Source organism: Ovis canadensis, chromosome 5, assembly GCF_042477335.2.
Source record: "Ovis canadensis isolate MfBH-ARS-UI-01 breed Bighorn chromosome 5, ARS-UI_OviCan_v2, whole genome shotgun sequence".
Taxonomy (NCBI): Eukaryota; Metazoa; Chordata; class Mammalia; order Artiodactyla; family Bovidae; genus Ovis; species Ovis canadensis.
The window spans coordinates 107,395,516-107,615,283 of record NC_091249.1 but is presented as its reverse complement, the minus strand read 5'-3'; the positions used below and the strand labels follow the sequence as shown (position 1 = coordinate 107,615,283).

Genomic DNA, 219,768 nt, shown 5'->3' with positions numbered 1-219,768 from the left:
TCTCATCTTCTGTTGTCCCCTTCGTCTCCTGCCTTCAGTCTTTCCTAGCATCAGTGTCTTTTCAAATGAGTCAGCTCTTTGCATGAGGTAGCCAGAGTATTGGAGTTTCAGCTTCAACATCAGTCCTTCCAGTGAACATGCAGGACTGGTTTCCTTTAGGATGGACTGGCTGGATCTCCTTGCAGTCCAAGGGACTCTCAAGAGTCTTCTCCAACACCACAGCTCAAAAGCATCAATTTTTCGGTGCTCAGTTTTCTTTATAGTCCAGCTCTCACATTCATACTGCTCTGAATATTGGGGTACATGTGTGAGTCTGATAGGTTTTTAAAGTTTCCCTGGCTGTCTTCTAATACAGTGGTTCTTTGGTCACACTTTAGTCACCTGGGAGTCATGATTCTAGACCAATCTAATAAATCTCTAGGGGTCATGGGAGGAGAGGGAATCAACATATTTTTTTCTAAGTTCCTCAGTGATTCCAGTGCAACTTTAAGGTTGAAAGCCACAGTCTGCTTTTAACATGCTGACATACTGATTGAAGATGCTAGAGAGGCCCAATGGGTCAGGGGCAGCTGAAACCCCGGGACCTAGTTCATTGACCCCAGTATGCCATATAAATGCCTTTTTTCCCCTCTATAAGCCAAAATGTGTAAAAGATTGAGAAGCTCAGAATAATGAATTTGTGTACCTAGCTATTTTTTAAGGGGGCCATACCCTGGAAGCACTGGGGAGCTAGTTCTGTGACCAGGGATCAAACGAGGTCCCCCTGCTTTGGGAATGCAAAGTCTTAGCCACTGGACCACTAGGGAACTTCATGCTTTACCAAAGTGATAATAAAATATATTTGGGTTTATTATAATTTAAATTATCTGTTAACTGTCTCAGATTATTTTGCCAGCACATGGAGTGTGTTAGCAATACTCAGCTTGAGTCATTGAAGAACCATATAAGCACTTTTAATGAAAAGTTCTTTTTTGCTTTGTTACAGTTTAGGCATTAAGGAGCTTCCCAGGTGGCTCTAGTGGTAAAGAACCCACCTGCCAATGCAGGAGACGTAAGAACCATGGGTTTGATTTCTGAGTATGGAAGATCCTCTGGTGAAGGGAATGGCAACCCACTCCAGTATTCTTGCCTGGAGAATCCCATGGACCTCAGAGGAGCCTGGAGGACTACCATCCATGGAGTCGAAAAGGGTTGCACGTGACTGAAGCAACTAAGCATGCATGCGTGCACGCAGGGGCGTTAAAATAAGACACATCTTAGATCCACTGATCTTAAATCTGATTTTGAATTAATTGAAGACCTCAGCAGATATGTGGTCAGGTTGGGATCACAGCAGATCACTCATGGGTACACAAAAGCGAAAGACATGAAAAAGTTTCTTATATCTTTACCTAAAGTATTAATATGGTTGGTCATGTGAAAATATGAAATGCTTGGAAAACTATAGTGGGTGGCAGAATAAACCACCTCTCTCAACTTCTGAGACACACACAAAGCTATGTGCCCAGCCTACCTGGCACAGGGCACGAGCTAACAGCAGGAACCCATAAAGCCCTTTTGAAAGTCATTATGAAAATGTGCTAGTCTCTGAGTTGTGTCTCTTTGTGACTCTGCAAAGTATAGCCCACCAGGCATCTCTGTCCATGGAATTCTCCAGGCAAGAATACTGCAGTGGGTCGCCATTCGCTTCACCAGGGGATCTTCCCGATCCAGGGATCGAACCTGGGTCTCCTGCATTGCAGGCAGATACTTTACCATCTGAGCCACCAGGGAAGCCCCAGAGTCATTACATTCAGAATAAAATTAATGATTCCTACTGTCATTTTCCTTTTCCTCTCCTCACTCCCTCCTTTCCTTCCTTTCTCCTTCTCTCCCTCCCTCTCCCCTTCCTTTCCCACCAACCCCCCCTTCCTTTTGTTGCAATAGAACAGTTCCAGTCAGTGTGGGCAACACTTCCACAAAGTTCTACCTGAGAACATTTGAGGGTAGTTTCTACTTCTCTCCTTGGAACTAATTTTTATGTCTGTGCCTTCCCTTTCCTACTAGTGACACCTAGTGGTAGCCCTGGAAAGGAGTTTTGTTCCCAGTCACCAAAAACACCTATTTCTTTCTGATCTTGCCCCTCCATATCTTTGTCTATAAATACTTTCAAATGTCCCTTCCCACCTTTGTGAACCCCCTGCTCTTTTTAAAAAAATTAATTAATTTATTTGTCTGTGCTGGGTCTTACTTGCGGCACATTGGGTCTTCCATCTTCATTGTGGCATGTCAGTTCAGTTCAGTCGCTCAGTTGTGTCCAACACTTTGTGACCCCATGGACTGCAGCACACCAAGCCTCCCTGTCCATCACCAACTCCCGGAGTTTACTCAAACTCATGTCCATCGAGTCGGTGATGCCATCCAGCCATCTTATCCTCTGTCATCCCCTTCTCCCGCCTTCAATCTTCCCCAGCATTGTGGCATGTAGGATCTTTTTTTCCTTAGTTGGGCCATGCAGGCTCTTGGTTGTGACACATGGGATCCAGTTCCCTGACCAGGGATCGAACCTGGTGCTCCCCACCCCACCCCACTCCTTGCATTGGAAACACAGGGTCTTAACCACTGGTCTTAACCTACTCTTGCTGTTAGGATCAAGCTGTTTGTAGGCAAGTTTTTCTGAGACCAAACCTTTCCTTCTGAGAGGTTCAAAAACTGCCTTCAGTAATAAGCCAAAGTTTGTTTTGCGAGGTAGTGAGAACCTTTGTATGTTGCTAGTATCACTACTGGAGAAGGAAATGGCAACCCACTCCAGTGTTCTTGCCTGGAGAATCCCAGGGATGAGGGAGCCTGATGGGCTGCCGTCTATGGGGTCTCACAGAGTTGGACACAACTGAAGCGACTTAGCAGCAGCAGTATCACTACAGGAAAGTTTGAAGAGTATCCACCAATCTGAATTTGCTTCTTCAAACCAGAAAAGGGTGATAACACAGCCTGTATTTGGCCATTGAGATTACGATCATGAGAAAGTGACAATGACTTTATATACCACGTATCTGCTTACAACTCCAAAATGAAAGTTTACACAACATTCATTTCTATGGATGTCTGCATACTTTCCCCACCTGGATATTGTGCCAGAAACAGTGGTGTCCCTCAAACATCCCATCTCCTAGCCCACATTGCCCAGCCCCACTTACAGTCAGTTGAGGTTGGGTGACTAGTTTTGGCCAGTGTGCTGTGGGTGAAAATGCAGTGTCACTCCCAGACTGAAGCATAGGAAAGCAGATGTGTCTTTTTATATAACAACTGAATTTCTAGATGGTGGAGTCTCCATCAGTCACCACCCCAACACACTCTCATCAAGCCATAAAAGACACGTAACTTACGTGAGAGGTGAACTTTTGTTATGTTAAGGCACTGACATTTTAAGGTTGTTTACAACTGCAACAGCATAGTTTAACCTGATATCCCATATACAGTTGTCTCCAATTTTATATGTTCAAAACTGAAATATTAAAATTCTCCCATAAATCTGTGCTTCCTTTGTCTCCTCCATCTCTGTAAGTGACAGCACTCTATATTGACATGCTTAAGGTAGAAACTTAACTACCATACTTGAGATCTCCCATCTCCTTCTGTGCAGAACAGTTAACACATCTGACCTGAGACTACTGTCCTTAAAAAGCTCTGCTTGCAAGATTGGTCCTTGGCTGGTAAACATCCCCTACACTGATGTAAAAATTTCCCTAAGAAACAAAGGTGACTCACTGTGCCTAAACTGTATAGACAATATGCTTTATGCTAACCATGACCTGGGCTTCCTTGGTAGCTCAGCTGGTAAAGAATCTGCCTGCAATGCTGGAGATCCTGGTTCAATCCCTGGCTTGGGAAGATCCCCTTGGGAAGGGATAGGCTATTCACTCCAGCATTCTTGGGCTTCTGTGGTAGGTCAGTCAGTTAAGAATCTGCCTGCAATGTGGGAGACCTGAGTTTGATCCCTGAGTTGGGAAGATCCACTGGAGAAGGGAATGGCAACCCACTCCACTATTCTTGCCTGGGAAATCCCAGGGACAGAGAAGCCTGGAGGGCTACCATCCATGAAGTTGCAAAGAGTTGGACATGTGACTTACCATGCAGATTGGAGTGGCTTAAATGTGCAGCCAAATGGACTTTGCTCACAGTCTTCTGGATTTAATTTACATACCCAAACTTCTACCTTCTGCCTTCAAGGTGCCTCCTTGAGAGGACAGATGCGATTGTACTCTGTAGACATACAGGTCTGTAGAAAGGAGGAGGAGACTGAGCTGAGCATACCAAAAAGGGAGTGAAGGGTGGTGATTTTAAGAAAAAATTAGAGGGCTTCTTGTTCACTTCTGACTTCTGTCTTCCAGGTAGGATGCCAAGTCCTGGGCATGAAGCAAATGATATGTAAGCCGGCTGTAAGTGGTGGGTGGAGAAAGGAGTTTGGTCACTGAATATCAGATAGTCTGCCCTGAGCCTCAAGCAAAACACTGGCCGTAAGTACCAAGCCAGGCTTAGCAAATTTGTGAAGCGTCCCATATTTTTTTAAGAGGCTTCCCCGGTGACTCAGATGTTAAAGAGACTGCCTACAATGCAGGAGATCTGGGTTCAATCCCTGGGTCAGGAAGATCCCCTGGAGAAGGGAATGGTAACCCACTCCAGTATTCTTGCCTGGAGAATTTCATGGATAGAGGAGCCTGGTGGGCTACAGTCCATGGGGTCTAATGAGTCGGGCATGACTGAGTGACTAACACACACATAGTGGCCTTAGCAAATATGCATAGAGCTATGTGGGCCCAGCAAATGCACCACCCAGAGGGCCTTAGGTCATTTGGGCCTCAGAGTGCAGACTGTTGCTCCTTGACTTTGAACCTTGTTCAGAACATATTCATTCCATCGCTTTGGGTCTCAGCAGAGGTAGGGAGGCCTCAGAGACCTCAGAAATCCTTGCCTAAGATAAGGACTAAATTATAGGAAAGCTGTCTTGCTGCTTTGGCTTTTCAGACAACAATAGATAGAATATTGCCTGCAGTTAGAGGCAGTGAAGTTCATGAAACTTAACCTTCAGATCCCCTCACATTTGTGGGCCCTTGCCAAGGTCCTAAGAGACCCTGGTAATGTGTTCACATGGCCATCCTTTGTATCATTTTAATGTAATTTGGACATACAAAGTTACAGGAAAGTAATACTGGGAATTCTGTCCCCCAACAACCACTGAGGTTATCAGCTCCTAGTGCTTTAGTGTGTTTCTTCCAAAAAAAGGATATTTTTCTACAGAACCACAACACAGCCCTCAAAATCAGGAAGTAAACACTACCTAAGTAAAACTACTAACCTTCAAATCTCCTGTCTAACCCTCAAATCTAGTTCAGAATCAAGTTGGCCTTAGTTGTCGTATCTCTGTTTTTTAAAATTTTATTGGAGTGTAATCGCTTTACAATGTTGTGTTTAGTTATCCTGTCTCCTTTGCTTCTTTGTCTGGGGTAGTTCCCCAGGCTTCCCTTAATGTTCATGACATTGACATTTATTCTATGGAATATCTCTCAGTTGAGGCTTGTCTGGTGTTTCCTCATGATTAGATTCAGTGCATGCATTTGTGGCAGGAATGTCAGAGAGACCGAGCTCTAAGCCACTGTAGGGCCTCCCATCCACCCCCTTCTCTCTCAGCACAAGTGAGACTCACTCCACCACCATGTTGCTATCTACAGCACTCTGAGCCACCAAGCATCACCCCGCTCCTCCAGCCAGCCAGCATGTCTCTGCGCTGTCCTACTTGCTGGCTTTAGGAATAAGCTGTTCAAGAAGGAAAGAGAAGAGGGAAAGGAATAGTGGTCATATGCTTCTATAAAAATGTACAAAAGTAAGGTGATCTCAGTGGATTGAGGCCATTGTCTCTTTCCCTTCAATCACTCAGGCATTTCAGGGATTTGTCTAAGAGGTAGTTGAGTTGGAAATACATGGGTTTTGTGGGATCTATTTATATAATTTGCACCCAATTCTGTGTATAGCTATGTTTTTGCTGGTTGTCCTAGTGTAGAAATGGCTCCAAAAATGGCTCTCACAGTCCACTGTGATGACTCTTCTCATTTGCTGACGTGGAGGTCAAGGGTAAGGTTCTATCAAAATGTGAGTATGTGCTGTACTGTCTGGCTCAGAAAACTTGGGAGTCCTGGAGGAAAAAACTAGATTTGAAATAGTTTCTGGTAGAGCCAGAAACTACTCTAAGGAAAATTCTGTCATCAGCACAGGGTTCTCTTCTCATAGACAGAGTACACAGGGGATATGCTCAATAATACAGCATTTAAACTGTGAATTTTCACCATACACCTTTTTTGATGGGAACCATAGGAAACAGACTTTATCAGAATTGCTATGAGTATACAAACCTGCATTAGCACTACAAACTGTTTTATGCTTCCTGTCAATTGAAAAATGCTTAATGCAAATCAGAACCACAGTATACTGTCACCTTATACCTGTCAGAATGGCTATCATCCGCAAGTCTACAAGTAACAAATGTTGGTGAAGATGTGGAGAAAAGGGAACCCTTGTGCACTGTTGGTAGAAATACAAACTGGTGCAGCCATTATGGAAAACAGCATGGAGGTTCCTCAAAAAGCTGCTGCTGCTGCTGCTAAGTCACTTCAGTCATGTCCAACTCTGTGCGACCCCACAGATGGCAGCCCACCAGGCTCCCCCATCCCTGGGATTCTCCAGGCAAGAACACTAGAGTGGGTTGTCATTTCCTTCTCCAATGCATGAAAGCGAAAAGTGAAAGTGAAGTCACTCAGTCATATCGGACTCTTAGCGACCCCATGGACTGCAACCTATCAGGCTCCTCTGTCCATGGGATTTTCCAGGCAGGAGTACTGGAGTTGGATGCCATCACCTTCTCCATCCTCAAAAAGCTAGAAATAGAATTACCATATGATCTAGCAGTTCCACTCCTGGGTATATATCTGAAGAAAAATGAAAACACTAATTTGAATAGATACATGCATCCCATTGTTCATGCTGCTGCTGCTGCTGCTGCTAAGTCACTTCAGTCATGTCCGACTCTGTGCAACCCCATAGATGGCAGCTCACCAAGCTCTCCCGTCCCTGGGATTCTCCAAGCAAGAACACTGGAATGGGTTGCCATTTCCTTCTCCAATGCATGAAAGTGAAAAGTGAAAGTGAAGTCGCTCAGTCGTGTCCAACTCTTTGCGACGCTATGGATTGTAGCCCACCAGGCTCCTCCATCCATGGGGTTTTCTAAGCAAGAGTACTGGAGTGGCTTGTCATTGCCTCCTCCGCCAGTGTTCATAATTGTGTTATTTACGATAGCCAAAACATGGAAGCAACAAGTGTCCCATTGACAGATGAACGGATAAAGAATGGTATACCCCACACACATGGTATACTACTCGGTCATAAAAAAGAATGAAATTGTCTTGCAACAACATGGATGAACCTAGAGGGTATTATGCTTAGTGAAATGGCAGAGGAAGACAAATACTGTATGTTATCTCTTTTTGTTTTTGTTGTATGTTATCTCTTATATGTGGAAGAAAACAATGAGTGAATATAACAAAACAGAAACAGGTTCACAGATACAGAGAACAAACTAGTGGTTACTAGTGAAGAGAGGGAAGGGAAGAGAGCCAAGTTGGTGGTAGGGGATTAGGAAGCACAAATAACTATGTATAAAATAAATAAGCTACAAGGATAAGTTGTACAGCACAGGAAATACAGCCAATGTTTTGTAATGATTTTAAATGGAGTATAATCTATAAAAATTTTGAATTACTATGTTGTACACCTGAGAGTTGGACTGTGAAGAAGGCTGAGCACCAAAGAATTGCTGCTTTTGAACTGTGGTATTGGAGAAGACTCTAGAGAGTCCCTTGGACTGCAAGGAGATCCAACCAGTCCATTCTGAAGGAGATCAGCCCTGGGTGTTCTTTGGAAGGAATGGTGCTAAAACTGAAACTCCAGTACTTTGGCCACCTGATGCGAAGATTTGACTCATTGGAAAAGACTCTGATGCTGGGAGGGATTGGAGGCGGGAGGAGAAGGGGACGACAGAGGATGAGATGGCTGGATGACATCACTGACTCGATGGACGTGAGTTGAGCAAACTCCGGGAGTTGGTGATGGACAGGGAGGCCTGGTGTGCTACAATTCATGGGGTCGCAGAAAGTCAGACACGACTGAATGACTGAACTGAACTGAACTGAACACCTGAAACTAATATAATGTTGTAAGTCAACTATATTTCAACTAAAACAATTTTTTAAGATTAACTACACTATAAGAAAGATTTAGTTATCTATTCTTTTTTATAGAAAATATTGTCATAAAATGTGAAGCAATGGCTAAAGAATAGGTAGACAGAAAATGTAGGATAAAAGTATTTTAGAGGTATGTCTGGCAATTGATTAATGAATGTTTGCTATTTTCATGTTTTAATTTTATATTTTTATGATTATTGCCAACTCTAAAGAAATATTCACTTTCATACCTAATTTTTAATTATTTTGTGTACCCAATTATGATGTGGATCTCTCCTTAACTGCATTTAATCTAGAAGGCAGCTGGCCCTTCACCTGCTAAAGACCACCAAAGAGCTTTTAACAGGAAATTGGCCATGACAGGCATGCATAAGGTGGCGCTGCGTGGCTGCTCTAAATTCCATTTTGCATTCTGGCCCAGAGAGGGAAGCATGAAGGGATTTCTTGGATTCCTGTAGGATGTCACATGCTCAGTCACTCTGCACCCTCTGGAGAAAGCCTGCCTAGAAGCAGATTGCTTTGCCAAAGTCAATGAAAACAGCTGCTGAGGCAAAAGACTGAAAACATATGTTCTAAGAGAGTGCCATGACATGATAGAAGCCCTGCTCAATCCAGTAGGAGGGCTCAGAGTGGAAATTGCCTTGAAGAGATCTTTAATCGCCAAGAGGAAGACTGAGGCCTCTATAGTACTTTTGTACATTTCTAAACTTGCAGGAAGGCAGGAGTGATTCAGTTCCCTCTGTCTCAGATAACCGCATAAATGCATAGACAGATCTTCCTCTCATCTGAGGCTTTTTAAACATGATGCCAAGTAAACCTCTAATGAAAAGATTTCTCCCAATTGAGTTTACCTGCACAGTTGGACCATCTACATTGACAAACTGACAACCAGTCTGGGAAGCTGAGACCAAGATCTTTCCTTCTCTCGGATCCTAAGTCTCTGCTGGAAATCTCTGAGGACACCAAGTACTTGATTCTGGGAAAACCATTTTGTTTAGCTATTATTCTATAGGTAGGAAGTTCTTTGTTTCCTAATTTTGATAGGTATGTGAGGGGCCATGCTGCAATAATATTCTGCTTCCTCTTAACACTTCAAACTCTTTAAAAGAATGAAACTCATCAAAATATGGGAACTGAACAGATGGAACCAAAGAGGTCTTAAAGAACTGACTTATTCCAGGGAGAGAGGAGCTGCAGCTGACTCTGCTGAGGGACATACAGCTCTCTCTGGCTCGGGAACACTGCCAGAAGAGACTACACGGAGTTGACATTCAAGGATGTCTTTAATTTTTTTCAAACAAGGGCAGGGCATTTTGACATGTGCACTTTAATTCTTTGGATTTTGTTATCTTTGGGCTTTATCAGCGGGTTTCATCTCTGAACTTCATTTTCTCCCAAAATATTGGTTTAGAACACAGATATGGAAAAGGTTTTTTGTTTGTTTGTTTGTTGTCAGTTGGGCCCTTCTAACCCCAGCAGGCTTCCCACGTGGCACTAGTGGTAAAGAATCTGCCTGCCAATGTAGGAGATGCAAGAAATGTGGGTTCTATCCCTGGGTCAGGGATAGATTCCCTGGAGAAGGAAATGGCAACCCACTCCAATATTCTTGCCTGGAAAATTCCATGGACGCAGGAGCCTGGTGGGCTACAGTCTATGGGGTTGCAAAGAGTCAGACATGACTGTGCACGTGTGCACGTGTGCACGCGCACACACACACACACACACACTCACACACAACTCCAACAGGGGAGAGAGTCCAAGAGTGTTAGTCTAATTGAAATCCCTTCACATGAGACCCATAGCTTAGGGGCTGTGTGTTCCCTACTAACACTCCATCAAGCCCACAGTTCCTGTCATGTGTATGCTGCTTGGAGGGGGTCTCTGTATAGTGTCAAGGTCTCCACATCACTTGTGAGCAACATTTTAAGTCTTGAACACAGTGGCTGACTTTACCCTTTCTTCTTAGGGAATTGGTTAGGTTTATGCAGCTTGCTCCCAGGAATGATAACCCAGTATTTCTCACCTTCTTTCCACCTGGAATATCACCTGCCCACGTTTCGGACTGTACTGTTGCTTCTGAATCTGGCTTCCCCAGGCCTTTGGGAGCCAGACTGCCTCTGCCATCTGCTTTTCAAGACACTTCCATCCTCAGGTGTACAGGGTCCTGGGCTTGGCATGGTGGGATATGCCTTCAGTACTTCAGTCCCCTCTGCTGTGTCCTATGCCTTCTAGGAAGGCTTGGTTGACTTTCTGACAGTTTAGCTTGCTTCTTACATTAACGTCTTTCTTTCTCTTTGCCATGTGTGTGCCAAACTGAGTGCCTTCCTTGCTTCCTTTTACTTTCTTCTGTTTTCTAGCCCAGACTGTTTTCTTCTGAGTCCATACGGATAATGATTCTCTGTGCAAAAACAAACTTTTCTTTAGTTGACTGATCCCCACAGGAAATAACTTTCCGTCAGATCAACATATAAGCCAGACCTGTACTTGCCCTGCTGTGTTCAGCCTGGCTTTATCTTTGTTTGTATCATCTTGGTCGTGTCTTCTCTAGGGCTCTAACTCAACACATTTCTCTTACCTGTTTCCTTAAGGTGTGGGCATTACCAATATCTACAGCTACAACTGGACCACAGCCTTGTCTAACTCAATGAAACTATGAACCATGCTGTGTAGGGCCACCCAAGATGGACAGGTCATTGTGGAGAGTTATGACAAAATGTGGTCCACTGGAGAAGGGACTGGCAAACCACTTCAGTATTCTTGCCTTGAGAACCCATGAACAGTATGAAAAGGCAAACAGATAGTTCTTCAAAAAGATGAACTCCCCAGGATGGTAGGTGCCCAATATGCTACTGGAGATCAGTGGAGAAATAACTCCAGAAAGAATGAAGAGGTGGAGCCAAAGCAAAAAAAAAAAAAAAAAAAACACAAAACACCCCATTGTGGATATGACTGGTGATAGAAACAATGTCCGACACTGTAAAGAGCAATATTGCATAGGAACCTGGAATGTTAGGTCCATGAATCAAGGCAAATTGGAAGTGGTGAAACAGGAGATGGCAAGAGTGAATGTCAACATTTTAGGAATCAGCGAACTAAAATGGACTGGAATAGGTGAATTTAACTTAGATGACCATTATATCTACTACTGTGGGCAGGAATCCCTTAGAAGAAATGGAGTAGCCATCATAGTCAACAAAGAAGTCTGAAATGCAGTACTGGGATGCAATTTCAAAAAATGACAGAATGAGCTCTGTTCGTTTCCAAGGCAAACCATTCAATGTCATACTAATCCAAGTCTATGCCCCGATCAGTAATGCTTAAGAAGCTGAAGTTGAATGGTTCTATGAAAACCTACAAGACCTTCTAGAACTAACACCCAAAAAAGGATGTCCTTTTCATTATAGAGGACTGGAATGCAAAAGTAGGAAGTCAAGAAACACTGGAGTAACAGGCAAATCTGACCTTGGAGTACAGAATGAAGCAGGGCAAAGGCTAATAGAGTTTTGCCAAGAGAATGCACTGGTCATAGCAAACAGCCTCTTCCAACAACACAAGAGAAGACTCTACACATGGACATCACCAGATGGTCAACACCGAAATCAAATTGATTATATTCTTTGCAGCCAAAGATGGAGAAGCTCTATACAGTCAGCAAAAACAAGACTGGGAGCTGACTCTGGCTCAGATCATCAACTCCTTATTGCCAAATTCAGACTTAAATTGAAGAAAGTAGGGAAAACCAAATGACCATTCAAGGATGACCTAAATCAAATCCCGTACTATCATACAGTGGAAGTGAGAAATAGATTCAAGGGATTAGATCTGATAGACAGACTGCCTGATGAACTGTGGACGGAGGTTTGTGACATTGTACATGAATCAGGGATCAAGAGACAGGGAGACAGGGATCAAGATCATCCTCAACAAAAAGAAATGAAAAACAGCAAACTGGCTGTGTGAGGAGGCCTTACAAATAGCTGTGAAAAGAAGAGAAGCGAAAAGCAAAGAATAGGAAATATATACCCATTTGATATATACCGATTTGCTATATACCCATTGGAATGCAGAGTTCCAAAGAATAACAAGGAGGGATATGAAAGCCTTCCTCAGCAATCAGGGCAAAGTAATAGAGGAAAACAATAGAATGGGAAAGACTAAAGATCTCTTTGAGAAAATTAGAGATACCAAGGGAACATAGCATGCAAAGATGGGCTCGATAAAGGACAGAAATGGTATGGACCTAACAGAAGCAGAAGACATTAAGAAGAGATGGCAAGAATACACAGAAGAACTGTACAAAAAAGAGCTTCATGACCCAGATAATCATGATGGTGTGCACTCACCTAGAGCCAGACATCCTGGAATCTGAAATCAAGTGGGCCTTAGGAAGAATCACTGTGAACAAAGCTAGTGGAGGTGATGGAATTCCAGTTGAGCTATTTCAAATCCTAAGTGATGATTCTGTGAAAGTGTTGCACTCAATATACCAGCAAATTTGGAAAACTCAGCAGTGGTCGCAGAACTGGAAAAGGTCAGTTTTCATTCCAATCCCAAAGAAAGGCAATGCCAAAGAATGCTCTAACTACTGCACAATTGCACTCATCTCACATGCTAATAAAGTAATGTTCAAAATTCTCCAAGCCAGCCTTCAATAATACGTGAAGTGTGAACTTTCAGATATTCAAGCTGGATTTAGAAAAGGCAGAGGAACCAGAGATCAAATTGCCAACATTTACTGGATAATCAAAAAAGCAAGAGAGTTCCAGAAAAACATTTATTTCTGCTCTATTGACTAGCCAAAGCCTTTGACTGTGTGGATCACAAAAACTGTCAAAAATTCTTCAAGAGATGGGAATACCAGACCACCTGACCTGCCTCTTGAGAAATCTGTATGCAGGTCAGGAAGCAACAGTTAGAACCCAACATGGAACAACAGACTTGTTCCAAATAGAGAAAGGAGTGTGTCAAGGCTTACCGGGGTCCAGCCCTGGTGGATCCAGGGAATTCGAAGCAGGGACGGAGTCAGCAAGGAAAGACTTATTTACTCAGAGAAATAAAGAGAGATTAGGAAGGAATAGTGTAGTAGGAAAATTAGTGGAGGAAAGATGCTGAACAGCTTGGTTTACACAGGAGACCAATAAAGTTCCAAGACAAGAAACTTGCACCATCTACATAGGCCACCAGCGCCCACTTGAATAGCTGAGGGTGCCCTGTCTTGGGCTCCCTCTTGCATGGGTCTTAGAAGCCAGGGCAAATAAGTAGACACGGAGAGCCTCTGTGCTCCAGATGTGAATTCAGCCAGAAAAGGGAGAAAAGAATGACATGGGGGAGCCAAGCATCAGTGCCAGACTCACAACTTTATTTTCAAAAGCAGCTTATATATCCCAAATTGTACATAAACAAATAATGGCATATGTAGAGTTATGTAGGGGCAGCAGTCCTGACCCTTATTGAGACCAGGCTTTCTTTTTGCATACCTTCCCATATACAAAAGGTCTTAGGTAGTTTTACATCATCTTCTGGCCAGGGGGCCTGTTAACATTTTTATGGCTTTTTTCCTAGATAAATGTCTATCAACCAGAAAACTCTTTTTCCCTTGAAGTGTTTTTTCTTTAATCTGCATCACCCTCAAAGTACTAAAGAAAGTTACATTCCTGTAGAACAAAGGTGCAGTGGGTTATAACAAAGAAAGTACTTAACTCAAATATCTAATGTTGATAATGCCAGGGCTACTACCTGTTTTTTCTACATACCGACTATATCAACAAATAAAAGATACGAAAATTTGGTAGCAAGTATTGGCTCAACAAATGAAACCCTTAATTAGTCCTATTCTAATGATTTTGACTCCTCGGAAGCCCCTACATTCCTAGGATGTTTTAAGCTTCCTGTGCCTCTCGGGTCAGGAGGCTGTAAACAATCACATGTACAGCTGTAAGAGTCCTGTAGGCAGGCTAGAAAGCCATCAGAGGGGTTTTTGGATTGAAACACACTTATTATGGCCAGGAGACTTATTATCTAAAAGCTCTAAATTAACTTTAACCAGAAAAATGTGGTGGGGGTACCCCCCCCCCCCCCCGTTAATGTCAGAAGAGTAGGTGGAAAGCATAACACAGTAAAGTAGGCCGACTCTGGTTTGGGGGCAGATGCACGAGCAGATCCAGCGAGGCTCCCTTAAGGCCCGACTCACCTTTGCCTGTCGGGCCCCTTAACCTCATGACCTTTGCCATGGGCGTGACTCCTCGTGCTGGCTGCCTGCAGGCTGTATATCGTCACCCTGCTTATTTAACTTTTATGCAAAGTACATCATGAGAAACCCTAGGCTGGAGGAAGCACAAGCTGGAATCAAGATTGCTGGGAGAAATATCAATAACCTCAGATATGCGGGTGACACCACCCTTATGGCAGAAAGCAAAGAAGAACTAAAGAGTCTCTTGATGAAAATGAAAGAGGAGAGTGAAAAAGTTGGCTTAAATCTCAACATTCAGAAAACTTAAGATCATGGCATCTGGTCCCATCACTTCATGGCAAATAGATGGGGAAACAATGGAAACAGTGACAGATTTTATTTTGGGCAGCTCCAAAATCACTGCAGATGGTAACTCATTGGAAGAAAAGTTATGACCAACCTAGACAGCATATTAAAATGCAGAGACATTACATTGCCAACAAAAGTCCATCTAGTCAAGGCTATGGTTTTTCCAGTGGTCATGTATGGATGTGAGAGTTGGGCTATAAAGAAAACTGAGCCCTGAAGAATTGATGTTTTTGAACTGTGATGTTGGAAAAGACTCTTGAGAGTACCTTGGACTGCAAGGAGATCCAGCCAGTCCATCCTAAAGGAAATCAGTCCTGAATATTCATTGGAAGGACTGATGCTGAAGCTGAAACTCCAATACTTTGGCCACCTGATGTGAAGAACTGACTCATTTGAAAAGACCCTGATGCTGGTAAAGACTGAAGGTGGGAGGAGAAGGGGACAACAGAGGATGAGATAGTTGGATGCCCTTACCAACTCAATGGACATGAGTTTGAGTAAGCTCTGGGAGTTGGTGATGCTGGGAGGCCTGGCATGCTGCAGTCAATGGGATTGCGAAAGTCGGACACGACTGAGTGACTGAACTGAATCACTGCAACAACTATAATTCTTTCAAACTCACCGTTAATGCACCCTAATTTTCCTAGTTTCCCCTCCTTAAATCTGTCAAAATTTCTGTAACTTCTTGTCATACCTGCCCTAGTCTTTTAGGAGGTAATTCTGATGTAGTAGCCCTGAAGATGGAGTTATGAAGTTCAGATGTGACTGCTGGAGGCCTGAGTGTGTGTGTGAGTGTGTGTGTGTGTGTGTGTGTGTGTGTGTGTTGGTGGGGCCATATCCCAGACAAAGAGATATTGTGATTACAGAGGCTCAGAAAAGGTGCCCATTAACATGTTGAGGACTCTGAAAGGTACCACTGTAAAGAAACCTTGTTGGGAAGAGAGGAACAAATTAGAAGGTATTATGAGGAAATACTCAGAAAAATTAAGAATGCATGATATCTGGTGAGTCAACTGGCTTGGTCTCTTCAAAAGCACAGTATCTTTTTTTTTTTTTACAGGTCAGTGGGAATATTTTAGAATCAGTTCAGTTCAGTTCAGTTGCTCAGTCGTGTCTGACTCTTTGAGGCCCCATAAATTGCAGCACGCCAGGCCTCCCTGTCCATCACCAGCTCCCAGAGTTCACTCAGACTTACGTCCATCGAGTCAGTGATGCCATCCAGCCATCTCATCCTCTGTCATCCCCTTCTCCTCCTGCCCCCAATCCCTCCCAGCATCAGAGTCTTTTCCAATGAGTCAACTCGTCGCATGAGATGGCCAAAGTACTGGAGCTTCAGCTTTAGCATCATTCCTTCCAAAGAAATCCCAGGGCTGATCTCCTTCAGAATGGACTGGTTGGATCTCCTTGCAGTCCAAGGGACTCTCAAGACTCTTCTCCAACACCACAGTTCAAAAGCATCAGTTCTTTGGCGCTCAGCTTTCTTCACAGTCCAACTCTCACATCCATACATGACCACTGGAAAAACTATAGCCTTGACTAGACGGACCTTTGTTGGCAAAGTAATGTCTTTGCTTTTGAATATACTATCTAGGTTGGTCATAACTTTTCTTCCAAGGAGTAAGCATCTTTTAATTTCATGGCTGCAATCACCATCTGCAGTGATAAAAAAGACTAAAGAAACATAATGATCAAATGTAATTATATTTTGCTTCAAAAGAAAAAAACCTGTTCAAGTATATTCAGGGCAAAAGGGAAGTTTTGAATCTGGACTGGATATTAGTTGATACTAGGGAATTATGGTTAATTTTTTTGATGATGCTTTTAAGGTTATACAAGAATGTCTTAGGAGGTGCACATTTAAGTATTCAAAGGTGAGGTGTAATGATATCATAATGTCTGCAACTAAGTCTCAAGTTATTCAAAATCAACAACAAAAAATATGTATCAAAGCAAAGAAAGCAAAATGTTAACAACTATTGAATCTCAGTGGTGCATATGTGGGTGTTCTTTTGTGTTCTTTTTCAAGTTTTCTATCTACTTTATAATAAAAATGTAAAAAAAGAAGAGGGAAACCTATTTAACCTAGTGTTCCAAACGTTTAACTAGGAAACTCTTTTTTCCTTTAAAATAGATTAATATGGAAGCATCTGGTGCTTCAAAAAGTACACTTGAACATGTTGGCCTCAGGCAGGCTCTCATTTTAAAAATATACTCTGATAAATGCTCAGTAAAGAGTAAAAATTTCAAAATATGTGTTAAAAGCTCCATCCCACTAGCTGATGAAATGCTTACTATATCACTTACAATGGGGCCATTCCAACGCTCCAGCAGTGGTGTGACTTCACTGCCCAGAGAAATGAAGGTTACAACTTGCACAATGATTCTTTAATATCCAGTATGTGTTACTCAGATTCTTTGTCTTAGGGTAACCTCAATGATGATAGCACAGGCTAAATTGTCAATCGTCTGTATCCTTCCGTGGTTAAAGAATTAGAAGTGATAGACCTATTAGAGCACCTTACGGAAGAAAAAGTTAGAACTGGACATGGAACAACAGACTGGTTCCAAATAGGAAAAGGAGTATGTCAAGGCTGTATATTGTCACTCTGCTTATTTAACTTATATGCAGAGTACATCATGAGAAACGCTGGGCTGGAAGAAACACAAGCTGGAATCAAGATTGCCGGGAGAAATAGCAATAACCTCAGATATGCAGATGACACCACTCTCATGGCAGGAAGTGAAGAGGAACTAAAAAGCCTCTTGATGAAAGTGAAAGAGCAGAGTGAAAAAGTTGGCTTAAAGGTCAACATTCAGAAAACAAAGATCATGGCATCTGGTCCCATCACTTCATGGGAAATAGATGGGGTAACAGTGGAAACAGTGTCAGACTTTATTTTGGGGGGCTCCAAAATCACTGCAGATGGTGACTGCAGCCATGAAATTAAAAGATGCTTACTCCTTGGAAGAAAAGTTATGACCAACCTAGATAGCATATTCAAAAGCAAAGACATTACTTTGCCAACAAAGGTCCGTCTAGTCAAGGCTATAGTTTTTCCAGTAGTCATGTATGGATGTGAGAGTTGGACTGTGAAGAAGAATTGATGCTTTTGAACTGTGGTGTTGGAGAAGAGTCTTGAGAGTCCCTTGGACTGCAAGGAGATCCAACCAGTCCATTCTGAAGGAGATCAACCCTGGGATTTGTTTGGAAGGAATGATGCTAAAGCTGAAACTCCAGTACTATGGCCACCTCATGCGAAGAGTTGACTCATTGGAAAAGACTCTGATGCTGGGAGGGATTGGGGGTAGGAGAAGAAGGGGATGACAGAGGATGAGATGGCTGGATGACATCACTGACTCGATGGACATGAATCTGAGTGAACTCCGGGAGTTGGTGATGGACAGGGAGGCCTGGCATGCTGCGATTCATGGGGTCGCAAAGTCGGACATGACTGAGTGACTGAACTGAACTGAAGGAAGAAAAACAAATAAATATGCAAGCATAATTGATGATTGTTAGTAGGGATTAAGTTATAAGGAAACCCCATAGTTTCTTGTGACTGCATAGATATTTGGTTAAACATTTCTTTGTGTGCCTGTGTGGATGTTTCTGGATGAGATTAGCATTTGAATTGGTAGAGTACAGCAGACTTTCCAGTAGCCCCCAGGAGCTCTTACCTCTAGTGTCATTGTCCAAAACCAGTCAACTAGTAGGAAGACTGGAATATCTGTGTTTCTCTTGGATATATATCCCAGAGCTAGGGATACCATTATCTTGGTGGATGGTGTGGCAGTTTTAAAATATGACTGAAAATTCTTTGACACCTCGTTCCTTAGAAGGTAGGGTTTCTGTTCTCTGCCTTTGAACCTGGGGCTGCTTTGACTAGTAGATTACAGATGATATGCTTCTGTGAGACTTTTGAGATGAGACTATGCAGAGCCATGTGGCTTATTCACTAGAACACTTGCTCTTGGAAACTTGAGCTGCCTTAGGAGAAGTTTGACTACTCTATGGCCATCATGCAATGGGAAAGCCAAAGCCACATGGAGAGCAATATTAAGCACTTTGGTTGATGTTCCTGATGAGTCCAGTTTTGACTCTCCCAGCCAAGGCATCAGACCTATAAGTAAAGAGGAAGCACTCAGATGATTTCTAGCCCTGTGAACACAATCAAGATTCTTCTAGCAAGGAAAGAGAATAGGAAATGTTAACGTGGGCAACCAGACGGCCTGCTGCATTGTGGATTCCTGCTTCTGGACTAATGTCCAGAGACATGAGGTTTCTCTAACACTTTCAACTGTTAGATTAGAAAAAAAGAAGTGTTTCCTGAGGTTAAGGACTTCTTTTGGGGAAAATATAAGATGTATCCCACAGGCATGACTTGGCTCAGACGTCTTAGATCTCTGAGGATTTCACATTCTAGACTTGGTTCTGCTTAAATTCACACCAAACTCCCCTGGAAACACAGGGCCTAGGGGACAGAAAACTGACAAGCAAAACCATCTCCTAGTCTCATTTAGTACAAGCTCAAAATACTAATTGCTGTCTAATTTAGTACAAGCTCAAAATATTAGTTGCCATAATAAACAGTTCAGTGGCTTAAAGAAGACAGAAATGTATTTCTCTCACATAATCCCCCGGCCTGTTTAGGTTGTCTGTGCCCCCACAAGATCCTGAAGGAATCTCTAGGATGTTGTCCTCATTCAAATGGGATGAACCTGATCGTTGTCACTTCATGTGACTGTCACCTCGTCTTCCAGCCAATAGGAAGAGGGAAGAGAGCACGGAGGAGCACAAGCCTTATGTCCTAAGGCCCAAGTCTGGAAGCCACACATGTCACTTTTGCTCATGTTGCATTGCTGACAACATGTTACATAGCTGTACCTAGCTGCAAGGGAGTCTGGGAAATGGAGTCTCTGGCAGGATAGCCACTTAAGAAGGGGGGAATAGATTTTAGTGAAGAGCTGGCAGTCTCCTCCATGCCTAGCGAGTGAGTTCTTCACTTGTATATTTCAGAGGCTGAAATGATGAAACTCTCTGAAATACTCATATACTGTTTTTTCTAAAACACATTTCTCTCTTTTGGTAGCTATTTTTTTACCCCACATCCATCACCCCTGTCCCCCGCTTGTATATGTCTAGGCTGTGTCTCTAACAGGCACGTAACTCTGTAAAGCAAGACCTGTGTCTGAGGCTCAGATAAACTTCTTGGCTATTACCTGTGCAGATGATGAGGGAAAAAACCCCAAACAAACAAACCAACCCCCACAGCTCTGCCACTTACTAGCTCTTTGATCCTGGGCATGTTATCCTTTTTAGCCTCCATTTCCTTATCTGTAAGTTTAAGGTGGTTATGATACTTTCTTTTTAGTTGTTATGAGGATTAAATGACTTGATGCTTGTAAAGTGCCAAGCTTCATGGAAATTACTTAATAAATTTTAGCTGTTATTATTGTTGCAGTCCCCATTATTTATCTATGAGCACTTTGAAGGCAGACAATAGTCCCTTGCTTAGTAAAACCATATCCAGAACTGCCAGGGTTTGGCCATAGAAGATTTCACCTTTTGGAAAAGGGATTAGAGCTGGGGCTCTAATTCTGTTCCCTGAGCTTGGGGTTCTCTCACTTTAAGCTTGTGTGAGGCCTCATCAGATTATATGGTAAGCAGTTGAATATCAGAATTTGATACGTGTAGGAGACTAGAACCCAGGTCTTATGATATCTGGGCCTTTTGACTTTCATTTTTAATGCATTCAACACCACTTTACTACTCCACCCGGGTTTTAGTTATCAATTGCTGCAAAGCACACCACCCTAACACTATGATTTATTATTTCTCACAAGTCTGTGGGTTAGCATGGCAGCTCTCACTTTGCTCTCCCCTGGGCTTACTAACATGAGTGCAGTTAGCTGGAACTGGGCCCCGTTAGAATGGCTGAGTAGCTGGCTTTTACTCTCCCTGTGATCTTTCATTCTTGGCTGTTTCATGGCATGGGTATCTCAATGCAGCTTTTCTGAGAAAGCAAGCCCTATGCATAAATGCTTATCAAGAGCTTGTCTGCAAAACATCTGCTGATGTCCATTGCCAAAGCAGGACACATGGCCAAACCCAGACTCTGTGCGAAAAGATTACACAAGGGATGGATATCAAGAAGAGTGACTCTCTAGGGGCCAACGTACAGTAATGTGTATGTATGTGTGTGTGTGCACACTCAGTCACTCAGCTATGTCTGACTCTTTGAGACCCCATGGACTGTAGCCCTCCAGGCTCCTCTGTCCATGCAGTTTCTCAGGCAAGAATACTGGAGTGGGTTCTTATTCCAGGGGATCTTCTGGACCCAGGAATCAAACTCATATCTCCTGCATTGGCAGGTGGATTCTGTACCACTTGAGCCACCTGGGAAGCCCTACCTCAGCACATTTAGGGTCATCACTTCCAGGTCCAGTCAAAGAAAATATAGTAATAGTTGGCCTAAGTTCCCACCCAAAACCTAAACTTTAAATGACATATATGTCTGTGATAAGTGATATAGTATCTCGCACAAGATAGATCTTTCATTAGTAAATACCAAAATGAATGAATGAACAAATAAATCAGTAAAATTACCAATGGCAAGAATTTGTAAATTTTCTATAACATTAATAGTTACAGGTTGAGATATCTCAATAACGTTCTTAACATAAAAATTATAGTTCTTCATAGAATATAAATGTTTAAAATACAAGAGTTACATCTTTGATTTTCTTCCGTCTGTCCCACTATGCCCAATACGAGTCCCTGAATATCTACTGGCTAATGAACTACATAAAATTGCACTTGGAATGTTCCTATTTCTTTGATAAAGAACACGCAGTAAGAATAAAATGAGATACTTTTTCTTGCCAGACTTCTTCGCTTAGAGGCTGCCTGCTGCTACAAGTAACATAAAATTTAGTTCAACTGCCTTGAGCAATAAGAAAATGTATAGGTTTATTTAACGGGACCTGCAGTAGCTGTGCCTCAGTGGTGTTTAACATGACAACTCAGTGAAGTCATTAAGAATCTTAAGTTCTTTTCATCTCGTCACCCTGCTGTATCCAGTATTGGCTTCATCTTACCGCTGGTGACCCTTATGGTGAGACGTGGACTGTCAGCCGCCAGCCACACATCATGCTCCCTCATTTAGTGTCAGTGGGAGAGAGATGGAGAGAGCTTGCTGGTGCCCATGGCTCTCTCAGAAGAGTTAAGGACCCCCTTCCTAGATGTCCCTCAACAACCCTCCCCCCAAGTCTCGTTGATCTTAACTGGATCACATGACCATTTCCGAGCAGGACATGGTGGTAGGGGCGGGGGGTGGGGGGGACTTATTTTGATGTGCTTAGACTCATTAAGGCCCAGTCTTAGAGTGGGAGAGGAATTAGCTTCCCTCAAAACATGACTGTTCATAAAAGGCATAGATAATAAGAACCTGAGAACTGCTAGAAAAGAAAAAATGGATTCAAGAAAGGCAGCTGACAATTACTGTGAGCGTACTACCTGCTGAAAGGCCTGATTTCTCTATTACCGTGTAGCACCATTGAGTGCATTCATCTTACATAGATTCTCCAAGATCTCTTGCTTCCTTTCAGCTAATATTACTCGACTGGCTTTTATTCCTCATAGCCCAGAGCTGGAGAATAACAATAGCTGTCGTATATTGAATACAAGGGTGAATCTAAAGAGACAAGCTGACAGGACAATCCCCCTACCCATCAATCAAGTATTTTACATACATGAGTCCTAAGAAGTAAGGTAATGAAAATATCATTGTATTGATGAGAAAACTAAGACTCAAAAAGATTCAGCAAACAGACCAAAGTCACAAGCTACTATGTCACAGAGATGAAACAAGTCCAAATCTTCAGGCTCCAAAGACTCTGCTCTTTTCATTATGTTACTTTGCCTCTCAACTTTGCAAAACATGTTTCACTTAATTAAACTATTCATTTGTATTAGTATTTTATTAGTATCTTCCCTTTGATTGAGTCAGAACATTTCAGAAATGAGAGAGAAACTCCTCAAATTTTCTACTTCCTTTAGTGTTTCCTAGGAAGTGGCTTAGATAAAACATGTTTCAAATCTATCTTCTCTTTCACAAATGAGCTAGATTGTTGTATTTTTAGTAAATGATTTATAGCCAGTTGTGGTTTTAGTCATACTTCTGGCTGTTTGCTACACACTTTCCGCTTCAAATTATGTAATAGGTCTTGTTTACTTATTTTAGCTGTATGTTCCTGTGTGGCTAGCTCTTTTTTAACTGCATAGAATACCTTTCAGTATTCCCCAGTGGCTCCTTGATAAAGAATCTGCCTGCAATGCAGGGGCCACAGCAAATGATCCCTGGGTTAAGCAGATCCCCTGGAGGAGGGCATGGCAACCCACTCCAGTATTCTTGCCTGGAGAATCCCATGTTCAGAGGATCCTGGTAGGCTGCAGTCCATAGGATCACAAAGAGTCAGACAGGACTGAAGCAACTTAGCATGCACATCTGATGGGCCACGCCCCTTTCCCCCAGGCTGTCAAAGTTGTCCAATGTTCTTCAGTGCCCTGACACCCTGCCTGGAACCCCTGTTAAATCCCATCTGACTGTATTTGTGCTGCACTTCTCAGAGGGTCTCCTACGCATGATTACAAAGTCTTTGAGGGAAAGATGTGTCTTATTCACCTTAGCATCTCCAATGCCGAGCAGGTTGCTTGGCACAAAATAAGTAGTAAGTGTTTATTAATGAATAAAAGTAATGCTATAACCCAGATTTAGGTTCATGAAGACAATTGTGTTCTTTTCTCTTGAGGTGTCTTGTTCTTGGCACATTGCATGCCTCAGCAGGATAAGGATTAAAGAAAGGAAGGAAAATCTGTAACTCTATAACATTTTTGGACACAATTTTGGAGGGAGGTAAGCTAAGTTTAGTGAAGATGTCTTTTTGTAAATCTTTCATTCCAGTCTATCTATGCCTGACTCATATGATGATTAATCAACAAATGTGTTTTGGGTGCATACTATATATCAAACATTGTCTAAGAATGTGAGATTCATCAGTGATCAAAACAAAGAAGGACCTCAAAGAGCATTAGCTCCGCCAGTGAACTTCACCAGTCATTTCCTCTTTTTGAATCTTAGTCCTGCATTTGTGCAGGAACCTGAAACACTGTAATGGAAAGCTTGCAATTCTCAGATGAAAGACAGTGGTAAACACACAGATATTTGTTCATCAGCGCTGTTACTTCTCTCTAGAACCAAGGACAGTTAGGAGGAGGAGGTCACTGACTAAATCTGCTCCTTGACTTTGTCCTCAGCAGTGCATATTAGGAGACACTGCCTTTGTGGGGGAGAGAGAGAGAGAGAGAGAGAGAGAGAGAGAGAGAGAGAGAGAGAGAGAGAGAGAGAGAGAGAGGGAGAGTTTTGTATATCCATGCAGCATTGGGAGGTTGCAGCTTTCTTTCCAGCTGCCAGTCTCCCTAAAGCTCCACCTGGGACTGAGCCTCTCCCCTGTGCAGCACCCAGGTACTTCCCTTCTCTAGTCTGCTAGGGTTTTTGTGCTGAGAGTCCCCACCTGTTCACAGCATAGCAGCTGTAGAGGCTGGTCTGGACACAGGAACCATTTCCTACAGAAACTGGGCGTCTTTGAAAGGTTCCAAGGGAAGCTTTTATGTCTCCCTCCTACAATCCCAGCTTTCTCCTGAAGTGGAAGTTAGACTAAAAATAAAGACCACACTGATTTTTTTTTTTTCTGAGAAAACACAGTACCATGTGTTTTTTTTTTTTTTTAAGTCCTAATTGCTCGGTGGAAAATGTTTTTATTTCACAAATACTCTGTGGCTCTGAAGTGACAGCAAGATTACATTTCTGATAGAATCACCGGTACAGTTTTCAGGCTCCCCGGGGAGAACAATGTGAAGCTATTCCTCCCCGAACTAGAGGCGCCTTCTCTGGTCCCAAAGGTACAGATGAACACTATCCCAAATAAGTGAAAACAGGGGCCGCACATGAAAGAATGAGAGCTCGGGCACTTTGGCTAAAATCAGTGATCTTAGCCAGAAGACTATGGGAGCAAAAGAGAACTGCAAAAATAACTCTAACTTCAATTTTTCAAATTCCCAGCGGGTCACTCTCTCGTCTCCGAATGGGGGACATGTGACAAGGAAAGGAGAAAACCTGGAAAAGTGTAAAATGTAAACAATATATAAAATTACAATAGGGGAGTGGAGGGCAGGGGCAGATTCAGGGTGAGGCTCTCAGAGACCCTCCTGCTGGCTGTGAGCTAGAAAGACCCCGGCCGGCCTCGTGTTGCGCGGAGGCGGCGGCGCAGCGACAGATGACACGTCCCCGGCCATCGAACAGCCTAGAAGACGCTTTCGCAGGAGCAGGGCGGCGGCCGGGGGCGCGGCGGCGGTGGGCGCAGGTAACCCTGCTCGGCCTGCTCCCGCCGGGCGTGGTGATAATGCGGGTGGGGCCAGCGGTGGCGGTGGAGAGCCTGGTGGCCCCGGGCCCCCTCCTCGTCCTCCTCGACTCCCTCCGGCGGGCAGCACAGCGCGCCCAGGCGCCTCCGCAGGCGCCGCCGGAGCCGACAGCCGCCCGCCTGGAAGAACAGGTAGACGAAGGGATCGAGGGCGCTGTTGGCCACCCCCACGAGGCGCAGCGCCACCGCCAGGTCGTCGGTCTCCCAGTCCCCCACGGGTCCAGACGACCACGTGGCTGCCAGCCGGGCCGCGAAGTAGGGCAGCTGGCACCCCACGAACAGCAGCGCCAGCACTAGGCTCATCTTGAGGCTCTGCACCTTGGCGCGCGGCAGCACATTGGGCGCGGAGGCCTGGCCCGGACTGGCTGACCTGGGTGCCGCCGCCGCCGATGGGGCCTGGGGCTGGCGCGGCCGCCAGGCGCGGAGCAAGCGGCCGACCGCGACGCTCATGACCGCGGCCGGCGCCGCGAAGCCAGCCAAGGCCTCGTAGAGCGCGTACAGCATCAGGTGCCAGCGCGGCAGCGGCGCGAAGATGTCGTGGCAGCGGCGCTCCCCGGGCCAGGCGCGGGCGGGCGGGGGCGCGGCGGGCGGCGGCGGCGAGAGGGCGCCCCCGCGCACCACGAAGGCGGCGGGTAGCGCCAGCAGCAGCGCCAGCAGCCAGCCCAGGGCGGCGAGGGCGCGCGCCGGCAGCGGCGGGCCCTGCGGACGGCGCACGGCGCGCTGGCGCTCGAGGGCGATGAGCGCCACGAGGTGGGCCGAGGCGGCGCGGCCGGACGCCCGCAGGAGGTGCACGCAGCGGCACGCCAGGTCGCCCGCGGCCCGGCGCGGCTCGCCCAGCAGTTCCCAAGCCAGCTGCGACAGCGCGGTGCCCCCGCCCGCGTACAGGTCGGCCAGGGCCAGCTGCACCAGCAGGAAGTCCATCTTGCGACGCTTGGGACCCGGCCAGGGCCCGCCGCCGCCGCCGCCGCACAGGCGACACAGCACCGTGGCGTTGCCGGCCACCGTCACCACCAGGATGACCCCCAGGAAGACCAGGCGGACGCGGCGGCTGGGCGGCCCGGACGGCGGCGGAGGCGGCGGAGGCGGCGGAGGCGGGGGTCCCGGGACAGGGGCTCCTTGTCCGGGGGCTCCCTGTCCGGAAGTCAGGTTGAGACCCCAGCCCAGCGAGATGGGTACGGAGAGGTTGGGCGCCGGCGACGGAGTTGAGGGGCTGAAGGGAGCCTCCATCCTTTGCCTGGAGGAAGAGGAGGTACCGAAAATGGCAGGCAGGGCGCGGGAAACCGAGGTGGAGGAGATGCTGCGCGGAGTTCCCAAAGTTAGTTGAAAACGCACACGCGCGAAGAGGGAGATGGATGCGGGCAGCTTGGCGCTTAGTTGTTTTTATAGGATGTCCTCGTCATTTGTCACTCAAATGGGGGTTGTACACTGGAGGAACACACATGATCCCTCTTCTCCACCTTCTTCTGCTCGTTTCCCCTCCCAATCCGGGTAGATCTCCTTCCAATCTCTGCCGCAGCCCCGCGCTGCCCTCACGGGAGTCGCAAAATCCTGGGCTCTAGGAACCTCTCCCGTTGGCTGTTTACGTAGAACTCAGCCAGACACGACTTAGAGACCGAACAATGAACAGCCAGACAGGAGGTGGCTTTGCCCGGCCATCGTTAACCCGGACCAGCACACTGGGGAGGAAGGTCCTGAGGTCCTGATTGAGGCTATACCCCTCAAAATGGTAGATTGGCAGCAGGAAAAAAAAGTAGAAAAGGCACTGGTTTTGATTAAAATAAACAGAGAAAGATTTGAAATGCAATGGATTTGCACTAGCGTGGGAAAAACAGGAACACAAGAAACCGAACAGCGTTTTGAGCCGAGGAGCGCAACAGATAAGTCTTCCTCTGGCCAACAACCAGAGTGTTTTATTTGGAGAGAGCTCAAGTCAAGGGTACTGGCTGGCAATTAGGAGTATTAGTGGTTTGCAGGTTGTTTCAAATACTCCGCATTACTGGAAACAGCAGATCACAGCTGTTCTCCTTGATATAAAATTCATGTCGTTAGTCTGAAGAGGGCATTAATAGGTTTTATGCAAATGGAGTAGTACATTTATTGCTTTTTCCTAATATTTTCACTCAGTGCTGGATGTATCATCATGGCTCTTCATTCTCTTGATTCTGTTTTTCAGCAGATGGGAGATTGCTAGGAGTGAGTACGCCTCCAATAAGCCTAGAGAAAAGGTGACTAAGAAAATGATAAGGCGGCCAATTTTTTAAAAAGACATCCAACTCACAGGAACTGGTTTAGATTAAATGCTATCTCTTTTTATTTCAGCCCTACCTCCTCACAAATTTTAGTTTTCCTGTTGGAAGCATCAATTTGTCTTTTATGCACCCTCCACATTAATTATGGTGAAAGTACACTTCCTGTGCTTCCTGGTCTGGGTGTCTGTTGGGGTTCACATTCCCAGGCTGAGATGTGCAGGATAGGTGAGTTTGGTGGGTGCAGCAGCTGTCTCTGCCAGTTGCAGTGGGAATTTCATTTCCCAAGCCATTGTCCTTTGACCAGAGAACTTTGCCATTTTTATTATATACCTATCACTGGACCTGACACGTGGTAGGTATCAGTAAAAAATTTTTTTGAGTTGATGAATTAATGGCTATGTGAAGCATTTCAGAAAAATTTGAGCAATGTTTCTACCTTGATTATAAATCCATCAACCTACGGGGAAAAATGCCTGTTATTCCTATGCCAGTATGATCCAGAAAAGCTCAGGGAAGCTCTGGGGAGGTATAGGAATAGCCATTACTGTTGGAGCATTTCGGAGGTAGGGTGATAGCCTTGGGAAATGAAACTCCTGGTTTAATTTTCACATTCTCCCCTCAGAGGAGTTTGCCCATGGCCTCTCTCTGTATCACATACATCATTTTGGCTTATGAACCACTTCTTCCAGGGAGCTGTCTCTGAGCAATACGCATAACTCAGTGATTCTTCTAGCCAATATCACCTCAATATTTCTCAAGATAATTCTATAGTTTGTCTCAAATTTGTTGAAATGCTTCCATACAGCAAAACAAGACTCTACCAGAAAAATTACATTTTACAGAGCTTTGCTAAGACCTGATAGAACATTGATATTAAAAAACCCAATTCTTCTGGAAATTCTTCAGGGAATTCCCTGGTGGTCCAGTGGTTAGGACTTTGTACTTTCACTGCCGCGGGCCTGGGTTCGATCCCTGGTCAGGGAACTAAGATCCTGCAAGCCATGTGGCATGGCCAAAAGCTTTTAAAGAAAAATTTAAAACATAGATTCTTCTCAAAGTAATGCCTACACGTGGTTGGAAAATCAGCTAGAACTGGATGGCTGGTAACAATGTGAAGCTTCCCATCCACACAGCCTCATGTCTCCTTCCCTTCTTCTAGAGAGGAGCCAATTTAGTTCTATTTCTGTTCTGGCATTTACTTAATTTCATAATTCTAAATAGTAAATGTACAATACTACTTATTGCTTCATTGATTTTAGATATTACCTGTTGGTTTCTCATTAGGTAAGGACACAGATTTAGCTCTCACACCCTTTTCCCATGGTTTCTCTTTTCCCATACTGTTAATACAGTAGTATTGCAATTTTAGGTTAGATCTATCTATATTCAGTTTTCACATTATTTTGAAATGAAAATAATGAATGTTATAATGTACTATGAGTATCATCATTTTCTCTTTACATTAATAATTACTTTTTCTTAAATTTCTTTATTCTAATAGGTAGATCTTCCTGTACCTTAAGGATTCCCTCACAAGCTAGTGTCTTGTGTATAATTTCCACAAGGTGAGCTTCATAACATGATATAGCACCTCCCCATTTTTTCTTGGAAACCTTCTTACCAAAGACCTCCATTTCCTCCCAGTGTGGGCTGGTTTCTCTCTAGGCCTGCTGCCTAACAATCATCCCAGAAATGTCCCTTCATTGTCATCAGACAAACTCTCTGCCTTTCTCTTCAGTTGGAGTTCTTGTTTCTTGGATCTCCTTTCTTTTTCCTTGATTTCTCCCCCTTTGGTAGAACACAGCATCCAATATGTCATAAAGTTAAAAGACTGGACAGAGGCTGAGGAGAGAGCAGAGAGAGCCCTCAATGTACCTGTTACTTGAGCCACGTGGATTCAATCTGGACAGGTTGCCTTCTAGTCCACATGCGTCTGGGGACCTCCTTCACCATCACCCTAGAGACTCCTTTCACTTAGCTTTGGTTAGTTCTCCTGCTTTCTAATTTCATGTGTTTTCTTCTTTATTGGTTAATTTCTTTGCTTGGGTAGAAAGCATCCCTCAGTGGCTTCCTGAAAAAGGGTAACTTTTTGGGACCTCTCATGTCTGAAAATTTCTGCCTTTAACCTTCATGCTTTGCTGATGACTTAGATGTGTTTACAATTTTATAGTAAAAATATTTTCTTTCTAAATATTGATGGCATTTCTCAATTGCCTTCTCTCTTCTAAGTGTTTGTGTGTAAAAGCCTAAAGTCATTCTGACTCTTGGTTTGGATGTTTTTCCATTCTAGAATTTTCTTGATTCTTCTCTTTGTCGCTGATGAATTTCACAAAGATGTGGTTTGCAATGAGTTTATTTTCATTCTCTGTGTTTGACACAGCCAAAAATCATGAATTATATTTGATTGTAATATTGCTCTAGTGGTTGTTAATCCAGTACAGTTTCCCAGACTTTCTTTTTTCATTTTATGACACACAGGGGTCTGAAGGGCCCATGACACATGTTTTGCAGAATGTCTGTAAAGTTGTATTTGTTTCCATAAAATTAAATCTTGATTAGACTTCTGGGGCTGAAATAATACATGTGTAGTACTGTGTCATCAGTGCATTGTTTCTGGGGCACGAGGTTTTAGTTTGTCTTAATATTGGTGATGTTAAACTTAGCATACTCTCTTTAAAATAAAATATTTTTATTATATAAATAGCACATATTGCATAAAATTAGACAATAACAATCACTAAATATATATAAATATATATATATATATATCACCCACATATAATACTTAGATATATATCCTTGATACTATAGTGACCAGGTCTGTTTATTTACAGAAATATGTCATACTATATACAGTATTTTATATCATGCTTTTTTTTTCTAGTTAACATTGTATTTGGACAGTTTTCCATGGCAGTCAATAAAAAATGTGATATAACTATCTGTTTAACATGAAGTTAATTACAATTATTTAAATAACCCTTACTCTGGGACAAAGGTTTTCCAGTTTTCACTATATAAATAATTCTGTGAAGAACATCTCTTCACATACATCCTTGCACAGATATTCAATTATTCCCTTAAGGTAAAATCCTAGGATTGGAATTGCTAAGGCAAAGCATGTTCATTTTTGAAGCATTTTAATACATGGTGCTGAAATGCCCTTGACGGAAGGCACAAGCAATGGATAGTATTTTAATGCCTAAGACTTCTTCCCCATAGTCTTTGCAATAATGAGCCTAGTTATTGTTTTAAATTTTTGTCATTCTCCTAGATGAAAAAATAATGTTTCACAGTTAGTTCATCATTTTAAACTTCAGATACAATTCACAAACCATAAAATTCAGCTTTTAAAAGTGTACAGTTTGGTGCTTTTTAGTATTACATACTCAGAAGTTTGTGCAACTATCAGTTCAGGTCAGTCACTCAGTCGTGTCCAACTCTTTGTGACCCCATGAATTGCAGCATGCCAGGCCTCCCTGTCCATCACCAACTCCCGGAGTTCACTCAGACTCAGGTCCATCGAGTCGGTGATGCCATCCAGCCATAACATCCTCTGTCGTCCCCTTCTCCTCCTGCCCCAAATCCCTCCCAGCATCAGAGTCTTTTCCAATGAGTCAACTCTTCTCATGAGGTGGCCATAGTACTGGAGTTTCAGCTTTAGCATCATTCCTTCCAAAGAACACCCAGGACTGATCTCCTTTAGAATGGACTGGTTGAATCTCCTTGCAGTCCGAAGTACTATCTAATTCTAGAACATTTTCACCACTCCCAAAAGAAACCCTTCACACACTGCCTTCATCTCAGATCTCCTGGTAATCACTAATCTACTTTCTGTCTCTATGGAGTTGTCTATTCTAGACATTTCCTATAAATGCAGTAATAATAGTGTGTGGTCTTTGCGTCTGGCTTTTTTCACTTACCAACATGTTTTCAAGGTTCATCCATATTGTAGCATGTAACAGTACTTGATTCCTCCTGATGGCTAAATATTATCCCATTGTACAGATGATACATTCTGAACTACACAAAACCATTTATCTCTTAGCAGCTGTTGGATTGTTTCCACTTGTTGAATATTGTGCACAACGCTAGTGTGAATATTTGTGTACAGCTTTTTCTGTGAACATCTTGCTTCCATTTTCCAGGATAAACACCCAGGGGTGGAATTCCTGGGTAATATGGTAATTCTATGTTTAACTTTTTGTGGAAATTCCAAACCATTTTCCAGAGTATACCACTTTATATTCCCACCAGTAATATATGAGTGTTTCTATTTCTTGCTTTGTGTAGATACAGATATCCAATTGATGCCATATTCCTTCTGCTTAAACAAGGTCCTTTAATGTTTCTAAATAGTTCAGATCTGCTGGCAACAAATTCTCTCAGCTTTTTCTTCATTTTTGAAAAATTTTTACCAGGTATACAAAATTCTAGGATGACAGTTTGTCTTTGAAGAGGCTGCACCATTGTCTACTAGTTTACACAGTTTTTGATGAGAAACCTGCTTTAATTCTTATTTTTGTTCCCTCGTACAGAATGTTTTTTTTCCCCTCTCTTGTTGCCTCCAAGATTTTTCTCCTTGTCTGTTTTTCAGCAGTTTGAGTAGGATGTGCTTATGTGTATTTTTGTCTATATTCTTTTTGGGCTTCTGTAAACATTTAGGTTGATTTTTTATCTTTCATTAGTTTCAGAAAACTCTCAGAGATTATCTTTTCTATTTCATGTAACATTTTCCCTCTACTCACCTTCTATTATTTCAATTGCACTCATATCTTTTCATATTGTCCCACAGTTTTGGATGCTCTGTTCTATTTTTCCTCATTTTTTCTTTCTTTTTTTTCATTCTTTTCTTTTTTTCCTATCCAATGTCTCCTCAGAGGAGTTTGTTACCATATGAAATTCAGAAATTTATTCTGAACAATTTCTTTTGGCCTATATTCAAGTTTACTAATTCTTTTTTTCAAGTTTACTAATTTTTTGTGTTTCAGTTCAGTTCAGTCACTCAGTCGTGTCCGACTGTTTGTGACGCCATGAATCACAGCACACCAGGCCTCCCTGTCCATCACCAACTCCCGGAGTTCACTCAGACTCTCGTCCATCGAGTCCGTGATGCCATCCAGCCATCTCATCCTCTGTCGTCTCCTTCTTCTCCTGCCCCCAATCCCTCCCAGCATCAGAGTCTTTTCCAATGAGTCAACTCTTCGCATGAGGTGGCCAAAGTACTGGAGCTTCAGCTTTAGCATCATTCCTTCCAAAGAAATCCCAGGGCTGATCTCCTTCAGAATGGACTGGTTGGATCTCCTTGCGGTCCAAGGGACTCTCAAGAGTCTTCTCCAACACCACAGTTCAAAAGCATCAATTCCTCAGCACTCAGCCTTCTTCACAGTCCAACTCTCACATCCATACATGACTACTGGAAAAACCATAGCCTTGACTAGACGGACCTTAGTCGGCAAAGTAATGTCTCTCCTTTTGAATATGCTATCTAGGTTGGTCATAACTTTTCTTCCAAGGAGTAAGCGTCTTTTAATTTCATGGCTGCAGTCACCATCTGCAGTGATTTTGGAGCCCCGAAAAAATAAAGTCTGCCACTGTTTCCACTGTTTCCCCATCTATTTCCCATGAAGTGATGGGACCAGATACCATGATCTTCGTTTTCTGAATGTTGAGCTTTAAGCCAACTTTTCACTCTGCTCTTTCACTTTCATCCAGAGGCTTTTTAGTTCCTCTTCACGCTCTGCCATAAGGGTGGTATCATCTGCCTATCTGAAGTTATTGATATTTCTCCTGGCAATCTTGATTCCAGCTTGTGTTTCTTCCAGTCCAACGTTTCTCATGATGTACTCTGCATAGAAGTTAAATAAGCAGGGTGACAATATACAGCCTTGATGTACTCCTTTTCCTATTTGGAACCAGTCTGTTGTTCCATGCCCAGTTCTAACTGTTGCTTCCTGACCTGCATACAGATTTCTCAAGAGGCTGGTCAGGTGGTCTGGTATTCCCATCTCTTTCAGAATTGTCCACAGTTTATTGTGATCCACACAGTCAAAGGCTTTGGCATAGTCAATAAAGCAGAAATAGTTGTTTTTCTGGAACTCTCTTGATTTTTTCCATGATCCAGCAGATGTTGGCAATTTGATCTCTGGTTCCTCGGCCTTTTCTAAAACCAGCTTGAACATCAGGAAGTTCACAGTTCACGTATTGCTGAAGCCTGGCTTGGAGAATTTTGAGCATTACTTTACTAGCGTGTGAGATGAGTGCAATGCTTTGTGTTTAGGTGGTTGCTAAGTTAGGAAGGACTTCTTCATCCATGATAGCATGTTTTTCATTCCTGATAAATGAATTTTATTCCTTTTTTTAAAAAATAGTTTCCATTTTGCTGCTGAAATTCCCTATCTGTTCATGCATGTTACCAACATTTCTCCCCAGATCCTTCAATAGATTAATCATAGTATTTTCAAGTCATTTTTCTCATAGATCCAATTTCTGGGCCATCTCTCAGTCTGGTTCTGACTATGTCTTCAGAATGGGTTTTTTCTTGCTTCTTTGCCATGTCAGTTTGACCACATGCCAGACATAATTTACTGAGGTAAATAGTATTTACTCCAAAAGGCATGCCTCTTCAGCCATCAGGCTTAGGGTGGGGGTTGACTAAATATAGGCAGTAGCTGAGCTAAGTTGGGGTTTTGATGTTGCTGAAGTTATCGTTATTCCACTACAGACTTTGGACCCCTCCATCCTGGGGCTGTTCTGCTTTAGTGTGAGGTCTGGAATGCTCGAAGTGTTTTCTCAGTGTTCCTGCTTCACCCCTACCTTTCAGCACACCATGGCCATGTGGGGCGAGATGGGGGGTTTCTCTCTCCATGTTTCTTACCCTTCTCTCAGAAGTAGTGACACCTAGACAGCATAGTAAAAAGCAGGGACATTACTTTGCCAACAAAGGTCCATCTAGTCAAAGCTATGGTTTTTCCTGTAGTCATGTATGGATGTGAGAGTTGGACTATAAAGAAAGCTGAGCACTGAAGAATTGATGCTTTTGAACTGTGGTGTTGGAGAAGACTCTTGAGAGTCTCTTGGACTGCAAGGAGATCCAACCAGTCCATCTTAAAGGAGATCAGTCCTGAATATTCACTGAAAGGACTGATGCTGAAGCTGAAACTCCAATACTTTGGCCACCTGATGGGAATAATTGACTCACTGGAAAAGACCCTGATGCTGGGAAAGATTGGAGGTGGGAGGAGAAGGGGACAGCAGAGGATGAGATGGTTGGATGGCATCATTGGCTCAATGCACGTGAGTTTGAGTTAACTCCAGGAGTTGGTGATGGACAGGGAGTCTTGACGCGCTGCAGTCCATGGGGTTGCAAAGAGTCGGACACGACTGAGCTGCTGAACTGAACTGAACAGAAGTAGTGTGCTGATGTTCATTGTGGGGGCAGGCTGATTTTTTAAAGAAATTCTCTTATTCTAGCTTCAGTCTATGTAGGCCATGGGGGCTGGTGCCTCAAGAGTGGGGCTTATCTGTCACATTCCCCTGTGGCAGCTGAACTTTGTCTTATAACGTGCAAAAGAGCCAGTTTCTTGTCCATACCCCTGTCGTGAGAGATACTGGGTTTCTCTCAGTGCAGGATCCTGGGCATGACTGGGGCTGTGCCTCCCCTCAGCCGCAGAGACCTTTTGCTACAATCTTTCCTTTCCCAGTGATAGCTGACCTTTTGCAGAGGACTGGGGCTGAGAGGGTTTATTCTTTTGCCCCAGTGGCAGATGAATTCTGCTTTGTATGAGAGAAGGTTCTGGGTTTTATGCTTCTCCTCCAGAGGCAGCCCCTCCCCATCTGTATGTCTGTCCCACTGAAGAGGCTCTGTCTATTCCCCTGCCCTGCTCCCCATCTTTCTCATGAGTGCTGGTGGAGGTCTGTGAAAAGAAATCTCATTACTGGGGGTGGTCTCCCTTGTATGTGCAGCTCTTAGTTTTTGCTGTTATTTTCACACTTATTTGGCTCTGATGAGTTTGTCAAAATAGTTTGTTTTCTTACCTGTTCTTTCAGCGGTAGTTTTTCCTCCCATGTTCTGCGAAATGTAGGGCAGTTTGGGTGTCTCATCTCTTCTCAGTTCCCATGTCCTATGAGAGGCTCAAAAGAGTTTTAATTTTGCAGATTATCTAGCTTTTTTCTTTTCTCTTTGGTTTCTGTTACTGTGGGAGCAATATTCCCCATCCTATGTGGAAGCAGACACCAATCTTTTTTAGGATACCAATCTTTTACCATCAATGTTACAACATTTTTGAAGGAATGATGCTAAAGCTGAAACTCCAGTACTTTGGCCACCTCATGCGAAGAGGTGACTCATTGGAAAAGACTCTGATGCTAGGAGGGATTGTGGGTAGGAGGAAAAGGGGACGACAGAGGATGAAATGGCTGGATGGCATCACCGACTCAATGGACGTGAGTTTGAGTGAACTCCAGGAGATGGTGATAGACAGGGAGGCCTGGCGTGCTGTGATTCATGGGGTCGCAAAGAGTCGGACACAACTGAGCGACTGAACTGAACTGAATCTTTTACCATCAATGTTACATTTATGATTGTTTTGTTTTCTGATGTCTTGAATATTTATTTTCTCTTGATAATAAAAAGTTTAAGGCTGAGTATAGCTTTGGTTGTGTCATGTTCTTCTAAGTTATCTCATTTTCATTATTTAAAAAGTAGCCTATAACTTTAATTTCTTTGACCCAGGAATTTAAGATTCTGTTTTTAACTTTAAAATTAAGAGAAGAAAGGGGGCTAAAAATCTTTACGAGAGTTTAATGTATATAATTGTAAGCATCACACACACAAACCCAGAATATCTAACCAGTGTAGAAGGGATCAATCTGTTTTCCACATTGAGCTTCTTTCACCTACTTTGTAATTATCTCTCTTTTTTGCTCATGGCCCCTCATCACCAAATTCTAGTTTGATTCAGTGATTTACAGTATGCTTTAATAGCCAGTAAGGATTGTCCGATCTCAATATTCTCTCTCCATAATTTATTAGATACCTCAGACATTCAATGTTCCTTGAAAACCTTAAGGTCATTTAGTCCAATGAAAGAAAAACCTTATTGGAATTAAAAGCTGCATTGTGTGAAATGTATGCGTTAATTCTGGAAAAGAGCATTTTAGTATTAGATCCTACTACCCCAGAACATGCTGTCATTCCATGTCCATATCTTGTTTGTAAACTTAATAGAATTTTATATTTTTTTCATCTAGGTTCATGCCTTCTGTTAAACTTTAAACTGTTTTATAGAATGTCATATTGTGAGTGGAATATTTTTCCTAATTTCCATTTTTATCTAGTGATTGTTTTTACAGATAATTAACATTCTTACAGATAGGTATTGACTTTTGTATTTATTTAACAAATCTCATCTCAGCTATTTAACAAATCTCATCAATTATAATAGTTTTTAGTAAGATCCCCTGGGTTTTATGAAATGGAAAACCACAAACAGTAGAAAGAATACAGATATACTTTTTTTTCCTTTTTACAAAGAGAAATAAAAACATATAAAGCTTCCAGTTGATGTGGATGCTTCTGGTCCAAGGAGGATGAGACGGTTGGATGGCATCACCGACTTGATGGAGTCTGAGTAAACTCCGGGAGTTGGTGTTGCACAGGGAGGCCTGGCATGCTGCAGTCCATGGAGTCACAAAGAGTTAGACATGACTTGAGCAACTGAACTGAACTGAACTGAGGCCACTGTAATGACTGGAGCTTGTGACTCAGAATGTCACCTGCCATATCAATAAACAAAGGATGTTATGACCATCAGGCCATCAGCCACTGCAGCTGCCCCCACTCCCTGTGCACCCTGAAGGTATTCAGGATCTAGAAAAATAGGATACAGGCCCTAGATAGTGCAAATACATATCAAAGGAATGATTTCATTAAGCCCAGTTTCTTGCATCTCCCGTACATAGGCCACCTCACCTGCCTCCTGAGAAACCTGTATGCAGGTCAAGAAGCAATGGTTAGAATCAAACATGAAACAACAGACTGGTTCAACATTGGGAAAGGAGTATGTCAAGGCTGTATATTGTAACCCTCCTTATTTAATTTATATGTGGAGTACATCATGCGAAATGCTGGGCTGGATGACACACAAGCTAGAATCAAGGTTGCCAGGAGAAAAATCAACAACCTCAGGTACGCAGATGATACTACTCTAGTGGCAGAAAACAGAGAGAAATTAAAAGAGCCTCTTGATGAATGTGAAAGAGGAGAGTGAAAAAGCTGGTTTAAAACTCAACATTCAAAAAATGAAGATCATGGTATCTGGTCCCATCACTTCAAGGCAAATGGATGGGGAAAAAGTAGAAACAGTGAAAGACTTTATTTTCTTGGGCTTCAAAGTAATTGGGGATGGTGACTGCACTCATGAAATGAAAAGACGCTTGCTCCTTAGAAGAAAAGCTATGACAAACCTAGATAGCATATTAAAAAGCAGAGACATCACTTTGCCGACAAAGGTCCATATAGTCAAAGCTATGGTTTTTCCAGTAGTCACATTTGGATGTGAGAGTAGGACTGTAAAGAAGGCTGAGTGCCAAAGAAGTGATGCTTTCAAATTGTGATGCTAGAGAAGACTCTTGAGAGTACCTTGGACTGCAAGGAGATCAAACCAGTCCATCCTAAAGGAGATCAACTCTGAGTATTCGTTGGAAGGACTGATGCTGAAGCGGAAGCTCCAATACTTTGGCCACCTGATGCAAAGGGCTGACTCATTTGAAAAGACCTTGATGCTAGGAAAGCCTAAGGGCAGGAGGAGAAGCGGGTGACAGAGGATGATATGGTTGGATGGCATCAGCGATTCAATGGACATGAGTTTGAGCAACCTCTGGGAGATAGTGACGGACAAGGAAGCCTGGCATGCTGTAATCAGTGGGGTTGCAGAGTTGGACACAGCTGAGTAACTGAACAACAGCAGTACATAGACAAGTGCTAAATTTATTAACTTGGAATGTCTGTTTTTCTCTAATTAACATAGTCTTTTGATGTTTCTACTGCCTGCTTGTTTGTTGCAAAAACTCCTATATAACCTGGCTCTTCCCTTACCTCTTTGGGGCAGTCTCTCCCTCAGAGCTATCTGAGAGGCTGCTTGCTGGGCTTAGGTCCTCAGCCAGTCTACCAATAAAATATAATTCTCAACTTCTACGTTGTGCTGCTTTTTTTTTTCCTTTCAGTCAACAGGTTGCCGGGAGCCAGTGTGAGGAACTCCACCCATGGCAAAGGTCATGAGGAAGGAGGCTTCGGCATACGCAAAGGCAGGAAGCCCCCTCAGGAAACCCCCTGTTCCCGAGCATCTACCCCCAAAACCAGAGTTTGCCTACTTTACTGTTTCATGCTCTCACCTATACCTCTGACTTTTTGGGTGGCTGACCCCCATTACCTCTCTCGGAGAATAAGTTAACTTACAGCTCCAAGTTAATAAAAATTCCTGAGCGTGACAAGAGTGTTTCAATTTACGAACTCCTCTGAAGGTTATCTAGCCTGCCTGTACAGGTTCGTCCAGCCACATGTGATTGTTTACAGCCTCCCAACCGTGAGAGGCACGAGACGTTTTAGACCTACTAAAGGTAGATTCTTTTGGGGAAGTTAGAAATTATTAGTATAGTGGGTTAGGAATTATATTGGTAAAGGGTTTTTCATTTGTGATGCCAATAATTGCCGCTAAGTCTCCATATTCCCTGCCCTGGGTGTGACAAGGGTGTCTCAGGTCAAACCTCTCTGCTGGCAGACTAGTTTGTGTGGCAGGTTTATCCATACTCCTGCCACTATGCACATGATTGTTTACTACCTCTCAACCATAAACAGCACAGAGAGTTTGGAGTATTTTGAAAATCTTAATTAGCATAGGGCCTTTCTCGTTGTTGAGTCAATGATTGCCGCCAGGCCTCCATATCCTTAGGCACCTGGGAATATATTAATGTATTTGGAATATAGAAAAGGAAATATAGTAGTTTTTGATGTTAGCAATACTACACTTTTTGAGTTAATGAATTTTCTCTTTTGTTATAGATCACTGTACTTTGTTATAAGTCACTGTGTCCTTGCTATGTAAAAATGTAACTTTATCACTATCTTAAGACTAAATCGATCTTAAGGGGAACATTGGTGAAGGGTTTTCATTTGTGGGGCTGATGTTTGCTGCTAAATCTCCATATTCCCTGCCCTTATAATGAATATAACTAGCATATAGGAGAAATAAGTATTAACCTTTAAGATTAATCATATTAACCTTAGGTTAAATAAATTCCTTTCTTAGTTGTAACCCACTACACCCTCACCCTATAGGAATGCAACTTTATCTGCTACCTTCAGAGGGTGGCGCCTGTTTTAAGAAAAAACACCCTTGGGAAAAATAAGTTTTCTGGTTAACTGACCATTGTCAGAAAGAAAGGGTCGTAAAATGTCAGCAGGCCTCATGGCCAGAAGATGATGTAAAACCCCTAAGACCTTTTTTTATACATTTATGTGAAGCACCTGATTTTGATAAAGGTCAGGACTGCTGACCCCCACGTGACTCTGTATTCATCCCTATGTATAACAAAAGGTATATAAGCAAACCTAAAAAATAAAGAAATCAGATCAGTTTCTGGAAAGACTGATTCCCCCGTGTCGTTTCTTCCTTGCTCCCCATTTTTCTGGCTGAATTCCCATCTGGAGCGTGGGTGCTCGCCACGTCTACTTACTTGTCCCGGCTTTTAAGTTACACACAAGAAGGAGCCCAAGGAGGGGCACCTTCCGATATTCAAGTGGCGCCAGTGGCCCAACGTAGATGGTGCAAATTCCTTATCTTGGAATTGTATTGGTATCCCACGTAAACCAAGTTATTCAGCCTCTTTTTCTCCACTAATATTTCCTACTACACTATCCATTTCCAATCTCTCTCTATATCTGTAATTAAATAAGTTTTTTCCTAGGATGTGGATTCCGTCTCCCCTTTGAATTACCCTGGATCCACCGGGGCTGGACCCTGGCAGGTTTTTACAGAGTAAAGTGAGAAACCAGTGGAAGGTTTGAGTATCCATCAGGGTGATCTGCTCTATCTTAACAGAATCCCTCTGACTGCTATGTTGAGAAGAGACCGAGGACAGCTAAGGGCAGGCTCAGGGAGACCTCATAGGAGGCTATTGCAAAACTCCGAACAACAGATGGTGGTGGACTGGAAGAGGGAGTGAAAGATGAAGCCCAAAGATCGTCCTCAATCCAGCTATTGATGAGACTCGGGTCCTCTCAGACTCTGGCATTAGATGATTTGTCTTGGTTTTGCAAGTTTTTATTTTCTTTCTTTTTTTTTTCCTTTCTTGGTTGTTAAGATACCATTTTGGATTAGATACAGTCCTAAAACATAATTTTACCTAATTATGATTCTACATTGGTGGTGCTGGTTTAGTCTCTAGGTCATGTCTGACCCTTGTGACCCCATGTAATTCATCAGGTTCCTCTGTCCGTGGGATTTCCCAGGCAAGAATACTGGAGTCGTTGGCATTTTCTTCTCTGGGATCTTCCCAACCGAGGGATTGGACTTGGGTCTCCTGCATTGCAGGCAGTTTCCTGCACTGAAAGCAGATTCTTTGCCAACTGAGTCACCAGAGAAGCTATGTTGAATATGATTAAAACATTGTAGATGCTTGGTAAATTCTAACAATGAATGCATCTTAAAGGGTTTGAATAGAATGACGTGGATTATATTTACCTTTATATGCACATGTTTTCAGAATCACATTTCTATTATTATTGCTTTATTTTTCCCTATAATAACATATATACTACACGTTAGATATTTTTATATCCCTTAGGTTCAGTTAGGAGATAGGAGGTAGATTTGTATATTTTAATTTTAACCTCAATAATCTAGTACTGACAACTTTCTCTTAATAGTTTTACTTCAGAATACATATGAAGTGAAATTTATTTCTGAGAAATTCATACATAAATGCAAAGATAAGCTCATACAAATTCACTGAAGAACAATAAACAAAGGAGATGAACTGGCTCATGAAGAAAACTTCTAAGACAGTTTGAAAAGGGAAGTTAGGTTTAAAAAAAAGGAAATTAGGTAAAATTGTTTTGCAGATAGACTTTTTACCTGAAGAATATCAGATACCAACTGGAAAACTACTGGTACAAAAATATATTGTATTGTTGGCATAAAGTAAATATATAGACATTGCATATATTTATATATATTGCATATATAAATAACTGGTTAGAAGATACAATGGAAGAAGCATCTATTTAAAATAGCACAGATGATAAAATACCATCAAATGATACAATAGGTAGGAATAAAATCACCTCTGGCTACACATTAGGATCATCTGCTGGGCGGCTTAACAGACACAACAGTAGCAAGAACAAAACTGCCCAGATGCCATCCCTGGAATCCTAATCCCACTGCTGTGGGATGGGGTCTGAATTAAGCCACTTCAGTCATGTCTGACTCTTTGCAGCCCCGTGGACTGTAGCCAGCCAAGTTCCTCTGTCCATGGGATTCTCCACGCAAGAATACTGGAATGGGTTGCCACGTCCTTCTCCAGGGGAACTTCCCAACCCAGGGATTGAACCCGTGTCTCTTATGTCTCCTGCATTGGCAGGCAGGTTCTTTACCACTGGTGCTGCCTGGGAAGCACAGGGATGAGGCCTCAGTGGCATTTTTTTTAAAGGTCCTTACTTTCTAAAAATGTTTATGAAGAAACTGATTACATGAAGAAAACTTAGAATACTATTGAGTGATATAAATGGTATCATAAAAAGACTACCAAGATTTTTCATTTTTGGAACTAGACAGGTTGATTCTAGATTTATATGAGAAAATAAATAAGCAAGAATAGCCCGGACAATTCTGAAAAAGAAAACTGATTCACGGGAAACAGTCCTATCGGATAGTGCCTGCTGCTGCTGCTGCTGCTAAGTCGCTTCAGTCGTGTCCGACTCTGTGCGACCCCATAGATGGCAGCCCACCAGGTTCTGCCGTCCCTGGGACTCTCCAGGCAAGAACACTGGAGTGGGTTGCCATTTCCTTCTCCACAGATAGTGCCTACCCCATTTATGAACAAAATAGAATGGTCCACTGCAAAGTAAGAAATGTTTTGAAAGGACCCAAATGTCAGTGTGACTTGTATATAATAAAAATGTCATTTCAGATCAACAGAGGAAAAGATCATTTATTCAGTAAAAGTTGTTATATAGCAAAGTGGCATTTTCTAACAGATGGAATAAATATTACTGTTCTCAATAAGAGGTCAATTGGGTGGTCATCTTAAAAGAAACAAGCTAAAGTTAGATCTCTAATATGTAATACATTCCCATGGGTTAAAAATCTAAGAGTGAAAAACAAAACTCTAAATGAAGATAGGTAGGAAAAGCCATTCTAAATATGACACAAAACCCCAAAGCCACAAAAGCAAGGATTCATAAATCGGATTGCATGAAAATGCCCATTTCTACATGTCAACAAACACTAGGGCACTAGTCAAAATACAGATTATGAAAAGGAAAAAGCTTCTCTAACAGACAGAGAGCTAATATCCAAAGTATGTAGTAAAAAAGACAAATAACCAACAGAAACTATAGAAATAGAAAAGGTCATAGTAAAGAAAATTCCAATGGCTATTAAATATATGAAAATATGATCTACTTTACACATAGTAAGGAAAATAACAATAACAATAAGATATCTTTTATCTGCCCAATTGGCAATAAATGTGAGGACACATGTTTCTAGTAAGAGTATAAATTGGTATAACGTTTGTAGGGGTAATATAGTAGTGTCTAGAGTAATTTTGCTAGATATAGTTTTGCGCCAGCAATTTCACTTCTAGGCTGTCTCTGTTAAAGTGGAGAAAAAGAGAGCAAGCTGTGGAACATTTTGCATGGTATGCTGCCGTTTGTTGGGTGTGGGGGAGTGCTGTCTCTCAAAGGATACATAGGAAGGTGGTTACAGTGGTTGTCTCCAAAAAGGGGAACTAGATGGCTGAGGGACTGGAAAAGAAAAGAGACTTCACACTCATTGTTAACCCTTTAGTACCTTTTTGAAATTTATACCTTGTGCATATATTTTGCCTATTTAAAAAAATAAAAATAAAATCAGCCATATCCATGGTCTGTGTCCCATAAAATACTCCAAATTCTCCCATCAAATACATCCAAATGACCTATGTCCAATCAGATAAAAATAACTCATCAGACACCATCGGATACTCAAAAATAACTATTTTATGGTTCATAAGTAATAATAATTGTTACAATATTCTATATTCCATAATATTCAGAGGAACACAACTTTATGTTCTAGTATTTGTTTCCATCCTTTTAATACTCCCATTAAGTTGTTAGAAGTTGGTAAGAATAAGGTCTTGATAGTAATCATTTTGAAAATATATTATTCTATAATAATTGGTATCTTGTTTTAAAAGAGTACATTCTTTAATTTAAAATCAGTAATTATTAAAACTTACATTTAAAATGCATAATGAATCATGATTTTATAACATATTTCTATATAGCTCTAAAACATTTTTTTCTTTTTTTTGTTCAAATTGTTTTTGGATCAGAGTGGGATTTAAGCCACTGATCGATGGCATTTTCATACTTCTTTGGTTTTTTCAGCCAGTCCTGGTGCCACCTAAGGTTTGCTATGACATTTGAATAGTTTTGCCCTATACTTTGTTTCCACTTGATAAACTGCTCTTTATTGTATTGGTGGACAGAAGCAGAAACCTTAGGGTAGTTAATAATGGAACGAAGCTTCTGATCCAAAGAAGAAGTAACTTCTGGAAACTTTGCAGCAATATTTGTTAATTCATCTGGATCTGAGGAAAGATCTGAAAGAAAAAAAAATGGAATAACTATCAAAACAGTTACCTGCTTAAAAAACATTTTTAGAATGTCATTACTCTGTAACAGATAATGCAGTATAGTTTATTTTTATTTTCAGTTCTTAGTGTAGTAAGCTGAAGGATGGTATAAACGGAAACTTAATATACCAAAAGTTAAACACCTTTCTAAATGTCTGTCTCTTCCTTCTTATCATTATCCTACTATCACATTTTCCCCTTTATCTATTCTTAGATCGCAAAAACAGTCAAACTAGTAGGCTGGCTTAGCCTCAGTTCTTTCTGTTGTTGATACTTTGCTTACTTTGACGCGCAAAAAAATATATGTTAATGCTTATATTGTTCCATTCAACAGGCCCAAATGTTCCAGCTGTAGAATTCTTTATATAGTTAAGTCATGTTCTTGCAACTTCCCTTACTCCTAGGTTTTCTGCTTGCTTTTAAATACATTTGCACCCCGTGCTTGGATTTTTGAAAATTACATTCAGTGATACTGTTTGAGCAAATAATCATGGAAATAAGAACTCTCAATCACTACCATCGAGAAAATAATGATAAACATTTCAGATAACATAAACACTCCTTTGACCTACAATGTAGGAAGACAGAAGATATAACTAGAATGCCAACCTAGTTGGAAAAATAGCAAATTGAAGCTCTTATGACAATTTGCCTGAGACAGTAAATGAACAATGAGTGCACAGTGAAGGAAATAACCCCTACAGGCTTATCTGAGTGCATTAGCCAGAAGATTGCTGATGACACGCATGATTTTGCTGGGTGATTTCAGATGGCACCTCTCTGAGACAGGGAAATCAGTGAATAAACCCTAGAGAATACAGGAAAGGCAGGCTCCCCCGCTGATTCTTTTGATAGTCACATCTGCTTTTTGCAGAACATAAACAATGAATGAACAAGAGATGCCCGTTACTCAACAGAATGAAAACTTAAGTACATTTTTGAAGCCAAGAATCTCCTCCTTTTAGAGTTAAGGACAGGTCAATCAATTCAGCCTCTAAAGAATTATTTTGAATTAATCATTTTGGCATTTATAACTGGGAAAAAACTTATGGAGAAAGGAATATTATAAATAGCTTTAGCACATTTTATGTGCAAAAAGGTGGCAAAGAAAAATAAAACCATAGGTCTAATAATGCTGCTTGAAAACAAATTCAGAGTAGTGATTCTACCAGGTTTTTGTAGGGGAGAAGGAGCATGGATTTTGGAGTCAGACCTGGGTTGAAATCCCCAGCTTTTCCACTTCTTAGCTATGAGACTTTGCATAGGTATCTGAACCCTAGTCTTCTCTATAAAATGAGGATGATAATATCATCTTGGAGGGGATTCCGCAATGGCTCAGCAGGTAAAGAATCCATCTGCTGCGCAGGAGATGCGGGTTCAATTCCTGGGTCGGGAAGATCCCCCGGAAGAGGTCATGGTAACCCACTACAGCATTCTTGTTGGGAAAATCCCCTGGACAGAGGCGCCTGGCGGGCTACGGTGCATGGGTTGCAAAGAGTCAGACACAGTTGAAGCGACAGCGTACACAGCACATCATCTTGCAGGGCTGAAGTGAAGTGAAGTCGTTCAGTCGTGTCCGACTCTTCACGACCCCATGGACTGCAGCCCACCAGGCTTCTCCGTCCATGGGATTTTCCAGGCAAGAGTACTGGAGTGGGATGCCATTGCCTTCTCCATGCAGGGCTGAGGGGAACGTCAAATAATACATGTAGGATGTCAGCCTCCAAAGGATAGGAGTTAATCTTCCAGAACAACTGAATCCGGGGTACAATGAGAGGGCGCTCCATGAATATCAGAAGACACCTTGATCAGAGGATACAGCCCTGTCAGTCTTGAGACCCAGATCAAAAGCCTTAGGGCACTTGCTTTGGCATTCAGATGCTGATTTTCAAAGAAGCAGCTTCTCTCCAGGGCAATATTTTGTAAACTGACCCAGTGTGAGAAACTGCAGGTATTTATTTACTTTAACAAAGATTTGGTTCAGTTGCTCAGTCGTGTCAGACTCTTTGCAACCCCATGGACTGCGCACGCCGGGCTTCCCTGCCCATCACCAACTCCCGGAGCTTACTCAAATTCATGTCCATCGAGTCGGTGATGCCATCCAACCATCTGAACAAAGATTATTGGCTCCCTTGAGCAAATACTGTATAGGTCAACTCATTAAAAATAATCTCTACCTAAAAAATAATATCAGCAAACTTACCGAAGAGTTGAGGTAATACTGAAGCACCATCAGAGTAGGCTATATACTTCCATTGGTTAGTTCGAAGCATGTAGGTGGAAGCATTTACATTGCATCCATGGAATTCACTCAGAATCCAGGGTGGGTGTAGGTTTTCTAATTTTTGTTCATTCTTAAACATTTCTGACGATGATGGCAGCAGAGAGTATCCGCTCAGGTTCTGAGGCAGAGGAATTCCAGCAATATCTACATGACAAAAATAAGACTATTTTTTTTTTTTTTAATTGCATCCCATAGCATGCGGGATGATCCCTGACCAGGGGGTGGAACCTGTGCCCCTGCATTGGAGTCATGGGTTGCCAGCGAAGTCACAAAATAACACAGGATTTTAAAGTAAGTCATTCTTTCATTCGTTGAACATTGATAAATGACATCATTAAAGGTCACAGAGACTAGAGATTGTATATAGATTTTGTAAATAGCCTGCCTAGACCCAAATGCTTACTTCCCAGCCTTGTGACTTTGGGCGTGTTATTAACCATTCTGAACCTCAGTTTCCTCAACTATAAAAGGGAAATAATAACAGTGCCTGTATTTCACAGATCTATGTTAGGTTTAAATCTGATAACTTATGTAAAATTCTGAGAATAGTGCCTGACACATAGGAAACCCTCAATAAATATTAGTTAATATCATAAGTCCTTCATTTCTGAATCATTAAGAGATCACAGGTATCTCTCAGATTTGTTCCACAGAATAATAACAAAATGTATATGAGAAAGGAGTCTAGTAGTTACATATGCTTGCCAACAATAGTTAAAATTAAATAAACTTATTGTAGATGTAAATTTATTGCTGATATGCATCATAAATCTTCAAGGTATATAGTGTGCCATGTATCCCAAAGTTATTTGATGACAGAATTTTTGTTTATTTCTAAGTAGCATCTCGAGGGACTAATATTTTGCAGAACATATGTTGGGAAATCCTGGATCACACTGATTTAGAGAAAAATAATCTATTTTTTCCTTACCAAATATAGATACAAAAAACAAAGCATAAGAAATGTCTAACTTAAAAAAGAGGCAGTATTTTTTAAAAGTGGTTTAAAAGCATTTGCTTGGAATTCAAGCTATCTTTTTCCTATAGAAAAATAGGGAATTCGTCGGCAGTCCAGTGGTTAGGGCTCTTGTGATTTCACTGCCATGCACCCAGGTTCAATCCCTGGTAGGAAAACTAAGATCTCGCAAGCCATGAAAAAAAAATTACCATTAATTATGGCTGGGGACTTGGGATAGTTCCAAAAGGAGTCTGCAGTTGCCTCCCCCACAGTTTCTCTGGTTCGAATGTTCCATGTTTTTAGAAACATTAATTTAGAAATAATTATATTTCCAATGAAAAATAGAAAGTACTATATCTGCAATGCTAGAAATGAAACAAAATTGAATAATAAAATTATTTTAGCTTGACTGTACATATTTAAGCACGCTTCCCAGGTGGCTCAGTGGTAAAGAATTCACCTGTCAATGCAGGAGACCCAAGTTCGAACCTGGGGTTGGGAAGGTCTCCTGGAGAGAGAAATGGCAAGCCACTCCAGTATTCTTGGGTGGAAAATTCCAGGGAGAGAGGAGCCTGGAGGGCCACAGTCCATAGGATTGCAAAGAGTTCGCCACAACTGAGCAACTGAGCCAACACATAAAGGTATGTGAGGCAAAACAGATTAATTAAAAGAGAATAAGGAAGTAGACAAAGGCCTCTAATATAAATCTTCTAAAGGGACTTGTTTTACATATGAAAGTGAAGTCGCTCAGTCGTGTCCTGCCGGGAGCCAGTGTGAGGAATCCCGCCCGTGACAAGGTCATGAGGAAGGAAGCTGACATATGCAAGGCGTGCTCAGACTTCAGGGACCCCTCTGGAAATTCCTAAGCATGTACCCCAACAAAAATCTGCCGGCTTTTGTGCTCTGCTTTTCTACTCTTCTGACATTTTCTGGAAAAAGTCAATTCAGGGCTTTAGCCTTCTGCATTTGAAAGAGTGTTTCAATCCAAAAAACCCTCTGATGGCTTTCTAGCCTGCCTGCAGGACTCCTACAGCTGCGCGTGTGATTGTTTGAGGCCTCCTGACCGCAGGAGGCACAGGAAGCTTAAAACATCCTAGGAATGTAGGAGCTTCCGAGGAGTCAAAATCTTTAGAATAGGACTGATTAAAGGTTTCATTTGTTGAGTCAATATTTGCTGCCAAATTTTCACATCCTTTATTTGTAGATATAGTTGGTATACAGAAAAACAAGTAGTAGACCTTGTATTAGCAACATTAGATCTTTGAGTTAAGTACCTTCTTTGTTATATCCCACTGCACCTTTGTTCTATAGAGATGTAACTTTAATGCTTTAAGGAGATGTAGATTAAAGAAAAACACTTCAGGGGAAACAAGATTAACATTCATTAAGGAAGAGAGCCAAAAAGTGTTAACAAGCCTCTTGGCCAGAAGATAATGTAAATCACCTGAGACCTTTTGTTATACAAAATGATGTATAAAAAGAGTCTGAGCTGCGAACGCTACATAATCTTGTGTTACCCATTGATCTCTGTGTTTTATCAAAAGTATAAAAGGCCTTCTAAACAATAAAGGATGGGGCCAGGGGCCAGGGGCCGGGGGCCAGCTTCTTGGACCAGCTTCTCTAACTAGTCTCCCGGCCTGGTTTCTTGGGGCTCTGGCTCCCCCCGTGTCTCTCTCTCTCTTTCTTCTTCTCTCTCTTTCCCTCTCTCTGCTCTTTACTTTAACTTCAGGCTGAATCTCCACCTGGAGCGCGGAGGCTCGCCAGGTTTACTTACTTGCCCTGGCTGTTAAGACCCGCGAGAAAGGGAGCTTAAGGCGAGGCACCCTTAGATATTCAAGCGGGCGCTGGTGGCCCAACGTAGATGGTGCAAATTCCTTGTCTGGAATTTTATTTGGCCTTCCGCGTAAACCAAGCTATTCAGCCCTCTTCCTCCACTTAATCTTCTTACTACACTATAGTTTCTTAATCTAATCTTACATTAATAAATAAACAAGTCTTTCCACACCGACGCCGTCCACCCTTCGAATTCCCTGGATCCACCGGGGCTGGACCCCGGCAGTGTCCGACTCTTTGCGACCCCATGGATGGTAGCCTACGGGCTCCACGGTCCATGGGATTTCCCAGGCAAGAATACTGGAGTGGGCTGCCATTTCTTTCTCTAGAGGGGGTCTTCCCAACCCAGGGATCGAACCCGGGTCTCCTGCATTGCAGACAGATGCTCAGTCTGAGCCACTCTAACTTAATTAAAAAAACTGTATCTTTCATTTCCTTGGAAGGGGCATATTACAAGTCCTAATCTTCTGCCAACCATCCATCATCAGGGACTTTTTTTGAGAAAGAATGACAAGTAAAAGAAAGGAAGAGAAATATTTGAGATAACTGGTTAATAACAAAAGAAGAAGAAAGAGCAAAGATGTTAAAGAGAGAAAATGCACAAGATGCACAAGAGAAAAGATAGCTCAGGACCTCCCTGGAGGTCCAATGGTTAAAACTCTGCCTGCCAGTCAGGGGGTCTGCACTGCTTCCCGGGTGGGGGAAGAGTCCATGGGCCACGTGGCAACTGAGCCCCTGTGCCACAACTACCGAGCCCGCATTCTGGCGTCTGTTCGCTGCAACAAGGGAAGCCAAGGCCATGAGAAACCCATGTGCTCACTGCAACTAGAGAGTAGCCCTTGCTACTGCATTGCTTGCTGCAATGAGAGAAGGCCCATGCACAGCAACGAAGACCCAGGGAGGCCAAAACTTTTACATAATTAAAAAAATAATCATCATTTTAAAAAAGAACAGGATGGCCCAAGATGAAACTAGTTGAGCTGCAAGACAGTAGGCTACCTACTGTAAGGTCTACTGTAAGAAGTGGAGAAGGAAATGGCAACCCACTCCAGGATTCTTGCCTGGAAAATCCCATGGATGGAGGAGCCTGGGGGGCTAGTCTATAGGGTCACAAAGAGTCAGGCACGACTGAGTGACCTCACTTTCACTGTAAGAAGAAAGTGGCCTGGGAATAGGCTGGGTCAGGCTGGTCAGTGTGTCAGCCATCAGCGGCACCACTGGGAGGCAGAGGAAGGGAGAGAAGGGCTTTGCAGACAGCCTGAAAGCAGGGGCCAACTGGCATACACCCATGACTGGGGAGTTTCCTGTATTTAGCATCTTAATCAACTTTAATACTTAGAAATGCCTTATTTCAGATCTAATCTTAGCCTAATTTTCCTAAAAAAACTTGTTAGACTAAAGAAAATTTAAATAATTCTCTTGTGTTTATTTATGTTAAACTGGGATAAGAATCCATTTAAGTATATATACATATTTCTTACTCATCTAACAAGCTAGTTGCTATTCCAGATGTAGGGAAACAACAGTGGACAAAGCAGGTAAGCTCTCTCAAACTTTAAGAGCCTACATTCTAATGTGGGGAGACAGATAAATCTGCTAGGTGGTAATCAGTGCAATGAAGGAAAATGAAGCAGGGTAAGAGGGCGAGAGAGTGATGGCAGGCATGTGCGTGTGCACTGCGTTATACAGGAGGGTCAGGCGAGGCCTCTCTGATAAGGTGACGTAAACAGAGACCCGAGAAGAAAGGGCTGCAGTGAGCCCAGCAGATCTCTGGAACTGGAGAGGAACGGCATTCACCCAGGGAACAGCACTTGTAAACACTGAGGCAGGAATCCGCTTCATTCTATCTGCTCCCCAAACACTAAGGAGTCCAGCATGGCTGGAGCAGAGTACGTCAGGGTAAAGTTGTTTGAGATCAGTTGCGGGGAGGAAGAAATCATGCTGGACTCACAGGTCTAATCAGAGATTCTGGATTTTACTCTAAGTGATTTTGAACAGAATGGTTTAGATGATAACTTTTGCATGGTGATGCAGGAGATGTGGGTTCAATCCCTGGGTCAGGAAGATCCCCTAGAGGAGGAAATGACAAACTCACTCCAGAATTCTCATCTGGAGAATCCCATGGACAGAGGAGCCTGGCGGGCTGCAGTCCCTGGGGTCACAAAGAGTAAGACACAGCTTAGTGACAAATGTTAATGATATCTCACATTTAACCATTTACCACGTTCCAGTCATTGTTCTAGGCTATGGAACAGTCACTGTTATTTTCATTTTATTGATAAGAAAACTGAAGACCAGACATGTTAAATTTCTTTCTCAAGGGTATACAGTTGGTAAATGCTGAAGGAGGTATTTGAATTTAGGCAGTCTGACTCCAGGATCTCTGGAGTCTTCAATACTGCTCCACAAGTCTGGATCTACTGTAGTTATTCAACTTTACAGTATTTTTCAGCCAATTAAAAACAAAATAATCTATGTAAAATGACCCTCCCAACCCTCCACTAAGATCCTGTAACAAGGAAGCTTTTGCAATTTAAATCATTAGTATTGAAGCATTCCTTTAAACACAACTGCATTTTTATACAATTACATTTTCACAGTTTAAACAGATTCTGGATTTATCCTTTATGTATTTAAAAAAAGGCCAACTATTAAATGAAAAAAAATTCACATGAAAATAAGTTTAAAAGAGAATGTCAAGACAATTTTAATTTAAAAATGGTATTATTTCTAACTGAGCTAAAGGATGCTGATACTAGATTATTAGAGAAGAAAATATTTTGGGGAGTAATTATTTTAAAAAACTATTTTATTGATGTATAGCTGACTTAAAATGTTGTGTTAATTTCTACTGTATAGCAAAGTGATTCTCTTACACATATATGTACACAGTCTTTTTCATAGTCTTTTCCATTTTGGTTTATTACAGGTTGGGGAGTACTTTTTAAAGCATAATCTCTGTATTAATGATATTAACTTTATAACAGTATAAAGAATTCCATTCAGAGAGATGGCACTTTCCTGCCAGTCCTAGAAAATGACAAGGGGATAGGGCCTACAACGATACTTAGACTAAAAGAACTCTTCGTAACTTATCATCAAATATCATTTCATAGAAAATAATCACTCTCCCAAAGTATCTTTAAAAACTGTTCACAAATTCAATGTTTTTAATAAAAACATTGTACCATCTTAAATTTCAACAGGTTTTTTTTATAGTAAGGTACTTTACTAAAACAGGAATACCAATTGGTCTTTCCTATTTAATATCTTTCTACTTAAGGTTTTTTGAGTCACCATCTTTTATGTATTTCTAACGTTCAAAGAATGGAAGGGAAGAGGAAGTCTGGCTTGAGGTTTTGATCTGAGAAATTTAATCCCATATTCTGTATAAATTGGATTCATACAAAACAATACAGCTATGTATGGCTAAGGTAATATAGAAAGGACCTTTGGAAGTCTCAGAATAGATTATGTCTGTTTTAAGCTTCTAACTGGTTAGGAAGAATCACAAAATAAGTCTTTAATAGACACTTTATCAAAATCTGTATGTTTATTAAGCTTAGATAGAGTACACTGTCTCACAGGTCTAAATTTAGAGTTATTAATCACTACTAAAAGTAGCTTTAAACTCTAAATACTTTCATTTTAAAAGGCTGAATTAAACATCAGATTAAACCCAGACCATCAGAATTATCTTTGCTTTGTTGACTTGAAAGTTTGTTTAAACAAGGCAACAGATTCAGTTTATGCTAATCCTGGTTTAATCGTTAATAGTATCCCTTTACTCTAAAAAAATGTGCTGATTTGGACAATAAATTAGGTAGATACTTTATCTCAATAACCAACAAGCCACACCAAAACAAAAAACTATTTATATACTTATTTAAAAGCCTGCAGTTTTCTTTTCAATAATACAGGGGGGCCATGTCATTTATCATTTCACTTTTTAAAGTAAAATTGACTATTTTTTACCCAGTTCATCACTACTAGATATTCATACTGTTTCTAATTCTTTAATATAATGTAATATTATCCATGGAGATAAATCTGTGTGTGCATCTATAGGTTAATTTGGACATGGAACAACAGACTGGTTCCAAATAGGGAAAAGGAGTATGTCAAGGCTGTATATTGTCACCCTGCTTATTTAACTTATATGCAGATTACATCATGAGAAATGCTGGACTGGATGAAGCACAAGCTGGAATCAAGGTTGCCAGGAGAAATATCAATAACCTCAGATATGCAGATGACACCACCCTTACAGCAGAAAACAAAGAAGAACTAAAGAGACTCTTGATGAAAATGAAAGAGGAAAGTGAAAAAGTTGGCTTAAAACTCAACATTCAGAAAACTAAGATCATGGCATCTGGTCCCATCACTTCATGGTAAATAGATGGGGAAACAGTGGAAACAGTAAGAGACTTTATATTTTGGGGCTCCAAAATCACTGAAGGTCATGACTGCAGCTATGAAATTAAGATGTTTGTTCCTTGGAAGAAAAGTTATGACCAACTTAGACAGCATATTAAAAAGTAGAGACATTACTTTGCCAACAAAGGTCTGTCTAGTCAAAGCTATGGTTTTTCCAGTAGTCATGTATGGATGTGAGAGTTGGGCCATAAAGAAAGCTGGGCACCAAAGAATTGATGGTTTTGAACTGTGGTGTTGGAGAAGACTCTTGAGAGTCTTTTGGACTGCAAGGAGATCCAACCAGTCCATCCTAAAGGAAATCAGACCTGAATATTCATTGGAAGGACTGATGCTGAAGCTGAAACTCCAATACCTTGGCTACCTGATGTGAAGAACTGACTCATTGGAAAAGACCCTGATGCTGGGAAAGATCAAAGGCAGGAGGAAAAGGGGATGACAGAGGATGAGATAGTTGGATGGCATCACTGACTCAATGGACATGAGTTTGGGTAAACTCCAGGAGTTGGTGATGGACAGGGAGGCCTGGTGTGCTGTGGTTCATGGGGTCTAAAAGAGTCAGACACTACTGAGCAACTGAGCTGAAATGAATAGGTTAATTCCTAAAATTGGAATTTTCTAGGTCAAAATATATGCATATTTCTAAGCAATTTGGAACATAATGCCACATTTGCCTCCAGGAAATCTGTGCCAGTTTATACTCCCAGCAGCAGAACATGAGAAGGCATATTTCCAATATGAGATTTCTGCTTTTTAAAAGAATCTTTGCAAACTCTATGTGTGAAAGAAAAATGGTATCTTCTTGTTTTTATATTTTTCTGACTACTGAGTTTGAAGCTCTAAAAATATCTTGGCCATTTCTATGTCTTCTGTTGTGAATTGCTTGTTTATATATTCTGGTCAATTTGCTAATAGGGTATGTCTCTTTTTCATAGATTTGTGAGAGTTCTATTAATATTAACCTTTTATCACTTATAAAAGGTTAATTTTAGATAAATAATGTTATATGTTGTTTCGCAGCTCCAGCAAAGGTTCTTGTTTTTTATTTTTTGGCCTTGATGTGTGCGGCATGTGTGGGATCTTAATTCCCGGACCAGGGATTAAACCTTCACCCTCTGCAGTGGAAGCACAGAGTCTTAACCAGTGGACCTCTAGGGAAGTCCCCTAAGGCTCCCCCTTGCATCTTTTTGTTTCTACCTTATCTCTGATTAACATCTGGTTAATAGGATGCTTCAGTGTTTTATATAAAGTTCCATGCCTAGATATTCTCTTCATTCTCCTCTGCCAACCATATAACTGTAATTTTTTCCCTTTTCATAATAAAAATATTCGTTATGAAACACATTAAGCCTTGAAGATGTTAATTTCCTGTTTAGAACTGGAGAGACACTGATCTTTGGCTTTACTTGCTTGAGTTGGGCAGGTCAAATCAACACATGATGTAAATCCTGTTAATACAATATATTCTGCTGGGAAATGTGATGCAGAAGGCGTCTATTAACAAACGCCAAAGTTAAAAGCAACAAAAACCTATGTAGACCTATGAGTTTTTTTTAAACTGTAATAACTGACAAATTATTTTAAAAATTTATAGTTTTAGGGAACTTAACATAATTTCCAGAAGGGTACGGAAGAAATGCAAAGGGGTTTCTGGGAACATTTTGTTTGGCTAAAGAAATGCTTACTGTCACGCAACATAAAATAGGCAAGGATAGGAAGGTGTCCCCCAGGTGGATAAATGACAATTCCCTCATTCCAAACAACTTTATTTAGTATTTTCTTAAATAAGCTGTTAAGATACATACATTATGAAATCTTTCAGTTTGCAGATGATTTTTAACTTCATGAGGTTGGCAAGTAGTGATAATGGTGTATCAAGATTGTAGAGAAAATTTGCATTATAGGCAAATATAAAACAATATTCAAAGAAAAATGATTTAAACAGTGCCTATTAATTAACACATAAAGTGATAGAAAGACTAGAAAGAGATGAGAACTCATCACAGACAGCTTTCTACAGATACTGGACTATTTAGCTGCTAAGTCAAAAAAGACAAAATGCCAAATATCACTATGAAATACATTGAGGGAAAACTGAGAAAGAATCATCCCAGCCTTTAACTGTCTTTTGCAGTACTGATCACTGTACCTCAAGAAAGCAGATCAAGGGTAAAAAGTTCAGCAAATTTGGGTGGGGAGAGTTCCATATGAGAAAAAACTAGGGGAGGAAACTAAAGAAATGCCACTGTAAAGAATCATTCATATAGCTACATCATACAGCTATAAACATGATAATAAGGGAGACACTTAAAATATACATAATCACACACACCCATTTTTGAATGAAAAACAGAAGTAAGGAAAAGTAATAGGTATTGCCTGGAAATTGATGGAGCCAGAAAGTGGCAAAGATATGACTGTGTGATAATTGCTTTGGGACAAAAGGGAACCAGCAAATGATGAGTAAGAAACTGAACAGATTAAAAATACACACCAGGCAAAAGAACAACAAAGAAGTGTGGTCAAATATGCAAGTGACTTGAAAGAGAAAAGAAGAGCATTGATTTTTTTAAAAAAAATTGGCCGTGAGGCTTGTGGGATTTTAGCTCCCCAGCCAAGGATTCAACCTGGGACCTTGGCAGTGACAGGGAGTGCTGAATCCTAACCACTGGACCACCAGGGAATTCCCAGCACTGATTTAAATGCACAATAAAGAAATTTAAGACCCTGTAACTGTTTTTAATTAAATGAAGGTGAAGACTTTGTAGCAGAAAAAAAGGAGATAATAAGATTTTTCTTATTTAATTTCCAGATATGTTTGTTTCACATTTTAATGTATACATATTAAACACATATATCTTATGCTATGTTACAATTTTCTTTCACCAAAATCTATTTATAAATTGATGGTATTTTTGCAATTGATGGTGCCTTAGAACAGAGTATTTGATGCTATTGAATTTAAAGTCTCCTCTAAATTAGAAGCTAACAGTTCTATATAACTTCTAAATTTATGATGGCTTTATTCTAGTATTTTTAACAAAAATTGCTAAATACCCACATCCAAATGTTGCTATTCGAGACCTATGGTTATGCTTACAGACATTAAGAAGCTAGTAAAACAAGTCATGCAGAACAATCTAAGGGTTCTGAGGAGAAATATGCACATAGCATCAACATTAAGGGACACATGTAACATTGTGAAAAATTAGAAGTTTCAAAGTAGATGGAATAATCCGGAAGGGAAATGCCTACATTTTAGGTAGGGGATGGTAGAGAATCAAATGATACACAAATCCTATCCATAAAGTTATAGAACTGAATATCTTATGTGGCTCACTTTATTGTCATATCCTGGTTGTGAATCTTTTGGAGGAAGAAGGACTAGAGGAAGCGAAGGCCAAAGGAACCTGAGGAATATTATCCTCATTTTTCAGACATAGACTTGACTCACAGTTAAATCAGCTGCTCAAAGTTATGAACAAGTCAGCAGGGGCCCCTAACCTATCTTGTTTATTCATTTCCCAGCATTATTACAAACAAATATTCACAGAATGGCATTACTTACCAAGCATAGTAGGGTAAATATCCACAAGAGACACCACACTTGATACTTGTAGGTTGGCCTGGATTCCCGGCCCCATGATCAAGAGTGGGACATGGGAGCTAGCTTCGTACATACTCATCTTATAGAACTGTCGGTGCTCCATAGCCAGCTCCCCGTGGTCTGCGGTGTATATGACGACAGTCTTCTGGAGAAGACCTAACTGGCGAAGAGCCAAGATAATTTCACCTGCAATATAAATTGAAGTAAATCTTAATCAGCCTTTAGTTCACTTTTTCATGGTGACTGCAGCCATAAAATTCAAAGACGCTTACTCCTTGGAAGAAAAGTTATGACCAACCTAGATAGTATATTCAAAAGCAGAGACATTACTTTGCCGACTAAGGTCCGTCTAGTCAAGGCTATGGTTTTTCCAGTGGTCATGTATGGATGTGAGAGTTGGACTGTGAAGAAGGCTGAGCGCCGAAGAATTGATGCGTTTGAACTGTGGTGTTGGAGAAGACTCTTGAGAATCCCTTGGACTGCAAGGAGATCCAACCAGTCCATTCTGAAGGAGATCAGCCCTGGGATTTCTTTGGAAGGAATGATGCTAAAGCTGAAACTCCAGTACTTTGGCCACTTCATGAGAAGAGTTAACTCATTGGAAAAGACTCTGATGCTGGGAGAGATTGGGGGCAGGAGGAGGAGGGGACGACAGAGGATGAGATGGCTGGATGGCATCACTGACTCGATGGACGTGAGTCTGAGTGAACTCCGGGAGATGGTGATGGACAGGGAGGCCTGGCGTGCTGCGATTCATGGGATCGCAAAGAGCTGGACACGACTGAGCGGCTGAACTGAACTGAATGAGTTCATAATGATTCTACCCACTAAGAATTTGTCAGGATGTTTCTTAACATCTGAACATTATCTACTGTTCTTCAGTAAACAACTTATGCCAGATTTCATGTGCTTGCTTCTCAGTGAATGGACTAAAGAGAGGAAGGAGAAAATGCAGTACCTAAGGATAAGTTCCTTTATTTGGAGATCACCCTGGCTTGCTTTCTGTGTTTCTGTCAGGGAGTAGGGGAAAACATTACCTCCAGGGACTCAAATGAGAAAAGAAAGGCATGCCTGGGTATGAGTGCTGTGCACATCTCAGGAAAGGACTGGTGTCACCATCGACCCACAATTGCTGCCCAAAGGGAGGGGATAAAAGGGGTGAGAACTCCTCCTCCTGATACCCTTTCTCTCAAATTCCCTATCACTAGATCATGCCCATGAAGCTGGCTGAGTCTTATGGAAATCCCACCTTTGAAAAAAAGGCTGGAAGCAGTACAGATGATATATGAATGTGATTTGGCATATTCTTAGACAGTAAAATTCCTCTGACCAGTCCTGTCTCTAAGGGACATGAAACTTAATCATTTTAATTAAGGGAACACAGTAAGACCCAAGTCTAGAGAGAAGCATCATTTCTACTTTGGCAGCTCCTGAATCTGGCCTTCAGGGCTCTGTATTATTAAAAAAAAAAAAAAAAAAAAAAACAACCCATAGGCAATTCTGAGGTCCAGTTGGATCTGAGACCCAGTCTCTGAGGAGTTATTTATGGGGTGCAGACCATCAGAATCTTTCAACTGGACAACTGTACTTGCTCCCTAATTGGTTCGCTTGCCTCCACTCCTTTTTTCCCCTTCATAATAATCTTTCTAAAAATACGATCATGTCACCCCAGCTTAAAACTTTTCCATAGCTTCCCACTGTCTAACTCTTGTGTAAGTTTAGCACCTTCAGCTAGCCACCCCCTAAATCTTTACCTGAAGTAATAATAATCAGCTTGGACTTCCTTGCCTTTGTATACACTCTGCCTTCTGTGTTGGATGCCCTTTCTTCCAGTCTACATGGCAAATCCCCACTCTTCCTTTATGACCCAGCTCAAGCATCACCTCCCTGGTGAAGCACTCCCTGTTCCTTCAGGTAGAGTGAAGTCCTCTGTCCCCAGGACCCTACAACTTGTATACTGCTGTAGTTACAACCCCATGTTAAAACTGCTGGTGTTTATACTCATTCCATAAATGTTTACTGACTTTTTGTTTATGTGCCAGGCACCATGGATGCAAAGCTAGCCACCTCGGATGTAATGATGAATGAGAAGGAATGTCCCTGACCTCATGACGTCCACATTCTTCAAGGAAAATGGACAGTAAAGAATTGAGTAGACAAAATCATGAAAGATTATGATGTAAACAAACAAGATGATATGGAATAGAGTAAGCAAGATGATGGAGCTGCTATACTAATTTAGAGTGGCTGGGAAGATAGCCCCGAGGAGGTAATATCTGGGCTGACAGCTAAAGATTGAGAACACTCAAGGAACTCCCTGGTGATCCAGTGCTTAGGGGTCCACACTTCCACTGCCAGGGGCCTGGGTTCAGCCTCTGGTCAGGAAACTAAGATCCTGCAAACAGTTTTGTGGGGCCAAAAAAAAAAAAAGCCAGCCATGTAAAAAAGCAAAGGGAAGGGCGTCCCAGGCAGTGTTCAGATGCTCAGTCATGGCCAACTCTTTGCGACCTCATGAACTATAGCCCGCCAGGCTCCTCTGTCCATGGAATTCTCCAGACAAGAATACTGAAGTGGGTTGCCATTTCCTTCTCCAATCCCAGGCAGAAGGAGCAGCAAATATAAAGGCCTGAGGTGGGGTAAGAGATTAGAGTGCTTTTAATTTCTTAAGAATATTCAGCTTAGTACTACCAGTGCCCAGAGAAATGTGAACAGTACATGCTAAGTCGCTTCCATTGTGTTCAACTCTTTGCAACCCCATGGACTGCAGCCTGCCAGGCTCCGCTGTGCATGGAATTCTCCAGGCAAGAGGAGAACTGGAGTGGGTTGCCATGCCCTCCTCCAGGGGTTCTTCCCAACCCAGGGACTGAACCCATGTCTCTTGTGTCTCCTGCATTGACAGGCATGTTATTTGCCACTAATGCCACCTGGAAAGCCCAATGTGAATAGTAATGAATACTATTCAGGGACCAGACTAGTGTAGATGTAACAAAGAGATACAATATATTCCATAAATTTTGTAACATGAAGTGAACTGTTGCATCTTTTTTCTCTTAAGAGATTTAAAGAGATATTCCCACACTGCCTGCAGCAATATTTTATGTATATATAATATTTCACTTTTGTTGATCTGGATGAATGGATAGCTGCACACTTTCAAAAGTGATTACAGGGTGCAAATGAGTGAATATTCATTAATAATAGAAAATATTAAAATACAGTTCAGTAACTGTATGGATTTAGGATTGAAGAAATTAACTTAAAATCTTATTTGTATTTAAGATTGAGTGCTTGGAAAGTTCTTAGGACTTTTAAAACCTATTATACTTGCTTTATTATAGTTTATCCATAGGGCTTTTTTGGCTTTCTTTTTTATACTTTCTATTTTTGCCGAGTGAATTCTTTTTAAGAAATAGCCATTTATTTGTTCATTTCCAAGGTTTACTTTGTTCAGAAGAAGTGCTACCCACACTTCACTAATTATAATTATTCTCCACTCTGAAGTGCAGCAAAATAAATGATATGGTTTTATAAAAATAATTTGTCCTAAAAATGGAGATATTTTAAACCAGGGTTTTTCCACATCTGAATGGAAAGTTGCCATAACTCTATAAGGGGACAAGTAAAACACTATCTTGATGGTTATGTCATGGAGGCAGGTTTCGTTTTGAGCTGAGTTAGGGAAGGAAATTTAATATAATTCTGGACCATAATGTACATGGGGAAACTGATTTCAGTTTAAGTCTTGCTCTCACTGGCCGAGGGAGAATGGATGTGTTTTGCAATTATTACAAGTCTGGGAGAAGTCACAAGATTTGCAATTATTACAAGTCTGGGAGAACTCACAAGACTCTATGTCTGATCTCTTTCATCTCCTAGAACTGAAGTTGCCTTATCATTAACTGTATTTTGCTGAATACTGATTCCTGATTAAATCCAGTAAGACGTCTTGTTTCCAGCAGATGATAATTTTTTATGACCTTTGAAAAATATATGAACAAATCTAAGCATCTGTGAATTTATGAATAATTAAAATAGAAAAGACTTTTATTCTATTAATAATACAAATTTCTAATTTTTATATGTGTCAGGAATCTTATAATTCTAAGTCTGAAGTATCTCAGCAACTGTTGTAAGAAATTATCTGAGGATATTCATACAAGTCACTAGCCAGCATGATCACAGTTTGTTGGAAAAATATTATACTTTTTCCCCATCTAATTGCATTTTAATTATATTACTTACCAAGCATAGCATCTGTCTCAGCACACATAGCATAATAAAATGCTCTAATATTCTTAATTTCTTTTTCTGTAAACTTCCCAGTGCAGTTTTTGGTATATGAAGAATAATAATCTACAGGGTGCATTTCTGACAGAGGTGGCCACTTTGGGATTTTGATGGCATCATAGGACACCTAAAGGGGGAGAAAACAAGTTGTAATAATCCTTCCTTCCAACTAGAATGTAAGCTACACCAGACGTTTCATTAATTAGGTTAGCAGAAAAGAATGGTTATGAATTATGTAAAAAAAACAAGCAAATCAAATACCTAAATTAGGAACATATTTTTAACATTCCCACTAACAACAAATATCAATATATCAATCTGTATACATGGTAAGACAGCTGTGAAATTATTTTAGGGGTTATACGTGTGGAGGCTGAATGGAGGCCCAAGATGGCGGCACACCGGGAGTGTAACATCTGCGTTTCCAGAGTCTTCCCAGTGCAGGTGGCTTAAGACCCTGCAGTTATAGAACCCCATAGACTAGTTGTCTGGCAGGAACTTTGACCTCAGAGGTGGCTCTGAGTAAATCAATGTAGGCAAGAAATAGATACAAAGACAAACTTCCTGACTTTGCATATCGGGCAACCAAATATCCAGATTTTAAGCAGTACGTTCAGATAAATCTTTATGGAAAAGTGAGTCTTAAAGACCCTAAAACAGTGAGAGCTCTGACTTGTACTCTCCTAAGGGAAGATTTTGGACTTTCTATTGATATTCTGCTGGAGAGAATAATTCCTTCAGTTTCCTTGCGACTCAACTATATTCATTGGGTAGAGGATCTGGTCGGTCATCAGGACTCTACAAAAGTACTCTCTTGAAGACGAACTGACATCCGTACTGGGGCATCCTGCATCTATCCTTTACTTGGAACAACTTTAAATGGCTGGTATTTCATGCAACAGAAGTAGATGATATGTGCTTCAACTATGCAAAGAAGAATGTGGAACAGAATAACTTATCTTCTTTTATAAAGGTGGTAAAAGCACTACAGAAGACACTCCTGATGGATGCTCTTAAGGAAGACTCTGAGATAATCTGTGACTTTTGCATGTGCAACCCTCTCTTTTTTGCCAGTCAGTTGGAAGCCAAGGTAAAATATCTTCTCGTTTAAAGTAGTTGAATATTTAAGTTTTCCTTGTTTGCAAAAATAAGAGCAGCTTTTATTTTGGAAGTTGCATCAATTTGTGTGCTTCTGGTATCAAGCACCTGAAAATCCAATTCCAGATTGACCTTACAAGAAAGTTACTGGTTTATGTATTTGAGAAATCCAGCAATAGCATGGACTTCAGGAACAGCTTGATCAAGGAGTTCATCATAATATCAAGGCTGAGACTGTTTTTTCCAGGTTCCCCTTGGCTCTGACCTGGCCCTCAGTTGTATCTATTCTCAGGGAGTAAATGCCTGGAATCTTTGAAGACCCCCACCAAGTTCTGTAAATTCAGGAGGTATCACAGAGATTGTAGCAGAAGGAGGTGAATTAGAGTTTGTTAGAAGGATCATCCATGACAGTTTACAGCTTTAAAAGAGATTAAGGTGGTATAACTGTATGCTGAGAAAGAAATGCGGCCTGGCTCCTCTGGAGGAAGAATTTTGCATATAAGGGGTTCCTAAAGTCACTTACACTGAATTCTGCCAAGGTCAGACAATGAGATGGGCTTTGGCTTGGAGTTTTTATGATGATGTAACAGTACCATCACCACCAAGTAAGCAAAGAATATAAGAGAATCCAAGGAAGCCCATTAGTTCATTGTACTGGAGTCTGTTATGAAAGAACTAGCTCTCAAGCATCATCGCTGGGCTCTGAGACAGTGAAAGGCATAGTGGTGTGATGACATGGATTGAAAAAAACTTCTCACTGACCTGAAGGTCCAGAATAAATGAGTTCCCCATGAAAAGGAGGAAATTAGCCCTTTTCTTCTAACAGCCATAGAGATAACTCCTGGATTCACTTAAGGAGGAAGAAAAGAGACAGTAAGACAACTGAGAGGTTCCCCTAGCTCCCAAGAACATCACGGAAGCCTTGGAAGAGAAAAAGTCCCCCTTCAAAAAGTCCAGCAGTAGCCAAGATGTGACTCGGGGGCCCCAGGAGAGTGCCGTGGGAGAGCTTGTTCCACCGGGAGGTCAGACTACCACTGTGGAGGGCCAAGGCAGACTCCCTGGAGGAAAACCCAGAGCCCATGGAGGGTGAAAGGAGTGAGGGAAAGGGAGAGGTCGAGGTTCTGCAAAGTTGTAAAGGCTCTAGCAATGGAGCCCAGAATCACAAGGCTTCTGAGCAGTTCAGCAACCCAGGGTCTGAAAAGGGGAACCATCTCCAAGGAACGGCTGGACATTAACTATTCAAGTGTCTGACAAACGTTAAGAAGGAGGTAGATGATGGCTTAGTTGAAATGTATTTGGTTCAGGGCCAGAACAGGGATTTGATGAACCAGCTTTGTACTTATATACATAACCAAGTTTTCAGGCTTGTTGCTAGTTAACTCCAAAATTCTTGCACAGTTGGAAAGTTCTATAAGGCAGCTTGCTTTGGAGTGTGGCCTGTGGGGTGGCAAGCTGAATTCCATCATTAGCTCACTGATAGCATTATGTGGAATTATCATTAAAAAACAAACAAATTAGTCCATTTTTAAATATCCCTCTCCTATTTTTTAAGTTACAGGTCATTGTAGTATGATAGTTCAGTGGAAGAATCGTGGTTATCAGCATCAACAAAAAGCCACTGGTAAACTCATAAGGGGTTTAAACCTGACTTAAGCTGATCACCTTGACTTCAGACTGGTTTTCTGAGACCAGAAGGATAATTTTTGTAGTTTGATTCTGATCAGAACTTACAGAGCATCATGCTCTCTAGGTCAGCCTTGGCTTGCTTCCTGAGGAGGGGTGACTTTCTCACTCCTGCCCCCCAAGGAGGTGGTGTCAGGGTAAATAGCCCTGTACCCTCTTCTAAAATCAGTCTCAAGACTGAAGACTTTGGGTACATATGATTGATGACCCCTGTGTCAGTTCAGAGAAAGGAACTGGCCCACCTAATGGTGGGAAAATCAGGGAGAGAAAGCTCAGTGATGCCAGGAAGAAGGGCTGATATCAGGGAGCGCCTGGAAACGTTGGAGACATTGGCACATTCCTAACTCTTGTCTGTTTTGACGTTGCTTATTTCAGAAACAGAATTAGGTAAGCAGAACTGCCAGGTGTGATTGAGATACAGCAGAATGAAGCCATATCCCTACCTCCAACCTGTTTAAAGTAATTTTGTAGCAGTCAAAAAAAAATTATATGTATCAGTGAAAAATATGAGCTATATTAGACAGTATTCTAATCCATAATGTGTCAATCACTTTACTATAGTTGTGTGATCAATTCAAAACTTCAGAATCAATAACCTAAGAATCCAAGCTCTTTTTTCCAGTAGTTCACTAGTAAAAATGCCAGTATCTAGTGAGATAGCCAAATATTTGTTAAGAACAAATACAACTTTTTAATATATGTAAATGCTTACAGTTTGGGTGAAAAATCACTAGACTAGACTTAAGTCATATATATCTTCTAGTCAGACAGCTTTAAAAAATTCAAATATATACTAACTGTTTACTTAAAAACTATTTGACTCATTTCATTAGGCTAGTACTGACTCCTAACAAGTTTTTCAACATAGAGCCAGGTGGAACTTTTTAAGAAGACACAAACTTAGACATTATTTCCTTTAAAATAGGGTGCACTACGTAGTTTCTGGATAGAGGTTTTAAAGTAACTTAAATTTGATTTAACATGACACATTTCAAAAGGCAGGCAGTCCTTATTTTGCATAACTCAGGTATGCACATATATTAGCTACCACAGTTTAAATATTAATAATATCAGTTCCCCTACAGCAGGGTTCAAATTTCAGCTACTGTGAACCAAAATTTCAGAAATGGAGACCTGATTGAAATAAAAATGTGTTTATTTGGGGTTTGCACTTTCCAGAGTTTCACAGGATTACAAAATGGGAGAGGCATATAAAGGCAAAAAGCTGCAAGGCCACGGTCAGTTACATGAGTTGTTTATCAAGAATTGTAATTGGATTTGGTGAGCAGTAAGGATGCTTAGGTTGTTTGGGGTTTGAAATGATTGCATAGTTACAAGGGGAGACCTTGGGAGCAGAAGGCTGCAGCTGGCCCGTGTTCTGATTATGGCTGGTAGTGTCTTAGACCTAGTACAGTTCAAAGACGGTTCAAGTTTTCAGTGGTGCAGAGACATGTCTGAGACCAGATCAATGGCTGCTTGACTCCAGTTTGTATGCCTGACTCCGATTTGACTACTCTATTATAATATCAATTTGTCATTATTACCACGGAGAAGGCAATGGCACCCCACTCCAGTGCTCTTGCCTGGCAAATCCCATGGACGGAGGAGCCTGGTAGGCTGCCGTCCATGGTGTCGCTAAGAGTCGGACACGACTGAAGCGACTTAGCAGCAGCAGCAGCAGCAGCATTACCAAAGGTGTATTAACTGTGAGTTGCCTCATAAAGAAGAAACTTTCACATTCATATGCTGCTCGTTCTTTAGTCTACAAGTCATGATGTAGATTCCATCTGTGTATCAGTGATTAATCATGTCATTTCTTTCTACATTTATCAATGATTGGTTACTGCACATCTTTTATTCCGTACATAAACAGACTGCAAAGTATGTAGGTGGCCTGCTTCCTTGTCTCCCACTGATACATCCATGTGACATTAAAATGGATAATCAAAAGAGGAAATTGGTCAATAAAGATGAATATATAGTAAAGAGATAAGCAATAACACTGGAAGTGGAATTCTAATCAAACATTAACTGGAGTTATAGACAAAATAGCTGGAAATGCTGACCCTGCCACCATTCAGTGCACGCAAGATACACAGCCAGAGGAATTCAGCGAAAATTGACATCAACGAGGAAGGTGTCTATGGAGAAAAGGATGAACATGACCTTGAGGAAGTGACACTAGCAGAAATCTGCACATTAAAGGAGCTCTCCGAAATATGAAAGTGCAAATGTGGAGCGTGACCCAGATTTAAAAAGAAATATGACAAATTCCCGAGAAACAGAGAAGCTGCTTGCTCTGTATCTCAAGTTACACAATGGGAAGGCAAGCACTGTTCAAACTACTCTTGATTTGGATTTTTTACAAAAACAAAAACATTTTAATTCTCAATGTTTCCAGTGTTTTCAATTGCAGTGCATTAAAAACGTCAGTTTTACTATTTTGTCATTTCCCTATACATTTATAATCCAAAAGAAGAGTTTTAAATGTTTTGACAAATGTTTTTTAGTGTCCTAGAAAAATGGTCATTTCCCCAATTGACTATTAAGATCTTTTTGTACAATTTCAGCTTGCATAGTCATTATTACGCTCCTTAGCCGTGCAAAGTGAAGACTGCCTGGACTTCTTAGAGAATGTCTTTTAAACATATATATGCAATGCATATAACAGACATATTATACTCAATGTATTCAACTTAGAAGCAGTTTCTGAGTTTTAACACATGCCATTTTTGTAAAATGGTCCCTTTAGTTTTTGTCAAGTTAGATTCAAGGTGATTATACAATTTTCAAAATTTTCTTTAAAATGATAATAAAAGAAACAGTGGGCAAGTAACAATAACATATAGATAAAATGTTAGCTTATGCTTGTGAGGACACACAGTATACACCTACCTTTTTAAGCCAATAAAGAGATGTGTGAAAAGTTGAAGATCCAAAATTTTCTCCTGAAGATGGTGAAGGATACGGGTGCGGTAAATTTAATCCCAAGTACAGAACAAATGGTTGAGTGGAATTACTTGCCTCCTTTCTTAACCAGTTTACTGCTCTGTCTGTATTCTTCCAGTCCGCTTCCATCACTCTTACTTTAGTCTTTTTAGGGGCAAGGTTAACCATAGGCCTGCCTTCCTGTCTGAGTAAGAAAGCAACATCTCTTGTCCAGGCTTCCACACGATTGCTGAGGGGCCAAAAGAGGACAAGTTTAAAAAGTTCTGGAAACTAAGTACTCTTGCCTGGAAAATCCCATGGAAGGAGGAGCCTGGTGGGCTGCAGTCCATGGGGTCGCGAAGAGTCGGACATGACTGAGCAACTTCCCTTTCACTTTTCACTTTCATGCACTGGAGAAGGAAATGGCAACCCACTCCAGTGTTCTTGCCTGAAGAATCCCAGGGATGGGGGAGCCTGGTAGGCTGCCGTCTATGGGGTCACACAGAGTTGGACATGGCTGAAGTGACTTAGCAGCAGCAGCAGCAGCAGCAAGCACAAATATAAGAGAGCAATACGGAAAAGAATTTTTAGACTTGGTCATGTAAATGTTCGGACTGATTGTATGAGGTCTCATTAAGAAAGATGCTGAGTACTGCAAATTCAAAAACCAAGAAAAAAATAACAAGAATCAAATATTACCTTATATGTTCTTCAAAACTAAGACAGATTATTTATGAAGGTTACTTTTTCTCCAAACATAATATTTAGTAAAATAACAAAATACTTCAAACTCCTAGTATTGCTTCTGAATTTTAACATTTTTTTCTTGTTAGAATAAGAGAGGTAGTATTTCTAACCAAAGCTGCTATAATTTCCTCCTATCACCAAATCCTTATATTTAAACAATTCTTCCCTCCCACGGGTACCTTAAGTGTTTCTCAACTCTCAGGTTCTACATTGTTTCCAGCCCTACCTTTTCTTATTAAGAGAACAGTTTTGAATATGACTAAAGCTAACTATGGATAAGGAGACGGCAGCCCACTCCAGTATTCTTGCCTGGAGAATCCCGTGGACAGAGGAGCTGGGGGGCTACAGCCCATGGGGTCGCAAAGTGTCTGACATGATTTAGCAACTAAACAACAACAAAGCTAACTAAGCTAAAATGTCATGCAGATTCCTTGTCCATGATAAACTAGACATGCGTTCTTTAGCTGGTAATTTAAAAGCTAAATGTTACTATCAATTAAATTTCTTCAAATATTTTATCATATCACTTGATAAGTAAGTAGTAGTACTACTACTTTTTCTCAATCAATATATACTGTTAGTTGGCATAACTGTTTCAGTTCAGTTCAGTCACTCAGTCGTGTCTGACTCTTTGGGACCCCACGGACTGCAGCACGCCAGGCTTCCCTGTCCATCACCAACTCCTGGAGTTTCCTCAAACTCATGTCCATCGAGTCGGTGATACCATCCAATCATCTCATCCTCTGTCATCCTCTTCTCCTCCTGCTTTCAATCTTTCCCAGCATCAAGGTCTTTTCCAATGAGTAGGTTCTTCGCATCAGGTGGCCAAAGTACTGGAGTTTCAGCTTCAACATCAATCATTCCAATGAACACTCACAACTGATCTCCTTCAGGATGGACTGGTTGGGTCTCCTTACAGTCCAAGGGATTCTCAAGAGTCTTCTCCAACACCACAGTTCGAAAGCATCAATTCTTCGGTGCTCAGCTTTCCTTATGGTCCAACTCTCACATCCTTACATGACTACTGGAAAAACTATAGCTTTGACTAGATGGACCTTTGTTGATAAAGTAATGTCTCTGCTTTTTCAAAGCTTTCCTTCCAAGGAGCAAGTGTCTTTTCATTTCATGGCTGCTGTCACCATCTGCAGTGATATTGGAGCCCAGAAAAATAAAGTCTCTCACTGTTTCCATTGTTTGTTTTCCCATCAATTTGCCATGAAGTGATGGGACCGGCTGCCATGATCTTAGTTTTTTGAATGTTGAGTTTTAAGTCAAGTTTTTCACTCTCCTCTTTCACTTTCATCAAGAGGCTCTTTAGTTCTTCTTCACTTTCTGCCATAAAGGTGGTGTCATCTGCATATCTGAGGTTATTGATATTTCTCCCGGCAATCTTGATTCCAGCTTGTGCTTCATCCAGCCCAGCATTTCTCATGATATACACTGCATTTAAGTTAAATAAGCAGGGTGACAATGTACAGCCTTGACGTACTCCTTTCCCAATTTGGAACCAGTCTGTTGTTCCACGTCCAGTTCTAACTGTTGCTTCTTGACCTGCATACAGATTTCTCAGGAGGCAGGTCGGGTGGTCTGGTATTCCCATCTCTTCCAGAATTTTCCAGTTTATTGTGATCCACACAAAGGCTTTGGTGTAGTCAATAAAGCAGATGTAGATATTTCTCTGGAATTCTCTTGCTGTTTGATGATCCAGCAGATGTAGGCAATTTAATCTCTGGTTCCTCTGCCTTTTCTAAAACCAGCTTGAATATCTGTATGTTTGCGGTTCACATACTGCTGAAGCCTGGCTTGGAGAATTTTGAACATTACTTTACTAGCGTGTGAGATGAGTGCAATTGTGCGGTAGTTTGAGCATTCTTTGGCATTGCCTTTCTTTGGGATTGGAATGAAAACTGACCTTTTCCAGTCCTGTGGCCACTGCTGAGTTTTCCAAATTTGCTGGCATATTGAGTGCATCTTTTCACAGCATCATCGTTTAGGATTTGAAATAGCTCAACTGGAATTCCATCACCTCCACTAGCTTTGTTCGTAGCGATGCTTCCTAAGGCCCACCTGACTTCACATTCCAGGATGTCTGGCTCTAGGTGAGTGATCACACCATCGTGGTTATCTGGTAAGATCTTTTTTGTATAGTTCTTCTGTGTATTCTTGCCACCTCTTCTGCTTCTGTTAGGTCCATACCATTTCTGTCCTTTATCGAGCTCATCTTTGCATGAAATGTTCCCTTGGTATCTCTGATTTTCTTGAAGAGAGACTGACTCTGGAGACAGTCTTTCCCATTCTATTGTTTTCCTCTATTTCTTTGCACTGATCACTGGGAAGACTTTCATATCTCTCCTTGATATTCTTTGGAACTCTGCATTCAGATGCTTATATCTTTCCTTTTCTCCTTTGCCTTTAGCTTCTCTTCTTTCCTCAGCTATTTGTAAGGCCTCCTCAGACTACCATTCTGCTTTTTTGCATTTCTTTTTCTTGGGGATGGTCTTAATCACTGCCTCCTATACAACGTCACGAACCTCCATCCATAGTTCTTCAGGCACTCTGTCTATCAGATCTAATCCCTTGAATCTATTTCTCACTTCCATTGTATAATCATAAGGGATTTGATTTAGGTCATTCCTGAAGAGTCTAATGGTTTTCCCTACTTTCTTCAATTTAAGTATGAATTTGGCAATAAGGAGTTCATGATCTAAGCCACAGTCAGCTCCCGGTCTTGTTTTTGCTGATTGTATAGAGAGTCTCCATCTTTGGCTGCAAAAAATATAATCAGTCTGATTTTAGTATTGATTATCTGGGGATGTCCATGTGTAGAGTCTTTTCTTATGTTGTTGGAAGAGGGTGTTTGCTATGACCAGTTGTTCTCTTGGCAAAATTCTTTTGGCCTTTGCCCTGCTTCATTCTGTTCTCCAAGGTCAGATTTGCCTGTTACTCCAAGTATCTCTTGACTTCCTACTTTTGCATTCCAGTCCCCTATGATGAAAAGGACATCTTATTTGGGTGTTATTTCTAGAAGGTCTTATAGGTCATCATAGAACCGTTCAACTTCAGCTTCTTCAGTGTTAGTTGTTTGGGCATAGACCTGGATTACTGTGATACTGAATGGCATAACTGTTCAGGAAGCAATTTCTAAGAAGCCTGTTTTTTATAAGTTTTTGTTAAGGCAAACACCTCTGAAATACCTTATCAATTAAGAAAAGAGCTTAAACAATTCAAACACCAACATAGAAATAAAGACATTTAATATTAAAACATAATACTCCACATAATGGAAATTTCACATCACACAAAGTAGCTAATGGTTTATAGGTGAGCTAAATAGAACTTTTATCTGCCTCTTGAAGATAGATAAAAAAGTTTAAGCAACCGTAATAAAAACATAGTTTTTCACAGTAGATACTCAGTATCATGCTTAGTCATTCAGCCATGTCCAACTCTTTGTGACCCCATGGACTGTAACCCGCCAGGCTCCTCAGTCTATGAAATTCTCCATGCTAGAGGATTGCCATTTCCTTCTCCAGGGGATCTTCCCTACCCAGGGACTGAACTCATGTCTCCTGCCCTGGCAGGTGGATTCTTTATTACTGAGCCAACAGGGAAGCAGATATTCAATATAGTTTGATAAAAGTAATGAAAACCAGAATCTCAGCAGAATTACATCTAAGAGATTTTAGTTAATTCTGTATAGCAAATGGAAATCCCTAAAACAGTAAGTAAGTATGGTAAAAGTTATCACACTACCAAACAATGTAACAGTTTCTCAATCTTTCGTTTATATCATTGCTGAATGAGAAAACCCTGTGTGATCACTATTATTGCAGAAGAGTGGGATGCTAGGGGTTTATCACACCAGCAATACTTGTGGTAGAGCTCTATGATTTTGTGGTAAGCAGAAATAGCTCACTGAGATTCATACAAGATGTTTAGAAACCAAAGTGCTTTCTTTTCAACCAAGGGGTATTATATGGGAACAAATGGCTGAGAAATGATTACAGGGAACAAGGAAATTACAGGAAACCTTCTAATGCAACCTAATTAGTTGTCCATGTGAAATTGTGATTTATAATGAAAAGTATATATTTGATTTCCATCATGGATTCTGATACAATTTCCTAAAATCCTCAGGATTTTCTAAGAGATGAAAGCAACCAAAATGTCTTCTGTTATGTTAATGGGGTTACTTTTGCACCTCACCTGGGTTGTGGCCTGGATCCCCTAAACAACAAAGAGATTAGAGGGTTGAGTCTTATTGCCTGCCTCTGACCTCCAAGGAGGGAGGAGATTGGAGAGGGAATCGCAATTGATTTCAATCACCAGTGGTCAGTGATCTAATCTATGTCTCCCTATAAGGGCTTCCCAGGCGGCACTGGGGTAAAGAACCTGCTTGTCAATGCAGGAGATGTAAGAGACACCGGTTTAGTCCCTGGGCTAGGAAGATCCCCTGCCGGAGGGTATGGCAACCCCCATTTTGGTTAGAGAATCCCATGGACAGAGGAGCCTGGCAGGCCACAGTCCATAGCATCGCAAAGAGTTGGACGTGACCGGTGACTTAGCACACACACACACCTCCCTATAAAATCCAAAAAATGAGAGGGTTGAGGGAGGGGTGGAAGAGGGGTGGGCTTAGAAGAAGGCATGAAAGCATCATGTCCTTTCCCCAGGCATCTTTTACATTTGGCTGTTTCTGAATTATATCCTTTTATAATAAACTGGGCTTCCCTGGTGGCTCAGACGGTAAAGCATCTGCCTGCAATGCAGGAGACCTGGGTTCAATCCCTGGGTTGGAAAGATCCCCTGGAGAATGAAATGGCAACCCACTCCAGTACTCTTGCCTAGAAAATTCCATGGATGGAGGAGGCTGGTAGGCTACGGTCCATGAAAGTGCAGAGTCGGACATGACTGAACAACTTCACTGGTTCATAATAAACTGGTAATCTGGTAAGTAAAATGTTTCTCTGAGTTCTGTGAGCCACTGTAGCACATTAACGCAAGGGAGAGGTCATGGGACCCTCTGATTTCACAGTTGGTCAAGTCACAAGCATGGGTGGCAAACCTGGACACGTGATTTGTGTCTGAAGTGGGGTAGCGGGGCCGTCTTGCATACTAAGCCTGCAACTTGAGGAATTGAGCTACATTTTAGGACACTCTGGAGTTGGGGGCAGAGCCCTGAATGGTGATCAGAGCCTTTAGTAGGCTCTGGATTGACACAGGTATAGACTGTTGCTCTGGTTGGGCTAACCAGCCTCCTCAGTCGACCTTACAGTGCAGTCATGAGTGGGCCTAGAATGTCTCAAGGAAAGATTGTGCTTGAAAGATGGCTATATTGAACTCAGATTACCATCTTTTGCCACAGCAATGAGTAAGTGTGATTTCACTTAATCTTTCTGGCAAAGTTATGCCCCTTTCCTTGTTTTTTTTTTTTTTTCTTTTAATAGTTCTTTGTTTCTGAGGTTCTTTTTGGCCCAAGTTGGTCCCCTTAAGGATAAAAAGGCTTATATCAACTTAATTTTGGCCCAGTCTTACTATTACAACTAATTTCAAACTTAGCTCCATTTTTTGCCATTTTTTCTAAATAACATGTGATTTACCCTCCTATCTTAGTGGCATCTTCTTTTGTCTGTTTCTGAGTGTGTGGGCTTTTGGCATGATTCCTGTAACTGCTGGAAGTGGAGTATAACAAATGCTTTCATCATTACTAGGGCAGCAGAGACAGGATTATGGCTGAAGGTAAAGGTTCCTCTCTCCCAATTTTCCCTTTTGCCTCTCTCTGGCTATCCCAAGACTCCTGAGTAACCTAGCTGATCAAGAGGGTAATACTTTGATTGATTAGTCGACCCATGTTCAAGCATTGTGCCTAAGTATAAAGTAACAACTTTTTTTTTATAACTTAAAAAACATTTAGCACTTTTTATACATTCAATACATATTAATGCATGTGTGCATGCTAAGTTACTGCAGTTGCATCCAACTCTTTGCGACCCTATAAACTGTAGCCCACCAGTCTCCTCTGTCCATGGGATTTCCCAGGCAAGAATACTGGAGTGGGTTGCCATTTCCTTCTCCAGGGGAATCTTCTCAGCCCAGGGATTGAACCCGTTGCCTCCTGCAGCTCCTACACTGCAGGTGGATTCTTCACCGCTGAGCCACCAGGGAAGCCCAGTACATGCTAACAGTGATAATCAGTGTTGATTCACTGTTCTGCTCTCACTGCTCCCTGGGCCAGCCCGGGCCCTTGTTACTCGGATGTAGTATAAGCAGTAGGTGCTCCAGGAGCTGCACTTCTCAGTTCAGAGTCCCTTCTCCCAGCCCAAAGTTCCCTTGGCAAGTAATACTAATGAGGAGAATAGGGAAAGACAATGTGAATATACAACCGCATCATTGACGGCAATTACTGTGACAGAATTGCCATCAGTACCTGAGAGCTCAGTAGGTAAAGACTCTGCCTGCAATGCAGGAGACCCCGGTTTGATTCCTGGGTCGGGAAGATTCACTGGAGAAGGGATAGGCTACCCATTCCAGTATTCTTGGGCTTCCCTGGTGGCTCAGCTGGTGAAGAATCTGCCTGCGATGCAGGAGACTTAGGTTCAATCCCTGGGTTGGGAAGATCCCCTGGAGAAGGGAAAGGCGACCCACTCTAGTATTCTGGCCTGGAGAATTCCATGGACTGTAGAGTCCATGGGATTGCAAAGGGTTGATGCGACTTTCACTTTTTCACTGTGACAGAAAGATAACTCTTAAAGATATAATTTTCTCTAATAAACAACCAATGTTTTCATCCCTCTTTAACCGGGTCAAACTATTGTACCAGGAAACATTATCTTTTGACCATGTGCTTAGACCTGCTTTGTCTTACTGTTCAGCATTGCCTCCCCTGACCTCCTACTCTCCGTGACTTGCTATAACCTCCTCAAAATAGAAAACTTTCTAATTAGTTGGTCACTGGGGGTATTTGGGACAAATTTCTTTTCATTCCATTTCTGTGTACTTTGTCTGGAATATTAAGAGTGCGTTTTCAATCAGGACAATAATAATAATAATAAAAAGGCTTGTATTTATGGTGAGGAATGAAAACTACCTGTGGTTTAGATCAGTGGTCCCTAAGCTTTTTTTGGCACCAGGGACTGATTTCACGGAAGACAGTTTTTATACAGACCAGGGGTGGGGGCAGGGGAATGGTTTCAGGATGATTCAAGCACATTACATTTTGCATGTTATTTCTAATCTCATGCTGCCGCTGATCTGACAGGAGGTACTGGGGGAGCTTGGAGATCCCTGGTTTAGAGACTGATTCACTGACTCTTCTCATTATAAATTTACAGTCTTACTTTGGCCACCTGATGAGCTGACTCATTTGAAAAGACCCTGATGCTGGGAAGGATTGAGGGCAGGAGGAGAAGGGGACGACAGAGGATGAGATGGTTGGATGGCATCATCGACTCAATGGACATGGGTCTGGGTGGACTCTGGGAGTTGGTGATGGACAGGGAGGCCTGGCGTGCTGCGATTCATGGGGTCTCAAAGAGTCAGACACGACTGAGCGACTGAACTGAACTGAAATTGAAAATAGGCACAAACATACAATGTAGTTTCCTACATGCCAGCATTTCTTAGAGTGTGGCCCAGCCATCTCTGGGAGGTCCCCCAGGAGCTTTCAGGAGGTCCACGAGGTCAAAACTATTATCATAATGATAGTAAGACTTTTTTTTTTTTTGCTGTTTTTCATTCTCCTGGCTGTACAGTAGTAGAGACCACTTTAACGAAGCCTCACGCGGGAGATAGGTGGAGTACACCTATCTCAAAGGAAACCGTTCTTTATAAACTTAGGCTTCAATGCGTCATTTTGCACATATATACTAAGCACCCCTCCTAAGTGGTCCAAAGTTTATTTTACCTCTTTGAGGAAATGCAAGTGAGGCTTCTCAAAGGGATACAAAAGTAACCACGTGTTTCTGATAAAGGCATTCACAATTGATTATACCTGGTCTACCTCCCTCTGAGGTCCAGTTCCTTACATCTTTGCTACTTCAAGCAGCATCAGCATCACCTTGTTAAATAAACAGAATTTTGAGCCCCATCCCAGACCCACTGAACTGGAAAGGGCATTTAATGAGATGCCCAGCGGATCTGTACGTATGTCACATTTTGAGATGCACTGCTCCACATAACAGCGTATGAATTTTTATGCTTGAGAGCCTCAATTTTTAGATGAGATAATTAAAATAGTTTCCATAGTAGCCCATGAATAAGAACTGGATCTATTCCAAAAAACAAGGTGATGGCTAAATGCACTGTCCAATGATCAGCAATTATATTAATTCTTTTTAACAGCAAAATCTCCTAATATGGATGGAAAATAAAACTAACATATTAGCAATTAATTATTGCATAACTCTGTATCTATGCCATTGCTGTGTGGGTTTTCTGTGCCAATGTGCCAAATTCTGCCACTGCAGTATTGGATACAGTCAGCCCACAGGTAGCACTGGGTGAATTTACATAGCAACAATAACCTTTGAAAAAATATCACACATTAAAATTGATGAGACCATAACAGTTTTCTTTCAAAATGAATTAGGAGCCTAGGCATAAACCTTCAGCTTCCTAAGATTACTAAATAATTAAAGTGTCTTAGACTTTAAGAATTATATGGAAATGGATCGCTTTCTCTCACATAAAGAAAGAATCATTGTTCTTAACAGGACATTAACAGCTAATGTATCTCAAATAAGTCTCTTGTGTGGAAAAATTACAATTCTGAATCATGTCCTTGCAAATTTCACTATCAACCTAATAAATTCAGTGAGAGAAAATGGAATTCATATTCATTCCTTTTAACTGTTCTTCTCTCAAAGTTGAGAAACACACCACTTTTTTTAAAAGGGACTCACAAGGCTGTCATCTATCTTTGCATATATTCATGATCACTCACAAAACAGTCTGTTTTAGTTGAATGAATAATTGTTAATTCTGTGTTATTTTATTATATATTTATTGTAAATACATTTATGCAATTATACATTATTATACAATTGTATGATAGTAAATAAATTTCAAACAAAAGGTTTGTTTCTCTTGATGTGGGGGTGGGTACTCAGGGGTTTCATGAACTTGAGGTTGTGAACTTCTTTGTAACCATTTTCTAGTCTGTTAGTGAATTCATCACTGTGGAAGCATCGATTTTTAGAACTTTGAATTCCTAGGTGACAGTGACTGTATATTTGCTGCAGAATATTTGCTGCTGTATATTTGCTGCAGAATATTTGCTGCAGTTTGGTTTTAAATAAAGGCAGGCTTTTTGATTTAATTCAAGAAATAGTTACTGAGTGTTTACCATGTGAAAGGCATTGTGCTAGGCTGAGACTTGAGGTAACTCCCTTAGCAATCAAAATAATACTACCACCTCATATCTACTCAAGGATAAACTCCTTCTACTATTATACTTCAAAAAATTAAAAGATGATTTGCTACCTTGCGGAAAAAGCAACTGGGATAAAATAGTTTGGTTTTGATTACACCTCTAATGGTTTAGATCACATTGACTACTTACATCAGATAAGGAGAAGATTTTGATTACACTTTTAGAGTAATTTAACATCTCAACTTAAGTGACTAACATTTAAAATTTTTTGTAAGCCGTTACCTTTCAGTATTATACAGAAAATACAACCTGGATAAAATGTCATCATATATGAAAGATAAAGCGGGTGGATTATCCCCCAGTAAATCTTTCATTAATAATTAACTAAGTAGTCTCTGCATTGAACATGTTACCATGTCCACAACCCTTGCTGAAGAGGTGACCCAGATGACTACACTGTGTAGGATTTAAGGTTTCTCCTATCTTGTCGACTGGCCAGGAGTGGGCACCTGACCTGAGGACCAGACCCTTGGGTCCTTAACCTGGTCAGTGATTATGATGGAATCTGGGATGAAACATGTGTTGAGTCCATCATCCTTATTTATAGAATTTGAATTTGGAAAGAAAAACAGGTAACTGGTGATTCTCTAGAATGCAGCTATGAGGTTGAGAAAGTCACTAAAAGGAGATGGAGCTTGAGTCAAAAAGCATCGTGCAGGTCAGAATTCTAGCTGGAAGTGATGTAGCTGAGAAAAGACCCAGAGCTGAGGAGACAAACAAGTCAGAAGTTAACGACAGAGAACCAGGATAAAGTTCTCCTGATTCCTGCTTACTGAGGTCCTTAAAGCTGTATTAGAATCAGAATTATTCCCAGTCCCATCTTTTGAAGCTTCCCTGGTAGCTCAGACAGTAAAGAGTCCGCCTGCAATGCAGAATGCCTGGGTTCAATCCATGGGTCAGGAAGATTCCCTGGAGAAGGAAATGGCAACCCACTCCAGTATTCTTTCCTGGAGAATTCCACAGAATTCTGGTGGGCTACAGTCCATAGGTTCACAGAGTCAGACATGACTGAGTGACTAACACATTCATTCATTCCATCTCTTGAGATCAGTGTAACTACAGTCCTGTTCTTAGGCTGATAACCCAAATTCCTTTTCACTGCATAATTAATCTGTTTGCAAATCTTCAATCTATGTTTCTGAATATATGATTTACCAAGCCTATGAAGATACACAGTGACTTTTTGGAAATATTTTATCTTAAACCTAACGCAGTGCCTAGAAGTCAGGAAGAGCTTAATCATTATTATCATTATTCTCTAGGTCACTCTGATCAAAGAAATTCATTTAACTGGGTAACTTTCATGGTAATAGGGGTATGAATGACATCACTGTGGGAATTATTTAAAATCTCTTAGGTAACTAAAACTTGGCAGATTAGCTCAGTGAGTTACTGGATATGGTATACTAAGACAGCCAAGTTGTTGCTGTGATGTGTTTTCCAAACCACCTGCCCTTGTCGGGGCAGAATTTCCTATTACGTGCGTTCTAATGAAAGGAGAAATGCCATTGTCCACTACAGAAGCTGAGTGTGAGTGATAAGCCCTCCAGCTATGACCCCAGGCACCTGGGGAGTGGGCTAGTGAGGTTGCCCATTTGACACTCAGGTCCTGGGATTCTGAATCTTGAGAGAGTGACAAAGACATAGGATCACCAGGGAAGTTTCAAAAGTTCATAGTTTTATACTTTAAAGTGGATCTGCATTTTTATCTTTGCATCTACATATATATATATATATATGTATATCCAAAACTGCTTAAAAAATCAATTTATAGAAACAACAGTCAAGCTCAATATAGAAATAGGCACTAAACTTTGGAGGATCCAGCAACTTTGTGTAGATATTCTGAGACAGTTTTGCTGTCGTAATCCTCCACTTCTTATGAGGCTTGATACCTATAAATAACTTTACAAAACTATTACAAAATAGGATTGACATTTTCTCTAGTGCAAAAGGTACTTTTAAGAGTCTATAAGAGATGTCAGGGGAAGGACTGGACATACTGTCCTCTCAAAGGCATACTTTCGGAGCTTGAAAAGACTAGATTCTAACTGGAGCTTTTATATGCAAAAAAAAAAAAAAGTACTGCATATAACAATGAGAATTCTGAGAATTCTTATAGAAAAAAGCTACAAGTGATCTCAGACTGAAACACATTATGGGAATTGCTGCTTGAAGGTTTTTTCTTTTTTTTGCAAATAAAGAAATTTTAATTTTTAGTAATTCAAACATGGATATTTCATACGCTAAATATTCAGTTTCTCAATATTCAGCTTTCTCACTTTGGCCTTTATTAACCACAACTCTTTATTACTTTGTGAATTTTACAAAGATAAATAATATCTGTTGTGATTCTCTCAAAATTCAAATATCTCCAAGCTTTGATTACAAAAAACTGTCCTTGAAACAGTCATTTTTTGGTTTATTTTCAGGCCAGTTCTAAAAGTCTAAACGCGTCCTCTAATTCTTCCAACTTTCCAAGCCAGATCTCTCTATAAGGTCATGGTAGGATATTTCTCAGTCAGGTTTGAGAGAATTTATTAAATTCCCATAATCGTCTTTCTCTCAGATCTCTTTCTGCAATAATTTTTTTTTAAAGTTCATTAGGAAATTTAGAAAAAAAACTGATTAACAAAAAGCAAATAAAAATCACTAATTCTACTACAGAGGGACAACCACTGTAGTATTTTGGCATGTACCTTCCCAGTTTTATCTAGCGTGTGTATGTACAATATATATTTCAAAAAAGGACATGCAACATACTGTTTCATAATTTTTAAATTAAATTATATGTTTTTGGAATACTTTTGTGTCAAATGCCATTAGGTATTTTCTACCAGTTTTTAATTGCTTTCTAATGTTTTACTGTGTATATATCTACCTCAGTTTATTTAATGAATTCCCTACTCATTAATTTTTAAAACACGTATTAAGTATTTGACACTTAAGATTTGGGTACTTTTAATGAAATAAGCTCTATACAGTCAGCAAAAACAAGACCAGGAGCTGACTATGGCTCAGATCATGAACTCCTTATTGCCAGATTCAGACTTAAATTGAAGAAAGTGGGGAAAACCACTAGACCATTCAGAAATGACCTAAATCAAATCCCTTATGATTAAACAGTGGAAGTGAGAAATAGATTTAAGGGACTAGATCTGATGGACAGAGTGCCTGATGAACTATGGATGGAAGTTTGTGGCATTGAACAGGAGACAGGGATCAAGACCTGGAAAAGGTACAGGGATCAGTACATGGAAAAGAAATGCATAAAAGCAGAATGGCTGTCTGGGGAGGCCTTACAAATAGCCGTGAAAAGAAGAGAAAAAGCAAAGGAGAAAAGGAAAGATATAAGCATCTGAATGCAGAGTTCCAAAGAATATCAAGGAGAGATAGGAAAGTGTTCCTCAGCGATCAATGCAAAGAAATAGAGGAAAACAGCAGAATGGGAAAGACTAGAGATCTGTTTAAGAAAATTAGAGATACCAAGGGAACATTTCATGCAAAGATGGGCTCGATAAAGGACAGAAATGGTATGGACCTAACAGAAGCAGAAGATATTAAGAAGAGGTGGCAAGAATACATGGAAGAACTGTACAAAAAAGAGCTTCACGACCCAGATAATCACGATGGTGTGATCACTCACCTAGAGCCAGACATCCTGGAATCTGAAGTCAAGTGGGCCTTAGAAAGCATCACTTATGAACAAAGCTAGTGGAGGTGATGGAATTCTAGCTGAGCTATTTCAAATCCTAAAAGATGATGCTGTGAAAGTGTTGCACTCAATATGCCAGCAAATTTGGAAAACTCAGCAGTGGCCACAGGACTGGAAAAGGTCAGTTTTTATCCTAATCCCAAAGGAAGGCAATGCCAAAGAATGCTCAAACTACCGCATAATTGCACTCATCTCACATGCTAGTAAAGTAATGCTCAAAATTCTCCAAGCCAGGCTTCAGCAGTACGTGAACCATGAACTTCCAAATGTTCAAGCTGGTTTTAGAAAAGGCAGAGGAACCAGAGATCAAATTGCCAACATACGCTGGATCATCAAAAAAGAGAGTTCCAGAAAAACATCTATTTCTGCTTTATTGACTACACCAAAGCCTTTGACTGTGTGGATCACAAGAAACAAGAGATGGGAATACCAGACCACCTCTATGCAGGTCAGGAAGCAACAGTTAGAACTGGACATGGAACAACAGACTGGTTCCAAATAGGAAAAGGAGTACGTCAAGGCTGTATATTGTTACCCTGCTCATTTAACTTATATGCAGAGTATATCATGAGAAATGCTGGGCTGGATGAAGCACAAGCCAGATTGCCGGGAGAAATACCAATAACCTCAGATATGCCAATGACACCACCCTTATGGCAGAAAGTGAAGAGGAACTAAAATGTCTCTTGATGAAAGTGAAAGAGGAGAGTGAAAAAGTTGGCTTAAAACTCAACATTCAGAAAACAAAGATCATGGCATCTGCTCCCATCACTTTATGACAAATAGATGGGGAAACAGTGGAAACAGTGTCAGATTTTATTTTTTTGGGCTCCAAAATCACTGCAGCCATGAAATTAAAAGACGCTTACTCCTTGGAAGAAAAGTTATGACCAACCTATATTCAAAAGCAGAGACATTACTTTGCCAACAAAGGCCTGTTTAGTCAAGGCTATGGTTTTTCCAGTAGTCATGTCTGGATGTGAGAGTTGGACTCTGAAGAAAGCTGAGTGCCTAAAAATTGATGCTTTTGAACTGTGGTGTTGGAGAAGACTCTTGAGAGTCCCTTGGACTGCAAGGAGATCCACCCAGTCCATTCTGAAAGAGATCAGCCCTGGAATTTCATTGGAGGGAATGATGCTGAAGCTGAAACTCCAGTACTTTGACCACCTAATGAGAAGAGTTGACTCATTGGAAAAGACTCTGATGCTGGGAAGGATTGGGGGCAGGAGGAAAAGGGGACGACAGAGGATGAGATGGCTGGATGGCATCACGGACTCGATGGACGTGAGTTTGAGTGAACTCTGGGAGTTGGTGATGGACAGGGAGGCCTGGTGTGCTGCGATTCACGGGGTCTCAAAGAGTTGGACATGACTGAGTGACTGAACTGAACTGAATGAAATAATGAAAATAATAAATAATATTTGAAAAGAAACACATTTCTTCAAAATGTTTTATAAAAGCATATGACAGAAATAAATAAATATCCTTTGCCACTGATTATAAAATTAGTTCTGTGGGGGTCATGTGAGGCCAGTCATTTTAGAAAGCTGAATTTTCTGCAGCTTAGCTTCTTTAAAAAACACAGAAACTCCCTGATACAGCTAATAATTTGGGTTAGCATGTGTTTTGCTTTCTAACTACTTAATAACTAAGGATTGTCATGATGAAAACAAGGTATTATTCCAGTTTATAATATTTGCCCTTAGACTAAATTAGATCTCAGGGTTTTTTTTTAGTTCTTTTGTCTGCCATTAATGAGTTTTGTTCTTCCTGTGTTGACAGATACCAACTTTTAATTCCTCATCTGCTTGAGCAATATTTTTGCAAGTAATTTTTTAAAAACACATTCTTGTCTTGCTTGAGTCAAAAGAATACATTAGATACGGTGGTTGTTACTTTATTTTTAATATTAAGAGTGCAGATTTACCTATATACTTCCAGACATTTTAATATTCTTCTTTAGAAACTGTAAGATGAGTTAAATTTTTAATTTATTCCTTAGAGAGTAAGTATCTTGCTTTTTCTATTTTAATACCTTACTTTTGAAATTCTGCATTCTGGCATCATACTAGAAAAAGACCCAGATTCTTCATGGCTAACTGCAATAGGATGTAGTCAGTGAAAGAGCCAACTGGCAGGATGGAAAGACTACTTAGAAAACAAGTGAAGCTGTCAAAGGAGACAAGTTGGATCAATCAAGTAATTACATGAACTCTGAAAAACTGATCTAAAATCACCATGGGACTTGATCAGAGGGCAGGAAATATGTTCAAGGATGAAAAGAATAGAATAGAACGACTCCAAGGTTATTATTATTATTTTTTTTTACAGAACAAAAATCTTATGGAGATTCTCATATTCAGCTTCTCTGATGAAACAGGCAGGCTATTTTCTGCCAGTGCCTCAGCTTGTTGCTCAAGTCCTTCTCACATATTAAAGTTTTACCTTTCATGGTTCCCTTAGGAAACCATAAACAGGAATTCGGGTTTATCCAGTGTCTTCCAAAAGGTTTTCAGTTTCCTATTTGGTTGCATTTGTTCAGAAGTCTTCTTCCTGTCCTCCACCTAAGCCTATTGATGTTCTACTTCTGCAAGTTTATCAAATCTAAAAGGCTATTCATATGAAATGTACTCTTTTGAAAAATATATACTATGAAGAGAAAACACTACCAAGAAGACTATAACAGAATTGTGTAGTCATCAGTTGTAAGATGAATTGCAAGTTCAGAGATGTTAAATTGTGGGAAAAAAAACATTGTGCACCTTAGAATAGACAAAATGTAGCACTTTACAGCTTTTTCTCCCATCCCTTGAAAAAAAATCTGGATGTGTTTGCTTCTTCCTTTAAACAGAACTCACCATATTTTGTCCTATCCTGTAATTTTTTTAGACTTAAAAAAAAATCTCATGTTTTAAACCATAAGTCACTTTAGCCAGGTCATATCTGGCTAATGCTAATGTTAAATTAAAAAGTGAAATCTCCACTTAATTAGATATCTTCAGGTTCTTCGAAAAGTAGATTGGAATAAATTCCACGAATGGTCAGCACTGGCAAAAGGGGGAGATACACTTCACTGAGGGCAGCTACACACAGTACCTTAAACTTGAGTAATAAATGGGAAAAAATCCAAGAATCGTAATGAAATTGTAGACTTAGAACTATCACTGGTATTCCAAGAAACTGACACAGGAGTTATGGTAGACAGCATTCTGAAGATAACCCCAGTAGCTGCTTCAGCCAGAATTTGCTAGTTATCAGAAGCGAGGGTTCTGGAGCAATAAAACAAAATAATAGCAGTCATTATTATGCTTTTTCAGTATCAGCAGTCACCCTGGGAATGTATTCAGAATAATGCAAGCTGTTTTAGATACTGAATTTCATTAAAAACAACAAGGTATGTAGCTGTGGGGTTCTAAAAATCTTCTAAAATGACCAGAGGAATGGATATCTTTTCCATTATAAGGAAAAGAATAAAATACACTCCTCTTTAGTATGGATAAATCTGATCTCAGGCATGTAGGATCCAGTTGTTATTGTTTAGTTCCTAAGTTGTGTCCCACTCTGTGACCCCATGGACTGTAGCCTACCAGGCTCCTCTGTCCATGGGATATTTCAGGCAAGAATATGGGAGTGGGTTGCCATTTCCTTCTCCAGGAGATCTTCCTGACCTGGGATCAAATCCAGGTCTCCGACATTGGCAGGCAGATTCTTTACCACTGAGCCACCTGGGAAGCCCCACGTAGGATCTTAGATTATGCAGTTAAAATAAAAGTAGAAAAGGATGAGATAAACACAGACTTATTCATTGGGCTGCAGAATTGAAAGGGACCCTATGGTTGCTGTTTGAGTTCTGCTGCTTGCCTCTTGGCTACTTAGGAGGTTCTAGTTAGAAAGCCTGTGCTTCTGGTCTGGAGGCCAAGGGAACAAGAAGATGTGAGAGCAGCCCGTGGTTTGCCACCCTTTGCCGCTTGTCAAGAAACTCAAGCTAAAAAGTTTGCCATAGCAATTCTCTCATTTGGGAAGTAGGCTTCTAGCTCTTCATTTGTCTGGTGGGATTAAGTATGGCCTGTTGTGACAGGTTTCAGAAACACATTAAGACACATGAATTGAGAACATTTATGCAGTGAGATGAGAACAACAGGAGTAAGACGAAGTGCCAGGGCATCTGATTTTAGGTTTTAAACTTTTAGCTAGGAGAGATAAGACAGCAGTTTGCTTATATTTGCTCCTGATTTGCTTAAATTTGCCACTAGAGTATATATAAGTTCCATGAGGCTACAGATTTTTGTGTTTTGATCACTACAGTATTCCCATCACTTAAAAATAGCATCTGGGACTCTGTAGGTGGGTTAATAGATATTTTCTGAATGGGTGTTCCATACATGATTTTACCCTTGTAACTTTAGTAAGGATCATCTTAGTCTTAGTATTTTAAGGAATGTTACTTAATGTTTACCTTCTTTAATGTGCTGATCTTAGAAATCTAGTTTTTAAAATATCTATAAAAATCAATTACTCAAGACCTTCTAATTCTATACACTTCCAAATTAACATTTTCTTTGATTTTGTTGACTCTAAAAAAACTGAAATACTACTGTTAAGTGGATCTTAACCCTTAGTGGTAAAGGTAGCACAATGTTATAAAAACTAGTTTTGAGAGTCAGTCTATCAGAAAACACTGAATGCACCTATTTATGATGTTGAGTAGTGAAAGACCTTTTTTTTTAAAATTTATTTTTAACTGAAGCATAATTGCTTCACAGTACTGTGTTGCTTTCTACCAAACATCAACATAAGAGACCTTTCCCTCCCTGAAATCCGTTTTTAAACTTGCACAGAAAAATCTGAAAGATGCTGTGCTGCATCTCATGCAGACATGCCAGTCACAGCAACCTTGGCCTATGTGCCAGTCACAGCAACCTTGGCCTATGTGCCAGTCACAGCAACCTTGGCCTATGTGCCAGTCAAGTGCCGTATGTGGGCACACACAGCAGGAATGCAAACAGTTTTGACAGTTTATTTAAGTTTCCTAAGGGTTGCAGAGTCGGACACGACTGAGCAACTGAATTGAACTCAACTGAACCTAGATAGCATATTAAAAAGCAGACACATTACTTTGCCAACAAAGGTCCGTCTAGTCAAGGCTATGGTTTTTCCAATGGTCATGTATGGATGTGAGAGTTGGACTGTGAAGAAAGCTGAGCGCCGAAGAATTGATGCTTTTGAACTGTGGTGTTGGAGAAGACTCTTGAGAGTCCCTTGGACTGCAAGGAGATCCAACCAGTCCATTCTGAAGGAGATCAGCCCTGGGATTTCTTTGGAAGGACTGATGGTAAAGCTGAAACTCCAGTACTTTGGCCACCTCATGCGAAGAGTTGACTCATTGGAAAAGACTCTGATGCTGGGAGGGATTAGGGGCAGGAGGAGAAGGGGACGACAGAGGATGAGATGGCTGGATGGCATCACTGACTTGATGGACGTGAGTTTGAGTGAACTCTGGGAGTTGGTGATAGACAGGGAGGCCTGGTGTGCTGCGATTCATGGGGTCGCAAAGAGTCGGACATGACTGAGAGACTGAACTGAACTGAACTGAAGCTCTGGTGAGAGGATCAGTAAATGAAAATATGCTATAAGCAATTATTACACTGAAAACCATCTTTGATTTCCCAAATATCAATGTTTAAGTGGCTCTTTTCCTTTTATTGATTTTAACCCTAGGTAAAATAGAATACCATTGTTTATCAAATAATAAGCTATAACTTTTTATTCCATTCACTTATTCATTAACCAAAGCATTTACTGTGTACCTACAGTGTACAGGCACTATGGTGGCAGTGGGAATAAAGCAGTACAAGGAGGAACAGGGTCTGTGCGCTCCGAGAATGATTATCCCACTGAGGAACAACATTTAGATCAGAGTTTAACCATCTCACACAGAGAGCGATAGTGATGCAGAGTACATGGCATTCAATCTTAGATTCTTTTTCATTATTGGACTGACTGAGGAAAACAAGAAAAACAAAACAACCATTTCAAATAGGATAATATGAATGGGTGTATCTGACTTTGGATTAACCTTACTTTCTAAACAGTAGAAGGATTTTAAAGAGAAACTGGTAAAACTCCATGAAATGAGCACATACTATTTCATTTAGTATTTACAACGAAGAAATTTAAATAACATTATTTAATATTTAAATTTTATTTTAAAAATTACTTAAATTTAAAGAAGTTAGCTTAAATAATATCCCCAAGATTATACTGCTGGTTAGTAGTAAACCAAGAAACTAGGATTCAAAAGTAGGCAATCTGATTCTAGATTTCTACTCTTACCCCCTATGCTTGGTTGCCTAATTTTGAGGACTGAGTAAAATGAAAGAAACAAATTACAGTGGAAAACTAAAGTTGGAGAGAACCGACAAAAGCAAGTAACAAGAAGATTATAGTCTATGAAACAAATTTTAAAGTAAATAAAGCAGCCATTGTATAGATAAATCAAATGGACTACACAATTTTAGAGACCTTTAATTTTTAAGGAAAACAAAATTACTAGCATATAAGTAATTTCAATATTTTAAGAAGGTTAAAGAAAGCTAAAGGTTTAGCCAAACTAACACAAGAGAATCCCAGGGACGGGGGAGCCTGGTGGGCTGCCATCTCTGGGGTCGCACAGAGTTGGAAACGACTGAAGCGACTTAGCAGCAGTAGCAGCAGCAGAGATTAAGAGATTTACTTTCAGCTTTGTAGAGAAATAAAAGAAGTCAAAAAGGGACTGTATGTATGTATTAACAGTAGTGGGCTGTCTATGAAAACCATTTTTAAAAACTGTTTATTTTAGATTGACGTATAGCTGATCAGCAATGTAAAGATAGTTTAAGGTGGACAGCAAAGGCTATCAGTCATATGCATACATATTTGTTCTCCGCCAGAGAATCACTTTGATTTTATTTTTTACCTGATGGAGTGATGTCCTGAAGTGTAGTCCAGTTTTCCAAATTTTTGTGTTCTGTAGCCATGCTTCTCCATGACATCCATCCATGTCGTGTAATTTGGATCTAAGCCCTTAAAGTTATTCCAAGATTCTGTTAAGTGAGTGAAGAGCCCACTCCACATGGCTGGTGGAAAAAAAAAGTGGGATCAGTGTAAACAAGGCTTAACAATTTATTTTAATGACTGAGACAATTATACCAAGAGAGAAAAGAGATTATTAGTTTAGAACTCAGGCTCTGCAATAAGATAAACCTGCATTAGGGGTTTTACCTAACATTTTTGATTGTTACCTCATTTTATTAAGGGGAAAACTGAAATGAGTTCCTATTTCCACTTTACAGGTGAATCTCTAAGGCTTACAGGTCAGGTTGTTTAAGGCAAATAGATGGAATTAAATATAAAGCCTATCTTACTTGAGTTTCTTTCAATCATAAAAAAAATCACTATGTATGTATTGGTCAACTTTCCACGCTGGTCAAATGAAGTACAGATCTCATTTCCCCAAAATTCCCAAGGATTTTCCTTGTTTCTTGTCTTGTTACCGGCTTGCCACAAAAAAGTTAAGTGTACTTTTTAAGTGTAATTTTTAGTTGTCTTCTCTCTTACTTTCTACAGCTATGATTGTTTAGTCAATAAATCTTTTCCCAAATATTAACAGGAGTAAAGGGAGAAATAGACACAAATACTAGGGGACTTCAATACCCTACTTTCAACAGCAAATAGATCTTTCAGACAGAAAATCAAAAAGGAAACACTAGACTACCTGTTAGAACAGATGGACTTAACATTTTCAGAACATTCCATCCAAACACACAGAAAGTACATTCTTTTCAAGTGCAAATGAAATATTCTCCAGGAATATCATATGTTAGGTCATACAACAAGACTTAGTAATTAAATTTACCAAGACTTAAATTCTCAAGAATTTAAGAAATTTAAAAATCCATCAAGCATCTTTTCTGACCACAATGATATGAAACCAGAATCAATTACAAGAAGAAAACTGGAAAACTCACAAATATGTGGAGATTAAGCAACATGCTCCTAAACAACCAATAGGCCAAAGAAGAAAAGAGAAAAAACTATTTCAAGACAAATGAAAATGGAAAAACAGCATAGCAACACAAATGGCATGCAGCAAAAAGCATTTCTAAGGGGGAAGGTCATAGCTATAAATACCTTGCTGTGGTATCAGTCGTAACGTCTCCTCTTTAATTTCTGAGTCCTTTCTATTTTTTTGGAAAGTATAGCTAAGGATTTGTCCATTTTATTAAAAAAAAAAAGAACTTAGTTTTATTATTTTTTCTGTTGTGCTTTTAGTCTCTACTTCATTTATTTCCACTTTGATCTTTGTTTGTTTTCTTTCTTCTACTAACTTTGGGCTTAGTTTGTTCTTTTTTAAAAATCACTGGCTCTGCAGCTATGTCCCAGTCATTGACCTTGGTCCTGGGGACACAAGCGTTAGTAAGGCCCCAGTGTTTGGAGCTTAGCTTTGCCTCACTGTTGCTGGTTTTGTGGGAGGGAGCATTATGGCTGTATATTGCTAGAAGTGTTGCCCAGTGCACATAAACCTAATCTGACTGATTCAGCTCATGAAAATGTTCTTACTCTCTCTAGAATATGGTGTATACCTTAAACTAACACAGTGCTTTATGTCAATTATTTCTCAGTAAAGCAGAAAAAAAAAAAAAAGCCTTTTCCTTTTTCTGTGTATACATGTAGTAGGGTTGAATCCTTTTCTAGTCTAACAAAATGCTTTCTTTTTTTAATTTTTTTAAATTTTTTAATTTTTTTTATTTTTTATTTTTTTTTACAAAATGCTTTCTTTATGAGAAGTGGAATAGGGTATCACCTGGCATTGAATCCCAGCACTGCTAGACCTTTGATAAGTTATATAACCTTCCAGTACTTTAGTTTTCACCTGCAAAATGTTTATAACAACAATTTCCACTTTGTGACAATGTGGATAATTATATAAATTAAGACACGCAAGGCAATTAGAATATGGCCAGGCACACAGTAAGAATGCAATAAATACATGTGAGTTTTTATTACGATTATTCCCTTCTCTTTGCTCAAACTGTTCAAACTATACTTCTTCCAGGAAAAGCATCACATTTCTGAAATCTTTAGAGTTCCTTGAGCACTTTTAAAATCCATTATCTCACTTGATGCTAAGAACAACCCTGCGAGGGACACAGCGGATACGGCATTCTGTGATTAGGAAACTGAGGGACGCTCCTGACATGGTCCATTGAGGACCAGAACCCAGTTCTCACCTCACCCTAGTACATTTCTCATTCCACTTGCTCAATAAAGAACAAAAGTGTTTGTAATACACCTGGTCCTTCATCATGGAAACATCATTTATAATATACTTTAGGTTTCTTTTAATCATCTGTGATTATATAGTTGGTAGTGCTGAAAATGTAGTCACAAAATAAAAACGTGTGGCTCACATCACAAAGACTATGATGTCAGGAACTTAACGGACAAATGAAAATCATTGGGCGCTATTTATGAGTTCCAGTGCAAAGCATCATTAAGTGGAAGAGAAAGACAACTCTATCAGAGAACAGACTTTATAAAAATGTCAATTTCCTCTATTTTTCAGTTAGTCATGACTTAATATCACTGATATTTTCCTATTAAAACTGCCTATGTCCTAAATTACTATGATAAAAGTAAACAGATTTGGGATAGAAGTGAATTGAGACCGAAGGAAAAAAAATCTAATCTGCAATAATACAGAAAATTCCAGGTATACCTGAGAAGTTTTACTACTTTGTAGCTCAGATGCTAAAGAATCTGCCTGCAATACAGGAGACCTGGCTTCGATCCCCAGGTTGGGAAGATCCCCTGGAAAAGGGAATGGCAGCCTACTCCAGGACTCTGGTCTGGAGAATCCCAAGGACAGAGGAACCTGGTAGGCTACAGTCCATGTGGTCACAGAGTCAGACACGACTGAGTGACTAACACTCCTTCAGTTCAGTTCCTTAGTATACTTTACAGTTCCCTCCCAACTACTTATCTCTTACTGAAAAATTTAAATGGAACTCCTCCAGGAAATATAAGCATTTCCAAATTTGCCTGGAGAGTTGAGATTCTTAGTCACCAGTCAAAAGGAAATGAAACAATAATACTTGAACTAAACACCATTTTAGGTGATAAAATTTCTACTCTTAAAAAAGCCCAATACCCAATGTTGTTGTTTAGTCACTAACTCACGCCTGACTCTTTGCAACCCCACGGAGTTGCATGCTCCTCTCTCCATGTGATTTCCCAGGCAAGAATACCAGAGGGGCTGCCTTTTCCTTCACCAGGAAATCTTCCCAAGCCAGGGATCAAACTCACGTTTTCTACATTAGAAGGCTGATTCTTTACCGCTGAGCCAAGAGGGAAACCCCCAATACCCATTACATACCCTAAACCACACCTCACATATATTCAAAACTTTTTATTAGATGCCAAATATGATTTACTATCCTATTTTGGAGTATAATCTTTTAAAGTGTGGACACATTTTCAGGGTGGGGCTACTTCCAGTAAAATCAAGCATGTTCTTACCTGCACGTGATGGACAGCAGATTGGAGAGTTTGTGTAGGCATTTAGAAAGGAAGTGCCATGTGCTTTCATGAAGCTGATAAAAGGAAGTTTCACTACCTGACTTCCTGGATAAAATGTTAGCCTTCCATCCTGGAATAAAGAAATTTAATTGTTTATGAAGCATTGATTACATCGCAAAAGAAGCAAAATAATTTCCTTTAATTTTAACCATAAAATTCATAAGTAGTTGGGACTTCCCTGGTGGTCCAGAGGCTAAGACTCCATACTCCCAATGCAGAGGGCCCAGGTTTGATGCCTGTGCTAGGAACTAGATCCCACATGCCACAACTAAGAGTTTGTCTGGTGCAACTAAGACCTGGTACAGCCAAATAAATAAATATTTAAAAAAATTCACAAGTAGCAAAAAACTTCAATATGATCCTAAGAACCTTCAAATAATGAAAACAAGTAGAGAAAGTGTTACCATTCTCTGGCTCATAATAGTGCAGATTCATGTTGTGTGAGACTTGGATCCATTTGAATACAGAAAATAAATGAAAGAAATTAATGGAAAGTTGGATGGACTGACTGAACCAATGTTTGTTGAGTATTTGGTATGTGCCAGGCACTATGAAAGATCTGGAGATACAATGGTGAATAAAAAGAGAGTCCCTGGCCTCATGAAGCTTATAGTCTAGTGGGAGAGGGAAAAAACATCAGTCACTCAGTTGGGTCCGATTCTTTTCGACCCCATGGACTGCAGCACGCCAGGCTTCCCTGTCCATCACCAACGCCTGGAGTTTACCCAAACTCGTCCATTGAGTCAGTGATGCCATCCAACCATCTCATCCTCTGTTGTCCCCTTCTCCTCCTGCCTTCAATCTTTTCCAGCATCAGGGAAACCAAGAATAAACCAAGAATAACTACAATACCATTACTGTGACATGGCCTTGAAAAAAATCTAAAGATAGAGAATAACAAAGGAAACCTTCTTGATAAGAGTGAACAGGGAAGCCTTCTCTGGTAAGTGGAGCTAAAGAGTGAGGAGGGTCACCCATTTAAATAAAGTAGAGACGCCTGCAGGACTTCAGTGGAGATAACAACTAGGCAGCTGGAGAAATGAGCCGGAAGACTGGAGAGATGTTTAGGTTGGAGATACCTATTTTGGAATTGAATTGGGAATTGAAGAACTCTTCTTGGTAAAGAGCAAACGAGAGAGAAAAAAGAATGTTCCAGTCCTGGAGTTATATCTATTGTATGTTTTCAATGTAGTTTTGTAAATAAAATACAGTTTAAAAGTGAGCGAATCCAAAATACAGGACATACCTACATCTTTGAGATGTCTGAGATTTCCAAATGGAGATATAAATTAGGGTACAGATAGGAATCTGGAGCTCAGAGAAGTCTTTCCTGGTGAAACAAGGCTTTAACATATTCATGGCATTGAAAACTGTGAGACAGTGAAATCTTTTAGGGGGAGAGAGAAAAGAGAAGAAAGAAAGAAGCCGTGAGGAGTTCCAGGTAAGAAGAGAAGGCAGAGGGGGAAACTGAGAAAGAATGACTAGTGAGGGAGGAAGATATCAGGAGACTGAGTCTCATGAAAGCTGGGAGGACAGTGTGTCGAGAGAGGGAATAGCAGTGTTGAGAGGGTGTGTAAAGAAGGTCAGAAAATGCACATTGGAATTGGTGGCTGGTGACGCTGACAGGAGCATTTCCAATGGAGGTGTAAGAATGGACACCTAAAACAGAAAGGGAAGAGCGAATGGGAGGTGAGACGGCAGGTGAAGAAACCACTTCTAAGTAGTTTTTTTGCAAAGAAAAACAAAACAAAAAGAATGGGATGGCTGTTAGCTAACAGAGGGTTAGATACAGGAGAAATGTGGGATTAAGGTCAGGTTTTTTTTAAAAGATGGGGAAAGTTAGAGCATGCTTATATGTTGAAATGAATACCACTTCTAGCAGAAGTAACTGAATACTAAGCAAGCAACTCCTGATTTCCTGAATGACGAGCAAGAGAGCCCAAGACAAAAGTGCACACTCTACCCTTGTAAGAATTTCACTAAATCCATAAATTCAAACTCTCGGAAACTTATCTTGATAAAACCCAAATGCCTACAGGTCTCATTCCTCCAGTCTTTTGGACATGGGGGATGATAACCATTTGTGGCCACTGGCTGGATTCTAGACAACCCAGCCACCCAGGCTCATCCTTTTGGAGGGGTGGAGCAGGAGGTCTTGTAGCAGAAGCACTGGGATGCCATACAATTCAGACAGTGAGGCGTGGACTCCAAGCCCTGCAGGCTAGTTTCAGACGGGTGTAATGACCACTGAATGGATACAGCAGTGTGTCTGTAATTCATGTCAGCAATTTCTTGACTCGTTTCATGGAAAGCAGGCTAGAAAGCAGGTATCTTTAAAGAGCAGAATAGCAAAGATGGCCAACGAGGGAGGGGATAACTACCTCACTTCGGTAAGTTTCTAGCACAGAATATGTAAAAAAGGTGGCCCGTGTAAAGATGACTGCCTATGATATAAAGGCACTCAGTAAATATTCAGTGAGTGAAATGAAACAAGTCTTTAATTCAGAGCTGTATAATTTACAAAAGACAAATTCAATATGTTCAAAATTCAACATTGCATTTTTGTAAAAATAAACCTGGATTATGTGCATCAATGGAATGATTTATATTTGACTAAACTAGGTTCTGAGAAAATATTTAAATTATGCTACACATATTCTCAATGTCAAAAGCATACTAATACTTTAAATGAAGATCAAAACTATATTATCAGAGAAGATATTGAACATTTCTAGAAGTTTTGGCTTTTTAACTTCATGTAGTTTTTACACACTAGCAAATACTTTAAAAAAGAGGCTAAAGTGGTACCACTGCTCATGGTATCGATGGGAGGTGGTTCACATAGTAATTCAATCTGAACTGAAATGTATCTTAACATGGTTAGCTGATGAAAACCACAGAGAGAGTAAGTTTCCCATAGTGTGGTACTGTAGTTCACAATGAATAGTCAGCCATAGGTCTAAGTACAGTTCTAGCACATTTTAGTTGGGAGAGAGAAAATCTTACAGAGTGGTTTTCAGAATAACTTTTATAATTTAATAATAGCCCATTTTAGTTTTCCTAAGGCCATTCCTACTGTTTAAACAAATAGAGTACCCTAAAACTAGGCATTTAAAAGAGAAAAAGAGACCCACTAATTGGCTTTCTGAGCACCAAAGAACTGATACTTCTTTTGAACTGTGGTGTTGGAGAAGACTCTTGAGAGTCCCTTGGACTGCAGGGAGATCCAACCAGTCCATTCTAAAGGAAATCAGTCCTGAATTTTCATTGGAAAGACTGATGCTGAAGCTGAAACTTCAGTACTTTGGCCACCTGATGAGAAGAACTGACTCTGATGGTTGGAAAGACTGAAGGCAGGAGGAGAAGGGGATGACAGAGGGTGAGATGGCTGGATGGCATCACTGACTTGATGGACATGAGTTTGAGCAAGCTCCGGGAGTTGGTGATGGACTGGGAAGCCTGGTGTGCTGCAGTCCACAGGGTCACAAAGAGTAGGACACAACTGAGTGACTGATCTGAATTGAACTGAATTGGCTTTCTGCATAAAAGTGCCAGAAATGATACCAATTGCCTTTTGCCTTAGTTTTTGAATTCTGCTATTATTCTTGACTCTCCTGGGAGGCAGGCATTTCCCGCCTTGGGATGGATAAGCTTTTTGGTAGATATAATTCTGTGATCTGGATTGCTCTGTCTAGAGCCATGACTTGGTCCAGTTCAGTTCAGTTGCTCAGTCGTGTCTGACTCTTTGCGACCCCATGGACTGCAGCACACCAGGCTTCCCTGTCCATCACCAACTTCTGGAGTTTGCTCAAACTCATGTCCATCTAGTCAGTGACACCATCCAACCATCTCATCCTCTGTCATCCCCTTCTTCCACCTTCAATCTTTCCCAGCATCAGGGTCTTTTCCAATGAGTCAGTTCTTTGCATCAGGTGGACAAAGTATTGGAGCTTCAGCTTCAGCATCAGTCCTCCCAATGAATATTCATGACTTGGTATACAACTCCTTATTCTGGGCCAGGGAAAACCAGTGAAGTTTAGATTTCAAGACATCAAGCTAATGAAAGAATATAATAGTAATCTTAACTGTCGGATTTATTATCAAGCAAGACTGTTTAGAGCATTCTTTTCAGATCTGTTCATCAGACTGAATGAGAGCCTCACTAGACACTGCTACAGAGTCCTGTGTATAGCACTCCCGAAACCTCATGAAAACTACAAACAGCACAGGTGCAGCGGTGAAGGAGGGAGGCAGAGAGGATGCTTACGCCTTTACACCTTTAAGAGTCAGGCTGAAGTATTTATTTTCTCTTTTAAAAAATGGGTTTATTAAGATATAATTCACACATCATACAACTAACCCATTTAATTTATACAATTCAGTGGTTTTTTAGTATATTTAGAGAATTGTGTAAGCATCATCACAATCGATTTTAGAACATTCTCATCATGTCCAAAAGAAACCTAGCATTCCTTAACTGTCACCCACTAATCCTCCTGTTCTCCCGAATCTAGGTAATTGTTGGTCTGTCTCTAATTTTTGTCTCTGTAGATTTGCTTTCTTTGGACAAATGGAATCATACAGTATGTCGTCCCTTCTGAGTAGCTTCTTTCACTTAGCGTAATGACTTTAAGTTCATCCATGTTGCAGTATGTATCAATACTGCATTTCTTTGTTATTGTTGAAAAATATTACTAAATTTTATTTGCCCATTTATCACCTATTATATATTTGTTTTCACTTTTTGGAAGTATTAATATTTATGTACAAGTTTTTCTGTGGACATATGTTTTTTATTTCTTTTGCGTATATACCTTGAAGTGGAATTGCTGGATCAATGTTAAACTCATGTTTAACATTTTTGGAATTGCTAGATCGTTTTCAAAAGTGGCTGCACCATTTTACCTTCCCACCAGCAGCACATGAAGGTTGCATTTCTCTCATATTCTCCTGGCTCTAGTGTCTCTGATTATAGTCATCTTTGCGGGTGTGAACTGGTGTCTCATTGTGGTTTTGATTTGCATTTCCGTAATGATTAACAATATTGAGTATCTTTTCATATGTTTATTGACTATTTGCATATCTTCTTTGGAGAACTGCCTGTTCAGATCTTTTGCCCACTTTTAAACTACCTAAGGGCTTGCCAGGTGGTGTGTGTGGTAAAGAACTGGCCTGCCAATGCAGGAGACATAAGAGACTCGGGTTCGATCCCTGAGTCAGGAAGATCCCTGGAGCAGGAAATGGCAACCCACTGCCTGGAGAATCCCATGGACAGAGAAGCCTGGCAGGCTACAGTCCATGGGGTTGCAAAGAGTCAGACATGACTGAAGCGACTTAGCATGCTTGTAAACTACCTAATCCAAAGTCACAGATTTATTTGCCCCCATGTTTTTTTCTAAGGATTAAATAGTTTTAGCTTTTATGTTTAATTCATCAGTTCACTTTGAGCTACTTTTTAAAAATGGAGTGAGATATTTTGCATGTGGATAATCAGTATTCCCAGCATTATCTGTTGAAAACACTATTCTTTCCCCATTAAATGGTCTTTGCATCTTTACTGAAAAATCAAATGGGAGTTTGAGAGTTTATTTCTCTACTTTCAATTCTATTCCATGGATTTATATGTCTATCTTTATACTGGTGACACACTATCTTGATTGCTATAGTTTTGAAGTGAAGGTAAGTTTTGAAGTTAGAAAGTTTAAGTCCTCCAATTTTGTTGTTCTTTTACAAGACTGCCTTGGGTATTCTGGGTCCCTTGAATTTCCATATGAATTTCAGGAGGGCTTTTTTCTGTTTCTGCAAAAATGTCATAGTGATTTCTGAAGAGATTGCATAGAATTTGTAGATAAATTTGATGATTATTACTATATTAACAATATTAAATCAATTTCATAAACATAAGATGTTTATCTAGTTGTTCATTAATTTCTTTCAACAATATTTTATAGTTTTTCTTATAGTTCAGTATAAGAATTGAACTTCTTTGGTTATATTTAATCCTAAGTATTTTATATTTTGGATACTATTTTAAATAGAATTATTTTCTTAATTTTTAGTTTGTTCATCAATCAAGGGTATAAAAATAGAATTGATTTTTATATATTGATCTTACATCCTACAGCCATGTAGACTAACTTATTAGTTCTAAACATTTTGCAGTAGATTCCCTAGGATTTTCTTTATACAAGGTTATGTTATCTGCAAATAGAGACATTTTTCCTTTCCAATCTAGATGACTTCTATTTCATTTTCTTGTCTAACTCCCTTCCTAGAAAACTGCCAGCTTAACTGCTGAATAAACACAGTAAGAACAGACAGTCTTGTCTTGTTCTTGGTCTTTGGGAGAAAACATTCAGTCTTTTATAGTTGACTATAACATTAACTGTGGATTTTCTGCAGATGTTCTTAATCAGGTTGAAAAAATTGTATTTCTACTTGGTTGAGTGCTTTTATCATGAAGGGTTACTGAATTCTGTCAGATGCTCTTTCTGCATCTATTGAAATGATCACCTGTTTTTGGTCCTTTATTCAATTAACATGGTCTATCACATTGACTAGTTTCAGACATTAAACCCACCTTACATTTAGGGAAAAATCACATTTAGTTACGGTATATAACCCTTTCTATATATATCTGAATTTGACTTGCTAGTATTTTCAGGACCTTTTCTTCTATATTCATGAGATATTAATCTGCATCAAAATTTACATACACACATACAGAAAAATCTATGTGCTTATACTACACTAAAAACAAACAAACCCCAAATATTTCAGTCATCTTCGGAAGTTTCTAGGATATTGTGACATAACACGCAGATTCCCTTTAGAGTGAAAGATTGCCTCTGCTGATGGTAGTTTGTCTTGCTCCAAATGGTGCCCCATTCTGGGTGCATTCCACAAATAATGGCCATCCAACATGAAAGGCCTGGTCTCCTCCCCCAAACTGGAAACACTTTTGAAGCATTAAACTGGTTGAGAACTACGCCCAAGATCAGCTGAGGCCTCCACTGGGACAGTGGCAACAGTCAGTTCTCTTTTGCACGATCCTGCTTCCTTCCTTTCCCTTTAATCTCAAGGGCACTGATAATAAACTCATTCTTGTTACTCTCCAAGATTGCCTGTTAGGATCCTAAATTTAGATAATCATAAAGATTACTTTAAGTAATAATCTCAATAAATTCTAGGGGTATATCCAGATTATGTAACTTTAATCATCCTGGGTTATTTTATGAGGAAGGCAATACAACGTAATGATTAAAAGTGCTCTTTGCTGCCAGACATACGTAACACCAACAATCTATCTGACCACAGTGACACCCTGTCATAATAAACTAATATTATAGTTAGTAAGCAAACATTTGTCCAAGCAGTAGTTTTAATATCATGGATAATACTAAAAATATCAGATAATGTTAATATTTGTATTCTTTTTAGTTGATGGTTTGGGAAAGTTACAAAAAATGTTTAAGTCTGGGATTAAACAACAACAACACCACATACAGGCATACAGTTTATCCGGAATATGGGCGAATGGTCAAATTATGTCAACTAATGAATATAAATCAGCACTAACAGGATTATCAGACAACTGGGTAATAAAAGTACGTTGATCGCTGGAAAGCTAACAGGCTTTTACGTTGATGCAGAATGTTATTTTTCCCCAGAAGTGAATCAAGCGGGGATATGGACTGAAAGTTTGTTAGTAATTTAATGGGCCAGCAAAGAAAAAAAAATTGTTAAGATGCGAATCGGAGTGCATTTACTAAAGTTTGTTTTTATGTATGTTACATGCATATCTATGTGGTGCACGTAGGTCTGTACGGGGCGTCAAGGTAAAATGCATTTCTTGCTTTGCATCAGGACAAAACGTGCTTAAAAGTCTCAGATTCTGCTCCCCGAAGCCTGCAAGCAGGGGAAGGGCTGGGCCAACCGCGGCTGTGCAGCAGGGCGCCCCCTCCCCTGCCTTTCCATACTTACGAAGGAATCACTCACGACTAGCACCACGTTAGGAGCATCGGGCCAAGCCTGAACTGCTCCCCGCCTCTGCCCACCTGCCCCGGGAGCTGGTGCTGCCAGCGCCGAGGCTGCAAACACCGACACCCACAGCAGCAGCATCTCTGCTTACTGGGAGCCTGGCCTCCGGGCGCTGAACCCCCCTCCCCCTCCCTCTAGGAAGTTCCTCGGGAGAAGAGGAAGGCGGGGATTGCTTTCACCTACAGAACTACAACTCCCATGAGGCTCGAGGCGGGCGCATGCGCACAGGAGGAGCGCCCTCTCGCAACTCTCGTTAAGACCTTTTAACCAAATACCGAGCGAACTAAACCTCCCCCAGCCACTTCCAGTCACGTGATCGATGCCTGGGGGTGAAATGCGCATGCGCTGTGCCTTGAGCTTGGGCGTTTTGTAGTAGAGGAGCATCTCCTTTCCCAGGTGGGTTTTTTTTTTGGTTTTTGGTTGCTGTCGCTTTTTGCAGAAGTTGAAGCCTGTCGGCCTGTGGAATTGTTACCTAGAGCGAGAAAGGATAGGGTGCCGGGGGCTGCCAGTTTGGCGCCGGGCGAGCCTGGCAAAGTGTCAGGCGAGACCGGGAGACGGTGAGGTGGCAGCCCGTCTGTCACTGAAGCTGAAACGGGCGGTTCCTTGTGGAGCGTCTGTCTGTCTGTCTGGACCGCCTCACGTGGGACGCGGGTCCCGTGAGGCGCCTCGAACACCTTCTCCCGAAGAGTATTTCCAGCCTGCCTTGTCCTGTTCCCCGCTTTTCCCGTGCAGTGATGCTCTCCGGAGGGGTGAGGGTTGCGGCCTACTAAGACAAGTTTCAGCTTTTAGGGTGAGGATGAGCTGAGGCGCCCTTTGCCTCCAGAGTGTGAAGGAGAGAAGAGCTGGACGGGCCCTCAGAGGAAGACAGGCTGGGCTGTGTGGCTTGTTCGAATAACCGACGTCGGTTCAGAATACCATTGTTCCGCTGCAGTGGTTTTTAAAAGATCTCTGGTTCTCTTGACTGTTGAACTTCTTTGGAGAGATCTGGGGGGTGGGGCGGGGGAAGTAGATTTCTGGTCCCAGAGCCAAGTTCCTGATGTGGTTATTATAGTTTCACGTGTATAATTTGTGCATCACATTAGTCGCTTTAATCTTTTGATACGAAAAAGGAAGAGTTGTAGTATTTCTTTCTGTGAAATCAGCTTTTCATACTAATATCCGACAGTGCTTTTTGCAGAAAATAATTACAGAAAGACACGGACTTTACTTATTTAGTACTCGCAGGGCGCTTATCATGCGCTGAGCATTATACTAGGCATTTGTCGAGCACCTGTTGTGTGCCAAGTACTTTTATGTCGAGTATTTTCTGTTATCCCCACTTTCACCATTTTTTCAGCTAGGAAAGCTGAGACTTGGACAAGTTGAATGACTTGCCCAAGGTTACAGAGGGAATCAGTCTGAGTAGGACTTGAATTTGAGTAGTCTGCCCTGACTCATTGCGTTGCTGTCTCTAATTAACTGTAGGATGTCACGGCATTCCCATGAACACTAACTAATCTATGTTAGTTAGTGAAGCAGCGCTGTTAGGCAGGCAGCATGCTAAACATCTGTGGGAGCAGACAGATACAGAAACAATAGTCCCTGACCGTAGAGAACTTACACCCTAGGGAAAAACTGAAATAAAGTACAGCCTGAGAGGTAATACACATAGGCTCCCTCACAAGCAGGATCTGTTTCAAATATTTGTTTTGAGTTAATTTGGAATATAGAGCACATTTTGTCAGAGAAACAATGTTGACTGACATTTAGAGTCATTAAAAATATATTTAACTTTATCTGTGGGATAGTATTGATTTTGTGAACTCTCTACTCTCTGTGGCCTTGTTTTCTCAGCATGTGTATTCAGAGTTGCCGGTCAGGGTGAGTGAATCACATCTTTTTCTTCCTGGCTCTCCCTTTGGCAGAGTTAGTGGGAGCAGGTGCTATAGTAGTTTGGAGCAAGATGGATATTTTAGGGCCCTGGATACATAGCTCTGCAAGACTCTAAGAGGCGTCTCATCTTCCTTCTCCTCCGACATTCGGTTTGCCTACAGGATCCCTCCCAAGTGGATTGTGCAGTCTGTGCCTTTTCATCTCCAGGGATGGGAAGCACACTTCTTTGAGGAGCCCATTCCATATTTTTATTGGTGTAATTATTAAAAGCTCGTGTTTTGAGCTGAAGTCAGTCTCTGTATACATTTGACCATTCATTAGTCCAGTTATCTTCACTTTTACATGAGTAATCGCTCCTTTTCAGCTACCCTTCTCACCTTCCCCCCAGGTTTCCCCCCTGCCCAGGCCTTCCCAGTTCTTTTGGGTAATTATCTTATCATTTCAGTTTGTTTTTGAACACTCTGTTCTGGACATAAAGCATATTTGATAACCAGTAACTTATCATATCAGTTCAGTTCAGTTCAATTCAGTCACTCAGTCGTTTCCGACTCTTTGCGAACCCATGAATCCCAGTACGCCAGGCCTCCCTGTCCATCACCATCTCCCGGAGTTCACTCAGACTCACGTCCATTGAGTCTGTGATGCCATCCAGCCATCTCATCCTGCGTCATCCCCTTCTCCTCCTGCCCCCAGTCCCTCCCAGCATCAGAGTCTTTTCCAATGAGTCAGCTCTTCGCATGAGGTGGCCAAAGTACTGGAAATTTCAGCTTTAGCATCATTCTTTCCAAAGAAATCCCAGGGCTGATCTCCTTCAGAATGGACTGGTTGGATCTCCTTGCAGTCCAAGGGACTCTAAAGAGTTCTCCAACACCACAGTTCAAAAGCATCAATTCTTTGGCGCTCAGCCTTCTTCACAGTCCAACTCTCACATCCATGCATGACCACTGGAAAAACCATAGCCTTGACTAGACGTACCTTAGTTGGCAAAGTAATGTCTCTGCTTTTGAATATACTATCTAGGTTGGTCATAACTTTTCTTCCAAGGAGTAAGTGTCTTTTAATTTCATGGCTGCAGTCACCATCTGCAGTGATTTTGGAGCCCCCCAAAATAAAGGCTGACACTGTTTCTACTGTTTCCCCATCTATTTGCCTTGAAGTGATGGGACCAGATGCCATGATCTTCGTTTTTTGAATGTTGAGCTTTAAGCCAACTTTTTTGCTCTCCTCTTTCACTTTCATCAAGAGGCATTTTAGCTCCTCTTCACTTTCTGCCGTAAGGGTGGTGTCATCTGCATATCTGAGGTTATTGATATTTCTCCCGGCAATCTTGATTCCAGCTTGTGTTTCTTCCAGTCCAGCGTTTCTCATGATGTACTCTGCATAGAAGTTAAATAAGCAGGGTGACAATATACAGCCTTGATGTACTCCTTTTCCTATTTGGAACCAGTCTGTTGTTCCATGTCCAGTTCTAACTGTTGCTTCCTGACCTGCATACAGATTTCTCAAGAGGCAGGTCAGGTGGTCTGGTATTCCCATCTTTTTCAGAATTTTCCACAGTTTCTTGTGATCCACACAGTCAAAGGCTTTGGCATAGTCAGTAAAGCAGAAATAGTTGTTTTTTGGAACTCTCTTCCTTTTTCCATGATCCAGCAGATGTTGGCAATTTGATCTCTGGTTCCTCTGTCTTTTCTAAATCCAGCTTGAACATCAGGGAGTTCACGATTCATGTATTGCTGAAGCCTGGCTTGGAGAATTTTGAGCATTACTTTACTAGCATGTGAGATGAGTACAATTGTGCGGTAGTTTGAGCATTCTTTTGCATTGCCTTTCTTTGGAATTGGAATGAAAACTGACCTTTTCCAGTCCCGTGGCCACTGCTGAGTTTTCCAAATTTGCTGGCATATTGAGTGCAACACTTTCACAGCATCATCTTTCAGGATTTGAAACAGCTCAACAGGAATTCCATCACCTCCACTAGCTTTGTTCGTAGTGATGCTTTCTAAGGCCCACTTGACTTCACATTCCAAGATGTCTGGTTCTAGATTAGTGATCACATCATCACGAGGCAATGGCACCCCACTCCAGTACTTTTGCCTGAAAAATCACATGGACAGAGAAGCCTGGTGGGCTGCAGTCCATGGGGTCGCTAAGAGTCTGACCTGACTGAGCGACTTCACTTTCACTTTTCACTTTCATGCATTGGAGAAGGAAATGGCAATCCACTCCAGTGTTCTTGCCTAGAGAATCCCAGGGACGGCGGAACCTGGTGGTCTGCCGTCTATGGGGTCGCACAGAGTCGGACACGACTGAAGCGACTTAGCAGCAGCAACAGCAACTTACCATATCAGAAAAGGTACTTTTGAGTTGTGTGTGTATACCACTCTGTGTGCACATCTCTCTGTGTGTACCTGTGTGTGTATAGTGTGGTGCACTGAGGGAAGGGCTCCGTTATGTGTATGTTTAAGTCATCAGTTAAAGATCCTATATTAAGGGCTAATTGCTTTCATGAAATACTGAACTTTGCAGTTCAGAAAATTGTTCACTTTAAAGTCTGGGTGTAGGTTTTGGTTCTTCATAGTCTTTTAGCATCCAGCATACCAGCAGCACTGTATTCTGCCCTAAGAAAAGCACACGTTGCTAAGTGTGCAGTTAGTGACTATGTGGAATAAATTCAGTATTGCCTTCACCTGCTGTGATTCTGTGACTATTGACTATCTGAGGTGTACCAGACACTGGGAAATAAAAGGGAGAATAGGAAAGTCTTTGTTCCTAAGGAACTTATACTCTAGTTTTGGGAAATACACACACACCTGTAAATTTAATAACTGTGTAAAAGATATAAAAAAAGTACAGTTAGCTGCCAAACAAAGCCCCAAACCAGAAAATCCCAAATGGTACTTTGGAGAATGCTAGTGTATTTCACAATGTTAGTTGCTGTTCATTGAAATAAATGTAATATAAGTTTCAGAGTTTCTAGGTTAAACTGTATTTGGGTCTTTACTGTAGAACTTCTCAGAGCCTTTAAAATGCACTGTGACTTTAAAAAAGTGATATATAGTGTGCAGTATTCACAAAACTGCTAGATACGGTAACACCTTTAAGCATGTTAATGTTCCAAATATATTTGTGGATATGTTAGTCTAGACAGTGAACTGTTATAAGTTCAGACCTGTGTGAGATTTGTCTGAAAAGACTTTATGCTTGACACTTGAATTTGGCCTTGAATTACACATAACATTTGAGTAAACAGAGGCAAATATGAATAGGCTGAATGGGAGAAGTAAAGATGGAGAGGTGAAAAGCGTTGGGGAATGGTGGAAAAAGGAAATATGAGGTAACACTGAAAAGGGGATTCTTCCATTCTCACTTTAGCTAATTGAAAATTACTGCATTTGAATGTAGGGAAACTAAAAACAAACTGTAGTTGGAAGCTGAAAGGTCATAATACTTGATAGATGTTGGATACATAAGGAATTCCAAAAATACGTTACCTTTATATAGGGATTTTTTTTTACCTGAGAGACAATACATTTGTTTAGAACATACATGCATGCCCATGTCTGACTCTTTGAGACCCCAAGGACTGCAGCCCGCCAGGCTCCTCTGTCCATGGAATTTTCCAGTCAAGATACTGGAGTGGGTTGCCATTTTCTGCTCCAGAACATAAAGCGTTTGTCAAGCTGTAGTCTTTAGTATTTGGGTAGTAACTAATTTAAAGAGGATACTTGTGTTTGGTGGTAGCCATTTTTTGAGGAACATAGACAAGAAGGTTACTTCTTGAGGGATCAAGGAAGATAGGATTGGGGGTTTTAAATGTGTGTTAAAAGTGTAGAATAACCACTGTGAGTTAGGAATGGGAGGAAAGTGGTGAAGTTGATTGAGAGGGTGGTAAGGGCTAAGGCCTGCAGAGCTCGCAGATACTGTGTCGGCTACTCTATCTATGTACATAGCAGGTAAGTGATGTCCTCACTTTACCAGTGAGGAAATAGACTTGGACGTGAAGTAAGGTGCCCAGGATCTGTGGAGGCTTGAATCCAGATCTGTCTTTGTTGACTTGGTGCATGTGGCAGAATGAAGGGGCTGACAAACTCTTGGATATTTTTTGAGAACAGAGTTGGAATGACTGAGTTAATCAGTAAAATCAAGTTGAGTGTGGAAGGTAATCATTTGTAGCTGAATAGGGGCTTAAGGAAGTTAGTGACATGGAGAGTCAGGGTTTAACATTTATTTTACCTCCCCGCTTCTTGTTTAACTTTTATTTTACTTTCCTAGACATTGTGAGGATCACGATACTTTTTCTTACCAGTAAGACCCTCTTCTGTGGAACTAACCCTTCTATTTAAATAGCTTTATCACTAGTGCATGGTTTATCAAACTTACTATTTCTTATTCACCTCCACCTGCTTCACCTAAGTTTTGTTCATTTCCTAGTTCTAAAGAAGCATTTTTTTTCCCCTTTATTCCGTTTTTTAAAACCATCTCTATTCTCTCCAGGAAGCATTCTGGGTTAATTTTGTTTGACAGAATCCATTCCAGAGATAGTATCAAAAGATACTTAGAATTTGTAGTCATGTAGAATTTGTGTTAGTATTTCAGATGGCTAGTTAGATGGATTATTATTATTAATATCTAAAAAAAGTTTGGTCTGTTTAATTAAATTTGCAAACTAGTTGCCTGATGTGGGCAGCTTTTTTTTTCACATTTAGAATTCTTTATGTGGCTTAGAACAAGATTCACTTCAGTGTAATTAGGTTGCAAATTGGGAGTAACTAAGTGCCCTTAATGGAGAAGGATATGGCAACCCACTCCGGTGTCCTTGCCTGGAGAATACCGTGGACAGAGGAGCCTGGTGGGCTGTAGTCCATGGGGTTGCAAAGAGTCAGGCACGACTGAGCGACTAACCCACACACAAGTGCCCTTAATTGTTCTAGATTTAAAACAAAGTGTAGAAGTAGATAATATTCTCTTCCGCCTCAGTTTTTTACATTGAAGTCGGTGTGTTTTGAGTTTCTGTAATTTTTTTAAAATGTGATTGCTTATGGAAGTTTCTTTTATCACCTTGAGGCCATGGGGACACAGTTTAGACCAATTCAGAAATTTGGAGATTATAATTAATATCTTTTTGGGAAAGAAAGAAATTGGAAAATTGTGCATAATTATTTCTCATGTTTTAAATTATAAATTATGAAAATTGAACCTGAATCTGATGTGTTAAAAAATTCAACATGTTTTGGGTGGTGTATGTTACCTTTTTTATGTGCCTAACTATCTTGTGTTTTACTTAATCTAGATGGATAAACATTTAAGGAACAATCTGAAACTCAGGTAACAAAGAAGATAGTTTGTGATTATAGGTAAAAGGTAAGTGTCTAGAGTGCTAAATCATAGGTAGACTCCACTTTTACTTAATGACTGATATTACCAATTCTTTTGAGAAGGAAGGTTAAATAGTGTGGGTTATCATCCCAGATTATAGGTCATCACAAAGCACCTTTAGACTTTTGCAATTAGATTTAAAGGTGTCATTTTTTTTGCTTTTTTGTAATTAACTTCCATTGTTGTTATCGCTACTATTTTTTTTTTTTTCTTCTTATTTTTGCCTTGTGGAATGTTTGTATCTGGCACTGCTGAATGTGGCTTCAATTTCCATAGCTTTAGCTGGGGTGTGGAGGACATATCAGTTCATGCACCTGTCATCTAAATGTTAGTTTTGAAGTATATCATTGTCTTTTGGCATGGTTGTCACTTTGTAACTTTTTATTAGGTGCAGTTGTTGCTTTTTATACTTGATACATTGAATCAAAACCCCTTTAGTGGTAGTAAAAACAAAACAAAACAAAACACCCTTCACTGAGTGAGAATGTGCTAAATATACACTTTTCTTATCATTGAGATTGAGGATAAAAAATGGGAGGAGAGGTATAGGATAAATTTTGTGGGGCTATGGAAGAATATTAAAGACACTTGTAAAAGGGCTGGGGTTTTCTTTGAAGTGTTGGAAATGCTTGAAATAGAGGGAAGTATCCCAAACAGAGGAATATGAGGTTATGTGGAATCCTTGTGAGTAGCAGATTTTTACTCTGCAAAATGGGTAGATGATTAGTGCTCTATAAAGCTTTGTGAAGAAAATGAGTGAATGAGCCTCTTCGTTCTCCGTAACACTTCCTAAAAAAGAGAAAGACATTTTTAGGGCTAGAAAGAGGGCTAGAAAGGCAGATTATTTTGTCTTTCAGAAAAATATAATCCCCTGAAACTAATACTTATTTATATATATGCATTAGATTTTGGTGAAGAGAGAAGGTGTAGGTGCTAGCTTGTTATGCTAAATGCCAAATCAAATGAACAAGGGATTGGAGGAGAACAGAGGATTCCACTGCAGCAAGTTTGTTATTCAGTCGCTCAGTTGTGTCCATCACTTGGTGACCCCATGGACTGCAGCACACCAGGCTTCCTGGTCTTTCACTGTCTCCCAGAGTTTGCACAGACTCGTGTCCTTTGAGTCGATGATGCCATCCAACCATCTCATTCTCTGTCGTCCCCTTCTCCTGCCTTCAGTCTTTCCCAGCATCCGGGTCTTTTCCAGTTAGTCAGCTCTTCGCATCAGGTGGCCAAAGTATTGGAGCTTCAACTTCAGCCTCAGTCCTTCCAGTGAATATTCAGGATTGATTTCCTTTAGGATTGGCTAGTTTGATCTTGCTGTCCAAGAGTCTTCTCCAACACCACAGTTTGAAAGCATCAATTCTTTGGCGCTCAGCCTTCTCCATGGTCCAACTCTCACATCCATACATGACTACTGGAAAAACCATAGCCTTGACTAGACCTTTGTCAGCAAAGTGATGTCTGTGCTTTTGAAAACACTGTCTAGATTCATCATGGCTTTTCTTCCAAGGACCAGGAGTCTTTGAATTTCATGGCTGCAGTCACTGCCCATAGTGATTTTGGAGCTCAAGAAAATAAAGTCAGTCACTGTCTCCATTGTTGCCCCATCATTTGCCACAAAGTGATGGGACCAGATGCCATGATCTTCATTTTCTGAATGTTGAGTTTTAAGCCAGCTTTTTCACTCTTCTCTTTTACCTTCATCAATAAGCTCTTTAGTTCCTCTTCACTTTCTGCCATAAGGGTGGTATTATCTGCATATCTGAGGTTATTGATATTTCTCCCAGCAATCTTGATTCCAGCTTGAGCTTCATCCAGCCTGGCATTTCGCATGATGTACTTTGCATGTAAGTTCAATAAGCAGGTTGACAATATATAGCCTTGATGTACTCCTTTCCCAGTTTGGAACCAGTTGCATGTTTGGAACCATTGTTGCATGTCCAATTGTAACTGATGCTTCTTGACCTGCCTACAGGTTTCTCAGGAGGCAGGTAAGGTGGTCTGGGATTCCCATCTCTTTAGGAATTTTCTGTTGTTTGTTGTGATCCACACAAAGGATTTAGCGTTGTCAGTGAAGCTGAAGTAGATGTTTTTCTGAAATTTCCTTGTTTTTTCTGTGATCCAACAGATTTTGGCAATTTGATCTCTGTTTCCTCTGCATTTTCTAAATCCAGCTTGAACATCTGGAAGTTCATGGTTCATGTATTGCTGAAGCCTGGCTTGGAGAATTTTGAGCATTACTTTGCTAGTATGTGAAATGAGTGCAATTGTGCGATAGTTTGAACATTCTTTGGCATTGCCTTTCTTTGGGATTGGAATGAAAACTGACCTTTTCCAGTCCTGTGGCCACTGCTGAATTTTCCAAATTTGCTGGCATAGTGAGTGCAGCACTTTCACAGCGTCATCTTTCAGGATTTGAAATAGCTCAACTAGAATTCCATCACTTCCACTAACTTTGTTCATGGTGATGCTTCTTCCTAAGCCCCACTTGACTTCATACTCTAGGATGTCTGGCTCTAGGTGAGTTATCACACTATCATGGTTATCCGAGTCATTAAGACCTTTTTTGTACAGCAAGAGTAGATGTAATTACCTCTGAAGACATGTCAGGTTATAGAAGGGTATTGAACATTTGAATTGGCAACCAAGAGAAGAATAAAATTTGTCTCATATGGTCTTTAAAAATAACCCACTTCAAGGCATTTGACAGCTCCATGTTGGCTGCTCCATTTAAGTCCAGATTTATCTGTCTTGTTTTCAAAGTCTTACGTAAACTGGTGCTCTACCTACCCAGGCTAATTTTCTTCTGTTCTTCAGCAAGTCCTTCCTCTTCCATTCAGCCTGGCTTCCTTATTGTTGCCTACATGTTCCGCACTCATTCCTCTCTCTCCAGCTTTGCTAATGCAATGCCTCTGGCTGGAGTAGTTGTCCTTCTTCCCTCCATTCTCAGCTCCTTTCTCCACATCGTAGCTGTTGATTACTTCACATCACACTTCTGTCTTCTACGCTCGTATTGCACTTGCACTCATTAGCCTTAGTTTAGAATTTGATTCTTCAGTGACTCATATGCCCGAGGTCTTTCTCTGGATTGGGATTGTATTCTCCAGAGCAGAGGCCTGCCTTTCTGTGTCTTCTGTCAAAGGCAGTGTATAGCTTGGGAGCTGCACGCTTTGTTAGTGCTGCTTGGTTCTGCTTTGTTCAGAAGTGCTTTTAACTTGTATCTTAGGTGATAGAAAAGATGGTGATCTTTGTCCTGGAAAAGTTGCATTCTTCTGTTTGCTTTTGCTTGGCCTTATCTTGGGTATCTCTTGATTTTTTTTTTCTTCTTGGATGTCTCTTTTTATCCCTGTCGGTCCAGATTAGTTGTCATCATCACTGTCATTCTCTTCTTTCAGTCTGCAGGTTTATCTACCAAAGATAACTTAGGTGTGAGAAATAGAATGTTGCATCAGCATACAGACTTGGTTGCTTCAAGCAAGATTTGCAGATTGTATAAAAATCCTTCTGATGTTTTACATCTGTAAATTTATGCCAATATCATTTCAGGTAACAGAGCAGTGTCCAAAATAAGAGCATATGAAATATGTTGCTTTAATTGTCTAATTGTAACTAGGCAAAAAATCCCTTTTCTGTCTATTTAGGAAATCTCGTTTTGGCCATAGATAAATTGATATTTTGATATTTTAATTTTTGTATTATTCGAATCTAAACTTCTTTAAGTCAAAAGGATTTTTTTTTAAAAAATTCTCTGGCTTCTTAAATTTCTTTCATCTTATACTTGTGCCTCAGCCTGTTTGGATGTAAAGAACTGTCAGCTACCAAGTCAGTGAGCCATCTTCTCTGTTCGTTTTGCTGCCTTGAGCATTAGTGATCTATAATGACCTAATATGTACATAGCTTTGTTTTACATTCTTGAGGTTAGAGTTCAATAGAGTTGGCAAAAAAAATACAAATGTTTCTTTTTTCAAGACAAGTTGTGATTGAATTTGACTGGTTTACTGGTAAATGGAATAAGTTGTGACATCTTAAAATAAGTTAGTTTATTTAAGATTACACTAATATATCTTCAGTGAATATTTTGTCTACAAATTGAAGTATCTATGGCTGAAATTAGTATACAGTCTTCTTGAATATTCCTTGCCTTTATTTAAATATAAACATGTTTACTTCTCTTCAAAGAATACTATGTTACAGGGAATACTAGACTACTGTCATCCTAAAGAAATCCTTACTGTGAAAAAAGTTAAATCCTGATTTATATTTTATAGAAACTAATAAAATGCATTCAAAACAGAATGCTTTCTTAAACTTACATCATAGTTACTGAAATTTATTTGTGTTAATGTTTTAACTCTGTGACTTGGATTTATTTTAGTATTTGCTTTGTGTAGGACTCTATTGAGAGTGGTGTGTGCTTTGGGTCCTGGCCCATAAGATCATCTGTGTTTTAGCCTACTATACGGAGAATGCATATAATTCAAATACAATGCAATTTCAGCAAATGTTTGTTAATATTTACCGTTCGTCAGATACTAGCTATTGAGGACGCAGCAGTTAAGCAACAGCAACAACCCGACAACAACAGATTAAAAGTCCCTGCCTACATGGGGCTTATATTCTGGTGAGGTTGGGAAACAGATAATAAATGAATAAGTATATAATATATTAGATGGTGTTAAGTGCTTTGACGAGAAATAAATGCAGTGTTAAAGAGATAGTTAGGGAATATTGAGTGGTTGGGAATTGGAAGAAGAAAGTGTTAAAATTTTAAATAGCGTGGCCAGGGAAGGTTTCATTGAGGAAGTGACGTTTGAGTAAAAATCTGAAGGGATGATCTGACTTTCTGTTTTTTAAACATAAAAAAATATGTTTATTTTAAGAGGAAGGAGTGCTCCATGTGGAAGGAATTACGCATCCCTTTTTCAGAGGTTAAGTTTGTTCAGTTTGTTGGGACTGTTACAGTTAGGCAGGTATCATTGTAGTTTCATTCAGGCTGAAATTAGTAAATCGTCCTCTTGAATAGTCCTTTGCCTTTACTTAAGTATAAACAGGCTTTTTGTTTTGACAGAATGTCCAGCAAGGAAGTAAAGACTGCTCTGAAAAGTGCTAGAGATGCAATCAGAAACAAAGAATACAAAGAAGCTTTGAAACATTGTAAGGTAACTAATATATATTTTTCCCTTCCAGGACAGAAACAGCTGTAAGCATCACTGATTTGTAATATGTGAATCATTTCTGTCTGAATACAATGAAAGTGGTCAGGTCTGTTAGTAGAACCATTAATGTGGTTGTGCCAGGATAAGTTACTTCTACCACTTACTTTTGTCTTTCTCTCTATTGGTAACTTGTCAAAGCCAAGTTCCCCAAACCTGAATGTCTCTTAGCTGTCTTTTGATGGGTTGTACTGTGGAACACTATTGTATCTTAAAGTTTTCCTTCTTTAATGGTATGTCAACGGGAGAATCCGCTTGGTGTGTGGTTGTGAGCATTAGGATTCTGAAGCTCCTTTCTGTGCTGATGGAAATGCTTGCCTCCAGAAGGAGGAACTGAAGGTGCAGGAGAGATGCAGGCTGGCAGTAGGAGAGCAGTCCCTGGGAGGGTGAGTGAGGATGGGGTCCAGAGCTTGAGAGGAGGGCCTTTGACACTTCTTCTGTCTAAACAGGCGGGAAGATAGATACAGATCCATAGCCATCAGGTTTGTAGATTGGGTGGTGGTGGTGGGAAGATAAATGTCCTCCTCTGATGGCTCCTGTCTTCTTAGGTATAAGCTGAGGCTGAAAGAGGAGTTGTGTAGGAGGCTTGAGACAAAAGAAGGTATGATATAGTTGTCATTTGCCGTGAGAGAGGAAATTTATTAGTAAGGATTAGCAGGATTACCAGACTCTAGTCAATGTCCTTTTGAAAATTTCATGGTATTAAAGTGAAATCAGTGTATTCAGCTGTGTAGTTTCTTCCTTCATGTCACCCTTCTCAGGCTTGGAGATAGACATGATGAATTCAATATATAGGTAGTAAGAAAGCTGAGGGGAAAGAGAGGCAAAGGAGTTGAGGATGTTTGCAAGGGAGTGATGACAGTGATGTATAATATGGTGTAAGCTGGGGCATGAGAGATGAGAATTCAGAAGTAGGGTGATAGTTGGAAGGAGGTGAGATTAAGCAAAAGTTGGTCATAATAGAGGTTAAAGAATTGTCACCATTGCAGTAATTGAACTGGGAGGCTAGGAGACGTACATGCTGGAAACCCAGGTTTTGGATGGCTGAGTACTGAGGATAAGTGACTGAGAGGCCTTGACGTTCATTGGGTCGTCTGCATGATTGATAGAATGATTACTGGAGTTGAAGTGGAGAGGAGGGATACCCTATTTTCACTGAAGGAAAGGGGATTCCTAGGAGGTTGGTAGATGGTAGCAACAAGAAGGATATTTTCTAGAGTATAGCTGGTGGTTTGATCTTCAGAGGTGCTGGGGTTTTTGAAGGAGGAGGGGTAGCAGAAGAAGAATATATTACAAGTGACAAGTGTGAGCAACGGAAACCCTAGTCTTAGCTCTTGGCCTGTGATACGTGGGAAGAACGTGAAAAGAAATCAGTTGCAGCCTGTAAGATCTGTAGGGCCACAGCCACAGCCCAGTTTCATTGCGACAGAACTTGGTGCACTTCAAAGAAAGATTGAGCATAGGGACCTTGGCTGTTCAGATTGGGAGTTTTCAGTGGTTGCACTAAAGAGTTCAGGACAGTGGGAGGGAGAGAACTGAGTAAGCCTGGGGGAAATAGATAGCAGCATAGAATGAGAGTCTTAATGGGTAAAGGATGCCCTTGAGAGGTTAGGTTTCTAGTGAGCCCAGCAAGGGTGGAGGCCATGGCAGAACTAACCCTCACATAGAAGAAGGTAGACAGGCTGTTCAGACTCATGGTAAGGAGGAGGAGGTGGCGGGGGTGCTGGGAGGGGTTGTTTCCATCAGCACTAGACTGATCTAATACACATGTGAATCTGTTTCTGTTAATACATACAGAAGTACCACAGCCGTCTTCTTTCTGATTCACATATGAATTCCACCAAGCAATTTATAATTTATACCTGAGACTCAGCTGGAAAGCCAAAGATGGGGAACTAGTCAGTGGCAAATGTGTGACGACTTAATATGTAGTAACCTAGAATGTTGAAATTTAAGAGAAGTTGCTCCTTAGTGTATTTGCTGTGTCTGGTCTGATTTATCACCTCCTCTGCTGGTGTGCCTGTAACTCAGTATAAGCATGCCTTTAGGCAGCCTTGTCTGACTTGTTTGGATGGAGTTGGGGGTCAGGTACTATTTTCCCTCTCTCAGAATTCCATACCTGCTTTCACTGCACTGTTATAATCATTTCTTTAAAAAGTCTGTTTCCAATCTTGAAAAACCCGGTGACTAGGCAGACAGCAGGTCCTTATTGACTGTGGGTTGACTATGGCGTTTATTGTTTGCTCCACAGTTGTATGCCAGTCATTGCCCTTGGTGTTGGGAACACAAACGTTAATAAGACTTCAGAGTTTGGAGCTTAGCTTTGGTGCTTACCTCATGGGTGCTGGTTTTTTGGGAGGTAGCATTATGGGATAGAATGGAGCTTGTGCTGTATATTGGTGACATTGCTAGAAGTGTCATGTGGCCGCACATAAGACTAATAATCTGCCTGCTTCAACTCAGAAGTGTTCTTTTTCTCTAGAATATGTGAAACCTTAAGAGCTAATTTCATTTTAGCTGGTAGTTTTGTGTTCCTTTCACTGGAACGTCTTTGCTTTCCATTTCAAACTGTTTTACCTTAGTGAGTGGTTGTTACTTCTGTAAGCAGTAGCTCTCTGTATAGTTTTTGTTCTAGTTGACAGGTGTTGTTTAAACATTCATCACAACTATTTCTTTTGAACATATTTGGTGCAGTCACATTGGAGTCAAAATAATTTCTTAGCATATAATTTCAATGAAAATATCTATCTGTTTAATATGGGGAGATGCTATTGTAGGGGAAAGAAAATACAGGAGTTGGATAAGGGAGTTGGATACAATATGGAAAGTAGTTTTGTAAGTGACTAGTAGCAGTGTGCCGTAGGGGGTGGTAAGAATAGTCTTAATTGTGCTTTTTATACTTAGTGTTATTCTCAAGGGGCAGAGGGAGGCATTTGGCTGAGGCACAAGGATTACTTGGGCATCTCTGTAAAACATGCCTCATGTTTCAGGCCCCCTGCAGTCACTGGTCCAGTCCAACTCCCCCTCTCCTTGAGAAAACTGGGGACCAGAGAGGCTGAGTGGTATTCTAAGATCACCAAGTTAGTGGTAGGTCCAGATTTCCTGACTGTCAGGTAGACTGTCTTTGATTGTTGTTTGTCCACAAGTTTCTAAAACGTAACAACTGTCTCTTTTAATTTTTTCAACCAGACAGTGTTAAAACAAGAGAAGAATAACTATAATGCCTGGGTTTTTATTGGCGTTGCTGCAGCCGAGCTAGAACAGCCTGATCAGGCCCAGGGTGCCTACAAGAAAGCTGCTGAATTAGAGCCAGATCAGCTACTAGCTTGGCAGGTATGTAGACATTCTTTTTTTTTTTTTTTAACTATGTTATAGGAAAGAACTTTTTACAAAATACAGGTGACAGCTTTACAATAAGCATTTAGATCTCCATTTACCCAGTGTAAGAGAGAAGAAATTAAATTTATTGATCTCGTAAACTTGAAAGTTAGTTGGTGCCAAGCATGCTGTTTGCTACTATTTAACATCTAATCCAAAGGATTATTTGCAAATGTTAGGACAGAAATTGAAACATGATTATATAAATCTCCAACTTAATTATGTATACATATGAGAGACTTATCAAGAATATTCTTTATGCTTATCTGAGGGAAAAGATGGTATATTAATGTGTTTTTTAAAAAATAATATGAAAAAATTTGAAATTCTGTATCTATAAATATGAATTACATTCTTTTTTCTTATTTAATGGTCTCTGTTTTTTACTTGGCTTCTCCAGCTTTTTCATGTTTAATGACTTTGTTTCGTGTCTCAATCACATCTTAGAAACTGTGATTAATAGGAGGTAGAAGACTCTGGAGAACATGAACCTGTTTGTCTCAGGTTCACATGAACAAGAACATGAGTAGGTTGTCTGGTAACATCTCTCTGATGCTAGCTTTTATTGTGTACTGATTGGTTTAGGATATCTATCTTTATTTGAAGCAAAAATGATAATTTCCACAGAGTCCTTGGATTTCTTTCTTTTGACCATGTGGAAATAGTGTCATGTGGTAACACCTTAGGGGTTAAAATTGCATAGCAATTATTAAAAAAGTATTTTTTGTGTGAAATACATTTTCAAAAGTAAAGAGAATGATGAAATGAACCACTCTGCCCATCTGTTGGGGTCCAGCCTCAGCAGAGTCCAGGGATACCCTCAGGATGGATGATGTTGGCAAATGAATGAATGAATGAATGAATGACACGGGGTGACCAAGCTTCGGTGAGCGAGGCCTGTAACTTTATTTTCAAAAGGGACTTTTATACTTTGACTTGTGCACAGAGGGAAATGAAAGATGCAAGGTCATGCAGAATCAGCCCAAACACTCCAGCAGTTTTGCCCTTATCGAAACCAGGATTTTTTTTGCATACTTTTCCCGTAAACAATGTTGTGTATATTATCTTCTGGCCTTGGAGGCCTGTGAACATTTTATGGCCCTCTTTTGATAAAGGCTGCTCAGCCAGAAAACTTATTTTCCCTTGAAAAGAAGTGTTTTTTTCTTTATATTTCTAATCTATGTCAACTTCAAAAAGTAATAAACAGAGTTACATTTCTCATGGAGCAAAGGTGCAGTGAGTTACAACAAAGAAAGAACCAATTAGCTCAAAGGTCTGATGTGGTTAATTCCAAGGTTACTGCTTGTTTTTCTTAAATTCCAACTATGTTAACTAATGCACTCCCAGGTGCAAAATGGATAAGGGATATGGGAACTTGGCAGCAAACATTGGCTCAACAGTGAAATCCTACACTAGCACTGTTCTAATAGTTTTTAACTCTGTGAAAGGTTCTATACTTTTAGGCTTTCTGTGCCTTTCACAGTTGGGAGGCTGTGAATAATCATGCGTAACTGAAAGGGTTTGGATAAACCTGTCAGGCAAGCTAGAAAGCCATCAGAGGGGTTTGAATTGAAACACTCCTGTCATGTCCAGGAGACTTATTAGCTAAAGCCCTAAGTTAACTTTTTCCAGAGAAAGGTGGTTGGGGACAGCCCTCTGTTAATGTCAGAAGAGTTGGTGAAAGGCGTAAAATAGTAAGACAGATTCTGGTTTTGGGGTAGATGCTCGAGCAGGTCCAGGGGTCTCTCGAGTCCTGAAGCCTTGGTTCATGGGTGAGATGGCCCAGGGAGTCCCTCGAGTCCTGAAACCTTGCTTATCAGGTCTCCTTCACATGACTTTGTCATGGGTGGGATCTCCCGTGCTGGCTCCCAGGTTCAATAAAAACCTGCTCATGGCCAGTGTTATTCCATCTGTACTTGCACCCACTCCCTCCTGCCTCCAGTTATTTGGAGGCAAATCTCAGGTGTTTTATTTCATCTATAAACTATAATAATCTCTATCATAAATAATCTTTACAGTAGATTGTCACTTTACTTAGCAAAATAAATGTGAGCACACTAGATGTCTTTGGAAGAGTAATCACTGCTGTTTCCTCTTTTAGGGGTTAGCAAGTTTGTATGAGAAATGTAATCACATAAATGCTAAGGATGACTTACCTGGTGTTTACCAAAAACTCCTGGATCTGTATGAAAGGTAATCAGTGTGTGGGGAAAGGCTCGTTTCTTTAACCACTTGAAGTAGAAAAAACTGATTAAAATTATATAGAAGACATTTACTGGGAATTGGAAATTATTTTTCTTTCAAACTATTGTTACAGAATCTCTTACTTGTGATAGAAACAGTAATAGTAGGGGGGTTGACTAATTTGAGAACTTTGATATTATTTTTAGTCAATATAATAGAAGATAATGTTTTTTAAACCTTTCTTTTTTATGAGAGGCTCATTTTATGAAATTTTGTTGTAGTGTGATAGAGGATATGTTCCGGTAGTATTATTTTGGGGATATTTTAATTTTTGTGTCTTAAGTCCTCAGTTTTTTTCATTAATCAGATTCAAAATCCTCTTTTTCTATTCTAAGTGTTGACAAACAGAAGTGGTGTGATGTCTGTAAGAAACTGGTGGATCTGTATTACCAAGAGAAGAAACACGTAGAGGTTGGTTAATGGTTTGCTTCGGTAGTAAATTTCTTTTAATAAAACCATTACTAAAAGGAAGCGTTCATTCAGCTTAAGGAAACATTTAAAAAACTAACATATGGTATGGCATCAAAACATATGGTACAGTGCTTTGAAAACTGTAAATTGGAATTCAGGTATCATAACTTCCAAACGTTTTTGAAACTGGGCAGGGATAAATCAAATAAGTAAAAGTGAATCATCTGTAGAATTCAGTGACTCGTTTGTGGTGTCCCACTGCTGATGCTGTAAGTTGTGAGGACTGGGGCATGCAGTCATTCCTGCATGTACTCTGGTGTCTCAGTCATACTTCTCATATAAGGACTGTGTGGGTTTGCCCAATCATCCTGTTTTTTTTTTTTTTAATGGAATTCATAATAGATGGAGCTCTCTGCTTTTGTAATTTTTATGTATTAGTAAATAAAAATGTTTTTATTTGTAGATTTAAATGTTTTTAATAGCGTTTCAGTATTTTAGATATAGTAACCATTTAAAATCTCCTTGATAGGTGGCCCGAACATGGCACAAATTGATAAAGACACGACAGGAAGAAGGTGCAGACAACCAGGAGCTTCATCAGCTGTGGAGGAAATTGACTCAGTTGCTGGCTGAGTGCACTGAGGATCAGAATAATGAGACCCAGCAATTGGTACTGAGCCATGTACTCCCCACAGTTTGTATCACGAAAGTTGATCATTCAGTTGAATTTAGAAAATGGAAACATGATGTAATACAGAAAAACACCGTATGTCAGACTAGATATTTTAAATTCATAGAGGCTCTTCCTGATAAAGTAAGAATTACAGGCCTACAGTTTCAGACTAAGTCTGGACAAAGTGGAAGTGGTATTCAGGGTATCAAAATTTTACGTCCTTGTATTCACAAGAATTCACACTGTATCAGTTACTTAATAACTGTGAAGAAGAAACAGTGAAATTGACTTTTACGTAACTGCTATTTCTAAAAAGTTGTACCTTAAAGGTATGTTTCTTCATATTTCTGAACTAAGAGTACTAAATTGCTTTCAGGTTTAACAATTAGAGCATTTTATTTATGTATTTAATTTTTATTGAAGTATTAACTGGTTTACAGTGTTGTGTTCATTTCAGGTGTACAGCAAAGTGAATCAGTTGTTCATATCCATATATCTACTCTGTTTAGATTCTTTTCCCATATAGGTCATTAAAGAGTATTCAGTAGAGTTCCCTGTGCCAGATACAGCATGTCCTTATTAGTTACGTATTAGTATATATTAGTATTAGTATATCAGTATACGTATTTTGTATATAGTACTGTGTATATGCCGATCCCAGTTTCCCAGTTTATCCCTCCCCTGCTGCATACAGACTTTATGTCATTCTTTACAAAGAGAATTTGAGATGGTGAACTATATTATGAATTTTCATTATACAGTCATGGAAATTCATTTTGGAAAATGCATAACTTACGTAACCAAATAAATGGTACTCTTTAAAAGTGCTTGCTTTTTGTATTCAGGTATTGCTGTATTTGCTGAGGAAACATTTAGAAGGCTTCTTTTGGAATTTTCTTCAAAGTCAGTTAATAGTACTGTATAAAAAAATGATCTCATTATAGTTCAGTCATATCTCTGATTTTCTTTTACCAAAAGTATGACTTCAGAAACATTTTGTTTTTGAGATTGAAGATTTGCTATTATGAAGATGTTCCAAAGACTGTATTGGTGATTTCAGAAGGGATGTTTTAAAAGTGATCTGAGCAATAGAAGCCATACTGACCTATGAGACTACACCTCTTAACTACTTAGTAGAGAGCAGCAAGCACTTATGAGAATGTTTCATTAATGTTGTTATGCAATTTATAGTTGTCCCTTATTTGTTCAATGCAGTCTGTTGGCCAGTTGGAGTTGGAATGTATTCCAAGCTTATGCATTTTTCCCCCTCATTGAAATTTTCAGGGCCAAACAATAAACATATCTTCAGTTACTAATTGAGGGTGTCCTTTGTATAAGGGAGTCTTCTGTGTTCAACTATTTGTTACATTTGTCACTTAAGTAAACTACAGATGATAGCTATTCTGTTTCTTTGTTTCAGCTTTTAACTGCTTATGAGAATGCACTGGGCTTATCAGATAAGATTCCTAGTGAAGATCACCAAGTGCTTTATAAACATTTCATTCAGTGTTTATCCAAAGTAAGTTGATTTTTAAAATCTCTAATATGACTTTTCTATTCTAATTAGGGAAGTATTCATAAATATATTTTACTGCTACTCAGTTTATTTTTCTTTTTTTATTTTCAAGTTTCCTCATGAGACTGCTAGGTTGAAGAAGGCCTGTGAAGGAATGATAAACATCTATCCCACTGTACAATATCCACTAGAAGTGCTTTGTTTACATTTAATTGAATCAGGTAATTTCTTCTCTATTATATTGTGTGTCCTAGAGTTGTGAGAGTAATGTTGCTGTCAATCAAAAATTGCTCTATTGCCTGTCACATGTAAGGTATTGTTTCAGTATTTCTGGACATGAGAGGAGGTATGATACTTAGTCTTTATGCACATGAAAAGGCTAAGAAATACAGGAAAGTATAGTGACCCAGGGAATTGTGAGCCACTGAGTTCATTGTTGATTAGTAAGTTCTTTTGGAAGGTGGGAATTGGAGGTCTTGAATTTTCCATAGAAATTAGATGAACAGGAGGAAGTGAAAGATAGTCCCCATGGCATGAGCAGAGGTATGGAGCTAGGTGCAGTTTGGGGGAATAGTAGAATAGTTTTATTTGCTGTAGTAGAAAGACTAACTAAGATCTGTTTCGGTTAAGTAGTTTAGACTGTATTACATAGGGCTGTGAATGTCCTGCAGAAGATTTTGTTAATGATAAGCATTCTCAGTGTTGATGTTATATCATATGTCAGTGTCCACAAGTACATTGTTAAATATGATAAAGTAATGAAGTTTGTGAAAGATCTGCCTTTTCAATAAAACAGCAGAATTCAAGTCAGAGAGTGTGTCTTAGTGTGTGCTCAGTGCTTTTGCTTCATGGTGTGCTTTCTCTGGGGGAAGAGAAAGAGGTGATGACGGCTAGCCTGCTGGGAGTTGCCACAAGTTGCAGCTGTAGTTGTCTGTGCCTGTCAGTTTACAGGATGTTGACTATATTGGTTTTCACAGCAGCTGCTGTCCTTTTTTGCCAGGGTCTGTGCTGAATAGGTGCTTTAAAAATAACTTGAATATCACTCCTGTCCGTATCTGTATTCACCTGACACAGATAAAGTTCATCGAAGTCAGTCTTTGGGATGGAATTAACAGTACCAGTACCAGTGTGATAGTGATTGTGAGTTGGTGCAGAGCTTTCCTAAGCTAAGTTTTTTCACTTTGTTGCTAAATGAGTATATATTTGGGAATGCTTTGTTACTGACCATCACATATTCCATAATTGAAAAATGGTCGAAAATTACCGCTAAGGATAATTGAGGGAAAATTCCTGTTACAGAAATCTCATTACACCAATCTTGACTCTGCCTACTCTGGCTTCCCCTTCTAAGTCCAACTTGTATTTTTTCCCCTCTCGTGCCTGAGTTGAAATCCTGAACTCTTACCTTCAGTCTTTGATTTTTCTGTGGTGAGCAGTAAATGGATCCCCTTCTCCTTACTTTAACTGAGTCCAAGATAGACGTGGAAGAGCACTTTGCTCTAACTTGAGAAAAGCAGATGTTGTAAGTGTTTTGCGTGCTCAGTTGTGGCCGATTCTTTGCGACCCCTTGGACTGTATCCTGCCAGACTCCTCTGTCCGGGGAATTTTTCAGGCAAGAATACTGGAGTGGGTTGCCATTTCCTCCAGGGGATCTTCCTGACCTAGGGATCGAACCTGCATCTCTTGTATCTCCTGCATTGGCAGGCGGATTCTTTACCGCTAGTGCCACGTGGGAAGCACAAAAGTGTCTTAGAGTAGCTTTATGAAGTATAAAGTCTTTAACATGGTATGCTGGATATATTGTACAGAAGATAGACTAGATTGGATAGAATAAGTAATACTAAGAACAAATGAACTATAGGAACGAATGAACTGGGAATATGATAGCAACTGAAAGTAACAGGTGAATGAAGGAAATAGAGATTTTTTTAGAGGTGAAGGGAGGGAGAAATCAATTTTGATTTGGGGCTTTCCTGAAAAGTTGCACTAATATGGAATGATGGTTTGTACAAAGGTAAGTTGTTGAGAGGAGGTGTTAACGGGTGTTCAGAGGGGAACGCTCGTCAGGGTTTGCTCACGAGAGATCAGTACAAAGGCTAGTTTTAAGACTTGGACACCATTTGCATGTAGGTGGAAGGGAATGGAATGGACAACTTCAGAGGATGCCTGAAGAGCAGAAACATGTATAATGTGCCTTGTGTGGAAAGGGAGGAAGAGGGGAAGAAGGAAATGGAGGACAGAGAAGTGAAGAGGTCAGAGAGGAAGGTGGGGGACCTCGATAAAAAGCAAGACAAAAGGCAAGGAAAGCATTTCACAAGGGGGATCAGTTTTGAGAGATTGAGCAACTAGCTTTATGATTAAGAGGCCTTTAGTAGGGCTGTCTTTTTTAATCAAAGTGAGTGAATTGAAACTTAGAATACATGATGGGGAAAGAGTAGGAAGAAGTGGTGAGCAGGTATAAAGGGAAGCAATCCAGGGACGGACTGACTTCAGTTAAGGGAGGGGAGGAGGAAGCGTGAGAAGGGGATAATAGACTTCTAGAGGAGAAGGGGAATTGCAGTGGTGCCATCTGGAAGGAGAGTTTCAAGAAGAAAGAGCTAGTTAACATTATGGACAATGCCTTGCAGTCAAGGAGGAGGATGCCTGCTGAGAGACTTTCAGTACAGGAAGCATGCTTAGAGCTTGTATGTGTGGTTTTTTATTTTGTTTTGTTTTCCTCTAATAGGAAGCATAGTTCTAAATCACTCAGTTTCTTCAAATTTTAACTTGAGGCCAGTGTGTTCCCAACATAAGCGGACTGGTTTTCTTTATCGTGTAGCCCCTGGTATCCATCCTTCAGCCATTTTTCTGTGATTATAGTTGTGATTGATAAACTCATGGCTGGAGTTCACCCTTTTGTTTTTGTTCCTGTTCAGCTATTAATGGCTTGTGCCATTCCCTCATTCTTGACCTGCTCACATGAAGATACTCTGGCATTTCCTTTTGGAAACTAATTAAACATTTTCTTAATAGGCACATACAACCCTGTAATGTGAATTTTTCAAGTAAATATGCCTTCATATCCCCAAAAGCCTACAAAATTGTAGAAGTGGGATCAACAAGTAGTTTGCATGTAAAGCACTTATCCTTCAATTAAAAATGAACTAAAAAACAAAACCAGACAAAGAAAAAAGTAGTGTGCAGACTTTTGCCTATAAATTCAATACTTGACAAAGTATTTTAGTAAAGAGATAGCAAAGGGGTTATGCTATTTGATTAGAGAGGGTGTTGGTTTATGTGAAAAAAAAAATCATTCTCAAAGAGGTTTTGAGGATGGGTAATTTGCAATGGCACCCCACTCCAGCACTCTTGCCTAGAAAATCCCATGGACGGAGGAGCCTGGTGGGCACAGTCCATGGGGTCGCTAAGAGTCAGACACGACTGAGTAACTTCACTTTCACTTTTCACTTTCATGCATTGGAGAAGGGAATGGCACCCCACTCCAGTGTTCTTGCCTGGAGAATCCCAGGGACGAGGGAGCCTCGTGGGTTGCCGTCTATGGGGTTGCACAGAGTTGGACACAACTGAAGCGTCTTAGCAGCAGTAGCAGCAGCAGTTTGCAGAATTGAAAGAGAGATCTATATCCTGGCAAAGGGGCGTGGGTTGGTGGATATTTATCCACGTGGGACAGCTTCTTTCCCTGCTGGAATGTTAGTTGTGATGGTTTGAGGAATGGACCAGTGCAGACTTGGACACGTTAGATACAGAAGGTGTAGCATTATTCTGGGGTGAGAGCTGAATAGTTAAGGCAGGACAGTAGGAAATTATGCTTAATGGTTTCTTTCTTTTTTATATTTTCATTGCTCCTTGAAGCCGAACTTTCTGTATATTAAGAGCTTTTGAAAATCTGGAAGGCCTCCTAAAGGCTGATCTATCCTCCCCCAGAGTACTTCAGTGCCTGCAGAATTTGCTGCTTCAACAGCAGTTAATCACTGGGTTCTTTTCCACTGAGGACAAATAGATTCCATTCTCTTTTGTTCTCCTTTGCATGTCGAGGCTTGATGTGTTTTCAAAATGACTCCGTTTATAAAGTTTCACATATCAAGTGAATAGCTTTCACAGTCGTCACCTGATGAAATGTTACTTCATGCTAAATGACCTTTTTTGATTTATTTTGTTTTGCTTTATTGCTGAAATGGGGGAAGATAAAAAAGACTCGGTTCTTCAAACAGAAAAGAGTTTAAGATTTTGTGTTCTAGAAATATTAGAAAATCCAGGTGGAAATAAAGAAATGAGTACATGCTGTTTTTCTCCCTCCCAAGCTAGGTTATTTAAAAAAAAAAGTTTCGTAACACTGATGGATTTCTTTGGGATGTCAGAAATAAAATAGTTATTAAAAAAAAAAAAACAACAAACACCTCTTGCCTTTTTTTGTGATAAACTTTAGGAGACAGAATTCTTATCACTATTACTTAGCACCTGCTCTGAACCTTTTCAGAACATCTTTCATCAGCTCCATGTCTCGCTTGCCCTGTTTATTTTTTTATTTGGCTGTGTTGCAATGTTTGGGATCTTTAGTTGTGGCATGTGGGATCTAGTTCCCTGACCAGGGATCGAACCCGGGTCTCCTGCATTGGGAGCACAGTCTTAACTATTGGACCACTAGGGAAGTGCCTCTTACTTGCCTTATTGATAAATAAAGGTAATATTGCCAAACTCTTTTAAAGTCACTGAATCTGGAATCTTGGAATCTTTTAAATGTTAAAAAGAGCAGATAAGTAAATGATTTTCTATTCAGATTAATGAAATCTGTTTACTTTCTGGTTTTGTCTTCAACATTTGTATAGGTAGTATTTTCAATAAGAATTAGTATGGAGAAGTGGATTGAGAGTTGAAGCTGGAATATTCCTTGTCTCTTTACACAGGATCACTAGTGTTGTTATTACTGTTGATGGTTTTTGTGAACACTATAGAGAAATCCTCTAAGTGCCACTTGATCATATGTAGAAAGTATGTTCTTAAGGGCTTGACATGAATATAGTTTCCTCAAATTTCATTTTGTTTCTATAATTGTGCTCCCAGATGTTAACAAAGGGAGTATGTTAGAAAAATTCACCTTGTTTTAAAAGGTTTTCATGTTGTTCCTGGACTTTTGGAAACTGTTTTCATCTACTAGTCACACTTCGCTTACCCTCAGTGTGGATGGATGATCGTTGGAAAGATGCCTGACTGGCTTGTCTTCTTTTCATCCTAGGTGTGTTTTCTGTAATCAGGGCAGTTTTAATAGAAAGGAGAGCCTGTCATGAATTGTGTTTTTAGGGAGTAAGAGAGTTTTGACTCAGTTGAGTAGAAATTGAAGATAAAATTTTAGTACCCATTTTATTTTCCTTTTTAGAATGGTGACTGTTTTTAATTTTCCATAGTAATTCTCGGCCATTTACCTATTCATAGAGTCAGTCTTTTGGGACATCTGTTATTATGGTATTAATTTTTTAAAGTTTTTCCTTTTAGCTGTGCTGGGTTTTCGCTGCTGTGTGGGCTTTTCTCTGGTTGCAGCGAGTGGGGACCACTTCCCAGCCACGGTGTGAGGGCCTCTTGTGGTGGTGTCTCCTGTTGTGGAGTGTGGGCCCCAGGATGCCTGGGCTTCAGCAGCTGTGGCATATGGGCTTAGTGGTTACATCTCCCGGGCTCTAGAGCAGAGGCTCAGTAGTTGTGACTCATGGGCCTTCTGCTCCGCAGCACATGGGATCTTCCCAGCTCAAGGACTGAACTCATGTCTCTTGCGCTGGCAGGGGGATTCCTCACTGCTGAGCCACTAGTAAAGCCCCACAACGGTATTTTTAAAAGATCATTACAATATTTAATGAATGTCTGCCATGTGCAAGATACCATGCTAGTTCCTATCTTTCAGAAATGACTGTGTAGTTACAAAGACAGCAAAGGCATAAAGCTAATAATACAGTTGGCATATGGTATTGGCAAATACTGTAGACTGGTGGTTCTTAAAGTATGACCTCTGGACCAGGAGTATCAGTATCACCTGAGAACTTGTTAGAAATGCAGGTTCTCAGGACTAATAGCAGACCTAACTGAATCAGAAACTTTGGGAGTGGAGCTCAGCATTTTTGGTTTTAAAAAGTCCTCTGTGGAACTGGAGGAATCAACCTGCCTGACTTCAGGCTCTACTACAAAGCCACAGTCGTCAAGACAGTATGGTACTGGCACAAAGACAGAAATATAGATCAATGGAACAAAATAGAAAGCCCAGAGATAAATCCATGCACCTATGGACACCTTATCTTTGACAAAGGAGGCAAGAATATACAATGGATTAAAGACAATCTCTTTAAGAAGTGGTGCTGGGAAAACTGGTCAACCACTTGTAAAAGAATGAAACTAGAACACTTTCTAACACCATACACAAAAATAAACTCAAAATGGATTAAAGATCTAAACGTAAGACCAGAAACTATAAAACTCCTAGAGGAGAACATAGGCAAAACACTCTCCGACATAAATCACAGCAGGATCCTCTATGACCCACCTCCCAGAATATTGGAAATAAAAGCAAAAATAAACAAATGGGACCTAATTAAACCTAAAAGCTTCTGCACAGCAAAGAAAACTAAAGGTGAAAAAACAGCCTTCGGAATGGGAGAAAATAATAGCAAATGAAGCAACTGACAAACAACTAATCTCAAAAATATACAAGCAACTTATGCAGCTCAATTCCAGAAAAATAAACAACCCAATCAAAAAATGGGCCAATGAACTAAATAGACATTTCTCCAAAGAAGACATACGGATGGCTAACAAACACGTGAAAAGATGCTCAACATCACTCATTATCAGAGAAATGCAAATCAAGACCACAATGAGGGACCGTTTCACACCAGTCAGAATGGCTGCGATCCAAAAGTCCACAAGCAATAAATGCTGGAGAGGGTGTGGAGAAAAGGGAACCCTCTAACACTGTTGGTGGGAATGCAGACTAGTACAGTGGAGAACAGTGTGGAGATTCGTTAAAAAACTGCAAATAGAACTGCCTTATGACCCAGCAATCCCACTGCTGGGCATACACACTGAGGATACCAGAATTGAGAGAGACACATGAACCCCAATGTTCATCACAACACTGTTTATAATAGCCAGGACATGGAAGCAACCTAGATGTCCATCAGCAGATGAATGGATAAGAAAGCTGTGGTACATATACACAATGGAGTATTACTCAGCCATTAAAAAGAATACATTTGAATCAGTTCTAATGAGGTGGATGAAACTGGAGCCTATTATACAGAGTGAAGTAAGCCAGAAAGAAAAACACCAATACAGTATACTAATGCATATATATGGAATTTAGAAAGATGGTAAGGATAACCTTGTATGCGAGACAGCAAAAGAGACACAGATGTATAGAACAGGCTTTTGGACTCTGTGGGAGAGGGAGAGGGTGGGATGATTTGGGAGAATGGCACTGAAACGTATAATATCATATATGAAATGAATCGCCAGTCCAGGCTTGATGCATAATACTGGATGCTTGGGGCTGGTGCACTGGGACAACCCAGAGGGATGGTACGGGGAGGGAAGTGGGAGGGGGCTTCAGAATGGGGAACACGTGTATAGCTGTGGCGGATTCATCTTGATGTATGGCAAAACCAATACAATATTGTAAAGTAATTAACCTCCAATTAAATGAATTTATATTAAAAAAATAAATAAAAAGTTCTCTAAGTTATTCTGATATCTAGTTTAGACAATAGCACTGGATAAAATAGAGGGTGGGACCCCAGTGGTTTGCTTTTGGAGGATGTAGGGTGTATGAAACTAGGCATGTCTATTCTTGGAATTCATATTTATAGAAGTGGTAGAACATGTTGACAGAAGGAGAATTCTTGTCTAGAAGCAGGCTTCTTTTTTCTGGCTTATTAACCCAAAGTAATATTTCTTCCAATTGATTCTCACATTTCACCAAACAGTATTGAAGTTTTAATTCTTTAGCCATTATGAATTCTGTGAATCTTTGGCGCTAGCTTGGACTTCTAAGTTAATATGTAAAATATTATTTAGGGATTATGCATTGTTGTATGTTTGGTTTTGAAATTTTTGTGTAAATATGTAAGCTAAATGGTATCATGCAAAGAATCCACCTTTAATATCTGTTGCTGAAACAGTGGTTCCATATGTGGTTTGTGACTGTCTGTTTTACATAGATACATGAGCATCAGGTCTTTTTTCAGTTAACCTGTTTTTATTTATTCCCTTGTTTATTGCTTCAAGTTGTAAATTACTGTCTAAATTACTTTTTAAGAATTTTCTTATGTGATTAAACAATTTATTAAAGTGGTGAATGGTATTCACAGTTTATTGTCAAAACAGAAGCCATCTTTTCCACCTGTTTTTCTGCTTTTCTGGGAATAGGAATCTTGAGATTGATTGTGGTTTGAGAAAATGGAAACAGAACCTACAATGTTTTCTAAGCTAATTTTTTTTACCAAAATAAATTCAAAATGCAGACATTGAATGAATACTACGTAAGCTTAACTGTTAACTTACATAGGAAAAGGAAGTTTTGAAAGAATGCAAAAATGTAGTGTTGAGCTTGTCAGCCTGAGAATGTGACTCAGTCTTTGTACAGGGCACCATGCGCTGGACGAGTCCACTGCATCTGGCACCGTGGGTGTCAGTCTCTGGCAGCACATTGTTGTCCAAGGAGAAATTCGCGAAGATTCTGTCCTTTGACAAGAATTCCTTCATCTAACAACCAAAATTGTTACTGCTGAGTAGAAAAGGGAGACCTGGTGTCAAGCGGTGGCTGAGTCTTAGCATTATGACAAGTAGCCATAGGTTTCTTGTTTGAAACCTTGAGTATGACAGCAGGTTTGGTTTACTGATACTGCTGTGACTAAAGTGGTTTCTACTTCTGGTATTTAAGAAGAAGAAGGAACATGATTTTTAAAAAATGAAATGTTAATATTTTCTAGATTCGTTGATCTATTTAAGTTTTGAATTCCTGGAATCAGAATGTGGAGGTGTCTGTAGAACACAGATTTTGAGATTTAAGTTTTCAAAAACTTAAATCTTAAAACGATTTATGGTGCGTAGGTTTTGGCACATATTGGTATATGTATGCTAATAACTTTTTCTTTTAATTCCAGGAAGTCTTACTGATGAGGGAGAACAATATTGTTGTAGACTAGTGGAAATGGATCCCCAAAGTGGCGCAGGTCTCATAGGTTTAGGCATCAAAGCATTACAAGACAAAAAGTACGAAGATGCTGTTAGGAACTTAACAGAAGGTAAGTGTATGGTGTGCAGTGTATAACATGAGGTATAGGTGTTAGTCAGCAGTTATTTATCTTTGGGCCTTTCTTTAAGGAATATATATATTTAGGATAGAAGCAAAAAAAAAAATGTACATACATATTCTGGAGTCTGCTTAAGTTTGAATTCCAATTCTGCCATTCACACATTTCAAGACCTTAGGAAAGTTCATTAAACTCTTTGTGTCTTATTGTAAAATAAAGATAATGTCTCCATCCTTAGGAGGCTTTAATTTAGTCTTGCCCAGTATGATGTTTCTGGATGAACTTTCATTCAGATTGAGATCTGAGTGACAGATAGAAAGCCTGGCGGTGGGGAGGGTGCTGCGGGCCGAGAGTTGAGATAGGCTTAGATGAGAGAAGAGCTGGCATTCGTGGCACTCAGGGAGACTGGAAAAGGAAGTCTGAGAACAATTGAGGCTGGAAAGGGGCCTTGTAAACCTTGCTAAGGAGTTTGTGTGTTATCCAACTGGGAACCATTGGAAGGTCTTGAGTATAGGGGTTTCATAATCCCATATGTATTTTTAGAAATATTCTGGCTACACTGTAGAGAATGAATTTGAGTAGAGGGCAAGCACTTGCACTGATCTGGGATGGATGATGGAGATCCCAACTGAAGTGACGGGCATGGAATCAGTGTGACTTTGACTGTTTAGATATGGGTGACAAGGGAGAGGGGAGGAGACTGATTTGGGAGTGGGTGGTGGGGCTGTTCACCTCAGTAGTAATGGAAACCTTGGACTTTGTGATTGCTGTTATCTTCTTAGGGATAAAGGAAAGCCCCCTCTGCACAGCTGGATGGTATCATCTGGCAGAAGCCCAAGTCAGAATGCATAAACCTAAGGAAGCTGTTCTTTCATGCAATCAAGGTATTCCTGACATCTTTAAGGGTGGCCAACCCTGCTGCTTCTTGTCTTAAGGAAGAATGATGATGGTGCTTTATTTTGTATTCTGAGTTGACAGCTAATTTAAATTTTATTGGGGAGAGTAAAAAAAGCCCATCAAGTCTGTATGCATGTTTACTATTATATTTATTTTTAAACTGACAGTATTTTTCCAAGGTTACCTATAGTTGGAATTTTGATAAAGTCAATTTAGGCTTGTGTGGTGATGCTCTGTGTAATAGGGAAGTTTCTTGTGTGTTCTACAACCTTCACTCCAGTGTAGCTTCTTGATTCCTCTAATGTAGATAATAAGATAAGGAAAGGTATCTTCGAGCTTATTTGAATATGTTCACATGGGTCAGTTGTGGGTGTCAGAAATCATGAAAGCGATTCACTGCTCTTGACCTAGTTGGTGACCTTGCTTCTGCAGCTGAGAAATAATTTACCAAGGTTTGTCCTAATTTAGCTTCTTTACCCTTCCCTTAACTTTAATGGGCTGTTTTTGTGATAGATGCTTTGGCTAAGGGTTAACCTCTGTTATTTAGCAGATATAGACAGCCATTGTTTTGTTTCAGGATGTTCAGTTTTATTATATGTTATGTGAAGATAGAGGTTTTAAATTTTGATCTGTTTTAAATTCAGGTATTTTCATGAAGAGTTCAGGGAAGAATTTTTATTTAGCTTTGAATTGTTCTTCATGTATGTTATTTCAACAGTTTATTCTTACTGTACCTGTAGTTTGTTATGTTGCCCTTAAGAAATAAAAGTGAAGTGTTTTGGTTGTCTTCATTCAGCTCTCCTTCCTTTTGTCAGCTCTGAAGAATATAGATAATCTTGGTGTGTCTGGTGGCAGTCTGCATCAGAAGAATCTTTGTCTTCGTTTGAAAGCAGAGGCTTTGATTAAACTCTCAGATTATGAATCTTCAGAGGAAGCAATTCATACTCTTGATCAGGTAGTCTTATCATCGAATTTTCCCTTCATTATTAATATTTAGTTTCTGGTCAACTGGGCATCAACCATTCTCTCCTTGCCACAAATAGTTACTTAGAAAAATTTTGTTTTAGAGGTATGAATTCACTAAATCTGCACTTCTGTAAGTTATTTACACACTTGGAAACTCCTCAAGTTATTTGTTTGCTTCTTGGTTAAGTGCTTACCATGTTTTTCTTATGATGCAGTTTCTTTCTTACTCTCGCTTTTATCCTCCTTTTCACTTTTTGCCCTCTGGGGTTATCACTACTTGATTATTATTAATTTGAAATTCTAAATTTTGCCCTTCAGATAATATTTCATAGATTATTGACAAGAATTATTAAAGACACTAGTAGTTTCATGATGCCTTTAAAGATATTTTTCAGATAAAGGCAATTTTTTTGTAAAATTGAAATTATATCACCCAGTATATTGCAGAATTTTTAATTTTTGTAAAAAAAGTCCTTGTTTTGTATATTTCTAAGGGCTTTGCATTTCATAGTATTTCTTTAAAATTAGAACAGCTGTCAGAATCCTTCAAGACCTAGTGTCTTATTTTCTTATTTCTACTTGTCTTCTTGTCTTCATCAACAGTGTGTTTTGTGTGGATGCTTTGGAAAGGTCTTTCCATGGTTGGTTGTTTGTTTTTTTACGAAAAAGAAAGATGAGTTTTTGGAAGAACTGGTGGAATCCAAGTCTGAGACAGAAAATGTATAAGAAGAGCCCAGAACATCTTATAATGCAAGAAATCAAAGAAATTATAAACGGCTATTAGAATTATCTCTGAAGGGTTCAGGAGCTAGCATGCATTGATTTTTGCAGAGTAAAGAGGGGATGGTTTGGAAACTAGTAACTGCAGTAGATGAAAAGACATCATTTATATTTAAATCCTTATGTTAATGTTGATACCAAAAAAATCAATGAAGCATCCTCAATAAAGTGCGTCTTTGAAGGATGCTAAGGAAGCAGTTAGAACGAAAAAAGTACCCTTTGTGTCCTTTATGAACTGTTCCTCAGAATAATCAAATAGATAATGAGAGAAGAATCTTCTCTTTGTTGAATTATGCCACTGAATAAGGAAAGAAGGAATGATAAAATCAGAAAATCACTATTTTGAAGTCTGAAATGGATTAAAACATCATGAGAAAAAAGACAACTAGACGTAACCTGGTGCAGGTACACACGAGGTATTCTTGCCAGAGCATCAAACCTAATGAGATCAAACTTCTAGACCTACTGATTTATATAAGATACAGGGGATCAGATAACATGTCAGTACCATGAGAATATATTCATCAAATGCCAGACTCGGAGAAATGATGACAGTGGCCTGTATTTTTGATAGTAAGGGAGAAAAAAAAAAGAGATGGAAGAGAAGTCTATAAATTAAAAGAGACTTAAGAGACATATCAACCAGTTGAAATGTATGCCCCTCACTTAGATTTGATTAAAACGAATTGTTTAAGTATTTTATGAGACAAATGATAAATTTGAACACTGGCTAATTATTTGATGATGTTAAGGATGTATTATTGATTTTGCATATGTGTTTATGATGGTAGTGTATTATGTTATTAAAAATAAATTTATATATCAGATATAGATACTGAACTGTGAAGTGAAAATTTATAATTTGGGGGTAATCTAAGCAGGAGTTTGATGAAATGAGTAGAAAGACAGATGGTAAAAGATTGGCTTTGAGTTAAAAATTTTGAAACTGAATGATAAGTAGATGTGTGTTTATTATGCTATTATTCTCTAACTTTGATATATTTGAAATTTTCTTTAATGAAAAGATTACAAAGAATGAAAGTGTTAATAGTGATAGAAATCAGGACCTCTATCTGAGTCTTTATACTTTGATCATAAAGCAAACTCTGCTGCATTGTGTTGTGGGAGATTTATAGCAATTCTTTAAATTATTTTCTAGGTTTCTGATGCAAATAATATACCAGGACTTTTGGTTCTCAAAGGCTTGGCCTATCTGAACAAGGGCTCATTAGATGAAGCTTCAAAGGTTGGTGTTTTCATTTAAGCTGAATTTTTAAGTTAAAAATTATTTTTGTCTGGATATGAAATTGATAGATATATACTTTATAGATTATGGAAGACCTTCTCTCTTCTTACCCTGACCTAACTGAAGCACATGCCCTGGAGGCTCTGATTCATTTTACCGAAAAGGACTATCTACAAGCAGAAAAATGGTGAGGATATGTTTAGATTGCTCATAAATCTAGACATGCCTTAATTTATTATTTCTTGAAAATTCGAACCGAAGGAATTTGATAAAGATTTTCATTGTTGTTTTTGTTGTTGCTAAGCTGTGTCCAACTCTGTCATCCAGTGGCTTATTGGCTCCTCTTTTCTCCACTCTCTTCTGGAGTTTGCTCAAATTCATGTCCAGAAAAAGATCTAATTTTGCATAAATTTGCTCTTTGTAAGCTTTACTATTTTTAAAAAATGTATTTTTTTTATATAGCACAGTAACTATGGAAAATTTCATGGTGGATTTTTGAAATCTCATTAGCTAATCATAATGTTCAATAAGTATGTGTAACTGTTTGGTTTTAAGTTCTTCTTTAAATCTTTTTTTTTTTTCCTTCATGATTTAAATCCTAAGTCCCAGTTTTAATTGCTTAAGTCATGTCTGACTCATTGCGGCCCCATGGACTGTAGCCCACCAGGCTCCTCTGTCCATTGAATTTTTCAGGCAAGAATTCTGGAGTGGGTAGCCATTCTCTTCTCCAGAGGATCTTGTGGACCCAGGGATCAAACCTGGGTTTCTTGCACTGCAGCGGGTTCTTTACTGACTGAGCCACCGAGGAAGCCCTAGCTTGTTTCTAGTTTGACATCCTGAATAACTCAAACTTTCAGTGTTCCAGTTAGGGGTCTCCTAATTGTTTCATTCTATCTACCTACCCACCTCCCTATCTAAATATGCCATCCTTCCCTTTTGTGACTTAGTTTTCAGCAAGCTCTTGAAAAAGATGCTGAAGTTGCTGAATATCATTACCAACTTGGGTTAACATATTGGTCCATGGGTGAAGAAACAAGAAGAGATAAAACAAAGGCTTTTACCCACTTTTTAAAGGTAACACATTCTATTATTTAGTTCTTAGTTGAAATTAATTCATTATAAAATCATAAATATTGATAATCAAATAAGTTAGGTACTTAAGATTACTCTTTACTGAATTGTTTGTTTTGTGTTTCATCTCTCACACCTAAGGTTTTGTGAGAAGGTTGTATGGGTTTTCAAGGAGAAAATTAAACCATAAAAATGTAAAAGTTACTTACTTGAGAAACACATGTTATAGAAAATGAAACATAATTACCCTTGGAAAACAATATTGCTTTTAGGTAATTCTACTCTGCTTTTATCAGTATATGAGTCTTACATACTTCTCCATGTTTAACGTATATTTTAGGTGTGTAACATCTACAAGTTTTACATCCCTATCTTGATTCTTATAGTCAAACTGATGAAATAATAACTCAATTTCACATTCTTTAAAGCAAAGAAATAATATTTTTATGCTTACTTTTCTGTAAGTAGTGATGGCTAGCTTTCATGTCTGCTTTAAATCTTACGTTAAAGGATGTTTTGGCATATTGTATATTTAATTTTTTTCTGTAATCTGTGTATTTGTGTGTGTTTTTAAAGGGACCCATCCTAACAAAACTTTAATATTCTGTAATTATCTTTTTTTTTTCAAAGGCTGCCAAACTGGATCCATACATGGGCAAAGTTTTCTCCTATTTAGGTCATTATTACAAAGATGTAGTAGGTGATAAAAATAGGGCCCGTGGATGTTATAGGAAAGCTTTTGAATTAGATGACACCGATGCTGAATCTGGAGCTGCAGCAGTTGACTTAAGTGTCGAGCTTGAAGAGATGGTATGTCTAATAATTTAAACACTTTTGTCTTTTATTTTATTCTGAGTATAGAAGTAAAAATATTTTTATATGTGTATTTGAAAGTTACTTTTTATTTTTAGATGCTATACAAGTATTTGTGCCACTGCTTATAAATTGAGTAAATTTTTATTGGCAGATACTGAGTTGCTTAATGTTGAAAGTGTGGTTCAGTATATACCAGTTTAAAAAATCAGAAGTGGTAAATGAAAATATATCTGTTTACATAAATGTTCAGTATTTTTTATAATATTTAATATCTCTAATATTAGTCTTTTCATTTTGTTAGGAAACTGCCTTAGCTATCCTGACAACAGTCACTCAGAAGGCAAGTGCTGGGACGGCAAAGTGGGCCTGGCTTAGGCGAGGCCTGTACTATCTGAAAGTTGGTCAGCATTCCCAAGCAGTGGCTGAGTAAGGCGCCTTTCTATATTTAACTTCTGTTAGCCTCATGTTTCCTCAAATTAAACTCCATTGGTATCCAAAATGAACTGACAAGTTGCCACCCACCAGATTGTAATTTAATTGAAGAAGTAGCAGAATTTATTTATGGTTTATTGGCTGTTACTATCTGCATGCACTGGAATTACAAAACTGAATTAACTGATGTCCTCATGTTAAGAAGAGAGAGAGACGTCCAGTCAAGTAAAGTCTTAATAGTATCATGTATATAGTAGGTTCTTAGTATAAATTTAAGGAGTGATAATAAGCCAAGGTCAGTATCTTTGTTTTTCTTGTCCCTACAAGCATTGTTTTGGGGCAGGAGAGAGATTAGTAGCTTGAAGGGCATTTGGGGCAGCTCATTTTTAGTAGTTTGGCTTGAACTGTGTAAACAAAATGTATTTGAATCAAAGTTGTTTCTGATTTATGTTAATACCTAGAATACAGGCATTTAAAATTTTCATGGATATGGAATTTGATCTGAAATTAAAAGTATGCCTGTTATTCCCATTTTTCAACTCTCATATTTCTTGGTGAGGGCTTATAGACTGTGATGTTTAGGTGTATACCTGTTCTGGTAGGATAGGAAATTGGAGTTCTCCCACACAGTCAAGGAAAAGAAATTTTGGTGGGCATTTCTTCAAAAAAATTTTATTATTATTCATTCCAAAACTATAATAACATTTCTTACTATTAAAAAATTCACATCATAAAAGGAACAGGTATACCTGCTTTAAATAAATATGGGTTTTCCCTTTTATTCATAAGGGAAACCATGGATATGTGTGATTCAGTTAAATTACTTTGTATTTTCCTTTCAGGTGTGGAAGTAGTTTTATCCCTTTCACTTCTGTTACTCTTTCTTGAAATTCTTAGTTTACAGGCAGCATTAAGGGCAGACCCGAAGGACTTCAATTGTTGGGAGTCATTAGGAGAGGCATATTTAAGCAGAGGTGGCTATACGACAGCCTTGAAATCCTTCACAAAAGCCAGCGAGCTGAACCCAGAATCCACATACAGTGTGTTCAAGGTGGCGGCAATACAGCAAACCCTCGGCAAATACAAAGAGGCAGTAGCTCAGTACCAGCTGATCATTAAAAAGAAAGAAGATTATGTGCCTGCTCTGAAAGGTAATTGTTTTTTAATAGCTCCTTTGACTTTTTATGATGCCAAAGTATAAAATCCTTGAATAAATTTCTAAATGTATTGAGTAACTTGAAAAGAACTTCTTTAGTCAATCACATGTGTTCAGTAAGAACCTTTTATAGTATAGGTTGTTACATAGGTCTGAATCTAGAAAGGTCAGATTTTGTTTTGTGACAGTTAATAAATGGTAATGTGATAGAGATACAGCTTTTAGATAAATAGCATGATAGGTACTGGATCTAAAAATTAGATCTCTAAAACAGGAATTTTCCTACTCTTGTATTTTGATAATTAATTCACTATATCCTCAGAATATCTTAAAAGGTTTTAGTTACTTTGTAAGTTATAGAACCTCATTTTTTTCAATTTTTGAACTTTAGAGGCAACTTTCATTGTTTGTAATTATCTAAATTAATTTTAGTTCCTTTATAGGTATCTATTCCTTCTTATTTTTGTAATTTAAAGTAAAATACCACCACCCATATTTTATTACTTTTTAAATGATTATTTCTAACCATTAAAAAAAGCGCTGGAGTTCACTGTATTTGCTTTCCTCCATTTCTTTTTCCTTTTTAAAGAATCAGTGGGGAGTTTAATTCAGAAGTGTTGTATGTCATAAGTGACATGTAACTTAGACCATGAAACCCTTTAAAAAATATTTTATGAAATTCCTTAACAGAAGGAGAATTCACATTTATTAAATGTTTACTAGGCAATTTAGGAAATTGCTATTTCTTTTAATTTTTATAGTATGAACGTGAAAATCACTCAGTCATGTCCGACTCTTTGCAACCCCACGGACTGTACAGTCCATGGAATTCTCCAGGCCAAGAATACTGGAATGAGTAGCCTTTCCCTTCTCCATGGGATCTTCCCCACCAAGGGATTGAACCCAGGTCTCCTGCATTGCAGGTGGATTCTTTACCAGTCGAGCCACAAGGGAAGCCCAATGAATATTTTGAATGTAGAGAGATCAAATCTTGTTTCACGACACCAGATGATAATAATGTGATAGCAGGTAGCATCATATTAGGTATTTATTAAGTAATATCCCCATTTTCAAAGATAAGATTTTAAGAGGTAAGTAATTTGTTGAAAATCATGAGAATTCATAGGTTTCGTAGATATTATCTTTTGATACATGTTTACTCCAACAGAACCCTGCCATTTGAATTCTTCAATAAATGTATGCAAGACCATGCTTAAAGATACTATTTATAAAATACCATTAAATTTTGTCTGTAATATACCAATAAATTTATTTGATGTTCATTTTCAGTGTTTCTTTTACATATTTTAACAACTACAAACTTACCTGATTTTAGGTTTGGGTGAATGCCACCTCCTGTTGGCAAAAGCAGCTCTAGTTGATTATCTTGATGGGAAAGCTGTAGACTACATAGAGAAAGCACTGGAATATTTTACTCGGTTAGTATTATTGTTTATTGTGTTTGTTTTCTTGGTATTATAATAAACTCAAATTATAAAATCATTCTCTGTTTAACCTATTAGCTATAGCAGTCATTATTCAGAATCGCAAACATAAAGAATGACAGACTAACCAATTAATTCTGCAACATACCTATTGTATTGATTTTGTGCTGGGGAACAGATATAGTTTCTTGCTTTTAGCAGCTGGAATGCTGGATGTGTAGAGAAGAGTGGGAAGGAAGAAGTAGCTAGTGGAGTAGCAGCTGTGGGTACCACTGTGTTCATGTTCTCTTTCAGGAGACCTAGAGGTACAAGTATCTAATTGGAACTGGTTGGTAAATGGCACTTTAGGTGTACAACTGGCCTTACAGTCAGTAGTTAGAGCCTGTGTTAGACTTATGGGTAGGACTAAAGGTGAAGTAGCAGTCTGATTGTTCCTGGAGAGAATTTGTGTAGGAAAAAAAGTGGTATCTAATAACAAGAAAGAAGACAGAAAACGTTTCAGCAACTCTGGTTATTTTATGAAACTATATTCATTATTTAAGTGGAATGTTATTTGTGATAGATGGCTATAAAAGGTACACAAGTTAGATGTAGAATTAAGTTTTTTGCTCTTAAACATCTTTATTGTGCTTCACTTCCTTTCTTTTCCTGCTTGCCTTCTCCTCTGTGTCTGATTTCCTTGCTCTTGAATTGATTTGCTTTGAATATGAACCAAATTTGAAGTGAAAGCTTCATTCTTTTTTCTCCTTCTGATTTGTGTACTTTCTTTTTAAGTCTTTCATAACACTTAAAACTCTTTCCATAGAGAATGGTATTGTGAAGAGGGTGTAATTTGTTTGAACTAGCATTTAAGGGTAAATGTGAGCCTTTGATTGATGATGCTTCAGCTCCAAATACTGCCTTTCTGAGTGGAGAATTTTGTTCTGGATACCATGTAGCACTCACAACTAATTACAAGCAGTTATATAGAACTTTTAAAGTGATAGCCCCAAGTTTGTATTTACTTCTATACTTGAATGTTCACATGACTTCAATTCTTGTGTAAGGGCAGTAGAAGTTATTTTACTTTACAGATATTTTATTTTTTATTGAACTTAAAAGGAGATAAGAGTTTGGGTTGTTAAAACTGCCAGTGATTCTCTTCTTTTTTTCCTCTCTGTTTTCACCTTTCATGCTGTCAATTTTTGAAACTGTTCTAAGATACTTAGGCAAAGGAGCTACAAATAGTATTGCCCTTCCTCCCGATCCTCACATTGGGCTTTTAGTGATGACTTCAATAATTTATCTTGTTTCTCAGAAAGACATTGGAAAATGATTTTTGGCTGGACTCCATGAGTAGAAAAGGCTATGAACAATGTTCCATCTGCTTGTCCATCTGCCAGCAACATAGCTGTTTGTGATGGCTGATTACCAAGACTTGGCTTAATTGTGCAATTGCTGTGTTTTATTTATAAGATTTTGAGAAAAGTGAAGAGAATGAATAGCTGAGATTTTCTCATTCTAAAAAGAAGTGCCCTTTGCTACCATTTATTTTTTGAGCTTGTCCACTGAGTCTTACTTCCTTCAATAAATAGGGATTTTTCACACTTTCATATTTAGATTTTTGGTATCCTTGAACTCAGAAAGTAAAACTCCTTTGGATCACCAAATATATTTACTATGTTATACATTTGCTAGTTCTTTTTTTTAAATTTGAGGGCAATCAACCAAAACCTAAGTTTATGATAATCAACTAAGAGAGATTTACTGACTTTAATGGTTTGGTTTTTGTTTAAATAGACAAACACAAAAAGCAAATTTAAAAGATCCAGTATTAAAGGTAAATTTTAATGGTCCTGGATAATTTATTGGTTTATTTATGGGATTTCTGCTGCTTCTAAGAAAAATGATAACAAGTACCAAAAAAATGTTTGCACAGTTTCTGTCACTCAAAACAATTCCTTCTCCTTCCCCTCTTCCTTTCTTCTTAAAAAGGAGGTAATAAGATATAGATGTTAGTAAATTCAGTAAAGCATTTCCTGCATTTAATTAAGGAACTAAAGACTGTATATATGTACACTTTCCTGTTTTAATTGTATGTAGTAGTGAGGGAGATAAATGCCATACTTTTTGGAAATAATTTTTAAGCATCACAGTTTCTTTTTTTAGGGCTCTGCAGCATCGGGCTGATGTGTCTTGCCTTTGGAAGCTAGTTGGGGACGCTTGTACCAGTCTATCTGCTGTCTCACCATCTAAAGTGAATGTCAGTGTCTTAGGAGTCCTTCTAGGTCAGAAAGAAGGAAAACAAGTATTAAAGAAAAATGAGCTCCTCCATCTTGGAGGAAGGTAATTTACAAAGATGGTCATTTGATGACATTCAAATTAGAACATCATAACAAAACATAACATGCACTTTTATATTTCCATAGATGTTACGGTCGTGCATTAAAACTGATGTCTACGTCTAATACGTGGTGTGACCTTGGAATTAATTATTATCGCCAAGCACAACATCTAGCAGACACAGGCAGCAACACAGATGACCTTCAAGAGTTGTTGGAGAAATCTATGCATGTATGATTTTGAGAAATTTTTTATAAACTTTTTTTTAAACTAAGGTCTTTTCTGAAAGATGCTTTTAATAAAGTAAATACTAGAGTGTTTTCACATAAACTCACAGTTATCTGTATATAAATACTGATATTCCGAGAAATGAAATGTATCTAATTTTACTTTTCAGTGTCTGAAAAAGGCTGTGAGACTTGACAGTAATAATCACTTATACTGGAATGCTCTTGGTGTAGTTTCCTGTTATAGTGGTAAGAATTGAGTTAACACTTAAATATTTTTAGATTGTTTTAGACAATAAAGTTCAGTTTTATCAAAGTCTGTATTTTTCAGGTATTGGAAATTATGCCCTTGCTCAGCACTGTTTCATCAAATCAATCCAGTCAGAACAAATTGTGAGTGTTCTGTCTATGAAAAAGAACATCGAAATGTACTGTTGATAATTTTCTGAGACTGCCATGTAGACAAGGGACCTAATTTTATTTGTTTTTTAGAATGCTGTTGCATGGACCAACTTGGGAGTGTTATACCTTGCAAATGAAAAAATTGAGGTAAATACTGTATTGTCTGCTTTGTTGTTTTGTAAGTAAAGAACGTTTTCTATGTATGATCTCTTCATAATAACTAAGCTTCTTGTGGAGAAATACTTTGCACGTTGTTAATCTATCTAGCGTTCTCGCTGATATGCCAGATGTTGGATAGCATTTACTTTACTATATTGAACATTGAATGTGTAAGATTTGTTTTCCTTTCCATGTCCCGAGAAATTTCTGGTTTTATAATTATGTTGTATTTTCATTTAGAGATTAAACAATTTTATTATGAATTATTTGGGTGTTTTTATCTTTCATACATGTCTTAGGGGTGGGATGATGAAGTAAGGGCAATGATTAGTACTCTTTAGAAACTTAAATTTAACCCTTGCTTTGGTGATTTAGATTCGCTTTTAACAGATATTAATCCCTTTATATGTTCGGTGTACTTTGTCATACTCGAACAGTTGCATGTTAGAGAATTGGAGCTACAGTAATGGGGAGCCTGTTTGTGGGTCTTGTTTTCTCCTCAGGTGGTAAAGAATCCACCTGCAATGCAGGAGACCTGGGTTTGATTCCTGGGTCAGGAAGATCCGCTTGAGAAGGGATTCAGTCCAGTGTTCTTGGGCTTCCCTGGTGGCTCAACTGGTAAAGAATCTGCCTGCAGTGTGGGAGGCCTGGGTTTGATCCCCACATTGAGAAGATCCCCTGGAGAAGGGAAAGGCTACCCACTCCAGTGTCTGGCCTGGAGAATTCCATGGGCTCTACAGTCCATGGGGTCGCAAAGAGTGGGACACAACTGAGCGACTTTCACTTTCAGAAGTTTCCATGGATCTGTAGATAATAGCAGTCTATACTGTTTTGTGTTTCAGCCAGTATATTGAATATCATCCTTTAAAAATAGCTCAGTGATATTCTCAGGGATACATGAAGTCTCTGCAAAGACTGCTTTGGAAGACTGAAAATAAAGTGAAGAAAAATACTAATTTGGATCTTAAAATATGTGAAAATATTTTTAAAAAATTTAAGCAAAGCCAAGTCTTAGTTAATAAGCTATGACTGTGGTTTTATGGTAGTGTTGCCCGTGAGCCTACGTTCTCGTAAGGAAGAAAAGACAATATCAGCCATGCAGAGATTATTGGGAAAACAGTGTAAAGCTATTATAAGCTATTCTTCATAGCAGAAAAAAGAAAAAAACAAACAAACGTGATTTAAAGTGTCTAAGTGGGGTATCTAGAAAGTTTCCTAAATGTTTAGTGCAGATTTATGTTAGCCATTCCTTTTCACCCACTAGCAGTTCTCAGACCGTACTGGTTGTTATTAATAGTTTTATGTTCCCAGTTAAGGCAAGGGGAATGGATACAGTCTTCTCTAAGTATTTCCATTAAACCTGTGTTGTGGTAGTTGCTCAGTCATGTCTGAGTCTTTGTGACCCATGGACTGTAGCCCTCCAGGCTCCTCTGTCCATAGGATTCTCCAACCAGGAATACTGCAGTGGGTTGCCATTTCCTTCTCTAGGGGATCTTCCCAACCCCTAGATTGAATCCAGGCCTCCTGCACTGCAGGCAGACGCTTTACCGTCTAAGCCACCTGGGAGGCCCTCCGTTAAACCTGTGGATTAGCAAATAGCTGGGTGAAGGACTGAAAATTTTGCAGACCAAGAGGTAGACACCTGCGGTGCCCTTTCATTGAGGACCAGAATTCCCAAGCCTGTAGAGAAATCTGTTGTATCCAGAACTCTTTTGCACATGCTCAGTCGCTGAATCGTGTCCAAGTCTTTACAACCCCATGGACTGCAGAGTGCCAGACTCCTCTGTCCATGTAATTCTCCAGACAAGAATACTGGAGTGGGTTGCCATTTCCTTCTCCAGGGCATCTTCCTGACCCAGGGATCAAACCCATGTCTCTTGCATTGGCATCCAGATTCTTTACCACTGAGCCACCTGGGAAGCCTCCAGAACTCTTTTTAGGACTAGGTGTTTAAGACATTGTTTTAAGTGTTGCTGCACATGCACGTGCAAATTGTGCTTAAACAGTGAAGTTTTAGTTCACGGTTTCATTTCTATTTATGTATACAAGTCTGATTTTTCTTACTCTCTTATGCTTTTTTAATATAAGCGATTTAATATTAGATTTATAAACTATTTTTTTGTCTTTTTTTCCTAGCAAGCTCATGAAGCTTTCAAAATGGCTCAATCCCTTGATCCATCTTATTTAATGTGCTGGATTGGACAAGTAAGATACATAATATATAGTTATTAATAACCTGTGATACAAATAACCTATTAATAGAAAGTGGTATCAGTTCAGTTCAGTCACTTAGCCATGTCCGACTCTTTGCAACCCCATGGACCCCAAAAGTTTAGATTTTTGTACTGCCAAATAGGAATCAAGTTACTAGTCTGAGTCTGTCATGGACTAATTGTTTTAACTTATCAACTGCTGGATTTCACTTTTCACACCTGGAGAAGAAGGGGATTGGTCTGAGTGGCCTCCTGGGTTTTGTGTCTTTCAGTTCAGAGAATAGTGGGAGCATCACCCATAGTAGAAAATCAGTAATCAGTGATTCAGTTCAGTACAGTTCAGTCGCTCAGTTATGTCTGACTATTCGCGACCCCATGGACTGCAGCACACCAGACCGCCCTGTCCATCACCAAATCCCGGAGTTTACTCAGACTCATCTCCATTGAGTCAGTGATGCCATCCAACCATCTCATCCTCTGTTGTCCTCTTTTCCTCCCGCCTTCAGTCTTTCCTAGCATCAGGGTCTTTCCAAATGAGTCAGCTCTTCACATCAGGTGACCAAAGTGTTGGAGTTCCAGCTTCAGCATCAGTCCTTCCAGTGAATATTCAGGACTGACTGATCTCCTTTAGGATGGACTGGTTGGATCTCCTCGCAGTCCAGGGGACTCTCAAGAGTCTTCTCCAACACCACAGTTCAAAGTATCGATTCTTTGGCGCTCAGCTTTCTTTTTAGTCCAACTCTCATATCCATACATGACTACTGGAAAAACCATAGCCTTGGCTAGTCGGACCTTTGTGGGAAAGTAATGTCTCTGCTTTTTAATATACTGTCTAGGTTGGTCATAACTTTCCTTCCAAGGAGTAAGCATCTTTTAATTTCATGGCTGCATTCACCATCTACAGTGATTTTGGAGCCCCCAAAAAGAGTCAGCCACTGTTTCTACTGTTTCCCCATCTATTTGCCATGAAGTGATGGGACCAGATGCCATTATCTTCGTTTTCTGAGTGTTGAGCTTTAAGCCAACTGTTTCACTTTCATCAAGATGCTCTTTAGTTCTTCTTCACTTTCTGCCATAAGGGTGGTGTCATCTGCATATCTGAGATTATTGGTATTTCTCCCGGCAATCTTGATTCCAGCTTGTGCTTCTTCCAGCCCAGCGTTTCTCATGATCTACTCTGCATATAAGTTAAATAAGCAGGGTGACAATATACAGCCTTGATGTACTCCTTTTCCTATTTGGAACCAGTTGGTTGTTCCATGTCCAGTTCTAACTGTTGCTTCCTGACCTGCATATAGGTTTCTCAAGAGGCAGGTCAGGTGGTCTGGTATTCCCATCTCTTTCAGAATTTTCCACAGTTTATTGTGATCCACACAGTTAAAGGTTATGGCATAGTTAATAAAGCAGAATTAGGTGTTTTTCTGGAACTCTCTTGCTCTTTCAAAGATCCAGTGATGTTGGCAATTTGATCTCTGGTTCCTCTGCCTTTTCTAAATCCAGCTTGAACATCAGGAAGTTCATGGTTCACGTATTGCTGAAGCCTGGCTTGGAGAATTTTGAGCATTACTTTACTAGCATGTGAGATGAGTGCAATTGTGCAGTAGTTTGAGCATTCTTTAGCATTGCCTTTCTTTGGGATTGGAATGAAAACTGACCTTTTCCAGTCCTGTGGCCACTGCTGAGTTCTCCAAATTTGCTGGCATATTGAGTGCAGCACTTTCGCAGCATCATCTTTTATGATTTCAAATAGCTCAACTGGAATTCTGTCGCCTACACTAGCTTTGTTCATAGTGGTGCTTCCTAAGGCCCACTTGACTTCAGATTCCAGGATGTCTGGCTCTAGGTGAGTGATCACCCCATCATAATTATCTTGGTCATGAAGATCTTTTTTGTATAGTTCTTCTGTGTATTCTTGCCACCTCTTCTTAATATCATCTGCTTTTGTTAGGTCCATTTCTGTCCTTTATTGAGCCCATCTTTGCATGAAATGTTCCCTTGATATCTCTAATTTTCTTGAAGAGATCTCTAGTCTTTCCCATTCTGTTGTTTTCCTCTATTTCTTTGCATTGATTGCTGAGGAAGACTTTCTTATCTCTCCTTGATAGTCTTTGGAAGTCTACATTCAGATGCTTATATCTTTCCTTTTCTCCTTTGCTTTTCGCTTCTCTTCTCTTCACAGCTATTTGTAAGGCCTCCTCAGACAGCCATTTTGCTTTTTTGCATTTCTTTTCCATGGGGATGATCTTGATCCCTGTCTCCTGTACGATGTATGAATCTCCATCCATAGTTCATCAGACACTCTATCAGATCTAGTCCCTTAAATCTATTTCTCACTTCCCCTGTATAATTGTAAGGGATTTGATTTAGGTCATACCTGAGTGAACTAGTGGTTTTCCCTACCTTCTTCAATTTAAGCCTGAATTTGGCAATAAGGAGGTCATGATCTAAGCCACAGTCAGTTCCCAGTCTTGTTTTTGCTGACTGTATAGAGCTTCTCCATCTTTGGCTGCAAAGGATGTAATCAATCTGATTTCGGTGTTGACCATCTGGTGATGTCCATGTGTAGAGGCCTCTCTTGTGTTGTTGGAAGAGGGTGTTTGCTATGACCAGTGCGTTCTCTTGGCAAATCTATTAGCCTTTGCCCTGCTTCATTTTCTACTCCACGGCCAAATTTGCCTGTTACTCCAGGTGTTTCTTGATTTCCTGTTTTTGCATTCCAGTCCCCTATAATGAAAAGGACATCTTTTTTGGGTGTTAGTTCTACAAGGTCTTGTAGGTCTTCATAGAACTCTTCAACTTTATCTTTTTCAGCGGTTCTGGTTGGGGCATAGACTTGGATTATCATGATATTGAATGGTTTGCCTTGGACACAAACAGAGATCATTCTGTTGTTTTTGAGATTGCATCCAAGTACCGCAATTTGGACTCTTTTGTTGACTATGATAGCTACTCCATTTCTTCTAAGGGATTCCTGCCTGCAGTAGTAGATATAATGGTCATCTGAGTTGAATTCACCCATTCCAGTCCATTTTAGTTTGCTGATTCCTAGAATGTCGACGTTCACTCTTACCACCTCCTGTTTGACCATTTCCAATTTGCCTTGATTCATGGATCTGACATTCCAGGTTCCTATGCAATATTGCTCTTTACAGCATTGGACTTTGCTTTTGTCACCCACAATTGGGTGTTGTTTTTGCTTTGCCTCCATGCCTTCATTCTTTCTGGAGTTATTTCTCCAGTGATCTCCAGTAGCATAGTGGGCAGCTACTGACCTGGGGAGTTCATCTTTCAGTGTCCTATCTTTTTGCCTTTTCATACTGTTCATGGGGTTCTCAAGGAAAGAATACTGAAGTGGTTTGCCATTCCCTTCTCCGGTGGACCACATTTTGTCTGCTTCTGTTAGGTCCATACCATTTATGCCCTTTATTGTGCCTCATTTTACTAAAACTCAAAATCCAAGGAAAAGCGTGAGGTAAACATTCTGAGTACTTTAATGCATATATATCTTTAATTTTACATTCATTCATATCAGTGATACATAGTCAGTGATTAGGTATCTTCTATTGTACTTTGGCTTTTGGGTCTGATTCTAGTTAATTGAGTGGGTGAAGCTCCCAGAGTTAGAAAAGGCAAACTCCTGTTCCCATTAGCTGTGGTAGCATTTGAGAACAGTGGCATTACACAGTAATCTCTGTGTAAGGTTTTGGGCCCTGGAGGCCCGAGAATTTTCATTTCTAACTACTCCCAAGTGAGGACAATGCTGCTGGTCCAGGGACTTCACTCTGAGTAGCACTGATGGAGGTCAGTGGATCTTAGGTGCTCCTCAGAGTCACTTAAGTATTTTTTTTTTATCTTTAAATTATTTTTGGCCTTACAAATAATTTGTTTCAGGAGGTAACTAGTAGATTTAATTAAAATGATGATGATAGAGTGAAGCTTAATATTAATTTCTTGATTAGTAGTGCATGATAATTAAAAAAAAACCCTGCTTTCTTATAAAAGATAGATGAGCTTGAAATTAATTTTAACTATAACGAAGTCTTACTATTTGAAATCCTGAGGCAGTGTTAAAAATAAACGTGTTGAGACTCTACCCAGATCTATGGAAGCTAGATTTCTAGGGGTGAGATCTCCTTTTTAAAAAGCTTTCCAGCTGAATCTGAGGTGACCCTGTGATTAACCAAGTACCTGTATGTATAGATGGGCCAGTGCAGGGACACGCTGGGTAGTGAAGGGAGAAGGTAGCATAGCTTTATCAGAATTCTGAGGAATTTCATGTGGCTTATTCCACCACTACCTGATTGCAGTGGAGTTCTTCAAGTGTCTATCAGCTTAAAGGCTCATTTAACAAGTCATTCTGGTCCTCTGAGCCATGGAATATGGTAGTCAAGATTGAAAAAGAAATTAACTTTGCTTTTAAGCACAGTTAGAAAAACCTTTGGTTCCTCCAAAAACTCATTTATTATTATTAGTAGTAGTAGTAGTATTCCTTTTGAACATATTAATACCCTCCTTTTTCCTTTTATAGGCTCTAATTGCAGAGACAGTTGGAAGTTATGACACCATGGATCTCTTCAGGCACACTACAGAACTCAGTATGCACGTAAGAATTTGAGTGTTCTTCAGGATTCATTAATGAATAATCTTTTAACTACCCTTGTTGAGAAAACATACATGGTGATGTCAGATGCTGATGATAGCAGTTGTCTCTACTCTTTCTTCTTTCTTGAAAAATAGATAAACTCTCATTAAAGAACTTCAAGCCCTGATGAAGAAATGACTTTGGGGTCTAATAGAGGCAGTAGTCATGCAGAATAGAAACTGACTCAAAAAAAAATAAACTGAGATAAACACTAGACTTGGTTGACATTTTTAGATTATTTACGAAAGCATTTAGAAATCTTTTGATTGGTCATTATTTGTTTGACCTATGGGAATGATGCTGAGAATCATACCAAACCATCAGGAGGGACTCTGTTTTCTCCTCTTTATTTATCCCACTTATTTCCTCTACTTAGGTTTGAGGCAAGTGATTTAAATATATTCTTAGTTGTGTTGTATCATAGTGACCTTTTATTTAAAGGCACTTAATAGCTGACTTAGAAGACGAAGAGCCGATATTTACTGTATTGAAGTACGTTGTTTTGTTTCTTAATTTTTCTTGGCAGATTTATTACTCTCTGTCTGCTTGTTAACTTTGGCTTTTTTTACAGACTGAGGGAGCGATAGGTTATGCGTATTGGGTCTGTACAACATTGCAAGATAAGAGCAACAGAGACACAGAGCTGTACCGGTATAACATCCTCCAGATGAATGCAATTCCAGCAGCACAAGTGGTCTTGAGTAAATACGTGGGTACGGCACCTGTTATATAGCAAGATAAATGAATAATTGTTGAGTTAATTTAAAGAATTTAAAGTTAATTCCAAATTAAATATTAGTTCTTAAGACATGAATTTTCCCTTTTCTCCCCATGAACAAGTATGAAGAAGTCAGGTAAACTGAAAACCAGAAGAGAAATGCAGCATCATTGTAATCTGCAGGCTGGTAATACTCTGCCTGCACTGAGCCTGGGGCATTTGAGGAGAAGGTGATTCGTTTGTAAATGTCAGCACTTTAAGACATTAACGTGTTATGCAGTGTCCCCAAATGAGTGACTTGAGTGAATACTTCCTAGAGCCTTACTGAGAAAATGTAGGATCAGAGATTTTACTGATAGGATTCCTTACAGAATGGGAAACATTTGTGAAGGATTCCTTACAGAATGGGAAACATTTGTGAAGGATTTTACATAGAGGTAAGCTGATGCTGAAGCTGAAACTCCAAAACTTTGGCCACCTGATGCAAAGAACTGACTCACTTGAAAAGACCCTGATGCTGGGAAAGATTGAAGGCAGGAGAAGGGGGTGACAGAGGGTGAGATGGTTGGATGGCGTCACCGACTCAATGGACATGAGTTTGAGTAAACTCCGGGAGTTGATGATGGACAGGGAGGCCTGGCGTGCTGCAGTCCACAGGGTCACAAAAAGTCAGACGCGACTGAGCGACTGAACTGAACTGAAACATTTAGCTTTCTGCAAAATTCAGATGCCTAGAACAATGAACTTTTTCTGACAGTTGTACATAGCTAGGTTTTTGAGTCTCTGAGGGAGCTGTGTCATATACTCCTTTAGCAAAGTCAACTATATGTGCTTGGCCAAGAAATATATTAATTTAGAAGCAGAAAGGAGAGAAAGCGGGGATAAGAAAAATGGAGATATCATTTGTTGCTGACTGTTGGCTTCAGTGTCAGTGTGGATGAAGGGCCGGAATTTCCTCATTCACTTTGACTCAGTTTGGTTACCTTCTCCTTGTGAGATGACTTAAAAATTTTTCAAGAATCACTTTGTGTGATTTTCATCTTATACTGTGAACCTAACTATCACAAAAGATGGGATTGTGCTCCACTTTGTTAAACAGTTCAGTAAGAGATTTCCCAGCACAAATTAAGTAGTTGATAATTCAGGTGCATTTCTTTTTCCTTTGTATACTTCCTTTATAGTTTTTTGACATTAGAATTTCAAAATACTACATTGAAAGTGCCCAAATCATCTTCTCTTTCTAGTGCACAACACTGATTTTTTTTTTTTTTTTTAAAGTGCATAGAAACTGGAACAGAACCACCAAGATAAATTGTTGCTAAATCTAATCAAGGAAGGTTTATGTGATTAGCCAAAGAACTGAATTTCCTTATAATTTAGATGACTAGTTTTAACATGAGCTCTGATTTTAAATTGTTATACCTTTGGGAATAAAAATGTATTTAAACTTTGAAACATGAATAGAAGCCACGTATAACTATAGATATTATTCAATAATTTAAAAGAGTTATAGAATGATTACTGGTATTTTATAGTTAAGATAAACTCAACTTCTATTCTTAGCAATGCATGTGCCCTCAGGAAATAATCTACTGTTTAAAGTATCGAAAAACTTAAAAACAAAAGTAATGTTTTTACAAATACAACCATTACGTACATATTGAGAAAAGATGTTTTTGGATTTCCAGAGAGAATTCAGAATTATGCTCCAGCTTTCACAATGTTGGGTTACTTAAATGAACATCTCCAGCTGAAGAAGGAAGCAGCAAATGCGTACCAAAGGTAAAGGCTCCCTTAAATTTAAACGTGGTCCTTCTCGGTCAGTTGGCCAATAGAGCCTCATTTTCTTGAAGAAGGTATAAATAAAATGTTCTGATTCCTTTCCTGACCTTTCATTATTTATTATTACTACATTTTGAAGGTGAAAAAATACAGTTCTAAATTTTCAACTGTGTTTTGGTTTCTGTTGCTCAACCTGAGAGAGAGAGAAGAAAAAAAATAAAACCAAACAAAAAACCTTCTCAGATTTGTTTTAGAAAAATCTGTTCATTTATAGTTTGTCTTGCTTTATTAAATACATGTGTTTATTCAGATAAGAAGTGAGATTTCAGAAATGAAAAGAAAGTATGTGTTTGTTTAAATCATTTTAATGTTGACTACATAGTGTTTATTCATGCAGTAAATATTTGTTGAACTGCTGCTGTGTGTCACGCAGTGTCCTTGGCCTGGCAATTTAGCAGTGATTTAAAACAAACGTAGGCTCAGTTCTCATGGAGTTCTGGTGGGGGTGAGGTACATGGTAAGCTAATAGACATCTGTGATAGTAACAATTGCTAAGAAAGGAAATCAGAGAAGAGTAAAAGGCCAGACAGTGGAGGGGCAGTGAATTTGAGATAGGGGTAAGAGGTAGGTTTCCTGAGCAGGCAGTTGAGGTCTGGCCTAGTTGAAGTTGGCCATAAGTCATTTGGTCCTCAGGGAGAGAGCATTCCAGGCAGAGGGAACAGCAGGAGCAAGTGTTCTGAAGCAGGAGCGGCCTTGACGTTGGGGAAACCAGGACAGTGTGTGTGGGGGAGACGAACAGCCTGGAGAGTGATGGGAAATGAAATCAACCTGAGGTTTTCCTTCGCTGCAAATTCACTGATCTGTGAATGAGAAAATCACTACTGATCTCATGGGTACTAGATGAAAAGTTAAAAAAAAACCTGAATGCCTAACTTCTGTGGTACATCATTGCCCTAAATCAATAGAAACCTGTCAGATAAAAAATAATCAAGGTATCCCAGATGCTTTGCCGTCCTTGTGTAGCTCTCTCTGTAGTTCACAGAAGTGGTCACTAGATGGTACTGAAAGCTGTAGTTATTTTGCCAGGTGTGTGTGGGAAGGTGTGTGTGGGGGAGGTGTTTGTGTGGGGAGGTATGTGTGGGGAGAGGTATGTCTGGGGACGTGTGTGTGTGTGGGCAAGAGTGGTGTGTGGGGGGGTGTGTGGGAAAGAGGTGTGTGTCGGGGGGAGAGGCGTGTGGGGGGGAGAGGCGTGTGGGGGGGAGAGGCGTATATAGGGGAGAGGCGTGTGTGTGGGGGGGAGGTGTGTGTGTGTTGGGAGGCGTGTGTCTGTGTGGTGGGGGGAGGCGTGTGTGTGTGTGTGGGGATGCGTGTGTGTGGGGGGGAGGTGTGTATGTGTGTGGAGGAGGCATGTGTCTGTGGAGGGGAGTCCTATGTGTCAGGGAGAGGTGTATGAAAACCCACAATGCTATTCTTTGACCACTACAGTAAAGTTACCAATAAAGAAACTGTAGAAATTTGATAGAATACAACAAACAGGATTTTAAACAGAGAAATATGCAATGCTACGTCACTTCAGTCGTGTCCAACTCTTTGCCATCCTATGGACCAAAGCCCACCAGGCTCCTCTGTCCATGGGATTCTCCTGGCAGGAATACTGGAGGGGGCTGCCATGCCCTTCTCTAGGGGATTTTCCTGACCTAGGGATGGAACCCTCTTCTCATTAGGTCCCCTGCATTGACAGGCCGGTTCTTTACCACCAGTGCCGCCTGGGAAGCCCCTCATAAGTGGAGGGGTAACCATTCCCTTCTCCAGGGGATCTTCCCCACCCAGGGATCGAACCTGGGTCTCCTGCATTGCAGGTGGATTCTTTACCATCAGAGCCACAAGGGAAGCCAAAACAGAGAAACTAGGCAGCTTTAGAATGCTTGCTCCTTTTCCTGCTATACGTTTTAATCACAAATATTGCGAGTCTAACACTGATTATACCTTTGCCTAAAATTGCAACTCCACAGTCACCTAGGCTTCCCTGATAGCTCAGTTGGTAAAGAATCCGCCTGCAATGCAGGAGACCCCTGTTAGATTCTTGGGTCAGGAAGACCCACTAGAGAAGGGATAAGCTACCCACTCCAGTATTCTTGGGCTTCCCTTGTGGCTCAGTTGTTAAAGAATATGTTTGCAGTGTGGGAGGCCTGGATTCAATCCCTGGGTTGGGAAGATCCTCTGGAGAAGGGAAAGGCTACATTCCAGTATTCTGGCCTGGAGAATGCCATGGACTGCATAGTCCATGGGATCACAAAGAGTCGGACACGACTGAGTGACTTTCACTCCACTTCACAGTCACCTGGATATACACCACTTATTCTTGACTTATTACCACTCTTTGTTTTCTGCCTTAAACAAGTGTTTGTGACTTGAAATTACAAATTAGGTATTAATATAACTGCAGGTAGAGTTTTTACTATGACGGGTAGTTTACTATTACTATTTCTATAATACTGCCTTGTTTTTCTGGAGAAGGCACTGGCAACCCACTCCAGTACTCTTGCCTGGAGAATCCCATGGCTGGAGGAGCCTGGTAGGCTGCAGTCCGTGGGGTTGCTAAGAGTCGGACATGACTGAGCAACTTCACTTTCACTTTTTACTTTCATGAATTGGAGAAGGAAATGGCAACCCACTCCAGTGTTCTTGCCTGAAGAATCCCAGGGATGGTGGAGCCTGGTGGGCTGCTTGCTGTCTATGGGGTCGCATAGAATCGGACACGACTGAGCGACTTAGCAGCAGCAGCCACCTTGTTTTTCATGTAATATGAAAGGCATTAAAAGCTTTTCTTGGATATTTCTTCCTGGCTAATCTTTAAACAGAAAAACAGACGAAAGAAAAAAGTATTATTAAATATCCAACTCCTTTAGTTGTTGAGACACTTTCCTGCTTGCCCAGAGGAGACCGGGCATGAGAAGGTAGATGGGCTGTCAGCATGTTTGTTGTACTATTCTGAACCTCTCAGGACTCGTGATGACTCATTCCCTTCTCTGAATTCAGGGTTGCCTGAATGTCTTTCTGTATGTAACAGATAAAGGCACATGAAAGCACTCAATTTCCTAAGTCCCTGCCTCGAACTGCTAGTATATAAATAATTGTAAGAGTGTACTGTGTACATCAAATTCCATGTACTTCAAACGTGTCAAAACTTTAAAACACTGACACAATTGTTTCCCACATTTGGATTACATTTTTTGGAATATTTAAAACTCAAGTATGATAAGTGATTTCACTTATCAAGAGGCCACTTTATTATTTTCTTAACAGTCTAAAATCTATTAAGTGCTTTTGTGGTACCAATTTAATAAAATATAAATAAGCTATTATGGAACTAGTTAAATAATTAAAACAAAAATCTATATGTTGTTAAGGAGGAAGAGTGAAAGAATGCTATTGCACATAGATAATTTTAAATGCTTTGTCCTTTTTTTAAAGGGCAATTTTGTTGTTACAGACTGCAGAAGACCGAGATGCTTATTATGTTACAGTAAGAAATTATGGCAGATTGTTATGGTAAGCATATTTTTCCCCATTGATTTTGTGAATCTGTTAGGTTTTTCTGGTGAAGGCTGTGGAGCTATTGAGTGATGTCCGGTCTCTAGAAGAGCGGGACGAGTGTGAATGAGCACAGTGATGACATCTGCCCAGGGCGCATCACTCCTACCGTCCCAAGCTGTGTTGACAGTTTCCAGTCCCAGCCTCAGTGTCCTTTGGGAGGAGCAGCTTCAGAACTGAGGGTTGTGAGCTAGACAGAAGAGGCAGTTACTCTTTCTGATAGCAGAAGGCTAGTTAATTGAAAGTGGATTCGATTTATTCTGATTTGATGTCTGTTCTTAAACTGGGAGTGGGATTAAGGGTCCAGAAACCCTTTTGAGATAGTACACAAAAATTTTTGTGTGTGCATTTTGAGGATGGCGAGAGAGCAATATAATTTTCTTTAGATTCTCAGTGACTTCTGACTTCAAAAAAGATTTTTAAAAAAGGTAGGAAACCAGTTGTTTCAGAGGATAGAACTAGGTCTGGACAATAGGAGTGTTAATGGGAGGATGGTTTTGGGCTCAAGTTGAGGAGACTCACTTCAAATTGAGAGCTGCCTCCAAAATTGCATGTTCCTGTTTGAAACACTTCATTTATTAGACCTGTAGTTTGGTATTTTGGTGTTAGTACCTACATCTTTTTAAGGAGCTACATAGTAAAAATCAGAGGTAGCCAGTTCTTTTATAACTGTGTAACTGAATCATATCTGGTATCCGAAGATAGAAAAATTTCCTTGTTTTGATTGTTTTTCCTTTTAATTCCTTTAAACTGTGTGTTTAGAAGTTGATAGAACTGTCACTTCCAAGATTTTGTTGTTCTTTAGAAGCTGTATGGAACAAAGTATCTGTTTGCTTTACTTAGATGTTTCATATGATGTAACTATTTTAGAAGAAAATTTATACCTCCCATTAAAAATAGGTCATCTGATTTCTTTTAAACTTGTTTTTATTATGAAGTATATTAAACATGCAAAATACAGTAATAGAGTATGGAGCATAATTCGGTGAATAGTTAGTTACCCTTCAGATAGAACAGATCTTAAAATTCTGTTGATAGGCTTCAGGTTTCCTTAAAAAGAAAAAAAGTTACAAATAAAGTTGAAGCCCTTGTGTCCTCCAGTCTTTTCTCTACAAAAGTAATCAAATGTTTGAAGATAGTGTTCATTAAAAAATAGTTTAAAAAATACACGTGTGTATCCATAAACATCTAAGGTAGTCTGCTTCCCTTCATTAAATATTTGTCAAAATTTGCATTTGATTTTTAAATTCTTTTACCTTCATAAATTAATTTTAGAAGCAAATATTTTTAACTCCCAGCCACTCTTCCAAGATTAAAAAGATTTCCAAAAACAGGTTAAAAATAGAAGCAAGCTTCTGAATATAGTGATACATACCAGAAATAAGAGTCTCAAAGGTACAGTGTGTCTATTCCAGGTGGTGGCAACATCTCTTTATTTTTAAATAAAAGGTTTTTTTTGTTGTTGTTATTAAAAGGCATTCTACTTTAGTATTATATGTTGCAGTTTTTACTTTAATTCATATTAAATACAGAGAAAATAATGTTTGATTTTGTGGAATTTTAGTATATCTATATGCCCTTCAAAAAAAATGGATGTGCAGTTTACGCAAAGCCTGGGCTTGATTATAACTTGCTAAGCTTTTCAAAGATAACTAAACCCATGGTCACAGGGTGATTTTTAGCTAATATATTAAGCTCAAAAATTATTGTAAAGGTCAACTGGAAATTATTTTTATAACTTAAGAGTTTAATTCAAGTTTATTTAAAAAAAAAGACCAGTTGTAGTCCAGCAGAGCTGTTCATTTTCACATATAATTTAAAAGAAGCAAAGTGTGAAGTAAATCCCTCTGGTATATCCTATTTGAAATAAGTGGTATGCCTTCTATTTTAATGTAAGTCTTTTCTGCAGCTTTAACACTGAGAGATGAAGTAGGTTAAGTTGTTAAAAGAACAGTATAATTATATTTCTGTATTTTGATGATATAAGCCAAAATGATTCTTTATATTAAAAGTAACTTATGTTTTGCTTCTTAGTTCCATTGGTGAATATGATAAAGCTATCCAGGCTTTTAAGTCAACACCCCTTGAGGAGTTAGAAGACATCATAGGTTTCGCATTAGCTTTATTTATGAAGGGTCTGTATAAGGAGAGCAGCAAAGGTAAGTATGTTGTGTAAAGCTTAAGGATACATCCTGCTTTTCCAGAGCTGAGAATTTGAATCATAATTTGCTTATACACAGAAAGGTGTAATGCTAAGATGTTGGTCGGGACTGTAGTGTTTATTAAAAATCTGACAAGGGATATAATAGGTACTTTTTATCTGTTCCTTCATTTAGTACATGATGATGAATAGTTCTTCTAGCAGTAGTATAAACTGAATGTGACTTTTATTATTTAGATGAGGAAACTGAGACCCAAGATCACAAATGGCCTTCCCTGATAGCTCAGTTGGTAAAGAATCCACCTGCAATGCAGGAGACCCCGATTCGATTCCTAGGTCGGGAAGATCCCCTGAAGTAGTGATAGGCTACCCACTCCAGTTTTCTTGGGCTTCCCTAGTGGCTCAGCTAGTAAAGAATCCGCCTGCAATACAGGAGACCTGGGTTTGATTCCTGGGTTGGGAAGATGCCCTGGAGAGGGGAAAGGCTACCTACTCCAGTATTCTGGCCTGGAGAATTCCATGGACTATACAGTCCATGGGGTTGCAAAGAGTCAGACACGACTGAGCGACTTTCACTTTCACTGAAAGCAAGTATTTACTACTCCACAGTGTTTCTGTGTACTTTTCTGGTAAACAAAGAGCTCAAACATTGTTTTTGATAATACATTAATATTTTGGTTTCTCCAAAAATGCTCCTTGAGTGCATTTTCCCATGTATGGGCCCAGCCTATGTGTGCAGCTCATTGTAAGAACTGTTTAATGGAGTTGCTTGTTTCTTCATGGAAATTTGGGTGATATCTCAATGCTTGTAGGCCTCCCCTTCTTTTGTTTGTTTGTTTGTTTGTTTGTTTTAGTTTTTTATTTTTTAAATTTTAATATCTTTAATTCTTACATGCGTTCCCAAACATGAACCCCCCTCCCACCTCCCTCCCCATAACATCTCTCTGGGTCATCCCCATGCACCAGCCCCTAGCATGCTGCATCCTGCGTCAGACGTAGACTGGCGATTCAATTCTTACATGATAGTATACACTTCTTTTGAAGATAGTGACTCAGACTATCTAAAGATGAGAATTGAGGAATCACATGATAATCTTAATGATATTCCCAGAATCACCTTGGAACAGTTAAACCAAGTTAGATTATTATAAATTTTTATTCTGTTCACTTGAGATCAAGGACATAAGATGTAATTTTAGTTAGACTGTTTTAAAAAATAGGATTAGGAAAGGAAAAATCTCATCATTTGTCATTCAAGATTGCTTTTATATTGTTTTGTTTTTGTTTCCAATTCTGTGTAACAGCGTATGAGAGAGCCTTGGCTATTGTTGAATCAGAGCAAGACAAAGCTCATATCTTGACAGCTCTGGCAATAGCGGAGTATAAACAAGGAAAAATGGATGTAGCCAAGACATTGCTATTCAAATGGTATGTATAGTCAACATCAACACTCAAATGACCAGATACTTTAAAATATTGGGTTAAAATTGGAAGCAACGTAAAATGAATTTCTTAATGTTTTAGGAACTTTTTGGTGAACAGAAGGGATCAGACTCACCTGGTTAGCTAGAGATCATGGCTTCATTCTTAATTATGAATTCATTCAGTTCTTGAAAACCATTCTGTACTCTGTGTATTTTATTTTTTTAAAACAGTAATTGATCAGCTGTTCTCTTAGGATTATAAAATTTTAATGAAGGCAGTCATAACTGGCTTGTTTTCAGCCCAGTGGGTTCCTAAAGAGATTTTTTCTCTTCCCTTTTCAGATTAACCTGATAAAGTTAATTTAAAGTTAAGTCTAAAGAAAGTATATATACCAGTATAACTTGTAACTATTTCTGTATTTTGGAGATAATTTAATAAAGTAGTAGTTTCTGATATATGTGGTTGTTTATAAGGTACTTTTTGAAAATTTTTTTGAGAACATTAACCTTAATTCCTTAAAAAGCAGTAGATGAGTAATGTATTCTATTGGCCAGTGGTTATCAGTGAGTGCTCTGTTGGCGTTTTTAGTGGTACAGATCTTCATCAGTCAGTTCAGTTCAGTTCAGTTGCTCAGTTGTGTCCGACTCTTTGCGACCTCATGAATCGCAGCACGCCAGGCCTCCCTGTCCATCACCATCTCCTGGAGTTCACTCAGACTCGCATCCATCGAGTCCGTGATGCCATCCAGCCATCTCATCCTCGGTCGTTACCTTCTCCTCCTACCCCTAATCCCTCCCAGCATCAGGGTCTTTTCCAATGAATCAACTCTTTGCATGAGGTGGCCAAAGTACTGGAGCTTCAGCTTTAGCATCATTCCTTCCAAAGAAATCCCAGGGCTGATCTCCTTCAGAATGGACTGGCTGGATCTCCTTGCAGTCCAAGGAACTCTCAAGAGTCTTCTCCAACCCCACAGTTCAAAAGCATCAATTCTTCAGCACTCAGCCTTCTTCACAGTCCAACTCTCACATCCATATATGACCACAGGAAAAACCATAGCCTAGAGGAAAAGAACAGAATGGGAAAGACTAGGGATCTCTTTAAGAAAATTAGAGATACTAAGGGAACATTTCATGCAAAGATGGGCTCGATAAAGGACAGAAATGGTATGGACCTAACAGAAGCAGAAGATATTAAGAAGAGGTGGCAAGAATACACGGAAGAACTGTACAAAAAAGATCTTAACGACACAGATAATCATGATGATGTGATCACTAATCTAGAGCCAGACATCTTGGAATGTGAAGTCAAGTGGGCCTTAGAAAGCAGCATTACGAACAAAGCTAGTGGAGGTGATGGAATTCCTGTTGAGCTGTTTCAAATCCTGAAAGATGATGCTGTGAAAGTGCTGCACTCAATATGCCAGCAAATTTGGAAAACTCAGCAGTGGCCACAGGACTGGAAAAGGTCAGTTTTCATTCCAATTCCAAAGAAAGGCAATGCAAAAGAATGCTCAAACTACCACACAGTTGCATTCATCTCACATGTTAGTAAAGTAATGCTCAAAATTCTCCAAGCCAGGCTTCAGCAATACGTGAACCGTGAGCTCCCTGATGTTCAAGCTGGCTTTAGAAAAGGCAGAGGAACCAGAGATCAAATTGCCAACATTTGCTGGATCATGGAAAAAGCAAGAGAGTTCCAGAAAAACATCTATTTCTGCTTTATTGACTATGCCAAAGCCTTTGACTGTGTGGATCACAATAAACTGGAAAATTCTGAGAGAGATGGGAATATCAGACCACCTGACCTGCCTCTTGAGAAATCTGTATGCAGGTCAGGAAGCAACAGTTAGAACTGGACATGGAACAACAGACTGGTTGCAAACAGGAAAAGGAGTACGTCAAGGCTGTATATTGTCACCCTACTTATTTAACTTATATGCAGAGTACATCATGAGAAACGCTGGACTGGAAGAAACACAAGCTGGAATCAAGATTGCCAGGAGAAATATCAATAACCTTAGATATGCAGATGACACCACCCCTATGGCAGAAAGTGAAGAGGAACTAAAAAGCCTCTTGATGAAAGTGAAAGAGGAGAGCGAAAAAGTTGGCTTAAAGCTCAACATTTAGAAAACGAAGATCATGGCATCTGGTCCCATCACTTCATGGGAAATAGATGGGGAAACAGTAGAAACAGTGTCAGACATTTTTTGGGGGGCTCCAAAATCACTGCAGATGGTGACTTCAGCCATGAAATTAAAAGACGCTTACTCCTTGGAAGAAAAGTTATGACCAACCTAGATAGTATATTCAAAAGCAGAGACATTACTTTGCCAACTAAGGTCTGTCTAGTCAAGGCTATGGTTTTTTCCTGTGGTCATATATGGATGTGAGAGTTGGACTGTGAAGAAGGCTGAGCACTGAAGAATTGATGCTTTTTTTTTTTTTTTGAACAGATCTTTATAGTACAGAAATTTTCCATCCCTTGTAGGAAGATCACATCTCTGTTTCCCATCACACTAATTGCTTTCTTCATTAGTTGTGAAAACCAAAAAAGTGCCTTCATGCATCTCCAAATTATGCTCCCCTACAAAGATAGGGGGACAATGATTAGATGGTAACTAGGTCAAGATGACTTCTTATAGGATAAGCTTTGTTTTTGTTTATTCATTGTGATACTTTTGTCTTATCTTGATTAAAGTAATAGCAATTCATTCTCCTTCTCTTAGATATTTTGAGAAAACCAGTCAGAATTTTAAAAATCGTATCTATCACTTTACATGAATACATTCATGTTCAGAAGATCCAAATTGCAAATAGCTTGGGAAAAAGAATTATGTGTGTTCTAAGTTGCTTCAGTCATGTCCAGCTCTTCGGACCCCATGGACTGTAGCTTGCCAGTCTCCTCTGTCCATTCTCCAGGCAAGAATACTGCAGTGGGTTGCCATGTCTTCCTCCAGGGGATCTTCACGACTCAGGGATTGAACCTGCATCTCTTATGTCTCCTGCATTAGCAAACATGTTCTTTACCACTGATGCCACCTGGGAAGCCCCCAAAAGAATCATAGATGCTAATATATTGCTGCAAATTATCAAGAGCAAAAGTAACCCCAAATTAGATATGCTTAGCTTAATCTGGGATTCCCTGGTGGCTCAGTTGGTAAAGAATCCACCTGTAATGCGGAAGACCTGGCTTTGAACCCTGGGTTGAGAAGATCCCCTGGAGAAGGGAATGGGCACCCCCTCCAGTATTTTGGCCCGGAGAATTCCATGGAGTGTACAGTCCATGGGGTCGCAAAGAGCTGGACATGACTTACTGACTTTCACTCAGATTAATACTGGGTTACTATTTAAAACAGTAACCAAAACCATTTTGAACACTGGAAGAAGTAGAGAAAAATAATAGAATATTATCTTATTCTTTCCTCATTCTCTTGTGAGAGAAGGCCTTCACCTCCTTTTTTGTGTTACTGAATCCCCGACTAAGTAGTTTATATGATCTGTGTTTCTTTCTTTTTGGTTCTCTGTCATCTTTCAAACTGCTCCCTTTCCTGCCCCTTGGATTCTGTTCTCTGACATTCTGTGAAAAATTAGGATTCCAGTTCTTTATTGATCTTGTTTGGCATTCATAGGTTGGGAACTAAGCAGTGTCCTAGGTGCTTAAGGGGACTAGGCATAAATTCAGTATATAAGGGGAAAAAAATCTGATTACCAGCATCATAGAATTTATGATATAAATAATTACATGTAAAGTCCATAGCACATGATACAGGACAGCTTGCAGGTACTGTGCATTCAGCACATGTGAGCCTAATGGGATGTATTCATTCCAGTAATAATTTAGATTTTGTATATTAATAAATATTAGAGTAGGTAGGGGTTTTCCCTTTTGAACCAAGACTCAGGTTAGAATGTCTTCTTTTGATGTTAGTTGTTGTTCAGTCGCCTAGTTGAGTTTGGCTCTTTGCGACCCCGTGGACTGCAGCCCACCAGTCCTCTCCATCCCTCACCATCTCCCAGAGTTTGCCCATGTTCATGCCCATTGCATCAGTGATGCCATCCAACCATCTCATCCTCTGTTGTCCCCTTCTCCTCCCACCTTCAATCTTTGCCAGCATCAGGGTCTTTTCCATTGAGTCGGCTCTTTGCATCAGGTAGCAAAGAATTGGAGTTTTGGCTTCAGCATCAGTCCTTCCAATGAATATTCAGGACTGATTTCCTTTAAGATTGACTGGTTTGATCTCCTTGATGTCCAACTTACAGTTTGGGTTATTTGTATTGATGGAAATGACTTACTAAATGATACTATTCCATATTCGGATGCCTCCAGTAACCTTTATGGTAAAAAGAGTTCCTGTAGATTCTTTACGTTTACTCCAGAGCTGCCCATGAAAATTCATGATTTTGTATCTGTTTGTCAAAGTCAGATTCCAAACAATTTATCCTCCCACCCCAACAGTAGAAAGACATAGTGGTAGGTGTGCGATATTTTGTAATGTTACAAGTATTTCTATTATATTTTAATGAATTTTGTTTAACAGATTTTTCAAAATTCCTTTGTTTTGTTACAGTACACATTCACAATTATTATTAGAAGTTCTGTTAAGTTTATAAAGAGCTTATTTTCTTCATTTAAATTAATAAGGATTCCTAACATTAGTAACTTTTACCTTCATAAAATTTCACAGTTGAAGAAAAAAAAACTGGATGCTTACATACTCAATTTAAATTCTCCTTCAATTATAAATATGCTCACTTGGAATATGCTGGATAGAGGTTGTATTTGTACTTATATATACTAGGTCTGGTTTCAAATACCACAGAGCGGTAAGACAGAATGTTTTTGCAAATGATAAAAATCAGATCTTAGATTAAGGATTTTTCTTTATTATTCATACCTTTTAGGATTTTACTGAAACCAAAAGATTTTAGCAAAATTATTTTAACTATCTACCTAGAACTGTGAGACTGTGCTGTGTATTTGCTTCTAAACGTAGATAAAATGACCACAAAAGAAATTTGGCTACTGATGCTCTATGAAGGCCTTTGGTACCTTCTAACTGCTTCAGAAATTCAGGGAAGTTACAGTTCCTAGAAACCATGGAACTTAGTTTTATGTTTATCACAGAGCTGGGCCATAGTTTGGTGAATCTGTAAGTACACTGTTTTTTCTGCTGTTCAGTGTGTTCTAATAGCTACAGGCTATTGTACTCACTGCTAATAGGCAATTAAAAATATGTTTACAGCTCTATCTTAAAGGAACCAACAACGGAAAGCCTTCAAGCCCTGTGTGCTCTCGGATTGGCAATGCAGGATGCTACACTGTCAAAGGCTGCGCTTAATGAGTTACTGAAGCACAGCAAACAGAACAGTGATTATCAGAGGAGCCTGCTTACTTCAGCCATCTATGCCCTGCAAGGCCGCAGTGTGGCAGTGCAGAGACAAGCAGCCAAAGCTGTTCACAGGTAAATTCTGTACTTGTGAACTTGGGGTCCAGTTGTCCTTGATGAGATTGTCTTTGCTATTTAGACCTTATTAAGATTATTTGCGTGCGTGCTAAGTCACTTCAGTCGTGTCTGACTCTTTGCGACCCCATGGACTGTAGCCCACCTGGCTCCTCTGTCCGTGGGATTCTCTGGGCAAGAATACTGGAGTGGGTTGCCATGCCTTCCTCTAGGGAATCGTCCCAATTAAGATTATACAATGAGGTAATTGTGTATATTTGGAAACCAGGTTGTGGTATTATGAAACTGTATATACGACCAGGTAATTGACAATTTTTTCATGTCTAGTGATTTAAATACAAAATTCAGTTGATAAAAAAAGAACAGAAAATTTTCCTTTATTCAGATTAAGGCCCAAATCTTTTTTAGTATGAAAATCCTTACAAATTCTCAAGTTGGTGATATTGTCAGTTTGTTGATACTGTTCAGTTTAATGGTTTTAGGAGTTTTTTGGCCACTCAGAATTCATTAATATATTCAAAATTTGGAAAGTAGAAAGCTGTTATCATTAGTCATAGTGGTTATTTGTTTTATTTTCAACAGAAAAGTGTTATATCTGTAGTTTATTTTCCTTCCATAATTCTGATCTCTGTGTTTTCTTTGAACGTGACATATTAAATTTCTTTAAACTTCCCTGATTGGATCTCATGGCTCTGTATCCATCACATTGCTGATTTTTCTTTCTTCTTTTAATAAAGAGATAAAATATTCTTTCTAAAAATTCAGACACTTCCAACCACATGTGGACAATTAATTTGAACTTGTTTTAGATGTTTAAAAGATTCTTAACTTAGGTACTAAATAAAATGTTGACAAAGTAACTCCCATCTCTAAGCCCTCTGCTTTTGATGATTGTTACAGTAACCCAGCTGATCCTGCTCTTTGGTCCCTGTTGTCCCGAGTGGTTGCCCAGTATACTCAACGAAATGCAAAGGTGAGTAGCGTTCTAACTTCTGACCAAAGGTAAAGTAGCTTATTTTGTAATATGTAATTTTAAAGTATTGCTGTTATCATTCTGGAAAATAATACAACGAGGGAGTTCTTTTATTTAATGAAGTTATTCCTTAGTTACTCAGCAAGTAGTACACTGAGTTTCTTCCATGTACTATTGTGCTGCTGGGGTGTTACGGAATATACAAAGAAGGAGGTGGACTTTTTTGAATATATATAGATTAAGCTGGGCTTCCCTGGTGGCTCAGACAGTAAAGACTCCGCCTGTAATGTGGGAGACCTGGGTTTGATCCCTGGGTGGGGAAGATCCCCTGGAGGAGGGCATGGCCACCCACTCCAGTATTCTTGCCTGGAGAATCCCACAGATAGAGGAGCCTGGCAGGCTACAGTCCATGGGGTCTTGAAGAGTTGGACACAGCTGATCGACTAAGCACAGCTCATAGTTCGGAAGCATTGCTATTGTGTTTCAGAATACCCCCAAATAATTTTATTTAAGTTTCTTAAAGATAAGAAAGTAACAACTAGAACAATGCTTATGTCTAAAAATATAAGGCTAAATATGAAGTAATTGATGTTCCATTAAAGGGATCTTCACTGTTGTTAGTTCATAACAACAAGGTATTTTCAAGAGTCAATAAAGTATTTTGTTAATTTCTATGGTTAACATGGCCTTTTATACTTTATATAACTAGTTAGTAAACATTATAGTAGTAGCTACTATGTTTTGAATACTTAATACATGTAGTAATTCCAGTATCTGAAGTCTGTGTACATCTGTTTTTGTTTGTTGTTTCTGTTGGTTTTCATACTGGCCTTGTTTGTTGATTGACTGTGTAAACTTGAAGATTGCTGGTGGAAATAATTTGAGGCCTAGTATTAAGGTACCTTTCTATAGAAAGAAATTGTACTTTTTAATGCCAGTACTTGGGAGTTCCACCAATCTGGAACCACCTTAAAGAAGGTTTATAGCATGAGCTTTCTGGACCATACAGGCTACTGTGTGCCTGGGTTTTCAGGGTCATTTGAATTCTGGTCTAGTTCTGATTCACCTTAAATCTGAGTGTGTAGCTCCTTGGCTAGGAGTGGGGGAATCTCAGCGTATTTTGGTGCAGGTTTCCTATATACTTGTTCCTTGTGTGAGTCCTGGGCTCTAATTTCTCACCCACAAGTCCTTCAAACTGAAAATTAAAATTTTTTAGGAACTGCAAACTGACTTCCTTCACTTATACCTCTGTGGATTTCAGTTTTCCCTTTTAGTTTTGGCTTGAAAAGTCCTTAATACCTTGTCAGCTAGCCAGTGCTTTTAAGAATACATGCTTCTTATGCTTATTAAACATTAATGTGAAATGAAATTACCCCATAATTTTGTTTAAACCTAATTCGGTAGACCTGATATTCTGCATTTCTGACAGCCTTCCAGAGAACGTCAGTTCTGCTGGTATATAGGCCACACTTTGAGTAGCAAAGTTTTATCCTACAGTTTGTTATTTTCAGTGAATGTTTTGTTCCAAGAACCTGAAAGACCATCATTATTAGACTCTGGAATGAAGCATTTATATGCCAACTACTGTGCTTGGCATTTTTATCTGTCTTGTCATTTAATCTCAAAAGCATTATGAATCTCAAAAGCATTATGAAGTAGCTGGAATTAAGTTCGTTTTGTAGAGGAGAGTACTTGAGACATAAATATTCAATAACTTGAGCAAAATCACAGTTAGTAGTTGCGGTGATGAATCATTTCAGACCTTACTCGTGAATCTTTTTTTTTTTTTAATTCGTCTTCTATTTGTTTTATATTGACATGTTTTTTTTAAAGTTTATTTTTAGCTTTCTTTATTTGCTAAATATGGTTTTAAAAATATTTGTGATATACTTAAAGTAATGTAAAGTCACTCAGTCATGTCCGACTCTTTGTGACCCCATGGGCTGTAGCCTACCAGCCTCCTCTGTCCATGGGATTTTCCAGGCAATAATACTGGAGTAGATTGCCATTTCTTTCTCTAGGGGATCTTCCCGACCCAGGGATCGAACCTAGGTCTCCCACATTGTAGACAGACGCTTAACCACCTGAGCCACCAGGAAAGTCTTATATACTTATTTACATCATTAAGTGTGATATACTTAATGATGTAAAATGAAGTATCAGTTCAGTTCAGTTCAGTCGCTCAGTCGTATCCAACTCTTTGCGACCTCATGAATCACAGCATGCCAGGCCTCCCTGTCCTTCGAATTTAAAATGAGATCATTCTTACAACTTACTTTCTTTACCAGGTGAGACATCTAATTGAATTTTTAAAAATTAAGAATTTCAAGCCAACTTTATGAAACCTAGGATGCTGCATAGATTTTCCTTATTTTTAGTATTGAGTAGATTATTGAGGCAGTGGTGAGTTTCATGATGCTCTGAACTTTAATTACCTATTTTGCTAGGGTCTATAGATGTTTTAAAAATATTGTATTTTCTTGGAATAAAGTTATATTAGTTTATCTTAAAATAAGTTTTGTGGAATCTTCACTGAGTCTTTGTTTCACAGTCTTGTATATTGTTAGAAAATTGTATGTTTGTTTGTTACCACTGTGAAATCATGTAATTGTTGGACCTTTAATGAAAATTGTAAAAGAGCTGATTTCAAATTCTCATAGTAGAAAAGATTTTCTTTTATAAAAATATTAAAACTGGTTTTTTGAAACAGTGGTATTAAGTTGGTGCTTGGGGAACTTAAAGGTTTCGCTGGTGGCTCAGTGGGTAAAAAGTCTGCCTGCAATGAGGGAGACCTGGGTTTGATCCCTGGGTCAGAAAGATCCTCTGGAAAAGGAAATGGCAACCCACTCCAGTATTCTTGCCTAGAGAATCCCATGAACAGAGGAGCCTGGCGGGCTACAATCCATGGGGTCACAAAGAGTTGGATACGACTGAGGGACTAACACTTTGACTTTCTCAGGAAGTTGAAAAGTTAATATAAATGTGATAAAACTGAACCTTTCAAATGATTTAATGTAAAGATTTTATCAGTCTTAAGTTTTACTTTTTCATGAAAGTTTATGCATTTATCTAAGTAATCATTTGTTTGCTATTATAGGGAGGTGCAGTGGCAGGAAACGTGGCTCATATTCTGGACTCAAATCATGGAAAGGTTAGTTTGCCCCAATTCAGGGGAGTGTTTTACTTGTTAAATAATATTATTGGTGAATGAGTAATTTTTTTTCTTAAGCTCAGGGGTCACATCATATTCAGTATAGTACTATTTTTCATCACTTTGAAAGTCAAGGAGCTGTAAAGAGAAATGGTTAACACTCTTCTTTTCTCTTATGTAGAAGGCATTACTGTACACTGCAGTAAATCAGTTGGCTATGGGAAGCAATTCAGCAGAAGATAAGAAAAATACTGCACTAAGGACCATTCAGAAGGCAGCTCTCCTTTCTCCAGGTGAATATAATATAATCCATTTCATTGCATAGGATTCTGTGCATCTTGCATTTGTGAAGCAAAGTTTGTACTTTTATAAAATGAGAGAATTTAAAATATTTTAAGATCTTGCATATTATTTGATTATCTTCATTCAGCTACTGATACTTGAGAGATAATTAGTTACTGAAGTAGGCTCAGAGGAATATCTCTTTAAAGATAGGTCATTAACCATTATTGAAAATCTGAATTATATACTTTCAAGAAGTAGTTTTATGTCTGTTTTCCCATCAGTCAGGTTTAATCAGGTTTATCTATACTTACTAAATTATTTAATAAACATGTTTAGTTACCTTATGTATAGTTTCTTGAAGAGTGGAGATATGTATTCTGTTATAACTGTTAGAACTGACAGGGTGCTGACCTCACCTGAACTAACCTCTTCTCAGTTCTAACCAGAATTATATGTGTACTATTGATCAACAAAGGCCCAAGGAATTGCTATAAATGGCATCAGCATTCTTCCATTACTACTATTGGAAAAATGCTTTAGATAACTGGAAAGTCTGGCAAAGTAGGGTTATGGGGTATATTTTTACAAAATACTGTTTTTAATATAAAACATAGCTTTAAACAGTATATTCCAACAGAGCACTTCAAACATTTGTTTGATCAGAATACTGTTGCTTTTGGCCTGGACTGTAGGGAAACATTGTACAAAGAACAGATTTGATGTCATCTTCACAATGAATTATAAAGCTTGTAACTAATTTCAAAGATTATTTTATAAAACAAGTAGACAGACCTGTCTTTGTTTCTTTTTTCTTTCATTTTTGAAATAGAATAAAAAGAAACCTAAATATTTGGTTTTGTCTATGTTACATGTTAGGTAAGTGTCTGATTTTTAAGTGTTCTCAAGCAAGTTATTAGGTATAGAATTGCTCTCAAGAATTCTTACTGTGGATCTAGAATGATTGATGTAAGTCTTTGATTATGTAAGTGAAATACACTTAAGAAAGGTGAGATTGCCCAGGAAAGTGAATGTAATTATAGTTATGTGTAGTGGCTGTGTACCTAGGCTCTGTTGATCTTTAGTTTAACAAAGTGTTTTTTTTATTTTTTATTATTTTACTTTACAAATACTGTATTGGTTTTGCCATACATTGACATGAATCAGCCACGGGTATACATGAGTTCCCAATCCTGAACCCCCCTCCCACCTCCCTCCCCATATCATCTCTCTGGATCATCCCTGTGCACCAGCTCTAAGCATCCTGTATCCTGTATCGAACATAGACTGGCCATTTGTTTCTTACATGATAGTATACATGTTTCAATGCCATTCTCCCAAATCATCCCACCCTTTCCCTCTCCCAGAGTCCAAAAGTTTGTTCTATACATCTCTGTCTCTTTTGCTGTCTCGCATACAGGGTTATCATTACCATCTTTCTAAATTCCATATATATGTGTTAGTTTACTGTATTGGTGTTTTTCTTTCTGGCTTACTTCACTCTGTATAATCGGCTCCAGTTTCATCCATCTCATTAGAACTGATTCAAATGTATTCTTTTTAATGGCTGAGTAATACTCCATTCTGTATATGTACCACAGCTTTCTTATCCATTCATCTGCTGATGGACATCTAGGTTGTTTCCATGTCCTGGCTATTATAAACAGTGCTGTGATGAACATTGGGGTACACGTGTCTCTTTCAATTCTGGTTTCCTTGGTGTGTATGCCCAGCAGTGGGATTGCTGGGTCATAAGGCAGTTCTATTTGCAATTTTTTAAGGAATCTCCACACTATTCTCCACAGTGGCTGTACTAGTTTGCATTCCCACCAACAGTGTAAGAGGGTTCCCTTTTCTCCACACCCTCTCCAGCATTTGTTGCTTGTAGACTTCTGGATCGCAGCCATTCTGACTGGTGTGAAATGGTACCTCACTGTGGTCTTGATTTGCATTTCTCTGATAATGTTGAGCATTCTCTGAGTGATGTTGAGCATCTTTTCATGTGTTTGTTAGCCATCCATATGTCTTCTTTGGAGAAATGTCTATTTAGTTCTTTGGCCCATTTTTTTAAAACAAAGTTTTGGTAGATGGTACTCCAAGGAATCTTTATAGAAATTTAAATGTAATCCCAAGAATTTAGAGTTGAATGGAAAGAAATCCAATGTCTGTTAGATTAATGATTCTGTGATATTAAAAGATATGTTTAGCCAAGTATATGAAAAACTCTAGATTTCTAGTATAATATATGTATATATATGTGTGTATATGTATACATATTTGTATATAATAATTATCACTTTGTTTCATAAGGAATTTGAGTTGCTGGTTATTTCTAGAAGAAAAGACAACAATTCTTCTGAACTATTTATGTCAAGAGAATTGCTTCCAGCTAATATCTATCCCTTCCCCTAAAATCTAAGCTATATAGTACTATACGATCCTTAAATGAGTAGTTCATTTAATCTTAGAAATATAGAAATTGAGTCCATTTCAGTTGAAATTACAGAATATTACACCTGAGGGCACCTGAGCTGTCATTTAATTTAGATGCCTTGTTTTATAAAAGTATGTGTTCCAAAGGAAAAGTGGCTGCACAGTTAATTAGTGGCATTGTTAGACCTAAAACCCAGGCCTAAGACTCAGTCATGTGCCTTTCATTATATAGTATGCAGATCACATCATAAATTCTAGGAAATGGTCCCCATTTTCTTATTCTGGATTTAATTATGTTCTATGATATTTAAAATAAGGTAGTCATTATCTGGGCAGAAGCTATTTTGTAATATCAAGGTAACTACTTAATTTTTTGTGAAAATTTTTGGTCTGCATAACATTTCTAATGATTCTTGTATAATCTATAAATGAAATAGATCTACTTCAGACATTTTATGGAAGGTATATGTTGGATGGGGCAGTTAGATAAGAAAAAATTAAAATCTAGAGCTAAGGAGTATATTTAAATGACTGTATTGTTAACTGGAACCTCTTGTAGGATTTTAAAATTATCCGTTTTTTCTTTAAGGGCAAACGGACTGAAAATATTAACCTGTAAAGTATTATTTGTGAAATAAAAGACCAAATTAAAAAACCTAAATTCCAAATCCGAGTTCAGCTTTCTGTTTTCACAGTTAACTCTTGAAAAGAGTCTGTACTCATAATCTGTTTTATTACCTCTCAACTCACCACCCTGAAGCTGCTATCAAGGTGTGAAGGAAGGAAAAAAAGATCAAATAAATGAAGGGATATATAATCAAAATTGATTCACTTGGAATGATAAAGTGACTTTCATGTTTGGCTGTTAGAACATAGGTAAAATGGAGTTGTCTTGAGGTTTTCCTTTGCTTCAAACTTTTCTTAAGAACTGAGAAATTGTGTTACCTTGCTTTTCCTATGACTGAGCCTTTAGTATAGGGACAAAGTGATGAACACAACTGAGACTTGTCCTTGAAATTCAATGAATGTGACTGTAATTAACCTTTCTACAACAGCATAGTACTCTAGGCACCACTCATGTAACCAGCAGTGGAAGAAGAGTTTAATTGGATATTTCTTATCCTCTGATGTGTTTGGAAAAAAACGGCAAAACTTGAAGGATGAATATAGGATTGTGTCTTATGAGTTAGTTTTTCTTTCAGAAAATAGAACATTTCTGTAGATACCATTTTTTTATTTTTTGGTGTTTATAAACTCTTACTTTCAGTTTTGGTAGGTTTTCAGCAGCATGTTGATATCGACAAGGCTCCTAATTGTATTTCTTATGTCTAGGTGATCCTGCTGTCTGGGCTGGGCTGATGGCAGCTTGTCATGCTGATGATATACTGGCTCTAGTGAGCGGCACTCAGCCAAAGAGGATAGATTTATACTTGGCACTGTTATCGGCTGTTTCTGCTTCAAGTAAGTTTGAAAAAGCATTTAATACATGATACATTCAAGATAAAGTATTCAGAAGGATATTGCCAAAAGCTAATAGGCAGAATTAGCCCTGCATGAAAGGCTATTATATTCTCATCTAACAAAGCTTAAAAACAAGACAAAATGGTCAAATCATTTTTAAGGAGTTTATCTGCATTCAGAACAAAGCTTAAGAAGATTATAGGAACAGAAATATCCAGCATTAGGCAAGGTAAAATTCACAATGTCTGGTATCCAGATAAGACTTGATAAGCATGCAAACAAGCGGAAAAATACCACCCATGATGAGGAGAAAAATCAGTCAGTAGAAACAGATCCACAAAAGACACAGGTAGAAATCTCTTTAGTATGTAATTAGCTGTTTAAAGCACATCCGACAATAGCACAGAGGCCAGGAGGAGAAAATGGAAGTATTTTGTTGTAAAGGTTTTATACTATAAGTGGTAAAATATTACAGTCATCTGTAAGTATTCATGGGGGATTTGATCTGTGACCTCCCTCAGATATCAGAATTCACTGATGCACAACTCTTAAGTAGACACTAAAAATAATAGAGTTATAAGTTTGCAATAAGCCACCGAAGTAGGAAAAAATGGGGTATAAAAAGTAATCCAAGAAAGGAAGAAAAGAGAACATTGACTAAAGAGAGAACAACAGCATAACAGAGTTAAACCCAACCAAATCAATAATCAAGTTAGGTATAAATGGTCTAAGTACCCCAGTTAAAAGGCAGATTGACAGGTTGGATAAAAAAGCAAGAGCTTTTACTGCTTAAAGGAAACATAGCAAAATATAGACCTATATTTTAAGACAAAAGTAATCTCGTGCTATCTATAAAATATCTGTAAAAGAGATAGGCAACAAGCACCTGCCTTATATAAAATAGATAAGGACCTGCTGTATAACACAGGTCAGCTATATTTAATATCTTGTGCGTGAGTGCTCAGTCACTTCAGTCGTGTCTGACCTTTGGCGACCCTATGGACTGTAGCCCACCGAGCTCTCTGTCCATGGGACTCTCCAGGCAAGAATACTGGAGTGGGTTGGTTGCCATGCCCTCCTCTGGGGGATCTTCCCCACCCAGGGATCGAATGTGGGTCTCCTGCATCTTCTGCATCGCAGGCAGATTCTTTACCACTGAGCCACCAGGGAAACCCTTTAATAACTTGTAATAACCTATAATGGAAAAGAATCTGAAAAAGAATATATATATTTTTTATATATATATTCGTGTGTCTGTATATGCACACACATATGTAGATATGTATAACTGAATCACTTCTTTGTATACCTGAAACATTGTAAATCAGCTATATATCTATTTAAAAAATATTTTTAAGAAAAGACAAAAATTTTCTAACAAATTAGAGAATGGTAAAAGACTCTTGCGAGTCCCTTGGATTTCAAGGAGATCCAACCAGTCCATCCTAAAGGAGACCAGTCCTGGGTGTTCATTGGAAGGACTGATGCTGAGGCTGAAACTCCAATACTTTGGCCACCTCATGTGAAGAGCTGACTCATTGGAAAAGACCCTGATGCTGGGAGGGATTGGGGGCAGGAGGAGCAGGGGACGACAGAGGATGAGATGGCTGGATGGCATCACCTACTCAATGCACATGAGTTTGAGTGAACTCTGGGAGTTGATGATGGACAGGGAGGCCTGGCATGCTGCAATTCATGGGTCACAAAGAATCGGACACGACTGAGCGACTGAACTGAGCTGAACTGAAAAGGCACTCTATGCCAGTACTGATCAGAAGAAAGCTGGAGTGCCTCAACTAAGACCCAGCACAGCCAAGTAAGTAAATAAATATTTAAGAAAAGAGAAATTTCAAACAAGCTAAGGTTTCAGGGCACATAATATTTCCAGTAATAAGGAGGGACATTTCACATTGGAATCAGTTTATCAAGAGGACAGTTTAGGCACCAAGTAACAAACCTTCAAAACACATAAGATCCGTGTGATTTTTCCCAATAACATAGGTAGAAAAAATGAAAAATTATGGAAAAATACACTTATGGAACTGAAATAAACTTGTAGAACTGAAAAGAGAGATCAACAAATTCATAATTACAGAGATTCAACAGTCTTGATAATTGTTAGAAAAATTGGACAGGAAATTAGTAAAGATACAGTAAAAGCTTGAACAATATCAACCAGCTTGACCCAGTTGTCATTTATAGGAAAGTACTCCTAACAAGAGCAGAAGGTGTATTTTTGTCAAGTATACACAGACTGTTTGTATATCACATTATGGAGGCTTCCCTGGTGGCTCAGCCGGTAAAGAATCCACCTGCAATGCTGGAGACCTAAGTTCGATCCCTGGGTTGGGAAGATCCCCTGGAGAAGGAAATGGCTACCCACTCCAGTATTCTGGCCTGGAGAATTCCAGGGACTATATAGTAGTCCATGGGTTTGCAGAGTCAGACATGACTGAGCAACTTTCACCACTACATCATATTATGAGCCATTAAGTGAATCTAAATAAATTTAAAAAATTAAAATCATACAGAGTGTGTTATCTTAATACAGTTGAATTAATTTAAAAATCAATAACAATAAATCTGGAAAATTCTCAAATATTCAAAAATTTAATGGACTTCCAAATAATCCAGGTCAAAGAATGAAGCAGGAGGGAAATTAGAAAATATTTTGAACTGAAAGTATTTTGAAAGTAAAAAATCAATATATAAAATTTTGTGATACTAAAGTACTGCTTATAAGAAAATTGTAGCATTAAATGTCTACTTCAGGAAATAAGAAGGGCCTCATATTGATGATCTCACCTTCTCCCTTGAGAAAGTAGAAAAAAGAAAGGGAAATTAAACCAAAGTAAGCAGAATAAAAGAAAATAAAGAGTAGAGATCTGTGAAATAGAAAACAGAAAATCAACAAAAGCAAAACCTAGTTCTTTGAGAAGATCAATGAAATTGATAAACCTCTAGCCAGGCATCAGGAAAAAATTGTCAGGAATGAGAGAGGATGCATCTCTGTAGCTATTAAAAGGCTCATAATGAAAGTGAAAGTGGCTTAGTTGTGTCTGACTCTTTGTGACCCCATGGACTGTAGTTCACGGAATTCTCCAGGCCAGAATACTGGAGTGGGTAGCCTTTCCCTTCTCCAGGGGATCTTGCCAACCCAGGGATTGAACCCAGGTCTCCCACATAACAGGTGGATTCTTTTACCAACTGAGCCACAAGGGAAGCCCAAAAAGGCTCATAAGAGAATCATAAGAACAATTTTATGCCCCTAAATTTGGCAATGTTGATGAAATGGATAAATTCCTTAAGAGACAGCTCACTTAAGAAGAAATAAACTGAATAGCTTTATATCTGTTAAAGAGACTGAATTTATAGTTAAAAATTTTCTTATATAGAAAACTCCAGGGCCAGATAGAATTCTGCCAAACATTGAAGTAAAAAATAATACCAGCTCTATACAAACTCTTCCAGAAAATTGAAAAGGTGGCATTTCCCAACTTCTGCTATGAGGTCAGTTCAGTTCAGTCGCTCGGTCATGTCCGACTCTTTGCGACCCCATGAATCACAGCATGCCAGGCCTCCCTGTCCGTCACCAACTCCTGGAGTTCACTCAAACTCAGATCCATTGAGTCGGTGATGCCATCCAGCTATCTCATCCTCTGTCATCCCCTTTTCCTCCTGCCCCCAATCCCTCCCAGCATCAAAGTCTTTTCCAATGAGTCAACTCCTCGCATGAGGTGGCCAAAGTACTGGAGTTTCAGCTTTAGCATCATTCCTTCCAAAGAACGCCCAGGGCTGATCTCCTTTAGAATGGCCTGGTTGGATCTCCTTGCAATCCAAGCTATGAGGTCAGCATTACATAAATACTGAAACTAGAGAAAGGCATTACAAGCAAACTACGGAACTACAGATGCAGACATTTATAACAAAACTTTCACAATTCAAACCCAGTAACACACAAAAAGGATAGTACTACATGATGATCAAGTGGGGTTTAGTCTAAGAATGCAAGGCTGCTTCAGTATTTGAAAATGAATGTATAAAATTTACCATGTTAAACACTATGAAACATGCCAAAGAGTTTATACTTTATGATTTCATTTATATGAAATTTCAGATAATGCACACTGATCTATTGTGAGTAAAAATAATGAGTGTTTGGGGACAGAGGGAAAGAGGAGAGGTGGGTTGGGGACAGGAAGGATTACCAAGGAGTAGGAGCAAGCTATTCATGATGGTGGATGCATTTATTATCTTGATAGTCGTGATAGTTCATAGATGGATGCTTATGTCAAAAGTTATCAGATTTATAGTTTGAATGTGTGCAGTTTATCATGTCAATTATATTGCAATAAATCTTTACTTTTCTCATTGAATTATTTTCAATTTTACTGAAGACTGATTTTTTTAAATGTAAGTCACAAATATAAAAAGTCTTAAGTTATTCAGCCACAAATATTCCTACTATGAAACTTTTCAGAAACCTGTCTCATGTTGAGATACTCTGATATTTCAGTGGTATGTGTAAAAGTTGTATTGTATGGTAAGTTTAATTGTCATACTTAATAATTACTTCTCAGAGAACACATTATAAACTGCAGAAAAAAGTTTTAACATTGACTTGTTTTATTGTAGTTAAAGACAAAGAATTCTTTGAAAATTACAACCAGTCTCTTGAAAGGTGGTCTCTGTCTCAAGCTGTCACTGGTCTAATAGACACAGGAAGAATATCTGAAGCTGAAGCCCTCTGCACAAAGGTATTTTTATGGAATTGAGATTCATGAATTCTTATCCTACTTGGAAAATAACTTCAAAAATACAGTGCACATTATTTAGAGAGCATTTGGTTGTGATGGTGGTGGTGATGATAATGAAGATAATACCCAGCATTAACTGAGTACTTACTATAGGCTAGTTAATACATTTAGCAGTTTGTATTTGACCTTCACAACAATCCTGTAATTTAGGTATATATTATTATCCCCATTTATACAAAAGAGAAAACTAAGGCTTAAAGAGTGTAACTAATTTGCATAAGAGTTCACAGGTAGAAATTGATAGACTTGCTGTTTAAGCTCACATGTGTCTGACTCTTGAGACTCAAAGTTGAATTTATTTGGGGTATTTCTTATGAAAGTAGTATTTTCCTTTGATTTCTAGTTACTCTCTTTAGAATGCCATGTTTTCCAGCATCCCTGCATTTTCCCAAAGTTCTGAACCATATAGAATGACTGTGGGGACTGTTAAGTGGGTGACTGAAATTATTGAGTAATCAGTTTTTACCTACCTGGATTGTAGTCTCTGTGAGTAAATTCTTAGACTTTGCCTGACCCATAGTAGAGGCTCAATAAATATTTATTGAATGAACAAATCAGTTTTATAAACCTACTCAAAAATAACTTAATGAATAAGGAGAGTTTTAGACATCACTTTTCCTGAAAACACCTTTTTTTTTTTTTTTCTCATAAATATTTACCCGGGAGATTGTGTTGTTTTTCTAGAAATGTTTTTTGAAAGATCACTATGAATTTTACAGAGAGAGAGGAATGGATCTTTGAAGATCCCTTTGGTCCTTGAATTCTTTGAAAAGCAGAATCATACATTATCTCTTTTATTTAAGAAATTCCATCTAGGTTCAGGACAGTTCAGTATAATACAATGAATGTTTAGTGAGCGTAAATTGGCAGTTGCTTCTTACTCTCTCTGACAGAGAGTATGAACGTTTCCTCGTCATTTTAAGGTTCCAATCTCTTACTTAGAAGAAAGCAATCACATACCTTTCAGAAATAAGGACATTTAGAACTATGACCTAATAGAAGATAAAGAATTAGATTATTGAGAGACAGACAATAAAGAAAGATATGTCTAAAACAATAGTGGAAGGACTTGCTTGGAGAACTAGCCTTAACTTCTTGTATGTGTATATTGTGGATACATATTACATATTGTATATATAATTATAATACATATATACATATAAACAATGTATACATTTATAAATATATATACATATACATATAATTCTTTTATGTCTGTATGTATATGTTTTAAGGTATAAATAAATGGCTTAGGGAAATATGTATAAGAAGTCTGTCCCTGGGGGAAGGACAATGTGTATCTTTATTAAGATGTTGAGAAAGGAAAAAAATTATAGCTCCTTCCTTCTTACATAGTATGTGCATGCTCAGTTGCTTCAGTCATGTCCAGCTCTTTGCAACCCTATGGATTATAGCCCGCCAGGCTTCTCTGTCCATGGGATTCTCCAGGCAAGAATACTGGAGTAGGTTGCCATGCCCTCCTCCAGGGGACCTTTCTGACCCAGGGATCAAACACGTGTCTCCTGAATCTCTGGCATTGCAGGCAGACTCTTTACTTCTGAGTCACCAGGGAAGCCCCTCTTACATAACACAGTTTCTTCCAAATAAGGGGTAATACTAGCCTTCACTGTTAATTTTATATTTTCTTAGTTCAGCTATTTATATGCAGACCCTAAATTTTTCAGGCTATCACCTAAGAATAAACCAAGTCAAAGGGACATACTAAATCTAAAAGTGACAATTTATAAACTACAGTAGTAGTGTTACTGATTTTAGAGTTTATAGAGTTTGATATTCCCAAGATGATCAGTGTTCTTTTTTTTACTTTTGCTGTTATTTTTTAAAAAGGTTAAATTCAGGTTGGTTTTTTTTTTTTTTTTTTTTTTCAGTATAGAGAATAGCTTAATTGCCTTTTACATTTAACATTTCAGAACCTGTTTCACGAATTTCTGTTTGGGGTTTGATTTTTAGAATTTAAAAAGTAACCCTGATCAACCAGCTGTTATCTTACTTTTGAGACAAGTTCAGTGTAAACCACTCCTGGAGTCACGAAAACCTCTCCCAGATACTGTACTTGACGAGCTGCAAAAAACAGTCATGTCCAACTCAACCTCTGTTCCAGCTTGGCAGGTAAATTTTCTCTTTTGTTATGTGAGTCCTGAATTAAAATGCTCTCTGATGTTCAGTGAGGTCAAGGGTGTGCCCCATTTTTGCCTTGCCTTTAAACCCACTGTGTCTCTCATTTTCACACAGTAGTTAATATGTGGTTAATATCTCTCATTAACCACAATAGTTAGAGAAACTAAAGAAGTTGATTATTCATTAAGGATCTTCTGTTGCATGGCTTTAAAGAGTTTAAAATCGCTGGTTATAAACCTTTCCATTTAAAACAGTGTTGAAAATAATGTCTTTTATAAGGAGTTGATAGGAGAGAGCTAAGTGTTGCAAACGTAATAAGCTTGCTGTAGTGGTGCTTAACTCTCCCTTTAGAGGCGATGTGTGTAGCTTTTCCTTAGCTCCTCTGCAGGTAACCTGTATCTAAGATTCTAATGGGTTTTCAGTGCCTTCAGAAATAGTTATTTTCAGGGTTGATGCTTGAATCCCTGAGCTGTCAGCCCTTTTAGCTGGCTCTGCTTACCACAATGACAAGTACATAATGATCACTACCTACTTTATTCTCATTGATACTAAAATACAAAAAGCATATATATTACTCAACTTGTTGCAGTTCTTTCTGTGCCCTGAGGCAGTATCAAAGGGACTCTTTGACACAGGTTTTACAGAAGTTTGTTTTACTACAGTTCTTCATTTGATCTTTTGTTCTGTGAACGTTTTGATGTCCTGCTTAAAAAGATTATCTAATGGTGTAAAATAGTTGGATTATGCACATTAAGCTTCCTTTTTACTCTAATCCTTGAAGAAAGATGGCGCTTTTTCCCCCTCTCAGAGTAAATTTGCCATATGAGACTTAACATACTTTAATTCTAAGGTCAACTGGATATTGATGATCTCATGTTCTTTATCAAGGGGAAAAACACTTTGTCAAACTAAAAGGGAAAAATGAAAGGATAAATTATGCAATAAGTAAAGTCTTAAGAGATAGCATATGTGTTTTCTTTTATACCATGATATAATTCACAAAGAATAGAATGTAAAAATCTTGCTATATATGTAAGTACTTTTAACCACTACTTAGATCAAGATGTAGGGATTTCCCAGGTGGCTCAGTGGTAAAGAATCTGCCAATGGAGGAGACGCAGAAGGCTCAGGTTTGATTTCTGGGTTGGGAAGATCCCTGGAGAAGGAAATGACAACTCACTCTAGTATTCTTGCCTGGGAAATCCCATGGACAGAGGAGCCAGGCAGGATACGGTCAGTAGGGTCACAAAGAGTTGACACAACTTAGCGACTGAACACACACATATCAAGGTATAGAGTAGTTCCTGCAACATAGTGGCCTCCTCCGTTGTTGTTTAGTTGCTAAGTGTATCCAACCCTTTTGTGACCCCATGAACTGTATCCTGCCAGTCTCCTCTGTACGTGGGATTTCCCAGGCAAGAACACTGGTGTAGGTTGCCATTTCCTTCTCTGTGGGATCTTCCCAACCCAGGAATCAAACCAGCATCTCCTGCACTGGCATGTGGCTTCTTTACTGCTGAGCCACCAGGGAAGCCCATATAAGTTAATTCTAGAAAGAATGATTGTCAGGATAAACTAAAGATAAGGACAGAGAGCCATGTGATTATTTGTTAGAATTCATTGCCACTACTTTATACCTTACCTTTATGCTTTTAAAATATTTTAGCTCACCAAGGTTTGAAAGAACTTAGCTTTAAATATAGTGGAATATTGAGCAAGTGTCAGGTTATATCTTAAGATGCTCTGATGTTTTCTTCTGTTGACAATTGAAGGCAAATTGTCTTGGTTTCTGAGTTAATCTGGCCCAGAAATGTGTTAGTTTCACAATCATGTATGATTTTAGAGAAAAAAGGACTATTGCAAGGCATGATAAACATATCCCTGGTGGCTCAGACAGTAAAGCGTCTGCCTACAATGTGGGAGACCCAGGTTCAATCCCTGGGTTGGGAAGATCCCCTGGAGAAGGAAATGGCAACCCACTCCCGTACTCTTGCCTGCAAAATCCCATGGACAGAGGAGCCTGGTAGGCTATAGTCCATGGGGTTGCAAAGAGTCGGACAGGACTGAGTGACTTCACTTCACTTTGATAAGTGTGGTGTTAGCCTTCTTCTCTAGCAGTACGGGACTGAAGACACCTTGGAATTAAGGTTGGGTATTTCTAACTGGCCATTAAATCCTGTACATATAAAGCCCCTGCAGGAAACCATAAAAGGCAATAAGAATTAATAGGATTCTAGAAACAAAATTCTGCCCACATCCCTACTGAATAGGCACCTCAATTATACTACCATCTTGGAATTAGCGTATCTTGCATGAAGGCCAGGTGTATAACGGCATCTGCAGAGTCTTCATTTATGTGTATTCTACTGCCGAAAGATTGGACATGGTTGCTGGTATTAACACAAATTGCTAACAAAAAGTTTTCAACTTGAATCTACTACTAACTGGTTGTGTGATTTTAGTCCAGGTACACCTACTTCAGCTCCAGAGTCTTCATCTGAAACATGAGAGAGGAATTTTAGATAATAAAATTACTGTAGAAGTCTTTAAAAAAATATCAATAAATATTCACTGCAACAGTTTAATGGAAGTACCATATAAGCAATGGTACATTGTTGAAATAAGATCATGCTGAAGATCACTAATTGGTTTTAAGTACAGTCCTTGCTTTACAACTCTTCACCTCCACACTATTAGACTTCTGTGTCTGCTTTATAGAATATGCCACATTCCATGGCCAAACTCTCCCTATAACTATTACATCTAATGGCTCATGAACTGCTGTCCTCAGAGTCTGTGCTTTGTTGTTCAGTCACTAAGTTGAGTCCGACTCCTTGTAACCCCATGGACTGTACCACACCAGGCTTATCTGTCCTCCACTATTTCCTGTGCTAGATTCAAACAAAATTGAAACCTCAGATGAGGTTTCTGTTCCAAATTGAAATAGTTCCAGTTCATGGTCTCCTGGCTACCATTTCTCCATAACTGCAAACAATTTAAGATCTGACCTGCTATCCTGTTTGGCCCTCTGTCATCTTTGGGCATCATAATTTCTGTGACTTCCTACAACCTAGCGGCTTCCTCCTTTATGACTCCCCCTATGTCAAAAGAAGGAGGCAGCAGAACCACTATTATGACTTATATCACTTCTGTCTAATTTTGCCTGTTTTTAAACTTGATATATATGGAATATCTTTTTGTATGTGGTTACTTCATGTCCATGAAGTTCATTTAGTTGTTTCATGTAGCCATAGTTTTTTTCACTTATTTTTATGAATAATATACTGTAAGATATCCCTTTTACTGTTGATAGACATTTGAATTACAGTTGACCCTTGAACAGCATGGGTCTGAACTGCATGAGTCCAGTTATACATGGCTATTTTTCAATAGTCTGTGGTTGGGTCAGTCCTTGCAACCATGAATACAGAGGCTGACTGTAAGATACATCCATGTTGTTCATAGGTCAACTGGGTTTCCAGGTTTTGGCTGTTATAATGCTGCTGGGATATGCCTTTTGTTGGGTGATAATTTCATGAACAGAGAAGCCTGGCAGGCTATAGTCCACAGGATTGTAGAGAGTCAGACAACTGAGCTACTAGCACTTTTGCTGTTTCTTTTCATAGTGAAAATGTATTCACTTTAGTAGATCCTGTCCAGTGTTTTTTTAAAATGGGTTGTCAATTTATGTTTCCACCTGCAAATTATAAGCCTTCCAATTGCTGATATTGCTGCTGCTGCTAAGTCGCTTTAGTTGTGTCCAACTCTGTGCGACCCCATAGACGGCAGCCAGCCAGGCTCCTCCATTCATGGGATTTTCCAGGCAAGAGTACTGGAGTGGGGTGCCATTGCCGCTAGATGGTGGTTATTATTTTCCCTTTTCAGTGGATATGTAGGTAATATTAATAGTATCATATAGTGCTTTTAAGTGCAATTTGTGTGCTTAGTCACTCAGTTGTGTCCGACTCTTTGTGACCCTATGGATGGTAGTCCGCCAGGCTCCTCTGTCCATGGGGATTCTCCAGGCAAGAATCCTGGAGTGGGTTGCCATGCCCTCCTCCAGGGCATCTTCCCAACCTAGGGATCAAACCCAGATCTCCTGCATTCTGGGGGGATTCTTTACCATCTGAGCCACCAGGGAAGCCCAAGAATACTGGAGTGGGTAGCCTATCGCTTCTCCAGTGGTTCTTCTGACCCAGGAATTGAACCAGGGTCTCCTGTATTGCAAGTGGATTCTTCCCAGCTGAGTTACCAGGGAAGCCCTGGTAGCTAAGTGGAATTTGCCTAATGAAAAATGCTGTTGAGCCACTTCTCATACGTTTATTGGATCTTTGAATATCTTATTTTTAAAGTGCCGTTTCTTTACTATAGTTTTTAATGGGCTGTTATCTTGCTGAATTGTTGAAATTCATTATATTTTCTCGCTACAAGCACATTTTTGGATATCTGTATTGCAAATATTTTCGTAATGTTATTTTTTGATGAGTAGGTCTTAATCTCAGTGAAGTCCAATTTATTATTTTTTAATGGTTAATGTTTTATTGGGGTGTTCTACTTTAGTTCATGAAGATTTTTTTCTGTTTTTCTTTAGAAACTGTTGTTCTGTCTTTCATATACAGGTCAATGATCCATCCTGGATTAATTTTTGTGAGTGTTGCAGGGTCAAGTTTCATTTTTTTCCCATGTGGATATGTAATTGTCCTAGTACCATCCTTTGAAAAGACCATTATATCCTCCACTGAATTGTCATGATACTTTTGTTATAAATCAGGTGACTGGGTATGTTTGGTTTTTAGGGCTCTTTATTCTTTTTCTCCTTTTTCTGTGATCTATTTGTTTATTATTGCTTATAGCTTTATAGTTTGTTTTGATGTATGGGGGAAATATTAAGACCTCCAACTCTTTTGTTTCCTTCAAGTTTCTCTCAATCATTTTAGGTCTTTTGCATTTACCTGTAAATTGTCAGTTACCCTTACTCTCCCCGCCAAACAAAAGTCCAACTGAGGTCTAGATTGGAATTTCAATCTATAGTTTAAATAAATAAATAATAAATAATAAATTTGTAGTTTAAATAAATCTATAGTTTAATTTGGGAAAATTAACGAAGTATTACTGTTGAGTTTCTCTGTTCATAAATGTGTTATGGGGGTGGTGGTTTAGTCACTTATTCGTGTCCGACTCCTGCGACCCCATGGACTGCAGCCTGCCAGGCTCTTCTGTCCATGGGATTCTCCAGGCAAGAATACTAGAGTGGGTTGCCATTTCCTTCTCCAGGGGATCTTCCCAACCCAGGGATCGAAGCCAGGTCTCCTGTATTGCAGGTGGATTCTTTACCAACTGAGCTGTTATAGTCCTTATTATTTAAGTTCTAAATTTCTCTCAGCAGTGTTTTAAAATTTTAAAAAGATCGTAGAAATACAGTTGATTTTTATATTTTGACCTTCTAGCAGCCTTGCTGACTTATTCTTTTGAAATGGTTTTGGGTTTTCTGTGTACACCGATATTTCCTTTGTGAACAATTTTTATTTTTTTATTTCTAATAATTTTAAGTTAAAAAATTTCTTGACTCATTGCACTGTTTAGAGTTTCAAATACAGTGTTAAACAGAAATGGTGATAAGGGAACATACTGGTCTTATTCTCTACCTCAGATAGAAAACATTTATAATTTCAGCTACAATATTTGCTCTGGGTTTTTATAGGCATTTAACAGATTTTAAGGTGGTGCTAGCGGTAAAGAACCTGCTTGCCAATGCACAAGTTGTAAGAGATGCAGGTTTGATCCTGGGGTTGGAAAGATCCCCTGGAGAGGGGCCTGGCAACCCACTCCAGTGTTCTTGCCTGGAGAATCCCGTGGACAGAGGAGCCTGGTGGGCCACAGTCCATAGGATTGCAAAGAGTTGGACACCGCTGAAGCAACTCAGCATTAATGCATGCAATAGATTCTAAAATGGCTGTCCAATTTATCTTTCAGATTAAGGAGATCCTTTTCTGAGTTTGTCAAGAGAGATTTGTTTTTTATCATGAATGAGTAGATTTTGGGGGCCCATCTATGAGAATGGTTCTTTTTCTTTATTCTGTTAATATGATAGATTGCATGGATTTTCAAATGTTAAACCAACCTTTCGTTCTTAGAAGAAGCCCTGCTTGGTCATGATGTATTGTTCCTTTTATATATTGCTAGAGTCAGCTTGTTAAATGTTTGTTTACAATGTGTATACCTATATTCATGAGAGAGATTGGCCTGTAATTTTTCAGTCTTATAAGGTCATTGGTAGGTTTTGCTATCTCTGTTATTATTCCATTTTTCTTTATTTTTCTGAAAGAGTTTGTGTTATAATAATAAATAAACGTAATAAATAATTAGTATACAATAATATACTTATTAGTAATTATTACATATAAATTATTATATAGAAATTATTGTATATAATTATAAAAATAAATGTAAGGACATTTATTTCCTTAATGTTTGGAAGAATTCACTATTGAAGCTATTCAGACCAAGAATTTTCTTTATGGGAAAGTTTGTATCTTTTAAAATTCCATGTTAAATTTCTTTAATATATATAGGACTTTTAAGATTTCTTGTTTCCTTAGCATTTGTGAGTTGCAAGAAATTTGTACAGAGTATCTCAATTTCTTAAATGTTGTTTAAGTCAAGCTGGTTAATTTTGTTTAAATCTTCTATATCCTTATTTACTTATTTATTTATTTTTTTATCTGTTATCATTGCTGAGATAGGTGTGTTGAAATCTCTGATTTAGATTCTGGATTTGTCTGTTTCTTCTTAAATTTATATTTTTGCTTCATAAATTCTATGTGATTGGGATATGCAAATGTATATCTTCCTTTGACTGACTCTTTCATCATTATGAAACAACCCAGTTTCTCTCTTAACATCTCTTGTCTTGAAGTCTACTTTGTTGGGAATTAATACAGTTATGTGAACTTTTGGTTAGTGTTTACATGATGTATCTGTCACATATGAACAATCATTGTGTGTTTTGATTTTGTTCCTGACTTGCTATCTTGAGAGATTTTTTAAGACTTCAGACTAGATGTAGCCAGTATGCTGTTGCTAATGGAATGGGCAAGATGGCAATACATATGTCCTCTGTCTCTTGAACCTCCCTCCCACTTCCCAACTCATCCCAGCCTTCTAGGTCGTCACAGAGCACCAGGTTGAGCTTCCTGTGTTACACAGCAACTTCCCACTAGCTATCTAGTTTACATATGGTAATAAATATGTTGCAGTGCTACTTTCTCAGTTCATCCCACTCTCCTTCCCTCTGCCCCACCATGTTTATAAGTCTGTTCTCTGTTCCTGCCCTGCACATTGGTTCAACAGTACCATTTTTCTCAATTCCACAGTATTTATTTCTCTCTTTCTGACTTATTTAACTCTAATAGACTGTAGGTTCATCCACCTCACTGGAACTGACTCAAATTCCTTCCCTTTTATGGCTAATATTCCATTACCACATGTACCAACATGTACCACAACTTCTTTATCCATTCGTCTGCTGATAGACACCTAGGTTGCTTCCATGTCCTGGATACTGATAGTGCTGCAATGAACATTGGAGTACACGTGTTGTTTTGAATTACAGTTTCCTCAGGGTATATGCCGTCGTGGGATTGCTGGGTTATATGGGGCTGTCCCCTTTCTTAACGTATGATTTTTGTTTTGGGGGCACAAAATTCATCAATAATTAAATTGAAAGTTTTAACTCCAACATTTATTGAATTTGTTGGAAGTAGACTCTGCAGTAAACTAAAGTCTTTTGCGTCCTTTTCTCTTGCTACTCCTCAGTGGCTGGCACACATATATCAGTCCCAAGGAATGATGGGTGCTGCAGAGATGTGTTACAGGAAGAGCCTGCAAGTAGCATCCCAGCAGGGCAGCTGGAGTGGGAAGCTCTCGAGCTTGCTGAGGCTAGCACTGCTTGCATTGGAAGTCTGCATGGTAAGATCTCGTTATAGTTATGATGTGGAAAACTGCTTCTTTTATTTTTCTTTAAGATAAAAGCTTTTTACATAGTGATATTCCATTCAGTTCCTAACGTTTCATCACCTTCTACTGTGGGCTGCTCGTAGACTTTGTGTTTGGGATCTTGATGGGCATAAAGTAGTATAACATAAACTTATAGACTCTAGCAGGTCATTGCCATCATTTAGGAGGAAAAAACAAAGATTGCAACTTAAAAAGTTGAAAGTTGAATTATGACAGAATATACATTTTTGTTTCTTGGTGACTTAAATTAGAATTAACCCAGCTACCTGTTAGTGAAAAAGATGCCAATAATTAGCATTTCAGTCATTTCTCAGTTCCATTTGATGTTTTGTGAGAGGGATTCCTAATAATTTTTGACTTGATATATTTTCTGATACCAAGTTAGGTGTATTAATCTAGAGGTCTTATAAACTCTTCAGGGTAAATATTTAAGTGGGTGTCTGGAGGAGCAAACTCCAGAAAAGTGTATATGATATCCTACTTGAGTGTATGTATGTGTAGTATATAGTTTCGAGAATGTTTATCTGTAAAGACACTGTGTACATGTGCATGTTAAAAGACACATAGAAAGATATGGAAAGATACAGAAGAAACTTACTGACAGTTACTTTGGAGAATGGTATTGGGGGTCTTTAAGGAATGGTGGAGGAGAATTTTTCATTTTCTGTCCTTTGCTAGTGTTTTAATTTTTTTATCATATGCAAGATAAAATGTCATTTTTTTAAAATTAAATTTTCCTAGACAGGACTGAATGAACTGTTGCTTATGCCATAGTAGTCCATTGCCAACTTTATTTACTTGCTTTCACTGGGCATTTTAGCAAAAAAATACAAGCTTTAGGAAGTGTGTTTAGCTTTGGTGCTATTACTGTGGAGCACATTTCAGAGCTCCTTAGGTTGGGGCCATGTTTTGTTCTTCTTGTGTTTTGCTTTACGCTCTGCTTAACACACAGGAGCTCTTCCACCAGTAGTTTTGAATGAATGGGCAGGTAATAGTGGTGGTCAAATTTGAGATAATTTGGCTGGAAAGAAATGGTGGTTAATGGTAATTGTGGGCCACTGAAGGTGTTGTTTTGTTTGTCCCATATTTATATTTAACAAAAGTCTCTGTGGAAGCAACATGTGGCATTTATAACTGTTCCTGAATGTGTGGAGAAGTCTAACTTATTTTTGTTTTAGCCCATTTACTCTTTTTTAGCCCTTTTAGTCTAACTTATTAATTTGTTCGTTAATAAGAATTATTTAGTGATGTGTTTGTTTGTTTGTTTGTTCTTCATGCTGGGAAATTAAATCTGACCTGGAATAAAATAAAAACAGCAATAGTAATAGCAAACATACAGAACACTTAGCCTGTGCTAGGTTCTGGTCTAGCGCTTTATATGTATTAACTTCATTAATATTCATAAGAATCCTATTTTTCAGATGATGAGACTGGATTGCAGTTTAGTAATACCTGTGTATACCTGCCTTCATCCCCCCACCACTACTGCCACCACAAACAGTGTTTTCTCTAGGAGCTGTGGTTCTGCCTGTGAAAACTTCAGCCAATTAAGCTGTCTAGAACTCCACTCCTAACTTTTTTGGTAATAGTGGAGATGGTAATAACTACTTTGCCTAGGGTTGTTAGGAATATCAAATGAAGTAACACAAATGCCTTTGTAAACTTCAAAGCGCTGTTTACATTTGATTTGCTTGTTATAAGATTTGATACCCAGCAGTTATTGTAAGGAGATGTCGTATTTCTCTGGTAAATAGCTGGCAGTGTATGGAGGATGTGTATATGAAAATTAGGCTGTTTCATGTGTGATAATATATGAATAGATTATTAAACTGAAAGGTTCTGCTAAGATATTAAATATCTTAGATTCCAAAGAGAGATAGCAAATCAAGATACAGATTTCTGAAGCAGGTAGAAGACTTAACCCATAAGGAAGCTATGCAAAGATTAGGAGAGTAGAGTTGGAAGACTGTGAAGAAATCTTCCTGGAGAAAGCTGTTGCCTCCCCTGTCATCTCCCTGGCACATTTCCACACACACACACAGGTGCCCCCGAGGCGAGAAAGGCGGTGCTGCCAGAGAGAGGGAGGCTGTGATGTGTGGCCTCAGAGGTCCTGCAGGCACGTGTCCAGAAGCATATGGACAGGTGTCTGATGTGTGCCTTGAAAACTGCAGCTTCCACCTGCTGGGAAGAGAGTTGGTCATGGTTTGGAAAGTGACTGCGTGCTTCTGGGAGAGAGTGGTCAGCAGTGGGTAAATCCCAAAGGTAGTTAGGAATGCACGTTTGGCTACAAGATGCCCTCCATCTTACTAAAGAGTTGCTGCTATGTGAGGTGGGCAGCACTCCTGGAGTTCATTTGATCCAGGAATGGGTGATGCTGCCTGAGACTGGCATTGCGATTATCTTAGGTCCTGACATGCGGAGCCGCCTAGAGGAGTGATGGAATCTCAGCAGAAAGGAAGCTGGACGTCTCCAGATTGCCAGAGCATGTGAAGAGAGGAAGTGGAACAGAGTCCATTCACCCAGCTTAGTGGAATTGTGCGTCCTGTCCTGTGCACAGGCCTCCCACTGGGTTTAGTGCTCTGTAGTCACCGTGTTGACATGTTTAATCATTCTTTTAACAAAGAGCCCTGCATGTTTTATATTCTGCATTGAGCCCCTCAGATTTCAAAGCCGGTTCTGCAGTAAGAGACTACCCACAAAGCTGGGAGTCTGATAAAACCAAGAAAATCCAGATGAAGAGACAAAGATCTTTAAGTGTCTATCAGGCCTAAGGAATCAGACATCACCTTACAATTGAGAAAGAACTCTTAAAGTCGCTCAGTCGTGTCAACTCTTTGTGATCCCATGCATTATAGCCTTCCAGTCTCCTCTGTCCATGGAATTCTCCAGGCAAGAATACTGGAGTGGGTTGCCGTTTGCTTCTCCAGGGGATCTTCCCAACCCAGGGATTGAACCCTACTCTCCTGCGTTGCAGGCAGATTCTTCACCATCTGAGCCACCAGGGAACCCCTCACCTTTCAATGACACCCACCAAACTTCTGATGTTTCAGTTGAGGCTGGAAACTACAATTAGCAAGAAAAGATGGGAGTGCTGGGCAGAGGAACAAGCCATGTGCTGCTGCATGTAAGCACACCCTAGCTAGGAGCTGAGGAGATGGGAGTAGGGTGTAAGTATTATCTTTGTATGAAGGTTGAAGTTTTGAAAAGAAGAGAACTTTCTAATTAAGACTCTGAATGGATGTCAGAGTCATGTTTCTTGTTCAGTCACTCGGTCGTGTCCAACTCTTTGCGACCCCATGAACTGCAGCATGCCAGGCATCCCTGTCCTTTACCATCTCCCGGAGCTTGCTTAAACTCATGTCCATCGAGTTGGTGATGCCATCCAACCATCTCATCCTCTGTTGTCCCTTCTCCTGCCTTCAGTCTTTTGTAGCATCAGGGTGTTTTCCAGTGAGTCAGTTCTTCGCATCAGGTGGCCACAGTATTAGAGGTTCAGCTTCAGCATCAGTCCTTCCAATGAATATTCAGGACTGATTGCCTTTAGGATGGACTGGTTGGATCTCCTTGCACTCCAAGGGACTCTCAAGAGTCTTCTCCAACACCACAGTTCAAATCATCAATTCTTTGGCACCCAGCCTTCTTTATGGTCCAACTCTGGACCAACTCCTGGAAAAACCGTAGCTTTGACCAGACAGACCTTTGTTGGCAAAGTAATGTCTCTGCTTTTTAACATACTGTCTAGGTTTGTCATAGCATTTCTTCCAAGGAGCAAGCGTCTTTTAATTTCATAGCTGCAGTCACCATCCGCAGTGATTTTGCAGCCCAAGTCAATGAAGTCTGTCACTGTTTCCATTGTTTCCCCATCTATTTGCCATGAAGTGATGGGACTAGATGCCGTGATCTTCATTTTTTGAGTTTTGAGCTTTAAACCAGCTTTTTCACTCTTCTTCACTTTAATCAAGAGGCTCTTTAGTTCCTCTTTGCTTGCTGCCATAAGGGTGGTATCATCTGCATATCTGAGGTTATTGATATTTCTCCCCGAAATCTTGATTCTAGCTTGCACTTCATCCAGTCTGGCATTTTGCATGATGTACTCTGCATATAAGTTAAATAATCAGGGTGACAGTATATAGCCTTGATGTACTCTTTTCCCAAATTGGAACCCTAGTCCATTGTTCCATGTCCTTTTCTAACTGTTGCTTCTTGACCTGCATACGAATTTCTCAGGAGACAGGTAAGGTGATCTGGTATTCCCATCTCTTTAAGAATTTTCCACAGTTTGTTGTGATCCACATGGTCAAAAGCTTTAGTGTAGTCAATGAAGCAGAAGTGGATATTTTTCTGTAATTCTCTTCCTTTTTCTATGACCCAGTGGATGTCAGCAATTTGATCTCTGGTTCCTCTGCCTTTTCTAAATCCAGCTTGAACATCTGGAAGTTCTTGGTTCACATACTGTTGAAGCCTCTCTGGAGAATTTTCAACATTACTTTGTTAGCGTGTGAAACAAGTGCGGTTGTGTGGTAGTTTAAACATTCTTTGGCATTGCCTGTCTTTGGGATTGGAATGAAAACTGACCGTTTCCAGTCCTGTAACCATTGCTGATTTTCCAAATTTGCTGGCACATTGCGTGTAGCACTTTCCCAGCATCATCTTTGAGGATTTGAAATATCTCAGCTGGAATTCCATCACCTCCACTAGCTTTGTTCCTTGTGATGCTTCCTAAGGCCCACTTGACTTCACACTCCACAATGTCTGGCTCTAGGTGAATGATCAAACCATCGTGGTTATCTGGATCATTAAGACCTTTTTTGTATAGTTTTTCTGTGTATCTCATGGACAGAGGAGCCAGTCCATGGGGTCGAAAAGAGTTGGACACAACTGAGTGACTTCACTCTCACTTTCACTTTTTCTGTGTATAGTTCTTCAGAGTCATGGGACTTACTGTAATTTACATCCTTATTGTATAAGGAAAAGTCTCCCTCATATAATAAGTTTAAAACCATAATGGGAAACATAAGTAAGTGCATCCTAGGGACTTCCCTGGTGGTCTGGTGGCAAAGACTTCATGCCCCCACAGCAGGGGATCTGGGTTGCATCCCTGGTCAGAGAACTAGATGCCACACACTGAAACTAAGAGTTTACATGCCAGAACTCAAGATCAGAGATCCTGCATGTGGCACTTAAGACCTGGTGCAAGGAAATAAATCTATGTATATTTTTTTTAAGTTTATTCCAATCACATTGTTTAGTATACTGGTTACATATAGAAGGGCTTCCCTAGTTATTTAGCAGTAAAGAATCTGCCTGCCAGTGTAGGAAATACAGGTTCTATCCGTGAGTCAGGAAGATCCTCTGGAGAAGGAAATGGCAACCCACTCCAGTATCCTTGCTGGGAAAACCCACGGACAGAGGAGCCTGGTGGGCCACAATCCATAGGGTCTCAAAAAGAGTCAGACAACTGAGCAACTAAGCATGCACAGTATGCACATATAGAAAATATTATATAATAATATTGGGTTGACCCAAAAGTTCATTTGGACTTTTTCATAACATAAAAAAACTCAAACAAATTTTTTAGCCAACCCATACATGCAGTAACTTTGCAAAATACTTTATATGAATTCTTGGAATTTAGATAGTACATTGTAAAACCACCCAGCAAGAGTTTTGTACTATTGGCTTAAAATAAATGTACTAGGAATAATTTTATTAGTATGGGCTTTGCCTTATATTCTTTGCCAGATGGGAGCAAGTTGTCGTTGCTCCCATGTTTATGGAGTATGTCTCACAACCTCTGGTCTCTGTTTTAAAATTCATTATCCCTGTGACTTCCTCTTCCTTGATTACACAAATTACTGTTGGCTGTACTGAACTCAGAGTTCATTGCTCTATATTTGAAAAGAATAATTTAATATTTGAAAGGAACTACAGTGTGTGGGGTCACAAAAAGTCGGATGTGATTGGGCGACTGAACTACAACAATGTATTCACTTATATTGACTTTATTAAAATGTGTATTCTAGACACCTATAATTAGGAAATCTTGGTTACAGTTTGAGGTTTTTAACAAAAGATTTTAAATGCTTTTTTTTCTTCTTGTAAAATCAGTAGAGTGTTCACTATTTTATTTTTAGTTACTATTTCTTAAGAAATACTTATCTATGTTATTTTTGTACTCAGTACATACTGTAAGAAACTAAACTTTGCAACTGAAGTAATCTTATCATTTTTCCCATATAATGAAATTCTGAATAAAATTTTCAAAGTTGTTGACTTTGATTTCAGTTCAGTTCAGTCACTCAGTCGTGTCTCACTCTTTGTGACCCCATGAACTGCAGCATGCCAGGCCTCCCTGTCCATCACCAACTCCTGGAGTCCACCTAAACCCATGTCCCTTGAGTCCGTGATGGCATCCAACCATCTCATCCTCTGTCGTCCCCTTCTCCTCCTGCCCTCAATCTTTCCCAGCATCAGGGTTTTTTCAAATGAGTCAGCTCTTCGCATCAGGTGGCCAAAGTATTGGAGTTTCAGCTTCAACATCAGTCCTTCCAATGAACACCCAGGACTGATCTCCTTTAGGATGGACTAGTCGGATCTGCTTGCAGTCCAAGGGACTCTCAAGAGTCTTCTCCAACACCACAGTTCAAAAGCATCAATTCTTTGGCACTCAGCTTTCTTCATAGTCCAACTCTCACATCCATACATGACCACTGGGAAAACCATAGCCTTGACTAGACGGACCTTTGTTGACAAAGTGATGTCTCTGCTTTTTAATATGCTGTCTAGGTTGGTCATAACTTTCCTTCCAAGGAGTAAGCGTCTTTTAATTTCATGGCTTCAGTCACCATCTGCAGTGATTTTGGCGTCCCCAGAAAATAAAGTCAACCACTGTTTCCACTGTTTCCCATCTATTTGCCATGAAGTGATGGGACTGGATGCCATGATCTTCGTTTTCTGAATCTTGAGTTTTAAGCCAACTTTTTGACTCTACTCTTTCACTTTCATCAAGAGGCTCTTTAGTTCTTCTTCACTTTCTGCTATAAGGGTGGTGTCATCTTCATATCTGAGGTTATTGATATTTCTCCCGGCAGTCTTGATTCCAGCTTGTGCTTCCTCCAGCCCAGCATTTCTCATGATGTACTCTGCATATAAGTTAAATAAGCAGGGTGACAATGTACAGCCTTGACGTACTCCTTTTCCCATTTGGAACCAGTCTGTTGTTCCATGTCCAGTTCTGACTGTCACTTCCTGACCTGCATATAGGTTTCTCAAGAGGCAGGTCAGGTGGTCTGGTATACCCATCTCCCTCAGATTTATTTATCTCTAACTGGCTTTGCACTTTTTTCCTATATTGGGATTTTATTAACAAATTCACTTTTGGATTTCTTCTCTCCTTAGATAATTTTTGAAATGTGAAACTTTATCATTACCAGTTAAAGAATTAAGTTTTATATATTTGGTAGAGCAGGAGCTCAGTAATTGATAGATTTCATTCACCCATAGAATAGTGTGTTTTCTTTTAGCAAATATTTTAGTGTTTTAAAAATGGTATCTCCTTTTTTAATCCTTCCTTAATCCCTGTCAGCCTTGTTTTGTAGTTCCCTAAGGTCAGGAATCAGTTCTTAATAATTTTGTAGAATTTCATTCCCTACAGCATTAAATGGCAACTTGGACACTCAACAAGTAAGAGCTGATTATATTTTTTAAAGTAAACATGTCAAATGTCTAATGATTTAATGTTGTTTAGTCTCTAAGTCATATGTAACTCTGCATCCCTGTCCTTCGTTACCTCCTGGAGTTTGCTTAAACTCATGTCCATTGAGTTGATGATGCCATCCAACCTTATCATCCTCTGTCGCCCCATTCTTCTCCTGCCCTCAGTCTTTCCCAGCATCAGGGCCTTCTCCAGTAAGTCAGCTCTTAACATCAGGTGGCCAAAATATTGGAGCTTCAGCATCAGTCCTTCCAATGAATATCCAGGGTTGATTTCCTTTAGGATTGTCTGATTTGATCTCCTTGCTGTCCAAGGGACTCTCAAGAGTCTTCTCCAGCCCCACAATTTGAAAGCATCCATTCTTTGGAACTTAGCCTCCGTTATGGTCCGGCCCTCACATCCATACATGACTACCGGGAAAACCATAATTGTGACTATACGGACCTTTGTTGGCAAAGTAATGTCTCTGCTCTTTAATACGCTATCTAGGTTTGTGATAGCTTTCCTTTCAAGGAGCAAGTGTCTTTGAATTTCATTACTGGAGTCACCATCCACAGGGATTTTGGAGCCCAAGAAAATAAAATCTGTCCCTGTTTCTACTTTTACCCCATCTGTTTGCCTTGAAATGATGAGACTGGATGCTATGATCTTAGTTTTTTGAATGTTGAGTTTTAAGCCAGCTTTTTCACTCTCCTTTTTCACCTTCATAAAGAGGCTCTTTGGTTCCTCTTTGCTTTCTACCATAAGAGTGGTGTCATCGGCATATCTGAGGTTATTGATAATTCTCCTGTCAATTTTGATTCTAGTTTGTGACTCATCCAGCCTGGAATTTCACATAATGTGCTCTGCATATAAGTTAATAAGCAGGGTGACAATATACAGCCTTGATGTACTCCTTTCCCAATTTTGAACCAGTCCATTGCTGCATGTCCAGTTGTAACTGATGCTTCTTGACCTGCATACAGGTTTCTCAGAAGGCAGGTAAGGTGGTCTAGTATTCCCATCTCTTTAACAATTTCCCATAGTTTGTTGTGATCCACACAGTCAAAAACTTTAGTCAATGAAGCAGAAGTCAATGTTTTTCTGGAATTCCCTTGCTTCCTCTGTGATCCAGCGGATGGTGGCTGTTAGATCGCTGGCCTTTTCTAAACCAAGCTTTTACTTCTGGAAGTTCTGGGTGTACTGCTGAAGCCTAGCTTGAAGGATTTTGAGCATTACCTTCCTAGCATGTTAAATGAGCGCAGTGATTTAATATTTGTGTTTATTTTTATAGGCTAATGTTTCCAATGATCACTGGCCATCCTTGGTTCAAGAAGCTACAGCTGAGGCCCTGAAACTTTGCTTTTGTCCACTGGCTGTCCTTTTACAAGCTTTGTTACAATTCAAACGCAGAATGGGAGCAAGGTATAAAGAATCTTTGTTCATTTTTTTCTTAAAATGTTTCTTCACTTTTACTCCTTCTGGGAGACAAAAGTTTAGAATGAATTTGACAAATTTTGATGTTATTCGTATATATATTTCTACTTTGGAAAGGCTGATTCTAGTAACCCAGTAAGGAAGAAAATAAAGTCTTACAATTGAAAAAGTAATAATTTGGTACACAGATATAGAATATGAGAGATTTGCATGATAGCCTTTCAAATGAAGAAGGCCTTGGTATTTTTGGTCTTAAGTGTTTTAGGATGAGACGACAGTGTAAATGTAGATTCTAGTAACAAGCAAAATCCAAAAGGCTTAAGTTCAAAGCTAGATTGACATAAGTTCTTGCAGAGCACAATAAGCTATGAAAAAAGTAATAAATATTGAAAAGGCAGAGACATTATAAACAATGTGGTTTTTAATACCTAGAAAATCCAGAAGCTTCACAGTATTAAATGTAGAAATTTTAGCAATCTTTTCTTTGGAAGGGGGGGATGAGGTCAGAAATAAATTTGAAGAAAATCACTTAAGTGTTATATGGATGAAAAAACAGGCAAGAATATTTTGAAATTCTGAGAATAATATCTAGTCTAATGGATATCACACATAATATAAAGCAAATATAAAGTAAAACAGTAGTTTAGGCACATATATTACTGGAACAGAATTAGGTATTGTAGGCATAGAGCTTAACACACAAATATGTGGCAAAGGTCACATCAGCACCACGAAATAGGAGTGAAGGAAGAGTTAAAGACCTATGACTAATATAGCAGTCCCATCTTCATTTCTGTTATGTATTTATTTTGCCATTTTTTTACATGACGAATTTCACCAAGAAATGTTTTAGGCTATAATTTGAAGTTCCTAATGAACTCTTTCTGCCAAAGCTCAGTGTATATCGCTTCAGTTCAGTTCAGTTCAGTTGCTTAGTCATGTCCGACTCTCTGCGACCCCATGGACTGCAGCACGCCAGACCTCCCTGTCCATCGCCAACTCGTGGAGTTTACTCAGACTCACGTCCATTGAATTGGTGATGCCATCCAGCCATCTTGTCCTCTGTCCTCCCCTTCTTCTCCTGCCTTCACTCTTTGCCAGAATCAGGGTCTTTTCATATGAGTCAGTTGTTCACACCAGGTGGCCAGAGTGTTGGAGTTTCAGTTTCAGCATCAGTCCTTCCAGTGAATATTCATGACTGATTTCCTTTAGGATGGACTGGTTGGATCTCTTGACTTAGAGAGCCTTAACCCCCAGCCCCCTGTAATCTCTGTGAGCAGCAGCCAAAATCAGCTCAAATAAACATACTGCTTTACTATTGATTCCTATGTAAACACATCTTAAGTACAAGTTCTTTAGCTCCTCCTTCTAACCAGTTGCTACTTACAAAATCTTCTTGTTCAGCAGTTCTGAAGTTACCACAATTTGTGTTATTTCTACCCATACATAAGTCTTTGGAGTCATAAATATTAGTAAAATTGGAAAGGAGAAATTAGAACACAACTCTAAATCAGCCTGTTATTACATAAGGTCACATACTATACAGGTTTAATACATGAAAGCATATACTAAAAGCCTGATATTGTACACTTAGCCTCTGTTGTAGATGTTAAATATTTCTAATTGTTCCAGTGCACATTATCTTTGTATCATTTATTTTCTGCCTGCTTTCAAGGAGGATTAGAAATAGAGCAGTCAGAAATGCTCATAAAACGAGTCATTTTCCCTTTCTTTTTGGAAAGGGCCTTATTTGTCTGCAAAATGAGAGTAATAGCAGCAACCAGCCTTACAAGGTTGTAAATGTTAAGTGTGACCATATGTGTAAAACATTTGGCATACTACTGCATAGCACATAATAAATACTTCATAAATGTTAACCATTATTATTACCCTTTTTGTTACATGTATAAAAAATTTATAAAGTAATCAGCACATCATCTGCAGAAGAATGAGAAAGATATGTGTGTGTGAGACTAGTAGATGAAGTATCTTAATTTATATGCTTTGGACTAAAAGTACCTTTTTCCTAGAGAGACACGGCGACTTTTGGAGAGAGTTGTGTATCAGCCTGGGTATCCCAAATCTATTGTTTCAACAGCACGTTGGTACCTTCTGAGACACTTACATGCCAAAAATGACTACGAGCTCATTGATGTAAGACCCTGATTTTATTAAAAATATTTCATCGTGGACCTTTGCTGTATGAGGGCTGAGTGTTGCTTTGTCCTGTGCTTTGCATCCAGTGGTTAGGTTGCCTAACCAGCATCCCTAACCACTGGATGCCAGTAGCAGTGCCTCCAGCCAGCTTACAGCAGCTGAAAATGTCTTCTAGACATTGCCAAATAATACCTCAGGTGTCATCACCGCTAGTTGTCACCACCGATTTAACATGTAGGAAATACACTCTTCTGAAGTGCTCGGTAGCATAAGAAAAGATAGACGAAGGTTCTGGGTTCTGGTTGTAGTATTTCTTACAACCAATGCAGAGTAGGCAATAGAGAGGTTTGGAAGTAGCAGAAGTTAATGGGATGTTCGTATTGTCTTTGGAACAGTTTGCTTCTTGGTGTCTGCTATAAAATGCACATGGCAGTTTCTGCTCCCAGGTCTCATGGGATGGCTCTGGTTTCTAACCATGTAAGCATATACAGTTGACTCTTGAAGAACGCATATTTAAATGGTGTGGTTCCTCTTATACTCAAATTTTTTTCAGTAGTAATTGCTACAGTACTCCATGATCCTTGATTAGTTGAATCTACGGATACCAAGGGCCTACGTAGGTGGCTGACTATAAGTTGTATGTGAATTTTTGAGCATATAGAGGGTCTTCATCCCCAATCCACATGCTGTTTAAGGGTCAGCTGTGTGTGTGGATTCTTTTTAAAAAGATAGAGTATGTAAGACATGTATTGGGTCTAAATTCTTGCAACTTCAGCCAACAGTTTTAAAAACACAATGAAAACTAATGAGAAGCTTTTTTTTTTTTTTAACATTCACAGCCTTGGGAGAAGAGATAAGTGTCTCCCTAGAGCGCAGAGTAGACATGTTTACTGCCAGTTATAAAAGAGTCAAGTGTCCTAGGCTCAGGGTTCCCCTCTTGTCATGCAACTCACTGTGTGTGGGGGATGCCATGTGCACCCATTCCACCTCACCCCTGTGAGACTTAGAGGGTGAAGGGAATGGATGCAGATATAATGATACTCATGTTGTTTGCTACACCCTGAATGATGAAGCATTTGTCTCTGACCGACGTGTCCCATGTCTTCTGGCAGTATTTGTGAAACTGTGGCAGGCTAACTTGTTAGCTTGCTAATAGAGCCACATCTCAGAGACCTTCTCAGTGTTTGAAAATGAACAACCGAAAAACGTGTTAGTAATCAAATGAGCAACAGAAATCAAAGCTTCTAGTTTGTGGAATTGGTGAAAATTATGGAAAGGTTCTTAATGGAACTTAGAACCTCACTGCTTGATCTTAAGCTGTGGTTTTAAAGCAGAGCAGTGTCATTTGGACAGCCCTGTGCATAAAATGGTCTTTGGGGTATGGGTTTAGAGGTGACAGTGTTGTAAAAAAAGCCTCCAGTCAAAACCTTTAACTTTATGCACCACTGTCAGTGGTAACAATCAGAATGTTGACATCTCTACTGTTGAGTATTTGAATAAATAGTGCTTATGTGATGTTAGCTTTGAAATTTATTTCAGCAAAAATGATTGAAACGTTGCACAGAGTCAGATCTTCTTGTATAGTTTGGTGTTGCCCACTGCCCTTTGGCTTAAGAGAATACTAATGTTCCTGTCTGTGATTTCCCACAGGTGCTGGTAAACAATGCCAAAACTCACGGAGATACAAGAGCATTGGAACTGAATCAGAAATTGTCCTCACAGTAACAGTGCTTTATTTTATAGTAAGCAGGAAAAGAAAAATCTATTAGAAAGAATGAAACAAAGAATCAAGACTTTTCCCCAAAGCAACATTTTAAAAAGCTATAGTTATAATCATCCATTCCTTTTTAAAATCGAAAGACCTTTAAGTTCTTAAGCCAGGGATGTAATTTTCCATAAACTCTTAATATAACTTTAATTTGAAAACATTTTTTGATTTTGAGAAGTCTATAATGAAAGGAAAAACCGTGATTCCCTTAGTTGTTCATTAGTTATTTGTGAATCATTATTTTCTGTATCTTGCATGGTGCACAATAGGACTTTTTTTTGGTAATCCCTTACAATAAAGCCTTAATAGCCATTTGCTAAACTATATGCAAAATGAGATTAGCACAGTGTAGAATTTTATTTGTTAAGAAACAAATTAAAAGTTTTAATTCCTCCTGTGAATTCTAGAGTTCAGCAGACCAATTCATCCAATACCCAAGTAATCTTATAATCTGTTTTACTAGTGCTTCATCTTAGGTTCTATTGAAGAAGTATAATATAAATGTTTGGTGAGTCCTAGACTGCTAATTGGGCTTCCTTGGTTGTTCAGACAGTAAAGAATCTGCCTGCAATGTGGGAGACCTGGGTTTGATCCCTGGGTTGGGAAGATCCTCTAGAGGAGGGCATGGCAGCCCACTCCAGTATTCTTGCCTGGAGAATCCCCATAGACAGAGGAGCCTGGTGGGCTACCCTCCATGGGGCTTTAAAGAGTCGGGCATGACTGAGTGACTAAGCACAACACAGACTGCTAATGGGTATGTTTATAGAATTCAAAACACTAAAGTGTAAGGCTGCATTTAAAAAATGAACAAACATTTTTCAAAAATAATGCTGACAATATTTAATCGATCATGCAATTCCTTCATTTATGCTAAAAAGATGAACTTTTCTTAAATAAAAACAAAAATGGTGTCTTGTTTTCTTTATAGTATCAATTCAGATATAATTTCAGAATTTCAAATTTAAAGACTTGAAAGTATAGTGTCTTATTTTATTTTTTCAAAAAGCCGTTTATATTAGTTTGAAGAAGCTGTATGTCACTTGCTTTGGATCTTTGGTTTTAAAGTGTTTCATCTATTTACATAAATTACTTATTGTGTGAAAATGGGTGGTATAATTTATATATGTAGCTTTTCTGAACCATAAGCTCCACAGTGTTACTTTGTGAGATAGTACAAATTGATAATATTCTGTAATTAAATTTTACTCCAAAGGTTAATCTTTTGAATGCCTGTATTTGGCTGAATATTATCATCATTGAGACCTATTCAATCTGAATCTTTAACGATGGGGGCTAGGACTCTGCATTTTAAAGGCATGGCTAAGAAATTCTAATCTTGGGCCATTGATGCTTGTGAACCACTGGATTAATGCAATGATGACCCTGCCCTTTACTTCTTTCTTTCATAAGGCTAAGCACTTGCCATTCTGTGCCCATGTCTTGTGTCCTCACAGCTGTCAAACCGATTTGTGCTTTTAACAGCCTGGTCGTCAGACTTGGCAAGGCTGTGCTAAAGAGGCTGCCCATGCAGCCCATGCCCACACCCTCCTGCTTCCTCGAGGGCATGTTAGCCTTCACTCCCACAGTGGACTCATCTGTCTGCTTACACGTTTACGAGTCAGTTCTTTTTTTTTTTTTGGAGGCTAATTATTTTACAGTGTTGTAGTGGTTTTGCCATACATTGACATGCGTCAGCCATGGGTGTTCATGTGTCCCTCATCCTGAACTCCCCTCCCACCTCCCTCCCCGTCCCATCCCTCAGGGTCATGCCAGTGCACCAGCCCTGAGCACCCTGTCTCATGCATCAAACCTGGCCTGGCGATCTGTTTCGCATATAATATACATGTTTCAGTGCTATTCTCCCAAATCATTCCACCTTCGCCTTCTCCCAGAGTCCAAAAGTCTGTTCTTTAAATCTTTGTCTCTTGTGCTGTCTCGCATATGGGATCATCATTACCATCTTTCTAAATTCCATATATATGTCTTAATATACTGTATTGGTGGGTTTTTTTTTTTTTTCTGACTTACTTCACCCTGTATCATAGGCTCCAGTTTCATCCACCTCATGAGAACTGATTCAAATGCATTCTTTGAATAGCTGAGTAATATTCCATTGTGTACATGTACCACAGCTTTCTTATCCATTCATCTGCTGATGGACATCAAGGTTGCTTCCATGTCCTGGCTATTGTAAACAGTGTGACATGCAGACACATACAGATAATACAGATGGCTAACACATGAAAAGATGCTCAACATCACTCATTATCAGAGAAATGCAAATCAAAACCACAATGAGGTACCATCTCATGCCAGTCAGAATGGCTGCGATCCAAAAGTCTACAAACAGTAACTGCTGGAGAGGATGTGGAGAAAAGGGAACCCTCCTACGCTATTGGTGGGAATGCAAACTAGTACAGCCACTATGGAGAACAGTGTGGAGATTCCTTAAAAAGCTTGAAATGAACTGCCATATATCTCAGCAATCCCACTGCTGGGCATACACACCGAGGAAACCAGAATTGAAAGAGACACATGTACCCCAGTGTTCACTGCAGCACTGGTCACGAGTCAGTTCTTGTTCTCCACTTGCTTTCTGGGCTGGTACTGCTTCACAAGGTCACTTTCACCTACACTGTGGACTTGGCTAACTTTTGCTCCAAGACTGTAATCAAGGAGTAACCTTTTGACTCCATTGCCTAGTTCTGGCCTCCAGGAACTTCAAGCCCAGATTTTTTAGAAAATAAGATTAGAAAGTACTGTAGTTAATACTATTCTCATGTAATTCTCTCTCTCTTTTTGCATTGCTGTATATTCATCCTCTTTACTTGTTGCCTTCTCTTCAAATTGCTCCTCAGTTACTGTGAGCCTCAAATCATTCCTAACCATATAATTTATAGAACTGACTTCATGCCAGACCTGTGTTTTAAACATAGTTATTTAATCCAAGTTGGTTAAGAAGAGTGATGCTAAACAGCATACTTAAAGCAGAGAAACTGTGAGGTGAATCAGTGTTACCTGATTCTAAGAAGTGGCTGAAATTTCTTTTCAGAGTTTATATGTAAGTTTAATTAGAGTACATTAAAATCATTTCCTGACATATCAATATTTAGCATTCATAATAAATGTTTCATTATTTTTATCTCTGAGAAGTATAGTGCATTTTCTGTGAATTCTTACCATTTGCTATTATTAACAATTAGTCAACTTGATTAATAATTATTATTGATTAGATACATGTAGCCTAGCTTGGCATCTGATAGTCATTTCTGGCTGGAAAGTCATTTTAGCTTGTAAGTAAACTTTTGGAGCACAGTCTTGTTTGTTTGGGATCACTTGTCATATTTCTTAAAATGCCCCTTGTGTTAAAAAAACACAACCTTAGTTTATTAAAAAAAAAAAAACCTTAGTTTTAAATTACTCTGCTCCTTTTTCACTTTACAAAATGAGTTGACAAGCTTCATTTAATCTGAGACTAAACAAAACAGGATTGGTCAAAAATACTCATGTTGTATGTTACAGGAATTAATAGATGTGGTTATTTAAACTGGTATGAAACTTTAGTTAGGTAAATATTTAGTATTAAGTCATATACAAATATGAAAAGATAACATATTTGGTTTCTCTACAGAAAATTAGTTATCTGCTTCAGGGAAATTTTATTGGAACACAAAAATGAAGCATATTTTATTTATGAATCAGTGTGTCTTGCAGATTCATTTTAATTTTTGTGCATTAAAAAATGTGGAAACTTTGTTTTGACAAAGTTGACCCTTGTCTCTGGACAGGTCTTCCTTTTTCCCACTTTAGTTTTATTGGATAGAAAACTCAGACTCCCAAACTGCTTGTTATAAGACATAGCCTTCAGCTGCTGATTATAAACTGACCTTCAATTCGCAGGAGAGGTTTTTTGTTTTGCATTTGTTTTTGTCTTTTTTGCTTTAGAAAGATACATTGTGCGTCAGATTCAGGCAGAGTGATCTTTTCATGTTTAGGTGATACATGTTTATTTTGCATGGGTGCTCGTCTCTGCTCAGTCGTGTCCAGCTCTTTGTGACCCTGCAGACTGTAGGCTGCCAGGCTCCCCTCTATGGGATTTTCCAGGCAAGAATACTGAAGTGGATAGCCATTCTCTTCTCAAGGGGATCTTCCTGACCCAGGGATCAAACCCGTGTCTCCTGTGTCCCCTGCATTGGCAAGTGGGTTCTTTACTACCGAGCCACCTGGTACTTTTTATACAGATAAACTAGAAAGTCCATAAGGAAGGCTGAGTACCAAAGAACTGATGTTTTCGAACTGTTGTGTTGAAGACTCTTGAGTGTCCCTTGGACTGCAAGGAGATCCAACCAGTCCATCCTAAAGGAAATCAGTCCTGAGTATTCGTTGGAAAGACTGATGCTGAAGCTGAAGCTCCAATATTTTAGCCACCTGATGCAAAGAGCTGTTTCATTAGAAAAGACCCTGATGCTGGAAAAGATTGAAGGCAGGAGAAGGGGATGGCAGAGAATGACACAGTTGGATGGCATCACTGACTCAGTGGACATGAGTTTGAGCAAACTCTGGGAGGTGGTGAAGGACAGGGAGGCCTGGCGTGCTGCAGTCCATGGGGTCACAAAGAGTCGGACACAACTGAGTGACTGGACAATGTCAACGAAAGTAAAAAGTCAGAAAATACCTTTATTTACAGTATACACATAACTTTTGGTTTAGAAAATGTAATCATTTAGGCCTATTGGACCTAAAGACCACTTGTAGTGTCTAGCTGTCCACATACTATATAATAATGGGTTTTTCCTCTCTATGGATGATTAGGAACTTTTTGAATAACAGTATTTATTTTAAATTCTGATTACCTGAACAAATAACCTTATACAACTCTTTAGTTTTTTTATAAATGCTATTTATTTTATTTTTTTAAATTTAAATCATTCATTTTAATTGGAGGCTAATTACATTACAGTATTGGATTGGTTTGGCCATACATCAACATGCTATTTTTAAATTTCTTCACAACACTGTGAAATTTAAAAATAGCATGTTAATGTATGGCAAAACCAATACAATAATCCCTATGACAAAAATACTTGTTATATTTATTCTGGAGAGAAGAGAAGTAATGAAAAAATGCTTATCTTGTTATTATTTCTGTTTGTGGTAGCAGAATAATGGCCCCCTAAGGTGTCTGTGTCCCAACCCCTGAAATTTGTGAATACATTGCAGATATGACTTAAGGTTGTGGACCTTGAGATGGGGAGATTATCCTAGATTGTCTGGGTGAATCCAGTTTACTCATAAGAGTTCTTAAAAGTAGAGAGCCTGTCAGAGGGACGTGCCAGTGGGAGGTCGGAGAGATTCAGTATTGCTGGCTGTGAAGATGGAAGAAGGGGCCGCTAGGCACATTAATAAGGGCAGCCTCCAGGAACTGGAGAAGGCAGGACACGCTGTCCTGCCGGGTTCCCGAAAGGGATGCGGCCCGGCTGATACTTTGATCATAGCCTGGGGAGACCCATGATGGACTTCTGACTTACAGAACTGTAAGATAATAAATTTATATTTTTCAGCCGCCAAGTTTGTGGTAGTTTGTTAGGGCAGCAGTAGAAAATCAGTACATTGCTCACTGTGATTGCTGTTAAAATGAATACTCGTACCTTTGAATCTATTTCACCAGATCACTGCAGTTGAGGATCCTCTAAATTGTTGCCAAAAAGGGGGTCATCAGATACAAGATAATGAGTTATTAAAAATGGTTACTGTGAAAAGTACTTGGCTCTTAGGACTATGTGGCTGTTTATTTCTGTAATAAATGTCTGAACTATTCTCTCTCAACAGTCTACTTACAACACAGTATCACTGACTTAGCTGATTACATATTATGCTTTGCTTAATTCTCTTTAAAAGAAACTGCACTGGATTATACTCATAAAACCTAAGTGATATGCTTCAAACTCAGTTTCAGTGTTGAATGGGGATGTGCCTGGATAAGTCTTTTTATTTTAATTTCTCTAAAACTTTATTCAGAGTTACTCACCTCACTGTTAAGGTGTACAGTTAATGCTCTGTGCCAGTGTTACTAGAACTGCCAATTGCCAGCAATGGATTGTGAGAAAACCCATTTCCTAAAAACCCCTGAAGTTAAATTACTCTTCTTAAAACATAGCAAACTCCTAAAACTTGCAAAAGTATACATGTGCCATTTTCCCATCAGTCTTTAAATCTGAACCTAGATTATTAATCTACATCAGTGGATGTTAAAAATGAAGTCATTTTAACAAATTATGCAAATCAAAACACCACCAGTTGGTATGAGTATTTTACAAACACTACATTACATATTACCTTGCAATCTGAAACATTAAATCTCGTGTTTGTGTGAGTTTATGTTCGATAATTGAAACTTCACAGAATTCAGCAGGAAATAAAGTATAAAAAAAATTAGCTCTGTACATTAGTTCCAACTGTTTTGCAACCTATAAGGCTTATGTCATAGTTCAGCACCAAAAAGATCCACAGAACTTCCTAACCCAGTCTTATTCATTCCATGTGATAGTTTTTGTTATTATTGCTATTTTTAAGGTGAAAGTCTGAGAGAATGCTTTATATATTCTACTTCCAGACCTTGGGAAGTGAAATACTTTTGGCTGGTCATGTAAAAACTTCAGTTGTACCTTTTATTTATTTATTTTTAAGCAATAAGTGATGTTTTATTTCTCTTTTTGGCCACATCACTTGGCATGTGGGATCTTAGTTCCCTGGTCCAAGGATCGACCCCACAACCCCTGCCCTGGAACTGTGGAGCCTTCACCACTGGACCACCAAGAAGTCCCTGACCTTTTAATTTTTAATGTGAATGTGGGAAATCAGGGCCTTGAGCTAGATTTCTAATGGAAGCATTCCATTATTCTAAGGCTACCAAAGTTTTCCAAGTGCAAAGTGAGCTAAAGCAAAATGCTGATGTAAACGGACTAATGCAGCTCATGCAAAGCAGCAGCTGGTTTTCAGTGAGCAGCCCTGCCCTGCACCCCCCCACCAGTGCTCACAGACCTTAGGGTAGAAGCCCTTCTCAGAGACCCTCACTGTAGGAACGTGGGTAATCAGTTCTAGGTACACGAGTAGACCTTTACTTTGAAAATGACTTAATGGAAGCGAGTCTCCATAAATACTTGACTGGAATTGTGTGTGCAGGCGAAAAAGGTTATACTGTATTCCTGTCTGTTGTTCAGTCCCTCACTTACATCCAACTCTTTGCAGCCCCATGGACTGCAGCACATGAGGTTTCCCTGTCTTATCACCAACCCCTGGAGCTTGCTCAAACTCATGTCCATTGAGTCGATGCCATCCAACCATCTCGTCCTCTGTCATCCTGTTCTCTTCCTGCCTTCAGTCTTCCCCAGCATCAGGGTCTTTTCTAATGAGTCGGTTCTTCACGTCAGGTGGCCAAAGTATTGGAGTTTCAGCTTCAGAATCAGTCTTTCCAATGAATATTCAGGACTGATTTCCTTTAGGATGGACTGGTTGGATCTCCTTGCAGTCCAAGGGGCTCTCAAGAGTCTTCTCCAACATCACAATTCAAAAGCATCAGTTCTTCAGTGCTCAGCTTTCTTTATAGTCCATCTCTCACATCCACACATGACTACTGGAAAAACCATAGCCTTGACTAGACGGACCTTTATTGGCAAAGTAATGTCTCTGCTTTTTAATATGCTGTTTAGGTTGGTCATAACTTTTCTTCAAAGGAGCAAGCATCTTTTAATTTCATTGCTGTAGTCACCATCTGCAGTGGTTTTGGAGCCCAAGAAAATAGTCTATCACTGTTTCCATTGTCTCCCCATCTATTTGCCATGAATTGATGAGACCAGATGCCATGATCTTCGTTTTTTGAATGTTGAGTTTTAAGCTAGCCTTTTCACTCTCACTTTCATCAAGAGGCTCTTTAGTTCCTCTTCGCTTTTTGCCATAAGGGTGGTGTCATCTGCATATCTGAGGTTATTGATATTTCTCCCCACAATCTTGATTCCAGGTTGTGCTTCATCCAGCCTGGCATTTCACATGATGTACTCTACATATAAGTTAAATAAGTAGGGTGACAATATACAGCCTTGACATTCCTTTCCCAATTTGGAACCAGTCCATTGTTCCATGTCCTTTTCTAACTGTTGCTTCTTGACCTGCATAAAGATTTCTCAGAAGGCAAGTAAGGTGATCTGATATTCCCATCTCTTTCAGAATTTTCCACAGTTTGTTGTGATCCACACTCAAAGGCTTTAGTGTAGTCAACAAAGCAGAAGTGGATATTTTTCTGTAACTCTTGTTTTTTCTATGATCCAATGGATGTTGGCAATTTGATCTCTGTTTCCTCTGCCTTTTCTAAATCCAGCTTGAATATCTGGAAGTTCATGGTTCACGTACTGTTGAAGCCTCTCTTGGAGAATTTTCAGCATTACTTTACTAGCATGTGAAATGAGTGCAATTGTGTGGTAGTTTGAGCATTCTTTGGCATTGCCTTTCTTAGGGCTTGGAATGAAAACTCACCTTTTCTAGTCCTGTGGCCACTGCTGAGTTTTCCAAATTTGCTGGCATATTGAGTGCAGCACATCAACAGCATCATCTTTGAAGATTTGGAATAACTCAGCTGGAATTCCATCACCTCCACTAGGTTTGTTCATAGTAATGCTCCCTTAAGGCCCACTTGACTTCACATTCCAGGATGTCTGGCTCTAGTTGAGTGATCACACCATCATGGTTCAGTTCAGTTAAATCACTCAGTCAGTTGTGTCAGCTGTTAGCGACCCCATGGACTGCAGCACACCAGGCTTCCCTGTCCATCACCAACCCCCAGAGCTTGCTCAAACTCATGTCCATCAAGTCGGAGATGCCATCCAACCATCTCATCTTCTGTCGTCCCTTTCTCTTCCTGCCTTCAATCTTTCCCAGCATCAGGGTCTTTTCCAATGAGTCAGTTCTTCGCATGAGGTGGCCAAAGTATTGGAGTTTCAGCTTCAGCATCAGTCCTTCCAATGAATATTCAGGACTGATTTTCTTTAGGAAACAGACTGGTTGGATCTCCTTGAAGGCCAAGGGACTCTCAAGAATCTTTTCCAACAGCACAGTTGAAAAGCATCAATTTTTGGTGCTCAGCTCTCACATCCATACACGACTACTGGAAAAACCATAGCTTTGACTAGACAGACCTTTGTCAGCAAAGAAATGTTTCTGCTTTTTAATATGCTATATAGGTTGGTCATAGCTTTTCTTCCAAGGAGCAAGCTTCTTTTAATTTCATGGCCACAGTCACTATGTGCAGTGAATTTGGAGCCCAAGAAAATGAAGTCTGTCACTGTTTCCATTGTTTCCCCAGCTGTTTGCCATGAAGTGATGAGACTGGATGCCACGATCTTCATTTCTTGAATGTTCAGTTTTAAGCCATCAAGTTATCTGGGTCATTAAGATCTTTTTTATATAGTTCTGTGTATTCTTGCCACCTGTTCTTAATATCTTCTGCTTCTGTTAGGTCCATACTATTTCTATCCTTTATTGTGCCCATCTTTGCATGAAATGTTCACTTGCTATCTGTAAGTTTCTTGAAGAGATCTCTAGTCTTTCCCATTCTATTGTTTTCCTCTATTTTTTGCATTGATCACTGAGGAAGGCTTTCTTATCTCTCCTTGCTGTTCTTTGCAACTCTGCATTCAGATGGATATATCTTTCCTTTTCCCCTTTGCCTTTTGCTTCTCTTCTTAGCTATTTGAAAGGCCTCCTCAGCCATTTTGCCTTTTTGCATTTTTTTTCTTCTTGAGGATGGTCTTGACCACTGCCTCCTGTACAATGTCACGAACCCCCATCCATAGTTCTTCAGGCGCTCTGTCTGTCAAATCTAATCCCTTGAATCTATTTGTCACTTCCACTGTATAATCATAAGGGATTTGATTTAGGCTGTACCTGAATGGTCTAGTGGTTTTCCCTACTTTCTTCAACTGAAGTCTCAATTTTGCAATAAGGAGGTCATGATCTGAACCACAGTCAGCTCCTGGTGCTGTTTTTGCTGACTGTATAGAGTGTCTCCATCTTTGGCTGCAAAAAATATAATCAGTCTTATTTTGGTATTGACCATCTTGTGATGTCCATGTGTAGAGTTGTCTCTTTTGTTGTTGGAATGGGCTGTTTGCTATGACCAGTGCGTTCTCTTGGCAAAATTGTTAGCCTTTTCCCTGCTTCATTCTGTATTCCAGTGGACCCCCATTAAGTAGAATATGCATGTTGTCCATCTGACTCCCAGATGGCTTAAATAACTTGAGTGCCTACAACTCTGCCTTTTTAATCTCTTTCCTTCCCTTTAATCGTATGAAATACGGTCATTGCTTTAATCTCGGTGGGAAAAAAAAATGCTGCATAGTTTAGTATCAGGAGATCGGGAGTTATTTTGGAAAACCACCACGCCTGGTTTAAAAGTTTTAATCTTAATTGTCTTGTCCGATTTAATAGCTCAAGAAAGGGGAAATAGTGTAGAAATAGTTTATTTTTTCCTTTTATTGATCTATATTTGGCTGCGGTGGGTCTTTGCTCCTGCGTTGGCAGTGAGTGGCAGCTCCTCTTTGCTCAGCGCGTGGACTTCTCCTTGTGCCGTCCTCTCTTGTGGAGCAGAGGCTCTAGGCAGGAGGACTTCAGTAGTTGCTGCGTGTGGGCTCAGTAGTTGTGGCACCTGGGCTTGGTTGCTCTGCAACATGTGGGATCTTCCCCACCAGGAGTCAAACCCATGCATCCTGCATTAGCAGGTGGATTCTTGACCACTAGGGAGGCCCTAAATAGTTTCGATGTTAAAAATATTTCTTGCTTTTAGAAGTTTGGAAATTAGCCTGTAAAGAAGTCAGGTGGTATGGAAAAAAGACAACTGCAGATTGTATGTTGGCAGAGTGAGTTATGTGGGATTTCTTTTTTTTTTTCTTTTGCTTTTGTACTTTCCTGGCAGTGTTGATTTCTCTTATGTTTGAGACACAAGGGTCTCTAGGCATATGAGAAAAGCCAGATGGAGCAGAAGTTTGTGTAGAAAGAAGATTAAAGAGAAAATCACTGCTGAGCAATCAAATGTATAGTGTCATAAAGCAGCTTCAATAAAGTGGAAACAAATATATTTCAAAATTGCCTGAGGTCAGCCCTATATTGCCTTGGAGCTAGTGCTCTGTATGTGGTTGGGTGACTTTTCTGTCAAAGAACTATTATTGAGAATGACCTATTAACTCCCTTGACCCGAATTTAGGCAGTGGTGGATAGCTGTGAACACTGAGAAATATGTCGGCAGCAATAAGGTTGTATACACATCAGGTAGCGTCTAAGAAAGCCCAAGTAAGGTCTGGCATTGCAGGGGATCTGGTCCTGTACTATTGACTTCAGCAGAGGGACTTCTTGTGTCGATGGGGTAGTAGTCTCTACTGCAAGAGCCTGAGCTGTCCGGGACTTACTTTCAGGAGTGGAATGAATGCCTACTATGTACCAAGCACTTTATACAGCCACCTCATTTTATTCTCACATAATTTTTTTTACAGTAAATGTTAACCTTGTCTTACAGAGAGAGAGCACAAGTGATTCACTCTTCTGAAGTTGTCTATAATCTTAGGCAAACAGAATCTGGCTTCCAAGACCGTTTCCAATATTATTGTCACATTTTGTTAATAATTTGCTGTCATCACAAAGATATGTAAATAAGCGGAGGTGTGTGTCTTTGTGACTGACTGAGTTATCCTTCCAGAGTCTATTTTGATGCTATCATTTACCTGCTACCACTGTCTGAATTCTAGGAAGAACCTTAGGAGGAAGGGGACCTCTTCCAAAGGACTAACTTTGCAAGTTTATTTTTTCTCAAGCTTCACATGCAAACAAACTTAGGCAATGATAAGGGATACTCCACTCTTGCCAGATTTTGAACTTGATAGAAACTGAGGCCAGCAGTCAGCTAATTATTTCAGTTTATCTTTGATAACATCCCAGGTGCCAGCCCTTGGCTTTCTCTTTGACTTCTAACCTCTCTCCCATCAACTTTCTTTTGACCCTCCTATGTCTTAGGTGCCTAGCACCTCCTTGGCTTTGAAAAGTCTTGCTCTCCTTAGTTATCAATCAGTCCTTGCAGAGAAGTATTCATGAAGGCTCATGGGTGAGTGTTTGTTCTTTTTGAGGACTTTTGTGTTGTGAAGACTGCTGTTGTGAATATGTAAAAGCCTTTAAGTGCTAAGCAATGGAATTTAAGAATAAAGACTAGGTAGGTTCCTTGGTTTAGGAGTGGTTTTGGACTGTAGTAGGAGAAGGCAATGGCACCCCACTCCAGTACTCTTGCCTGGAAAATCCCATGGGCGGAGGAGCCTGGTAGGCTGCAGTCCATGGGGTTGCGAAGAGTCAGACATGACTGAGCGACTTCACTTTCACTTTTCACTTTCATGCACTAAAGAAGGAAATGGCAACCCACTCCAGTGTTCTTGCCTGGAGAATCCCAGGGAGGGGGGAGCCTGGTAGGCTGCCGTCTATGGGGTCGCACAGAGTTGGACACGACTGAAGCGACTTAGCAGCAGCAGCAGTAGGTCATTCCCATGCTTCCTTGTAGGCCTTGTGCACTTGAAGCCCAACCCTGAATGTCCCTCTTGTGCATGTAGTACATAGCATTTTTTGGAGAAGCATCTGTTAGTTGGATACTAATGACTTCGACCTGGCATTTATAGCTCTTGTGTTTGCTTTTGATGGCCAGAACTTCTAGAGGAAATATGCTTCACAGCTCACTGGCACCAGCACCTTACCCGCCTCTAGTCAGAGTCCGAAATGTTTCCGTAGCTGTTAGCCTCTGTCCCCAGAAACAATAAGTGCTTTTAAAGTAGAGGAACTTCCTCAGTATAATTTTGTTCCAGGAGAAGTCTATAGTTTGCACTTCTTACTGCTTTGGCCCACTGCTAGGTTTCTTGCAAACCAATATCCACAGCGTATGGCTCTGGGTTTCACCGGTGGCTCAGTGGTAAAGAATCCGCCGGTGATGCAGGAGGCGCAAGTTTGATTCCTGGGTCAGGAAGATCTCCTGGAGGAGGGCATGGCAACCCACCCCAGTATTCCTGCCTGGAAACCCCATGGACAGAGGAGCCAGGCAGGCTACTGCCCATGGGGCCACAGAAGAGTCTGACATGACTGAAGTGACAGAACACAAGCAAAATACACAGTACAGGGACCTCTTTGAACAACACCGATTCAATTCAGAGTTGCATAAACGAGTACTATGGAACTTGTTTTTTTCATAAAGATCTAAAACTCTGTTTATTATTATTAATCAGTACCTTTATCAGGTGTAATACCTACAATGGATCAGACACATATTTAGAGAAACAATATAGCAGAATATTTAAGAGCAAATTCTCTGCACAGATGAGTTCAAATTCTGGCTCGACTTCATACTGGCAGCACTTGATACTTAGCACTTCATACTTAACATAAATTGCTTCATCTCTCTGTGCCTCAGTAGCACACATCTGTGTGGAGGATTAAATGAGTCCATCCAGGTAAAGTGCTTGGAACCGTCTCTGATACCTGGTAACGGCTCAGTTTCTTTTCTTTTTAGTCTTAGTGGTATCGTTCCCATGTTAAGATGGGTGAACTGACTCCAAAGTTAGAGAACATAGCCGAAATTGCACATACGGTGAGTATGGCGCTGCTTTTAAACTCAAGTGTGTCAGACCTCAGGATCCCTCAAGACTTCCCAGCATTAGGAGTTTGGATTTTTGTTTTGTTTCGTTTTCTCCGTTTCCATCTCTGGGGATTGTAAAGGAGGGCCTGGTTTATGACATCATGTTGAGCACACCAATCATTTTTACCTCACATCTCATAAATATCATCTGAAAACGAGGTAAGAAAAACTCTACCGAGGAACCTGGGGTTATGGAAATTTAGTCTATGGAGTTAGAAAGTTTCATGACTGTATAATAAAGGGAAGATCTTAAACTGCGGAACTTTACCACGAATGTGTATGACTCGAATCTCCTGAAGAGGGAAATGCTGAGCTGCGTAGGGGCCGAAACAGCCTCTTGTTTTTTTCCTGGCAATAATCCTTCCTCTATCTGGGAGGGTTCACCCCCCTCTCTGCGTCTGATAGGATGCAGCACATTTATTTTATATGGAAGGGCAGTCGGGAAAGCATTTATAACCTTTCTCTACTGAGTTGTGCGATACATCCAACTTTCTATTTACATCGTAGGACAGGGACCTCACTGACAAGGAGAGATCTGATCTGAAGCATTGCTGGTAGAACTCCCAAGTCGATGGTTGGCGCCATCTGCTAGCAGGAACTCCCAGGGAAGATCGAAACCCTCAGACTATGATGCTTCCTCTCTACCTCACTGCTGGCTCCCCACACTCACCAAGCTTCCTCTTCTGCCTGTTCCTTAAGTGTTAGGTATTCTTGGGTTCTTCCCTGTGTTTCTCACGTAATCTTCATGTCTCCCACGCCTACCCCTCCCTCCCAAGACTAGGCAATCTCTTCCTTCCTCACTCATATCTTCACTAACCATTTCTGTGCTAATTCCTCAGTTCCACTCTTTGTCTCAAGCTCCAGGTCCTTACGTCTCATTGACCACTGGACACCTCCTTTGGGACATCTCAAATGAAAGTGAAAGTCGTGTCCGATTCTTTGTGACCCCATGGACTTTACAGTCCATGGAATTCTCCAGACCAGAATCCTGGAGTGGGTAGTCTTTCCTGTCTTCAGGGCATCTTCCCAACCCAGGGATCAAACCCAGGTCTCCTGCATTGCAGGTGGATGCTTTACCAGTTGACCCACAAGGGAAGCCCAAGAATACTGAGCCTATCCCTTCTCCAGGGGATCTTCCCGACCCAGGAGTTGAACTGGGGTCTCCTGCTTTGCAGGTGGATTCTTTACGAACTGAGCTATCAGGGAAGCCCTTGGGGCAGCTCATCATATCTTCAAGGAATCAGTTAATTTAAAGCTGAGCTCAGCATCGTCACTCTCCTGCACTATCTCCCTACTTTTCACCCAAATTTGTTTCTCCCACTGTGCCTTTAGTCTGTACTCTACAGCCAGAGGGGTTTCACTAAAATGCAAATCTCATGTCACTCTGCTATGCAAAATCCTTCAAAGGACTTTGTTTGAAGACAGGGCTCAAGTTCCTCAACATGAGTTATACGGCCCTTTGTGATCAGACGCCCAACTCCACTGACTTCTCCAACTTTCTCTTCCCTGCTTGCCTCCCCCAGCCCTCCCCGACCTCCAGCCACACTTTAGGTTGTGACTGTGCTGAACTTCTTCAGGTCCTGGCCTGGGTCGCATTTGTTGGCCTCCAGGCCTTTGCTTAGGCTGCACCTTCTGCCTAAGGCTTCCCTGGTGGCCCAGCTGGTAAAGAATCACCTGCAATGCAGGAGACCCAAGTTTGATTCCTGGGTCAGGAAGATCCCCTGGAGAAGGGGTAGGCTACCCACTCCAGTATTCTTGCACTTCCCTGGTGGCTCAGCTGGTAAGGAATCTGCCTGCAATGCAGGAGACCTGGGTCTGATCCCTGGGTTTGGAAGATCCCCTGGAGAAGGGAATGGTTACCCACTCCAGTATTCTGGCCTGGAGAATTCCATGGACTGTATAGTCAATGGGCTTGCAAAGAGTCGGACACGCCTGAGCGACTTTCACTTTCACTCTGCCTGATCCCCCACCTTTACCAATCAAGCCCATTTTCCTTGGCTAACATCTGTTTATACTTTAGAGGTCTCAGTTTAGATCTCCCTTCTTCTGGTAGACCCTGTGTCTGATTCCCTATGTTTATACTCAATGCCTCTCCCATGTGCTTCCACCATACCCCTCCTTTGCTCGAGTATTTGCAGGTTTGATTGTTGGTCTTTTCCACTAGACTGTAAGTTCCCTAAGGACAGAGTCCATTTTTATTTTTTTCTGTGTTGTGTCCCCAGTGCCTAGCACACAAGTACTCCCTCACAAAAGTTTGGAGACTCCATTTATAAGGTAAACACATATATATTATGGATCAAGTTTCTCCTTCTTGGTAGTTTTGAATGCTTCTTGCTGGTATTATTGGTGACACCATAGAAGTGAGCTCCTCTGCAGAAGAGGAGAGAGTTGATGGTGTCCGCAGCACTCTGGGGATGCTCTTTATTTGACCTTGAGCTTTATTGTCCTGGCACTCAGGTGTGAGTATACCCACCTTATAGTGGGGCTGAGAAGGAAGATACTTGAGTAACATGAGGTGCGGGATTTGTCCTTCATTTTCTCTAGGTGTCGTCACTCAGTCGTGTCCGACTCTTTGCGACCCCATGGACTGCAGCCTACCAGGCTCCTCTGTCCATGGGATTTTCCAGGCAAGAGGACTGGAGTGGAGTGCCACTGCCTTCTCCAAGGGATCTTCCCAACCCAGGGATCGAACCCGGGTCTCCTGCATTGCAGGCAGATGCTCTACCCTCTAAGCCACCAGGGAAGCCCTTCATGTTCTATAGGGAAGCAAAATGCTTTGAACAAACATTCTCCTGTATTTGTGGAGAGAAGTCTGACATTTTCCAGAGGATTAAGAGTTGGTGTTTGATAAAGAATAAAGCGCCATATATTGAGCTTCTTAAGGGGATTGTTCGCTTTTGTTATCTTTTGGGGCCTGTGGCAAAATAAATGCAGAAGGAGGGAAACCCGGGGCTTCATTGGCTCCCAGAGCAGAGTTGAAGCTACTGTGAAATGCTGACTCTTGAGCTCCAGGGCCCCTCACTTACATGAGCTTTATCAACGTGTTTACTAGGTTTTTGTAAAATTCACATTTTAACTACAATGAGTCCATTGATTCAGACCACTCTTTCCACTTCCACTTCTGCTGATGCCACATGCCCCTGGAGTGGCCATGGACGTCTTCAGAACCAGCTAAAATAAAGTTGAGTGGGGGATATATTAAAACTCAACATTCAGAAAACCAAGATCATGGCATCTGGTCCCATTACTTCACTGCAAATAGATGGGGAAACAATGGAAACAAAGAGAGACTATTTTGGGGGGCTCCAAAATCACTGCAGATGGTGACTGCAGCCATGAGATTAAAAGACGCTTGCTCCTTGGAAGAAAAGTTATGATCAACCTAGACAGCATATTAAAATGCAGAGATAGTACTTTGCTGACAAAGGTCCATCTAGTCAAAGCTATGGTTTTTCCAGTAGTCACGTATGGATGTGAGAGTTCAATTATAAAGAAAGCTGAGCACTGAAGAATGGATGCTTTTGAAGTGTGGGGTTGGAGAAAACTCTTGAGAGTCCCTTGGACTGCAAGGAGATCCAACCAGTCCATCCTAAAGGAAATCAGTCCTGAATATTCATTGGAAGGACTGATGCTGAAGTGGAAACTCCAATACTTTGGCCACCTGACGTGAAGAACTGACTCATTGGAAAAGACCCTGATGCTGGGAAAGATTGAGGATGTGAGAAGAAGGGGATGACAGAGGATGAGATGGTTGGATGGTATCACCGACTCGATGGACATGAGTTTGAGTAAGCTCTGGGAGTTGGTAATGGACAGGGAGGCCTGGCGTGCTGCAGTTCATGGGGTCACAAAGAGTCAGACACAACTGAGTGACTGAACTGAACTGAGCTGAATGAGGGGATATGTTTGGGTCAGAGGGTGATGTGTATGTTGTTCACAGTCACTTCTGTTTGGAGTTAAGTTGCTGCTATCCTGAGGTAGCAATGGCTTTCAGGAATATTCCTCCAATACTGAGCCCACTCATCAGGACAGGACATCAACAACAAATTAAAGCTGTATAGGCTTTCAGTTCAGTTCAGTCGCTCAGTCGTGTCCAGCTCTTTGCAACCCCATGGACTGCAGCATGCCAGGCTTCTGTGTCCATTACCAACTCCCAGAGCTTGCTCAAACTCACGTCCATAGAGTCGCTGATGCCATCCAGCCATCTGGTCCTCTGTCATCCCCTTCTCCTCCTGCTTCAATCTTTCCCAGCATCAGGACCCTACTAAATGTGATCCACCTTCTCATAAGGCATAGTTTTCAGGCCATCTAGTGTCTGCAAACTTCTGAACACCCCAACTTGGGGTGCCCGGTGAAGAATCCTAGCAGAGGATCCTTTGAATCCCTACTCGACTGCATTGCATTCAGTTCCACGTGGTTCTACCCTGTCAAGGCCAACACAGAAGACCCGTTCTAGGAAAGCTTTTGGCTTGATCTTGCCCTATTATTTCAGTTACAAGTTAGAGCATTTTTGCTTACAAGGAAAAAAATGCATCAACTTTTTTTTTCTATTTGCTGTACATTGTCATTGTTTTTGCTGCTAAATGTGTACAGTAAAATGTGGATCTGGCTTGGCTGTTAATCTGTGTGAAGTTCTAACTTAACTTTTCCTACAACCACTTATTTGGTTCATTACAAAGAGTGACTCTGTTAGCCTCCTCGTGTGTTTGTTGTTGTGGTTATTTTTTTTAAAACATCTTTACTGGTAACAGCTATTATAATACTATAAAAGCATTAATAACCACTTAGTGTAGAAAACAAAATTTTTCATAATTCTGCTAGTCTGCTGTAAATTCTTACTTTTTTTGCATACTGTATGTGTATTTTATTTTAGGACTTTTTTGGCACAGGTGGGATCACATATAGCTTTGCAATTTGCTTTATTTACCTAACAAAGTATCTTGGATTTCTTTCTGTGTTCTTTTTAAGGGCTAGGTAGCACTTTTTTTGTTGGTGGTGATATTAATTTAGTCAATCAGTTCCTTTTGATTGGGTAGTTTTCATTTTTTCTATAAGAAACAGTGCTATAATGAGCATCCTTATTCATATATCTTTCCATATTTTGGAAGTTTTTTTCCTGCTGTAATATGAGTATCTAGCAGTAGAATTCCAGGGTCAAAGGCTATATACACTTTAAAATGTTAATAGATGTTTCCAAATTACCCCTTAAATTGTACCAATTTGTAGACTCCCCAATAATGTAAGAGTATGCAGTTCTCTACATAGTACAAAACATGAATAGTTTGTTTTTATTTTTCCTGATTTTCCTGCCCAATATCAGGTTTTCCATTTCACATTTATGTCTACCAAAGTTAGAGATAGTTTAATTTTATGAGAAACTAATTCATATTTTTTTGCAGGGCTTTTAAATTTAGCACCAGGATAAAATTATGTTGGATGTTTTTCATGGAAACTGTTATATTCTTTTAGATGGTTAACTCTTCCTTGCTCATAATTCTGATACATATTGAGTATGATGAATCAGTATTTTAAATACACAGAAGTTAGACTTGGTATAAATATTGGGACTGTTTGAAAATTAAAACCTCTGCATTAGAAGTTGCAGTCTGACAGTTCACTTGGCTGTATCTGCCCCAGAGATATTTCCCTCATAGTTTAAGAACTAGTTGCTAATGCTTATAAATGGTTTCATGTAAAACCAGATTTCTGGTTTTTTTGGAAAATAAAACTTTGG

At 39.5% G+C, this 219,768-nt stretch overlaps 3 protein-coding genes, 1 non-coding gene and 1 pseudogene across 5 annotated transcripts; 3 read left to right on the top strand and 2 right to left on the bottom strand.

Annotated features, from left to right (window-relative positions):
• Positions 1–24,616: 24,616 nt before the first annotated feature.
• On the bottom strand, positions 24,617–26,664 carry GPR150 (G protein-coupled receptor 150). Its single transcript, XM_069592909.1, has one exon. It carries the CDS (start codon positions 26,515–26,517, stop codon positions 25,174–25,176), a length of 1,344 nt encoding a protein of 447 aa, XP_069449010.1. The 5' UTR covers positions 26,518–26,664; the 3' UTR covers positions 24,617–25,173.
• A 1,786-nt stretch (positions 26,665–28,450) lies between these two features.
• Positions 28,451–28,523, top strand: TRNAE-UUC (transfer RNA glutamic acid (anticodon UUC)). Its single transcript has one exon. It is a non-coding gene; the product is annotated as a tRNA-Glu (tRNA).
• A 15,262-nt stretch (positions 28,524–43,785) lies between these two features.
• Positions 43,786–100,264, bottom strand: ARSK (arylsulfatase family member K). Its single transcript, XM_069592595.1, has 8 exons — positions 100,049–100,264; positions 92,006–92,135; positions 88,404–88,563; positions 67,524–67,806; positions 61,803–61,974; positions 57,522–57,746; positions 46,648–46,872; positions 43,786–44,411 (listed from the first exon to the last, which is right to left on the bottom strand). Exons 1-8 carry the CDS (start codon positions 100,184–100,186, stop codon positions 44,122–44,124), a joined length of 1,623 nt encoding a protein of 540 aa, XP_069448696.1. The 5' UTR covers positions 100,187–100,264; the 3' UTR covers positions 43,786–44,121.
• Positions 62,238–64,324, top strand: LOC138440616 (RNA N(6)-adenosine-methyltransferase METTL16-like; annotated as a pseudogene).
• Positions 100,265–100,396: 132 nt separating the features above from the next.
• On the top strand, positions 100,397–203,475 carry SKIC3 (SKI3 subunit of superkiller complex). Of its 2 annotated transcripts, XM_069592589.1 has the most exons (43): positions 100,424–100,501; positions 107,268–107,338; positions 110,752–110,902; positions 112,425–112,515; positions 115,759–115,902; positions 118,049–118,140; positions 118,527–118,602; positions 119,132–119,272; positions 120,696–120,794; positions 120,904–121,012; positions 129,932–130,072; positions 130,864–130,965; positions 131,794–131,933; positions 133,884–133,970; positions 134,054–134,157; positions 134,918–135,044; positions 135,672–135,851; positions 136,159–136,283; positions 137,187–137,440; positions 138,782–138,884; positions 141,039–141,215; positions 141,299–141,443; positions 141,610–141,688; positions 141,771–141,832; positions 141,932–141,988; positions 144,137–144,205; positions 148,742–148,816; positions 149,427–149,568; positions 151,262–151,355; positions 154,830–154,907; positions 156,984–157,108; positions 158,415–158,538; positions 163,781–163,999; positions 164,900–164,972; positions 168,070–168,123; positions 168,305–168,416; positions 172,171–172,299; positions 176,935–177,056; positions 179,088–179,246; positions 187,071–187,223; positions 196,259–196,389; positions 198,432–198,555; positions 200,209–203,475. In XM_069592589.1, the coding sequence occupies exons 4-43, from the start codon at positions 112,426–112,428 to the stop codon at positions 200,281–200,283; spliced, it is 4,692 nt and encodes a 1,563-aa protein (XP_069448690.1). In that variant the 5' UTR covers positions 100,424–100,501; positions 107,268–107,338; positions 110,752–110,902; position 112,425; the 3' UTR covers positions 200,284–203,475. The 2 variants fall into 2 exon arrangements, with proteins under 2 accessions (XP_069448689.1, XP_069448690.1); XM_069592588.1 differs by lacking the exon at positions 110,752–110,902 and having other exon boundaries at positions 100,397–100,501.
• The last annotated feature ends 16,293 nt before the right edge of the window (positions 203,476–219,768 follow it).

Excerpts from the sequence above, each read along its gene's own strand:
- GPR150 (XM_069592909.1), bottom strand. The coding sequence starts at position 26,517 with ATGGAGGCTCCCTTCAGCCCCTCAACTCCGTCGCCGGCGCCCAACCTC.
- ARSK (XM_069592595.1), bottom strand. The coding sequence starts at position 100,186 with ATGCTGCTGCTGTGGGTGTCGGTGTTTGCAGCCTCGGCGCTGGCAGCA. Across the intron at positions 92,136-100,048 it reads TAGTCGTGAGTGATTCCTTC|GATGGAAGGCTAACATTTTA; the intron begins GTAAGTATGGAA and ends TCTTTATTCCAG. Across the intron at positions 44,412-46,647 it reads AGTATTACCTCAACTCTTCG|ATCTTTCCTCAGATCCAGAT; the intron begins GTAAGTTTGCTG and ends TTTTTCTTTCAG.
- SKIC3 (XM_069592588.1), top strand. The coding sequence starts at position 112,426 with ATGTCCAGCAAGGAAGTAAAGACTGCTCTGAAAAGTGCTAGAGATGCA. Across the intron at positions 133,971-134,053 it reads CATTAGATGAAGCTTCAAAG|ATTATGGAAGACCTTCTCTC; the intron begins GTTGGTGTTTTC and ends TATACTTTATAG. Across the intron at positions 168,417-172,170 it reads GGCAGCTCTCCTTTCTCCAG|GTGATCCTGCTGTCTGGGCT; the intron begins GTGAATATAATA and ends TCTTATGTCTAG.